A 288358-nucleotide genomic window follows, 5' to 3' on the forward strand; every position below is an offset into this window, starting at 1 on the left:
TAGACGTTGCATCATCAACCAATGGTTGCATGCCACTGTATCGACCACGTCAGCGACCGACAGATTGCTATAATATATGATATGGTTAGCTGATATGTAAAATACCTATCCAGGCTTTGTAAGATCTTGCAACGTCTAAGCAGTCGCACGCAACCAGCCTTTTCGAATTTCGGAAGGGTAGGAGAAATTTGGCCCATATACTTGCGGATAACTTCCAAAAGAGAGGGTGGAGCTCTTCTTTCCGGTTCTGATCGTCGTTCTATCTCTTCTCTTAACACGTATGGACCCAGAATTTAACCGAGAATCCGACCAATTATGCAACACTTTTGTTCTGCTTTAACCGAGATTAATGGACACATGGCTGTAATCCTGAAAAGTTATTATAGTAGCATTATGCTTGTGTCCAGTACTATCATTTTCTTGTGATTGCAGTTATGCAATGTCTATGTGCATATGTCAAAAATCTATTTTATCTTTTAAAAATAGGAAGACACAGAACTAAGTCTTTAATGGTGCACTCTATGGAAGGATCCTTTGGTCAGCTGTTCAATGTCAGCAGACCAATATCAGTAGTTGGACAAATCAGAACAAAATATGAATGAAATAAATACTGATTATTCTACTTTCTTGGTCAAAGTCATTATACAGTATAAGTCACACAACTCAACAACAACACTGAAGAGAAAATCCTCTGTAAATCGTTTTCCTTTAATTTTTTGTTTTAGAAAACATAAATGCACCAAACAATATTGTACATGCACAGATTCAGTATACAAGATCAGCCAATTACTTTTCATCGTGAAAACATTCTTGATTCAATCTCATGGAGATCACTTAACATTGTTTTAATACTGCAGTGTGAAACATAAAGACCAAGTGTTGCTAACCACAGCACCTAAACTTTTTTGTCACGAAAGACTGGCATTATAGGTGACCAATTAACTATACAGTACTGTTTGATGTCAGTCTTTACTTTTAATAATGCATTAGTCAAGCTCAATAAGTTTCAATCATGTTGTACAAATATAGTGCTATAAAAAACAGATGATCGGTTTTCCTAGTACCATTCATAAGGGAAAACTTTGCTGTCCGTTGACCAAATTGTCACAATATCACTGGTATAGTTAAGAATTCTTGAATTTAATGGGGATTGCATTCAAAATTAATGTTGCATTTTGGGGACAAGTTTCCTTCACGGTTTTAAACCCCTTTGAGGGCATTGGTCCATATCATAGTACATGGGAGCAACAGACCAATCAAAATGTATTTCTAAACAAGTTAGAACTTATATTTTTATCTCTTTAAAGCAACACTTGACCTTTGTGTAGAATTGTCAAAACTAAAAAAGCCTATAATCAAACAAAAAAAAACAAGATCTCCACAGTACTTACTGAATACATTACAAAACAAAGATGGAGGTGACCTTTCTGTATCAAGGACACAAAGTTCATAGACTGTATATTGTGAGTTTCTAATCAGTTAAACATTGAAATCAGTCATAAAGTACAGTTTCTTTGTAAACACTGGTTGGTTTGAAATAAAGATGAACCACGAGAAAGCCACGAAAACAAGCATATCAACAAAAACACATTACTCAAAGACAGCTCTCTTTAAGTTGCCAGCAGTGGTAATGAGATCTGATCTTATCATCCAACAAAGCCCTTTACAACTGTTGCCTTTTTTAAACGTATCGGTTGAACTTGGATCGTGCTCATTGGGGCACGCAATGGAAAACATTTTACAATTGGAAGCGAAAAGGAGTCTTTCTTAGTCCAGGTAGTCCCTCCATGTTTGAGTTAGTTTTCTTCCATTTGGTGCTTAATAAACACAACTCAGTTTACACCATCGCAGATGTGCAACTTCATGGTGTTGTTATTCTATTTGAAAGTGAGCACAAAAATGTCCCAAATGTTTGATTGCCAGTACAATAAATGATTTGGAGCTTTATAAAAAATGACTCACTGGCCTTCCAAAAGACACCGTCATCTTTTTATTATTTTTTTATTACATTTTTTACTTTAGTTTATTTGGTAAATATTTTCTTTACTCTTCTTGAACTGCACTGATGGTTAAGGGCCTGTAAGTAACCATTTCACGGTAAGGTCTAGACTTGTTGTATTCGGCATTATGTGACAAATAAAGTTTGATTTGATCTGTGACACACAGAGAAGCAAGGTAATATGCATCTATTAACAACACACACACACACGCACACAACCATATTTCCATCCTGATGGAATCGTTCTGATTTAGCTCCTCTCACTGAATCCTGATGCATTAATCTTCTGTGGTGTCATAGAACCATTAGTCCTATGCCCTTTCCCATAGAGACCCCTAGGCTCAGTCTAATTTATTAATATGATTTAATTGCTGCTAAATCATGGCAGATATCAGACTTTTCATTTGTCAAGTCAGGGCATTAAATAGACCACTGTATCATGTGCTGTCAGCCGTCTGATATAGCTGCTCTCTGCTTTATGACCAGTGAAGTTGGTGTGTAAAAGACCGAACACCTGAGCAGTTGAGGCTATGCTGAAAAATATGTAGGGGCTATAATACAATACATACGTTTCAAGAAAAGGCTAATTGAACCTTGAACAAAAGATAGGCAAGTCTAGTACATATTTAACACATCTGACTATAAGTCAATGTCATGCATGAGTTCCATATACAGTAAGACTCCATGGATTTTCTTGGGGGTGAATGACTTTGCCTGCTTGGGTCTCAGCTGGTGGCTCAATTTCAATGTCAGATTGGCACATTTGGCACCATTTTCACCACGCAACGTGCGAGCACTCTGGCACAAAATGGCTGCCGTGCATCACCCAGGTGGGTGTCATATTGGTAGTGGGTGAGGTGGGGTAAAGACAGTCCTCCTATTAAATGCAATCTATCCATCCACAGTAAGGTCAGTTTTTAGATTTTGGCTCATAGTTGTAAGGAGCCCTCGTGATACAATCAAGTGTCTACCACAATGACAAAATAAAAACATTGAGAAAATGGCTTGCACTCTCTCAAACAGCTCTCGTCTTATGGGTTTCATGTAGCACATAATTATACGATAATGATCACTTAAAGAGTTCTGAAATGCTGCACAACACTGACTATAAGTCAAGTGAAGCGATTTTCTTTGTCACACTCTTACACAGATCTTCAAAGGCACAGGCACAGGCAAATGGTTGTGTCTACTCAAATGAGTAAGCAAGAGAACTTAACTTGGCTCAGCCAAACACAAGTAAAAGTTTTTGCTTCGATGACCACCTCAGAGTACGTCAAAATTACAAAAGTGAACTTCATATCGCAACCTTGAAAGTTTAAATGACAAGTATTATTACCATAGGTAATAATTTCCATAACTAGCTTTGAGTGTGACAAGGTTAAATTACAAATGAAAATATGAAGGGAAAAAAAGCATGGCATTGCTAGCTTAACATTTAGCCTACAACTAAACGATTCAAACTACTTTGGCACATGAATGGAAGTAAGGCATTTGTATCATTCAGGGCTTCAAAAAGTCAAAATAGCGCATTCATCTGAACATCCACCTAAAATGTACAATCCAAGCAGATACCTTCAGAAGTTGACAGCACTTGACCTAACACAATGTTCATCAAAACATGTGCCCAAACAACAAACATTTCTTTACAAATTCCCTAAATGAATGCGCTTATTGTCTTGCTTCCAAAATGGATGGTCTCTACCATTACTTTCACAGTTAGACAAAATTATAATTGTAGATGGGTCATTTAGAATGGAGCAGAGACAGCTTATTTTATCTGTAAACCAGATAGTAGACTGACATTCTGTCACGATGTAGACCTGAACGTTGAAAATGCGATGCTGAGAAGCAGAGAGACAGGGGATGTGTTCAGACTCCAGGCCGTCGAGCCTCGCGCACTCATACCTAGAACAAAGCACAACACCAACATTAAGTATTTACGAAACAGAGAGAGATACCTCAACGTAGGTATTTGCCCCATGTAATGTTATTTTAGTGTTTTTTTCCCCCTCCTATTTTTGTTCTTTTTTTTTATATAATAGAGCAATAGATAGCAGTTATGAGATGCAGACAAATGGAATAATGAAGGGGTGGGACTAGGGAATCAAACCCTGGTCTCCAGGGGCGATACATGTAGTCCAGAGTTGGCAGCACTACCTCTAGACCAACTTGCATCACCCATGTAATTTTCACATGAATAATAATGCATTCCTATTAATATACATCCCTAGCTAATTAACACATGCCTTCAACACAGCATGTTACATAATCAAATATAACAATTAAGACCAAATGAAAGCTGACTCAAGAGAAAAATTAGGGCAAAGCAAATTTGCTTCGCCCTAATACGGTTTGTGCTTCCACACAAAATGGGTGTTAAAGGAAAACAAAAAAGAAGTACAAATACAGGCTCTTTATTTTCAGACAATACAAATATAAAAAATAGAGGGGGGGACACTTCGTATCTGAAAATACATTATATAAATAAGGCCAGTTTAGAATGCAATCCTCTCCATCCTTTTCAGTGGCTCAACACAGAATATCAATATTACAAAATATAGCTGCAAGCAACCATAGCTGGGTTCAAAACTCATTGCACCACAGCGCCATTATCAAGACAAAATGGATTCTCGATGAGCTACTTCTGTACTCCTTAAAGCTACAATCCTTAGTTGAAACAATAACACAGCGGACACCCCGCCTCTGTTTTGGTAAAAAGCTGAGGGATGGGCCTGGAGAAATGTAACCACTCTCAAATTCATAAACAGAGCTATGTATACAATGACTGACCATCCACGATGTAAAAATTATATACTGAACAAAAATATAAATGCAGCATGTAAAGTGTTGGTTTCATGAGCTGAAATAAAAGATCCCAGAAATGTTCTATACGCACAAAAAGCTTATTTCTCTCAAATTCTGTGCACAAATTTGTTTACATCCCTGGTAGTGAGCATTACTCCTTTGCCAAGGTAATCAATCCACCTAACCGGTGTGCCATATCAAGAAGCTTATTAAACAGCATGATAATTACATATGTGCACCTTGTGCTGGGGACAATAAAAGGCCACTCTAAAAATGTGCAGTTTTGTTACACAACGCCACAGATGACTCAAGTTTTGAGGGAGAGTGCAATTGGCCTGCTGACTGCAGGAATGTCCACCAGAGCTGTTGCCAGAGAATTCAATGTTAACTTCCCTACTATAAGCCGCCTCCAACGGTTGTTTTTGAGAAATTGGCAGTACGTCCAACCGGCCTCACAACTGCAGACCACGTGTAACCACTTCATCCCAGGAACTCCACATCTGGCTTCTTCACCTGCGGCATCATCTGAGACCAGAAACCTGGACAGCTGATGAAACTGTGGGTTTGCACAACCAAAGAATTTCTGCACAAACTGTCAGAAACTGTCAGATGAATCCCGGTTTCAACTGTACCGGGCACATGGAAAACAGCGTGTATGGCGTCGTGTGGGCGAGCGGTTTGCTGATGTCAACATTGTAAACACAGTTCCACATGGTGGCAGTGGGGTTATGGTATGGGCAAGCATAAGCTACGGACAAAGAACACAATTGCATTTTATCGATGGCAATTTGAATGCACAGAGATACCGTGACAAGATCCTGAGGCCCATTGTCGTGCCATTCATCCGCCACCACCACCTCATGTTTCAGCATGATAATGCACTGCCCCATGTCGCAAGGATCTGTACACAATTCCTGGAAGCTGAAAATTTCCCAGTTCTTCCATGGACTACATACTCACCAGACATGTCACCCATTGAGCATGTTTGGGATGCTCTGGATCGATGTGTACAACAGCGTGTTCCAGTTCCAACCAATATCAAGCAACTTCACACAGCCATTGCAGAGGAGTGAGACAACATTACACAAGCGACAATCAACAGTTTGATCAACTCTATGAGCAGGAGATGTGTCGCGCTGCATGAGGCAAACAGATGCATATCTGTATTCCCAGTCATGTGAAATACAAAGATTAGGGACTAATTAATTCATTTCAATTGACTGATTTCCTTATATGATCTGTAATTCAGTAAAATTGTCTTGGGCGTCGTAAGGATTGGACCAAGGCACAGCGGGTAAAGTGCTCATCTTCTTAACTTAAAGAAAACACTTAAACAAAATAAACAAACGACGAGAACTGTTCCATAAGGCTCCCAGGCTATACAGAAAATAACCACCCACAAAACACAAGTGAAACAAACCTCAACTAAATATGGCCTCCAATTAGAGGCAACGACAACCAGCTGTCTCTAATTGGAGGTCCTACCAAAACCCAACATAGAAATAGAACTAGATTTAAACATAGAAATAGAAAACAACATGGAACCTAAACCAAAAACACCGAAACACACAAAACAAACACCCCCTGCCACGCCCTGACCAAACTACAATGACACTACTGGTCAGGACGTGACAAAAATCTTTGAAATTGTTGCATGATGAGTTTATATTTTTGCTCAGTGTACTTTTAACCATGTTTTGAGGATATACAGTGTTGGTTTACATTTACATTGTTTACAAACATTGGAGTTAAACAAGCTTATATCTTGGGTTCTGATGGGGTATTACAGTTGAACTAAGCTCATGGTTCTAAGTTCTATTCTTCAAGAATCAATGGGTATACACAGTGTACAAAATATTGGGAACACCTTCCTTATATTGAGTTTGCCACCTTTTGCCATCAGAACAGCCTCCATTCCTCGGGGCATGGACTACAAGATGTCGAAATCATTCCACAGGGATAATGGCCCATGTTGACTCCAATGCTTCCCACAGTTGTGTCAAGTTGGTTGGATGTCCTTTGGGTGGTGGACCATTCTTGACACACAGAGGAAATTGTTGAGCGTGGAAAAACCCAGCAGCTTTGCAGTTCTTGGCACACTCAAACCGGTGCGCCTGGCACCTACTACCATACCGCGTTCAAAGGCCCTTAAATTGCATCTGAATGGCACACATAAACCAATCCATGTCTCAATTGTCTCAAGGCTTAAAAATACTTCTTTAGCCTGTCTCCTCCCCTTCATCTAAACTGATTGAATTGGTTTTACAGGTGACATCAATAAGGGATCATAGCTTTCACCTGGATTCAACTTGTCAGTCTATGTTCCTAATGTTTTGTACACTTAGTGTATATCATTCATTTATGTCCAAAAATCGATGTTGCAACTAAGGATTCTAACTTTAACACACCTGCCAAATATCATAACTCCATATCAAATAGATCATGCAATATGCTTTTGATGGATTTTTTAAAATGTTTAATGATGTTGACAACTGAATGTATTTTTCGCCAGAACCACTGGACCGACCGACACCACATCTGGTATATTGCATCTATGGATCCACGTCTTAAAACCCACGTCTTTATTTTCTAAGACTAGTTTAAACAACATGGCTGTTATAAGCCAATGATCTTGCGTTAATGTTTTTTCCTGTCCAACAGCGCCACCTTGGGCCTAACTGAACCAAACTCTACAGGTTTGCTAGACTCACATCGCTGAGCATGTGTGCCAAAGTCAATCAGATCAATAGATATAATTATGTGCCTGTCGTAGGGCCACAGTGTGGTTAATCTGCATGTGCTTGCATATGTTGAGTCTTGACAGTGTTTGTTACAATGTATCTATATAAATATCCATGTCAGATTCATATGCATTTATGTGTCAGGTCACGCCCACTTTAATGTTTATTTGTCCATAGCTGCCATTTTGTTTGTGATACTAGTCGGGAAAATATTGTTTTCGGAGACCTTGGTCCATTGATGCTAACAAGTTTCATCCAGGTCTGCCCAGTCCTTCCGGTCTCCCCAGTGTTTTCCACAAAATTCTGAATGGCGGAATATCCATCATGGCGGACCTACGTAGCTATGTATTTTACGACTCTAGGTGAAACGGGGTGAGGGGCATTTTCAATTGTGTGTTATAGCGCCACCATCTGGCTAACTGGCATGGCATTGCATGAGAGGGTGTGGACTATAAGCCTTTACCATCATGCCAAGATGCACCATCCTAGGCCTTACCATCTCACAGACATTTGCATGTTAATGTTCTGTGATGGAAGAACCGGTTTAAAAATAATGACAATAGGATTTCTCAAAGCTTTGCTGCTCGAACTCCTAATAATGAACTCCAACAAAAACAATAAACAGTGCCGGCTCTAGCCTTTTGTGGGCCCCAAGCGAGCTTCGCTGCTTGAACCTCTAATTAGCATTTAAAGGAAGAGGTCTCCTCCTGTAGTCTCCCAGGAAGGTAAAATAGTATCCAGTGAGAAGGGAAGTGAAACTTAGTGACAGATAGATTGTGCTGCATATTTCAGCAAAATATGAGCCTGCGGAGCCCAAAAGAGGGCAGTCACAGGAGGACAAACTGTTTTGGCTAGGTTATCAAGTTCCTAAATGACTTAATCTAGAGAAAAACTATTGAAAAACTGTTTTCATCTTGATGGAAATAGTGTTTCCAGTGCCATCTCAGTTGTAACTACCTGATGGTAATAGAATGGCAATATGCACTCACATAATATAGATATAACTAGTTTTGGATATAAGCTGAGACAAGACTCTTGGTCCCTCTGAACTTGCTTCTCCTTTGTGAGCAGAACGTATTAAATCGACAAAAGACTCCAGTCAATCTCTTCTTTGATTCAACACACACGGTCTACACATATTTCCAAGATCCATCCATTTCTAATAACCTGACCCTGTCCCGATGGGGATTGAAACATCACATTATGTCACATTAAGTTTGTCCAAGGGCCTATCGTATTTTGTTAATATCTTCATTAACAAATACAGTACCAGTCAGAAGTTTGGATACACCTACTCATTCAAGGGTTTTTCTTTATTTTTACTATTTTTTACATTGTAGAATAATAGTGAAGACATCAAAACTATGAAATAACACATGGAATCATGTAGTAACCAAAAAAGTGTTAAACAAATCAAAATTCTTGCCTTGATGATAGCTTTGCATACTCTCAACCAGCTTCATGAGTATGTCACCTGGAATGCATGTGCCTTGTTAAAAGTTACTTAATCTTGGGGATCTTATCCCGTTAATGGGATTCATTGTCAAGTGACCATGGCGGGAAATTCAAAACTGCAAGAATCTAATAATTTCAATTTCTCAAACAATCAACTATTTCTCACCATTTGAAAGATAAACATCTCCTAAATCCAACCACATTGTCCGATTTCAAAGAGGCTTTATGGCGAAAGCATAAAGTTAGGTTATGTTAGGAGAGTACATTGAAAATAGCTGTGTGTAATGTTTTGTCAATTCAAAGACAGGCGTCAAAACAGATAACCAGCTAAAATTATGCACTAACCTTTGACAATCTTCCTCAGATGACACTCCTAGGACATTATGTTACACAATACATGCATTTTTTGTTCCATCAAGTTCATATTTATATCCAAAAACAGCATTTTACAGTAGCGGTGAAATTCAGATTTTTTTCTTCTCTGAAATGCTTCCGGTGAACAACGTTACAATTTACAAAATTACTATTCGAAAACATTGGTAAATTATAATATTGTCATTCAAATAATTGTAGTTTAACATTTCGTAAATGCTACTGTCTTGCCAGATTTCAAAATAACTTTACTGGGAAATCACAAGTTGCAATAAACCGGGTGCTGTGCTAAGAACAATAGGCTAGGCTATATAGGTTAGCATCATCTTGTAACCATGTAATATCAATAATACTATTGTCAATAATCCATTACCTTTGATTATCTTCATCCATTGGCACTTCCAGGAATCCCAGGTCCACAACAAATGTGGTTTCTTTTGACAAAGTTCATAATTGATGTCCAAATAACTCCAAGTTGTTAGGCTTCGGTGGCTACTAAAAAGTAGCACGGGGGGGTGGGAAGTCACGGCGAAAAGTTAAAAAAGTTTTAAAAATAATCTATTTACGTTCGTTCAAACATGTCAAACGTTGTTTAGCATCAATCTTTAGAGCCATTTTTAACGTGAAACATCAGTAATGTTTCAACCCGACCTCTCCTGTGTCTAGAAAAATGTTTTTGAAAAATGTCTCGCGTCACATGATTGCGCAGGTGCGGTCAATAATGAAGTGACGACATCCCAGGGAGGTCAACTTCTCTTCCTTGTCATCCGGTCTCTGTTCACCATAGACGCTTCAAACAACTTTATAAAGATCGCTGACATCTAGTGGAAGCCGTAGGAGTTGCGAAATGAATCCTTTCTCACTGTGTTATCTATTAAACAATGACTCAAAAAAAATAGTACAGCCACAAAATTCTTTTTTTTTCTCAGGTTTTTGCCTGCCATATGAGTTTTGTTATACTTACAGACACCATTCAAACAGTTTTAGAAAATTCAGAGTGTTTTCTATCCAAATCTGGTAATAAAATGCATATCCTAGCTTCTGAGTTGGTGTAGGTGGCAGTTAAAAATGGGCACATATTTTTTTCAAAATTCTCAATACTGCCCCCTAGCCCCAACAGGTTTTAATACGTTTGAGCCAATCAGTTGTGTTGTGACCAGGTAGGGTTGGTATACAGAAGATAGCGCTATTTGGAAAATTACCAAGTCCATATTATGGCAAGAACAGCTCAAATAAGCAAAGAGAAACGACAGCCCATAATTACTTTAAGCCATGAAAGTCAATCCGGAAAATTTCAAGAACTTTAAAAGTTTCTTCAAGTGCAGTCGCAAAAACCATCAAGTGCTATGATGAAACTGGCTCTCATGAGGACCGCCACAGGAAAGGAAGACCCAGAGAGTTACCTCTGGTGCAGAGGATAAGTTCATTAGAGTTACCAGCCTCAAAAATTGCAGCCCAAATAAATGCTTCACAGAGTTCAAGTAACAGACACATTTCAACATCAACTGTTCAGATGAGACTGCGTGAATCAGGCCTTCATAGTCGAATTGCTGCAAAGAAACCACTACTAAAGGACACCAATAAGAAGAAGAGACTTGCTTGGGCCAAGAAACACGTGCAATGGACATTAGACCGGTGGAAATCTGGCCTTTGGTCTGATAATTCCAAATTTGAGATTTTTGATTCCAACCGCCATGTCTTTGTGAGACGCAGAGTAGGTGAACAGATGATCTCCGCATGTGTGGTTCCCACCGTGAAGCATGGAGGAGGAGGTGTGATGGTGTGGGGGTGCTTTGCTGGTGACACTCTCAGTGATTTATTTTGAATTCAAGGCACACTTAACCAGCATAGCTACCACAGCATTCTGCAGCGATACACCATCCCATCTGGTTTGGGCTTAGTGGGACTATCATTTGTTTTTCAACAGGACAATGACCCAACACACCTCCAGGCTGTGTAAGGGCTATTTGACCAAGAAGGCGAATGATGGAGGGCTACATCAGATAACCTGGCCTCCACAATCACCCGAACTCAACCCATTTGAGATGGCGTGGGATGAGTCGGACCGCAGAGGAAGGAAAAGCAGCCAACACGTGCTCAGCGTATGTGGGAACTCCTTCAAGACTGTTAGAAAAGCATTCTAGTTGAAGCTGGTTGAAAGAATGCCAAGAGTGTGCAAAGCTGTCATCAAGGCAAAGGGTGGCTACTTTGAAGAACCTAACATTTTAAGTATACACTGCTCACTTGGTGTTCTTTGGCATTTGCCAGAGAACACCAAGATTGGCAAATTCGCCACTGGCGCCCTGTGCTCTTCACAGATGAAAGCACGTTCACACTGAGCACGTGCCAGAGTCTGGAAACGTCGTAGAGAACGTTCTGCTGCCTGCAACATCTTCCAGCATGACCGGTTTGGCGGTGGGTCAGTCATGGTGTGGGGTGGCATTTCTTTGGGGGGCCGCACAGCCCTCCATGTGCTCGCCAGAGGTAGCCTGACTGCCATTAGGTACCGAGATGAGATCCTCAGACCCCTTGTGAGACCATATGCTGGTGCGGTTGGCCCTGGGTTCCTCCTAATGCAAGACAATGCTAGACCTCATGTGGCTGGAGTGTGTCAGCAGTTCCTGCAAGAGGAAGGCATTGATGCTATGGACTGGCCCGCCCGTTCCCCAGACCTGAATCCAATTGAGCACATCTGGGACATCATGTCTCGCTCCATCCACCAACGCCACGTTGCACCACAGACTGTCCAGGAGTTGGCGGATGCTTTAGTCCAGGTCTGGGAGGAGATCCCTCAGGAGACCATCCGCCACCTCATCAGGAGCATGCCCAGGTGTTGTAGGGAGGTCATACAGGCACGTGAAGGCCACACACACTACTGAGCCTCATTTTGACTTGTTTTAAGGACATTACGTCAAAGTTGGATCAGCCTGTAGTGTGGTTTTCCACTATCATTTTGAGTGTGACTCCAAATCCAGACCTCCATGGGTTGATAAATTGGATTTCCGTTGATTATTTTTGTGTGATTTTGTTGTCAGCACATTCAACTATGTAAAGAAAAAAGTATTTAATAAGATTATTTCTTTCATTCAGATCTATGATGTGTTGTTTAAGTGTTCCCTTTATTTTTTGGAGCAGTACATTTTGATTGGTTTAACACTTTCTTGGTTACTGCATGATTCCATATGTGTTATTTCAGTTTTGATGTCTTCACTATTATTCTACAATGTAGAAAATAGTACAAATAAAGAAAAACCCTTGAATGAGTAGGTGTTTCCAAACTTTTGACTGGTACTGTATATTTTCGCTGAACCCAGATGAGTTAATGCTTTACATTATGAGCAGCTTACTTAGTTTGTGGATGCGGATGGGATCTGTGGCTGGGCCAAGCCCTCCCTCGCTCAGCGACCTTATGTGGATGACATAGTCTTCGTTGTCAACGAGGGTCAGCTCGGCTGTGGAATTGTTTGTCAAGAGCATGTTCTCTTCCTTATGTTTCAGACTCCTATAAGACAGCTGATGGGGGAGGGAAATAGAAAACATGCGAGTAGCATCCTTCATAATCAGCAAGTTGATTGGTGAAAAATTAGGATGGGATTTATCATTAGAAACTATACTGGGTGATGGACCAGACGACCACGTGATTCTTCCTGGACATGTATCAGAAATAACAAAAAGGTGTAGGTACAGCAGAAATATGTAGTACAGCAGATATTGATAAATATGTAGCTGGACTAATTTGCCATAACTAGTTTGGAAATAAGTGGGAAGTTTGAGGATAATATGAACTCACTTGGTAACCGGTGACCTCTGACTCTGTTTCCATGGCTACCACCGGCTCCCAGTATATAGTGATCTGGGAGCCAATCAAGGTCCACTCAACATTTAGAGGAGGTTGTCCAGGTGCTGTTGGACACAAGCAGCATTCTGTCATTAAGTTTCTTTGTATGTTACCATAACAAGTCATGACCTCACCCAGTCATCATCACCAGTCATAGTGTCTCTATGACCTGGCTCATTCTACTCTACACACTTTTCTCCTGACAGCTACCCACCATGCAGTTAAAATTGACCCTTTAAATAAGAGCTATTTCCCAACCACTGCCGTGACAAAAAGTAAACGTGCCGAAATACGTTAACGCCCTCCTCTGTCCTCCCCACTTGGCCTTAATTAAAAAGAATGGTGAACTCTATACCTCTGTCCACTACACATTTGTCCAGTTTATTAATACATTTTCCCTTTTGCTGAGCAATTGATGGAATTCCCTCCATTGACCGTCTAGGTCAGTATTTTAGTGTGTTCAAGACACCTACGTGATTTCTTGGTGGTGGCGTTGATGGCGGGGAGGAAAGGGCCAGTACCAGCTGTGTTGAAAGCGCTGACTGTGAGAAAATACTGAGTGTTTCGCCCTAAGCCACTAACAGTGACCGAGGTTTGACTCCCAGGTACCCTCACTTTCCCCATCGTCTCTGGCTTGGTGTCATCCTCCCAGTACACCACCTGTTGAAATTGGAGGAAATGGGAGTTTATTTTTTCATGTATTACTTGAATAGGGACAGAAGAAAACACATTGACACACTGAATAAACAACCATCCGATGTTATAGACTTGTGGACATGTGGAGATATCTCAAACTGGGGATTTGGTTTATGCTAATATCTGAGCTCTGGTTGGCTATATGCCTTTTACTCCCGCCTTGCTTAAGGTAATTATTTTCATGAATCCCGAAGAGTGATACTTTAAGCAAGAACTTGGTAGAGGTTAGGTTTAAGGTTAAGTTATAAGGGCAGTGCTGCCAACTCTCAAGCATTGGGGGTGAGACACACATTTGACCCTCTTCACACGCCACACCTCTTATTTCTCACGCATTGAAAAAAGTACTGCTTTTATTTTCTATGTAATCCAGTGTATATTCAGTGCATTCACATTTCAACCGCGGCATCTCAACCTGGGAGATGCTTCAGCTTCCTGCCACCGCACTGTGAACCGCGTCACATTGAGGCTTGTGATTGGTTTTGTAAGGGTCAGGTACAAATGGTCATTGGATACGTGTTTGTAAAGAACCACCTCCCACGATTGTGGAAGGCAGCCACGGCAGACTGGACAGGCACCTTCGTTCTACACTGAACAAAGTTTATGAACTCAATTGTTAAAGAGCAGCACAACAACTTGTAGCACTGTTTTGTACACATAATTATCAACAAATTAATTTGCTGTCACAACCTGCCCCTGTCGCAAAATGCTTCCTTTTGACAGCATGCGATAATATAGCCTACCATAGTGATTTAATTCACCACTTGCATTAGCCCAGATCCATAGGTCACATTATTCACATCATTTGTTCAGCAGGAATTTTGGAAGGGTGACCTGATTTTGTCTTACTATATTATGAATATTATTTTGCCCAGATTGTGAACCCAAATGTTTAACTGGCTCTAGTTGGGGGGGAGGGGGGGTGTCTTTCACAATAATGTATTTGGTCTAAGTCATTAGAACAATATCCATCCCCTACAATGGGCTAAAATATGTGACCCGCTTCAGGAAACTAGGCGTATGTCACAGGTCACTACTTCACAGGAGAGCCATTTGAACATAAGCTTTTTTTGTTGTTGGCAGAAATGCCTTCTGAATATGTGAACTTCCATGTGCCTTAATAACAAACTTGTATGCCATCTGTAAATACGAATAAAGTTGTTCAATTACGAGCCTATTTGGTTTAGCCACTTCAAAAGACACCAACCTTCCCGCTAGCCATGATTGGCTGAGATAATGAGTGGGCTGAAAATGCCGAGAGATGAGTTTGGATTGGTCTGCCATTTAGCTCGCTTCTGTCTATTTGAAGGGCTCTCCAGTATTAGTACCAAAAGATTCAAAGGCCATTTCCTCAAAAGTGAGTTTAAATGTTTACCAACTTTCAAAGCAAAATTACTTTCCCATTGTTCCTCAACTGTAGTGTATGACACACCATTTTATGATACTCTAATTTTATCCACTGTAAAAAAAACATCTCAAATTTTGTTTCATAAGACCGATTTGAGCCGGTCAGTCACATATAGACTAATTGGTGTGCCTATCTTAGCAAGAACACTACTGTTATTCCTCATAGTTTTACTACTTCCCTTACCAATTTTGCTGGTGTAATTAAATGTGAAATCTGATATGCCAACTTGTCTTTGAATGGATTAAATTATTTATTTTTTTAACAATTCAATGAGGGCTATTCAATGAGGGCTATTCATTTTTGTATGCATTTATGGGCAGTGCCATAGGCTACGTCATAAAATGAGAATAGGCTATATTGAAATGCCCCTTGTCTCAAATATCCTGTTTTGTCATTTTAGTATTGTGCACAAGCTGCTAGACAGATATGGTAGGTATGAATGCAAAATATGTTGCCTTTGTACAGAAAGATGATAGAAAGGTTTTGAAAATCAGCCTCAACCACCTGAAGATTGATATTCATTAGATCTTTTTGAATGTGGGGTAATTTGTCGAAATCAAATGTCACATGTTCAAATCCCCAGTATTTGGGAAACATAGATCAGGGGTGGCCAACCTTCTTGGGGAGCTTCCTCTATGCAGGAATTTCTACATTCCTATTTTAAAGGGATAGTTCACCAAATTAATAACATTTTAACTTGTTTATTTCTTATGGACAAGGAGAGACTGCAATCCATCCTATGTTTAGCCACGGCCACCAACCATTAATGTTAGCATTTTCCACCAGTTGGCATTCTCCAAATTTCATGTCCAAATAATCTTAAAGTAACTTAAAACCAAGTCGTTGAGATTTGAGTGTGTATTCAAATTTAAATTAATCGTGATTTTAAAAAAAATTGTATTCCACCCTGGTCATGGCCAAAGCTGTGTGAAAATATACAGAATTACAGAAAATGTGCTTTTGGGTGGAGCATTCAGATTTATGATAGCTTGGAGTGAGATTTCCTATCTTCAAAAGTTGGCAGCCCTGGTTTAGGGTTAAGGTTCTGGAAAGTGGTTAAATGCTTGGCATGTTTCTGGCCCAAAAACACAGCCTGCGTTATGTGTTTGTGGTGTTGAGTACAGGTGGCAGGAAGTAAAAAAGCAGGTATATCAGCATTTTGCTTTGTATTCTTTAAAAGGGACAAAGTGCTCTCAGGATGCTGCTGTGAAGGCCTGTATAATTTGCCACACAAGTCATCCAATTAAATCAGCCGTTACCATGGGAACATGACGTTTTGAAGTTGAGGCTTTGAGGTACACTGTGGGTGACGACAGGCATTGTAATTGTGTTGCACAAACTCGCTGTTTCATTTACATTTAAAACAGGAAATATACCTCGTAGCCGAGAACTCTTTCAGGAGTAAAGGATAGAGCCTGCCAATTCACTTCAATTTCTGAGGCGGAAACACTTCTGGCCCAAACTCCCCCTGGCATACCACTCGGCTCTGAAAAGACACAACCGAGGAGAGTTTCACCCATTATTGAAAAACAACCAAGGCAAACGACTCTACAGACAAAGACAACCCCTTTCAAACAAACATTTATGATCCTTCAGTTTATTGCAGTGGTCACCAACCTTTTCTGAGTCAAGATCACTTTCTGAGTCAAAATGCATGCCGAGATCTACCGCTTTTTATTAACATGACTTAAAAAATGTAAGCCTATGCAACAATAACCAACTAAAAACAATATTGTAGCAATGAGGTTTGTGCAGTAAGCTATAGGCTCAATACATTAACACAGCATACTGGCTTTGCTTGAATTTACCTGCCAATGCATTGTTGTTCGGGACATTCTTTTAAAATTATATTTCAAAATTTGAGGTAGGCTATATGATCACACCGGTAATATATCCATTGTTGTATTACTTGTGAGGCACAGCTGAGTGAGCATACATACAAATAATTAGCTTTTATTTTACTGGGCTGATGGTGCCTGCATCTGATGGTCAGTCTCAGCGGAGGGAAAGAGCAGCAGACTGAGGGACGTCTCTCAACATCTCTACCCTCTCCCTTTCCTCCACTGACACTGACCAAAAAGGGACACCGTCTTCCAGCTGATGGCGAAACTCGAGTCGCACCACATTATTTCTGCCTCGTGCACAAATCCATGTTGTTACTCCTATGAACAGAGAAAGTGAAATATTCCTTGATTTTAAAAAAGACCCAAGCTGCTAATAATAACAATAACGCAAGCCTATATACACTTTCCTACTCATTCATTACTGCTGCACTGCTTGTTGTAGCGCTGAGTGGAAATAGGAAGAACGCGCATTTTATGGGTTATAAAAGTGTTGAATACAAAGTGTTGACAGTGCTGAGTAAGAACTTAAACATTAACTCACTCAAAAACAGCAGCTCTTTGCTGTATTCATTGACAGTCTCTCTCATGGTTTTAAACGTTAGGAATCTCACAGTATTCATTTTGCCGTAGTTTTCTTTTATGCCTGCTAGGTTACTGCAGACTTGGTCACCTGAGCAATCTGATTGGCCAGCGGTGGCATAACGCACTTGATTTCCTCTCCAGGTCTACCTTCAGACACATGAAATGGCAACAGTTTACCTACCCGGCGCGCAGGGCAGCTGAACTGGCTGCACCTACCACCAACAGCCCGAGACAACAAAAAAAAGGAACACAAGGCTTTATCATTGGGTTTTTTACAGAAATGGTTGGTGATCGACTAGAAATGCCTTGGAGATCGACAAGTTGATAGCAATTGACCGGTTGGTGACCACTGGTTTATTGTAAACTCAGCAAAAAAAGAAACGTCCTCTCACTGTCAACTGTGTTAATTTTCAGCAAACGTAACATGTGTAAATATTTGCATGAACATAACAAGATTCAACAACTGAGACATAAACTGAACAAGTTCCACAGTCACAAACAGAAATTGAATAATGTGTCCCTGAACAAAGGGGGGGGGTCAAAATCAAAAGTAACAGTCAGTATCTGGTGTGGCCATCTGCTGCATTAAGTACTGCAGTGCATCTCCTCCTCATGGACTGCACCAGATTTGCCAGTTCTTGCTGTGAAATGTTACCCCACTCTTCCACCAAGGCACCTGCAAGTTCCCGGACATTTCTGGGGGAATGGCCCTACCCCTCACCCTCCGATCCAACAGGTCCCAGACGTGCTCAATGGGATTGCGATCCGGGCTCTTCACTGGCAATGGCAGAACACTGACATTCCTGTCTTGCAGGAAATCACGCACAGAATGAGCAGTATGGCTGGTGGCATTGTCATGCTGGAGGGTCATGTCAGGATGAGCCTGCAGAAAGGGTACCACATGAGGGAGGAGGATGTCTTCCCTGTAACGCACAGCATTGAGATTGCCTGCAATGACAACAAGCTCAGTCCAATGATGCTGTGACACACCGCCCCAGACCATGACGGACCCTCCACCTCCAAATCGATCCCGCTCCAGAGTACAGGCCTCGGTGCAACGCTCATTCCTTCGACGATAAACGCGAATCCGACCATCACCCCTGGTGAGACAAAATCGCGACTCGTCAGTGAAGAGCACTTTTTGCCAATCCTGTCTGATCCAGCAACGGTGGGTATGTGCCCATAGGCGACGTTGTTGCCGGGGATGTCTGGTGAGGACCTGCCTTACAACAGGCCTACAGCCTTCAGTCCAGCCTCTCAGCCTATTGCGGACAGTCTGAGCACTGATGGAGGGATTGTGCGTTCCTGGTGTAACTCGGACAGTTGTTTTTGCCATCCTCTACCTGTCCCGCAGGTGTCATGTTCGGATGTACCGATCCTGTGCAGGTGTTGTTACACGTGGTCTGCCACTGCGAGGATGATCAGCTGTCCATCCTATCTCCCTGTAGCGCTGTCTTAGGCGTCTCACAGTACGGACATTGCAATTTATTGCCCTGGCCACATCTGCAGTCCTCACGCCTCCTTGCAGCATGCCTAAGGCACGTTCACGCAGATGAGCAGGGACCCTGGGCATCTTTCTTTTGGTGTTTTTCAGAGTCAGTAGAAAGGTCTCTTTAGTGTCCTAAGTTTTCATAACTGTGACCTTAATTGCCTACTGTCTGTAAGCTGTTAGTGTCTTAATGACCGTTCCACAGGTGCATGTTCATTAATTGTTTATGGTTCATTGAACAAGCATGGGAAACAGTGTTTAAACCCTTTACAATGAAGATCTGTGAAGTTATTTGGATTTTTCCGAATTATCTTTGAAAGACAGGGTCCTGAAAAAGGGATGTTTCTTTTTTTGCTGAGTATATTAACTTTGGTACTTTATTTAAAGTAACTGTCCAGTGAAAATCTAATTTTTTAAAGTTAATATTCTGTTAATTCATAATCAAATAATGTTGTTGACTCATTCTATACTTGTATTTGTGGCCAAAGCATAAATTGGATTAAAAAAAAACACTTCACAAATCCCACTTCAAACTTGTAACTCAAACAGACCTTTAAAAAATGCTTGCTACTTCCTCATAAATGATGATGTCATCTTCCTGAAGAGGACGAGCTGGCCAATCAGCTGTCTACTCAAATTCATATTTTTTATGACTGGTATATGCCCACACCCTTCCAACACAGAAAAGCTGCTTTTTAACATACTTAATTACCATTTTGTTGGATGGAAAACTATTTCACTCATATTTAAAATAATTATATAATTATATATGGAAACACTGGACAGTTACCTTAAGATAGACCCCTATAAATGGCTTATAGATATTCAACAAACTAAACTAGCTATCCACTAACCCTAACTCTAGCTCTAATTCTTGCATGTTGTTGTATTTCAATCAACAGAGTTGCAGTTGATAGTTTGTTGATATTTTGAGCATTTGTAGACCATGTTTAGGGGGCTATCCAAATAAAGTGGGGTAACCTTTGTTTTGATTGATTTATAGTTACATTTGAGTATATTATCATAATGTGCACCTCTCTAACACAACAAATCATTCTTTCAATATGTGAACTGGGGTTGTGTCTGAAATAGCACCCTATGGCTCAGGTCAAAAGTTGTGCACTATATAGGGAATAGAGTGCCATTTTGGACACACAGTTCAACAGTCTGTCACACCCTGGTCAGTTTCACCTATCCTCGTTATTGTCTCCACCCCCTCCAGGTGTCGCTTGTTTTCCCCAGTGTATTTATCCCTGTGTTTCCTGTCTCTCTGTGCCAGTTTGTCTTGTACGTTTCCAAGTCAACCAGTTTTTCCCGTTCTCCTGCTTTTTGCATTCTACTTTTTCTCGTCCTCCCGGTTTTGACCCTTGCCTGTTCTGGACTCTGTACTCGCCTGCCTGACCATTCTGCCTGCCTTGACAACAAGCCTGTCTGCCACTCTGTACCTCCTGGACTCTGATCTGGTTTTGACCTTTTTGCCTGTCCACGACCATTCTCTTGCCTACCCCTTTGGATTAATAATCATTGTAAGACTCCAACCATCTGGCCTCCTATGTGTGCATTTGGGTCTCGCCTTGTGCTTTAATACAGTCAAACAGTCAGGGTACATGGAATAAATCCTATCATACCCTTTCAAATGAGTGCTTGTGGAAACCAATGAAGCAAGGAAAGGACATTTTTTTGGAAATGTTGGAGTATACATGGTTTATCTCTCACCTTCCTCTGCAGAGTAGATGGTGACCACAGGACTGAACGGGCCCTGCCCTTTGCTGTTATAGGCTCCCACCTTCACGTGGAAGGGTGAGAAGGGAGCGATACTGTCGTTCCGGTACACATAGCGGGATGCCCCTGGAGCGGAGGTGGCGACGTGGGTCCAGGTCATCTCACCGAGGCCACGGAACGCGATAATGTAACCGAAGCTCTCACCGTTCTGCAGTTCCTCGGGAACAGGCTGGGAGTGAAACACAACTATAGTGATATTAAAACACATACAAAACACACATTCAGCGAGTCATCACGCCAGACACAAACACATCCAATCTCACAACAATGACCTGTAAATTTGTTTTCTTTGCTACCTGACTATAATTGAAATGAGCAAGAAAAGCAGATATTAAAACTATTGGGCTCATTATATATTTCCCTGCAGCCTTTTTAATGGAACATTATTCCCACAGTTCGTGAAATTAAATATTTTCAATAATAACACATTAGGTGAAGAGTAGAATTCTTAATGTATTTAGCTTATATCATCATTACCTTATTTGTTTGGCACTTATGATGCCTAAACATTTGTTCTGATGTAACTTTGCAGTACTGCAGTTTTGCAGGATTTCCAAGGTTCTGATTTGATTGAATTGTACCCTTTTAACCATTCAAAGTATCATTAATTGAAAACAATTCATCTGTCAGGTGGCATGTTCTGCTTTTGTTTGCCAAGGGCTTATACGGGCACCTCAACTAAGGAATTACAACTGCTGCTCCGGAGCCACATTTCAACAGCTCTGGATTTACAACACCCACAAGCCAACTAACTGATTCAATGTAAAATAATAAGCACCCTATTCAATGATATACAAGTAAGGACAACAGTTTATCTTTAGAGGGGCGGCAAGTAGCTGCCCCTCTAAAGGTAAAAATCTGTCATTCTGCCCCTGAACCACTGTTCCTAGGCCGTCATTGAAAATAAGAATTTGTTCTTAACTGACTTGCCTAATTAAATAAAAGGAAAAATAATTAAATTAGAGGAGACTGGAACAAAAGATGACTTACCTCCCATGTAACAACCAACTCTGATCTGCTGCCGCCCCCTCCTCCAACATCAGTGGGTGCAGCATCAGGAACTACACAACAGAGACCATGTTTACGACAACACTAGTCTGGCACATGTCTTTTGTTTCAGATAGCTTGAGACATTTGTATTGACAAAGCTCTTTGAAGCAGATCTGGGTTCAAATAGTATTTGTTTTGCTTTATTCTTTGAACATTTGATTGAGCCTGTCTGGAGTTCCAGATGGTTGGGGTTTGTACTTTTGGGACTTCCAATTCCATTGGTTCCACAGTGCCAGGCAAGCTCGTTTAAACACGGCTTAAGAATCTTTGAAATAAACAAATACTGTTTGAGCCCGGGCCCGATTGGAGGAGGGTTGTATCCAACAGCTGGGTCATTCCACCAGTTGAGTGCCTTTTGGGTAGTCTAATTTGCACAACAACAAAAAATATTTCACCTATGACATTCTGTTATAGAAAATTGTATAAAGTAATAAAGAAAAATGAATAAAGTAAGTGCCAATTAACAGGGTTGAGTAACAGGGTTTAAGGTCATCTTAAATTAGCCATAACTCTTGTGACATGGAGAATGGAAGCTTACTGTGTGCAACAGGGAGGGGCAATTGAATGCCAGCTTCACAAAAAAATGTAATCGCTAAAACATTTCTAGCCTATCTATGTATAGGTAACAGGGTTGACATGTTATTGTCATCCGTCTCAGTTTTCCACCACAAAACACCAGAAGATCCAACTCACCTGCTTTTACACTATGATTTGACTGCTAGATGTTGAATGTTATTTTTGTTTTTTTAATTTTGGGAATAGTATCACCATATTAAAACGAGAGTTCAGTTCACTTAACAGGGTTGACCTTAACATGAGGGACAAAGCTAAATTAATCACGTGAAATAAATAATAATCTTCAGAAATTACGTTGAAACTCTTCTAGAAGTCAGAAAAACATGAGGGACATGTCAAAATGCTGATTTTTGGCACTTTAACAAGTCTTTATTCATATTGAAAATCTGATTTATTACATTTTCCATGTGGTCTATATTGAAGGATGAGTAAGTTATTTCAGAAGCTAGTAGATTCATTACTTACAAACAACAGCTGCAAATCCCAATAAAACTAAGTGGGTCAGAGTGCAGATTTTTTTTAGTCTTATTGCACAAACTTTTGCTAGCAAGTTTCTCACGCTGGCTGTAGCCGGGTGAGAGGCAGGCCTGCCCCGGAAAGTCCAGGAGGGTTGCCTAGCAACCCGCGCCTCGGAAAATATCAACATCTGCATGGTTTCCACTAGTTACCACAACCACAAAGTCAAAATGTAATAATTTAATGTTAGGGTTAGGCAAAAGTTAGCAGTGTGGTTAAGGTTAGCGCTAAGGTTAGGGCTAGATTTAAGAAAATAAATTGTAGAAATGGGGGGGGGGTTCATGACTTGTGGCAACGAGTGGCGACCCGTCTGCATCGTCCATGCTATCCGGGATCCTTGGGACGTCTCTGCATAGCGCGACAAATCGCCTTGATTCAATGCTAGGTTCGGACAAAGCAAGAAATGTAAAGAGAAGCAACTGTCATATCAGTGCTTGACTTGGGATGAAAGAGGTGCAGGAGCAGTGGCGACCCGTCATTCAGGGCAGGGACAGAGCCCTACCTATTTTGAGCCACACCTGTTTTGCTAAAACAAAAAAAAATATATACAGCAACAGTCAAAAGTTTGGACACACCTACTCATTCCAGGGTTTTTCTTAGTTTTTAGTATTTTCTACATTTTAGAATAATAGTGAAGACATCAAAACTATGAAATTACACATAGGAATCATGTAGTAACCAAAAACGTGTTAAACCAATAAAAATATATTTTAGATTCTTCAAAGTAGCCTCCTTTTGCCTTGATGACAGCTTTGCACAATCTTGGCATTCTCTCAACCAGCTTCACCTGGAATGCTTTTCCAACAGTCTTGAAGGAGTTCCCACATATTCTCAGCACTTGTTGGCTGCTTTTCCTTCCTCTGCGGTCCAACTCATCCCAAACCATCTCAATTGGGTTCAGGTCGGGTGATTGTGGAGGCCAAGTCATCTGATGCAGCCCTCCACCATTCTCCTTCTTGGTCAAATATCCCTTACACAGCCTGGAGGTGTGTTGGGTCATTGTCATGTTGAAAACAATAATAGTCCCACTAAGCCCAAACCAGATGGGATGACGTATTGCTGCAGAATGCTGTGGTAGCCTTGCTGGTTAAGGGTGCCTTGAATTCAAAAAAAATCACCGACAGTGTCACCAGCAAAGCACCCCTACACCATCACACCTCCTCCTCCATGCTTCACGGTGGGAACCACACATGCAGAAATCATCCGTTCACCTACTCTGCGTCTCACGAAGACACGGCGGTTGGAACCAAAAAACTCACATTTGGAATCATCCGACCAAAGGACAGATTTCCACTGGTCTAATGTCCATTACTTGTGTTTCTTGGCCCAAGCAAGTCTCTTCTTCTTATTGGTGTCCTTTAGTAGTGGTTTCTTGCAACAATTCGACCATGAATACCTGATTCACACAGTCTCCTCTGAACAGTTGATGTTGAGATGTGTCGGTTACATGAACTCTGTAAAGCATTTATTTGGGCTGCAATTTTTGAGGCTGGTAACTCTATTGAACTTATACTTTGCAGCAGAGGTAACTCTCTGGGTCTTCCTTTCCTGTGTCGGTCCTCATGAGAGCCATTTTCATCATAGTGCTTGATGGTTTTAGCGACTGCATTTGAAGAAACTTAATATTCTTAATATTCCGGATTGACTGACCTTCGCGTCTTAAAGTAATGATACTCTGTCGTTTCTCTTTACTTATTTGAGCAGTTCTTGCCATAATATGGACTTGGTCTTTTACCAAATAGGGCTATCTTCTGTATACCACTCCTACCTCGTCACAACACAACTAATTGGCTCAAACACATTTAGAAGGAATTCCACTATTTTACTTTTAACAAAGCACACCTTCCAGGTGACTACCTTATGAAGCTGTCATCAAGGCAAAGGGTGGCTACTTTGAAGAAACTCAAATATAAAATATATTTTTATTTGTTTCACTTTTTTGTTTACTACATGATTCCATATGTGTTATTTTATAGTTTTGATATCTTCACTATTATTCTACAATGTAGAAAATAGTAAAAAATAAAGAAAGACCCTGGAATGAGCAGTGGTGTAAAGTACTTCAGTAAAAAAAAACAAGTTGTTTTTTGCGGTATCTCTACTTTACTTAATTTTTTTTTCAACTTTTACTTTTACTTCACTACATTTCTAAAGAAAAAATGTACTTTTTACTCTATACATTTTTCCTGACACCCAAAATACTCTAGACATTTTTAATGCTTAGCAGGACAAGAAATGGTCCAATTCATGCACTAATAAAGAGAACATCACTGGTAATCCCTACTGCCTCTGATCTGGTGGATTCACGGACTCACGAAGCACAAATTCTTAGTTTGTAAATTATGTCTGAGTGTTGGAGTGTGCCCCTGGCTATCCGAAAATGTAAATTATTTGCTTAATATAAGGAATTTGAAATTATTTATACTTTTACTTTTGATACTTAACGTATATTAACATTACATTTACTTTAGATACTTAAGTATATTTAAAACCAAATACTTTTAGACTTTTACTCAAGTAGTATTTTAATGGGGGACTTTAACTTTTACTTGAGTAATTTTCTATTAAGGCATCTTTACTTTTACTCAAGTATGACAATTGGGTACTTCTTCCACCACTGGGAATGAGTAGGTGTGTCCAACTTTTGACTCGTACAGTATTTCTCAACAGTGCCGGTGGAAAGACGACAACAAGTCTATGATGTTAATGCTTATAGCTAAAAAGTTAACTAGCGAGATAACTAGCAGTACTACAAGCTATGTTTTGAATTGGCTATATAGTTAATCTAATTATTTTCTAGGCTACCTGCTGCTGAAATGTCTCTCTCTCCTCGAGCAACAGCCCATTCGCACTGGCACACATACAGATGAAGCACAGCACACACAGAGAGACGCACTGAAGGGTAGGCCGAATTCTGATCATGGCTGATATGTACATTTTTAAGTGATTGAGCATATATTTAAAAAAGGAAAACACGTTAAAATTCCATGACTTTTCCAGGATTTTCATGCAATTTGGAACAGCACATCCTGCACATTCAGTCTGGCGCATTCTCAATGTGCGAATTCTCAAACTCGAACAGACTACTGGCACGTATACACCGGATTCACAGACTAGCGGCAAATAAACTTGAACAGTGGAATTAGGATATGAATGCCCACTCTCCATTGTTATTCAATGCAGATCTCGCCTTAATTCCGCTTTGATCAACCTTTTTTTTTTACGCTGTGTGTGTGCGAACCCAGGCTGGTGATAAGCCACTTTGTTTTATAGAGGAGCCTGTACGCCGTTCCCCCAAAATTGGAGTTGCCGGGACGGCACTGCGGACAGTTCCGGCCTAAGTCAAGCACTGAGTCAGATGCATCATAATACCCCGGAAGTAAAGCCACACTGGGAGCCAGATTTTAGACGGAATTTCATTGAAAACAATGGAGCATGGTCGAGCAAATTAAAACTCAATTCAATGTATTTTTGGGAAGGTCTGTGATCACAATTCTAGTAATAAATTACATATATACATCAGATGGTTTTGGGGAGCTATTTCATAGTTTTATCACGGTTCCATTATTTTCCCATTTTCGTCTTATAGCAACCCTATGCCTGTCATGACTGTATACCGCCCTTTTGTGAAGGAGAGCAATGGCAGAGCAGACCGTCACATGCCCCGAAATATTTTTGTGCAACCTGGAATTACAATTTAAGAGGACCAGTGCTTCTATAGTGAAACAAATCTCACACCTGTGCCGTTTGCAAGCAATTGTTGTTACATTGTACAGTATATTGTTTGTTCTTCAGACTGCACTAGCGAGCAACATAATGTCACTTCACAGAGAGAACCAGAGAGAACCATGAGTTCTTCAAGTTTAGCACTGTATCCACACATTTTTGAACGATCTGAATGAAGATGAAGATCGTAAAGGGGGTGATTGAATTTACGATATGCAACAGGGATTGGCAACTACAGCCAATTTCTTCCTGAGCTTGTAGCTAGTCAGCGGGCCAGAACAGCAAAGGCTAGCAAAGACTCGCAGCCCAATTCATAGGCCTACACTACACATTGAACATCTCTGGTTAGTGGGCTAATTAATTCAATGACAATAACGTAAACATTTAAATGTCTCTATTAATACCCTATTAAGTGATATTCATCTTACCATACTTCTCCGATGCCAAACCGGTGTCTTGTTTGCAACAAAACTGTAAGCAAATAATAAAAAATGAGACGTCGTCATGAATGCACCCCAGACATGAGGCCTGAGTCCGATGAAGAATTTGAAGCTGGCTACTCGTCAGTGGCTTAACCCAAAAGCAGAAGCTACAAGTGCGTCCCTAAAAGCTACCTGGGCTTAAAAACATATTCTCTTTAACATAACATGAATATCTCAATTGATTGCAACAGTCACATTGTGATTGTATTAGATTACTAAATACTTCCCAAACAAAGTCAATATTGTTGGTGTCCTCGACCTGCAGAAGGCCGTAGCTCAACCTCTGAATGTCATAGACTAACCAAATATACTTCATCTCCGTGTGCATCAGTCGTGTCTTTCTTGTGTATTTTACAGCTCGTTTTTAGCACAAAGCATTGTGTTAATCATCAAGTTTATCATCGTTATTGATTGCTTTATATAATCTGGATCCATTTTATTTCCTCCCTTTACCCCCTCAATTCGAGCACTGGTTTCAGCCATACACCAAGCCCTCCACAGACATAGAGGTAGGCCTGGTGACAGTATTTGAGGAAATAGCTAGGCCTACCAACAAATATATGAATAACATAACTGCATCTATCAAACAGGTAAGCCTATCTATGATTTATTAAATAGGGCTCCAACAAAGCCCTCTTGTTATTAAATTAGCCTACTCAACATTCAGCACCAGGTGATGTCCATATTGATTTTAGGAATAGCAATCCACACATGAGTGTTGGCTGCATCTCAACTAATCTTTTTTCTAATTTATCCAATTATATTCCATTCTCTTGTTTTTATCATGGACATATTCCATCCTTTATGTAATTAAGCTTTCACATGTGTGTTTCAGTTTTTATCAAAAGTGTTGGTGCTTGCTTCTAAATATGGCAAAAAAAATTGACCGCTGTAGGTTGAGGTTCTTGTTCCCTGACAAAAATAAGTTGTTACTGGGGGTTTATTACGATATCTTTGTGATATTTTAGTTATATTGAATTTTACACATTACCTTGATTAAATTGCTCTGCCCAAAGCATCTTATAAAATTGAAATGGGATAATAATGGACCCATAAAAAAAAACTATGAAATAGCTTGCCAATACCATCCGTTGCATATACAGTGCATCCGTAAAGTATTCAGACCCCTTGACTTTTCCACATTTTGTTACGTTACAGCCTTATTTTAAAATGTATTAAATACATTTTTTCCCTCATCAGTCTACACACAATACCCCATAATGAGGTCAGGTGCATACTTTTTCCATTGATCATCCTTGAGATGTTTCTACAACTGGAGTCCACCTGTGGTAAATTTAATTGATTGGACATTATTTGGAAAGGCACACACCCGTCTATATAAGATCCCACAGTTGACAGTGCATGTCAGAGCAAAAAACAAGCCATGAGGTCGAAGGAATTGTCCGTAGTGCTCCGAGACAGGATTGTGTTGTGGCACAGATCTGGGGAAGGGTACCAAAAAATGTCTGCGTCATTGAAGGTCTCCAAGAACACAGTGGCCTCCATCATTCTTAAATGGAAGACGTTTGGAACCACCAAGACTCTTCCTAGAGCTGGTCGCCCGGCCAAACTGAGCAATCGGGGGTGAAGGGCCTTGGTCAGGGAGGTGGTCACTATGACAGATGGGAAAATCTTCCAGAAGGACAAGCATCTCTGCAGCACTCCACCAATCAGGCTTTTATGGTAGAGTGGCCAGACGGAAGCCACTCCTCAGTAAAAGGCAAATGACAGCCTGCTTGGAGTTTGCCAAAAGGCACCTAAAGGACTCTCAGACCATGAGAAACAAGATTCTCTGGTCTGATGAAACCAAGAAACCAAGAAATCTTTGGTCTGAATGCCAAGCGTCATGTCTGGAGGAAACCTGACACCATCTCTATGGTGAAGCAGGGTGGTGGCAGGATCATATTATGGGGATGTTTTTCAGCGGCTGGAACTGGGAGACTAGTCAGGATCGAGGGAAAGATGAACGGAGAAAAGTACGAAGAGATCCTTGATGAAAACCTGCTCCAGAGTGCTCAGGCTGGGGAGGTTCACCTTCCAACAGGACAATGAACCTAAGCACACAGCCAAGAAAATGCGGGAGTGGCTTCGGGACAAGTCTCTGAATGTCCTTGAGTGGCCAAGCCAGAGCCCGGACTTGAACCTGATCGAACATCTCTGGAGAGACTTTAAAATAGCTGTGCAGCAATGCTCCCCCATCCAACTTGACCGAGCTTGAGAGGATCTGCAGAGAAGAATGGGAAAAACTCTCCAAATACAAGTGTACCAAGCTTGTAGCGTCATACCCAAGAAGACTCAAGGCTGTAATCGAGTAAAGGGACTGAATACTTATGTAAATGTGATATATAATTTTTTGTCTTTGTCATTATGGGGTATTGTGTGTAGATTGATGAGGAAAAAAAATGTGGAAAAAGTCAAGGAGTCTGAATACTTTCCGAATGCACTGTATTTCATTTCTTAGTAGAATTGTAACCACAGACCTTCCAAAAATACTTAATGGGATTTTTCCCACCCTGCTCCATTGTTTTCAATGTAATTCCATTTCAAATCTGTCTTCCAGTGCGGCTTTACTTTCGGGGTATTATGACGCATCTGACTGTTCCCTCTCTTTACATTACTTGGTACCAAGGCCCCAGGTTTCCGGTCTAGAAGCATGCTTTTCACTGTACCCAGAGGACACTTTCGGTATTGCAGTTTAGCTGAAGTCAAGCCCAAAATTAACATTCTCATAGACAGCCTAGTCAGTTGTCCAACTGAATGTATTCAACTGAAATGTGTCTTCCCCATTTAACCCAACCCCTCTGGATCAGAAAGGTGCAGGGGGGGTTACTAGCCTTAATCAACATCCACGGCGCCCGGGGAACAATGGGTTAACTACCTTGCTCAGGGGCAGAACAACAGATTTTAACCTTGTCCGCTCGGGATTTGATCCAGCAACCTTCCAGTTACTGGCCCAACACTCTAACCACCAAATAATACACTTTACAAAAACATCCATTAACTTATTAAAGTAAATTGTCTTACAGGCTGATTTTTTTCTATCACTCACACCCAAAGATATTAACATTTTATATGAATTCACTCAGTCAAATTTCTGGATGACCTGATGATGTTGTCACTTCTCGCGCTGCTCCAGTGCGCACTAAGTGCTCATGCGCAGGCGTAATCAGCTCTCTAAAACCGGATCTGTACAACCACGAAAGAGTGCATGCAAACATGAGTAGATTACATTGAAAACAATGGTTGTCCATCTTGAAAGCGGGCTCTAGTTCATATATAGCTCAGTGGTTTGGACCGAATAGCTAGCGTGACAGCTAAAATGACTTAGATACTGCTCCCTATTAGATTTTTTCTAACAAAATATCTACATTATGGCATTTACTTATCATAAACTATTTACATATAATAGAAATGTGGGTACAATTGAGGACAAAAATAAAACTTACTCAACCTTTTAAAGGGCACTTGCATTTAATATCACAGGATTTTAAAATTCAATATGGTGCACAATTTCTACTTAAAATCAAAAGGGATGCAAAATGCACTCTATTCGTGGAATGACCCAGCTACTTGTCATGAAAAGTTTATGAAGCGTTTTATGAAGCATTTTATGAAGCGTTTTATGGAGTGGAATTTGCGTGAACAACTCACCTGCATCCTCTGTCCGTGTCTGGAGAGAGGTGGGACTGGGCTCGCCCACTCCCACGCTGTTCTTTGCCACAACTCGAAACTCGTACTCCACCCAGGCATTGAGATCCACCACCGTGGCTGTCAGTGTGTTGCCATCAATTACCTCAGGAACTAGAGATAGAGGGAAATAAAGCTAAGATCAGGCATCACATCAATGTAGATAAACCATCATTTCAATCGAATAGTCCCTTATGGTAAAAAAATATACACGGTTCCCTTTAATCCAAGGATAGGGCATCTACATGATCTGTTGTTGTGGCTCAACATGAAATATTCTTTCACATGTTTTTATTTTATTTAACCAGGGAAGTCAGTTAAGAACAAATTCTTATTTATAATGACAGCCTACCCCGGCCAAACCCGTACGAAGCTGGGCCAATTGTGCGCCACCCTATGGGACTCCCAATCACGGCTGGTTGTGATACAGCCTGGAATCGAACCAGGGTCTGTAGTGACGCCTCTAGCACTGAGATACAGTGCCTTAGACCGCTGCACCACTCAGGACCCCAAATGCAGGGATGGAATGTGTGGATATTGGGCACTGGCCAGCCGGCCAAGAAGACTGCAATTTTTACTAGCCCGGGTCCAAAATCTGTGCCAAGCCATATTTGAAAACACAGAATTTCACTAGCCGGCAGGCTAGTTGGGAACATTTTCTGCTATCCCAGCCTAATTTCCATCCCTGATGAAATGTATGACCTATCAATTAAATCTGCACAGATAAACAAAGAGGCTAGATCAATGTGCAGTCCTACCTGTGTCCACCCTTTGCCAGCCCACAGTGAAGGGGGTCCTGGTCTGGATAAGGTAGCTGGTGATGGGGCTGCCGTTATCCCTGCCGCGGCTCCATGAGAGCTGGGCTGTGCTGTCCGTCACCTCCTCCACTGCCACTGTGTCTGGAGGGCCAGGGGGGCCTGACTCGATCGCAAAATAAGCAGAGTTAGAGTCCCCCCCAATGTACACGCACATGCAGGCACGCACGCACACACACACACACCTCTTTATTATCTGCTGCTGCAACAGCTCCTTAATTCAGCTGCCATCCACACTGAGCCAATCTCAAATGACTCCCTATTCCCTATACGGTGCTACTATATGCACGCAAGACTGTTAGTCATTTTGGATAAAACTGTCTGCTAAATGACATACAGTGCCTTCTGAAAGTATTCATACCCCTTGACTAATTCCATGAATCTTTATCCTGAAAAACTCCCTAGTCCTTAACGAGTACAAGCATACCCATAACATTCAGCCCCCACTATGCTTGAAAATACGGAGAGTCGTACTCAGTAATGTGTTGTATTGGATTTGCCCCAAACATAACACTTTGTATTCAGGAAAAAAGTGAATTGCTTTGCCAATTTTTTTTGTTGCAGTATTACTTTAGTGCCTTGTTACAAACACAATGCATGTTTTGGAATATTTTTATTCTGTACAGGCTTCCTTCTTTTCACTATGTCAATTAGGTTAGTATGTGGAGTAACTACAATGTTGTTGATCCATCTTTAGTTTCCTCCTATCATAGCCATTAAACTCTGTAACTGTTTTAAAGTCACCATTGGCTTCATGGTGAAATCCCTGAGCGGTTTCCTTCCTCTCCGGCAACTGAGTTAGGAAAGACGCATGTATCTTTGTAGTGACTGGGTGTATTGACACACCATCCAAAGTGTAATTAATAACTTCATCATGCTCAAAGGGATATTTTTTTTTTACCCATCTACCAATCAGTGCACTTCATTGCGAGGCATTGGAAAACCTCCCTGGTCTTTGTAGTTGAATCTGTCACGACGTGGCCCTTTTTGGGTGTAGATCGTGGCTCCTCCTCTCTCATTCTCTCTCCCACATCAGGTTTTACAATGGTCATAAATACCTGGTAGAAACTGCCATGCAGTATTGAGGGAGAGAGTCTATGGTGAACAGAGCTTCTCTTGCCGAAACTCATAATCCCCAAAATGGGAAAATTAAACAATATTTATATTTTTGAGAATGTGGGAATGGTCCGTGGACACTTAAGGGACAGTCATGTCGAGTGTGTTTCATTTGGTGATCTCATGAAGGACAGGAAACACACATAACTGTATCTCTTAAAGTGGACATTTCCCAACTGTCAGGTTTACTTCTGAATGTTGCATAAGATGAATGAATAATAGGGGTGAAACGGTGTATTCGTATTGAACCGTTCGGTACAGGGTCCACGGTGCACGGTTCGGTACGCAATGCGAACCGAACAATACATTAATCATATATTCCAGCTAGGAAGATATATTATATATATATATATATATATATATATATATTATATATATATATATATATATATACATACATACATACATACATACATACATACATACATACATACATACATACATACATACATACATACATTTCATTGTAAAAAAATATTATTGCATAAATCCATGTCATATAAATTAATGTGGGAAAAATATCTATATAAACCCAGTAAAAAAAGAAATGTCCTCTCACTGTTTCACAGACAAGTTTCACAGACATGTGACTAACAGAAATTGAATAATGTGTCCCTGAACAAAGGGGGGGGGGTCAAAATCAAAAGTAACAGTCGGTATCTGGTGTGGCCATCAGCTGCATTAAGTACTGCAGTGCATCTCCTCTTCATGGACTGCACCAGATTTGCCAGTTCTTGCTGTGAGATGTTACCCCACTCTTCCACCAAGGCACCTGCAAGTTCCCGGACATTTCTGGGGGAATGGCCCTAGCCCTCACCCTCCGATCCAACAGGTCCCAGACGTACTCAATGGGATTGAGATCCGGGCTCTTCGCTGGCCATGGCAGAACACTGACATTCCTGTCTTGCAGGAAATCACGCACAGAACGAGCAGTATGGCTGGTGGCATTGTCATGCTGGAGGGTCATGTCAGGATGAGCCTGCAGAAAGGGTACCACATGAGGGAGGAGGATGTCTTCCCTGTAACGCACAACAAGCTCAGTCCGATGATGCTGTGACACACCGCCCCAGGCCATGACGGACCCTCCATCTCCAAATCGATCCCGCTCCAGAGTACAGTCCTCGGTGTAACGCTCATTCCTTCGACGATAAACGTGAATCCGACCATCACCCCTGGTGAGACAAAACCGCGACTCGTCAGTGAAGAGCACTTTTTGCCAGTCCTGTCTGGTCCAGCGACGGTGGGTTTGTGCCCATAAGCGATGTTGTTGCCGGTGATGTCTGGTGAGGACCTGCCTCACAACCGGCCTACAAGCCCTCAGTCCAGCCTCTCTCAGCCTATTGCGAACAGTCTGAGCACTGATGGAGGGATTGTGCGTTCCTGGTGTAACTCGGGCAGTTGTGGTTGCCATCCTGTACCTGTCACGCAGGTGCGATGTTCGGATGTACTGATCCTGTACAGGTGTTGTTACACATGGACTGCCACTGCGAGGACGATCAGCTGCCCGTCCTGTCTCCCTGTAGCGCTGTCTTAGGCGTCTCACAGTACGGACATTGCAATTTATTTCCCTGGCCACATCTTCAGTCCTCACGCCTCCTTGAAGCATACCTAAGGCACGTTCACGCAGATGAGCAGGGACCTTGAGCATCTTTCTTTTGGTGTTTTTCAGAGTCAGTAGAAAGGCCTCTTTAGTGTCCTAAGTTTTCATAACTGTTACCTTAATTGCCTTCCGTCTGTAAGCTGTTAGTGTCCCCGTTCCACAGGTGCATGTTCATTAATTGTTTATGGTACATTGAACAAGCATGGGAACTAGTGTTTAAACCCTTTACAATGAAGATCTGTGAAGTGATTTGGATATTTACAAATTATCTTTGAAAGACAGGGTCCTGAAAAAGGGCCGTTTCTTTTTTTTCAGAGTTTAGTAATAAAGTTGTCTTAAAAAATGAAAGTTGTTTTGTCTTGTAGCTGTATTTATGCTCCGCTCATTAGTTATTTCACTCCAGCGAGAACAGAGCTAAGAGACCGTCATAGCATCAATTAGCTGATGAAGGAATTAGCAGTTAGCTAAATGCAAAGGAGCAACATGGCAAGCCAGAACTAGAAGATGCCCCAGTATCATTCAGGTCTGCCGTCTGGGAACATTTCGGTTTCCCTGTAAACTATAACAGGCTTTGCCAACGAGTGGTGGATAAAACTTCTACAACATGTAGGCTCTGTTCATTGCCGATAGACTATTCATGTGGTAATACGAGTAACATGACTACTCATTTGCCCCGACATCCCCCCAAAGTGCGGCTGACTCCAGTAGGGCTAAAGAAATCAACACAGCGATAGCAAAATTCATTCAGATATGAGACCCTTCTCTGTGGTAGAGAATGCGGGGTTCAGAAACATGTTTAAAGTGGTCGTGCCGCGCTTCACTATTCCTTCCCGTACACATTTTGCCCAGACATTAATACCTGCCTCATACAAAAAAAAAAAGTACAACTTGAGAGCGAGTTGTACGCGGTCAGTTGTACGTGGTCAGTTGCTCTAACAGAGCGTTGGACGGCTAGAGCTACAGAGAGCTATCTTACTGTAACGGCTAATCTCATTATGGCAGAGTGGGAGATAAAAAGCCCTGTCTTTCAAACACGTCCCCTTGAGAGTAGTCACACCAGTGTAAACTTGGGGGAAGAGCTAAGGGAAGTAGTTGCAGTGTGGAAGTTGGAGAGGGATAATGAAACGATTCCTGTGACCACTGACAACACTAGAAATATTGTAAATGCAGTTGCACTAGCTGGATTGGGGCCACAAATAGGATGCTTTACTCACATTATTAATCTAGAACTCAAAAAGAAATGTTAGTGAATCCAATCTCTCGCCTCCTAGCAAATATCAGGAAGGTGTTATCCTTCTTTCATAAAAGCACAACTGCTGAACATGTTTTCAAGATAAAACAGGAGATGCCGGAGCTGCCAAACCACAAACTAATCCAAGATGTCCCTACTAGATGGAATTCAAGCCATGACATGGTTGAGAGATACCTTGAGCAGAAAGTTGCGGTGCATTCTACACTGACTGTTAAAGCTGTGAGGAAGAATGTCAAAGATATTGTGACTTTGTCTGAAAATGACATAAGACTATCAGAGGAAGTTATCAAAGTGTGCAAACCTCTCAAAACAGTCACAACACTGATATGCACATCAGTTTCCATGGTCCTGCCTATGAAAACAATGATCCTGAAATCAATGGTGGCATCTGATGAAGATGAACACGTGGTAAGGAATGTCAAGACTGCTATCAGAGTTAACCTGGAGCCTAGATATGCTGACCCTGATGTCCAAGACTTCTTACACAAGAGCACTGCTTTGGACCCCAGGTTCAAGTCCCTGCTGCATCTGGATGCTGCTGCTTGTCTGAGAGTCTACAATGAGATTGTGCAGAGATTGTGACCAATACACAATAGGTATTGTATTTGTTTTGTTCATGTGACATTTATTATTTAATTAATTTGTGATTTATTTAACAATTATTATAAAGTTAATAATTGTAATAAGTGTCTGATATATATTTCTAACATCAAATCATATTTTTAAAGCCACTTCAGAGATAGTAATTTTCATCTAATTTAATTCTTCAGGGTCAAGCCATAGATACCACAGGAGCCAACCCCTCTCCGGAGACGGCAGACGACAGGGGTTCTCCTCCAGAAAAGAAATCTGCCATGGCTGAGCTTTTTCTGGAGTTGTTCACGACCCAGGAGCAGGGAACTAAGTCAAAGGTCAAGGTGATAGAGGAGGAGGTGACCTTATACAGAGAAGTAGACTGTATTCCCCTGGATGAGATCCACTTACAGTTGAAGTCGGAAGTTTACATACACTTAGGTTGGAATCATTAAAACTAGTTTTTCAACAACTCCACAAATTTCTTGTTAACAAACTATAGTTTTGGCAAGTCGGTTAGGACATCTACTGTGTGCATGACAAGTAATTTTTCCAACAACTGTTTACAGACAGATTATTTCACTTTTATAATTCACTGTATCACAATTCCAGTGGGTCAGAAGTTTGCTAAGTTGACTGTGAATTTAAACAGCTTGTAAAATTCCCGAAAATTATGTCATGGCTTTAGAAGTTTCAGACTATGGTTTTGCAACTGCACATGGGGACAAAGATCGTACTTTTCGGAGAAATGTCCTCTGGTGCGATGAAACAAAAATAGAACTGTTTGGCCATAATGAAGATCGCTATGTTTGGATGAGGCTTGCAAGCCAAAGAACACCATCCCAACCGTGAAGCACGGGGGTGGCAGCATCATGTTGTGGGGGTGCTTTGCTGCAGGAAGGACTGGTGCACTTCACAAAATAGATGGCATCATGAGGCAGGACAATTATGTGGATATATTATTGAAGCAACATCTCAGGACATCAGTCAGGAAGTTAAAGCTTGGTCGCAAATGGGTCTTCCAAATGGACAATGACCCCAAGCATACTTCCAAAGTTGTGAACAACAAAGTCAAGGTATTGGAGTGGCCATCACAAAGCCCTGACCTAAATCCTATAGAAAACATTTGGGCAGATCTGAAAAAGCGTGTGCGAGCAAGGAGGCCTACAACCCCGACTCAGTTACACCAGCTCTGTCAGGAGGATTGGGCCAAAATTCACCCAACTTATTGTGGGAAGCTTGTGGAAGGCTACCCGAAACGTTTGACCCAACTCAAACAATTTAAAGTCAGTGCTACAGTACCAAATACTAATTGAGTGTATGTAAACTTCTGACCCACTGGGAATGTGATGAAAGAAATAAAAGCTGAAATAAATCATTCTCTCTACTATTATTCTGGCATTTCACATTCTTAAAATAAAGTGGTGATCCTAACTGACCTAAAACAGGGAATTTTTACAATGATTAAATGTCAGGAATTGTGAAAAACTGAGTTTAAATGTTTTTGGCTAAGGTGTATGTAAACTTCTGACTTCAACTGTACATGGTGGAAGACCAAAGAGTTAACGTTGCCATGTTAGCAAGGCACTACCTGGCTGTGCCTGGGACCTCTGTCCCTAGCGAAAGGGTATTCTCCACAGCGGCTGCCTTTGTCACAGCAAGCCTATCTGTGCTCACTGCAGATAATTTGGATAGACTAATCTTCTTAAAGAAAAACTTGAAAATCGGATAAAAATGTTTTGATTTTACATTTTTTTCAAATAACCAGGAATCGTGGCTGAATGACATTTTACATTTACATTTTAGTCATTTAGCAGACGCTCTTATCCAGAGCGACTTACAGTAGTGAATGAATACATTTCATGCATTTTTTTATTTTTTGTACTGTCCCCCCGTGGGAATCGAACCCACAACCCTGGCGTTGCACACACCAACTGAGCCGCAGGGAAGACCTGTGTGCATATCCAATGACGACATGGATATTCAGCTAGCGGATATATGCTGCACCGGCAGGATAGAACAGCACACTCCGGTAAGACGAGGGGGGGCGGCCTGTGCATATTTGTAAACAACAGCTGGTGCACAAAATCTAAGGCAGTCTCTAGATTTTGCTCGCCTGAAGTAGAGTATATTGTGATAAATTGCAGGCCACACTACTTGCCTAGAGACTTCTCAGCTATACTTTTCGTGGCTGTTTATTTACCACCACAAACAGATGCTGGCACTCAGACCGCACTCAGTCAGCTGTATAAGGAAATAAGCAAACAGGAAACCACTCACCCAGAGGCGGCGCTCCTAGTGGCCAGAGACTTTAACCTCACTAGGGTAGGGGGCAGCATTCGGAATTTTGGATGAAAAGCGTGTCCAAAGTAAACTGCCTGCTACTCAGGTCCAGAAGCTAGGATATGCATATAATTAATAGATGTGGATAGAAAACACTCTAAAGTTTCCAAAACTGTTAAAATAATATCTGTGAGTATAACAGAACTGATATGGCAGGCAAAAACCTGAGGAAAATCCATCCAAGAAGTGCCTTTATTTTAAAATGCCTGTTTTTCCATTGAAAGCCTATCCACCATACAAAGACTTATGACGCAGTTAACAATCTCTATGCCTTCTACAACATGTGGCCAGTCTTTAGGCATTGTTTCAGGCTTTTACTCTGAAAAATGAGGGAGAAACAGCACATTCAATGTGTGGACAGTGTACATTTCCAGACATGAAGCCAGCGCACGACCGGGAGTGCGCCTTTCTTGTTTTTCCTTTTCTATTGACGAAGCTTTTGTCCGGTTGAAATATTATCGATTATTTATGACAAAAACAACTTAAGGATTGATTATAAACATCGTTTGACATGTTTCTACGAACCTTTATGGTACTTTTTAGATTTTTCGTCTGTCTTTTGTGACTGCGCTTTGTTCCAATGGAATACTGAACAAAACGCACCAACAAAATTGAGGTTTTTAGACATAAAGAGGGACATTATCGAACAAAATGAACATTTATTGTGTAACATGGAGTCTTCGGAGTGCAACCATATGAAGATCATCAAAGGTAAGTGATAAATGTTAACGCTATTTCTGACTTTTGTTACTCCTCTTCTTGGCTGCTAACTGTTTGTAATGATTTGTCTGCTGGGCGCTGTTCTCAGATAGTCGTATGGTTTGCTTTCGCCGTAAAGCCTTTTTGAAATCTGACACAGCGGTTGGATTAACAATAAATGTATCTTTAAGCTGGTGTATAACATTTGTATCTTTTATGTATGTTTATTATGAGAATTTCTGTTTTGTTGAGTTTCACGCTCTGCAATTTCACTGGCTGTTGTTTGAGACAGTGTTTTACTGAACAAAACGTGCTAACAAAACTGAGGTTTTTCTATATAAAGAGGGACTTGATCGAACAAAACAAACATTTATTGGGTAACTGGGAGTTTTGTGAGTGTAACCATATAAAGATCATCAAAGGTAAGTGATTCATTTTATTGTTATTTCTGACTTTTGTTACTCGTCTACTTGGCTGGTTACTGTTTGTAATGATTTGTCTGCTGGGCGCTGTTCTCAGATAATCGCATGGTTTACTTTCGCCGTAAAGTCTTTTTGAAATCTGACACCGTGGTTGGATTAAGAAGAAGTTTATCTTTAAACCCATGTATAACACTTGTATGTTTCATTTCTGTTTTTGAATTTGGCGCTCTGCAATTTCACTGGATGTTGGCCAGGTGGGACGGTAGCGTCCCACAGACCCTAGAGAAGTTAATGCAGGGAAACTTAAATCAGTTTTACCAAATCTCTATCAACATGTTAAATGTGACGCCTCCCGGGTGGCGCAGTGGTAGCTGTGCCACCAGAGATTCTGGGTTCAAGCCCAGGCTCTCCCAGGGAGGCCCATGGGGCGGGGCACAATTGGCCCAGCGTCGTTAGGGAGGGTTTGGCCGGTAGGGATATCCTTGTCTCATCGCGCACTAGCGACTCCTGTGTCGGGTTGGGCGCAGTGCACGCTGACCAAACACAGGTGTTTCCTCCGACACATTGGTGCGGCTGGCTTCCGGGTTGGATGTGCATTGTGTCAAGAAGCAGTGCAGCTAGGTTGGGTTGTGTTTTGGAAGGCTCTCGACCTTCGCCTCTCCTGAGTCCGTGCGGGAGTTGCAGCGATGAGACAAGACTGTAACTACTACCAATTGGATACCATGAAATTGAGGAGAAAAAAGGGGTAAAACAAAAAAAACAACAACAAAAAATATGTTAAATGTGCAACCAGAGGGAAAAAAAACTCTAGATCACCTGCACTCTACACACAGAGACGCGTACAATGCTCTCCCTCGCCCTCCATTTGTTAACCTGTTTAGGATAGGGGGCAGTATTTTCACTGCCGGATAAAAAACGTACCCGATTTAATCTGGTTATTACTCCTGCCCAGAAACTAGAATATGCATATAATTGATTTGGATAGAAAAAAAGTTTTCTAAAGTTTCTAAAACTGTTTGAATGGTGTCTGTGAGTATAACAGAACTCAAATGGCAGGCCAAAACCTGAGAAGATTCTAAACAGGAAGTGCCCTCTCTGACCATTTCTTGGCCTTCTATAGCATCTTTATCGAAAACAGAGGATCTCTGCTGTAACGTGACATTTTCTAAGACTCCCATAGGCTCTCAGAAGGCGCCAGAACGTTGAATGATGACTCTGCAGTCCCTGGCTGAAAAACAGTAGCGCATTTGGATAGTGGTAGATCTGAGAACAATGAAACGGGTGCACGCGTGCACGTGAAGAGTCCATTTTACATTTTCAGTCTTTGAACGAAAACGACGTCTCCCGGTCGGAATATTATCGCTATTTTACGAGAAAAATCGCATAAAAATTGATTTTAAACAGCATTTGACATGCTTCGAAGTACGGTAATGGAATATTTAGAATTTTTTTGTCACGATACGCGCCGGCGCGTCACCCTTCGGATAGTGTCTTGAACGCAAGACCAAAACGCCGCTATTTGGATATAACTATGGATTATTTGGAACAAAAACAACATTGGTGTGGAAGTAGAAGTCCTGGGAGTGCATTCTGACGAAGAACAGCAAAGGTAATCCAATTTTTCTTATAGTAAATCTGAGTTTGGTGCCAAACTTGGTGGGTGTCAAAATAGCTAGCCTGTGATGGCCGGGCTATCTACTCAGAATATTGCAAAATGTGCTTTCACCGAAAAGCTATTTTAAAATCGGACACCGCGATTGCATAAAGGAGTTCTGGATCTATAATTCTTAAAATAATTGTTATGTTTTTTGTGAACGTTTATCGTGAGTAATTTAGTAAATTCACCGGAAGTGTTCGGTGGGTATGCTAGTTCTGAACGTCACATGCTAATGTAAAAAGCTGGTTTTTGATATAAATATGAACTTGATTGAACAAAACATGCATGTATTGTATAACATAATGTCCTAGGAGTGTCATCTGATGAAGATCATCAAAGGTTAGTGCTGCATTTAGCTGTGGTTTTGGTTTTTGTTACATTATATGCTAGCTTGAAAAATGGGTGTGTGATTATTTCTGGCTGGGTACTCTCCTGACATAATCTAATGTTTTGCTTTCGTTGTAAAGCCTTTTTGAAATCGGACAATGTGGTTACATAAAGGAGAGTTTTGTCTTTAAAATGGTGTAAAATAGTCATATGTTTGAAAAATGGACGTTTTGGGATTTTTGAGGAATTTGTAATTCGCGCCACGCCCTATCATTGGATATTGGAGCGGTGTTCCGCTAGCGGAACATCTAGATGTAAGAGGTTAAATCTGACCACAACTCTATCCTCCTGATTCCTGCTTACAAGCAAAAATTAAAGCAGGAAGCACCAGTGACTCGGTCTATAAAAAAGTGGTCAGATGAAGCAGATGCTAAACTACAGGACTGTTTTGCTATCACAGACTGGAACATGTTCCGGGATTCTTCCGATGACATTGAGGAATACACCACATAAGTCACTGGCTTTATCAATAAGTGCATCGAGGACGTCGTCCCCACAGTGACTGTACGTACATACCCCAACCAGAAGCCATGGATTACAGGCAACATTCGCACTGAGCTAAAGGGTAGAGCTGCCGCTTTCAAGGTGCGGGACTTTAACCCGGAAGCTTACAAGAAATCCCGCTATGCCCTGCGAAGAAACATCAAACAGGCAAGGTGTCAATACAGGGCTAAGAATTAATCATACTACACCGGCTCAGATGCTCGTCGGATGTGGCAGGGCTTGCAAACTATTACAGACCACAAAGGGAAGCACAGCCGCGAGCTGCCCAGTGACACGAGCCTACCAGACGAGCTAAATCACTTCTATGCTTGCTTCGAGGCAAGCAACACTGAGGCATGCATGAGAGCATCAGCTGTTCCGGACGACTATGTGATCACTCTCTCCGTAGCCAAGTAAAACCTTTAAACCTTTAAACAGGTCAACATACACAAGGCGGCGGGACCAGACGGATTACCAAGACGTGTGCTCCGGGCATGTGCTGACCAACTGGCAGGTGTCTTCACTGACATTTTCAACATGTCCCTGATTGAGTCTGTAATACCAACATGTTTCAAGCAGACCACCATAGTCCCTGTGCCCAAGAACAACACAAAGGCAACCTGCCTAAATGACTACAGACCCGTAGCACTCATGTCCGTAGCCATGATGGGCTTTGAAAGACTGATAATGGCTCACATCAACACCATTATCCCAGAAACCCTAGACCCACTCCAATTTGCATACCGCCCAAACAGATCCACAGATGATGCAATCTCTATTGCACTCCACACTGCCCTTTCCCACCTGGACAAAAGGAACACCTATGTGAGAATGCTATTCATTGACTACAGCTCAGCGTTCAACACCATAGTACCCTCAAAGCTCATCACAAAGCTAAGGAACCTGGGACTAAACACCTCCCTCTACAACTGGATCCTGGACTTCCTGACGGGCCGCCCCCAGGTGGTGAGGGTAGGTAGCAACACATCTGCCACGCTGATCCTCAACAGTGGAGCTCCCCAGGGGTGCGTGCTCAGTCCCCTCCTGTACTCCCTGTTCACCCACGACTGCATGGCCAGGCATGACTCCAACACCATCATTAAGTTTGCAGATGACACAACAGTGGTAGGCCTGATCACCGACAACGACGAGACAGCCTATAGGGAGGAGGTCAGAGACCCGGCCGGGTGGTGCCAGAATAACAACCTATCCCTCAACGTAACCAAGACTAAGGAGATGATTATGGACTACAGGAAAGGAGCACCGAGCACGCCCCCATTCTCATCGACGGGGCTGTAGTGAGGCAGGTTGAGAGCTTCAAGTTCCTTGGTGTCCACATCAACAACAAACTAGAATGGTCCAGACACACCAAGACAGTCGTGAAGAGGGCACGACAAAGCCTATTCCCCCTCAGGAAACTAAAAAGATTTGGCATGGGTCCTGAGATCCTCAAAAGGTTCTACAGCTTCAACATCGAGAGCACCCTGACCGGTTCCATCACTGTCTGGTACGGCAATTGCTCGGCCTCAGACCACAAGGCACTTCAGAGGGTAGTGCGTACAGCCCAGTACATCACTGGGGCAAAGCTGCCTGCCATCCAGGACCTCTACACCATGTCAGAGGAAGGCCCTAAAAATGATGAAAGACCCCAGCCACCCCAGTCATAGACTGTTCTCTCTACTACTGCATGGCAAGCGGTACCGGAGTGCCAAGTCTAGGACAAAAAGGCTTCTCAACAGTTTTTACCCCCAAGCCATAAGACTCCTGAACAGGTAACCAAATGGTTACCCGGATCACTTCATCATCATCGGCTTGGTAGCAGTAAGGCACCAGGGAGTAGACAGAAACAGCAGCATCAGGGAGGGAATCAGGGGTTCCCCACTCTGCAGCCCCCAGGGACCTGTCTTAGAGAAGAAGGCTGTGTGCCCCCCCAACCCCTCTTTTACGCTGCTGCTACTGTCTGTTTATCATATATGCATAGTCACTTTAACTATACATTCATGTACATACTACCTCAATTGGCCGGACCAACCAGTGCTCCCGCACATTGGCTAACAGGGCTATCTGCATTGTGTCCCACCACCCGCCAACCCCTCTTTTTACGCTACTGCTACTCTCTGTTCATAATATATGCATAGTCACTTTAACCATACCTACATGTACATACTACCTCAATAAGCCTGACTAACCGGTGTCTGTACATAGCCTTGCTACTGTTATTTTCAAATGTCTTTTTACTGTTGTTTTATTTCTTTACTTACCTACACACACACACACACACACACACACACATTTTTTTTCGCACTATTGGTTAGAGCCTGTAAGTAAGCATTTCACTGTAAGGTCTACACCTGTTGTATTCGGCGCACGTGACAAATAAACTTTGATTTGATTTGATCAAATGGTCCTATTTTGTTTAAGACACTGCTATTTGACTTAATTTTGATATATGCTGCTGGACTATGCACTCTTGTTGAAGTTCTGTTTTAAATGACTAGGCACTGCTGTTTTTTGTTGTCCCTTTGTTTCCATATGCTCCTGGGAATTCAAGCTACCCATGTTTACTATTATAATAAATGGAAAATCTAAATACAAATTACATATTTCTCAGGCATTTATTTTGTCGATGTTTCGAAACTGTACCAAACTGTGACGCCACTGTACCGTATCATACCAAACAGTGAGTTTTGTGAACTGTTTCACCCCTAATGAATAAGTATAAGAATACTTTTGAAAAGATAACAATAGGCCCAAGAGACCAGACAGCGTGTAGTGTTGGCTACACAGCTGGAAATGGTTAAACTCTGAGACTATCGATCACTACAGAATAAGAGCAAATCCTAGACGTAGAATTACTAATCTGCAGCTGGAAATTATGTAAATCTAGCGTGAGAAAACCAACAACCGCGGAAGCATCTATTGCATGCAACGACCATCTGTACGCCTGACGTATCCATTACAACAGACACTATCCAGAGCCACTAGAAAGCGGCAACTATGAAAGACATTGTGACTTTTGGGGAAGTTAACGAGAGACTCTCTGATGAACTGACTCTCCAGCAGACGGACCGGCGATTCCAACAGAGAAGACAACAACGGCATACGGGCGTAAATACATACATTTCAATGAATATAATTATCAACTGTGTGTAGTGGATCCATTTTATCTTTCCCGCTCTTTATCTGTCCCCACCCCTTTCCATTGTCTACCAAGCCGTCATACTGGTTTAGCCCACTAGGGACTTATCAATGCATTGTGTTAGTAACCAATAACTATATTGTTTGTTTATGTAATTCTGTGATTTGATTAGTTAGTTAGTAAATAAACAATTAAGCCAATTTGTATATCGCTGATTCATTATGGAGGCTAGGGTTCGTGCAGATATCCAAGGGTTTGCGACGTTCAGTAATGAGAACTGATGAGGTAATAATAATACATAAATACTGAAGAGTCGATTCGGGAAATAGAGACTGTATGTGTGGGGTACAGAGATGAGATGTGATTCAAAAATCATGTTAAACACTATTATTGCACACAGAGTGAGTCTATGCAACTTACAGATGGATGAAAATGTACAGAATGGTTACCTGAAAGAAAATGGGGGAGGGTCATGCTTTTTAATTTTAGTGAAGGGGAGGGTTTAGTATTTTTTTTACATCTAGTCAAGGGGAGTGTCATGTAATTTGTAATTGATGAAATTTCAATTTCACAGTGTTTTAGAATTAGTTGCTTATTAGGCTATACTGTATATCGATGTGTGCCCTCATCTCTGATTCTCAGCTGGGCGCACAATATCAATTGCGTCTATAGGCTATTTCGTGTGGTCTCAATCAAATTATCAACAGCTTATAGGCTACGATGTGCATGCTTGGAGAAGCACAGAGCAAAGTTATACAGTATTTCTGAGATAGCTGCTGGGATGGTGTAAATAGGTAGAATGACGCCGGAGGGGATGGCTGCCGTTTTACGGGCTCCTAACCAACTGTGATATTTTGCTAGTTTTCTTCGCGTTGTTTCTAACTTTTTTTATAAACTTATTTTGTACATAATGTTGCTGCTACCGTCTCTTATGACCGAAAATAACTTCTGAACATCAGAACAGCGATAACACACCTCGAACTGGACAAAGATTTTTTCTTTAACGAGTCTGATGCAAAGGATATACTGCTTTCTAGGGAACGGGCCCAAATCCCCGTCAATTGCGTGAAGAAAAAACGGAGAAAAAGGGGACGGAGGTCAGGCTGCCTTCTGAGAATTCGTAGGAGAGTGAGTAAAACTCCACTACGATCCGTTATATTGGCCAACGTGCAATCATTGGAAAACAAAATGGATGATATACGATCAAGACTATCCTACCAAGGGGACATTAAAAACTGTAATATCTTACGTTTCACCGAGTCGTGGCTGAACGACGACACATAATATAGAGCTGGCAGGATTTTCCATGCATCGGCAGGACAGAGAAGCTACGTCTGGTAAGACGAGGGGCGGGGGTATGTGTCTATTTGTCAATAACAGCTGGTGCGCGATGTCTAATATTAAAAAAGTCTCAAAGTATTGCTCGCCTGAGGTAGAGTACCTTATGAAAAGCTGTAGACCACATTATCTACCAAGAGGGTTCTCATCTATATTATTCGTAGCCGTCTATTTACAACCACAAACCGATGCTGGCACTAAGACGGCACTCAACCAGCTGTATAAGGCCAAAAGCAAAGAAGAAAATGCTCATCTAGAAGCGGTGCTCCTAGTGGGCAGGGACTTTAATGCAGGCAAAATTAAATCCATTTTACCTAATTTCTACCAGCATGTCACACGTGCAACCAGAGGAAAAACAACTCTTGACCACCTTTACTCCACACACATAGATGCATACAAAGCTCTCCCCCGCACTCATTTGGCAAATCTGAACATAATTATATCCTCCTGATTCCTGCTTACAAGCAAAAACTAAAGCATGAAGTACCAGTGACTCGCTCAATAAATGGTCAGATGACCCGGATGCTACACTACAGGACTGTTTTGCTAGCACAGATGGGAGTATGTTCTGGGATTCATCCAATGGCATTGAGGAGTATACCACCTCAGTCATCAGCTTCATCAGTAAGTGCATCAACGACGTCGTCCCTACAGTGACCGTACGTACATATCAAAACCCGAAGCCATGGATTACAGGCAACATCCGCATCGAGCTAAAGGCTAGAGCTGCCACTTTCACGGAGCGGGACACTAATCCGGACGCTTATAAGAAATCCTGCTATGCCCTCTGACGAACCATCAAACAGGCAAAGAGTAAATACAGGATTAAGATTGAATCCTACTACAACGGCTCTGACGTTCGTCGGATGTGGCAGGGCATGAAAACTATTACGGACTACAAAGGGAAACCCAGCCGTGAGCTGCCCAGCGACGCGAGCCTACCAGACGAGCTAAATGCCTTCTATGCTCGCTTCGAGGCAAGCAACACTGAAGCATGCATGAGAGCACCAGCTGTTCCGGACGACTGTGTGATAACGCTCTCGGTAGCCGATGTGAGCAAGACCTTTAAACAGGTCAACATTCACAAAGCCGCGGGCCAGACGGATTACCAGGACGTGTACTCAAAGCATGCACGGACCAACTGTCAAGTGTCTTCACTGACATTTTCAACCTCTCCCTGACCGAGTCTGTAATACCTACATGTTTCAAGCAGACCACCATAGTCCCTGTGCCTAAGGACGCGAAAGTAACCTGCTTAAATGATTACCATGAAGTGCTTTGAAAGACCGCTCATGGCTCACATCAACAGCATCATCCCGGATACCCTAGACCCACTCCAATTCGCATACTGAGCTGATCGTGGACTAAAGGAAAAGGCGGGCCGAACAGGCCCCCATTAACATCGACTGGGTTGTAGTGGAGTTTCTCCAGGACTATTTACACTGCTGCTACTTGCTGTTTATTATCTATGCATAGTCACTTTACCCCTACCTATGTGTACAAACTACCTCGACTAACCTGTACCCCCGCACATTGACTCGGTACTGGTACCCCCTGTATATAGCCATGTTATTGTTATTTTATTGTGTTACTTTTTATTATTTTTTACTTTAGCTAATTTGGTAAATATTTCCTTAACTCTTTCTTGAACTGCATTGTTGGTTAAGGGCTTGTAAGTAAGCATTTCACGGTAAGGTTGTATTCGGCGCAGGTGACAAATAAAGTTTGATTTAATTTGATAAAACTAGGCTGCATTACACAGCGCAATGGATATTCCAACCCTGAGCCCCGGCCTGCTCTGCTCTTTCTGATCAAATACTTTTTTGTGTGCTGCTTAACCAATGGTTGTGCTGTATAGGGCTACGGTGGCAGTTTAGAAGGAGTGCCAAAGGTTTCTTTCGACTTTTTTGTTGTTGATTAGGCCTAGTCCCAAGAATTTGTGGACTAGCCTATAGCCTATGTTCTGTTCAGTTTGAGAAGGAGAGTGCAAAGATGAGGAGGGCCAGAGGTCAACTTTGATAGCTTGCTATAATAGCTATAATAGATTTTTATTAAAAACATTATGTTTCTTGGCCATGATGCATTTATCAGAGTTATTGACCTCACAATAAGCCAGATTGGAGTAATTTACATAGTGGTGCTGAAACTTGTAGCAGAAGCAGTGGCACAATCGGAAATGGACAGCTCATGATGCTGAAAGACGGTGAATTTGAGTAGGCATAATTCATTTCAACCGCCTTTATTTTATTTAGACTTTACTAACAACAAGAGGGCTTTGTGGTTGGAGCCTATTTCTTCCTATTTAAGAAATAAGAGGTAGACCTACCTGTTTGACAAACGAAATTAGGCTACAGGCTGCTATAACCAATAGATTTGTCAGTCAATTCCTCCACCCACCACTTTAAATAGCCTACCTCCATGTCAGTGAAGGGCTGTTAAGTAAAAAAAAAGAAACAAGCTGTAAAATACCCAGGAAAGACATCACTCCGATGCATATGGGGATATAATTGTTTTGTTTCTTTGACATTCAGAGGCTGGCTTTGCTTGGGAAGTAATCTAATTCTGTCACTATCAATTGATTAAGCTATTCACTTTCTGTACAACCCAGACAACCTTTAGGGAAACACTTCTGATCATTTCTCGTTGGGTTAAGCCACAGAAGAATTAGCCAGGAGATAAAGCTTACATTTTTTTGTGTCGGTAGGCCTACTCTGTCTGGGGTGGAAAGGTAGGCCTAACTTTTGAAAATACCATGCTCAGATTCCTAACGACATCTCAGATTCAATTATTTGTAAACATGGACAGTTTCTTTACAAACAAGACACACTGATTTGGCATTGGAGAAATATGATAAGATGAACACATCTCTCTGTCAATTCTTAGCCTGTCAACCTTCTGGCCCACAGCCCTGTGCCCTATCAAAATTCACGCATTGCTATGTAATGCTTAAAAGACGAAGAACAGTTTCTAAAACTGCACATCTTAGGCTCTGGCCTGTCCAAGAAGTGGGGGTAAACGGTAGACATGTTATCTTTGTTTTAATTATTATTTTGGATATAGGGTAGGGTTACTTGTTGTTTTTTTCAACCATTTAGGGATGGTTAAGGTAAAATATATTTTGCTGAAGGGAGGGCCATCCATTTTCATTTCAGAGAGGCCCGATTTTCTCCATGTAACCCTTATTCTAAATAACGTTCATTCCAATTACGCACGGCCGCAATGCGGTCACTCTCCATCTCCACCCCTGATGTGGAAATGCGATACCCTAGGAAGGAGACGGCCTGCTGAAAGAACAGGCATTTCTCAGCCTTGACGTACAGGTCATGCTCCAACAGTCGTCCAAGTACCTTGCGCACCAAGGACACATGTAGCGTGTAGCGGAGTATATCAGAATGTCATCGATATACACCACTACACCCTGCCCGAGCAGGTCCCTGAAAATCTCGTCTACAACGGATTGGAAGACTGATGGAGCATTCATCAACCCGTACGGCATGACGAGGTACTCATAATGCCCTGAGGTGGTACTAAACGCGGTCTTCCACTCGTCTCCCTCCCGGATACGCACCAGGTTGTACGCACTCCTGAGATCCAGTTTAGTGAAGAAGCGCGCCCCGTGCATTGACTCAATCGCCATGGCGATAAGAGGTAGCGGGTAACTGTACTTCACCGGGATTTGATTGAGACCTCGATAGTCAATGCACGGGCGCAGACCTCCATTCTTCTTCTTCACAAAAAAGAAACTCGAGGAGGCGGGTGAAGTGGAGGACCGAATGTACCCTTGACGCAGGGATTCGGAGACATATCTCTCCATAGATGCCGTCTCCGCTTGCGACAGGGGATACACGTGACTCCTGGGAAGTGCAGCGTCTACCAGGAGATTTATCGCACAATCCCCCCGTCGTGGGGTTATGACGAGCCAACCAGGGAAGGCCTAGTACCACGGGAAACGCAGGTGAGCCAATGAGGAAGAGACTGATTCTCTCCTCGTGACCCCCCGCGTCTCCATGGCCAGGGAGATGGTGGCTTCCTTGATTAGCCCGGACCCTAATGGTCGACTATCCAGAGCGTGTACCGGGAAAGGTCTAACCATAGGAATAATGGGGATCCCTAAACTAAGGGCGAACGCTCTGTCGATAAAATTCCCAGCTTTGCCTGAATCGACGAGCGCCTTATGCTGGGAATGCGGGGAAAACTCAGGAAAACAAACAGGTACAAACAGGTGGACAACAGAGGACTCTGGATGAGAGTGGTGCAGACTCACCTGGGGTGACGCCAGAGTGCCCTGCCTGCTGCCTCAACTCCCAGAGGAACCAACCCGGCACCGACCGGCAGTGTGCCCTCTGCGGCCACAGATGGTGCATGTGAAGGCACCTCCTCCAGCCTCACTACGCGCAGCCCCTCCCAGCTCCATGGGCACCGGAGCGGGGGTGCTGGAATATGGAACCGACAGAGCCCCCTCTGGACGTCCGCGGGTGACCAGCAGGTTATCCAACTGGATCCACCAGTTGGTCAAAAGTGATGGTGGCATCCCTGCAGGCCAACTCCCGTCGGACATCCTCGCACAGGCTGCATCGGTAGTGGTGAGGGCCCTGTCGTTCCATCCTGCTCCGGCGGCCACGGTCTGGAATTCCAGTGCGAACTCCTGTGCGCTTCTCGTCCCCTGCCTCAAATGGAAGAGCCGTCCCCCCGCCGCTCTACTTTCGGGCGGATGGTCGAAGACGGCCCGGAAGCGGCGGGTGAACTCCTCGAAGTGGTCCAACGCCGCGTCTCCTTCTCCCCATACGGTGTTTGCCCACTCCAGAGCTCTCCCCGAAAGGCATGAGACGAGGGCGGACACTCTCTCCCTTCCTGAGGGAGCTGGGTGAACGGTGGCCAGGTATAGGTCCAGTTGTAAGAGGAACCCCTGGCACTGTGCTGCCGTCCCATCATACTCCCTGGGAAGTGAGAGACGCATCCCACTGGAACTGGATCCGGACGGGACGGGTAGAGGTAACCCCGGTTGCGCTGGTCGAGGCGCTGGAGATCCATGGTCTGGACAACGCGATCCATCATGGCACCGAGATGATGCAGCATTGCCGCGTGTTCCTGGACGCGCTCCTCGACTCCTCTGACCGGGGTACCTGCTCCTGCTGACTCCATGGTTGGTGTGATATTCTGTCAATGGTGTGCGTACTGGGAGCGGAGTCAGGTGCAGGAGAGCAGAGAGTTGTGAACAGGCGCACACTTTATTTAGGCAGGAGAAACCAACAGACGGACGCCACTGCGTCGAAACCTCCAGCCAATTGGCAAAAGCAAAACGCGCAAACAGTCACAATAATTATGTACAAACAAATAAACATACCTCGTGAATAAAACACAGAATAAACGCACACCAGTCTAGCGCGTCAAAATTGACACGTCACAAAACAATATCACACAAAGACAAGAGGGGGAACAGAGGAATAAATACATGTAGAGTGATTGGGGAATGAAAACCAGGTGTGCAGGGAATAAGACAAAGCGGCGATGGCTAGAAAGCCGGTGACGTTGACCGCCGATCGCCGCCTGAACAAGGAGAGGAGCCGACTTCAGCTGAAGTCGTGACACCAATATTATGTGATTGTTAAGCAACACTTACTCCTGAACTTATTTAGGCTTGCCATAACAAAGGGGTGGAATACTTGACTCAAGACATTTCAGCTTTTCATTGTTCATTAATAAGTAAACATTTTGAAAAACATAATTCCACTTTGACATAATGGGTTATTGTGTGTTCAGGCTGTAACACAACAAAATTTGAGAAAAAGTCAAGGGGTGTGACTACTTTCTGAAGGCACTGTATATTATTGTATATTATCTTGAATTGGCCAGAGCCAAAATACAGAGAAAGATATGTCTCTTGCCCAAAGCTCACTATGTGCTGTAATGGAAAAACCACTATTAATAAGGAATAGGAAGCACTTCAGGCTTATACATTTTTTCCCTCTAATTCTCCTCCTCTCACTCATCAACAGTACTGTAGTAGTCACAGGGCTACATTAAAAGGTGAAAATGAAAACCATCTCTGTACCCTTCGAGAACCCACGTTTTTATTATTTCGTTTTATTATCCAACCAATTAGAGGGGCTGATGTTTAAAGCTCATCTGCTGTTTCCTGTTGTAATAAAGGTGTCAGTTCGCCAAAGCTAATACATAGACCACCAACGGACAATGAGAGTAAGAACCACAGAATTAAATAGGTTTTTAATCATATCTATGTTAGGACCACTGACACTCCTCATTTGCTGGAATTTGAACAGAATTCTAAACAACATTTCAATTATTAGAGTATTTTGCCAGTGCAACACTTCAAAAACATGATCATGAACTGCAAACGTGACTTGATATTTAATCAAATAATGTATAATAACTGTCAAAAGTTGTTGTGATTCGCACGTTAACAATTTGAGTCGTGTCGTGTTGTGCATTAATTGTATTAATGTTGTTCAACAACACCCACCTTTGTTCTTCAAAGCCTAAACACTGTACTGTAAATCTATGTCCTATAATAAAGACATGCTAAATATATTACATTTAGAATGTCAACATCAGCTTCATTTTTACGATATCGATCTATGTAAAACTCATTAGCTCTTCCCAATAGGAAGCTTTGATATGTCACCCTCATTAAAACCTATTAATGGAACCTATAATCAAAGATCAGTTCTTTATCTCGTTAATTATATTTTCTTGGCAGGGCCGAGAGAATACTGTCAGAATCTCAGGGGCGTTAAAATAGTCTGAGATTAAAATGAACATACCAGATTTGCTTTGTTTTAGGCATCACTACAATGGGAATTAAAAAATGTCCCCTTTTTAATACAGTACACTGTATGGACATATTTAGGTGTTTTACATTCACAACACCTTTATGAAACACATTTATGAGTATTGTAGTATGATTCATACCAACCTTCATAAAAAATGTTTCAATATCATTAGTAAGGAGTTTTCTAAATAAAAGTCCCTTTTCATTTCAGAACTAAAAGGTATCAGTAACACTGAAATAGATCTTTATTTATCTATTGTACAACATACATTTGTGTGTTACCCTAAGAACACATTTTTGGCAGAGAGCACCGTTGTAAGCCCAAAATGACATTGACGATTGACGCTCCATGACAGAACTCACTTTAGGCCCGGTACGCCTACTCTATTTCCTTCAGATCCGCCATCTACTGGATATTGTGACAGAAAAGTGAGATAATATTGATGACGACTCAATGTACCACCTAAGCTGACATTCGCAAAATGCTTATCATTAATTTAATATAAACGTGTCATGTGGTCCTTAAAGGGCCTCTCTCTCAATAGTTAAGAATGCCTCCTGCAACAACAGCTCAATTATATGATGCTATTCTATGTCTGTAATTAAGCTAACCACTATATTCCCTTGTAAATGGGCCTTCAACCATACTCTGTGTTTACAGGAACTGACTCCAGTTATAATTAGTGAGTGGTAATTCTGCGAAAAGGAGGGTTTCTTACCTTTTACAATCAATATGGCCACTGCTGACAGGCTCTCCACGTCTGTGTCCACCACGCAGATGTACTTCCCGGCATGATTCAACTGGATGTTTCTGATCATCAGATCCCCAGCTGTTCTCTACAAAGGCAATCATAAGAAATCCCAAACAACCTGGGTAAGTAAAGGGCATTTGTAATGTAACCCCCTCCTACGTCTATGGGTCTTCGGGCAGTTTTCTCCACTGTAATTTAAAAAAAAATAGGCCCCTGTAGATTTTCATTTCTGAAGACGACTGCCGGCAACGAATGCTAAATTAAAGGTGGAATCCCTTCCTTTGGCTGTGGCGGAGGGATAGTGGCGAGGCTGATCTGGTTTAATTATGGAAATTAATTCCTTGAAGCGGGCAAGTTAGTTGATAATCTCTTTGGACTTGGGGACATTATAGAATTTTTGAGGAGTGAATCTCATTAGTGATAAGAAAATTGTCAGTCACACACACATATGCCCGATGTATAATCTCTCAGAGTGTGTGGGTGTTCCATTTCATCCAGTAGTTTTTTTGTAGTCCAGGCACTGCATGACGCGATTTTATCCCACTGATATCCAGTACAGTTGAAGATCTGTTCCAAGACCTTGATCAGTGATCATTTTGCAGCTGAACATCAACATATAAAACCTCAGAGGATACAACAGAGGCAAAAGATTAATGTTAAGTTGAAAAACTCTGACACTGTAAAATGTACTTGAAACCAAAGATGCAGTAGAAAGTTTAATATGTTTTGATCAGGCTAACTTAATAAATCATGTTGGGCTACTATCGACAAACTCCAATTGGAACAATTGATTGAAGACTGATCAAAGACTGCTATTGAGTTTTTCAAATTAATGAGACAGACAGACAATGTCTAGTTTGATATTTGCGTGCGAGCCAGTGCGTGCAAGTGCCAGAGAAGCTTGAAAATCGAGACTCAACAAGTGTTTTAATTACTTCCTGTAACTCCCGCGAGCATGCAGAAGATTCGGACAGAAGCCAATGCGAATGTGCCACTTTCTTATTTACACGAAAGTAAAGCTCATGTCTCTCAATTTTCAAGCTTCAGTGTACCTAGCACAAATTGGCTTGCACGGATATTGCGCAATAATGGGTATGTGCTACTGACCACAGTAACCAACCCAGAGCTACAACTAGCCAAAGGCTCTGCTCAAAAAATACTTTAAAGAATGCCTGCTTCCTTCCTTGAAGGATCTGATTGGATCACTCATCTGACATGGCTGGATTTTTATTTAAATCTTAACCAGACAAGTCAATTGAGAACTAATTCTTATTTACAATGACAGCGTGGCTGGATTGGTTAAAGGTATGTGATAGAGCCATTGTTTAGAGCAATCAATGTGTTAGGAAGAGTCTGTGCGTTTAAAGTATTTGAACGGGGCCCCAAAGTCTCCCCTAAAAACAAATAAGGGGAATCAGGGGACATCACACCCTGGAGTTGAACAAATGTGACCGAATGGAGAAAGATATGCCAGATGTCCAAATGTTCAAAGAAATAGTGTAGAAGAAAGTGTGTCGGTCACTCACCCCTCCCACTAGCTCAAAATGTCTGTCTGTCTTGGTGATGAGCTGTCCGTTGAAAGCCCAGGAGAAGAAGACGTCAAGGACAGGGTCACAGGCGATCTGGCAGGGCAGCACGATGCTCTCACCCACTATGATCTCCATGTCCACTGGCCCCTGAGTAATTCTTGTTGGATCTGTCCAAAATGTACAAACAATCCCACGCACAAAGGCCCACGCACAAAGCACCAGGGATGGGGTCAATTACATTTCAGTCAATTCAGGAAGTAAACTGAAAATTCCAATGTATGATCAAATGCTATTCGGTCAAGCTATTCTGTGTTTGGCTATATCTTGTTCAATAACAAGCAGGGTTGGGGAGTAACGGATTACATGTCATCCATTACATGTATGGGATTTAAAAAAAACATTAACTGCAATCCGTTACGTTACCAGCTAAAATATTGTTATCAGATTACAGATACTTTTGGACAACTAAATGATAACTTCAAAGGTTTACTGTTAAATTCAGAAAGGATGTATGCGAAAAATAAATCATTGACACTTGAATAAAGGCTTGGAGGTAAGGATGACAGCAGTGGTGTAGTCTACAGCGATACAGATATCACTTATTATTGATATCTACATAGCACATTGATGTGAATCACACTGCTGCTCTCTCATTTAGCTATTTGCGTCTTACGGATTGCGGTTGTTGTGGATGGCTGTTCACGAATCTAGATGTGTATTTGAACCCAATAATGGTTGAATTCAAGAAGTATAAACTGCTTATCAATCATTGTTTTTGAAACCAGTGGACAGCCAGTGAAAAGTGCGCTCTTGCAACAGCTACATAGTGCGGATCCCAGCCTACATTAAAAACAGTTGACTTTGGTTTTAATGTAAAGATATAATTTAATTGTATTATTATTATGTAGTAGAAAGCGATGGGTTAGAAGAAGCCTACATATCCAACCCAGTAAAGTAAAATGTAACATCCATATATGGCCAGCTATGTAAACTTTAACATTGATTTATCCTGCAATAGTTCAATTGGTAACATACATTTTTGTCTTCTTCTAATGCCTCTTAAGGGGAAAGTAATCTAAAAGTAACTGAATGTAATCATATTACGTTACTGAGTTTTGGTAATCCAAAATTTACGTTACTGATTAAAATTTTGGACAGGTAACTAGTAACTGTAATGGATTACATTTATAAAGTAAGCTACCCAACCCTGAAACAAGGTAATTATGGATATTGGAAATGTTACACCGTAAACAGACAGGTTATGTAAAGCAATAAGTCTTACAGTATTCAGGCCAGAATTATGGAAGTATTACAACAGATTAGCCAAGTAAAGGGTTATTAAACAGGCTTGTTACTAATAAGAGCTGATACTGTTTGCTGACATGACTGGAATAATCTTTTGTAATCCTGAAAGCAATTACAATACCCAGATAAATCCGATAAAAAAGCAGAGAGGTGATTGATACTTCGAGGTGGTGGGACTGCTATCCACGAGATGAGTTAACCCACAGACACACATGCTTACACACACACAGCACCTGCTGACCACACAATAAGGGCACTGAGTTGCAACCACTACAGCCATTGTTTGTCGGAGGCCGCTGTGCTTCAAAAGTCAGGACAATTAATTACAACCTTGCTCTATCTTGCTAAATAAAATCAATAAATCACAAAAGAAAGAATGAAGGGATAAGAAATATATCACTATTGCAGGGATTGTATTTGGAGCCTCGGCATGAACAATGATATGTAAAAGATGCCTCATGAGTCTCTATATATCTATTCTCTGAATAAATCCTCAGAAAATGCAATTACCACAGTACGGTTTAAAAAGAAATGCAGTGTTTGGCAGCCAAATGGACAGTTACCATTCGGCTCACCTGTTAAACTCTGAGGAGTTGTTCTTTTGGCCCTATACAGGGCCCGGCGAGTGTGGGGGGTACCCCCCCATATTTATTTTTGTTCGAAAATTGAAATTGACATATCATTTGAAAGCTACAGCCCTTGTCTTTTTGGATATTGAACTCAAATCGTACTGCTGGAAATGTCATTACCTCCACCCCCCACCACGCCTCCATAAAGGCCATAAATCATGAGCTATAGTCATACTCATAGAGTATGCTATGCAGATCAAATCACCAAAAGTGAAAACATTTAGTATGCATGGAAAGGGTACACCCTGATGGTCAATATAAAGCAATGCATTTCCTTGTCTATCCACATTTCCTTTGTATGCATCCTCCACATGCGCCGTTGATCTATCTCACTAATATACAATAGGAAAAGTGAATGGGAAAATAGTTTGAAGTTTTCTCACCTGTCTGTGTCTTATTTTAAAACACTAACCCAATATCTTGAAAGGCCTGATTCCTATGGTCATTTTCATATGTCATGCTTGAAAATCTGTTCAGCCATTTTGGCACAGTGACTCACTACCCAAACCAGACACAACTGGTTTCAAGTGGCCAAGAGATGTCATGTGATCTCCTACTGCTCTCTAGTGGATGAACTGGGAATCAGACAGGGGATATATTTGCATCAATGGATAGATACTAAAGCTTTCTCCTCATTATGTATATCATTCTTGTAAGACAAAAAAAGATTCCTTTAAGACAAAAAAATACGTTGCACAAGCCCTGCACTTTTAAAATAGCTGTGTGCATGCTTAGAGTGACAACATTTTATTTTATTAATCCTTTTGTAACATTAATTGGTGACATATTTTATTTAAAACCTAAAACAGTAGCCACAGTTCTTATCTTTCTAACAGTACTAAGCATGTGTTTGTAGGACTTATAGCTTTCAAACTGAAATGTACTTCATGATGGTAGTATATAATATTATGCATCGTTTAGAAAATGCCACCAGAGGGCGTCAGAATTGAATAGTTAATAGAACCTGGAAAACGATCAACAAGCCCTCCTCTAGAAATACACTTCAAAATCGGCAATAAAAGCATACTTTCACGACAACTTTGTTATTTCGGCTCAGGGGCATTTCATTTGTTCGAGTCAATTGGATGGCTGCATCCAAGTATACAAAGATCAAGTAGTTTCACAAACACCTTTCCAATGCATTATTATACCTACTGCAAAATGTACAGTAGGGTGTACTCTACAGTAGGGAACACAGCTCAACGCAATGAAATTCCCATGACAAAAAAAAAAACTGTGGGATGCAAACCATGAATCTGGTAATGTTTTCTGCCCTCAAGTCAGAGCTCAGTATCAGTATCAGAGATGAGCTAGCTTAGCTCTTACCTTTGGTAACCCTTGGTTAGACAGAGTGTAGGCTTGGTTAGGGCTAAACTACTGTGTAATGCAACACCTTACCTGTGACGAGGAGTCTTCCAGTGGTGCTGGAGGTCCCAAATCGGTTTCTGGCAAAGCAGGTGTAGCTGCCTGCATCATACTTGGTCACATTAGTGATTCTCAAAGTTCCATCTGGAGAGAGAGTGATTCTGTGGGGGTAGATGGAGAAGCTGGTGACACGGGTAGAATCTCAGAATCTCAACATAAAAATGTCTGTGTGTCTATTCAAAGCCCCCGTTGTGCCGTATGGTGTTCTTTTATCTGTTTTTAAAAAAATCTTATTTTATTGCTAGCTTGAGTTACCTGGGGTGTCAGAGAGTTCCATGTAGTTATGGCTCTATTTAATACTATGCGTTTCCAAGCTTCTATGCTAGACCTGGAGACTGTGAAAAGACCTCTGGTTCCATATCTTGTGTGGTACCGATGAATGTCCAAACTGCTTAAGACAGTTTGCAACCTTCAACACATCAACATCTCGCACAAAGACAAATAGTGATGCAGTCACTCTCTCCCCAATTTTGAGCCAGAAGAGATTGACATGCATGTTTCAGCCAATCATCAGTCATTAGTGTCAGTGCCGAGCATGTTGAGTGCCCTTTCAAATAAGCATGCTGAAAGTCTGTTGTTAATTTGTTTTCTGTAAAATAACATTGTATTTGGTAGAACAAAAAGTTTGCTAAGCGCTGGTAACAGACTGATTGGTCGGCTGTTTCAACCATTAAAGGGTGCTTTGCTATTCTCCCAGGCAGGGCTACCTCATCAGGATACCATAAGCCCGACTCATGTCCGCTACACTGGGTCATTTTCATTAAGGCATTGAACGGAAAACGTTTTAAAATGTTCTGTAATGGAAAACGAAAATGAGTTTGTCTGTTTTCTTGACAAATGAACATGACCCTGTTTACATTCAACTTGTCATGTGTTTAACCCTGTCAACACCAGTGGGCACCAGTGCCTAAAATTCTTTGAAATAAATCTACCCACTGGTTAAACACTGGTTGAATCAATGTTGTTTCCACGTCATTTCAATGAAATGACGTTGAACCAACGTGGAATAGACAATGAATTGACGTCTGTGCCCAGTGGGTAAATTCTAACCCATTGACTTTGAATTGTGTCTGTTATTCTGAACATTCTATTTAAACATTTTAAGTGTACACAATCAGTTATGAAACTAATAGCTAGTCATTGACATTTAGATATTTTCTTGATATGATTACAAATTATATAAGTACATATTATTTTTATGTAAGCTCTTCCTTCTTGAAAGGCGCTTGTATGTACTACCAAAGAAAAATTACCAATTGAGAAATACATCCTTTCTTGCAGAAATCAGTATGTTCTTGTACCTGTCTAAATAAGGCTGAAATAAATTAGGAACAGATCATCGTCCGACCAATGTAATTTGAAGCACTAATATGGGTGGAGAAGAAAGGGGGAATCGAAGAATATATAGAATGTACTGTAAGACGTTACCTGTCATTGGTGTGGATGGGTTGGTTGCCTTTCTTCCACAGGATGCTAGCAGTGGGGTAGGCTTGGGGCTTACACTCTAGAGTCACTATGGTGCCGGCCTTGGCTTTAAGCAGGGCTCTGAGCAGGTTACCAGTGAAGTCTGGAGAAGAGGCTGAAGGGACACAGGAAATGTAAAAAACATGATTATTGACCCCGTTATTATCGAATCCTTATAACCTTTCAAAGAACAGTAATATGACCTTTTTGATTTGTTGGACAGAGTCACACAATGTTTTAGAAATGGATAAAAGCCACCATACCTAAGACCATGAGCTCAGTGCTGAAATAGATGACACCATATTTATTCTCTGCCACACACTGGTACATCCCGGCATCAGACAGGTTCAAAGACGAGATCAACAGGACCCCGTTGTCAACGTAGACCCTCTCCTGATAAAGCACAGACACAAGTAGCATGTGGAGTACAAGTAAATGTTAAGGTCATTTCAACATAATATAATAAAACACACTTATCACAGTACAAATAACCATTAGGAGGGTTTTGGTAAGGAGTAAAACTAAACAAAATATCCAGCTAATGTAAACAATAACAAAGTGGTATAAAAGTGCATGCGCTAGAAACATCTAGATGCACTTCTCTGGGGGCTTAAGTTTGGTTTGCTACCGTGTACTTTTCACAGTAGATTAACTCACTCCGCAGAAGCCTGAACATGGGCTATGAATAATGGAGAGTGTTTGCCTGTTCTCTTGAAATGGAGCAGCTTGTCGAGAGTCTGATACGCTATCTTTCTCTCACACACACGCAATATCTCTCTCCATGCACACCCATGTCACAGGTGCAAAGCAATGTTTCAATGTAAGTAAGGAAGGTGACTGGATATTGCTTATACTCCTAAAAGTTGGATTTGATTGTGAAATGTTCAGTGTGCTAGCACGTTCCTTTCTGTAAAACGGACAAAGAACTCATGAGAGATGGATGGGAAGGTGGGGTTTACCTCAGTGATCAGCACTTGGCCATTTTTCAGCCAGTTGTAGGAGGGTTTGGGCTTCCCGTTGGCCCTGCACTCCCAGTGAAGCCTCTCCTCTATGGCCAGGGCCGTGTCTCTCATGGTCTGAATCCACTGAGGTTTGGCTATGAAAGATCCAAAATACTCCATGTCAATGACTGACTGCATATTAGTAGAGGGTTTTAAAGGGGAAGTCCTCTTACAGTTTTTCTCGATTGTTTGAACACTGTGAAGGAAACTGGGATCTACGTGAGCAAAACTGGGATCCACATGGCCAAAACAATAACCTTTTCTTACAGTTAGTAATTTCTCATTGTTTACAAACTAAATGCAAATGCTAAACACTTTTTTTTGCAAAACAGTAGACAAAACTCTACTGTATATTTTACTAAGGAAGTTGACTGAGAACACATTCTCTTTTACAGCAACGACGTGGTGAAGAGTTGCAAGGGAGAGGGGAGGGGATGAATGAGCCAACTGAAAGCTGTTGGTGATTAGCTTGCCATGATGGTATGAGGGCCAGATTGTGAATTTTAGCCAGGACACTGAGGTTAACACCTCTACTCTTATGATAAGTGCCACGGGATCTTTAGTGACCACAGAGAGTCAGGACTTCCGTTTTAACGTCCCATCCGAAAGCTGCACCCTACACAGGACAATGTCCCTTTCACTGTATCTGCTATCTTAAGTAACACAAACATGCACTTGGCTTCACAGTGAGGAACAATGTGCAATTCTCTGTTCAAACTGTGTCACCCTCTGTAAGCAGCGCTATCATGTACTTGAATGCACTAGAGATTAGGGAATTCCTACAGAGATGACACAAAGCTTTTCACCTGCAACGCTCCCAGACTGTAATGATCATAATTCAAATCGGTTTCACCGTTCAACTCACCTCTGACCTATTCCCAGTACCAAACTGGGTTTCAAGGAACTTTTGCAGAAAGTCATTTAACACCATTGTCACTTGTTAACATCCTGTCAACTCCAATTAGAAAAGTGTTATTTTGCCTCAGCCACGAGACCATGGGAAAGAGAAGGAGAGGAAACAGAAGCAATCCAGGCATAAAAAAATGTAATAATTGAAGTAAAAGTATTACAAAATATACTTCCAATATGAGACTATGCCTGTCCCAACTGGAATTGTTTTCTACCAGAATGATAACTGAAAATCAAAAATAGAGTTGCCTGCAATGCTTACAGATAACAACAATGCACACTAAACAAAAATAGAAATGCAACAAGTGTTTGTCCCATGTTTCATGAGCTGAAATAAAATATCCCCGAAATGTTCCATACATCCCTGTTAGTGAGCATTTCTCCTTTGCCAAGATATTCCATCCACCTGACAAGAAGCTGATTAAACAGCATGATCATTACACAGGTGCACCTTGTGCTGGGGATAATAAAAGGCCACTCTAAAATGTGCAGTTTTATCACACAACACAATGCCACTGTGAGCTGATCGTTTTCTCTTTGTTATTTTGTCTTTAGTGTTTTAGAGTTATAATAAATTTCATCATGAGCACTCAACACGCTGTGCTTTGGTCCCCTCACTACGACAGTCGTTACAGAACTACCCACCACCAAAGGACCAAGCAGCGTGGTCAGGAGGATTGGACCTGGGAGGAAATCCTGGATGGGGCAGGACCCTGGACAAGGCCTGGGGAGTATCGCCATCCGCAAGAGGAGATAGAGGCAGCGAAAGCGGAACAACGATACTATGAGGAACAAGCACGGCAACAACGGAAGCCCGAGAGGCATCCCCCCCCAAAAAATTGGGGGGGGGGCACACCGGGAGATTGGCGAAGTCGGGGTTGAGACCTGAGCCAACTCCCCGTGCTTACCGTGGGGGGCGAGTGATCGAGCAAGCACTGTGTTATGAGGGGATGCGCACTGTGTCGCCAGTGCGCAGCTACAGCCCGGTACGCTCGGGGGAAAGCTTCCCACAATTGCCGTGCTAGAGTTGGCATTCAGCCAGGAAGGAGTGTGCCTGCTCAGCGTTCCTGGTCTCCGGTGCGTCTCTTCGGCCCAGGTTATCCTGCGCCAGCTCTACGCACGGTACCCCCTGTTCGCCAACACAAACCTGTGCGACCTGTTACAACGCCCCGCGCTTGCCGGGCTACGGGGGTTATCCAGCCAGGACGGGTTGTGCCAGCCATAAGCTCCAGACCTCCAATGCGCCTCCACGGCCCAGTATACCCTGTGCCTGCTCAGCGCACCCGGCCTCCAGCGACATTCCCTAGTCCAGAACTCCCAGCGACGTTCCCTAGTCCGGTGAGACCTATTCCAGCTCCACAAAAGAAGCCTCCAGTGATGATCTATGGTCCGAAGCCTGTAGAGATGATCCATGGCACAAAGCCTCCAGTGATGATCCATGGCGCGGAACCTGTAGTGATGATCCATGGCACGGAGCCTGCAGCAATGGTCCCCAGTCCGGAACCTCCAGCGACGCTCCCCAGTCCGGAGCCTCCAGCGACGCTCCCCAGTCCGGAGCCTACAGCGACGCTCCCCAGTCCGGAGCCTCCAGAGACGGCCTGCAGCCCGGAACCTGCTGAGACTGCCTGCAGCCCGGAACCTCCTGAGACGGCCTGCAGCCCGGAACCTCCTGAGACGGCCTGCAGCCCAGAGTCTTCAGCGGCGGCCTGCAGCCCAGAGTCTTCAGCGGCGGCCTGCAGCCCAGAACCTCCAGCGGCGGCCTGCAGCCCAGACCCTCCAGCGGCGGCCTGCAGCCCAGAACCTCCAGCGATGATCTACAGTCCGGTTCCTTCGACGACGATCCACGGTCCGGTGGTACTAAAGCAGAGGGATCAGCGGGTGGAGCGGGGGTTACGCCCCGAACCGGAGCCGCCTCCTCTGCTGGAGGATAAGGTTATGTGGACTGCAGTAGAGCCACCATAAACAGTAGTTACCCACCCTACCCTCCCTTTTTAGTTTTTAGTTTTTTAGGAGTCTGCACCTTTGGGGGGGGGGGGTATTGTCACGCCCTGACCATAGTAAGATGTTATTTTCTATGGTAGAGTAGGTCAGTGCGTGACAGGGGGTGTTTTGTGGTTTTTTATGTTTTCTATATCTATGTTTAGTTCTAGTTTTCTATTTCTATGTTGTTGTTTTTTGGGATGATCTCCAATTAGAGGCAGCTGGTCGTCGTTGTCTCTAATTGGAGATCATACTTAAGTAGGGTTTTTTTCCACCTGTGTTGTGGGCAGTTGTATTCTGTTTAATCTTCAGTACCTGACAGAACTGTGAGCTGATCGTTTTCTGTTTGTTATTTTGTCTTTAGTGTTTTAGAGTTATAATAAATTTCATCATGAGCACTCAACACGCTGCGCTTTGGTCCCCTCGCTACGACAGTCGTTACAGCCACAGACTGCATGAATGTCCACCAGAGCTCTTGCCAAAGAATTGAATGTTCATTTATCTACCATAAGCCGCCTCCAACTTAGTTTTTGAGAATTTGGCAGTTATTCGAACCGGTCTCACAACCGTAACCACGCCTGCACAGGACCTTCACATCCGGCTTCTTCACCTGCCGGATTATCTGAGACCAGCCATCCGGACAGCTGATGAAACTGTAGGTTTGTACAACCGAAGAATTTCTTCACAAACTGTCAGAAACCGTCTCAGGAACCTCATCGTTGCTCATCGTCCTCACCAGGGTCTTGACCTGACTGCAGTTCGGCGTCGTAACCAACTTCAATGGGAAAATGTTCATCTTCGATGGCCACTGGCATGCTGGAGAAGTGTGCTCTTCACAGATGAATCCCGGTTTCAATTGTACAAGGCAGATTGCAGACAGTGTATGGAGTTGTGTGGGCGAGCGGTTTACTGATGTCAACGTTGTGAAAAAAGTGCCCCATGGTGACGGGAGGGGGGTTATGGTATCGGCAGGCATAAACTACAGACAAAGAACACAACTGCATTTTATTGATGGCAATTTGAATGCACAGAGATACCGTGACGAGATCCTGATGCCTATTGTGGTGCCATTCATCCGCCGCCATCACCCATGTCACAAGGATCTGTAAACAATTCCTGGAAGCTGAAAATGTCCCAGTTCTTCCATGGCCTGCATACTCACCAGACATATCACCCATTGAGCATGTTTGGGATGCTCTGGATTGACGTGTACAACAGCGTGTTCCAGTTCCCGCCGATATCCAGCAACTTCGCACAACCATTGAAGAGGAGTGGAACAACATTCCACAGGCCACAATCAAATCAAATCAAATTTTATTGGTCACATACACATGGTTAGCAGATGTTAATGCGAGTGTAGCGAAATGCTTGTGCTTCTAGTTCCGACTGTGCAGTAATATCTAACAAGTAATCTAACAATTTCACAACAACTACCTTGTACACACAAGTGTAAAGGAATGAATAGCCTGATCAACTCTATTTGAAGGAGATGTTGCGCTGCATGAGGCAAATGGTCACACCAGATACTGACTGGTTTTCTGATCCACGCCCCTTTTTAAAGGTATCTGTGACCAACAGATGCATATCTGTATTTCCAGTCATGTGAAATCCATAGATTAGGGCCTAATTCATTGATTTCAATTGATGGATTTCCTTATATGAACTGTAACTCAGTCAAATCTTTGAAATTGTTGCATGTTGCATTTATATTTTTGTTCAGTGTATAATCAATAAACAAATAATATATTATTACATTATAATACCAACAGTGGCTGTACTTTGCCAATTAGTAGTAGCAACAGCAATATAATGATGGCATGAGAGCCTGTGCATTATCTTGAAAATAGCACAGCTTTCATAATGACCAATAGTGTGTGTTCATGGTTGTAAAATGTAGTGAACATTTTCCAAATGGATAAATCCATCCCTCTTGAAAGTAGGATGGTATGCTTATTGTATTTGATGTGCTAACAAATGATTGCTGACCATATATGGATTGTTTTTACTGTTTGTTGTGTTCTTGCCATGTGTTTTTGTCCTTTTGTAATGTGATGGGCCTGTTGTCCGGACCTCTGGCAGTCTCTATGGGGGTACCACAGGGTTCAATTCTCGGGCCGACTATTTTCTCTGTATATATTAACGATGTCGCTCTTACTGCGGGTGATTCCCTGATCCACCTCTATGCAGACGACACCATTCTGTATACATCTGGCCCTTCTTTGGACACTGTGTTAACAAACCTCCAAACGAGCTTCAATATCATACAACACTCCTTCCGTGGCCTCCAACTGCACTTAAACGCTAGTAAAACTATATACATGCTTTTCAGCCTTTCGCTGCCCGCACCGGCCCGCCCGACTTGCATCACTGCTCTGGACGGTTCTGACTTAGAATGTGGACAACTACAAATACCTAGGTGTCTGGCTAGACTGTAAACTCTCCTTCCAGACTCATATTAAACACCTCCAATCCAAAATTAAATCTAGAATCGGCTTGCTATTCCGCACCAAAGCGTCCTTCACTCAACATACCCTAGTAAAATTGACAATCCTACCGGTCCTCGACTTCGGCGATGTAATTTACAAAATAGCCTCCAACACTCTACTCAGTAAACTGGATGCAGTATATCACAGTGCCATCCGTTTTGTCACCAAAGCCCCATATACCACCCACCACTGCGACCTGTATGCGCTTATCGGCTGGCCCTCGCTACATATTCGTCGCCAGACGCACTGGCTCCAGGTCATCTATAAGTCTTTGGTAGGTAAAGCTCCGCCTTATCTCAGCTCACGGGTCACAATAACAACACACACCCGTAGCACGCGCTCCAGCAGGTATATCTCACTGGTCATCCCCAAAGCCAACACCTCCTTTGGCCGCCAATCCTTCCAGTTCTCTGCAGCCAGTGACTGGAACGAATTGCAAAAATCGCTGAAGCTGGAGACTTATATTTCCCTCACTAACTTTAAACATCAGCTATCCGAGCAGCTAACTGATCACTGCAGCTGTACATAGCCCATCTGTAAATAGCCCATCCAATCTACCTACCTCATCCCCATATTGTTTTTATTGGCTTTTTTGCTCTTTTGCACACCAGTATTTCTACTTGCACATCATCATCTGCACATCTATCACTCCAATGTTAATTTGCTAAATTGTAATTACTTGCTACTATGGCCTATTTATTGCCTTACCTCCTCACACCATTTGCACACACTGTATATAGACTTTATTTTTTTTCTATTGTGTTATTGACTGTACGCTTGTTTATTCCATGTGTAACTCTGTGTTGTTGTTTGTGTCGCACTGCTTTGCTTTATCTTGGCCAGGTCGCAGTTGTAAATGAGAACTTGTTCTCAACTAGCCTACCTGGTTAAATAAAGGTGAAATAAAATAAAAAAATATAAAAAAATGTCGGTCTTGTTTGGAACTTTATTGTACATATCATTTTCATTATCTATTGCTGCACTTGCCTCTAGCCACTTATCAGGCTGTCATTGTAAAAAGGAGTGTTTTTAACTGACTCGCCTGATGGTTAAAATTATATTTGCGATCCCACAGGGTGACAGTACCATGGAAGGCCAATCGGCCTGTAGCGATGTTCTTCCCCATCTTGTTTTCGGCCACACACTCATAGCCCCCCGTGTCGTCCTGTTGGAAGCTGGGGATCTCCAAGACGGCATTGGAGTACTTCATCTTCACTTTGCTGGGGAAAGGGACTCCATTAGCCCTCTTCCACGTAATCTCAGGGACAGGGCTAGGAAAGACAGAAAGCAAAACATGTTATAGATCTAGAGTGTCGACTCCACATCTTCACTGTTAGACCATATCCAAAGAGATTTTATGCAACTTATTTTTGTATTCTATCCATTAAATAAAGAGAGAAATTCATTTGAAGAAAGTATGCATGTGGCTCTTCACAAACTGACGTTGACAATCATTGTATTCAAAAGCTGTTCTGGCGAATAATAGAGAGATGCCACAGTCTAACAAACATAATTGCCCTAGTGACACTTCTCTATAAAAATCCCAAAATGCTTTAAGTGAGTGAAAGAAGAGGGAAGATTGAAAACATGCTCCAAGAAATACAGCTTACTTCCCAAGAGCAAAACACTCCAGTGTAACCACTGATCCTTTTGCTGCTGGTACGGTGTCGGGGAAATGAACTTCTATTTTCGGCTCGTATTCTCCCATTACTCCTATGACGTACAAGTACAAGTAGTTGTTGTTCATGCTTCCATTATTCATGACTTACAAGCTATATATACACCTTGCATTGTGAGGCCCAACAAAAGCATTGTATAAACTAACAGAAAAAATACATGCATAAACACTATTTCTTAGGTGAACTGAACTACTACTCCACTTAAAGGTACACTATGCAGAAATCGCTCCATCATTTCCTGGTTGCAGAAATTCTAATAGTTCACCTAATTTCAGTTTATGTGACAAAACAAGCAAGTATTGTGTAGATTATCATTGTACCATCTAAACTGCTGTGAAATATATTTTCCATAACCAAAAATATTGTATTTTCTGCTGTTTGAAACCGGTGTGCAAAAAACGAAAGTAAAAGAGGCAAAAACGACACTTAAGAACAGGAAGCATAGAAATAGCGCACATAGGACAGATCTACAACTTCTTACACATGTTTTTAATGTATTTGTCAGGGTCGCCCTAAAAAGTGACATATTGCAGCTTTAAGCATGCAGTCGAGGGAGAGTAGCGAAATAACAGCATCAAATAATTTAAAGCCTCAGTTCCTGGGTGGAATACTCTGAGGTTATCTCTTGAGGGTCTGGCTGATTTTGAATGTATGGTTAATATTTAAATGTTTAATTCAACCCAAAGGCAGTGTTTACTTTCTGCAAAAGCGTGAAGAGCTGCAGAGATACTGTAGCTATAAGGAACAGTTCATTGGATTCCTCCAAGTACAGGCAGTTGTTAAAAAAGCAGAGTAAGATAACAAGGCACCTGGATCATCAGTGATAAAGCCTACATAGAGCTATAATGAACATGGCCTGGCAACTAAACAATGCATATCAGGTAATAACAATGTTAGCTTATACGAAGGAGGTATACTGTACATAACGCCTTTACGAAACAAGTCATGACACCTTCATGAATGTCGCTGTATCATTCATACCACATTCATAACACATTTATTCAACATCATGTATAAGGTGTCTTCAAAATAAAAGTCCATTTTTATTATACTACAAAATGTTATCTGGCTCAATGAAAGCCTAGCTACAATGCCTGCTATCTGTATGTTATGAATCATTATGCAAGGTCTTCTGATGAATAAGCTTACCGTCTTTCCTCAGGACCAGAGATGTGGGTGAGCTGTGAACTTTGCCCTTTGTGATGCTGTTCATCACCACACAGGTATAGTTGCCCACATCTGAGGGCTCCACTTTGGCGATGTACAGGTTGCCAGTCTCCTGAGATACGAAGCGCCGGTTGTCTTGCTGGACGAAGTATGGGTATTCATTGAAGACCCATGAATAACTAAGATCTAGAAAGGGAAATGAGGGGGAGATTTAGCCAACTACTGATATGACGTAACATTCAAAACTTGAAACCAATAACACAAATGCTGCCTTTATACAGGCAGCCCAGTTCTGATCTTTTGCCCAATTGGCAAAGATCTGATGTGATTTGTCAAAACACCAATACCCTATGAAAGTGACGCTAATTGTTTCTTCTGGGATCTGCGTTTTGTAGGTTAAGAATGGGCTTCAAAAATGCATCCTCAAATCCATGAAAACGTGGTCATTTAAGATATATATTAAAATGTATATGTGTTTAGAAAAAAATGTCTACGAATTTGACGCCTAAGAAAAAGCACGAAGCCAAAACGGTACAACTCTTTCATTTGAACTACAGACATAAAAACAACTGCTTAAAGGTGTTTCGACAGCTTGCCAGTCTTCAGAAACATTTTTTTTTTTACATTTTCAAAAAGTACTGGGTGGCAACTTTCACCAAAAAAAAGCATCATCTATTATGAAACACATCAAATTGCCTGTAGCAAATGGGTTCTTACCATCCTGTAGGTCCTCAGCTTGAGCAGGCGCGCTCCAGCATGTTAACAACGCTGCAAGAGACTTTTCTAATTTTCAACGATATGTCTTACTTCTTGAGCATCAAATATTTTGATGAAAGGCATCAGGTGTGAGTAAATCAATAATCAAATACGATTATAATTGTATATATCTTAAATGACCGTATTTTCATACATTTTACGATATAATCTGGGAGCCCATTCAAAAGATCCAGGACATGACATGATCCGGAAGTATGACGCAGGATGACTTCACATTCACAGGGTAACAGTGTAAAAAAGATCTGAATTGGGCCACTTATGTAAACACAGCCATAAAGACAATGTGTCTTTGGGATGGATTTGATTTGTGTATAAAGGGTGACATAACCACTCCCTCTATAGAGTTTATAGCCAAATGTGACATAGTGCACTATGTCAATTTCCCAAAATGCTCTGCTTTATAAAGGGTGGCATAACCCCTTATACCTGGCGTCACGTGTTTTGAGGAAAGCTCCCAAAGAGATGGAGAGAGGACAAAAGGGATGTGTCATGAGACAACCCCTACCATCAAATTACTTCTTCCTCAGTGCCAACACCTATGCACAGTCAACATCCATATACCTACACACTGCTCTCAGATGTTATATATGTTAAATATGTTAGATTTATATTTATGTTATCTATATATTAAAGTAAATAAATTGCATTCTTAATGTAAACACTACTCATATTTCAGAGCGCACGGTAAGTTTTGAAAAGACACCAAGACTTTGTAGCATCTACAGACTAATCGTTGTAGTGTCTTAAAGGAGACCTGGGTAACAACAAAATCTCACAGATGTTCCAACTTTATTTAAATATTTCTTAATTCCCCCAAACAACCTTTGTATGGATTTTATTCGAGGAAGATCGAAACATCATGACTATCTTTAGGCCAAACTGGTGTGGAATTGACCTATATGTAACTTCATTGAGCAACACAATCAATCTAGGACAATACTTTAGGACGATTTGGACATGAAGCCTTCTTGACGATTTGAGTTTTGTGCTATCAGTTGAAAAAATTGCACCAAAAGCACTGATTAAACTGTAATATGACTGCAAAATCATGCTGAAGTAGTAGTGCTAAAGTATAGTTGAAATGTTGTGTCGATTCACATAGGACTGTCAAGTGTAAAAGAAGATAACAAAAGTAATTCAATACCTCCTGAGGAGGTGGGTGTTCCACAGAGTAACACAACTCCTTGTCCTTCTCGAACTGACACCGCACTTCTTGTGTGGAGTTTAAAATGATCCAAGTCTAGAAGAGTAACAGGTCAATTTATGACATCTGAGAATATAAATACAGCACTGATGACACTCATTTCCCCCTATGAACCACCTGCATGTAAAGCATTATAACGCACTTATAAGGTATGGTGTGTTATTATCAATGGTGACAATGTAATAATGCAAAATAATGCAGCGTGACAGGAGGCAGTATTATGGCCTGTTCTTCACTTACAGGCAAACTGTAGGCTTGCTCTTCTGCTGAGAACGGCTCCCATTGTGTTATAGGCTGTACACTGGTACCGTCCCCCATCCTGGTAGCGGTCCAGACTTCTTATGATGAGGTTGCCCCCAGACAACCGACGCCGGTGGTCCAACTCCAGATTTATGAGAGTTCCATTCAGTGACCATCTGCGAGGGCAGAAATACCATCAGCTGCTGGCAATATTCACAAAACATCTCTATCTATTGACCACAGTGGATTTATGTGAGCAAATTGAAAACTAAAACTCAATAAAGTCAGCAACCGTTATTTGGACAGTACTTAAAGTTTATTGTTATTTTAAGGTCAATGATAAAAAATAACATACAGGTAGGTACGGTTTATGGTTGTTTGTTGCTTTTGTTGTTTTGTCATTTCAAAGGAAGGGACATACTGTGCATGAGTCTTTACTATGTCACTATTTGAAGTACATATCAATATCCATAACCATTCATAACAATTTGTACATCTTCAAGCTACGATAAAGAAGATGAATGCCTGTTGAGATAAGTTCATGTCCCAGGCCATCTACTTTGTAGATCCAGCTATATCCCACAATCCCAAATGAAATACTAAGAACCATATCATTGCCAGATTTGTGTTATCCTTTCCATTCAATTGGATACATACTGTATACTGTAGTTGGACCTACACAATGGATGGCAAGGGAATGTGGACTCATCTTGACAGACTTCTTTTGGAGTTTGAAGACATCCGACAAACTTAAATTGTGTGTCATGTCCTTTTAATAACATGCAAATGCATTCATAATATTTAGTGTTATTACAGTTTTACGGTTGATATGGATATCCCATCCACTTAAGACAAACTCTCAAATACATTGTTTCCACTCTCCACAGATGCCTATTGGTCAAAAACGCACATTCTATAGTCACAAACAGTAGCACCTTGTTCTTTTTCGATGGGTATAATATGCTCAGTTCTTCTCTCTTTAAATAAGAACATTAGCACCATGAAACACCACAGCAGGTGCAAAGTCACACTACCCACACAGCAATGCTTTCACACGTTCCTTTCATTGCACCCTTTCTGCACTCTCATAGAAAAGAGAACAATAATCAAAGCTGGTACCATCAAGTCCAAGGAAAATGTTAACATCATTGATTTCCTAAATCTCGCAAATCTCCGTTTTGGAATATACTGACTTTATAACCAAAGTTATCCTACTTACACTTTTTATTCAATTTTGGGACTACAATTGATGTTTATGACTACTGCTGACGCCACATAGACCGTTTTTTAACCAGAAAAGTCATAAAAAAATATGTCATAGTATTTGAGAGGTAAAGCACCTTGAAACTCAGTCCATCAATCCCGCTACTATATCATGGCAATTCATTGATAGGATTTGATGACCTGGGGCTCTTGCCAAACAGAGTAAGGCAGAGGATCTTATTAGATCCCAGACGGTGACTCATGGCATATATAAAGGCTGTTAAATTGAGCTGTGAGCTGTTATGAATGCTTATAGCAAGTAAGTTATAATGCACTATGGGGTGAAGCCCCCACAGCACTAAACATGTGCCATAAAAGCATATTAGTCTATTCATAGTGCATTATAAACAGCATGGTTACATTACTTGTGTTATTATTTTTCAATTTTTCGAAATAAATTATTTCTGCATCGTTTGGAAGTAAGCATTTCCCTGTTAGTCTATACCTGTCGTTTACGAAGCATGTGACAAATACAATTAGATTTGAATTATGTAGTTCAGTTGCTCTTTATCTCATATAATAAACACTGTTTACATGTTCATTGATTATATGAGTCCAAATATGCAGCACAAGACCAATGTCTTTTTGTGTTTTACCTCAGAAACCCTGTTCCCAGCTTTGGGGGTATGAGAGCATGAGTGGCAGGAGTGAGAGAGAGAGAAAGAGAGCAAGAGAGAGAGAGAGAGTGCGAGAGAAGATAAAATGGAGGGAACCGTGTATCCCATTTACACTTCAAGAGAGGAGCTGAGGAGGTGTTGAGGGCATGTGGTGCAGAGCACAGCAAGCCTGAAGAGATGCAATGCTAAACACGCTCGTCTCGCCTTTAATCAGAAAATGGAAATACCTCATCTTAGCTGGGGAGATACCAACCAGATGTGGTTCTGAACGTAGTGTGAGCTCAATACCACTTTTATTCTTCTCATTTACACCAGTTGTGCTGGAGTAGTGTGGGCTACACAGCAAAGACAGTTGACAGTCAATGCATCTTTTAGTTTTTGTTTGCGCAACTGGTTTTTTCACCCCTCTGTAAAATAGCAACAAGCTATTAATGTGAAAAGCATGAGCAGGGGAGAAGCACCACATAAACCTGACCCATTAAAGTACCTGATCGGCCAGACAGTCAAAACACCTCATTTCACAGGTGTAAATTAGTTGCTGATTGAAAAGCAAAGATGAACACCAGTAGACCCCGCGGCACTGGTGTAAAATGTAGTCATAGTTGTAGACGTAGTCATATAGAAATTCAAGCCAGGTGAGTGAGTCTGAATCCTACCTATATTGAGAAGGGGGGATTCCTTTAGCGTCACACGTAAGAGTGGCCTCCTCTTCCATAGAATCAACAGGGATAAACAAGTCACTGGGTTCCATCCTCCATCTTGGACCATGGAATGATCCACTGTCCAAACATTCTGGGGAAGACATACTCTTCAATGTAGCAGAATGTTTAACTCATATATTCTGGTTGTGACATGATTTCCAGCTTTTTCAGATGTCACACTCAAATCGTAAATGTCCCTACAAAAGAATCATTACACATAAAATCTTTTTTTTCTACCTGCGAGACAGTCGATGATTGATAGCAGAAGAAGCTGTTTCCATGGTAACGTCATCTTTGGCAGGGAAGGACGAATAAGACTTTCATTCAATAAGCTCTAAACGACACTCTTTTCTCCGGAACAGACAGGCCTGACCTGTAGGAGACAGTCATTATAGCAAAAACACCAAACTCAGCATACATGTCACCTCATGAAAACTTCAAATATACTGTATCTATTTTCGCGCTTAGCCATCATTTGGACAGGCAGGCGAGACGGATATGGAATTGACATTGGCAATATAGAAATATTGAGTGATGGAATGTTGGGACTGAATGTGGGAACCTTCAATTTCTCTTAACCATGTTTTTTTTCAATATCCAGTTTCAACATTCCCATTGAGCAACAGCGTTAATGAATCCTGTGTATTCTGATATGGAGACAAACAATACGAGCGAGCAAGGGAACACTCAGTGGCATATGGGACAAGACAGACGCCAATCTATTAGGAGAACAACTGTTGACCCAGCTCCATCTTTCACAGAGACAAATCTATCCTCTCAGGCCCAAGGAGCCTGGACCTGTGAATTGGGTGCCATCCAATCAATTAGTCTCACCGACACCAGCATGTCTTGCCACATGCTGAGGGAATCTAGAGAGCTTGATGAGAAATCCATTCCCCACAGGTACATGATCAAGGGCGAGTGGCTGGTCATTGCGTGGTCTGCATTGCAATACTAAGGTTAATTGCAGTAGAGCAGTGATTCCCAAATACAAATAAACTAGACACAAATAAACTGAAGAACGAAACACACAAATGTGATACCACACAAATGCTCTGTCTCTCTCTCTCACACAAACACACACACAAATTCAAACATGATGTACACCTCATTTAAGGTATAATCCTCGGGCTAGTCTGCTTTAGTGGTGTAGTTATAGGGGCTAATTGTGTGTTGGCTGCTGTAATGTCAGATTTGTAAGGTCTCAGGGAGTATTTCCTCCAGTCTTTCATGTTTACTGGGTCTTTTCTCCTGCTGGAAGTCTCCTAAATTGGATTTTCCACGCCTTCTCATGAAGAATTCTGCATGCTTTACCTCTCCAGTAGGTCTACAGCTCAGCCTTGCAAACTGTATAGGATTCACTGTGTGCTGACGATTGTTGTGTGATAGGAGGTGTGTAAAATAAGTTATTTGAAACCTGAGCTGCTCAATAAACGTGACACCACATGTGCTGGTGATAAATAGGCCAAACATTGTTGCAGGATGAATGACAGATAAGGAGTTGTGTCACTTCCTGTATCACAGCAATTGAAACCCATAAAAGCAGCACATCTCCCTCTCTTCTACTCTGCATCTGCAAGTAACCAAATAACACAGCATTTCAAAAGCAAGGCAACCCAAACTGAAAGAGGCCACATCTGCATTCATAACAATAATAGGACTTCCCACTGACTTACTCAATAGAAGAATATGCATATTACTTGATTATTGTTTTATTTCCCCAAGCATGAACAGACAGACTAATTCATTCAGAGCCATACCTTGGCAGGTTAGTCAGAATCTCTCTGCATAGAGAAATATTCAAGATACTGAACTAATAGGCACCCACCCACCTCTCATCGTTTGTCCCTTGAAAAATGTATCCAGCAGCTCATTGGAAACACCTAAATGGTTCTATCATGGCAATGCAATGCATTTTCAATACACATGCAGCTTTGAGTGCAACCCCCACTAGGCCTATGTACAATTTTACATCTATGCTTTGTTACATTTGAAATGTTAAAATTAGATGTGATGTCAATAGATGTTGATAACACCTATGGGTTCTATAGGAAGGACAAAGAGATGTGAAAGATTGGGTAAGAAATATACAACAACTCATTTAACTGGCAAACAAACATTAGCCTGGCTATATGTCAAATAGCTTCAGAAATGAACTGCACAAAACAACAAATGTGTATCAATGGCAAACACATCGTGAGTGCTTGCAGAGTCTGCGAGTAGCTTATGGTATATGCTTCTCAATCCTCGTTAATCAAACCAAACACACAAACCATTATATTTCCAATATGTATTATTATTATTATTATGTTACTGTTATATTGAGTTTATAATTTAGAGGAAACACCTCATGTCAAAGCCTATAGGCATATGGCTTTGGTAGATAGATGCCCACCAAGAAAACGAATTAGTCTACCAATCAAATAACAATTTATTGAAAGTAAATTGGTATTATTGTCACCATGGCCATCATAATGTATATCCAGCCATACATTGTTTCAGTGATTTTTCAGTTTCAATGGCATGACCACACACGCCAAGCTTGATAATTTCCTTACCTAGCGGCCGTTTTCTCCTTATCTTGAAATATATTCAGACCAGCAGTGCACTAATTCAATCCTTTTAGCCATAATAAATAGTTGACCTGCCACGGACGCGTTTTCCGCCGATTTATGTCGGAAACACAAGCTCGTTCATACAGGTTAAACCGAAACACTGGTCAATCAGTGTAAGAAAAAACAGTCAGTGTAAGAAAAAACAGGCAATGAACGAAGGCACTAAATAGGGAAGCGTCTCATAGCCTACGTCGCTTTCTTTTTCCCAAAAACAACACCCACACAGTTTGCTCATGAATCAAATCGGCAACCATACGAAAGATGAGCACAAACGCAGACCTATCTCCGAGCCACATTCATGTTGGCAGATTATGTTAAAAATAGTATTTTGGGGAGATCTCCGTATTCCCTGTGAAGTAGCTATAGCAGACGATAGAAGCAGAAAAGATGGAAAGGTATGGCAGACGCACCTGCCGAAGCCAAAGAACTGCGCCAGTCTTCGCCAGAGATCTGAGCAGACAGAAAAACTGTGGGGACATCACTGCGTAAAAATGATCAGGATATCAAAATGTATTTATAGGATTATGAACATTTATATGTTGATAACTGTACGGTCAGCCTGGTCTCAGAAGAGTAGATAACATAGTAAACGTACATTTGGACCACTCAAATTAGTACGTTAGCCTATGTTACATTTGATATGGTTACATAAGACAGAAGGTTACTTAAATTGGTTGGGGTGGATGGGTGGGCTATAATGGCAATGTCTAGCAACCCAAAGTTAGAATCTCATCTTTAGCATTTTTAGCTAATTAGCGACTTTGCAACTACTTACTACTTTTTAGCTACTTTGCAACTACTTAGCATGTTTGCTAACCCTAACCTTAAAACCCTTTAACCTAACTCCTATCCCTAACCTTAACCCCTACCCTAGCTAACGTTAGCCACAACAAATTGAAATTCGTAACATATCATAAGTTTGATAAAATCGTAATTTATTGTACGATTGCAATTCGTAACGTATTGTACGAATTGCAATTGATAACATAGGATACAAATTGTAATTCACTACATATCATACGAAAGGTAACATACCGTACTAATTAGAGTGTCTCCGATTTACAATTACTATGTTACGTCTACCCGAGTCCTGATTGGCCCGTTATATATTGTATACTTGAAATATTGCATAGTGTAGATCCATGGAGGTCCGAATCTGCCCCAATGCCGGTGTAGACTGAATAGAAGCTATGATCAATTATTGTGGGCAACTCTTAATTGTGTGTAGTAACCTTTCAACTGATCAAAGTTTTGGGAAAATATTGACATTTCAATGCACTTGATAGGCTACAGTAGGCTAATTAAACATGAATAAGCAATCTATAAATCATATTTGACATTGTTTCAATGTGTCATAATAACCCCCCTTGATCTGTAGGCTACTTGAAGATGTCACGGCTGTCGTAGAAAGGGGACCAAAGCGCAGCGTGTTGAATGCTCATGATTAAATGTATTTAAACTCAAAACACTAAAGACGAAATAACAAACCAACGGCCAACAGTTCTGTCAGGTAACAGATAACTAAACAGAAAATACAACTACCCACAAACACAGGTGGGAAAAAACCCTACTTAAGTATGATCTCCAATTAGAGATAACGATGACCAGCTGCCTCTAATTGGAGATCATCCCCCCCAAAAAACCTAGAAATATAAAAACTAGAACTTAAACATAGAAATACAAAACATAGAAAAACACAAAACACGCCCTGACCTACTCTACCATAGAAAATAACATCTTACTATGGTCAGGACGTGACAGAAGAAGACATTTCTGCATAAGAATTCTGTTATTTCCTAGGCTAACGGTTGGACAGGTGGGCCAGCAACTGTAAGGTCGCCGGTGTAAATCCCAAATCTGATGGGGGAAATCTAGTGGGGAATGAGCTGGTAACCGGAAGATTGCTAACATGAGTATCCTAGATGACATTCCCTGCCGTTTTGCACTTGAGCAATGCACCTTCTAGTGTACATTGTGTCATAGTGCAGATGGTTCTGAGTTTGTGTCCTGGATCAGTTATATTTGCATTCCAACATTCCTTTCACACAGAGTAAAGGAATAATAATCAATTCTACTATTCTGATGACAAAGTAAGATAGGCTATTAATCTCCTCCCCACTCTATAACTGTAGTTCATAAATTATCTTCAGACAAGGCCCACATATTATCAGCCAGTTGTCTGTCTTTCACACGCATGCTCACTCACACACACACACACACACACACACACACACACACACACACACACACTCACACACACTCACACGCACACACACACACACACACACGGTCAATAGCTGGGACAAACCCAGTGAAACAAACTCTTTTTTACTACAGTCAGTGCCTGTGTAGTCTACCAGATGCCTATTAAACACACATTGATCATCCTCTCTTCAGCCCAGGATTCTTTAACATGGCCAGAGCATCGTTAATAATGCTCCATACAGCCACCATTTGACATTTCCTTTAATTATCTCCGTAATGTATTCATGCACTTGATCCTAGGAGCTTGTTGTGAAAAGCCGCCTCTAGGAATATTTTTATCCCGCCTCGAGGCACCACGGATTAGCGCGAACCCTGAAGGTATTACCTCCGTCTGTATGTGTGTGTGTGTTAAGCTGTAAAAGTCATTAGGCCTTATTTCTCAACCGTTCAGAGAAGTGAATGTAAATGCTCCACCACGACTAGCTTGTCTAATACCCGGAGTTACAAAGAAAAGTGCAAATGGTTGCAAGATAACATGTTAATAGCACAATGGAGCAACCTCCATGTTTAGCCCAGTTTTAGAGAATAACAGCCTCAATTAATTTGTTCCCTCTGCATGTCTATCTTTGAGCTAGCCAAGTACCTCAACTCCTCCATAGATTTTTAAATTAACCTCCAACTCCTTCGGGTCGCTATGTATTGATACTTAAGAAATTAAAATTCTTAAACCCTTACCGTGCACCTATGTTGTTGCGTGCCTTTCTTTGTTTGCTGAATTCATACTTTTTAATAAAACGTTAATCAAATATAACCACTGACTGTTTCCTTATTGAGATTCATTTGGCACATGGGCATGCTGAGTTGCCATCTTAGAGCAACAGCAATGAGGAAACAGTCAGTGGTTGTATTTGATTAACGTTTCATTAAAAAGTATGGATTTCAGCAAACAAAGAAAGGTCGCAACAACAAAGGGAAAACATAGGTACATGGAAAGGGTTTAAGAATGTACATTTTTTAGGTATCGACGAGTCCGAGGTTCATTTAAAAAACTCTAGTCTGCGCTCAACTCCATGGAGGAGTTGAGGTACTTGGATAACTTTGAGCCAGGCAGTAAGACTCAGCCGTTTCTACCAAAGAAGTAGAAGTTTAATACACAACTAAATATCCAAGTTTTAAGATTCCCTTTTCACACAAATATGTTGTGTCAAATATTCACAAGTTACCTTTATCTAGTTACTTGTATCTTCAATACTGTGCAAGCAATGAAGCAAAAAAAAGCAATATCGTTTTGATATTTAAAACTGCTCGTAAATACTCTAAAGCATAAATGCATTAAACTATGCAGGACTGCAAACCTGTTCCGCCATAACTTTGTATTCTAGACTACACAAGACTTTACCATGATTTGTACAAACTTTTTTATGAACATAGCTGTAAAAAAACAAAAAACTTTGCTTTGTCGTTTAGCTGTTTCCTAATTTAAGAATGCACTGAGGAAGGATGCCCTCCTTGGGTTGCTTCATTAACTCTTAAACTCTATGGTTGACTCTTGGTGCAGCCTTACTTCATTAGCCATGATGGTTTCAACAGCCTTAGGGTCCATTAGGTTCGAGTACCGTGAATTCTCTCTCTCTCTCTATGAGGGAGCCCAGGCCCTATTAAAGAAGGGAGAGATCCAGCTGGGGATAAATCCTGTTCTTGGTCAATACAGTTTGGCTGCTTCTAGAGGACAATTAGAGACCTGCTTTTGGAGGACTGGGCTATAGTCCCACAACCTCAGACAGCACTATGGGCACTATTCAATCAAAACCGCTACCTGGGTAACTGGGGTTAGTCCAAAGCCAGGTAGAGGCCGTAAAGAACATTCAGTGTTTTTTGCTGCAAGAGAGTATGTTTGACTTGTTATGCACAATATATTCTTATATATAGTGTAATATATAATAATATAGTGTATTATACTTGCTTTAAGCTTTAGTAACAGCTAATGTCGCCTTATAAAAGCCTACATAAATTCTGAAGTGGTTCATAGAAAGTGTTACAAACACGATTTTAACAAATACATTATAATACAAACGTTCACTCTCACAGAGAAACAGGTGGCATGCATCTCCCATCCCATCCTATCCAAGTGCAAAGCACATGTTGACTGTTAAAAGCTTCACTGACGAAACCAAATGGAGTGATAACTGAATGGAGATTTAATCTAATGTATTCAGAACAGGAGTTAGTTTGTCAGTGTATCAGTAAGGATCATGCTACAGTTAGTGTCCAAGCGCCATACCAAGGATTTTCTGTAGTATCCCACTGGGCACAAACTGGTTGAATCAACGTTGTTTCAACGTAATTTGTCAGCATATTGTGAAGTGGAATCTACATGGAAAATATATCGGATTTGAAAAAAGTCCTCAACATGAACTGTTGTTTTGAAGGTGAAATTACAACCTCAGGATTATATCATCATCATAACCAAATTTGAATTGTATAAAATATGTTGAATTTGTACCTTGAAAACAACTTCAGATCTTTACTTCACCCCAGCTGGCAGGCAGACGCTGGAATACGTTTTAAAGTGAGAGTGAGGGCTTTGCATAGGTGCTGTGTTGCGATTTTTTGGGGACTGGAAAAAAATGCCTGGAATGTAAAAGAATGTTATTAACCGGTTCCCAGGCTTTAAAAATAACAGTTCTGTTCCGGAAGAGGATATATCACTTTTTTTCCATTTTGGGTTCTGTTCCTCAAATCATTTCTATATTTTCTGCTTTTTGGTTCTGTTCCCTCAACCAGTTCCAACCCTTGGTTTTAACCAAGCCCTGCTTAGCTATGATATTTGTCACTGACTATTACCAATTGTGCTATCGTTAGAATGATTGTTGAGAGATCTCCACTTAAAAATGAAATAGATTCACTGTTGCTATCGAAGTCATTCCAAAGGGTAGGTTTAACAGAGAAAATGAAATGTGACCATACTTTATCACTCATATATCATTAATTATGCTATTTAGGCCTGAGATGGAGACATGAATCCATCATATCAATTTTTAATTCATAGACAAACTGGAATTAAAGCCAGACTAAGTCAGTGGCACAGATGGAACTATCAAGTTCAAGTTTATTTATTTGTCATATACACATGATATACAGTGCCTTCAGAAAGTATTAATTTGGGACCTCCCGAGTGGTGCAACGGTCTAAGGCACTGCATCGCAGTGCTAGAGGTGTCACTATGTATCACATCTGGCCATAATTGGGAGTTCCATAAGGTGGCGCACAATTGGCCAAGCGTCGTCTGGGTTAGGGGAGGGTTTGGCTAGTGGGGCTTTACTTGTCTCTTCACACTCTAGTGACTCCTTGTGGTGGGCCGGGCACCTGCAGGCTGTCCTCGGTCTTCAGTTGAAAATTTCCTCCGACACATTGGTGCAGGCGAGTGTTAAGAAGCGCCGTTTTTGCGGATCATGTTTTGGAGGACGCATGACTTGACCTTCGCCGCACGAGCCCATTGGGGAGTTGTAGCGATGAGACAAGATCAAAATTGGGGGATTTTCATTCAAAACCCCTTGACTTACTACAAATTTTATTGTGTTACAGCCTGAATTCAAAAACTATTAAAATATATATATATATATATTCTTGCCCACCTACACACAATACCCCATAATGACAAGGTGAAACATGTTTTTAAAAATGTTATCAAATTTATTGAAAATGAAATACAGAAATATCTCATTTACATAAGTATTCACACACCTTTGCTATGACACTCCGAATTGAGTTTAGGTGCATCAAATTTCCTTTGATAATCTTTCAGATGACTCTACAAATTAATTGGAGTCCACCTGTGGCCAAGTAAATTGACTGGACATGATTTTGAAAGAAACACACCTGACTATATACACTGAGTGTACAAAACATTAAGAACACCTTCTTGATACACATGGGAAACTGTTGCGTGTGAAAAAACCCAGCTACATTGCAGTTCTTGACACAAACTGGTGTGCCTGGCACCTACTACCATACTCTGTTCGAAGGCACTTAAATCTTTTTTCTTGCCCACTCAACCTCTGAATGGCACACATACACAATCCATGTCTCAATTGTCTCAAGGCTTAAAAATCATTATTTACCCTGTCTCCTCCCCTTCTGCTAAACTGATTGAAGTGGATTTAACAAGTGACATCAATAAGGGATCATAGCTTTCACCTGGATTCACCTGTTCAGTCTAGGTCATGGGAAAAGCAGGTGTTCTTAATGTTTTGTACACTCAGTGTAAGGTCCCACAGTTGGCATTGCATGTCAGAGCAGAAACTATAGCATGAAGTTCAAGGAACTATCCAGTTTGGTCGGACGGCCAGACTCTGCATAGAGCTTGCTAAAGTTCCAAAATTCAGTATTTTGACATGTCCCTCTGTGCACCCTCTGTGACTTCTTGGAAGATTTTAACCCATTTAACCCTAACATTTCTCCATGTTTTCACCATAATTGTAAAGCCCTAGTTATGCCCTAGTTATTCTGTTGATTTGACAAAGTCATTTCTGGAGATAATTACTTATTTACTTATTAGTGATTCATTTCTGTCAGTCCCTCATTTTAAGGTCAACCCTGTTACGTGAACTGAATTAACATGTTAATATGGATAATATAGAGCTGGTAGGATTTTCCATGCCCCGGCAGAACAGAGAAGCTACGTCTGGTAAGACGAGGGGTGGGGGTGTATGTCTATTTGTCAATAACATCTGGTGCGCGATGTCTAATATTAAAGAAGTCTCAAGGTATTGCTCGCCTGAGGTAGAGTACCTTATGATCAGCTGTAGACCACACTATCTACCAAGAGAGTTCTCATCTATATTATTCGTAGCTGTCTATTTACCACCACAGACAGATGCTGGCACTAAGAGCACACTCAACCAACTCTATAAGGCCATAAGCAAACAAGAAAATGCTCATCCAGAAGCGGCGCTCCTAGTGGCCGGGGACTTTAATGCAGGCAAACTTAAATCAGTTTTACAAAATTCTTACCAGCATGTCACATGTGCAACCAGAGGGAAAAAAACTCTAGACCACCTTTATTCCACACACAGAGATGCATACAAACCTCTCTCCCGCACTCCATTTGGCAAATCTGACCATAATTCTATCCTCCTGATTCCTGCTTACAAGCAAAAACTAAAGCAGGAAGTACCAGTGACTCGCTCAAAATGGAAGTGGCCAGATGACACGGATGCTACGCTACAGGACTGTTTTTCTAGCACAGACTAGAATATGTTCCGGGATTCATCCAATGGCATTGAGGAGTACACCACCTCAGTCATTAGCTTCATCAATAAGTGCATCAATGACGTCATCCCCACAGTGACCATACGTACATATCCCAACCAGAAGCCATGGGTTACAGGCAACATCCGCATCGAGCTAAAGGCTAAAGCTGCCGCTTTCAAGGAGCGGGACACTAATCCGGATGCTTATAAGAAATCCCGCTATGCCCTCAGACGAACCATCAAACAAGCAAAGCATTGAATCCTACTACACCGGCTCTGACGATCGTCGGATGTGGCAGGGCTTGAAAACTATTACAGACTACAAAGGGAAACCCAGACGCGAGCTGCCCAGTGCTGCGAGCCTACCAGATGAGCTAAATGCCTTTTATGCTCGCTTCGAGGCAAGCAACACCGAAGCATGCACGAGAGCACCAGCTGTTCTGGATGACTGCGTGATAACGCTCTCTGTAGCCTATGTGAGCAAGAACTTTAAACAGGTCAACATTCACTAAGCAAAGGGTCCAGATGGATTACCAGGATGTGTACTCAAAGCATGCGCGGACCAACTGGCAAGTGTCTTCACTGACATTTTCAACCTCTCCCTGACTGAGTCTGTAATACAGTACCTACATGTTTCAAGCAGACCACCATAGTCCCTGTGCCCAAGGAAGCGAAGGTAACCTGCCTAAATGGGGCGGCAGGTAGCCTAGTGGTTACAGCGTTTTGGCCTGTAACCGAAAGGTTGCTAGATCAAATCCCCGAGCTGACAAGGTAAAAATATGTCGTTCTGCCCCTGAACTGTTGCTAGGCCGTCATTGTAAATAAGAAGTTGTTCTTAACTGATTTGCCTAGTTAAAAAATATATATATTACCGCCCCGTAGCACTCATGTTGGTAGCCATGAAGTGCTGTGAAAGGCTGGTCATGGTTCACATCAACACCATCCTTCTGGATACCCTAGACCCACTCCAATTTGCATATCGCCCCAACAGATCCATAAATTATGCAATCACACTCCACACTGCCCTTTCTCACCTGGACAAAAGGATGTGAGAATGCTGTTCATTGACTACAGCTCAGCGTTCAACACCATAGTGCCCACTAAGCTAAGGACCCTGGGACTAAACACCTCCCTCTGCAACTGGATCCTGGAAATCCTGATGGGCCGCCCCCAGGTGGCAAGGGTAGGCAACAACACTTCTGCCATGCTGATCCTCAACACTGGGGCCCATCAGGGGTGTGTACTTAGTCTCCTCCTGTACTCCCTGTTCACCCACGACTGCGTGGCCAAACACAACTCCAACACCATCATTAAGTTTGCTGACGACACAACAGTGGTAGGCCTGGTCACAGACAACGATGAGACAGCCTAAAGGGAGGAGGTCAGAAAACTGGCAGTGTGGTGCAAGGACAACAACCTCTCCCTCAATGTGAGCAAGACAAAGGACCCTATTAACATCGACGGGGCTGTAGTGGAGCGGGTCGAGAGTTTCAAGTTCCTTGGTGTCCACATAACCAACAAACTATCATGGTCCAAACACACCAAAACAGTTGTGAAGAGGGCATGACAAAACTTTTTCCCCCTCAGGAGACTGAAAAGATTTGGCATGGGTCCCCTGATCCTCAAAAAGTTCTACAGCTGCACCATCGAGAGCATCCTGACTAGTTGCTTCACCGCCTGGTATGGCAACTGCTCGGCATCTGACCGTAAGGCGCTACAGAGGGTAGTGCGTAAGGCCCAGTACATTACTGGGGCCAAGCTTCCTGCCATCCAGGACCTACGTACAGTGAGGGAAAAACGTATTTGATCCCCTGCTGATTTTGTACGTTTGCCCACTGACAAAGAAATGATCAGTCTATAATTTTAATGGTAGGTTTATTTGAACAGTGAGAGACAGAATAACAACAAAAAAATCCAGAAAAACGCAAATGTACAATATCAGTAGGGGATCAAATACTTTTTTCCCTCACTATATATAATAAGTGTCAAAGCAAAGCCCATGAAATTGTCAGAGACTCCAGTCACCCAAGTCATAGACTGTTTGCCCTGCTAAGGCACGGCAAGCGGTACCGGAGCGAAAGGCTCCTTAACAGCTTCTACCCCCAAGCCATAAGATTGCTTTACAATTAATCAAATGGCCACCGGACTATTTACATTGACACCCCCCTACATCCATTTGTTTTGTACACTGCTGCTACTCGCTGTTTATTATCTATGCATAGTCACTACACCCCTACCTACAGTACATGTACAAATTACCTCAACTAACCTGTACTCTCGCACACTGACTCGGTACCGGTACCCCCTGTATATAGCCTCGTTATTGTTATTTTATTGTGTAACTTTTATTTTTTTTACTTTAGTTTATTTGGTAAATATTTTCTTAACTCTTCTTGAACTGCACTGTCGGTTAAGGGCTTGTAAGTAAGCATTTCACGGTAAAGTCTACACTTGTATTCGGCACATGTGACAAATACGGTTTGATTTGATTTAAACTATTCCTTTTTTCAAATTAAACATTGAACATTAATGGTGAAATGATCGCTGAAAGCAGGTGAGCTTGTTCTACTCTTTTTGGCCATTTTGTAGTGTTTTGTGGTGGATGAACTGAGCGGGTCGAGCATAACACGTCAACCTTGTTACCCATTGATAGACAGGCCAGAAATGTTTTATCAATGTAACATTTTTTTTTAGCTTGCATTAAATTGTCCCTCATTTTGATTTAAGATGTAATCATCAACCCTGTTACGGTCAACTCTGTTACAGTCAATCCTGTTACTTTATTTGGCACTTCATAAGAACTTACTATAGTAATTTTTGTATTTAACCACTTGAGATGGGATTTTTTTATTAAGTTGAACATGTGCTCTTTATGACAGAATGTTAAAATTAGGTGAAATAACACATTTTGTTTACAAAGTTACACTACCCAAAAGGTACTCAATTGGTGGAACAACCCAATCTTCAACTTAACAACAGCATCATTGTACCAATGATATAGCAGGTATAATATTTTTCAGCAGCTATGTTGTATCGACTGGAGTATACATTGTATAGACACTGCTACTGTACCAAAGTACTGATAAATCCCAAAGTCATAATTATCCCATACAGATATTCTACAGTGGCAAGAGAAAGTATGTGAACCCTTTGGAATTACCTGGATTTCTGCGTAAATTGGTCATAGATGAAGATCAGATCAAATTGTAAGTCACAACAATAGACAAACACAGTCTGCTTAAACTAATAACACACAAACAATTATACATTTTCATGTCTTTATTGAACACACCGTGTAAACATTCACAGTGTAGGGTGGAAAAAGTATGTGAACCCTTGGATTTAATAACTGGTTGACCCTCCAGCAATAAACTCAACCAAACGTTTCCTGTATTTGCGGATCAGACCTGCACAACGATCAGGAGGAATTTTGGACCATTCATCTTCACAAAATTGTTTCAGTTCAGCAATATTCTTTGGATGTCTGGTGTGAACCACTCTCGGGGTCATGACACAGCATTTTAAATCGGGTTGAGGTCAGGACCCTGACTGGGCCACTCCGGAAGGCATATTTTCTTCTGTTGAAGCCATTCTGTTGTTGATATACTTCTGTGTTTTGGGTCATTGTCCTGTTGCATCACCCAACTTCTTTTGAGCTTCAATTGGTGGACAGATAGCCTAACATTCTCCTGCAAAATGTCTTGATAAACTTGGGAATACATTTTTCCGATAGCAAGCTGTCCAGGCCCTGAGGCAGCAAAGCAGCCGCAAACCATGATGCTCCCTCCACCATACTTTACAGTTGGGATAAGGTTTTGATGTTGGTGTGCTGTGCCTTTTTTTTCCTCCACACAGAGTGTTGTGTGTTCCTTTCAAACAACTCAAATTTAGTTTAATCTGTCCACAGAATATATTGGCAGAAGCGCTGTGGAACATCCAGGTGCTCTTTTACAAACTTGAGACTTTTTTTGGAAAGCAGTGTCTTCTTCCGTGGTGTCCTCCCATGAACACCATTATTGCTTAGTGTTTTACGTATCGTAGACTCGTCAACAGAGATGTTAGCATGTTCCAGAGATTTCTGTAAGTCTTTAGCTGACACTCTAGGATTCTTCTAAACCTCATAGACAATTTGTCTTACTGTGGATTGATGAACATCAAGGCTTTTAGAGATACTTGTGTAGCCCTTTCCAGCTTTATTCAAGTCAACAATTCTAAATCTTAGGTCTTCTGAGATCTCTTTTGTTCGAGGCATGGTTCACATCAGGCAATGCTTCTAGTGAATAGCAAACTCAAATTTAGTGAGTGTTTTTTATAGGGCAGGGCAGCTCTAACCAACATCGCCAATCTCATCTCATTGATTGGACTCCAGGTTAGCTGACTCCTGACTCCAATTAGCTTTTGGAAAAGTCATTAGCCTAGGGGTTCACATACTTTTTCCAACCTACACTGTGAATTGTTATGATGTATTCAATATAGACAAGAAAAATACAAGAATTGGTGTGTTTGTCTATTGTTGTGACTAAGATGAAGATCAGATCAAATTTTCTAACTAATTTATGCAGAAATACAGGTAATTCCAAAGGGCTCACATACTTTTTCTTGCCACTGTAAATGAACCTTTTCTATCTAAAATGGAGAGATACAGAAAATGTATTTTGCTACAGTGTTGCTCATTGGAAATATCATAGGGACATGGTGCTGCTAGCGGGATCAACAATGCTTTGGAAATGAATTTACTGCATTTATTTACAGAGAAGCCCCATCTACTGTTTTTTGTGACAGCACAGAACAGAACATTGCCACAGTGTGTTGTGTTAAATTTGACAGATTCCCCATTCAAGCAATTATGGACAGATCTACAGTATATTCCTTAGACATAGAGAACCATGCAAGGTTATATGCCGGTGTTGGAGATTTCAGGGCTCTTATACTGTGAATGAAAATTACAGTTTTTTACAATCGCTTAGACACTAAAAGTGATACTTGAGGTACACTCAGTGAAACCATTAACTCATGTACCTAATCTTCAGACCAAGTCTGCAAAACCGCAAGCACATCATCTGCTTTACACTCAGTTTGCAATTGTAAAACACAGTTTTTGCAAAACACTAAACACAGTTCTCTACATTAGACACATCATTCAAAAGTAACAGGTCTTGTGATTTGTTTGGAAAACACTGCCATTCAAAATGCCACACTCCTTTACCGATTACCTACACCCAGAGCTCACGTGTGAAAACACTTATAGCTAATTTCTTGTGACTGTCTTGGTTTGGACAACAATGGAGGCCAATTTTGGAGAGAGAGTTAGAGGAAGAGGAGTGAGAGTAAGAGGGGGACGAGGACAAGGACAAGGAGGAGGCCTGTGGTGACTGGGACAAGGAGGCATGCCAGGGCTGGATACGCCACTCCAGATGTTACTTCCCCTGCCTATTTGTTTATCTTCTACTGTATTTATTTTGTCTGTTACTGTTCATCCCAAAATCTGGATAAAAATACAATGTTTTGAGAAGTAAATTAATGTTATTCCCCCCTTGCATTTCTGTTTATAGTGTAAATATATACTGAATATATATATATACATACTGTATATATTTGTGCACATACATGTACAGTGAGGGAGAAAAGTATTTGATCCCCTGCTGATTTTGTACGTTTGCCCACTGACAAAGAAATTATCTGTCTATAATTTTAATGGTAGGTTTATTTGAACAGTGAGAGACAGAATAACAACAAAAAAATCCTAAAAAACACATGTCAAAAATGTTATAAAATGATTTGCATTTTAATGAGGGAAATAAGTATTTGACCCCTCTGCAAAACATGACTTAGTACTTGGTGGCAAAACCCTTGTTGGCAATCACAGAGGTCAGACGTGTCTTATAGTTGGCCACCAAGTTTGCACACATCTCAGGAGGGATTTTGTCCCACTCCTCTTTGCAGATCTTCTCCAAGTCATTAAGGTTTCGAGGCTGACGTTTGGCAACTCGAACCTTCAGCTCCCTCCACAGATTTTCTATGGGATTAAGGTCTGGAGACTGTCTAGGCCACTCCAGGACCTTAATGTGCTTCTTCTTGAGCCACTCCTTTGTTGCCCTGGCCGTGTGTTTTGGGTCATTGTCATGCTGGAATACCCATCCACAGCCAATGCCCTGGCTGAGGGAAAGAGGTTCTCACCCAAGATTTGACGGTACATGGCCCCGTCCCTCGTCCCTTTGATGCAGTGAAGTTGTCCTGTCCCCTTAGCAGAAAAACACCCCCAAAGCATAATGCTTCCACCTCCATGTTTGACGGTGGGGATGGTGTTCTTGGGATCATAGGCAGCATTCCTCCTCCTCCAAACACGGCGAGTTGAGTTGATGCCAAAGAGCTCCATTTTGGTCTCATCTGACCACAACACTTTCACCCAGTTGTCCTCTTAATCATTCCGATGTTCATTGGCAAACTTCAGACGGGCATGTATATGTGCTTTCTTGAGCAGGGGGACCTTGTGGGCGCTGCAGGATTTCAGTCCTTCACGGCGTAGTGTGTTACCAATTGTTTTCTTGGTGACTATGGTCCCAGCTGCCTTGAGATCATTGACAAGATCCTCCCATGTAGTTCTGGGCTGATTCCTCACCTTTCTCATGATCATTGCAACTCCACGAGGTGAGATCTTGCATGGAGCCCCAGGCCGAGGGAGATTGACAGTTCTTTTGTGTTTCTTCCATTTGCGAATAATCGCACCAACTGTTGTCACCTTCTCACCAAGCTGCTTGGCGATGGTCTTGTAGCCCATTCCAGCCTTGTGTAGGTCTACAATTTTGTCCTTGACATCCTTGGAGAGCTCTTTGGTCTTGGCCATGGTGGAGAGTTTGGAATCTGATTGATTGATTGCTTCTGTGGACAGGTGTCTTTTATACAGGTAACAAGCTGATATTAGGAGCAATCCCTTTAAGAGTGTGCTCCTAATCTCAGCTCGTTACCTGTATAAAAGACACCTGGGAGCCAGAAATCTTCCTAATTGAGAGGGGGTCAAATACTTATTTCCCTCATTACAGTTTTTTCCAACTGCTTTCACACAAAATGTTTTCATGTCACATGATTTTTGAAACCTCTCACTCAAAGTGCAAAACTACACACCAAATATCCAAAACCATAAGCTATTTCTCAGCCTTTGACTCAGTTGTCAATTGCATAAAACACTTTTTTCAAAACACTACAGACAATTCTCTACCTAAAACACAAAAATCTAACAGGAAGTGACTTGCTTTCCTTTTCTAAACACAACCAATCAAAATGCTACACTTATTCACCAGGTCACACACACAATAGGACAGAGGGCAATTACCAATGTCCCTGGACAGTGTAGGGGTAATATAACTATGTGTGCTGCCATCACTCAAAACGGGGTCCTCCATCACAATGCCACACTGGGTCCGTACAACACCGGCCATATGCTCACTTTTCTGGATGCAATTTACACAATGCTTGTCCCTGATCCAGATCAGGAGCCTGCTAGATTTGTGGTTTTATGGGACAATGCTAGTTTTCACCGGGCTGTTCTGGTCCAAAACTGGTTTTCCACCCATCCACAATTTGTAGTTTTGTACCTACCCTCATATTCACCTTTTTCTAAATCCCATAGAGGAATTCTTCTCAGCCTCGCGCTGGAAAGTGTATGATCGCCAACCCTATGCACGCATGCCGCTTCTCCAGGCAATGGAGGACGCATGTGGGGACATAGAGGTTGCCTCTGTCCAAGGTTGGATATGGCATGCTAGGAGATACTTCCCTCGATGTTTGTCAAAAGAAAACGTATCTTGTGATGTGGACGAAGTATTGTGGCCAGACCCAGCCCGGAGAAGAGATGAAGCGTAGCTTAGCACTGGTGACTGCCCCCCCCCACACAATTGTGTTCTTTACTGTATTCTAAAGAATATACTTTTGGTTTACATATGTTTATGGTTTTGTTGTATGCTACTGTATACAACAGTAATGTTTGGCCTAATAAATATTTTCTGTTTCTACATTGCATTGGTGTTTACAGTGTACTTGTTACCCCTCTCAGCAGATTACTTTCACTGTAGAACATTGTATTGAAATGTAGATATAAGCCTATGAAAGACCAAAGAGCTTTAGATTTAGAACAACAGTGTTTACATGGTATATCTAAAAATTTACTATTATGAAAGCAGTGTTTGCCATTTGATGCAAATGCTTCATTCTGACATGTTTTTATGGCATTTTGAATGCAGTGTTACATTTTGAAGGAGATGTGAGGCATTTTGCATTTTGTGTGTGCAGTTTTGGGAAGTGTGCGTAGAGTTTTGAACAAAAGGAGACAGACTTGAAAACGTGTGTCAGCAGTTCGAAAAAACTGTAAAATGCAAATCAATTTCTAACATTTTTGACATGTGTTTTTCTGGATTTTTTTGTTGTTATTCTGTCTCTCACTGTTCAAATAAACCTACCATTAAAATTATAGACTGACCATTTCTTTGTCAGTGGGCAAACGTACAAAATCAGCAGGGGATCAAATACTTTTTTCCCTCACTGTACGTGTGAGTGCTATGACAAGCTGCCGTGTACTCCACTGCACACTAAACACGCAAAAGACACAAGACAGTAGTGTTTTACATATTTCACATCTGTGTGTAGTTGGCGTGTATAAGAGCTAATCATTTGATAGTTTGTGTGTAGAATTTTGATGCAAAAACACCATTTTGAGAAGAGTTCAAATAATTTTGAATTAAGTGTTTGGTTTTGCAAGAGATCTATGACGTTTTGCATGTTGTGTGTGTTTGGGGGTTTTGTGTGTAGACTCTAGAGAAAAGGAGCCATAGTTTCAGAAGTCATATGTAAGCAATTGTCAAAATGTATGTCCTCTCCTTTGACACTGGTCTGGGAAATAGAACAGTGTCCTCTGGTGGATTGTAGTGAAAGTACTGTAGAAGACTTACGCTTCGATCACACCGACAGCGTCAATGCATTTTGGTACACCAGAATTAAATTCATTTCCAATGAAACGCTACGTTTGCCTTGCAGCATTGCGTTGCAGGGGCAGTTGCAGTGCGTTCTGTGTGGTGCATAAGTTGGATTTATCGAACATATGCGCCAAACTGTCTGCGTAGACGGCTTGACAGAAATGGTAGCAGAAGGTGAATGTTGAACTTTTGTTGCTCACATATCCAGATGATGCTGCGTACTATTTTGCGCAAACGCCGTTGGTGTGTTCGAACGTTAGGAGGACCATAGTTCCTCCCATTCCCTGCCAGACCATTTGAATTGGTCCTACGTGGCTTAGTTGGGAAAAGTGTGATGATAACAATAATGTTGTGGTTTCAATTACCACAAGGATCATAAATACAAAACAATGTCTGCAAGCTCACTTTGGATAAAGGCAGCTAAGTTGCATTTCATTCCCTTGCGGCCAAACTGTCATTATAGTTTATATATAGCTCTGCCTATGACCATGTATTAGTTATTTTGGAAGGCACTATCCAAGCTACAGTTGAAGTCGGAAGTTTACGTACACTTAGGTTGGAGTCATTAAATTGACTCATTTGAGTCAACTGGAGGTGTACTTGTGGATGTATTTCAAGGCCTACCTTCAAACTCAGTGCCTCTTTGCTTGACATCATGGGAAAATGAAATGTAGACCTCCACAAGTCTGGTTCATCCTTGTGAGCAATTTCCAAACGCCTGAAGGTACCACGTTCATCTGTGCAAACAATAGTACACAAGTATAAACACCATGGGACCACGCAGACGTCATACCGCCCAGGAAGGAGACACGTTCTGTCTCCTAGAGATGAACGTACTTTGGTGCGAAAAGTGCAAATCAATCCCAGAACAACAACAAAGGACCTTGTGAAGATGCTGGAGGAAACAGGTAGAATAGTATCTATATCCACAGTAAAACGAGTCCTATATCGACATAACCTGAAAAGCCGCTCAGCAAAGAAGAAGCCACTGCTCCAAAACCGCCATAAAAAAGCCAGACTACGGTTTGCAACAGCACATGGGGACAAAGATCGCACTTTTTGAGAAATGTCCTCTGGTCTGATGAAACAAAAATTGAACTGTTTGGCCATAATGACCATCGTTATGTTTGGAGGAAAAAGGGGGAGGCTTGCAAGCCAAAGAACCCCATCCCAACTGTGAAGCACGGGGGTGGCAGCATCATGTTGTGGGGGTGCTTTGCTGTAGGAGGGACTGGTGCACTTCACAAAATAGATGGCATCATGAGGAAGGACAATTATGTGGATATATTGAAGCAACATCTCAAGACATCACCCGAAATGTTTGACCCAAGTTAAACAATTTAAAGGCAATGCAACCAAATACTAATTTAGTGTCTGTAAACTTATGACCCACTGGGAATGTGATGAAAGAAATAAAAGCTGAAATAAATCATTCTCTCTACTATTATTCTGACATTTTGTCACGATCGTCAAAAGGAGTAGATTAAGGTGCAGTGTGGTAAGTGTTCATCTTTTGTATTTATTTTAAATCAGAACACTAAAGACTAAATTATAAACAATGATAACGACCGTCACGTCTTGCCGGCTTAACAAGCATTACAAAAATAAGATCCCACAACTACAGGTGGGGAAAGGCTGCCTAAGTATGATTCCCAATCAGAGACAACGATAGACAGCTGCCTCTGATTAGGAACCATACTCGGCTCAACACAAAGAAATAGACACCATAGAATGCCCACCCCACACCCTGATGTGACCACATAGAGAAACAAACCATTTCTCTCAGGTCACGGCGTGACAGTACCTCCCCCCCAAAGGTGCGGACTCCCGGCCGCAAACCTGAACCTATTGGGGAGGGTCCGGGTGGGCATCTATACTTGGCGGCGGCTCTGGTTCGGGGCGTAGCCCCCACACCGCCCGCTAATCCCCCCGCTTCTGTGTCGCCGGAGGAACCAGACCGTGGATCATCGCCGGAGGCTCTGAACTGCCGACCGCCGCTGAAGACTCCGGGCTGCAGGCCGCCGCTGAAGACTCCGGGCTGCAGGCCGCCGCTGAAGACTCCGGGCTGCAGACCGCCGCTGAAGACTGTTGCTGGAGGCTCCGGACTGGGGAGTGTCGCTGGAGGCTCCGGACTGGGGAGCCTCTGATTAGGAACCATACTCGGCTCAACACAAAGAAATAGACACCATAGAATGCCCACCCCACACCCTGACCTAACCACATAGAGAAACAAACCATTTCTCTCAGGTCAGGACGTGACACATTTCACATTCTTAAAATAAAGTGGCAATCCTAACTGACCTAAGACAGGACATTTTTACTAGGATTAAGTGTCAGGAATTGTGAAAAACTGAGTCTAAATGTATTTGGCTAAGGTGTATGTAAACTTCCGACTTGTATCTACAAGAACAGACAAATCCTTAGCATGTCAGTCAATGGCCTGGCCAACATTACCCTGGGAAAGGTCAGATGAACAGTTTACTGTTAACATAGTGTATTTCTAAATGGCTGAGAAGAACTGAGCGGCATAAGGGATGTACTGTAAGTGACATTTTCAACAAATGTAGAGGATCTTTACTGTGTCTAAAACAGGCCAAGTGGTTTAAAACCACACATGTTTTCTAAAAGATTAGCTTTCAGCTAATATCATTTTCAAATAGAATGGAAAAACAACAACATGCAAAGCATTTCAAATTGACTGAAAATGTCACTTCCATCTTTTTGGCAGCAACAAAATCAAGTCCTTTACTGTAATCTTTTGTCTAATTTGCATCCCTTTTGCCCTTTTTGCACACTGGGTCTACATGTTGTTACACTATATTTCTATAAAGGTAAAGATTTCAGAATGGTCTTTTTTTCAGTGGATAGAGCTCACCAAGAGCTTTCCAGAGCCAGTGATTATGACCAAAACCTTATATTTTTTCAATAAAATGCTCTGGTCCCATACTCATAAAGTGTCCTAGAGTTAGAAGGCTGATCTAGATCTTTGCCTTTTAGATTATCATGAATGGACCGGGGGACCAGCGCTCCTAATTTGAGACACTCGAAAACCATACCTGATGATGACAGTGGGTTTTAGAGTTGAATGGTATATATCAACTATCTCTGTATATATCAACGATGTCGCTCTTGCTGCGGGTGATTCCCTGATACACCTCTACGCAGACGATACCATTCTGTATACATCTGGCCCTTCTTTGGACACTGTGTTAACTAACCTCCAAACGAGCTTCAATGCCATACAACACTCCTTCCATGGCCTCCAACTGCTCTTAAAGGCTAGCAAAACCAAATGCATGCTTTTCAACCATTCGCTGCCCGCACCTGCCCGCCCGACTAGCATCACTACTCTGGATGGTTCTGACCTAGAATACGTGGACAACTACAAATACCTAGGTGTCTGGCTAGACTGTAAACTCTCCTTCCAGACTCATATCAAACATCTCCAATCCAAAATCAAATCTAGAATGGGCTTTCTATTTTGCAAACAAAGCCTCCTTCTCTCACGCCGCCAAACTTACCCTAGTAAAACTGACTATCCTACCGATCGTCGACTTCGGCGATGTCATCTACAAAATAGCTTCCAATACTCTACTCAGCAAATTGGATGCAGTCTATCACAGGGCCATCCGTTTTGTTACCAAAGTGCCTTATACCACCCACCACTGCGACCTGTATGCTCTAGTTGGCTGGCCCTCGCTACATATTCGTCGCCAAACCCACTGGCTCCAGGTCATCTACAAGTCTATGCTAGGTAAAGCTCCGCCTTATCTCAGCTCACTGGTCATGATAACATCACCCACCTGTAGTACGCGCTCCAGCAGGTATATCTCACTGGTCATCCCCAAAGCCAACACCTCCTTTGGCCGCAGTTCTCTGCTGCCAGTGACTGGAACGAATTGCAAAAATTGCTGAAGCTGGAGACTTACATTTCCCTCACTAACTCTAAACATCAGCTATCTGAGCAGCTAACCGATCGCTGCAGCTGTACATAGTACATCTGTAAATAGCCCACCCAATCTACCTACCTCATCCCCATATTGTTTTTATTTATTTTGCTGCTCTTTTGCACACCAGTATCACTACTTACACACCATCATCTGCTCATCATCATCTGCTCATCTAGTGTTAATCTGCTAGTGTAAATCTGCTAAACTGCTAAATTGTAATTACTTTGCTACTATGGCCTATTTATTGCCATACCTCCTCATGCCATTTGCACACACTGTATATAGACTTTCTTTTTTACATTTTTTTCTATTGTGTTGACTGTACGCTTGTTTATTCCATGTAACTCTGTGTTGTTGTTTCTGTCGCACTGCTTTGCTTTATCTTGGCCAGGTCGCAGTTGTAAATGAGAACTTGTTCTCAACTAGCTTACCTGGTTAAATAAAGGTGAAAAAAAAAAAATAATAATAATTGCTGTCTATGGACAACTGATATCACTAGAGGGCAGAGTTGTACTACAGGAGAATCAGTTGTCTGGTTGGTATTCTTACATAGCCAGACACCCTATTTTCCCATTTGCTCTGCATCCTGGCAAACAAGGCTATCAAGTTGGTCATAACCTTGTTTAATCACCATGACAACAAAACCTTCTATGCTATACGCACTTTTCATTTTGAACATGATTTGAGTTATTTGCTTTACCTCAAGGATGACAGGTCAGCTTTCAACCAGAAGAGCTGTACTTGTGATGGTACAACACCGTACGAATGTAAAATGGCTTTTTCTGAGATAACTTTTTATCCCCGCGCTGCTGACGGCTATTTTGGCCCGCTCATACACAAGTAATAAAGGCCCAGTGCACTACTTTTGTTTTGGTTTAAAATTCTGATTTCTCAGGGGGTGCTGCAGCACCCTCAGCACCCCTACTTCCTGTGGCTATGTGTAAAAGCTCTCTTTTCAGAGGTTAAACATGCTGTAGTAGAGCACCGGAGTCTTTTCTAGTAGTAGCATCGGCCCCTACTGTCTGTATCCCTTTGTATCAGTCTCCCTCTATACAGTTCTTTTTGACTGTCACTGTCTGTAACATATAGCGCACTGAGGCAGGGATGCAGATAGAAGAACAAAGTGTGTATCTGAGGACATGGGTCAAGTTCAAGTACAGATAATCTCATCTAGTAATTGGTAATAGCGCCACCCTCAATCACTCCAGGTAAATACACTTATATGCATGACACTGTTCCTCAACAATAAAACTTTTTTTTAAACAAACAAACACAAATGAGTAGTAGATTCCCATCCTTGCTAAGCAAAATTACTATTTACTATTGATAATGCGCCAAATAATCTTTAAAGTTCTAAAGACCTGTGTTCATGGTGGTCCATTTTGATGATTTCATGGGTTGATTTTAATTCTGTACTGAGTGGTAAAAACTGTTTAATTGAATGTGACTAACACTACATTAAGTTGGGTAGAAAGTCTCTCTCATCAGTCATATTATATATTTGACATAGGAGTGCTATAACGTTGCTATAATGTCGCTATAACTTAGATAACGAGAGCTGTGACATCTGTGTAATATTTACAATATCTCTTCATCCTCTGTGCTCGGAGTGAGCTTAATCCTGTGAATTAAACAAAGTTATCTGTCATTGACACAATTCATAAAATAAACTGTATTCTATGGAGATTGAAAATGTGGGAGCCTATAAAACTAGTCTGCTGTCCATGGATTTATTCTCTGCGATTCAAAGTCAAATAATTTGCCACAAAACGTGTGCCACCTCAATCATCTGGTAAGAAGCGTGTCCTTTGTCAAATGCCATCCTCCAATTATTCTCTGTGAATTGAAGTTACTGCAGTATTTGTTGAGATTAGATGAAGAAAAGAAATGTCCAGCCAGTATGTGAAATGTCTTTAGATATGTGGAGAGGGCAATAGCATGCATGACTGAACAATGATTGTCCTCTATAATCGCCAATAACACATGTAATTGGAATTTATAATGAAGGTTAGACCTATTTTATTGAATGTGCAGTATGCCATGTGTGACCAACCAGGGTTTGGACCTGTTCTCCAGCACACCACAAGACTGTATTAGCATGCTGAGCTAAAGCCTAGGCACTAGCTTAGGAAGCAAGCAAAATGTTTTATGTCTCAGGCAAGGACAAGGTTACTCATCACACTGAAGTGCTTTTTCTGATTGGTATGATAAAAATTGGGTTTTGGTTCATTTAACCTATTCTATTGAATTTGACAGATCAATGTGATTTTGGGAATTGAATGAAAGCTTCTAAATTGCTTTCAACACCCCGTGCGCATGCACTTGCACAGCCGTGGGGGAAATGTATTGCCAGCTGCCTATACATGAAATATTAGTTTGTATTTTCCAGTATATTATTTAATCGCGTGGGTACCAACGGTGAGGCACCTGTGATGATTCTGTATATCGCTCTGTCTAACCAAAAGCTGAACGCAATTACCGCAGTTTTTCTCGACAGTTTGCATGACAAGAAGTTGTATTCATTTGTTTCCGATGTATAAATTATGCAAACGTTTTGGTCATTCTCTTGACAACCGGCAAAGTGATTTATAGGCTAAACTCTGGGGGAGCGCGAGCTCGCTATTATCCAAAGTTGATTGAAGCGCCACATGCAAATCATAATTACGTTGGATTTACTTTCTTTTACTACGAAGGTAAGTATTATTTAACATACATGGTCTGTATTGAAGTGTCAGTGTGATCATTTTAAAGTCTAGATTATACGTAAGGCGGTCGTCATACTGCATATGACTTTTCGCACAGACTGAGTGTTGTGTGCGAGTTTCACATTCACAGAACTGTTCGGATGTTGTATTAATTTAGTTTTATTTCTGAACATGGTGTAGTATGAATATGTTCGAACAACACCTATATTGCTGTTGATCGTGCATTATAACGATACGTGTACATTTGTCATGGAAAATGCACAGTTCCCTTTGCCCATGCCTGTCCTCACGAGTGACTGTAATTCAAAGTATGAAACCATCCTGATTTACAGCCGTTGTCGGTTGACTTTTATGTTTGTTTTTTCTGGGCAGGTTTTTACATGTAATGTGTCACATAAATCTGCTTTCATTTGGACTGATAGATTCTTGCGCAAGTTCTCCCCTAAAGGCTTCTTCTACTCTTTCTCTTCATAGCACTATGTGTTTAAATGACCCGTTTTGTTGGATGATATTTCATTCATCCAGCTCAATGTAACATCAATAGGTTTAGGCCACTACATGAAACTCAAAATTAAATACCACCTTGCACACTCGTGCCTGCATCTAGCTGGTCTAGGGTGTAATCATTCATCCAAACAGTTGCAAATAAGAGTTTCTATTGGACAAATTCAGGTAGGTTTATCCCCGTTTCGTTTTGTTTGCTTACATCCCTTATCACCCGCACACACAGTTCACTTTGATAGTAGCCTGATACAAACAGCGTTATCACTTTGCTCATTGTATTATTCCTTCTCGCATCTATGCGCTCTCCTCCTCTCACCTGTTACCTTCACTTGTGGACTTCAGCGCACAACACAGCAGCAGTCTGTGACAAGGCGAAAACGCCTTCATACCACATAACCACTAACCGCTACACACAGCCTATATAATTGTCAATGTCATTATATTAGCTAATGTCATAGTCAACATAGCCTACAATCGTGCAGTACAGTGTACAGCAAGCAGTTTAACAGTTACACCGACGGGCCCGGTGGCAATAAGTGTATAAAACCAAAAGCTTACCTTGACTTGGAAGAGTTCCAGTGTTGGATAGCAATAGCCAGTTATGTAACATAAATAGCATTCCTTCATTTGTTAAAAACTGTTCAACTATTGTCGTTCTCTCTCTTTGTCAACTACTCAACACATTTTATTTAGGTTGGAGGACATCCTCCTGAAGTTGTCATAATTACTGTGTAAGTCTATGGAAGGGGGTGAGAACCATGAGCCTCCTAGGTTTTTGTATTAAAGCCAATGTACCCAGAGGAGGACGGAAAAAAAGCTGTCCTCCGTCTACACAATGGTGCTACCCCAGAGAGTGCTGTTGAGGCTACTGTAGACCTTCATTGCAAAACAGTGTGTTTTAAATCAGTTATTTGGTGACGTGAATATATTTAGTATAGTTTAATCTAAAAAGGATAACTTAAAAAAAAAATGTTTTACTATATTTTTATTTTCATGAAATTCACTGAGAAGGATGGTCCTCCCCTTCCTCTTCTGAGGAACCTCCACTGGTCTGTGTTCACGCTGTGAGTGTTCTCTCTATATCTCCTTCAACTGAAGGAGAATAAGAGGAGGTTTCCCAGGGCATTGGCCACGGTCGGTCCTCTGAAGCTTGGCTATTCAGTCCACTGCAGCTTTATACAGGGAAATGGTTCGAGCCTCTTTCATTGTGACCCAACTTGACTGCTTTGGGGTAATTGGGGAATCCAGGGATACTCAAACTCCCCGCTGTGCAGTGATGTTGGAGCCAGCGTTCAATGAATACATTTACAGCACAGCACACCAAACTGCTACATAGGAATTCATTTTCATCCAGTCCTGTCCTGCAAACTTCTATCAAAGTTCACACTTTGGCATGCTCTCGCAGTTCCTTTCCTTGTCATTCATTCACAGCAAACACAGAAAGCGGCACACAAACACTGTTACAGACTTTGTTTTTTCTCTTGATTGCATTTTTTGCAGTTGTTTCTCTTTGGGTGTGGCGTACTGATTGGAATCATCCTCATTGATCAGGATGTGTTGAACCTGTGCTAGCACAGCTGATATGTAGGAGCTACTGGCCCATTGCTTCAGTTGGAAAAAGAGATGTTGGAAGAGCGACACCTCTGTTTAAGGTTGTTTAACAGAGCCTTTACCTTATTTGTTTCCCCCAATTTTGGTTTCACTACCTATCCAAAGTTGGTGTGTTTCTTTTCTTCTTTTAGTTGGTCTGATATCAGAGAAATCCAGTTAGTGTCCATGATGGGCATCTTTTAAGACCCAACTGGAGTTTCTTGGTGAGCACTCGGTAGGCCCTCCATGGATGCCTTTCAGAACCAATTTTAAAACCCCACCTGTTTCATTTCAGTTGTCAGTGGCTCATTTGTTAGTTACCTTTTTCTGTGGAGCAAAGTTTTTTGGTTTCTTATTGGGGAATGTAACAAAATGGGGGCTTGTCTGGGATCTTGTGTCCCAGGTTTGTTGTTGTCGCTCAAATCACTCTGAAACAAGGGAAACACTAACAAAAAAATTCATGGGGTGGTTCTCAATATGCCTTCTACCGTGCTCCACACTCATGCTCCAAGTGCATTCTCCGAGGACATATTCTTGTGTACGTTCTTGTCACGACGAGAGTGTGGAGAACACATAAAACATTACATTTGAGAAGCACTCATGCTCCCCCTACTGTGTTATGTCACACTGCACCTCCCCATTCACTGAACCGAAACAAGATATACACAAAGCAAACATTTTACTTCATAATTATCAGCTAGCTACAGTGCCTTGCAAAAGTATTCATCCCCCTTGGCGTTTTTCCTATTTTATTGCATTACAACCTGTAATTTAAATGGATTTTTATTTGGATTTCATGTAATGGACTTACACAAAATAGTCCAAATTGGTGAAGTGAAATTAAAAAAGAACTTGTTTCAAAAAATTTAAAAAGGAAAAGTGGTGTGTGCATATGTATTCAACCCCTTTGCTATGAAGCCCCTAAATAAGATCTGGTGCAACCAATTACCTTCAGAAGTCACATAATTAGTTAAATAAAGTCCACCTGTGTGCAATCTAAGTGTCACATGATCTGTCACATGATCTCAGTGTATATACACACCTGTTCTGAAAGGCCCCAAAGTCTGCAACACCACTAAGCAAGGGGCACCACCAAGCAAGCGGCACCATGAAGACCAAGGATCTCTCCAAACAGGTCAGGGACAAAGTTGTGGGGAAGTACAGATCAGGGTTGGGTTATAAAAGAATATCAGAAACTTTGAGCATCCCACAGAGCACCATTAAATCCATTATAAAAAAATGGAAAGAATATGGCACAACAACAAACCTGCCAAGAGAGGGCCGCCCACCAAAACTCACAGAACAGGCAAGGAGGGCATTAATCAGAGAGGCAACAAAGAGACCAAAGATAACCCCGAAGGAGCTGCAAAGCTCCACAGCGGAGATTGGAGTATCTGTCCATAGGACCACTTTAAGCTGTACACTCCACAGAGCTGGGCTTTACGGAAGAGTGGCCAGAAAAAAGCCATTGCTTAAAGGAAAAAATAACACATTTGGTGTTTGCCAAAAGGCATGTGGGAGACTCCCCAAACATATGGAAGAAGGGGTACTCTGGTCAGATGAGACTAAAATTGAGCTTTTTGGCCATCAAGGACACACTATGTCTGGAGCAAACCCAACACCTCTCATCACCCTGAGATCCCCATCCCCACAGTGAAGCATGGTGGTGGCAGCATCATGCTGTGGGGATGTTTTTCCATCGGCAGGGACTGGGGAACTGGTCAGAATGGAAGGAAGGATGGATGGTGCTAAATACAGGGACATTCTTGAGGGAAACCTGTTTCAGTCTTCCAGAGATTTGAGACTGGGACGGAGGTTCACCTTCCAGCAGGACAATGACCCTAAGCATACTGCTAAAGCAACACTCGAGTGGTTTAAGGGGAAACATTTAAATGTCTTGAAATGGCCTAGTCAAAGCCCAGACCTCAATCCAATTGAGAATATGTGGTATGACCAAAAGATTGCTGTACACCAGTGGAACCCATCCAACTTGATGGAGCTGGAGCAGTTTTGCCTTGAAGAATGGGCAAAAATCCCAGTGGCTAGATGTGCCAAGCTTATAGAGACATACCCCAAGAGAGTTGCAGCTGTAATTGCTGCAAAAGGTGGCTCTACAAAGTATTGACTTGGTGGTGGGGTGAATAGTTATGCACCCTCAAGGTTCACACCCCAAAATATTTTGCTTCTTCAAAGTTGTAGGCATGTTGTGTAAATCAAATGATACAAAACCCCCAAAATCTATTTTAATTCCAGGTTGTAAGGCAAGAAAATAGGAAAAATGTCAAGGGGGGTAAATACTTTGGCAAGCCACTGTATATGTGAATCGTTATAATCTAGCTAGCCAGCTAGTTAAACAGGCAAAAATGACCTACAACTAATGGTATTTAAGGTAGATGTTACATTTTCGTGGGTAGCTAGCTACCCATTCTTCATGGCTAGCTAGCCAGTTATCCCTATTGACTTACTATGAACTTAATCATTCACTGAACATTCTTCCAGCCAGGATAATGGCAATAGATATGATATACACAAAGCAAATGTTTTATTTCATAACTATCAGCTAGCTATATGTGAATCGTTAACTGTCTGGTTAGCTAGATTATTAACAGGCAAAAATGACCTAAAACGAATGTTATGCGACAATTCTTCGTGGGTAGCTAGCTAACTATTCTTCGTGGCTATCTGGCTAGCTAACAGTAGTAGCTAGCCAGTTAGCCCTATTGACTTGGACTTGCAATCTACGCACACTAGTGGGTCTTGTAAGCAGGTAAACATGCCAAAATGAACACAGCATGTATCATGATCAAATATTGTAGTCAGGTAACATATGAGATGTGAATGGGTAACATTTAATTCCAAAGTTGGTGTTTTATTTTCTCTCGCTTCAGCTCAAATAATGGCTGCCATTGATTTCAAGAAATGTTGCATAATTCTTTTTACGTGTGCATCATATTTCTGTGCATACTTTCCATTGAAGCTTACATCGACGCATGCTTCAAAATATGTACAAATGGAGTACGCATTCGAAAAGTGCCCTCCGTGCTCCGTTTTGCATACTTTGATTTAGACTCATACTCCGACCCTCTGTGCTCCAATTTGCGTGCTCGGAGCATGGTAGTATTCTTTTTGAGAAACACCTGTGGACTTCGAATGAAAGCATTTGAAGAAAAGCCCACTTGGGAAGTACTAGACCGATGTACCAAGGAGGATCTTACTCTCGAGAAAGCTGCAGTCCTTGCAGATGAGTTTATGTTGATGCATTAAACTACCTTCACAAACAAAGCATACAGTAGTTATCCCTACACAAAAGCAATCTAGAGAAGTTCAGCCTTTTCCCCCAGTGCCCCCAAGAAAGATTAGTCAGAAAGGTGGATACGAAGAACCAGTTATTTGTCATTACTGTCATGAGAAAGAACACATTAGCTGTGTCCAAATACCCCTACAGTACTAGCGCACTACGACTTAAACTGCATACCATTTACTCATCGTTGCATACTATTTAGCATGTACTGTTTAGCATGCGGCATGAAATGGCTCCTGATTGGCTGAGTAGGTGAGGCAGGGCTGAGTGCGGGTGGATTTTTCCATATTCAACAGAAATGCATTGCATTAACCATTTCCAATTTGGAGTTATAGGCCTACTTAGGCTCGTTATAGGCAGACTATCACATTCAACCTATACCGTAGTAGACCATATAACCTATTTAAAAAGGACTGAGACTGGAACCGATAATTTGGTTCCATTTCAACATATTTATTAGTCAAAAGGCACTCGCACAGCTGAGATATCTTTGTTGCAGGTGCATGGTGACAGTTGAATAAGATGAGAAAAAAGAAGAAACCCACACACTGCTCTTGATAGTATCACTACTCTTTAATAAGCATTACATATCGGCCTCAAGGCCTTCATCAGAGCTTTTGTGAGTAAAAAAAAAAAGTTTCACTCTTATGCAGACATAGCTCCACCCACATCCGTTAAATGCATCGAATGGGGTTGGAGTTGAGGGAAATAAATGTTAGCAAATATAACAATGTGCATTTCATAAATATTCTAATAAAGTGTGTACATAAAACATATTAAACACGTCTGTAAAACCACAATGAGGACATCGACCGACCAAGCAAGTTTTCATAAATCATTGGGTACAGCGCAAGAAAAACGTCAGAGTAATCAGAAATGGGGGCATTAATTCATTTTCACATTTACAACATAACATACATAGGCATTTCATCATTAAGACCTTTAGGAAATAATGTCTGGAGGGTGAAAATCCCAAAACATTCTCTTTTGCTCAGAGTATTATTTATATCACCTCCCCTGTCTGATATCTTAACTTTCTCTGTGCCACAAAATCTAAAGGTGGAAATGGTCATTAAAATGTACTGCGACTAGATAATCCCTGTCATTTCTCTTGATTGAACATTTATGTTAATTTATTCTCTGCTTGAGAGAACGAGAGGTTTTACCTACATAACACAGACATTTAATAATTTAGATAACATGGGTGGTAGAGCACGTAATAATGTAATTTATTTGGAACCGTTTTCCTGTATGTGGGTGGCCGAAATATTCACACTTCATCATATTGTAGCTACCATTCGGAAGAGGGCGTAAAAGAGCCTCGCTGATTTTCTTTTGTGGCTGGCAGTTGGCATGGACCAATTTATCTCGTAAATTGCAACCTCTCCTATATACAATAAGTGGTGGATTCTTAAATTCAGCTGGCAAAGCTGGGTCCAATGATAAAACATGGCAGTGTTTCTTGACAGCATCTCCCACTTTGCGCGAGTTGAAAGTATACAGTACCAGTCAAAAATTTGGACACCTACTCATTCCAGGGTTTTTCTTTATTTTGACTATTTTCTACATTGTTGAATAATAGTGAAGACATCAAAACTATGAAATAACACATATGGAATCATGTAGTAACCAAAAAAGTGTTAAACTAACCAAATATATTTTCTATTTGAGATTCTTCAAAATGGCCACCCTTTTTCTTGATGACAGCTTTGCACACTCTTGGCATTCTCTCAACCGGCTTCATGAGGTACAGTGGTTCCTCCTTTAAAAATTGTGAGCTTACACCACGGGATTTAGAGGTCATTTGTGGTTTAGTACGGTACCCTGCGTCACCACTTCATTGCTCCAGACCAGCGGAAGGGGGAGTTAGAGCACTGATTTTGCTTTTTGGTCCTACTGTGTCTTTAACTGACAATGAATGGGCGACATAAACCTAAATAGAAACTAATAATTGTGCACGACTTCAGTATTACTTACTAAAACTGTTGTTACACTAAGGTTTTTATTATTTTATTTTGCTCGTACTGTAGTACTGTAGGCCACTCCTGACCGGTCACGTACAGCGCCTGAGTGGTGCAACGGTCTAAGACACTGCATAGCAGTGCAAGCTGTGTTGCTATAGATGCTGGTTCAATACCTGTGCCGGCCTCAACTGGGAGACCCATGAGATGACAGTAGGTTTTTCTCCCTCTAAAAACAGAAATAAATAACAAACTCACTTTATTTTACAAATTAGTAAAAATGTCTCACCCAATGTTCAAGAACGGCCTTTTTCTCGCTCATTTTATGTTATTTGAAAAGGAAATCCTCTCCAAAATATTGTTATTTTATTAAACAAAGTGATTATTATTCATTTAGAATTGTATAAAAGCCCGTTGGATATTCTCACAGATATTATTAACCCTGCTGGACAAAATATACTGCTCAAAATAATAAAGGGAACACTTAAACAACACATCCTAGATCTGAATGAAAGAAATAATCTTATGAAATACTTTTTTCTTTACGTAGTTGAATGTGCTGACAAAATCACACAAAAATAATCAATGGAAATCCAATTTATCAACCCATGGAGGTCTGGATTTGGAGTCACACTCAAAATTAAAGTGGAAAACCACACTACAGGCTGATCCAACTTTGATGTAATGTCCTTAAAACAAGTCAAAATGAGGCTCAGTAGTGTGTGTGGCCTCCACGTGCCCTTTATGACCTCCCTACAACGCCTGGGCATGCTCCTGATGAGGTGGCGGATGGTCTCCTGAGGGATCTCCTCCCAGACCTGGACTAAAGCATCCGCCAACTCCTGGACAGTCTGTGGTGCATCGTGGCGTTGGTGGATGGAGCGAGACATGATGTCCCAGATGTGCTCAATTGGATTCAGGTCTGGGGAACGGGCGGGCCAGTCCATAGCATCAATGCCTTCCTCTTGCAGGAACTGCTGACACACTCCAGCCACATGAGGTCTAGCATTGTCTTGCATTAGGAGGAACCCAGGGCCAACCGCACCAGCATATGGTCTCACAAGGGGTCTGAGGATCTCATCTCGGTACCTAATGGCAGTCAGGCTACCTCTGGCGAGCACATGGAGGGCTGTGCGGCCCCCCAAAGAAATGCCACCCCACACCATGACTGACCCACTGCCAAACTTTTCATGCTGGAGGATGTTGCAGGCAGCAGAACGTTCTCCACGGCGTCTCCAGACTCTGTCACGTCTGTCACATGTGCTCAGTGTGAACCTGCTTTCATCTGTGAAGAGCACAGGGCGCCAGTGGCGAATTTGCCAATCTTGGTGTTCTCTGGCAAATGCCAAACGTCCTGCACGGTGTTGGGCTGTAAGCACAACCCCCACCTGTGGACGTCGGGCCCTCATACCACCCTCATGGAGTCTGTTTTTGACCGTTTGAGCAGACACATGCACATTTATGGCCTGCTGGAGGTCATTTTGCAGGGCTCTGGCAGTGCTTCTCCTGCTCCTCCTTGCACAAAGGCGGAGGTAGCGGTCCTGCTGCTGGGTTGTTGGCCTCCTACGGCCTCCTCCACGTCTCCTGATGTACTGGCCTGTCTCCTGGTAGCGCCTCCATGCTCTGGACACTACGCTGACAGACACAGCAAACCTTCTTGCCACAGCTCACATTGATGTGCCATCCTGGATGAGCTGCACTACCTGAGCCACTTGTGTGGGTTGTAGACTCCGTCTCATGCTACCACTAGAGTGAAAGCACCGCCAGCATTCAAAAGTGACCAAAACATCAGCCAGGAAGCATAGGAACTGAGAAGTGGTCTGTGGTCCCCACCTGCAGAACCACTCCTTTATTGGGGGTGTCTTGCTAATTGCCTATAATTTCCACCTGTTGTCTATTCCATTTGTACAACAGCATGTGAAATTTATTGTCAATCAGTGTTGCTTCCTAAGTGGACAGTTTGATTTCACAGAAGTGTAATTGACTTGGAGTTACATTGTGTTGTTTAAGTGTTCCCTTATTTTTTTTGAGCAGTGTATATTGGTCATGGCTCCAGAGTGGCGCACAATGGGATTGCCTTTCAGTTCTCCAGCTGTATCCACTGAAAGTGTGCGAGGTTCAAGGCATGAGGGCAGGGGGCACGGGATGGGCTGCGGAGCTGCGCACAGAAGACCGACCTAGCCCATGGGGAAGGGAGGAGGAGGAAGGGGGAGGAGGAAGAAGGGGGAGGGGGTGGACCCCCACCCCGCCACACTGGCAACACTTTTTAAGGGTCATTGCACTAATAATGGCGCTGACTAGGGAAACATTCCTGCTGTTCTGTTTTTAGTGCCAGTCTGCACGTTCAAACTAAAACAATGTAACTAATAATGGCATCTTTATGTTTTCATTAATAAAATAATGATAAAAATACTCTTTCAAAATGCTAATCTTTATTTAGTTATGGATCCATAATGAATTACTATGGGAATAAATATCACTGAATTACAGAAATATCCTCTATATGTAATTATTGGCAGAGAGTCACTTCATATTTTTGGATATACTGTAGGCCTACCATAGGTGACATGAGTCTCACTCGTGTTTAGTAATGTGCTGTTAAAAGTGGTGTAGGTCTTATTTATTTTAAGAGCATATTGAAGTTAAAAGCAATAGGATTTGAAGCAATAGCCTACAACTACTTTAGCACTGTTTCGCGCTGCCCTGAGACAACCATGGGGACTGGTCTTGATAAATCAATGACATTTTTATGTTCACTGAATCTCTGTTTGGGTATTGGTTAGACTAGAATTAGAAAATGAGGGTGTAGAAATGTTATGCTCTTAGTGTAACCTTTATTTAACTAGGCAAGTCAGTTAAGAACAAATTCTTATTTACAAGGACAGCCTACTCCTTCCTCCCCGTCGGGGAATTGAACCCCGGTCTCCCACATGCCCTGCCTGCACAACATGGGGATTCTTTAGCTAAATAGCCCAGTACTGTACCCCCGACCGTCACGTTGTACAGCTCCATATTTTCCATTCTATCCTAACGGAAACCCAGACGGTTTTTTGTTTTTCTTGGAATAGAAACACCATAATATTAATTAAGCAAGTACCATTCAAAAGTTTGGACAAACCTACTCATTTCAGGGTTTTTATTTCTTTTATATATTTTCTAAATTGTAGAATAATATTTAAGACATCACAACTATGAAATAACGCATGTAGAATCAGTTAAGAACAAATTCTTATTTACAAGGACAGCCTACTCCTTCCTCCCCATGAGGGATTGAACCTCGGTCTCCCATGTGCCCGCATTCTCTAGTACAGCCATTATTGAAGGTTATCAAATGCTTCTCAAAGATGCCCTCTGGTGGTCAAACAAGCATTAATGGTAGCAGTGGTTCAAATAACGTGCCATAGAATTCTGCAGCACCATGCAGGCTGCGCCGCAGTACGCTGCAACTTTGAAAGGACGAACCACTGTAGTCACCTTGAATGCATTTCAATTAACAGGTGTGCCTTATTAAAAGTTCATTTGTGGAATTTCTTTCCTTAACGCGTTTGAGCCAATCTGTTGTGTTGTGACAAGGTAGGGGGTGTATACAGAAGATAGCCCTATGTGATACAGACCATGTCCATATTATGGCAAGAACAGCTCAAATAAGCAAAGAGAAATGACAGTCCATCATTACTTTAAGGCATGAAGGTCAGTCAGTCCAGAAAATCTCAAGAACTTTTAAAGTTTCTTCAAGTGCAGTTGCAAAAACCATCAAGTGCTATGATGAAACTGGCTCTCATGAGGACCGCCACAGGAAAGGAAGACCCAGAATTACCTCTGCTGAAGAGGATACGTTCATTAGAGTCACCAGCCTCAGAAATTGCAGCCCAAATAAATGCTTCACAGAGTTGAAGTAACAGACACATCTCAACATCAACTGTTCAGAGGAGACTGCGTGAATCAGGCCTTCATGGTCGAATTGCTGCATAGAAACCCCTACTAAAGAACACTAATGAGAAGAAGAGACTTGCTTGGGTCAAGAAACACGAGTAATGGACATTAGACCGGTGGAAATCTGTCTTTTGGTCTGATGAGTACAAATTTGAGAATTTTGGTTCCAACTGCCGTGTCTTTGTGAGCCGAGTAGGTGAACGGATGATCTCCGCATGTGTGGTTCCCACCGTGAAGCATGGTGGAGGAGGTGTGATGGTGAGGAGTTTCTTTGCTGGTGACACTGTCAGTGATTTATTTTGAATTCAAGGCACACTTAACCAGCATAGCTACCACAGCATTCTGCAGCGATACGCCATCCCATCTGGTTTGGGCTTAGTGGGACTATCATTTGTTTTCAACAGTACAATGACCCAACACACCTCCAGGCTGTGTAAGGGCTATTTGACCAAGAAGGAGAGTGATGGAGTGCTGCATCAGATGACCTGGCCTCCACAATCACTCCTTCAAGACTGTTGGAAAAGCATTCCAATCAACCAGCTTCATGAGATGCCAATGTGTGCAAAGCTGTCATCAAGGCAAAGGGTGGCTACTTGGAAGAATCTAAAATAGAAAATATATTTTCATTTGTTTTACACTTTTTTGGTTACTACATGATTCCATATGTGTTAATTAACATATGTGTTAATTTATAGTTTTGATGTCTTCACTATTATTCTTCTTTAGCAGTTTGTCTCATCTCCAATCCCAAATCAAGAGCTTCATCCACACATTGTGGAGAGTAGCCTCTTCTTAGAAACCTATTGCGCATCGCCGCTGCTTTTTCTAGATAGTCCTTTGTGGAGTGACGTACGCCGCAGTCTGAAAAACTGGCTTCTTGGAAGGCCTATTCTTTATGGCTCAGGGTGGAAGCTGTCCCACTGTAATAGAGTATTTCTGTCCGTTTCTTTTCTATACAGTGTTGTAAACAGGGTTCCATTTGATTTCTCAATCCACATATAGAGGTAATGAACACATTTAGTGTCACATTCAATAGTGAATATGAGATTGGGGTCAATGTCATTGAGTAATGCCATAAAGTCTGACAGCTCTTCTCCCGTTCCTCCCCTTATGCAAAACATGTTGTCAAAATATCAATACCACTTCAGGACTTTTTGTCCTGTGGAGCCCATCGATTTTCCATTCGTTTGGAGGTAGTACTCATCATTAAACCTGAAATAGTTATACGTCAAAACATATTCAGCCAGCTGTAGAATAAAGTTTGTTGGTGGAGACTTGTTAGTATCTTGGTCTCTCAAATAGTGAGCTAGGGCTTTCAGCCCCCCCCCCCCCCCGAATGGGGAATGCTGTTATATAGACTCTCGACATCTAATGTGACCAAAATACAGTCTTCTGTTAATCCCATTATTGGTGAAATCTTGTTTATGAAGTCTATAGAGTCTTTCACATATGATGGCAATGCTTGCACATGAGATTTAATAAAAGAGTCTACGAAGTTCAACAATGGCTCTAGCATTGAGTCTATTCCTGCAACCACTGGTCTGCCTGGATAATTGCCTTGTTGTGTTTTAGGTTTGTTATATTTGGTAACCCATACTTACTTATTTTCCCCTGACTTCAATCCCATTCGATGCATGGAATGCATGTGGGTGGAGCTATGTCTACATAAGGGTGCTAATTTTTTTTTTAAACTCACAAAATCTCTGACAAAGGCCTTGAGGCCGATACGTAAAGCTTATTAAATAGTGATACCATCGAGCAGTGTGTGGGTTTCTTCTTTATATAAAAGATCACAGAAATTTTCCATATGCACAAAAGCTTATTTCTTTCAAATTTTGTGCAAAAAATTGTTTTACCTCCCTGTTAGTGAGCATTTTTTATATGCCAAGATAATCCATCCACCTGACAGGTGTGGCATATAAAGAAGCTGATTTAACAGCATGATCATTACACAGGTGCACCTTGTGCTGGGGACAAAAAGCCACTCTAAAATGTGCAGTTTTGTCACTCGACACAATGCCACACGTCTCAAGTTTTGAGGGTGCATGCAATTGGCATACTGACTTCAGGAATGTCCACCAAACTGTAGCTGTTGGCAAATAATTGAATGTTCTGTTCTCTACCATAAGCCGCCTCCAACGTTGTTTTAGAGAATTTGTCAGTGGGTGGGCCTGGCACACATGTCTGCGCCTGTCACGTCCTGGCCAGTATAAGGGTTAATTGTTATTGTAGTTTGGTCAGGACGTGGCAGAGGGTATTTGTTTTATGTGGTTCAGGGTGGTGTGTTAGTTAGGAGGGCGTTTGATTTATTATTTCCGGGTTTTGAGTTATGGTCTATGTTTATGTATTTCTATGTGTAGTCTAGTAAGTGTGTTTCTATGTTGAGTTAATTGGGGTGGACTTCCAATTGAAGGCAGCTGTTTGGTGTTGCCTTTGATTGGAAGTCCTATATTAGTTGGGTGTGTTTGTCTGTGTTTTTTGTGGGAGATTGTTCTTGGATTGCTGTGTTGCCTTCAAGACTGTTATTTTGTCGTTCATCGTTTTGTTATTTTTGTATACGTGTTTTTTCCTTCTTTTCCCGTAAATAAAGAAGATGAGTATACATGTCCCTGCTGCGTTTTGGTCCTCCATTTCTAACGACAAGCGTGACAGCGCCCCTGCCAAGTCATGTGAAATCCATAGATTAGGGCCTAATGAATTGATTTCAATTGACTTATTTCCTTATATATATTTATATATATTTTTGTTTAGTATATTTTTGTTCAGTGTATATAATTTTACGTAGAATTCATTAGATTATTCCTGATTGTTTGAAATGCAGTGTATTGAATGTTAATTGCGCAACAAAGCTTATTTAGAGAAAACGTTAAAATTGAGACACAGTATATATCGTGAATCGCCCATAAGTTAAAAAAAATGTAGGTATGATTTTTAGGCCATATCGCCCAGCCCTACTCTGTAGCCACATGCCATGCAATCTTTGTCCCCACCCTTCCACTCAGCCTGCTAGATAGCTAGAACAGCTAATTACCCCTTAGCTACCCCACATACTGTAATTGTCTAATTGAACCCCGCTGGGAAGGGTTTAGAACCTAGCCAATACCTGGCTTTGTAGGTATGGCAAAGTGGCGGAGGTATTCCATAATGTGCCATTCCAATACCCAAATCATTATACTAGGACTGCATGAGTCAAATGCATTTCAGGAGAAATGCTTGAAAGAATGCTTACATGTGGTGTGATGGTGACACAAAGCCACAAACGGTGATATGCTGTCAATGTCACAGCCTGTATGAACATCCTTTGTTGTTATCCATTAGGAACAGCACAGTGCTCTATAAGAGCTTTATCAGGCAGAGGTATTCCTGAACCACTTATCAATGTAGCACGGGGAGGGGGGGTAAAGCCTCGTGCCAGTCCAAGATAATCAACACTACAGTGGAAACAACCTGCAAGGCAGGCTGTGTCAAGCCTTAAGATGTTTTCTGCTGAAAGGATAGCATCTAAATAACAAAAAGCCAGAATAATCCAATTTACTCGTAAAATGGAACTATCTAGATTGCAAATAACCTTGCTTCACCCCTACTATTTCAGGGGGGGATTTCCCAGAGCCTAATGTCTGGGTTTAAATTATGCCAACCGTTTCAGTCTCCCAGTCCCTGCCGCTGAAAAACATCCCGAATAAACTGATATCCTAGCTGGACTAGCTTGCCGACATTTATTTTTTTCCTGTAGAAATGTGATTCCAAATAAATGTGAACGTGCATGAAGATGGCAGAATTCAGATATGACATCATTGTTTTAGCACCACTAAGTTTTTAAACTACGGCGAGCGATACGGTTCCATGTGCCAATAAATAAGCACAATCTACTTTTTCGTTTTTTTCAAATTGCCGCTGTCTTGAAGCTAAAATGTGTATAATATATACTCTGCTAATGACCATACAGCTAATGACCATACAAAAAAGAGTAATGGAGAGCAATGTACACTGAACAAAAATATAAACAGAACGTGTAAAGTGTTGTTTCATGAGGTGAAATAAAAGATCACAGAATTTTTCCATATGCACAAATTGTGCACAAATTTGTTTACTTATCTGTTTGTTTGCATTTCTCCTTTGCCAAGATAATCCATTCACTTGACAGTAGAGGTCGACCGATTAATCGGAATGGCCGATTAATTAGGGTCGATTTCAAGTTTTCAATCGGAAATCGGTATTTTTGGAGGCCGATTTGGCCGTTTTTTTTTGTTTTTTTTACACCTTTATTTAACTAGGCAAGTCAGTTAAGAACACATTCTTATTTTCAATGACGGCCTAGGAACGGTGGGTTAACTGCCTTGTTCAGGGGCAGAACGACAGATTTTTACCTTGTCAGCTCGGGGATTCAATCTTGCAACCTTACAGTTAACTAGTCCAACACTCTAACCACCATTTTACATTGCACTCCACGAGGAGCCTGCCTGTTACGCGAATGCAGTAAGAAGCCAAGGTAAGTTGCTAGCTAGCATTAAACTTATCTTAAACAATCAATCAATCATAATCACTAGTGAACTACACATGGTAGATGATATTACTAGTTTATCTAGCCTGTCCTGCGTTGCATATAATTGCTTAGGTACACGTTGCTCCAACGTGTACCTAACCATAAACATCAATGCCTTTCTTAAAATCAATACACAAGTATATATTTTTAAACCTGCGTATTTAGTTAATATTGCCTGCTAACATGAATTTCTTTTAACTAGGGAAAATGTGTCACTTCTCTTGCAACAGAGTCAGGGTATATGCTGCAGTTTGGGCCGCCTGGCTTGTTGCGAACTGTGAAGACTATTTCTTCCAAACAAAGGAACAAAAGCGCATTTGCGATAAAAGCACAATCGTTGCACAAATGTACCTAACCATAAACATCAATGCCTTTCTTAAAATCAATACACAGAAGTATACATTTTTAAACCTACATATTTAGCTAAAAGAAATCCAGGTTAGCAGGCAATATTAACCAGGTGAAATTGTGTGTCACAGGGGTCGTTGAAAGGGGACCAAGTGCTCATATTTCTTTTATTCATGATAACACTTCAACAAAATAACAAAATGACAGCCAACAGTTCCATCAGGTACTAAGACTAAAACGAAAAACAACTACCCACAAACCCAAAAGGAAAACAGGCTGCCTAAGTATGGCTTCCAATCAGAGACAACGAAAGACACCTGCCTCTGATTGAAAACCATACCCAGCCAAAACCTGGAAAACAAAACATAGAAATAGAATACTAGAAAACCCCCACCTATAAACAGAAAACCCAAAACCACCCAACACAACCACCTGTCACGCCCTGACCGCTCTACCATAGCAAATGACCTCTTACAAGGGTCAGGACGTGACATTGTGTCACTTCTCTTGCGTTCATTGCACTCAGAGTCAGGGTATATGCAACAGTTTGGGCCGCCTGGCTCGTTGCAAACTAATTTGCCAGAATTTTACGTAATTATGACATAACATTGAAGGTTGTGCAATGTAACAGGAATATTTAGACTTATGGATGCCACCCGTTAGATAAAATACGGAACGGTTCCGTATTTCACTGAAAGAATAAACGTGATAATTTCCGTATTCGACCATATTAATGACCTAAGGCTCGTATTTCTGTGTGTTATTATATTATAATTAAGTCTATGATTTGATAGAGCAGTCTGACTGAGCGATGGTAGGCACCAGCAGGCTCGTAAGCATTCATTCAAACAGCACTTTCATGCGTTTTGCCAGCAGCTAAGCATTGCACTGTTTATGACTTCAAGCCTATCAACTCCCGAGATTAGGCTGGTGTAACCCATGTGAAATGGCTAGCTAGTTAGCGGGGTGCGCGCTAATAGCGTTACAAACATCACTTGCTCTGCATGGGTAACGCTGCTTCGAGGGTGGCTGTTGGCGATGTGTTCCTGGTTCGAGCCCAGGTAGGAGCGAGGAGAGGGACGGAAGCTATACTGTTACACTGGCAATACTAAAGTGCCTATAAGAACATCCAATAGTCAAAGGTATATGAAATACAAATCATATAGAGAGAAATAGTCCTATAATAAATACAACCTAAAACGTTAGCTTTCTTACATGGCACATATTGCACTTTTACTTTCTTCTCCAACAGTTAGTTTTTGCATTATTTAAACCAAATTGAACATGTTTCATTATTTATTTCAGGCTAAATTGATTTAATTGATGTATTATATTAAGTTAAAATAAGTGTTAATTCAGTATTGTTGTAATTGTCATTATTACGAATAAATACATTTAAAAATCGGCCGATTAATCGGCATCGGCAGTTTTTTTGGCCCTCCAATAATCAGTATCGGTATCGGCGTTGAAAAATCATAATCGGTCGACCTCTACTTGACAGGTGTGGCATATCAAGAAGATGATTAAACAGCATCATCACACAGGTGCACCTTGTGCTGGGGACAGTAAAAGGCCACTCTAAAATGTGCAGTTGTCACACAACACAATGCCACACGTCTCAAGTTGAGGGAGCATGCAATTGGCATGCTGACTGCAGGAATGTCCACCAGAGCTGTTTCCAGAGAATTGAATGTTAATTTCTCTACCATAAGCCGCATCCAACGTAGTTTTAGAGAATTTTGCAGTACGTCCACCCGCCCTCAAAACAGCAGACCACGTGTAACCACGCCGACCTAGGACCTGCACATCCGGCTTCTTCACCTGTGAGATCGTCTGAGAACAGCCACCCGGACAGCTGATGAAACTGAGAAGTATTTCTGTCTGTAATTAAGCCCCTTTGTGGGGGAAAAACTCATTCTGATTGGCTGTTTCTGGCTCCCCAGGCCCACCCATGGCTACACCCTGCCCAGTCATGTGAAATCCATAATATTTATTTTTATTTCAATTGACTGATTTCATTATATGAACTGTAACTCAGTAAATTCATAATTTTTACCTTGTTGCGTTTATATTTTTGTAAAATACGAGGAATTTGTGTAGAGTGCATGGGGGCCACCATCTTAATGCACCTCTATTGTGTTTGACATTATCCTGCTTGAAGAATTAGGTGCAGAAAATTGAGATTATGCACTGGCCTAGGTCACAATAAATCTCTCACTTTTGGTGTGAGCAGGCATCACAAAAGGACTTAATGTTTGAGAAAAACAAGAACATGACCAATGCCACAATGATAGCTTTCCCAGAGAGTGCATTTGGAAAGACCCCTTGGCTTTTCCATATTTTGTTACCTTACAGCCTTATTTTTAAATGGATAAAAAAAAATCCTCATCAACCTACACACAATACCCCATAATGACAAAGTGAAATGTTTGCAAGTGTATAAACAAAAAAAAGATAAAGAATTGATCATCTTTGAGATGTTTCTACAACTTGATTGGATTCCACCTGTGTTAAATCCAATTGATTGGACATGATTTGGAAAGGCACACACCTGTCTATGTAAGATCCCACAGTTGACAGTGCATGTCAGAGCAAAAACCAAGCCATGAGGTTGAAGGAATTGTCCGTAGAGCTCCGAGACAGGATTGTGTCATGGCACAGATCTGGGGAAGGGTACCAAAAAATGTCTGCAGCATTGAAGGTCCCCAAGAACACCGTGACCTCCATCATTCTTAAATGGAAGACGTTTGGAACCACCAGGCTCTTCCTAGAGCTGGCCGCCCTCCTAAACTGAGCAATCGGTGGAGAACGGCAGCACTCCATCAAACAGGCCTTTATTTTGTTAATATTTGATATCAGTCCTCATTTAACTAGGCCTAAACTGGATCGAATCCCCGAGCTGACAAGGTAAAAATCTGTCGTTCTGCCACTGAGCAAGGCAGTTAACGCACTGTTCCCCGGGCGCCGAAGACGTGGATGTCGATTTAAGGCAACCCCCTGCACCTCTCTGATTCAGAGGGGTTGCATTAATTGCGGAAGACACATTTCAGTTGAAGACATTCAGTTGTACAACTGACTAGGTATCCTTTCCCCTTTCCCATTATAAGTAAATGAAGCAGACATAATGGAAATCGTAGTATCATTTTTTTTAGATTATTTAAAAAGTCTATGCAAGTAGACTTCCCTTCCCTCCTCCTTCTTCTCCTCCCTTCTCTCCTCCCTCTCTGCGGATGACTTTGTCAACCACACCGGGTCATTACAGTTATTGTTATTTGTGGCCTTAAACATTATTTTGAGTTAATTCTATGAGGGGGAGTGTGCAAGGGTAAGGTCATGTGAAAATATTTTTATGTTGGGGAGGTGGGTGTATTTTATTTGACAGCCTGATTCTCAGCAATCAAGTTTTCAAGAAGCAAAGTGTAGGATGCCACGTCGTGAAGCCTTTTGCATCATATGATGCACCTGTATCTTGAATATAATTGCTGACATGCATACATTTTGGGACTGTATCAACAGTGGACTTGGAATTCAGTGACACTCTCTCTAAATTTGAATGTCCCGGCCAACCTCTCTGGCCAGTGGCCTGGATCGCTGTATTCCTGTCACTATGGTTTCTGGACTCCTGCCTGGCAGTCCTGTCACCTCCTAGAGAGCCAGGTCAAAGGTCTTGACCGGTCCAACCATCCACTGATTAGTAATGTAATAAGCACCTTATGCAGGCACCACAAATAACTCTGAACCCAGTTGAATAGAGATAGAGACGACCATAGTCTCTCTGGACCGAGACCACCTGGGGAGGGAGAGGAACTGGAGGTTCCGTGTTCGAGGACACCCACGCCTCTACTGTCCAAACCACCCACTCCTCCCCTCTGAAACACCATTGTTGCCTTTCAAGGGGCGCGGGCACCCGCTCAATAGACAATGGCCTGAATTCCTCCTCGCTAGTGAGTAACATGGTTTGCTTGCACTTGAAATGCACTTCAATTCATTCAGCTGAGCTCTTGCTTTTAAACAGTGCATTCACTGTTAGGTCCCCCTTTTTATAGACATCCATCCCTCGTCTCGTTCCATGGTAGAACTGTACTCCCTGTTGACAGTGTGTCTCAGCAGTCATGGAGTAAACAAAATCTCCACTTGTGCCCCCTCCCCCCTGCCCGGTTTTCTCTTGTTGTAACTGGAGTTCGTTGAGGAAAAACCAGATAATCTTGTTACAAAAAAAAATATTAACAGACCGTTTATATCGCACACACGTAGAAAAACACAATGATACGTGCAGAAGGAAGAAAGAGGGGGATGACACATTGATGCCATGTCCGTACATGTTTCCAGGCTGCTAGGTTGGCTGCTGTGGATGAACAGAAGCAGGTCCATGCCTTGCACTCAACCCTAATTTGCTTGAACAGAAAGTAGATTTATATTTTGTTCAAATTGGCTTATATAGTACATTATATAGAGAGATGGGACTAAGTTATAGATGTTAATCTTTAGTTGTGTGAACCCAAAAACCCCAGTGTGTCACGCCCTGACCTGAGAGAGAGGGTTTGTTTCTCTATGTGGTTAGGTCAGGGTGTGGGGTGGGCATTCTATGTTTTGTATTTCTTTGTGTTGGGCCGAGTATGGTTCTTAAGTATGGTTCCAGCTGTCTATCGTTGTCTCTGATTAGGAACCAGACTTAGGCACCCTTTTTTCCTTTGGTGTTTTGTGGGTAGTTGCTTTCTGTTTTGTTGTAAGTACCTGACGGAACTGGCGGCTGTCATTTTTGTTATATTTGTAAACTGTTCATTTTTGGCATTAAACTACAAGATGAACATATTCCACGCTGCACCTTGGTCTACTCATTTCGACACCTGTGACAGAACTACCCACCATAAGAAGACCAAGCAGCGTGGGCAGGATGACTGGACCTAGGAGGAGATCCTGGATGGGACAGGACCCTGGACAAGGCCTGGGGAGTATCGCCGTCCGCAATGGGAGATCGAGGCAGCGAAAGCGGAACGGCGATACTGGGAGGAACAGGCAAGAAGGCAACAACGGAAGCCCGAGAGGCAGCGTCAAAGACCTGAGCCAACTCCCCGTGCTTACCGTGGGGAGCGAGTGACCGAGCAAGCACCGTGTTATGCGGTAATATGCACCAGTGCGTACTCACAGCCCGGTGCGCTCGGTGCAAGCTCCTCACCGTTGCCGTGCTAGAGTTGGAGGGCAGCCAGGGAGAAGTGCACCGGCTCAACATATCTGGTCTCCAGTGCGTCTCTTCGGCCCGGGTTATCCTGCGCCTGCTCTACGCATGGTACCCCTCATTCACCAGCACAGCCCAGTTCGTCCTGTACCAGCGCTCCGCCCTTGCCGGGCTAAAATAAACATCCAGCCAGGACGGGTTGTGCCAGCCCTAAGCACCAGACCTCCAGTGCGCCTCCACGGCCCAGTATACCCTGTGCCTGCTCTGCGCACCCAGTCTCCTGTGCGTCTCCCCAGTCTGGTGAGACCGGTTCCAGCTCCCCGTAGGAAGCCTCCAGTGATGAGCAATGGTCCTAAGCCTGCAGTGATAATCCATGGCACGAAGCCTCCAGTGATGATCCATGGCCCGGAGCTTGTAGTGTTAATCCATGGCACGAAGCCTCCAGTGATGATCCATGGCCCAGAGCCTGTAGGGATGATCCATGGCACGAAGCCTCCAGTGATGATCCATGGCCCGGAGCCTGTAGGGATGATCCATGGCACGAAGCCTCCAGTGATAATCCATGGCCCCGAGCCTCCAGTGATGATCCATGGCACAAGCCTCCAGTGATGATCCATGGCGCGGAACCAGTAGTGATGATCCATGGCACGGAGCCTGCAGCGAAGGTCTCCAGTCCGGAACCTACAGAGACGCTCTCCAGTCCGGAGCCTCCAGCGATGGTCTGTAGCCCGGAGTCTTCAGCGGAGGTCTGCAGCCGGGAGTCTTCAGCGGCGGCCTTTAGCCCAGAGTCTTCATCGGCGGTTGGCGTTCTAAAGCCTCCGGCGATGATCCACGGTCTGGTTCCTCCGGACACACAGAAGCGGGGGGATCAGCGGGCGGGGTGGGGGTTACGCCCCGAACCAGAGCCGCCGCCAAGTATAGATGCCCACCCGGACCCTCCCCTATAGGTTCAGGTTTGCGGCCGGGAGTCTGCACCGTTGGGTGCCCTGACCTGAGAGAGAGGGTTTGTTTCTCTGTGGTTAGGTCAGCGTGTTGGGTGGGCATTCTGTTTTGTATTTCTTTGTGTTGGGCCGAGTATGGTTCCTAAGTATGGTTCCAGCTGTCTATCGTTGTCTCTGATTAGAACCATACTTAGGCAGCCTTTTTTCCTTTGGGGTTTTGTGGGTAGTTGCTTTCTGTTTTGTTGTAAGTACATGACGGAACTGTCGGCTGTCATTTTTGTTATATTTGTAAAGTGTTCATTTTTGGCATTAAAATACAAGATGAACATATTCCACGCTGCACCTTGGTCTCCTCATTTCAACGCCTGTGACACAGTGCACATACAGTATGCCACAAATTGCCTGAATCATAGCTTTATGAATTTCACCAGAGATGCACTATAAATGCCTTTAATCTTGTATTTTTTATTTCTTTATTTAACCTATATTTAATTAAGCAAGTCAGTTAAGAACAAATTCTTATTTAGAATGACGGCCTACCAAAAGGCAACAGGCCTTCTGTGGGGATGGGGGCCTGGGAAATAAATACAATGTAAATATAGGACAAAACACACATCACAACAAGAGATACAACACTACATAAAGAGAGACCTAAGACAAAAACATAGCAAGGCAGCAACACATGACAACATAGCATGGTAGCAACATAACAACGACATGGTAGCCACACAACATGGTAGCAGCACAAAACATAGTACAAACATTATTGGGCACAGACAACAGCACAAAGGGCAAGAAGGTAGAGACAACACTACACCACACAAAGCAGCCACAACTGTCAGTAAGAGTGTTCATGATTGAGTCTTTGAATGAAGAGATTGAGATAAAACTGTCCAGTTTGAGTGTTTGTTGCAGCTCGTTCCAGTCGCTAGCTGCAGCGAACCCAGGGATGTGTGTGCTTTGGGGACCTTTAACAGAATGTGACTGGCAGAACGGGTGTTGTATGTGGAGGATGAGGGCTGCAGTAGATATCTCAGATAGGGGGGAGTAAGGCCTAAGAGGGTTTTATAAATAAGCATCAACCAGTGGGTCTTGCGATGGGTATACAGAGATGACCAGTTTACAGAGGAGTATATAGTGCAGTGATGTGTCCTATAAGGAGCATTGGTGGCAAATCTGATGGCCGAATGGTAAAGAACATCTAGCCGCTCGAGAGCACCCTTACCTGCCGATCTATAAATTATGTCTCCGTAATCTAGCAACCTATCACGTGTGCAGTTAAACTGTATAATATGAGATGTATGAGCTGGGGACATTTTATTGGAAGGCAGCTTTGTAGAAATATGAGCTCCCGAGTGGCACAGCAGTCTAAGGCACTGCATCTCAGTGCAAGAGGTGTCACTGCAGTCCCTGGTTCAAATCCAGGCTGCATCACATCCGGTTGTGTTTGGGAGTCCCATAGGGCGGTGCACATTTTGCCCAGCATTGTCTGGTGTAGGCCGTCGTTGTATATAGGAATTTGTTCTTAACTGACTTGCCTAGTTAATTAAATAAAGGTTATATTTAAAAAAGTGTTCTGTTATTTTAAAGATTGCACAAATCTTTTTTTTTTGCACATAAAATTAACTATTATATTTGAAATATAATGCCGATGAGAATTAACTATGTAGACCAAATCTAGTGCAATGTTTGTTGTACCTGGTCCCTGTCAACTACACAAAAAATAACCCTACACACTTAATCAAAGTCAATACATGCTCTTTGATTTATAGTTATTCCTACAGTTTTTATAACCACAAACAAATAGGATAAATGGACACAGTCCTGGAACAGATTCCTCTGAGCAGGCCTTTGAGTGCAGTGGGGGGCCTAATATCTGCAGCACAGGAGAGAGAGAGAGCCATGGGAAAACCTCATTAGCATATGAATCAGATTCCAGATCCAGGAAAAAGGCCCATTGTTAGGAATACCAGCAGTGTGTGAGTGAAACCAACGAGTGATGTGAAGAACTGAAGGTCAGAGTTAACACTCCCATAGTTCTCAGGAGCCAGGGGAAAACGTGACAGAATATCAAACAAATGCTTAAGTATGGCTGTGGCCCCTTCCAGACCTAGCTTGTTCTTGGCATTTGAGACTGGTGGGTAGTGTGGGTACACACACTAGCCTTAAGGCGTCAGCATGCTTCAGTTCGGCTGGCGGCTTGCCGAAGTCAGCTAGGCAAACCGAACGAGTGTGTTTGTATACTCCCTTAAGGTTTGAGTTAGAATGAAAATTGAGTAAAGATGTAAACTTTGAAGTAACTATTTTTTTATCATTGTTGTCTTGATAGTGGCTTCAGGCGATGTTGCAATCCCTCATGAGGAGTAAATATAGTTTTGATTGATACTGGGCTCTTTATGTGAGACTGGTTGCCCTCTGTCTTTCTTGAAACATTTATTTAATCCATAGGATATACACTACCGTCCAAAAGCTTGTGGTCAGTTAGAATGTCCTTATTTTTTAAGAAAAGCTAAAACAAAATTGTCCATTAAAATAACATGAAAGCTATCAAAAATGCAGTGTAGACATTGTTAATGTTGTTGTAAATGACTATTGTAGCTGGAAACGGCTGATTTAAAAAAAATGAATTTCTACATAGGCGTACAGAGGCCCATTATCAGCAACCATCACTCCTGTGTTCCAATGGCACGTTGTGTTAGGTAATCCAAGTGTATCATTTTAAAAGGCTAATTGATCATTAGAAAACCCTTTTTACAATTATGTTAGCACAGCTGAAAACTGTTGTTCTGGTTAAATACACAATAAAACTGGCCTTCTCTAGTTGAGTATCTGGAGCATCAAATACAATTTTATTAGTCACATGCGCCGAATAAAACGGGTGTAGACCTTACAGTGAAATGCTTACTTACAAGCCCCTAACCAACAATGCAGTTTAAAAAAAAATACAGGTAAGAATTATTTTATTTTATTTTACTAGGCAAGTCAGTTAAGAACAAATTCTTATTTTCAATGACGGCCTAGGAACAGTGCCTTGTTCAGGGACAGATCTGTACCTTGTCAGCTCGGGGATTCGATCTTGCAACCTTTCGGATACTAGTCCAACACTCTAAATAGTACCCGCAAAACACCAGTCTCAACGTCAACAGTAAAGAGGCGACTCCGGGATGCTGGCCTTCTAGGCAGAGTTCCTCTGTCCAGTGTCTGTATTCTTTTGCCCATCTTAATCTTTTATTTTGATTAGACAGTCTGAGATATTACTTTTTCTTTGCAACTCTGCCTAGAAGGCCAGCATCCCGGAGTTGCCTCTTCACTGTTGACGTTGAGACTGGTGTTTTGCGGGTACTATTTAATGAAGCTGCCAGTTGAGGACTTCCTTCATTTCTCAGAACAAGAATAGACTGATGAGTTTCAGAAGAAAGTCCTTTGTTTCTGGCCATTTTAAGCCTGTAATCTAACCCACAAATGCTGATCCTCCAGATACTCAACCAGTCTGAAGATAGCCAGTTTTATTTCTTCTTCAATCAGAACAACAGTTTTCAGCTGTGCTAACATAATTGCAAAATGGATTTCTAATGATCAATTAGCCTTTTAAAATGATAAACTTGGATTAGCTAACACAATGTGCCATTGGAACACAGGAGTGATGGTTGCTGATAATGGGCCTCTGTACGCCTATGTAGATATTCCATAAAAAATCTGCCATTTCCAACTACAATAGTCATTTACAACATTAACAATGTCTACGCTGTATTCCTGATCAATTTGATGTTATTTTAATGGACAAAAAATGTGCTTTTCTATCAAAAACAAGGACATTTCTAAGTGACCCCAAACTTTTGAATGGTAGTGTACGTACTACCTCAAATAACCGGTTCCCCGCATTGACTCTGTATCGGTACCCCTGTCACATCTTGACCAGTAAAAGGGGTTGTTTGTTATTGTAGTTTGGTCAGGGCGTGGCAGGGGGTGTTTGTTTTATGTGTTTTGGGGTTTTGGGTTAATGTTCTATGTTAGTTATTTCTATGTTCGTTCTAGTCTTTCTATTTCTATGTTTAGTTATTGGGTTGACCTTCAATTGGAGGCAGCTGTTCCTCGTTGCCTCTAATTGAGGTCCTATTTTGTAGGGGTGTTTTTTCATGGGTTTTTGTGGGTAGTTGTTCCTTGTGTAGTTGTGTTCCTTACAGGACTGTTTCTCGTCGTTGGTTTTTTTGGTATTAAGTGTTTTGTTTCGTTTTCTTCTCATTAAATAAAAAGAAGATGAGCATACACATTCCCGCTGCGCCTTGGTCCCATCTTTACGACGCCCGTGACAACCCCCTATATATAGTCTCACTATTGTTATTTCACTGCTGCTCTTATTTTTATCTGTATTTTTTGGAAACTGCATAGTTGGTTAGGGGCTCGTAAGTAAGCGTTTCACTGTAAGGTGAAACCTGTTGTATTCGGCGCATGTGACTTATAACATTCGATTTGATTTTAAAATAACAATCGTGAGACAATGCTGTGTTGAGTTGTCGCAAGATGGATTTTTCTGTCAGATTTTTGCAGTTCGTTTGCACGTGACATAAGACATACTTTACAAACCAACATACTTCCTTAGAACTTTCTCCCTTGCACTTTCCTCCCTCAGCAAGTACAGAACTTCCGACCCAACTTGGAACAAGGCGTAAAACACTACTTAATGGACTCTTTCAATTGGGCACACAAACTAGAACAAACACGTTCATTCATCCCCTTTCCAAAATGCTAATGTGGCAAGGCCTTGAGCCTTTTTAAGGGGCTACCCTGTCATGATACTGTGTAGGGAGGCTGTAGGGAGGTTGCCATTTGTTCAGTAGCCACACAAGGTGATGTCCTCACGGTAACCATCCCATGCTAGTTAGCAATTAAGGCTTACCAGGTTGAGTGAGTTTCCTCAACCACCATTGGCAAGGAGCTATCTGTAGCGTTAGCATGACTAGATTTAGGAAGGCATACTACTAGGTAAAGCAACCAAACCAGATGCTTGTCAACACTGTAATGTTGACACACCTGTCAACACAAGTGACACAGAGTGATTTATGTTTACTGGAATGCAACTCAACCATAATGCCATTGAAGCCATTATCAGTCATCTTATTAAGATTGTGATAGTACTTTGGAAAACTCATGGCACTGTGTCGAGTACTCAAGTCTTATGATATGTTTTTCTTCATTATAGTATATATCTCTTAAGTGTTAGTGTGTTGTCTTTTTAGCAAATTGAAGTCTGACAGTCCAGATAGAGTACAAGGAAGGCTCTTGTCTTGTTTACCTCAGTTAAGTGTTTTGTGGTGGCCCTGTCAGAGCTTGCTGTAAATGGGGTAATATTTGAGGAATGTGTGTGCGGGTAGGGTGCACTTTGTGGTATAGGGATGACCCTGTGCTGTTTCCAGCATGTTACAACAGAAGTTTTCATTCCCATTAACTCCTAGCTTGTCATAAATATGTAGGAAGGATGTGTCATCTACAGTGTTTAGATGAATATCTGTATTCATTGATTCATCAGATTTGAAATAATTTAATTACACTCCATTTGAGAGCTTGTACAATATCAATAAGGTAGGACTTAGGGTACTATGGGGTGAGACGCCCCCTGGGGTAAGAAGCCCCCCCCCTAATTCTCACAAACACAATTTGTCACAAATCCTTTTTTCAACAGTTCCTCTGGCTGCTACTAGTCTTGATCAATCTGTTTCATCAACATTTTTTATGTAATTTCCTCAAAATGATTTTGAGGTAAGTTGATCAAATTTTTGTTAATTTAGGAAAAGTTGTAGATATAATCCAATTAAGTTTGATCCTTGTCTTTGTTATATATAGTATATACATGTAGTGAAGCGTTAACACACATCATACACTTGTTTAAAGAGAAAAATGTTGATTGTTTTTGAGTAAAGTAGTAATATGTTAGGTTAGTAAGTTGGACAAGATGCCCCCTCTCCAATGGGGCGATTTAGCCCCTTTATGGTTGATAATTTGTTTCTAACTGTAATTTAGGCAATGGCTAGCCCAGTTACCTAACTAGCAGAAAGTCTGAGGTGAAATAAATTCTAGCCAGCTAGTTAGCATAAGCTAATGTCTGATAGCATAGCTAGCTAGCCCCCAGTTAGCAAGCTAGCAACCTCACTAGCAGAAAGTCTGAGGTGAAATAAATGCTGGGAAGCTAGTTAGCATAAGATAATGTCTGCTAGTATAGCTATCTAAGATACGCTTCATCGTGCCCTGAATGCTATTGAAAATGGGCAGGGCATTAAGTGGGCAGGGCCCATGCTTTTAATGTGATACACAAAACCCTGAGGATCCACTTAGACCAGCAGGCAAAAACCCCAGGCCACAGCCATTTGGGTGGGTTACCAGTCTTCACTGGCTCTTTTGAATGTGACCTGGTGAGTTATATCCATGAAATGGAAAGAGCCCTTTTCGGACTTAAATCATGGGATGCCCGAAAACTTGCTTTTTGACTTGGCGGAGAGGATGGGAATCCAAAACACATTCAATAAAGAAAGGCAGTTGGTTTTACAAACTATTGAAAACCATTTGCTCTTGAATTTCATTTTAAAGAGCTGGGATTTAAAATCTTGCCTCATTCAAATTATAATGAGTTTAGTTTAACTGTACATAATGGAGTGTAAGGAAAGGGTAAAAGAACAAAGTTTCTTTATGTGCAGGTGAGGTAAAAAAAAAATAGGGACACTTCTGTGAAATCCTATGACATAATCTTCTATTGGGGTAAGTTGCCCCCAGGGGTAGTTGCCGGTCAACTTACCCCGGGGTTGATTGCCGGTCAGGCTGTGTAAGGGCTATTTGACCAAGAAGATGAGTGATGGAGTGCTGCATCAGATGATCTGGCCTCCACAATCACCCGACCTCAACCCAATTGAGATGGTTTGGGATGAGTTGGACTGCAGAGGGAAGGAAAAGCAGCAACAAGTGCTCAGCATATGTGGGAACACCTTCAAGACTGTTGGAAAAGCATTCCTCGTGAAGCTGGCTGAGAGAATGCCAAGAGTGTGCAAAGCTTTTACTTTTATGGTTACTACATGATTCCAAATGGGTTATTTCATAGTTTTGATGTCTTCACTATTATTCTACAATATAGAAAATAGTAAAAATAAAGACAAAACCTTGAATGAGTAGTGTCCAAACTATTGACTGGTAGTACTGTATATTATTTAGTATATGTAAAGACCAGATTAAATCAAGAATAGTCTGATGGGTGACAATATTAGCCTATCACTTGTGAATGATATATTATCACTTGTGAATGATGCCCAGCATAAGAAACAATGCCTACACCTCATGTAGCCTAGCTCATAAGTCTGTATGTTTTAATAAGGTTTGTATCACAACTAAAGTGGCCAAATAACTTCTTAAAATGAAGCACATTAATCCGCTTTACAAGGGGTATAGAGCCTAACTGGCATACATAAGCAGCACATGAGTTTCAAGTTTGGGGAAGATCATTTTCACCATAAAAATGCACCTTTATAATAAAAGCATTACATGCATAATTGCATTTGCAGTCACTTTTGATAATGGTGTTTTCCGCTAATTGAACATTCGCGCTTATAGCCTACTACCATGTGCGCATTGCTGCACTTATCATGTGAAGAAATAGTCTAATAGTTTATCAACATTTAAAGCTAAACGTCTGTTGCGTAGGCCACATTGCATAAACATTTTGGGGGATGCTAGTGGTTGTATTAATATGGGATCCATCGCATCCCACAATTGTCACAGCCTATGTTTGGAACATTTATTTCTTGCACAGAATAGAATAGGTCAACTTTTGTACTATGGGAAATAGTAGATTGACATAGGCTAGTGCTGTATGTTAGGCCTACTCATCTTGTTGGCTGACGAAAAGTAAATGTGGACAGTTCTTCCAATATCTTCAATATGCACCTCGGAATTGGATAAGGACTCGCGCAGTTGCGTCCCCTGTGTGTCTCTTCACTTGTAGCCTGTGAGAAAGACCCAATCACGTGATGGAGCGCGCAGCACTCAGGGAGAAGGGCACAACGGCGAATAGCCTTAAAAGGCATGTTTTTTTTAGGGTGCATTACGGCCACACAAAAGGGATGCCACCATAACATTCTAGGCATTATCAAGTGCTCAAATTGTGAATGAGTGACTAATGTAGTGTTTACAGCCTGCAGAGAATACAAAGCAGAGCTCATGCCTTTCAAGCAACTTTTTTCAAATCATCATTAGAGTCGCATCATGCAGCCTTACATTGTAATAAAAATCAAAACATATAGCCCAACGTTTGTAGAACAACTAAAGTTACATTCATAATTATAAATTAAGGATATAGGAATACCTATTTCTTTGTTAACCGCTCAACACAGAATAGTCGCATGTGTGCACTCCCTCAAATCGTTTGGAGAAAATATCCTTTCTCTTTTGTTCAGCTTTGTTCAATCTTATTCTTCATACTATAAAATAAAGCCATGGAATTCTAAGCAAATCTTGTCTGCTAAATGAACTAGAGTAGCCCACAGCCATTTGGCATAGCCAGATCAGGACCTAACATAAGGACAACTCAGAGTATGCTATTCTGAAATAGACCACATTTTCTTCATATCGTGCTTCTTTCGACCTAAATAAATTGTTTTATTTATTGTGAAGGTGTAAGCTATATTACATGGATTTATTAGACTTTTTAAAATGTAGATGTTCCAAAGGACTGCATCAGGTGTGGAAGCCTGGTCAATTACCGTGAGATCGACAATTATTTGCTTGTTAATCACCAGCTGACAAGGTTTTGTGACCGCCACAGCCCTAGTCGTGGGCCATGGCTTTCTATATAAAGCAGACAGACAGGCATTGAGGTATTCAGCTACTGTTCAATTGAACGTAAGAATGGGCAAAACAAGTGATCTAAGTGACTTTCAGCGTGGTATGATTGTCGGTGCCAGGCACGCCGGATCCACTATCTCAGAAACAGCCGCCCTCCAGGGCTTTTCATGCACGACAGTTTAGGGTTTACTGAGAAACGTGCGACAAACGAAAAACATCCAGTCTGTGACAGTCCTGTGGGCGAAAACAGCTCATTGATGAGAGAGGTCAAAGGAGAATGGCAAAAATTGTGCAAGCTAACAGGTGGGCCACAAACAGACAATAAATGTTAGTTTACAAAATTGGTGTACAAAATGGCATCTCGTTATAGCCCATCCAATAGCCCATCCATCGATTCTTGTCGTGGATGGGCTATTGCAGCAGACGACCACACCGGGTTTCACTCCTATCAGCTAAAAACAAGAAGAAGCGGCTTCAGTGGCACACGGCGATCACCAACACTGGACAATTGATGAGTGGAAAAACATTGCCTTGAACATGACAGTGAGTTCAGTTTACTTGAGTGGCCTGGTCAGTCCCCAGACCTGGTCAGTCCCTAGACCTGGTCAGTCCCCAGACCTAGTCAGTCCCCAGACCTAGTCAGTCCCCAGACCTTGTCAGTCCCCAGACCTGGTCAGTCCCCAGATCTGGTCAGTCCCTAGACCTGGTCTGTCCCCAGACCTGGTCAGTCCCCAGACCTAGTCAGTCCCCAGACCTGGTCAGTCCCCAGACCTGGTCAGTCCCTAGACCTGGTCAGTCCCCAGACCTCAACCCAATAGAGCATCTTTGGGATCAGATAGAACGGGCGGTTTGCAGCATGAATGTACCGCCTTTCAATCTGCAGCAACTGCGTGATGCCATCGCATCAGCATGGACCAACATCCCATTTCCGACACCTTGTCGAATGCCCCGAAAGATTCAGGCTGACCTGGAGGCAAAGAGGGTCCGACCCTGTACTAGATGGGTGTACCTATTAAACTGTCTGGTGAGTTGTTTCAAGCAAAACTATTGCTGATAGTGAACATGAACATCCAAAATAAAATCTAATGTAAGCCCAGATGTATTGTAGCCAGATGAGTTGTCTCCGTTGCTACTTTTATTCCGGTAAAACACAATTTTCAACATAGCATGTGATAAAAATAATCTAGCAAGTTACATTGGTTGACACTCAACTAATATTGCCTAATATTGCCCAAGCCATTTTATGAAGGTGACATGCAGATGTGCCAAATCAGGAATAGGCCTAACTCTTGTTGGTCAGCGCGGGAAGCTACGCACAGCACACAGTTTGACTAGGCTACTGGGGTTGTTCAGCATGCAAAATGACTTGTAGATCAGTTGCTGTCAACACATTGAAGGAGAGGACGCAGTTGTCACAAAAGATGAGCAGTATGGGCTCCCGAAAAGAAAGTGGGCTCCCGATGGGCTCCAGAAAGAAAGTGGGCTCCCGATGGCTCAGCGGTCTAAAGCACTGCGTCAATACAGACCCTGGTTCGATTCCAGGCTGTATCACAACCGGCCGTGATTGAGAATCCCATAGGGCAGCGCACAATTGGCCCAGCGTCATCCAGGTTAGGGTTTGGCCAGGGAAGGCCATCATTGTAAATAAGAATTTGTTCATAACTGACTTACCTTGTTAAATAAAAAAGTAATTTGAGCAACAAAAAGTCAACGTTTGTATTGATTTTCTGAACGATGCATGCTACATTTAGTTCGGTTTGGGGTCACACAGACCAATGCACTCATATCTTTAACATTTGAACTGGGATCGATGCATATTGGTGAATCGTTACATCCCTAATAATTACTAAGGCTTTCGAATCTGGATTCTGTCAAGTTTTTATAGGTAGCAAGGCTGCAGGTATAAGCCATTTGATGAAATGAGCCCAACGATCTGTCCATTCAATTAGGTCGTAGTGCCTTCTTTACTTTCCTTTGTGCTATAGTTTGAGCAGTGGTGTCATCTCCAAAGCGTGTGTAAGGGGGACATTGGGAGTGAACTGTATGTGTGTGTTTTGTAAGAATAGAATAGAATGGTTTTATTGCATCCTTTGTCTAAGCCCCTCAATTATGAATCGTAATCCACAAAGATTGAGAAGGAGATCCAACAGCTGTTCATTGCAAACCGGATAAAAGGTACTTGTCGTGACCTGCCAGTAAAACCCCGGACATCCCTGGAACTTGGCGGCTCCTTCGTTCCTCTGTTTCCTTCTCCCTCCTAGCTGATGAAAGGAAAGAGATGAGAGAAAGTGAGTCAGATGCCGTCAACAAGTCAACAGGTATATTCATGTTCAGTTCTCTCCTCTATTGCAAAGAAAAGAAACCACCAGGAATTCAGAGTTGTAAACCAGCGTCTAGTTATTTTACCGCTGCTACTGTGTTTTGAGAAAATATTTACAGTACATAAAGTGCATATATTGTAAATAACTGAGAAATTGTTGACAGCACATGGATGTTTTGTCTTTAAAAACAAGGGAAACAAGTCAGGATTAAAATGGGCAAAAAAAACAAAGAAAATGCTAACAACACAAGCTATAGCGATGGGATATAGAGTAACACTATTTGAAAGGGTTACAGAATTTAACTAGGAAAGTCAGTTAAGAACAAATTCTTATTTACAATGATGGCCTACCCCGGCCAAACCCTCCCCTAATCCAGACAACGCTGGGCCAATTGTGCACCACCCTATGGGATTCCCGATCACGGCTGTTTGTGATACAGCCCAGGATCAAACCAGGGTCTGTAGTGATGCCTCTAGCATTGAGATGCAGTGCCTTAGACCGACGCGCCACTCGGGAGCTGAAAGTCATTCATATCATGCCTGTTTTTAAAAAGGTGTTATGAAAAAGGTGTTAGTACAGTGTTACCGGATGTACTGCATTAGCTTCTGGTATTTGTTGGGGGAATCATTCCCTTATCTCTTTCTCAGCACTGTGGTGGAAAGAGCTGAGGTGTGAAGTGGGCTGCCAGTAGACCCCAAAAAGGGAGGAAGCAGAGTTTGAGTGTCACTCTCCATATCCCAGTTCTTGCAGCAAACTGATTTAGCTGTTGAATTGCCCTTTTATTGTCACACTCAAGCGCTGCCAAGTGATGAGTTCCATGTAGGGGAGCTGTGAAAAACCATTATAATTGTTTTGTAAAATGTAATTCCATTGGGGAATAGGATATAACAAAGTCTGAATTCCTATGTATATCCCGAAATGTTTTGTTAACTGTTACATCTCACTTTGATTATTTCCATATTTATTGTAAAGACAGAAATCAACAAAAAGGGTAATAAGTGGTTAGTAGCCTGTCCAAAGTCTTCATTTCCCCCTTCAGGGACCAAGTTTTTGTTTGGTGGTTTAAGTGTTGTAAATACAATACTGTCCCTGCCCAACCAATCACATGCTTCAAAATTAAATTTAGCAACGGCTCTTCCCATGTCCTCACACAATCCACTAAACTCTTAACCCATGACTGAATGAGCTCTTTCCCACTCTACAGAATGACACTTTTCACAATATGGCGGGACCAACAATGAGAACATTCACTCTAAAAACAACGGCAATGACAACAGCAATGTTGAAAGGTCTATTGAAAGCATGAGAGCTAAGTTTAGTACTTGAGCATAACAACAATAGCAGTAGCCCTGTACTGTATTCTTCATCTCTCATTCACTCACCTCTTCAAATGACTGTACACTTGGCAAGATTTAATTGCAAACACAGATTGACTGTGGACATGCTCAAAATCCCACAATCGATATTGTCATCAGCTGCAGGTCAATGAAAAAGACTGGGAGTGGCGCCAAAAGGGGAGTACACTAAGTAATTGGCTCAAATAGACTGCCTCTGAATACAATACAGTAATGTTATCTAACAACGCCCACGTGCAGCAGCGTCTCACTACAGTCAATGTTTTTGTTTGAACTTTTGAAAGGAGCAGTCTTTGAAATGTGAGACGTTTCTAGCACGCTTCACCTTAACCTTACATAATACTGGTAGTACAGGTTGGCTCTTGATGTCAGAGAGCTGCCAGGTGCTGTCTGTTGTTAGTGTGGAATCGAGGCTGTGACTGTGGTACCTGTTTAGATACCCACTCCTTTTGAGAGGGCACAAGGAGTACATGTTAGGTTTGGCAGATATTGACCTCAAAGGTAAGGCCATGTCTCTTTCTGACCTTTGCCCGGTTATGATAAATTGAGAGACTAGAACTCCTGTTCGTGCTGTTGGGAAATGCAGTGCTGTCCTGTAATGTATCCCTTTTCAGCAAGGCTCAATGGAAGTGTTACCCAAGGAACTTACTTGTTTCAGAAATATGAAGGAAAAAGGTATCGTTGTAAACTAAGTTAACATCCAGTGGTGTGATCTGAGGCACCCTCTTTATAACATTTACAACAGTTAATTATTTTATTTGCATTGCTCTTGTTGACTGCATAAATTGATAGAGATGTCTAAAGGGATTAGTGCTTTGACCACATAACCATAGATCAAATGATAAGAGAGTCATCTTTAATTTTACTTACCACAGTTATATATGCCAAGATAGCAGAATCTTACTGGGATGTGATTAACTTTTGCAATCAGTGGAAGGGTCGTTCCACCAATTCGGTGCCCTTTTGAGAAGTGTGACTTTGTCCGATTTTTTAAATTTTATTTTATTTATTTAAAAAAAAAATGTTTTAGATATCCCATCTCAAGAGATTAAATATACTATAGTATAAACGCAGATTAAAGTAACAGGTTAGACTGTAACAGGGTTGACGATTTCTTCTTAAATCAGCAAAAAATCCCCTTGTGACAGGGAGAATGGAAACGTGTTGTGTGCAACAGGGAGTGGCAATTGAATGTAACCTGAAATGGGAAATGAAATTGTTAAAAGATTTCTAGCCTGTCTATCTATTGGTAACAGGGTTGACGTGTTATGCTCGACCAGCTCATTTTCCCACCACAAAACACCAGAAAATTGCCAAAAATAGTAGGACCATCTCATCTGCTTTTACTCTATGATTTGACTATAAGATGTTCAACCTTTCCTTTGAAAAAAATATTTAAAAAGGAATAGTTTCACCATATTAAAACGAGAGTTCAGTTCACATAACACGGTTGACCTTAATATGAGACAGATGTACAGTACCAGTCAAAATTTGACAATCCTACTCATTCAAGGGTTTTTCCCAATTATTTGCTATTTTCTACATTGACGAATATTAGTTAAGACATCAAAACTATGAAATAACCATATTTAGCATTCTCTCAACCAGCTTCATGAGGTAGTCACCTGGAATACATTTCAATTAATAAGTGTACCTTGTTCATTTGTGGAATTTCTTTCCTTCTTAATGCGTTTGAGCCAAACAGTTGTGTTGTGACAAGGTAGGGGCGGTATACAGAAGATAGCCCTATTTGGTAAAAGACCAAGTCCATATTGTGGCAATAACAGCTCAAATATGTCACGCCCTGGCCATAGAGAGGTTATTGTTCTCTATTTTGGTTAGGCCAGGGTGTGACTAGGGTGGGCATTCTATGTTCCGTTTTCTATGTTTTGTGTATTTCTTTGTTTTGGCCGGGTATGGCTCTCAATCAGGGACAGCTGTCTATCGTTATCTCTGATTGGGAGCCATACTTAGGTAGCCTTTTCCCACAGGGTTTTTGTGGGTAGTTGTTTTCTGTCTTGTGTTTTTCACCTGACAGACCTGTTGCGCTTTGTTCCACTTTGTTTTTGATTCAGTGTTCAGAACTAATAAACATGATGAACACGTACCACGCTGCACCTTGGTCCTCTCCTTGCAACAACCGTTACAAAATAAGCAAAGAGAAATGACAGTCCATCATTACTTTAAGACATGAAGGTCAGTCAATTCAGAAAATTTCTAGAACTTTGAACGTTTCTTCAAGTGCAGTCGCAAAAACCATCAAGCTCTATGATGAAACTGGCTCTCATGAGGACCGCCACAGGAAAGGAAGACCCAGAGTTACCTCTCCTGCAGAGGATATATTCATTAGAGTTAACTGCACCTCAGATTGCAGCCCAAATAAATGCTTCACAGAGTTCAAGTAACAGACTGTTCAGAGGAAACTGCGTGAATCAGACCTTCATGGTCAAATTGCTGCAAAGAAAGCACTACTAAAGGACACCAATTAGAAGACGAGACTTGGTTGGGCCAAGAAACACGAACAATGGATATTAGACCGGTGTAAATATGTCCTTTGGTCTGATGAGTCCAAATTTGAGATTTTTGATTCCAACCGCCGTGTCTTTGTGAGATGCAGAGTAGGTGAAAGGATGATCTCCGCATATGTGGTTCCCACCGTGAAGCATGGAGGAGGTGTGATGGTGGGGGCTGCTTTGCTGGTGACACTCTCCGTGATTTATTTAGAATTCAAGGCACACTTAACCAGCATGGCTTCCACAGCATTCTGCAGCGCTACGCCATCCCATCTGGTTTGCGCTTAGTGAGACTATCGTTTGTTTTTCAGCAGGACAATGACCCAAAACACACCTTCAGGCTGTGTAAGGGCTAGTTGACCAAGAAGGAGAGTGATGAAGTGCTGCATCAGATGACCTGGCCTCCACAATCACCCAACCTCAACCCAATTGAGATGGTTTGGGATGAGTTGGACCGCAGAATGAAGGAAAAGAAGCCAACGGGTGCTCAGAATATGTGGGAACTCCTTCAAGACTGTTGGAAAAGCATTCCAGGTGAAGATGGTTGAGAGAATGCCAAGAGTGTGCATAGCTGTCATCAAGCAAAAGGGTGGCTACTTGGAAGAATCTCAAATATAAAATATATTTGGTTTGTTTAATACTTTTTTGCTTACTACATGATTCCATATGTGTTATTTCATAGTTTTGATGTCTTCACTATTATTCTACAATGTAGAAAATAGTAAAAATAAAGAAAAACCCTTGAATGAGTAGGTGTTTCCAAACTTTTGAATGGTACTGTATATTATTTAGTATATGTAAAGACAAGATTAAATAAAGAATAGTCTGATGAGTGACAATATTAGCCTTGTGAATTATATATTATCACTTGTGAATGATGCCCAGCATAAGAAACAATGTATTTTTTTGCGTTTAAAAAAAATCATAGTCTAGCCCATATGCCTAGCCCATATGCCTATATGTTTTAATAAGTTTTGTATCACAACTAAAGTGGCCAAATAAATTATTAAAATGAAGCACATGAATCTCCTTTACAAGGGGTGTAGTGCCTAACTGGCATACATAAGCAGTGCGTAAAAATAAAGAAACACACTTGAATGGGTAGATGTGCCCAAACTTTTGACTGGGACTGTGTATTGCACAGCTGAGAGTCAAGTGGAGGCAAATGAATTGTCCTGATTAACCCTCCCAGCTACACGACATCCCTTCAAATTCAGCCATACCCGTTGCTGACAGGTGTATAATAAAAAATCGAGCACACAGCCATGCAATCTCCATAGACAAACATTGGCAGTAGAATGGCCTGTACTGACGAGCTCAGTGACTTTCAACTTGGCACCGCCATAGGGTGCCACCTTTTTTCAGTTTGTCATATTTCTGCCCTGCTCGAGCTGCCTCGGTCAACGGTAAGTGCTGTTATTGTGAAGTGAAAACGTCTAAGCACAACAAGCTCACAGAATGGGACCGGCGAGTGCTGAAGCGTGCAGCGCATAAAAATGGTGTGTCCTCGGTTGCAACAGTCACTACGGTGTTTCAAACTGCCTCTGGAAGCAACGTCAGCACAATAACTGTTTGTCGGGAGCTTTCTGAAATGGGTTTCCATGGCCGAGCAGCCGCACAAGAGTAAGATCACCATGGGCAATGCCAAGCATCGGCTGGAGTGGTTTAAAGCTCGCCGCCATTTAGACTCTGGAGCAGTGGAAACGTGTTCTCTGGAGTGATGAGTCACACTTCACCATCTGGCAGTCCAAACGTACTAATCTGGGTTTGGCAGATGCCAAAAGAACACTACCTGCCCGAATGCTTAGTGCCAACTGTAAAGTTGGGTGGAGGAGGAATAATGGTCTAGGGTTGTTTTTTTATAGTTAGGGCTAGGCCCCTTAGTTCCAGTGAAGGGAAGTCTTAACTCTACAGCATACTATGACATTCTAGACGATTCTGTTCTTCCAACTTTGTGTCAAAAGTTTGGGGAAAGTCCTTTCCTGTTTCAACATGACAATGCCCCCATGCACAAAGCGAGGTTCATACAGAAATGATTTGTCAACATTGGTATGGAAGATCTTGACCGGCCTGTACAGATCTCAGACCTCAATCCCAGGCCTAATCGCCCAACATCAGTGTCCGCCCTCACTAATGATCTTGTGTCTGAATGGAAGCAAGTCCCCGCAGCAATGATCCAACATCTAGTGGAAAGCCTTCCCAGAAGAGTGGAGCAGGTGTCCACATACTTTTGGTCATGTAGTGTATGTTTTTTTTATTTTTTACCGTTGGTATTTCTAAACACCTAGTATACAGTATACCGCCCAAGCCTAGCTGATATTGTGTAGCAGACAGCTCACAAAAAGACCCGTTATGTGTTGATGATACAAGTAGCCTGTTGTGCCTAAGTTTTCAGACATGTAAAACCATGCAGTGAAAGTCCTTCTCTAGCAACAGTATCCACCCCTCAAGCCAGTGCTGTACACAACTACAAAGATGAGGCTTGATGAAAGCAGATGTCATCCAGCGCTCCACTCTCTTCAATGGAGCTAAGACCCATTGCATTATAATCATTAAAATAGGCTGGGTGTAAATGGGTGTCATCATGCACATGTTTAGTGAAGGGAGGCATGGGGTGGTAGTGCAGGGTGAGGAGGGGTATGGACAGAGAGGCATGCCTGTACTTCCTCTCCCCCCATTCTTTAATGCTCTGTGAATAGCCCTGTGGCCGTGGCTTTGTCCAAGTCATTGTCGGTCGGCTTAGAGAGCCTCTTTGCCAAGTGAGAGGCTTTGCCGACATATGTCACTTCAGTGAATCTCCTATAGCTCCTTTAGCCGCTTGAGTGGAGGGGCGGACGAGAGGCGTTCACTAGGCGAAAAATAAGCAACGTGAAGGGTGAGCTGGAATGCTCACTGTCTGTTCCTGTCCTGTGTGCCTGAACTTGCACAGCACAGATGTCTGAGGCATTTAAATGGACTTTCAGTGCAGGTGATTTGCTCACAGCCTATAGGCATCCACAGTTGAAAAATTCCAGTGAGTATACTCTATTTTCCATGCCCTTTACTGTATGTTGTTGCTCTTTGGAAAGGAGTTTTTTTATCAGTGGATTGATGATTAATAGTATGTTTGGAATTTCAAGTCAGTAAGTAATAAGGTACAATACAATGTGTGTTTTGAGTTTCTGTGGTAAAGGGATTAGCAGTGTGGTGGACCCACACTCATTCCTCGGCCGACTATTGGTCATGTAAACACAATCCCTGGGGATTGGAGGGTTCAACATCCTGACGTGGTCTGGTAATAGATCCCTCTGCTTCCAAACAAATGTTGGGAGCATGTTACCTGTTTCTATCCCAAAGCATTGCGTATCTTCAATACTGCAAGAATGGACTTCATCACATTAATGAATTAATTGACGTTTTATTTCATCCAACTTTGGCTATTTGAGTCAATGTAAACTGGGAGGTTGTTGCATGATCTTCCATGCACATACTGTACCCTGAGGAAGCCCAATCATTTTCATAATCCAAAGGGTTATTTATGTATATGAAACAGAGGCTTTGTTTAGCTTGAATGAGTTACATCCTTGGTAAGGTCAGGCATAATGTTGATTCTTTGTTGTCAGGATCAACAAAATCTGGATAAAGGGTCAAATTCTGTTACTTTAAGCAAGGTTGCTCGCATTTTATGGACTGTTTTACATATATATTTTTTCTACAATGAAAAAACAAATTAATCACAAGAGTTTTTTTTGTGTTTTTTTTTTGTTTGAAATATATGTGGTTCATCGTGTGATGCTGTGACTGTTTTACCATACCGTAGTTGCTTTACCATGGATTAGGTTTATTTCTGTCGCAAAAAGGCAACCAACTATTAAATTCCAATTGAAATTAAATTCACAAATTGAAAACTAAACCTCACTGAGAATATTGGGCAATTTCTAATGTGTTACTTGACTCTCAATTCCATTGTTGAATTGGACTAATCCTAGCCCTGGTGTACAGTAATTGCCAAATTAACCTGCATTAACCCATATTACTAACTAGGACCAACCGGCAACGTTACACTCCATTGTGGGAGGTTGGCGGGTGATACATCACTGGTTTGTGTTTGGACAAGGCAGACTCCCGCTCTCGTGACTGAGTGATTAGTTTGTAGAGTGAACCCTTTGGCAATGCCACTGTACCCACAGGCTGAAACTCACAATACCCACAGGCTTACTACTATATACAAACTTAAGTCTACCCACTCTAGCAATCATCCATAGCAGCATCTTATATTATGTGCCAATAAGGTTTACTGTAAGCATGCCATTTGATGCTGCCATCCCAGTTTTACAATCAAATCAAAGTTTATTTGTCACGTGCACCGAATACAACAGGTGTAGACCTTACAGTGAAATGCTTACTTACAGGCTCTAACCAACAGTGCAAAAAAGGTATTAGGTGAACAATAGGCAAGTAAAGAAATAAAAACAACAGTAAAAAAGACGGTGAATAATAACAGTAGCGAGGCTATATACAGGCACCGGTTAGTCAGGCTGATTGAGGTAGTATGTACATGTAGATATGGTTAAAGAGACTATGCATATATGATAAACAGAGAGTAGCGTAAAAGAGGGGTTGGCGGGTGGTGGGACACAATGCAGATAGCCCGGTTAGCCAATGTGGAGGAGCACTGGTTGGTTGGGCCAATTAAGGTAGTATGTACATGAATATATAGTTTAAGTGACTATGCATATATGATAAACAGAGAGGAGCAGCAGCGTAAAAAGAGGGTTGGGGGGGCACACAATGCAAATAATCCGGGTAGCCATTTGATGACCTGTTCAGGAGTCTTATGGCTTGGGGGTAAAAACTATTGAGAAGCCTTTTTGTCCTAGACTTTTCACTCTGGTACAGCTTGCCATGCGGTAGTACAGAGAACAGTCTATGAGTGGGGGGGCTGGGGTCTTTTTAGGGCCTTCCTCTGACACCGCCTGGTGTAGAGGTCCTGGATGGCAGGCAGCTTAGCCCCAGTGATGTACTGGGCCGTACGCACTACCCTCTGTAGTGCCTTGCGGTCGGAGGCCGAGCAATTGCCGTACCAGGCAGTGATGCAACCAGTCAGGATGCTCTCGATGTTGCAGCTGTAGAACCTTTTGAGGATCTGAGGACCCATGCCGTATCTTTTTAGTTTCCAGAGGGGGAATAGGCTTTGTTGTGCCCTCTTCACGACAGTCTTGGTGTATTTGGACCATTCTAGTTTGTTGGTGATGTGGACACCAAGGAACTTGAAGCTCTCAACCTGCTCCACTACAGCCCCGTCGATGAGAATGGGGGTGTGCTCGGTCCTCCTTTTCCTGTAGTCCACAACCATCTCCTTAGTCTTGGTTACGTTGAGGGATAGGTTGTTATTCTGGCACCACCCGGGCCAGGTCTCTGACTTCCTCCCTATAGGCTGTCTCGTCATTGTCGGTGATCAGGCCTACCACTGTTGTGTTGTCTGCAAACTTAATGATGGTGTGTGCGTTGGAGTCGTGCCTGGCCATGCAGTTGTGGGTGAACAGGGAGTACAGGAGGGGACTGAGCATGCACCCCTGAGGAGCTCCAGTGTTGAGGATCAGCGTGGCAGATGTGTTGCTACCTACCCTCACCACCTGGGGGCGGCCCATCAGGAAGTCCAGGATCCAGTTGCAGAGGGAGATGTTTAGTCCCAGGATCCTTAGCTTTGTGATGAGCTTTGAGGGTACTATGGTGTTGAACGCTGAGCTGTAGTCAATGAATAGCATTCTCACGTAGATGTTCCTTTTGTCCAGATGGAAAAGGAGGGCAGTGTGGAGTGCAATGGAGATTGCATCATCTGTGGATCTGTTTGGGCAGAATGATAATTGGAGTGGGTCTAGGGTTTCTGTGATAATGGTGTTGATGTGAGCCATTACCAGCCTTTCAAAGCACTTCATGGGTACAGATGTGAGTGCTACAGGTCTGTTGTCATTTAGGCAGGTTGCCTTCAGGGACTATGGTGGTCTGCTTGAAACATGTTGGTATTACAGACTCAATCAGGGACATGTTGAAAATGTCAGTGAAGACACCTGCCAGTTGGTCAGCACATGCCCAGAGCACACGTCCTGGTAATCCGTCTGGCCCCACAGCCTTGTGAATGTTGACCTGTTTTAAAGGTCTTACTTACGTCGGCTACGTAGAGCATGATCACACAGTTGTCCGGAACAGCTGATGCTCTCATGCAAGCCGCCTAAGTGTTGCTTGCCTCGAAGTGAGCATAGAAGTTATTTAGCTCGTCTGGTAGGCTTGTGTCACTGGACAGCTTGTGGCTGTGCTTCCCTTTGTGGTCTGTAATAGTTTGCAAGCCTTGCCACATAAGACGAGCGTTGGAGCCGGTGTAGTACGATTCAATCTTAGCCCTGTATTGACGCTTTGCCTGTTTGATGGTTCGTCGGAGGGCATAGCAGGATTTCTCATAAGCTTCCGGGTTAGAGTCCCACACCTTGAAAGCGGGAGCTCTACCCTTTAACTCAGTGTGAATGTTGCCAGTAATCCATGGCTTCTGGTTGGGGTATGTACGTACAGTCACTGTGGGGACGAAGTCCTCGATGCGCTGATTGATAAAACCAGTGACTGATGCACTTATTGATAAAGCCAGTGACTGATGTGGTGTACTCCTCAATGTCATCGGAAGAATGCCGGAACATGTTCCAGTCTGTGATAGCAAAACAGTCCTGTAGTTTAGCATCTGCTTCACCTGACCACTTTTTTTTATAGACCGAGTCATTGGTGCTTCCTGCTTTAATTTTTACGTGTAAGCAGGAATGAGGAGGATAGAATTGTGGTCGGATTTACCAAATTGAGGGCGAGGGAGAGCTGTGTGTGGAGTACAGGTGATCTAGAATTGTTTTCTCTCTGGTTGCACATTTAACATGTTGATAGAAATTATGTAGAACTGATTTAAGTTTCCCTGCATTAAAGTCTCCGGCCACTTGGAGCGCCGCCTCTGGATCAGCGGTTTCATGGTTGCTTATTTCCTTATACAGCTGACTGAGTGCGGTCTTAGTGTCAGCATCCGTCTGTGGTGGTAAATAAACAGCGACGAAATGTATAGCTGAAAACTCTCTAGGCAAATACTGTGGTCTGCATTTTATCACAAGATACTCTACTTCAGGCGAGCAAAATCTAGAGACTTCCTTAGATATCGTGCACCAGCTGTTGTTTACAAATATGCACAGTCCGCCCCCCCTCGTCTTACCGGAGTGTGCTGTTCTATCTTGCCGTGCAGCGTATATCCCTCTAGCTGAATATCTATGTCATCATTTAGCCACGATTCCGTGAAACATAAGATATTACAGTTTTTGATGTTCCGTTGGTAGGATATTCGTGATCGTACCTCGTCTAATCTAAACAAGGGTAATCCCAAACCACTGGCATGTTTTACAACAATGATGTACCAATGAATTACACCCGTTGAGAGAGGATGTGTGATATGGGACATTACTGTTATTCAGAAGAGAGTTTAACTGTCTTTCAATACTTGGATTGGAGTAAGGAAAGACATGGTGATTGCCTAGCCGGGTTGTTTAAGTATTTGCTTGGGCAATGGTGCTGCCAGTTGTATTTAGATTATTTTAGACTGTCTGAGGGGTAGTCTATCAAACTGTACCCAATGCATTTTATATATCATTTTACTAGTACATATAGGCAATTTAACTGCTCCGCTTCCATTTATTTACTGATTTGTATAGGCAAAGCAAATTGTCCCTTGGGCAATTCAAGATTTACTTTTCTCCACTAAAAGTCAGTATAGGGATGCTGTTTATGTTGCCGAAACGGTCTATGGCTCTGTGATACAGTACATGCTTTTATTTTTTGTTGTCCTAGGCTACCTGGCAAAAATGCTTGCTCAATAGCCTAACTTCCTTTCATGACCAATGGTGCGCCAGGCCAGCTAGTTAACAACAGCCTACTACATCTAGCTACATATTGAACTTCCATTGCCTGCTAACATGAATTTCTTTTAACTAGGGAAATTGTGTCACTTTTCTTGCGTTCTGTGCAAGCAGAGTCAGGGTATATGCAGCAGTTTGGGCCACCTGGCTCATTGCCAACTGTGTGAAGACCAATTCTTCCTAACAAAGACTGTAATTAATTTGCCAGAATTTTACATAATTATGAGTTAACATTCAAGGTTGAGCAATGTAACAGCAATATTTACAATTAGGGATGCCACCCATTAGATAAAATACGGAACAGTTCCGTATTTCACTGAAAGAATAATCGTTTTGTTTTCGAAATGATAGTTTCTGGATTTGACCATATTAATGACCTAAGGCTCGTATTTCTGTGTGTTATTATAATTAAGTCTATGATTTGATAGAGCAGTCTGACTGAGCGGTGGTAGGCAGCAGCAGGCTCATAAGCATTCATTCAAACAGCACTTTCGTGATTTGCCAGCAGCTCTTCGCTGTGCTTCAAGCACTATCAATTCCCGAGATTAGGCTGGCAATACTAAAGTACCTATTAGAACATCCAATAGTTAAAGGTATATGAAATACAAATGATATAGAGAGAAATAGTCCTATAATAACTACAACCTAAAACTTCTTACCTGGGAATATTGAAGACTCATGTTAAAAGGAACCACTAGCTTTCATATGTTCTCATGTTCTGAGCATGGAACTTAAACGTTACCTTTTTTACATGGCACATATTGCACTTTTACTTTCTTCTCAAACACTTTGTTTTTGCATTATTTAAACCAAATTGAACATGTTTCATTATTTATTTGAGACTAAATTGATTTTATTGATGTATTATATTAAGTTAAAATAAGTGTTCATTCAGTATTGTTGTAATTGTCATTATTATAAATATATATATAAAAATTGGCCGATTAATCGGCATCGGGTTTTTTGGCCCTCCAATAATCGGTATCGGCGTTGAAAAATCATAATCGGTTGACCTCTAGTAAAAATGTACGTTTTTCTGTAAATTACGTTCTACTTTTGATGTGATATGATTGGTGTGAAGACAAGTCCAAACTCGCTTCCATTTCCAGTTTTATTTTGGTGCGTCAGGATAATTCACAGTTGAGCTCACTCAGTTTAGCGCAATGCTGATTGCCTATTATTATTATTATTTCATTTTTTATTATCAAGGGAGGCTAAATGCTGGCTGGCTTCCGTTGTGTTCAATGGGGCAACAATGTCATTCTCATTTTACCAGACAGCATCAGATAGATGGGATACACATACTGAAAAAGACAGCCGCTGTTTTGCTCGCTCAGATTCTTTCTCCAGTGAGATACATTCAGCCTCTTGCAAATTGAAGGAAAATGACTTCCCTTGCCTCCATGAGTACACACCACTGGGTTACTGACAGTTTTTATATTTCCCTGTGTCTCTGCACATCTAGGTCCTATCCCTCTAAGTGTTGACAGATATCCGCTGATCTAGTGGGCCAAAGCCGTGGTGGTGTCAGTAGTGTCGCCTGCTCTCCTGAACAGTCTCTGCTCAACGGCGGTGGGGTGATGAGGTCGCTGTGGAGCTTGGGCCTTGCTTTCCTCTTGGCCTTGACCTCCAGGGCCAGAGGACTTGATATCCCCCTGGAAGGTAAAGTGCAGTATGGGCAACCTACACTGAGTGTACAAAACGTTAAGAACACCCCGCCCTTTTGCTCTCAGAACAGCCTCAATTAGTCAGCGCATGGACTCTACAAGGTGTCAAAAGTGTTCCACAGGGATGCAGCTGTGTCAAGTTGGCTGGATGTCCTTTGGGTGGTGGACCATTCTTGATACACAAAGGAAACTGTTGACTGTGAAAACCCAGCAGCATTGCAGTTCTTGGCACAAACCGGTGCACCTGGCACCTACTACCATACCCCAAAGGCACTTCAATATTTTGTCTTGCCCATTTCCCCTATGAATGGCACACATACACAATCCATGTCTAAATTGACTAAAGGCTTAAAAATCTTTCTTCAACCTGTCTCCTTCCCTTCATCTACACTGAATGAAGTGGATTTAACAAGTGAAATCATTAAGGGATTATAGCTTTTACCAGGATTCACCTGGTCAGCCTATGTCATGGAAAGAACATGTTCATAGTCTTTTGTACATTCAGTATATTTCATAGTCTATAGGGGAATGTTTTAGACACAGCCTATGCCCATAATGGGCAGTGAAGAGAGAGTATATGGTCCAGCTGTCAGAGAAATGGACTGGCTAACTAAATTAATTTACTCCAGGCATGTGTAACATGTGGTGCAAGATTGGTATGTCTTGTTGGTTTAATCGCTGTCTGCACTGCAGTTCATTATTAGCTCAGACATGTGGGCAAATAGAGCTAGTTTCTCAATATTAATCTTCCAACAAGCACAAATTATACATTTCCTGCTGTACATTGCACAAAACATGACCAAACCCCATAATGGTAGTCAAGTTGTTAAAGTGTTAGTTTGATGAAAGCGATATGGAGGTATGAATGTATGATGTGTATCTTTTCATCCCGCAGTGGAGCAGCTACCGACCATAACAGTGCAGACCGCTGGCCCTGTCATTGCCTTACCCTTTGAAGGCAGTTTTTCCATGAGATGTGAAGCCAAAGGCAACCCACAACCAGTGTGAGTGAGATGACTGCGATTCGTCCTAGAATCTCCCTGTTTTTTGCCCTTATGCTTATGGATTGTTCACACTATCAGCATTAATACAATGCTTATTGTTGCATCTCTAGCTAAATATCATAACTGTAACCAAGCATTATACAATGCTTCATTGCCCCAACAGATACAGATGGACAAAAGATGGCCAGGCCATAGATCCCCTCTACGACTTGGGGGTCAAAAAAGAGAGAAACAATGGGAGTTTTGTGATTCATAGCGGGCTCCTTGCGCAGTTCCAGGGGAAGTATCAGTGCTACGCTTCAAACAATCTGGGAACAGCAGTATCAGAGGAAATTGAACTCATTGTACCAAGTGAGTGCCACTCTCATGTTGTAAGAACCTGGCATAGTGAACCGTTTTGCATCTTACAGCTAGACTGTGTGTGTTACATTTTGAATCCTATCTAAAGGTGTTGACATGAGTAAAACATGCCTAACCATTGCACAGGTACCCCAAAGTTCCCCAAAGAGAAGATTGCCCCAATCGTTGTTAAAGAGGGCCAGCCTGTGATTCTGGAATGCAATCCACCACAGGGGATCCCTCCACGAAAGATCTACTGGATGACTATTGGTGAGAAAATAGACCACTAGTTCAATCTTTACAGCACCATCCAACTGAAACTAGTTTAGAAGGAAAAATGTCAATTTGTACACATTTCAATTGAAATAGAATACAGTAACACTTTACATTAGGTTGCTCTTATACCTCTGTTGTAATATTGTTATTACTCAAGTCACAAAATAGTATTGAGATGTTCTTATGTAGTAATTGAGTAGTTGTTTTAAATTGGCATAGTAATTTGAATGAGCTTTTTTTGTTATTACACAAGAAGAATTAGGGCCGCTCAACATAGTTCCCTTTACATTTGGACATTTTGTCACCTTTTTCTCACCATAGCCAAAAGAGAGTCTATGGTCTAATGACATCACAGCACTGTATGAAGTAGTGTCTCAATGGTGATAAGGCCATATGCTTAGGCTCTCAGCCGTTCTAGTCCCATCTAGCCAAATCACACACTTTTCAATTCGGCAAGGAACTCAAATAGAAGTGCTTGTTTTTTAGAGCTGAGAGCAGCTTCTCATAAAGTGGTCCAAATAAAAATAAGAAATTAAATAAGAATTCTAAACTAGCAACTAGAAAATGAAATTTCCTGAAGAAAATCTAAGTTGAGTCAGTCTGTACCAGAGCTAGTTAATGTGGACCAGAGCTAGACCAATGATACTAGCTACGCCCTGGACCAGAGCATTGACCAGAGCTAGTTAGTGCGGGGACCAGAGCTAGCTAGGTGCTAGTTACGCCCTGGATCAGTGCTGGACCAGAGCTAGCTAGCTACTAGCTACGTCCTGGCCTAGAGCTGGACCAGAGCTAGTACGGATCAGAGCTAGACCACAGTTAGTTCAGATCTGGGCTGCACTAGTATTGGTCTAGTTCTTGTCCACACTAGTTTTGGGCCAGCTCTGGTCCAGGACTTGGCTAGTAGAAAGCTAGCTAGCTAGTCACTATTTCCTATTGAAGCCTATGGAGCTTTTATGCACATATTAAATGGTTATAGTTTAAACGGCACATAAACTCAGCAAAAAAAGAAACGTCCCTTTTTCAGGACACTGTCTTTCAAAGATAATTCGTAAAAATCCAAATAACTTCACAGATCTTCATTGTAAAGGGTTTTGACACATGCTTGACAATGACCATAACCAATTAATGAACATGCACCTGTGGAATGGTCTTTAAGACACTAACAGCTTACAGATGGTAGGCAATTAAGGTCACAGTCATGAAAACTTAGAACACTAAAGAGGCCTTTCTACTGACTCTGAAAAACACCAAAAGAAAGATGCCCAGGGTCCCTGCTCATCTGTGTGAACGTGCCTTAGGCATGCTGCAAGGAGGCATGAGGACTGCAGATGTGGCCAGGGCAATAAATTGCAATGTCCGTACTGTGAGAGGCCTAAGACAGCGCTACAGGGAGACAGGACGGACAGCTGATCGTCCTCCCAGTGGCAGGGGACGTGTAACAACACCTGCACTGGATCGGTACATCCGAACATCACACCTGTGGGACAGGTACAGGATGGCAACAACAACTGACCGAGTTACACCAGGAATGCACAATCCCTCCATCAGTGCTCAGACTGTCCGCAACAGGCTGAGAGAGGCTGGACTGAGGGCTTGTAGGCCTGTTGTAAGGCAGGTCCTCACCAGACATCACCGGCAACAACGTTGCCTATGGGCACAAACCCACCATCGCTTGACCAGACAGGACTGGCAAAAAGATCCTGTTGAATCGGAGGGTGAGGGCTAGGGCCATTCCCCCAAGAAATGTCCGGGAACTTGCAGGTGCCTTGGTGGAAGAGTGGGGTAACATCTCACAGCAAGAACTGGCAAATCTGGTGCAGTCCATGAAGAGGAGATGCACTGCACTACTTAATGCAGCTGGTGGCCACACCAGATACTGACTGTTACTTTCGATTTTGACCCCCGTTTGTTCAGGGACACATTATTCCATTTCAGTTAGTCACATGTCTGTGGAACTTGTTTAGTTTATGTCTCAGTTGTTGAATCTTGTTATCTTCATACAAATATTTACACGTAAAGTTTGCTGAAAATAAATGTAGTTGACAGAGAGGACGTTTCTTTTTTTGCTGAGTTTAGTATCAGCAATTTAAGTCTGAACATGTCAACATTGGTTTGGTGTTTGTAGCTTTAAAGATGCACTCCAGCTATTTTTGAACTTGTTGAAAACAATATCCCACATATAAATAAAGTAATCATCACACATAAAAAAATATGTTTTCAGCATAATAGTGTTTTTGCAAACTTTATGGAGTAGGCCATTCAAGGAGTTGGTCTGATGGTGCCCTTTGATGTCATCGGCCTCCCCCTTGCTTGAATTTTTCCCATTCAAGTCTATGTCTAAAACTATGAATGGACAGACCAACCCTACTTCTATAACCCCACTCTTACCTAATTGCTATCCAACCATATTTAAAGCCACAGTATGGTCAGTCATGTCATGTGACCCCAGTTCTTCCTTTACACTTCCAATAAGAAACACACATTTTCGCCTTGTTCAATATTAAACACAAATTGTCGCTTTCTGTTGCAAAACGTTTTCCATTGTCTCCTAATGAAAACGATCTATTGTTTCCTCCAGGTCTCCAACATATTGAACAGGATGAGAGGGTGTCCATGGGCCATGACGGCAACCTATACTTCTCCAACGCCCTGGAGAAGGATAGCCGGAGAGACTACTGCTGCTTCGCCGCATTCTCCGCCATACGGACCATCGTTCAGAAGACAGCCATGTCGGTGGTCGTCAAGAGCTGTAGGTTGACAGTGTGATGCCCTACATCAATGTTTCTCAACTGTTTTATACCAGGGACTGGCAAGCTATAGTCCTTCCTCTAAACATTAGACCAAGAGGAAATCCTCATATTCTAAGTGCAACATTAAGGCTCCGATACACTTACATTACAAGTAGCACTTGAAAAAACGGATTAAATAGGTATCTGTAAGACCGGTCAGCAACATACCACTCCCAGGTTGAGAACCCTGCCCTACATGTTGAGTAGGAGTTGAAAGGGCATGTTCACGACACTAGATGCAGTGATGCTGTAAGGAGAGGGAGGAGTGCTGTCCCCACACGTGTCAAAGACAATTGTCGGATGCAAAAGTCTATCAACATTATATATGGTTTTATTTTACAAAAGTATAAGTGCAAAGTGTGCAGGTGAAAAAAATTGCAGGCATGTACTTCAGATCAGAGCAATAGACATGGCTCCATTGGATCAAGGTGGGTCTTCATATTTTGTTTACATTTCAGTAAAACCTGCTGGTGAGCTAGATGACAGTGACAGCAGTGGGGAGTTGCTTTAACATTATATTTGACTTTAACATGAATGATAATATCCCATTACAGTTCATAGTATTTGACTGACTAAAGGCTCAAACTTACAGGAAAAGTCAATACATGTTTAATATGCACACGTTGAATGAGATTCATCTATGCAATTTTTATCTGGGTGAAAAAAATATATACAGTACCAGTCAAAAGTTTCATTGCAGGGGTTTTTCTTTATTTTTACTATTTTCTACATTGTTGAAAAATAGTGAAGAAATCAAAACTATGAGATAACACATATGAAATCATGTACTAACCCCAAAAATGTTAAGCAAATAAAAATATATTTTATATTTGAAATTCTTCAAAGTAGCCATCCTTTGCCTTGATGACAGCTTTGCACACTCTTGGCATTCTCTCAACCAGCTTCATGAGATAGTCACCTGGAATGCAATACAATTAACAGGTGTGGCTTGTTAAAAGTTAATTTGTGGAATGTCTTTCCTTATTAATGCATTTGAACCAATCAGTTGTGTTGTGACAAGGTAGGGGTGGTATACAGAAGTAGTCCTATTTGGTAAATGACCAAGTCCATATTATGGCAAGAATAGCTCAAATAAGCAAAGAGAAATGACAGTCCATCATTACTTTAAGACATGAAGGTCAGTCAATCCAGAACATTTCAATAATTTTGAATGTTTCTTGAAGTGCAGTCGCAAAAACCATCAAGTGCTATGATGAAACCAGCCATAGGAAAGGAAGACCCAGAGTTACTTCTGCTGCAGAGGACAAGTTCATTAGAGTTATCTGCCACCCAAATAAATGCTTCATATAGTTCAAGGAGACTGTGTGAATCAGGCCTTCATGGTCGAATTGCTACAAAGAAAACACTACTAAAGGACACCAATAAGAAGAAGAGACTTGCTTCTTACAAGAAACACGAGCAATGGGCATTAGACCGGTGGAAATCTGATGAGTCCAAATTTGAGATTTTTGCTTCCAACCGCTGTGTCTTTGTGAGATGCAGAGTAGGTGAATGGATGATCTCCGTATGTGTGGTTCCCACCTTGAAGCATGGAAGAGGAGGTGTGATGGTGTGGGGGTGCTTTGCTGGTGATACTATCTGAGATTTATTTAGAATTCAAGGCACACTTAACCAGCATGGCTACCACAGCATTCTGCAGTGATACTTCATCCCATCTGGTTTGGGCTTAGTGGGACTATGACTCAAAACACACCTCCAGGCTATGTAAGGGCTATTTGACCAAGGAGAGTGATGGAGTGCTGCATCAGATGATGTGGCCTACGCAATCCCCTGACCTCAAACCAATTGAGATGGTTTAGGATGAGTTGGACTGCAGAGTCAATCAATCAATCAATCAATCAATCAAATGTATTTCTAAAGCCCTTTTTATATCAGCCGATGTCACAAAGTACTATACAGAAACCCAGCCTAAATCCCCAAACAGCAAGTAATGCAGATGTAGAAGCACAGTGGCCTGGAAAAACTCCCTAGAAAGGCAGGAACCTAGGAAGAAACCTAGAGAGGAACCAGGCTATGAGGGGTGGCCAGTCCTCTTCTGGCTGTGCCGGGTGGAGATTATAACAGTACATGGCCAAGATGTTCAAACGTTCATAGATGACCAGTAGGGTCAAATAATAATAATCACAGTGGTTGTAGAGGGTGCAACAGGTCAGCACTTCAGGAGTAAATGTCAGTTGGCTTTTCATAGCCGAGTGAAGGAAAAGCAGCAAACAAGTGCTCAGCATATGTGGGAACTCCATCAAGACTGTTTGAAAAGCATTCCTCATGAAGCTGGTTAAGAGAATGCCGAGAGTGTGCAAAGGTGTCATCAAGGCAAAGGGTGGCTACTTTGAAGAATAAAATATATTTTCATTTGTTTAACCCTTTTTTGATTACTACATGATTCCATATGTGTTATTTCATAGTTTTGATGTCTTCACTATTATTCTACAATGTAGAAAATAGTACAATATTATGAAAAACCCTTGAATGAGTAAGTGTGTCCAAGCTTTTGACTGGTACTGTACATATTCTAGGAGAGTGTACCAAAAGACTCAAGTGTGGACAAACACCTACTGCAGTTGCTCCTAGGGTTTCAGAAATATACCTACTATACATCTTATGCCTGTCCTTTTCTGCCCATGGAAGCCTATGCCATTCCAGAGAGAAGACCGAGCCTTCTGGTACCCGCTGGTGTTCAGTCAGAGGTATGGCTGGTGAAAGGAGAGGAGCTGGTGCTAGAGTGTATAGCAGAGGGATTGTAAGTGGAGTCTAATCATTTCTCAATTTAGTATTACAGAATATTTATTCATAACTTCAGTGACTGGATCTGCATTGAACATGTTGTATTATTAAATTTTATAGAATGTGTGTATCCTTTTTCACTAATCATATCTCGTTTTCTCTCATCTTGTTACTCAGTCCAACTCCTGTGATCAAATGGACAAGAAGGAGAGAGAAGCTACCGAAACGGGCAAATATAAAAAACTATGGGAAACGATTAACCATATATAACATTGAAGAGGAGGATGATGGGAAGTACATTTGTGAGGCGAGGAACTCTGTCGGAGACACAGTCCACTACTTCAACGTCATGGTGGAGGGTGAGTAGACTGAGGCAGGTTATACTTTCAGTGTGTCCCCCGCAAAAAAGTTTGTTGTCCCCTCTACAATGTCCAAGTGAAGCCTACGCCCTTCGTTATACAGTGTACGTTTAACAGTTTTTAATACCTTTTTAAGACCTCTCTTGTGGTGCGTTCACTTACAGCAGCTACATTGTCAAAGCATTGATTTCTTATTAGAACCTAAAGCATTCTAGAAGAGGTCATTTATCGTCTTTACAATGATGGACAAATCTCCAGGCGACCGTCTTTGTTAGATACAAAGGATTATGGTTGCCATTACATAGGTTGTGCTCCCCTGCTCAGACGTTAGATGAATCAACCAATGGTTGCATGCCACGTCATCGACTGTGCCGCCAGGCACCAGATTGCTATAAAATATGGTTTGGTTAGCTGATAAATAAAAAATACCAATCCTGGCGTTGTAAGATCTGGCATGGGTCAGATCAACCCTAGACTGACAAAGACTCTCTTTACAGTGCATTCGGAAAGTATTTAGAGCCCTTAACTTTTTCCACATTTTGTTTCATTACAGCCTTATTCTAAAATGGATTAAATAGTTTTTTCCCCCTCATCAATATACACACAATACCTCATAATGACAAAGAAAAACAGGATTTTAGACATTTCTGCAAATGTATAAGACAAAACAAACAAAAATGATATCACATTTATGTAAGTATTCCGACCCTTTACTCAGTACTTTGTTGAAACACCTTTGGCAGCGATTACAGCCTCGAGTCTTCTCGGGTATGATGCTACAAGCTTGACACATCTGTATTTGGGGAGTTTCTCACATTCTTTTCTGCAGATACTCTCAATCTCTGTCAGGTTGGATGGGGAGTGTAGCTGTACAGCTATTTTCAGGTCTTTCCAGAGATGATTGATGGGGTTCAAGTCCGGGCTCTGGCTGGGCCACTCAAGGACATCAAATCAAATGTTGTTTTTGACATGCTCCGAATATACAACAGGTGTAGGCCTTACAGTGAAATGCTTACTTACAAGCCCTTAAACAACAATGCAGTTTTAAGAAAATACAACAAAAAAAAGTAAGAGATAAGAATAACAAATAATTAAAGAGCAGCAGTAAATAACAATATTGGGACTATATACAGGGCATACCGGTACAGAGTCAATGTCAATGTGCAGGTGCACCGTTGACGAGGTAATTGAGGTAATATGTACAGTTGTAGTTTATTTACACTTAGGTTAGAGTCATTAAAACTCGTTTTTCAACCATTCCACAAATTTCTTGTTAATGAACTATAGTTTTGGCAAGTCGGTTAGGACATCTACTTTGTACATGACACAAGTAATTTTTCCAACAATTGTTTGTAGACAGATTATTTAACCTATACCTAACTGTATCACACTTCAAGTGGGTCAGAAGTTTACATACACTAAGTTGACTGTGCCTTTAAACAGCTTGGAAAATTTCAGAAAATTATGTGATGGCTTTAGATGCTTCTGATAGGCTAATTGACATAATTTCAGGCAATTGGAGGTGTACCTGTGGATGTATTTCAAGGCCTACCTTCAAACTCAGTGCCTCTGCTTGACATCATGGGCAAATCAAAAGAAATCAGCCAATACCTTTTTTTAGACCTCCACAAGTCTGGTTCATCCTTGGGAGCAATTTCCAAATGCCTGAAGGTACGGCATTCATCTGTACAAACAATAGTATGCAAGTATAAACACCATGGGACCACGCAGCCGTCATACCGCTCAAGAAGGAGACGCGTTCTGTCTCCTAGAGATGAACGTACTTTGGTGCGAAAAGTGCAAATCGATCCCAGAACAACAGCAAATGACCTTGTGAAGATGCTGGAGGAAACAGGTACAAAAATATCTATATCCACAGTAAAACGAGTCCTATATCGACATAACCTGAAAGGCCGTTCAGCAAGGAAGAAGCCACTTCTCCAACTGCACATGGGGACAAAGTTCGCACTTTTTGGAGAAATGTCCTCTGGTCTGATGAAACAAAAATAGAACTGTTTGGCCATAATGACCATTGTTATGTTTGGAGGAAAAATGGGAGGCTTGCAAGCCGAAGAACACCATCCCAACCATGAAGCCGTGAGGCCAAAATTCACCCAACTTATTGGGGGAAGGTTGTGGAAGGCTACCCGAAAAGTTTGACCCAAGTGAAACAATTTAAAGGCAATGCTACCAAATACTAATTGAGTGGATGTAAACCTCTTAGCCACTGGGATTGTGATGAAAGAAATAAAAGCTGAAATAAATAATTCTCTCTACTATTATTATGACATTTCACATTCTTAAAATAAAGTGGTGATCCTAACTGACCTAAGACAGGGAATTTTTACTAGGATTACATTTCAGGAATTGTGAAAAAATGAGTTTAAATGTGTTTGGCTAAGCTGTATGTAAACTTTCGACTTCAACTGTACATGTAGGTAGAGTTATTAAAGTGACTATGCATAGATAATAACAGAGAGTCGCAGCAGCGTCCCAGAGGGTGGGGGGGGGGGGGGCAATGCAAATGATATGTGTAGCCATTTGATTAGTTGTTCAGGGGTCTTATAGCTTGGGGGTAGAAGCTATTTAGGAGCCTCTTGGACCTAGACTTGGTGCTCCGGTACCACTTTCCATGCAGTAGCAGAGAGAGCAGTCTATGATTAGGGTGGCTGGAGTCTTTGACAATTTTTAGGTCCTTCCTCTGACATCGCCTGGGATAGAGGTCCTGGATGGTAGGAAGCTTGGCCCCTGTGATGTACTGGGCCGTACGCACTACCCTCTATAGTAGAGTTAGCAAGATGTTGCCTCGCTTCGCGTTCTTAGGAAACTATGCAGTATTTTGTTTTTTTTATTGTATTATTTCTTACATTGTTACCCCAGGAAATCTTAAGTATTACATACAGCCGGGAAGAACTATTGTATATAAGAGCAACGTCAACTTACCAACATTGCGACCAGGAATACGACTTTCCCGAAGTGGATCCTCTGTTCGGACCACCACCCAGGACAATGGATCTGATCCCAGTAGGCGACCCAAAACAACGGCGCCACAGAAGGGACAGACGGAGCGGTCTTTTGTTCAGGCTCCGTAGACGGGCACATCGCTCACCGCTCCCAAGTATACTACTCGCCAATGTCCAGTCTCTTGACAACAAGGTAGACGAAATTCGAGCAAGAGTTGCCTCCCAGAGAGACATCAGAGATTGTAACATTCTCTGTTTCAGGGAAACATGGCTCTCTGGATATATGTTATCAGAGTCGGTACAGCCATCCGGTTTCTTCAAGCTTCACGCCGACAGAAACAAACATCTCTCTGGTAAGAAGAAGGGCGGGGGTGTATGCCTTATGATTAACGACTCGTCGTGTAATCATAACAACAAACAGGAACTCAAGTCCTTTTGTTCACCTGACATAGAATTCCTTACAATCAAATGCCAACCACATTATCTGCCAAGAGAATTCTCTTAGATTATAATCACAGCCGGTATATCCCCCCAAGCAGATACCTCGACGGCCCTGAAAGAACTTCGCTGGACTCTATGTAAACTGGAAACCATATATCCTGAGGCTGCATTTATTGTAGCTGGGGATTTTAACAAAGCTAATCTGAAAACAAGGCTCCCTACATTTTGTCAGCATATCAAATGCGCGACTCGAGCTGGCAGCATTCTGGATCATTGCTACTCTAACTTCCACAACGCATACAAAGCCCTCCACCACTCTGACCACCACTCCATTTTGTTGCTCCCAGACTATAGACAGAAACTAAAACAGGAAACGCCCGTGCTCAGGTCTGTTCAACGCTGGTCCAACCAATCGGATTCCACGCTTCAAGATTGCTTCGATCACGTGGACTGGGATATGTTCCGGATAGCCTCAGACAACAACATTGGTGTATACGCTGACTCGGTGAGCGAGTTTATTAGCAAGTGCATCGGAGATGTTGTACCCATGGTGACTATTAAAACCTTTCCTAACCAGAAACCGTGGATTGATGGCAGCATTCGTGCAAAACTGAAAGCACGAACCACTGCTTTTAATCATAGCAAGGTGACCAGAAACATGACCGAATACAAACAGTGTAGCTATTCCCTCTGCAAGGCAATCAAACAAGCTCAGCGTCAGTATAGAGACAAAGTAGATTCGCAATTCAACTGCTCAAACACAAGACGTATGTGGCAGGGTCTACATTCAATCACGGATTACAAAAAGAAAACCAGCCCCGTCGCAGACACTGACATCTTGCTCCCAGACAAATTAAACAACTTCATTGCTCGCTTTGAGGACAGTACAGTGCCACTGACACCAAATCTTGTGGGCTCTCCTTCACCATGGCCAACGTGAGTAAAACATTTAAACGTGTTAACCCTCGCAAGGCTGCTGGCCCAGACGGCATCCCTAGCCGCGTCCTCAGAGCATGCGCAGACCAGCTGGCTGGTGTGTTTATGGACATATTCAATCAATCCCTATCCCAGTCCTGCTTCAAGAGGGCCACCATTGTTTTTGTCCCCAAGAAAGCTAAGGTAACTCAGCTAAACGACAATCGCCCTGTCATCTGTCATCTTGGAGTGCTTTGAGAGACTAGTCAAGGATCATATCACCTCCACCCTACCTGATACCCTAGACCCACTCCAATTTGCCTACCACCCCAATAGGTCCACAGACAACGTAATCGCAATCACACTGCCCTATCCCATCTGGACAAGAGGATTACCTATGGAAGAATGCTGCTCATTGACTACAGCTCAGCATTTAACACCATAGTACCCTCCAAACTTGTCATTAAGCTCGAGACCCTGGGTCTCGACCCCGCCCTGTGCAACTGGGTCCTGGACTTTGTGACGGGCCTCCCCCAAGTGGTGAGGGTAGGAAACAACATCTCCACCCCACTGATCCTCAACACTGGGGCCCCACAAGGGTGCGTTCTAGGCCCTCTCCTGTACTCCCTGTTCACCCATGACTGCGTGGTCATGCACGCCTCCAACTCAATCATCAAGTTTGCAGACAACACTACAGTGGTAGGCTTGATTACCAACAACAACGAGACGGCCTACAGGGAGGAGGTGAGGGCCCTCGGAGTGTGGTGTTAGGAAAATAACATCACACTCAACGACAACAAAACAAAGGAGTTGATCGCGGACTTCAGGAAACAGTAGAGGGAGCACACCCCTATCCACATCGAGAAAGTGGAAAGTTTTAAATTCCTCGGCATACATATCACAGACAAACTGAAATGGTCCACCCACACAGACAGCATGGTGAAGAAGGCGCAACAGCGCCTCTTCAACCTCAGGAGGCTCAAGAAATGTGGCTTGTCACCGAAAACAATCACAAACTTTTACAGATGCACAATCGAGAGCATCCTGTCGGGCTGTATCACCGCCTGATACGGCAACTGCACCGCCCACAACCGCAAGGCTCTCCAGAGGGTAGTGAGGTCTGCACAACGCATCACCATGGGCAAACTACCTGCCCTCCAGGACACCTACATCACCCGATGTCAAAGGAAGGCCAAGAAGATCATCAATGAAAAACAACCACCCGAGCCACTGCCTGTTCACCCCGCTATCATCCAGAAGGCGAGGTCAGTACAGGTGCATCAAAGCTGGGACCGAGAAACTGAAAAACAGCTTCTATCTGTTTGTGGTCCGTAGTTTATGCTTGCCCATACCATAACCCCATCAGACTGTTAAACAGCCATCACTAACATTAAGTGTCTGCTGCTAACATACTGACTCAAATCTCTAGCCACTTTAGTAATTAATAATTGGATGTAATAAATGTATCACTAGTCACTTTAAACAATGCCACTTTATATAATGATTACATACCCTACATTACTCATCTCATATGTATATACTGTACTCTATACCATCTACTGCATCTTGCCTATGCCGCATGGCCATCGCTCATCCATATATTTATATGTACATATTCTTATTTATACCTTTACACTTGTGTGTGTACAAGGTAGTTGTTGTGAAATTGTTAGATTACTTTGTAGATATTACTGCACTGTCGGAACTAGAAGCACAAGCATTTCGCTACACTCACATTAACATCTGCTAACCATGTGCATTTTACCAATAAAATGTGATTTGATTTAGAGACTTGTCCCAAAGCGTTGTCTTGGCTGTGTGTTCAGGGTCGTTGGATGGTGAACCTTCGCCCCAGTCTGAGGTCCTGAGTGCTCTGGAGCAGGTTTTCATCAAGGATCTCTCTGTACTTTACTCCGTTCATCTTTCCCTCGATTCTGACTAGTTTCCCAGTCCCTGCCACTAAAAAACATCCCCACAGCATGCTGCCACCACCATGCTTCACCATAGGGATGGTGACCGGTTTCCTCCAGATGTGACCCTTGACATTTAGGCCAAAGAGTTCAATCTTGGTTTCAATAGAGCAGAGAATCTTGTTTCTCATGGTCAGTGTCCTTTAGGTGCCTTTTGGCAAACTCCATGCGGGCTGTCATGTGCCTTTTACTGAGGAGTTGCTTCCGTCTGGCCACTGTACCATAAAGGCCTGATTGGTGGAGTGCTGCAGAGATGGTTGTCCTTCTGGAAGGGTATCCCATCTCCACAGAGAAACTTTGAAGCTCTCAGAGTGACCATCGGGTTCTTGGTCACTGTTTCAGTATGATATATTGGATAAAGTAATAAAGACAGACACCAATGTCTAGTTCAATAGCCTTGTTCATGCATTGTACAAATCCCTACGCGCGGAGTCCGGGGAACAGTCCGGCTAGTCGATTACCTATCAACTAGACTCCGTAACATCATCCTTTTCAATAGAAAGTGCAAACATAACAGCATAACATTAAATTCTTAACAATCAAGTCATAACAATTAAAAACGCATGACATTTTCTTTTTACTTCAGTTGTCATCTTCCTTTCTTTTTAACCTCTTGCGTATATCCTACCACTGGGGGCGCCACAGCGCATTTTGGAAAAAATTCGTTCCCATTTTCAACGGCCTACTAATCAAACTCAGAAGCTAGGACATGCATATACTTATTTTATAGATAGGATGGATAGATGGATAGAAAACACCCTAAAGTTTCTGAAACTGTTTGAATGGTGTCTGTGAGTATAACAGAACTCGTATGGCAGTCAAATCCCCGAGACCGATTGAACCAGGAAGTGGGATTCTGAATTGTGGACTCGACTTCACAGCCTTCCCTGTAATTCACAATGTGAAAAAATGATAATTGAGCACTTTCCAGTGCATCCACTAGATGTCCCCAGTCTTTACAAAGTGTTTTGAAGCTTCTGCTGTCGAAACTCAGTGCAGGAGACGATGTGGCAATTGGTCACAGTAGGAGGGCCATCAGCATTGTGACGTCGGCGGCCGTGTCTGCCCCCACCTTTGGAAACGTTTTGAAACACAATGAAATCGTCCCACTCGAATCTGATTGGCTCTCTTGTTGAAACAGGCCCTGAAGATTAATGTTATACAACGTTTGACATGTTTGAACGAACCTAACGAAGGGAAAATAGTCATTTTTCGTTAGCCAAGTGCCGCGCACTGATCAACATTTTGTTACAGCCTTAGGACGCGCTAACAACAGCAAGCTAATGGAACATAAAGGATGGACTTTTTCGACCGAAAATACATTTTTCGTGGACCTGGGATTCCGGGAAGTGCTTTCTGATGAAGACAACTAAAGGTGAGGGATTATTGGCAATATTATACAAGATCAGATGTGATGTGCGATTGTTCCAAGATGGCGACGAGCTAGGCTTTCTAGCTCATTTTCTGGGTATCGCATCCCCTTTTATCTCAAAGTGTGATTACCCTGTAAAGTTAATTTAAAATCTGTTATGACGGGTGTTTTCAAGAGATATTCATCTATAAATCTTAGATTGACAATATAAAAAAAAAAAATCGTTTTCGAATAGTAATTTATAAAATTGTAGCACTGTTTCCCGGGACGCATTTTATGAAAAAATAGTTAGTAAACGTCAGGTGCCGATGTAAAATGCTGTTTTTATATAGAAATATGACCTTTATTGAACAAAAGATTGCATGCTGTGTGTAACATGATGTCCTAGGTGTGTCATCTGATGAAGTTTGTAAAAGGTTAGTGCTGCATTTAGCTGTTTTTTGGTTATATGTGATGCATGTGCCTGGTCAGAAAATTCATATGATGCTACTTTTACCATGTACTCCTCTAACATAATCTAATATTGTGCTTTTCCTGTAAAACCTTTTTGAAATCGGACAACGAGGGTCGATTCAAGAGAGGTGTATCTATAAAACGATATGAGACAGTCCTATATTTGAAAAAATATATATATTGAATTTCGTTATGCTAATGTCGCTAGGAGTTTTTGGGAAAATCATTTTCCCGCTAACGGGAAAAATCCCGGAGGACAAGTTAACACAGTCTCTTGCGTACAGAGTAAGCCTGTCCGGTGGCTTGCACAGCCGACCCACCCGTGAGTAAGTATGGGCTCTGACAGGGGTAGGATTAGGGCCACGAGCTGGAGAGCTTGGTGGGGTAGAAGCCTCACCTTCAATTGGCTCATGTCTCAATTCTGCACCTCTTACCCTTAGGCCTGGACTGTGATCCAGCTCATCTAGGTGAGTGTATGGCGTGTTCTGGTTTGTCTGCTCTGCTACGCGCAGATCCACCCGATTGCGACGATAGAGGGAGCCACCAACATCCACCAGGTAAGAGCGTGGTGCAACTCTCTGTAGGCACGTGCCCAGCCTCCAAAGTCCTGTGTGGTCTCCCGGCAGCGGTTTCATCCTTATCGTTTCACCCACCTCCAGCTCTGGTAGGTCTCGAGCAGTCCGGTCGTAGAAGCACTTAGCGAGCTGCTTTCTGTGACGCAGTTTGTCCGTGACGCCAACCATGACGCAGGGCTCAAGTAGCTTGTTAGCTACGGGGATGGCAGTCTTCAGACGTCTGGACAGAAGGCGTTGTGCTGGGCTGCTGTCCATGTTTTCGGTGGGTGTGTTCCTCCACTGTAAGATCGCTTTCCATGGGTCGTTGCTGTCGCGCGCGGCCCTGCTTAACAGGTTTTTTGCCATCTTGACAGCTGACTCTGCCTTGCCATTTGCTTTTGGGTGTCTTGGAGAGGAGGTCACGTGGTCAAACTCCCATTCTGAGGCGAAACGCTTGAACTGTGCAGTGAATTGTGGGCCATTGTCCGTGATTACCTTGTCAGGCTGACCTTGCCTGGCAAACTGCGCCTTGCAGCGCTTTATGACCGTTTCTGCAGACAAGTCAGGGAGCAGTTCAATTTCCCAAAAGTCAGAGTAGTGATCAACAATGAGAAGATAGTCCTTTTGTCTATGGCTGAATAAGTCAATGCTGACGATTTGCCAGGCCCTTGTGGGCAGTTCGTGTGACATCATGGTTTCCTTTTGCTGTTCATGAGCGTACTCGTTGCACGTGGTACAGTTGCTGACAAAGTCTTTAATTTCTGCTTGCATGTTTGGCCAGTATAATGTTTCACGAGCCTGGCGGTAGCATGCGTCACCTCCAACGTGACTGGAGTGTATGCGGGTAAGCATCTCTGGACGTAGTGATTTGGGAATAATGACCTTCTGACCTCTGAACAAGACGCCATTTTGCACGCTGATCTCATCTCGAAAGGTCCAGTATTCTCTCACTCTTTGTCCAGCAACCGGCGCAGAGGCTCACAGACTGCTGATAGGTGTGGCATGAACTTTGCAAGATAGTTTGCAAAACCGATGAGACGCTGTACGCCTTTTGCATCAGATGGGTTTGGCATGTCGAGGATCGCTCGGACCTTGTCTGGGTCCGGCTTCAGGCCTTTTGCTGAAAGAATGTGGCCATGGAAGTGAACGTCTTTCACCTTGAACTGTAGCTTCTTCAGGCCAAGACGAAGCTTAACTGATCGACAGCGCTCCATCAGTGCTAGGAGCTTCACATCGTGGTCGCGTTCTGCTTCATCGTCTGTGTCACCACAGCCTACGATCAGGACATCATCGGCGATGGGTTCAATGCCCTTGAGCCCAGCCAGTAACTCGTGCTGCTTGCGTTGGTATATCTCAGGTGCCACTGAGACACCAAACGGGAGCTTGAGCCAGCGTTTCCGACCCCAGGGGGTCCAGAAGGTAGTCATGAAGCTGCTTTCTTCGTCCAGCTTGCATTGAAGGAATGCATCTCGGGCATCCACCAAGGTGAAAATCCTGGCCTTGGGAAGCTTGTAGAGGACATCCTCTAGTGTCGGCATGATGTAGTGGGATCGTTTCAGTGCTTGGTTCAGATGCTTTGGGTCGATGCAGACCCTCAGCTTCTCTGGTTTTTTCACTATGACCATATTGCTGATCCAGTCAGTTGGTTCGGTCACAGATTTCATGTGGCCATCGGCCTCATACTTGTCCAGCTGGGCCTTCACAGCCACTTTCATTGCAATGGGCACATTGCGAGGAACACACTGGACTGGAGTGATGCTCTCATCCACTTCAAAGTGTACCTCCCCAGGCACTGATTCAACGGGCATGTTGAATACATCGTCATATCTGCTGAGTAGTTGTTCTTTGGACAGGGGTCCATGCTGGACATGATCCACAACGTGCAGGTCATTTGGTACAGTGAACTGCATCAGTCCCAGGCGTTCCCATGTAGAGCCTGAGAGGAGAGGATGTTGACTGGTTTTCACAATCTCAAACTCCAGCTTGTGTTTGCGTCCCCGAATAACACATTTGGTCTCAAAGGTGCCCATAGAGCTCATTAGCTCTCCTGAGTACAGCTTTAGTCTAGTGTCGCTGGGCAATAGATGTGTGTCAGGTGCCAGATTGATTTTGTCTTTGTAGCTCATTACATTGCATGTAGCACCGGAATCCAGTTGACATTGTTGTTGTTTGTTGTGTAATCGTAGTGTCACAAACCATTTCTTCCCTCTTGAGTGTACAGCCCCAATGGATTCATGCATGTAAATGTCACTTTCACTGTTCAGCTCTGAACATTGAGTGACATCATCAACACAGTGAATCTTGCCCTCACTCACCCTTCTTTTGCTTTTGAGACACACTTTTGCAAAGTGATTATTAGTTCCACAAGCTCTGCATGGTTTTCCATAGGCAGGGCAGTGCTCTTTGCCACGTGTGTGCGTATTCCCACAGTATTTATATGCTACTGGGCTCTCTGTGTTCACCGTTCGTGGTGAATTACTCTGTCTCGATTGGTTTTGCCTGAATGTCTGCCTAGCAACAGCGTGAACAGTATCAACGTCGGAGCGTGGGGTTTCGATTTCCATTGCTCTCATTCTCATGTCAGTGACTTCGGCAGTGCGGCACATTTCGATGGCAGTTACTAATGTTAAGCCTCTCTCTCTCAGTAGACGCCGGCGTGTATCCTCATTTGCAATTACCAGTACTATTTTGTCACGAATCAATTCATCTTTCAATCCCCCGTATTCACAAGTGGCGGATTTTTCTCTCAAACGGGTTACAAAGTTGTGTACTGACTCACCCTCTTCCTGTTTGCAGCTTCCGAAAACGAACCGCTCGTAAATTACATTTCTGGCGGGTTTGAAGTAATTCTCCAATGCATCCAATATAGCCGTTGCATCACACTGTTGTCACGCTGTGAGGGTGAGATTGTGCCGGTAGATATGCCTGCATTCGCTGCCCATTAAACTCCTCAGAGTTGCCGCTTGTACCTCGTTGGGTTTCTCATGTAGACCGGTCGCCAGCGCATAGTCCTCGAATTCATCCCTGAAATTGTCCCAATTAGTATTCCAGTCCCCTGTGAGAACCATGGGATTTGGTGGCGGAATGTTCGCTGCCATAGCGATGGAATAGGAGATTTCTTTGCCTTCAGTCATCGAGGTAGGTAGTGATGCTAGCTAACCAGCTAACAACTAGTTGATCAGTGTTGTGAGTAGGAATCGGCGTGTGTTCGCATATGGAACGTAACTGCGCCTATACTGTACTTAGCTACAAAAATAACAAACGTGTGGTTTTCGAGCCACTTCTGATACCATGTTTCAGTATGATATATTGGATAAAGTAATAAAGACAGACACCAATGTCTAGTTCAATAGCCTTGTTCATGCATTGTACAAATCCCTACGCGCGGAGTCCGGGGAACAGTCCGGCTAGTTGATTACCTATCAACTAGACTCCGTAACAGTCACCTCCCTGACCAAGTTCCTTCTCCCCCGATTGCTCAGTTTGGCCGGGTGGCCAGCTCGAGGAATTGTCTTGGTGATTCCAAACTTCTTCCATTTAAGAATGATGGAGGCTACTGTGTTCTTGGGGACCTTCAATGCTGCATGCATTTTCCCAAGATCTGTGCCTCGACAAATCTTGTCTAGGAGCTGTACGGACAATTCCTTCGACCTCATGGCTCGGTTTTTGCTCTGACATGCACTGTAAACTGTGGGACCTGATATAGACAGGTGTGTGCCTTTCCAAATCATGTCCAATCAATTGAATTTACCACAGGCGGACTCCAAGTTCAACTCCAAGCTCAATTTCGAGTCTCATAGCAAAGGGTCAGTAATATTATATAAATAAGGTATTTCTGTTTTTGTATAAATCTGCAAACATTTCTAAAAACTTGTTTTCACTTTGTTATTATGGGGTATTGTGTGGAGATTGATGTGAATTTTTTTTTTGTCCCTTTTAGAATAAGGCTGTAATGTAGCAAAATGTGGAAAAAGTCAAGGGGTCTGAATACTTTCCGAATGCACTGTATGTCTCACAGAGCCCCCAAGATGGCAGCCGGAGCCACCCAAGGGCCAGCTAGCTGTTGTTGGCTCTGACGTGCACATCAAGTGCTCTGCCTCGGGAAAGCCACGGCCGGTTATCTCATGGAGGAAGAACGGACAGCCTCTGGACGGTGAGTGAGATGACCTCTAACATATGAACCCTGACCTCTGTCCTTGCCGGTTACTTCAGTGCCCAGTCCACCCACTTCACTTGACTATATAAGATACAAAAATTATCTTTGTAGTTTTGTGTAATACAATAGTCATTTCACTGTCTTGCATTTGGTCCAGTTGTTGCTCAGCATCCTATAAATCAAATCAAATAGATTTTTTTCACATGCGCTGAGTACAACTGTGAAATGCTTACGTATGAGCCCTTTCCCAACAATGCAGTTAAAAAGTAAGAAAATTAACAAATAGATACAAATAAAATAGTAACACAATAAAAGATCAATAATCAGGCAATATACAGGCCAGATACAAAGACTACCAGTACTATAGAATCTGCATTCGTGTTTGGTTTTAAGCATTTCTTTCTGGTTCTTTCAGATGGCCCGTCATCGAACAGACAAGTGCTTGATGACACCATAGTGTTGCACAGGGCCAGGCCTGAGGACAGTGCCGTCTACCAGTGTGAAGTCTCCAACAGACATGGCACCATCCTGGCTAATGCTAACATCATGATCATAAGTCAGTACTGGACATTAGCACTCTGTGTGTGTATTTGTATTTATTATGGATCCCCATTAGCTGCTAAAGCAGCAGTTACTCTTCCTGGGGTCCAGCAAAATGAAGGAAGTTTATACAATTTTAAAACATTACAATACATTCACAGATTTCACAACACACTGTGTGCCCTCAGGCCCCTACTCCACCACATAACTACAGTACTAAATCCGTGTGTGTGTGTGTGTGTGTGTGTGTGTGTGTGTGTGTGTGTGTATGCATGTGTCTGTGCCAATGTTTGTTGTTTCACAGTCTCCGCTGTTCCATAAGGTGTTTTTTTTCATCTGTTTTTTAAATCTAATTTTACTGATTGCGTCAGTTACTTGATGTGGAATAGAGTTCTATGTAGTACTGTGTGCCTCCCATAGTCTGTTCTGGACTTGGGGACTGTGAAGAGACCTCTTGTGGCATGTCTTGTGGGGTATGCATGGGTGTCTGAGCTGTGTGCCAGTAGTTTAGACAGACAGCTCGGTGCATTCAACATGTCAATACCTCTCATAAATAAAAGTAGTGATGAAGTCAATCTCTCCTCCACTTTCAGCCAGGAGAGATTGACATGCATATGATTAATATCAGCTCTCTGTGTACAGCCAAGGGCCAGCCGTGCTGCCCTGTTCTGAGTCAATTGCAATTTTCCTAAGTTATTTTTTGTGGCACCTGACCACACGACTGAACAGTAGTCAAGGTGTGACAAAACTAGGGCCTGTAGGATCTGCCTTGTTGATAGTGTTGTTAAGGAGGCAGAGCATTGCTTTATTATAGACAGACTTCTCCCCATCTTAGCTACTACTGCATCAATATGTTTTGACAGTTTACAGTCTAGTGTTACTCCAAGCAGTTTAGTCATCTCAACTTGCTCAATTTCCACATTATTTATTACAATATTTAGTTGAGGTTTAGTGTTTTGTTCCAATACAATGGTTTTAGTTTTAGAAATATTTAGGGCTAACTTATTCCTTGCCACCCACTCTGAAACTAACTGCTGCTCTTTGTTGAGTGTTGCAGTCATTTCAGTCACTGTAGTAGCTGACGTGTATAGTGTTGAGTCATCCGCATACATGGAAACTCTGGCTTTACTCAAAGTCAGTGGCATGTCATTAGTAAAAATTGAAAAAAGCAAGGTGCCTAAAAAGCTACCCTGGGGAATTCCGGATTCTAACTGGATTATATTTGATAGGCTTCCATTAAAGAACACCCTCTGTGTTCTGTTAAACAAGTAACTCTTTATTTATCCACATTATAGCAGGGGGTGTAAAGCCATAACACATATGTTTTTCAAGCAGCTGACAATGATCAATAGTGTCAAAAGCTGCACTGAAATCTAACAAGACAGCACCCACAATCATTTTATCATCAATTTCTCTTAGCCAATCATCAGTCATATGTGTAAGTGCTGTGCGTGTTGAGTGTCCTTCCCTATAAGCATGCTGAAATTCTGTTATCAATTTGTTTACTGTAAAATAGCATTGTATCTGGTCAAACACATTTTTTTTCTCCCAGAAGTTTACTAAGGGTTGGTAACAGGCTGATTGGTTGGCTATTTGAGCCAGTAAAGGGGGCTTTACTATTCTTGGGTAGCAGAATGACTTTAGCTTCCCTCCAGGCCTGAGGGCACACGCTCTCTATTAAACTTAAATTGAAGATGTGGCAAATAGGAGTAGCAATATCGTCTGCTATAATCCTCAGTAATTTTCCATCTAGATTGTCAGCCCTGGTGGCTTGTCATTGTTGATAGACAACAATAATTTTTTCACCTCTTCCACACTGACTTTACGGAATTCAAAAGTACAATTCTTGTCTTTCATAATTTGGTCCGATATACTTGGATGTGTAGTGTCAGCGTTTGTTGCTGGCATGTCATCCCTAAGTTTGCTTATCTTGCCAATGAAAAAGTCATTCAAGTAGTTGTCAATATCAGTGGGCTTTGTGATGAATGAGCCATCTGATTCAATAAATGAAGGAGCCGAGTTGGCTTTTTTTCCCAAAATTTCATTTCAGGTGCCCCAAAGCTTTTAACTATTGTTCTTTACATAATTTATCTTTGTTTCATAGTGTAGTTAATTTTTATTTTTATTTAGTCACATGATTTCTTATTTTGCAGTACGTTTGCCAAACGGCTGGTAGACTTAATTGCCATACCTTTTGCCTCATCCCTCTCAAGCATACCATTTTTCAATTCCTCATCAATCCAAGGGGATTCAACAGATTTTTTCTTAATGGGTGAGTGCTTATTAGTAACTGGAATAAGTAGTTTCATAAATGCATCAAGTGCAGAGTCTGGTTGCTCCTCATTACACACCACAGACCAGCAAATATTCTGGTCTTATTTTCAATGACAGCCTAGGAACAGTGGGTTGACTGCCTTGTTCAGGAGTATAGCAACATATTTTTACCTTGTCAACTGGGGGATTTGATCTTGCAACCTTCCGTTTACTAGTCCAACACTCTAACCACTAGGCTACTTGCATCCTATGGATTTGGATATTGCTTTAAAGCAAATATCTGCAGCGTTAGTAAACTGTGATCAATACATGTTGATGATGTAATTCCTGTGCTGTTTGTACCTACCCTGGTAGGTTGACTGACAACCTGATCCAGGTTGCAGGCACTGGTTACAGTTTGAATTTTTTTCCTGAGTGGGCATGTGTGTGTAGCTAAAGCACACAGCCCTGGTTCACCCAGAAGTCTGATAGGGAGCTTATGGATGTCATATCCATATAAATATAGTATTACACATTTATACAACGGGTGGTTTGGAATTCCCATTTTTAGAGCCTCACCTGCCCATGATATGAGACAACATACATGTACACAGGGCCACGTTCATATAAAGTGGCATCGTTTACGTCATTACCTAGCAACCTACTACTTTTAAAACTATGTCTTAGCACCTGTAAGTCATCATGGATGATTTTAAAGTTACTTTTGATTTGTTTTATCCACTAACGTTTGAAGAATTGTGCCAACAAGAAGAGGAGGACGATATGAAAGAAATGAAGCAAGAAGAAATGCAAGTGTACCAGCAAACTGAGCCTAGCGTTAACGTTAGACATGCAGAAATCAGTAGCGCTGCTATAGACATAGAAAAGCAATGAAGTGCTTTCTGGAATGGCTGTCAGAAAAGGGGATAAACATCGATCTGGCAACTGTTTCAAAACAGGAGATGGGTAATATTCTCCGGAGTTTCTACACCGCTAAAGTAAGAAGACCGATATGGAATCAACAGCGTCGCTGGACTGCGGGTTAGGCCTAAACCGCGACTTAAATGAGGCTCCATTGAGACGATCTTGGTGTCAGAGATACTGAGTTCCTAAACGCAAACAATGTCTTTGCTGGTGTCATAAAAACAGCTGAGAAGGGAGCGCAGGGACAGAACCAGACACCACCCAGCTACAGTGGCTTGTGAAAGTATTCACCCCCTTGGCATTTTTCCTATTTTGTTGCCTTACAAACTGGAATTAAAATAGATTTTTGGGGGGGGGGAGTTGTATCATTTGATTTACACAACATGCCACCCACTTTGAAGATGCAAAATATTTTTTAATGTGAAACAAACAAGAAATAAGACAAAAAACAGAAAACTTGCGCATGAATAAATATTCCCCCCCCCCCCCCTCCCCTCCAAAGTCAATACCTTGTCGAGCCACCTTTTGCAGCACAGTGGAGATACTCCAATCTCCACTGTGGAGCTTTGCAGCTCCTTCAGGGTTATCTTTAGTCTCTTTGTTGCCTCTCTGATAAATGCTCTCCTTGCCTGGTCCATGAGTTTTGGTAGCAGGTTTGGCAGGTTTGTTTTGGTGCCATATTCTTTCCATTTTTTAATAATGGATTTAATGGTGCTCCATGGGGATGTTCAAAGTTTCTGATATTTTTTTATAACCCAACCTTGATCTGTACTTCTCCACAACTTTGTCCCTGACCTGCTTGGCGAGCTCCTTGGTCTTCATGGTCCCGCTGCTTGGTGGTGCCCCTTGCTTAGTGGTGCTGCAGACTCTGAGGCCTTTCAGAACAGGTATATATATACTGAGATCATGTGACCGATCATGTGACACTTAGATTGCACACAGGTGGACATTATTTAACTAATTATGTGACTTCGGAAGGTAATTGGTTGCACCAGATCTTATTTAGGGGCTTCATAGCAAAGGGGGTGAATACATATGCACACACCAGTTTTCCATTTTTAAATAAAAATAAAACATTTGAAACAAGTTGTTTTTTCCATTTCACTTCACCATTTTGGACTATTTTGTGTATGTCCATTACATGAAATCCAAATAAAAATACATTTAAATTACAGGTTGTAATGCAACAAAATAGGAAAAACGCCAAGGATGATGAATACTTTTGCAAGGCACTGTATAACACAGCAGGACCTAAAAATCCTCTGTGAGTCGGAAGCCTTGAGCCCTGCCACACGTACGATTACTGAATAAGGTGTCGTTTCATTTGTAGTTGCACTTTGGCCGAAGAGGAAACGAAGGAAATCGCAAACTGAAGCCAGACTAATTCGCAATAATACAAATATGGATCGAGATACGCAACACTGAGTTTCAATGAAGAAACCAAGAACCACAAAAATCAAATGGAAAGAGACGGCTGCATGTATGCGGCTGCATGTATGAAAACCTAGGGAACGAGCTCTGCACGATGGGATCGCTAGAAAAATATATCTCTAAATTACATGAAAATGCCCCACCCTTTTAGCTATACCCCAGACGAAAGTTCTCCGATGATGACAACCTGTGATATATCATGGAGCCAATGGGACACCCTTTCATCAATGCTACCCCATCTGTGCAAGGTATAAGCATTTTTCAAATAGCTAGGCTGCTATGCAGTATATGAATAGAATAAAAATATATTGTCATTCAGGGTTGGATAGGTTACTTTCTAAAAGTACTCAGTAATGTCATCTGATTACATTCAGTTACATTTAGATTACTTTCCCTTTGAGAGGCATTAGAAGATGACAAAAATGTATGTTACCAATTGAATGACATCTATTGCAGGAGAAATCAATGTTAAAGTTTACATAGCTGGCCATATATGGATGTACATTCTTACTTTATGGGTTGGTTATGTAAGCTTCTTCTAACCCATCGCTTTTTACTATATATAATAATACGATAAAATTATATCTTTACATTAATATATATAATTTATAAGTTAAAAAATGGATGTAGCAACTACAGATTGCCCCTTTAAGTTTATCCAAAATGTGTGAGTTTGAGCATGTGTCCATGCTTGGTCGCAAATGGGTCTTCCATATTGACAATGACCCCAAGCATACTTCCAAAGTTGTGACAAAATGGCTTAAGGACAACAAAGTTGTCCACTATTGGAGTGGCCATCACAAAGCCCTGACCTCAACCCTATAGAAAATTTGTCAGCAGAACTGAAAAAGCGTGTGCGAGCAAGGAGGCCTACAAACCTGACTCAGTTACACCAGCTCTGTCAGGAGGAATTGGCCAACATTCACCCAACTTATTGTGGAAAGCTTGTGGAAGGCTACCTGAAACGTTTGACCCAAGTTAAACAATTTAAAGGCAATGCTACCAAATACTAATTGAGCGTATGTAAACTTCTGACCCACTGGGAATGTGACGAAATAAATAAAAGGTGTTAGACCGCTACTGGTGTTAGACCTGGTGTTAGACCGCTACTTCACTAATTGGACATTTGCAATTCAATGTGTATCACAAATAAATAGCTGTCGATGCTGTGACCATCTGAAAAAAATTGTCATTGTGGTTTTTATTCTGATCCGCTGTATCAATGTCTTTGCTACAATGTTTCGGCACTGTTTTCAGAACCATGGACAGTGCCCCTACACAATGTTTCGATCTGACATAAAATGTTCCTATGAATAGACCAGACGTGCGCTATTCTCAGAACCATGGACAGCGTCCCTAGAAACCAAGGTTCTGGAACTATCAACCAGGGCTTGGGTAGTTTTGCTTTACATGGCAGTCAATACAAAAATAACTAACGACCAGAGAATGCCTAAAATGTCACTTGACAACCAGTGTTGGTGAATGTTGCATCATGTTTTGTTTATAAATTGATCGTTTGGGAAATAATCTTTATTTTTTATTTGTTTTACTTCTTCGGGATCAGTGTCCCTTCCACGGGACGGTTGAGCTAACGTAGGCTAATGTGATAAGCATGAGGTTCTAAGTAACAAGAACATTTCCAGGACATAAACATATCTGATATTATCAGAAAGCTTAAATTCTTGTTAATCTAACTTCACTGTCCAATTTACAGTAGCTATTACAGTGAAAGAATACCATGCTATTGTTTGAGGAGAGTGCACAATTTTGAACATGAAAAGTTATTAATAAATAAATGAGGCATATTTGGGCAGTCTTGATACAACATTTTGAACAGAAATACAATGGTTCATTGGATCAGTCTAAGACTTTGCACATACACTGATGCCATCCAGTGGCCAAAATCTAAATTTCACCTCGACTGGAATAATACAATAAGGCCTTTCTCTTGCATTTCAAAGATGATGGTACAAAAAAATACAAAAGAACGGTTGTTTTTTTCTTTGTATTATACCAGATCTATTGTGTTATATTCTACTACATTCCTTTCACATTTCCACAAAGTTCAAAGTGTTTCCTTTCAAATGGTACCAAGAATATGCATATCCTTGCTTCAGGGCCTGAGCTACAGGCAGTTAGACTTGGGTATGTCATTTTAGGCGAAAATTTTACAAAAGGGGCTAATCCTTAAGAGATAACTAACTCGTGGCTTCGCCTCGTAGCTATGACCACATCACAGCCATGATAAAATGTCATAACACATGGCCTCTCATGTATTATTGCTTAATTTGACTAATGTTTGATGAATCTGACAGTGATTTCTCCATAAGATACACAGTATAATAGTGATTCTTTAAACAATAGTGTGTGTGCTGGAATGTGGGAATGCATGCAAGTGTGTTTATTGTACAGTTGCAACCTCTGCTGGCCACAGAACACACACACAACCAGTCCTATCCGAGAAGCAGAGCAGCATAGCACAAACAGATCCTGGACGAGGCTATGCTTGGACATTCCAAGCTAACAATTACTTTTCTCAAACTAGAAATTCTAAGGCCTATAATTGTGATTCTAAGGCCTATAATTGTGCACCACAGTGAACAGCTTACCTAAAACCACCCAAATTCTTCCTCATGATAGTATTACCAATAAACCAATCATTAACCTATGCCATGGTTGATAGCTTTATGTTTTTGCTTCCCCCACAGATCTCCCACCTCGGATGCTGACTAAGGATTACCAGCGATATTCAGTAGTGCAAGGGAGGGATATCATCATGGACTGCAAAGTATTCAGCTCCCCTCCATCCACTGTTTCCTGGTGAGTTGAGCCACCAGCCTATTTCTCCTGCTGTTGTTGGTGAACACCTGTAGTGACTGGTATGGAAAGCACTGCAAAAGGTTATCTTCAATAATTAATGTATTTGCCATTACATTTTGACAATCACTTTTTGGTGTGCTGTTCATTTGATTCACTATGAACAAGGATTCAGCACGCATCCAGTTTTGAAGTCAAATTTGTGAGTGAGCGATCTGTTTTTTATTATTGTTTTTTATTGTTTATTATTTTGGTGGTGAACAATGCCCGAATCATCCTTAATTCTCTCTCTCCTGCTGTTTTATGTATCATACATCACCCTATTCTTCATTTGTCCTCCATCTGGGCAGTTCTGTGACACTTTTCCTCTGTTCATCTCCTTATATTCTGATTATCTCTTTCACTAATATCACCCCTAATCCTTCTCTTTTGGTGGGTTTAGATAGGGAACACTCTCTTAGACCCATTGACATTGACCCATTCAAATTTCATATAGGACTCATGAGTTCCGCTAGTTTCATTCGCCAACACCTTAACAAAATGAGGAAGAGTGCAAACCAACCCTACTGGAAGTTCCACACACAATTCCACTTGCAATTCTAACATGACATGTTAAATGACTAGATAAACTGTTTTCCAAATTTGTAATGTATTTAGGAACTAAAATTGCACGTCAATCAGGCTTTTCAGGTGTCTTTGAAAGCAAAGATGTATTAGAATTCAATTTGTGTAACAATAAAATGTGTTTTTGTGTAATTATTGTATATCCAATGCAGTTTTAACATGTACATGTCCGGTAGGGAAACAGCTTATCAAATGGCAACTCTGAAATGCTTGTCTTCTAGGAACAAGGATGACACTACGGAATCTGTTGAGGGGGAACGATTCTCAGTTTTTAAGAATGGATCGCTGCAGATCAACCAGGCAGGGAAAGAAGACAGTGGGGAATATGTATGTTTTGCCACCAATTCAGAGGGAAAATCAGCCATCACAGCCTTGTTGGACGTCAAAGGTATTTCAGCACCTTAGACAGCATTGAATGGCTTATCATTAGCTTTTTTCATTTGCACTTTGAAGGAAATTGGGTTTAGGACAAATAATAAGGATGTTGGCTTTCAGCCATATTGCTTTTATCTATCTAGTCCTTTCAGATAAGTGTTGACAGGAAAGGTAGCAGGGAAAATATGGCATTCATTATCATCCAGACATAGTTCAATTCAGCCAACCTTGCTATGCCGATTACTTGCAAACTGCCCAGGGAAACTCCAAGAAAAAACAATGGTTATCCCATTGTATCCTCTCTCTCATTTCTCTTGTGTGTAAAATGTTTGTAACTCTCTCTCACCTGACTTACATAGCTAGCTTGAGACTTCAAATATGGCCCGCAAAACTTTCAAATGTAACTGAACATCAGAAGAGTATAAGATCTTGTTTAATTCACCCGGTAAATGTATTTGTATGTTTTAGATTCCACCCAAATTGTGGAGCCGCCGCAGGACCTGCACATATTAAGTGGCACCACAGCCCAGCTTACATGCCAAGCAGAGTATGATATATCTCTTAGGAACGAGTTTCAAATAGTCTGGAGCAAGGATGGGGAAGAGATACCCCCATTCACAGAACAGTCCAGGTAAGATACCCTAATGGGATTGTTACCCCATTTTGTATACAAGTATTCATCACTATACTATTACAAGAATGTAGGAAGTTGGATCACCTCACAAAGATTACAGAAATATTCATAGAAACCACCTATTAAGATTGACAGCTTTACCACTGATACAAGTGAATGTATTATGAGTCTCTCTTTATAAATGTGCTTTTATTATTAGATATTTTCTGGATGATGGAATGCTACAAATTATCAATGTAAACCAAAGCGACAAGGGAACATACACATGTACCGCCAGAACCAATCTAGACCAGGACACCGCCTCTGCACTTGTTACTGTACTGGGTAAGCAGCATCACCGTCAGTTTCAGTAATGCCATTGTACTACATCTGTAGTGCTGAAGTGCACAATTCAGGCCCTGGAGGTCCGCAGTCCAGACGGTTTTGATTTATCTTTGGTACCTACGGTGCTTAATAGGGATCTTACTGATTGGCTGAAGAGTGTACCTATCTGGGTTGTGTTAATTAGGCACCAAACGGAAGAAAATAGACTGAAAGAGGGAAGGACTACCTGGACGAAAATGTATAATTTTAGTTTTCCTTTGCAAAATATTTGTTTTTTTTCCCATTGCATGCCCCAATGAACATGTCCCAGGTGTCACAGGTAGAAGTCAGTCCCTAGTTACTATAAAAGGCGGTCAAAGATGAAATGTAGCAGGAATGCGGTCCTCAAATGACTGGAACTGTGCACCCCACCATCATAATGTGATTGCAATGTTGCTGTTATGTTGTTTCAGATGTCCCTGATGCGCCAGAGGATGTGGAGCTGTCTGAACATAAGAGCTGGAGTGTCCGGTTGGCCTGGGTACCCGGTGATGACCACAACAGCTCTGCCACTGGTAGGCCTGGCTACCACAGTCAGCTGTCTTCACCCTCAACCTTTTGCTATAGGAAGGAGGGATGTCCTCAAATGTACACCGTACCTGTGGGACTAGAAAGAGAAGATCAAATGTGGTCCCAGTTCAGCAAACTACAAACATATACTGAACAAAAATATAAACGCAACATGCAACAATTTCAAAGATTTTACTGAATTACAGTTCATATAAGGAAATCAGTCAATTGAAATAAAGAAATTAGGCCCTAATCTATGGATTTCACATACAGATATACATATGTTGGTCACAGATAAAAAACAAAAAAAAGTTTGGCCAATACCAGTTAGTATCTGGTGTGACCAGCATTTGCCTCATGCAGCGCGGCACATCTCTTTCACATAGAGTTGATCAGGCTGTTGATTGTGACCTAGGGAATTTTGTCCCACTCCTCTTCAATTGCTGTGCGAAGTTGCTGGATATTGGCGGGAACTGGAACACGCTGTTGGGCACATCAACCCAGAGCATCCCAAACATGCTCAATGGGTGACATGTCTGAGTATGCAGGCCATGGAAAAACTGGGAAATGTTCAGCTTCCAGGAATTGTGTACAGATTCTTGCGACATGGGGCTGTACATTATCATGCTGAAACATGTGGTGATGGCGACGGATGAATGGCACTACAATGGGCCTCAGGATCTCATCGTTGTCCGTAGCTTGTGCCTGCCCATACCATAACCCCACCGTAACCATGGGGTACTCTCTTCATCAGCAAATCGCTTGCCAACACGACACCATACATGTGGTCGGCGGTTGTGAGGCCGGTTGGATGTACTGCCAAATTCTCTAAAACAACATTGGAGGCGGTTTATAGTAGAGAAATTAGCATTCATTTCTCTGGCAACAGCTCTGGTGGATATTCCTGAAGTCAGCATGCCAATTGCACGCTCCCTCAGGTTTAACATCTGTGGCATTGTGTTGTGTGACAAAACTGCACATTTTAGAGTGGCCTTTTATTGTCCCCAGCACAAGGTGCACCTGTCTAATAATTATGCTGTTTAATCAGCTCCTTGATATGCCATACTGGTCAGGTGGATGGATTATATTGGCAAACGAGAAATGCTCACTAACAGGGATGTAAACAAATTTTGTGCAAAACATTTGAGAGTAATTCGCCTTTTGTGCGTATGTAAAATGTCTGGGATCTTTTATGTCAGTTAATGAAACATGGGACCAACACTTTACATGTTGCGTTTATATTTTTGTTCAGTGTACTAAAAACATTCTGATTGTCATGTAACACTTGGGGGTGTTATTCCTCAATATATTATAACCCCTTTCCTGAAACTGTAAAAAGAGATTTCTATAATGTGAAATATATGCACAGACAAGGTACACTATTGTGAAGTTGAAACGTCTAGGAGCAACAACGGCTCAGCCGCGAAGTGGTAGGCCACACAAGCTCACAGAATGGGACCGCCGAGTGCTGAAGCGCGTAGCATGCAAAAATCGCCTGTCCTCAGTTGCAACGCTCACTACCAAGTTCCAAACTGCCTCTGGAATCAACATCAGCACAATACCTGTTCGTTGGGAGCTTCATGAAATGGGTTTCCATGGCCGAGCAGCCGCACACAAGTGTAAGATCAACATGTGCAATGCCAAGCGTCAGCTGGAGTGTTTTAAAGCCGCCATTTTACTCTGCAACAGTGGAAACGCGTTCTCTAGAGTGATGAATCACACGTTCACCATCTGGCAGTCTGACGGACAAATCTGGGTTTTGTGGATGCCAGGAGAACGCTACCTGCCCGAATGCATAGTGCCAAATGTAAAGTTTGGTGTTGGAGGTCTGTGGCTGTTTTTCATTGTTTAGTCTCCCTAGTTCCAGTGAAGGGAAATCTTAACGCTAAAGCATACAATGACATTCTAGACGATTCTGTGCTTCCAGATTTGTGGCAACAGTTTGGGGAAGTCCCTTTCCTGTTTCAGCATGAAAATGCCCCCGTGCACAAAGCGAGGTCCATACAGAAATGGTTTGTCGAGATCTGTGTGGAAGAACTTGACTGGCCTGTACAGAGCCCTGACCTCAACCCCATCGAACACCTTTGGGATGAATTGGAATGCCGACTGCGAGCCAGGCCTAATCGCCCAACACCAGTGCCCGACCTGCTCTTGTGGATGAATGGAAGCAAGTCCCCACAGCAATGTTCCAACATCTAGTGGAAATCCTTCCCAGAAGAGGCTGTTATAGCAGCAAAAGGGGAACCAACTCCATATTAATACCCATGATTTTGGAATGATATGTTCGACGAGCATACTTTTGGTCACGTAGTGTATTTTGATATTTCCTAATGTAGACATACAATGTAGTACTTTTTCAGTACACAGTATATTTATTTCTGAATGGCTGATTTATGATTTTGTATACTGTACGAGCACAGAGTTCATAGTGGAGTACGAGGAGAGTCAGTGGGATCCTGGGACCTGGCGAGAACTCCAGCGAGTCCCTGGCAACCAGGTCACAGCGGTGTTGACATTACACGGCCACCTGAACTACCAGTTTAGAGTGTATGCAGTTAATGCCATTGGGAAAGGGCCCCCAAGCAACCCCACAGACCGATACAAAACCCCTCCTGCAGGTTTGACTTTCTCTGTAACCTGTTATAATCATATTATTATACGTTTATAACGGTGTACTTTATATATAGGTTAAGAGGATTTCAAAGTTTTCAATGAATTGGCAATTGTCATGTGAAGAGTTATTTTTGGCCATATGCGCCCTAAAGGAATTGTCTTAACTCAAAGCAAAATATATAATAATGCATATGTCCTCACAGCTCCTGATAAAAACCCAGAAAACATCAAAATTCAGGGTCATCTGCCCCATCAAATGGATATCAGTTGGGAGGTGAGAGAGACTCATAACTGCATCTATAGCTACCCTTAAAGCCAGCAATTGTATGCTGTATGTCTTAGAAACAGGTAGAGTATGTTGTAGATACCTTATGTGTTTAATGATGTACTTTCTGTTGTGTTGTCCTCTGTCACAGCCACTATTGCCTGTGGAGCACAATGGTCCAGGCCTGGAGTACAAGTTGAGCTACAGGAAACTGGGCGTAGAAGATATCTGGAAAGAGCATCTTGTCAAAAGACACGCCTTTATCGTCAAGAACACCCCCACATTTGTCCCCTACGAGATCAAGATCCAGAGTCGCAACAGTCACGGCTGGGGCCCAGAACCCAAAGTAGTGACAGGGTACTCCGGGGAAGACTGTGAGTAACAGACCACCAAAGTGTTTCCTTTAATCCAATGAACTACATACATATGGCCTCTTTTTGGCAATGTCCCAATTATTGTCCCAAAGTGTGCACGTTCACTTCCCTTATATACAGTTGTAGTCGGAAATGTACATACACTTAGGTTGGGGTCATTAAAACAAGTTTTTCAACCACTCCACAAATTTCTTGTTAACAAACTATAGTTTTGGCAAGTCGGTTAGGACATCTACTTTGTGCATGACACAAGTAATTTTTACAACAATTGTTAACAGACAGATTATTTCACTTATAACTCACTGTATCACAATTGCAGTGGGTCAGAAGTTTACATACACTATGTTGACTGTGCCTTTAAACAGCTTGGAAAATTCCAGAAATGATGTCATGGCTTTAGAAGCTTCTGATAGGCAAATTGACATCATTTGAGTCAATTGGAGGTGTACCTGTGGATGTATTTCAAGGCCTACCTTCAAACTCAGTGCCTCTTTGCTTGACATCATGGGAAAATCAAAAGAAATCAGCCAAGACCTCAGAAAAACAATTGTAGACCTCCACAAGTCTGGTTCATCCTTGGAAGCAATTTCCAAACGCCTGAAGGTACCAAGTTCATCTGTACAAACAATAGTACACAAGTATAAACAGCATTGGACCACGCAACTGTCATACCGCTCAGGAAGGAGACTCGTTCTGTCTCCTAGAGATGAACGTACTTTGGTGTGAAAAGTGCAAATCAATCCCAGAACAACAGCAAAGGACCTTGTGAAGATGCTGGAGGAAACAGGTACAAAAGTGTCTATATCCTAAGTAAAATTATATCGACATAACCTGAAAGGCCGCTCAGCAAGGAAGAAGCCACTGCTCCAAAACCGCCATAAAAAAAGCCAAACTACACTATGCAACTGCACATGGGGACAAAGATCGTACTTTTTGGAGAAATGTCCTCTGGTCTGATGAAACAAAAATATAATTGTTTAGCCATAATGACCACTGTTATGTTTGGAGGAAAAAGGGTGAGGCTTGCAAGCCGAAGAACACCATCCCAACTGTGAAGCACGGGGGTGGCAGCATCATGTTGTGGGGGTGCTTTGCTGCAGGAGGGACTGGTGCATTTCACAAAATAGATTGCATCATGAGTCATGAGGAAGGAAAATGATGTGGATATATTGAAGCAACATCTCAAGACATCAGTTAGGAAGGAAGTTAAAGCTTGGTCGCAAATGGGTCTTCCAAATGGACAATGACCCCAAGCATACTTCCAAAGTTGTGGCAAAATGACTTAAGGACAACAAAGTCAAGGTATTGGAGTGGCCATCACAAAGCCCTGACCTCAATCCTATAGAACATTTGTGGGCAGAACTGAAAAAGTGTGTGCAAGCAAGGAGGCCTACAAACCTGACTCAGTTCCACCAGCTCTGTCAGGAGGAATGGACCAAAATTCACCCAACTTATTGTGGGAAGCTTGTGGAAGGCTACCTGAAATGTTTGGCCCAAGTTAAACAATTTAAAGGCAATGCTACCGAATACTAATAGAGTGTATGTAAACTTCTGACCCACTGGGAATGTGACAAAATAAATAAAAGCTGAAATAAATCATTCTCTCTACTGTTATTCTGACATTTCACATTCTTAAAATAAATTGGTGATCCTAACTGACCTAAAATAGGGAATTTTTACTATGATTAAATGTCACGAATTGTGAAAAACTGAGTTTAAATGTATTTGGCTAAGGTGTATGTAAACCTCCGACTTCAACTGTATATAGTATAAATTCACAGTTTCTTCACTGATTTGAAAGGAAATAGTGAATGAGTACGCACTTCAGGAGAAAGGAGATATTATTGGGATGTACACTTTCAAGGCTGTATAGGTGTATCATAATGTGCAAGTAGGGGAGATGAGTGTTTAACCAAGCCCACCCAGGGGAGGCATGTTGCTCTTCTATGTGAATGAAAACAATTGTTCTACTCTTAGTTGTATAAAGCAAATAATCATCATTGGTTGTATCGTACATTTTACATTTCCACTGTTTATCTACTGTTCTGATGTGCAGATGGTGTTGTAGTGTGTCCTAGTACTACTTTCTGTTAAGTGACCCAACTGCCATTTTTGACAAAGAGCCCAATATTATTCATTTATGTGAACATTGCATCTTATCCCTCCCCCATTTTCTTGTCTTCAGTTGTCTTTTGGCATTGTTTTCGGGATAATGTATCAGGTTAAGTGTCTGTAATTTTTTTCTGGATATCACCCCAGTCCCATGTAGGTGTACTTCAAGTAGTCCCCTAACATAAAAAAAATGGAACCGTTGCAGAGTTTGCAAGTCAAATTCTCACCTTTGTCTGAGCAAATTGTGAGATTTGACACATAATGACACAAAGGATAATGGATCTTAGTTTTGTTTTTCACACCCTCCATACTATATCCCCCCCCCGCCCTCTACATAGACTGTACTAATACGTACCCTCCATAGTTTCATACAGAAGTGGCAATGCTTTTGTTTTATATAGTGTGTTTGTTCCTTCTTGGTGTTGTATTTCTTTGTAAATGTGGGCTACCTATCCTTTGTCTACTGTGTGTGTGGGTGGGTGTGTGGGTGGGTGTGCGTGTACTATTGCTACTGATTGGTGCTTGTCCTCTCCAGTGCCTACAGCTTCCCCACGGGACGTGGCAGTGGAGGTGTTGAACACCACCCTTCTCAGAGTCAGTTGGACGAGGGTTGCCCAGGCAACATTGCGTGGTCATCTGGGGGGCTACAATGTGAGTGTTCAGGGTCGTGTTCATCAGGTACCAAATGGAAGAAAATGGACTGAAATAGGGAGGAACTAGCTTGTCCGCTAAGGGGGTCTCATCCCACGGTTTGGGGACCAGCGTCTGCTAAATGACTAAAATGTCAAATGTAAATGTAAACACGAATATTTAGTGGTAAAACATTTTAAAATGCTTTCCATTGTGTGGCCTAATGAACATTATCCAAGTTTCTCTATCAGGATTTTACTTGAGGTGGGCCTTTCTGCCTAGCTCTGTTGCTCTTCTTCACCCAAAGTAGGGCCTTTACGTCTCACCTAACATAAATACTGGGCCACCTGTACATATCCCTGGGTAGCCTACTCCACAGGCTGTATTCCTATTTGAGAAACAAAAATGTGGAATATTTAGGCTGAATTTAAGGTTGCCTGTGTGTTTCTCAAGTCAGGGTACTCTGTGTAATCTACCATTTTGTGTACATTTAGTTTTACATTGAAGTTAGTTAGCATGCGACAAACCGCATTTACAATATACCAGTTTGGATTTTTACTTTTCGTTTGGTAAATGTTATATAAATGTAATAACTGAGTAATGAAACTCGAAAAAGTATGGCAATCGTCCGTTCTTATCACCAGTAAAAGACTGCTAACAGTTGAGAACTGCTAATTTGCTAGCAGAGCTTCGGGTGTGCACATGGACTTTACACTGCCTTCAGAAAGTATTCACACCCCTTGACTTTTTCCACATTTTGAAAAAATTTGCTTAACAAGTCACATAATAAGTGTACTCTACACATACAATTATCTGCAAGGTCCCTCAGTCGAGCAGTGAATTTGAAACACAGAGGCATTGGAAAAGCTACCAAGATCAGGGAGCTTTTCCAATGCCTCTCAAAGAAGGACACCTATTGGAAGATGTGTAAAAATAAAAAAGCAGACATTGAATATCCCTTTGAGCATGGTGAAGTTATTAATTACACTTTGGATAGTGTATCAATACACCCAGTCACTACAAAGATACAGGCGTCATTCCTAACTCAGTTGCCGGAGAGGAAGGAAACCGCTCAGGGATTTCACCATGAAGCCAATGATGACTTTAAAACAGTTACAGGAGAAACATTTGGATGGATCAACAACATTGTAGTTACTCCACAATACTAACCTAAATGACAGTGTGAAAAACAAGGAAACCTTTCCAGAATACAAATATTCTAAAATTTGCATCATGTTTGCAGTAAGGCACTAAAGTAAAACTGTGAAAAATGTGGCAAAGAAATGTACTTTGTCCTGAATACAAAGCGTTATGTTTGGGGCAACTCCAACACATCACTGAGTACCACTCTTTATATTTTCAACTATGGTGGTGGTTGCATAATTTTATGAGTTTGCTTTTCATCGGCAGGGACTAGGGAGTATTTTATGATAAAAATAAATGTATTAGAGCTAAGCACATGCAAAATCCTAAAGAAAAACCTGGTTCAGTCTGCTTTCCAAAATACACTGGGAGACAAATTCACCTTTCAGCAGAACAATAACCTAAAACACAAGGCCAAATATACACTGGAGTTCTTTACCAAGATGACATTGAATGTTCCTGAGTGGCCTAGTTACAGTTTTGACTTAAATCAGCTTGAAAATCTCTGGCAAGACATGACAATGGCTGTCTATCTAGCAATGATCAACAACCAACTTGACAGAGCTTGAAGAATGTTAAAAATAATAATGTGCATATATTGTGCAATTCAGGTGTGCAAAGCTCATATCTAAAAACATGTTTTCACTTTGTCATTATGGGGTATTGTGTGTAGATGGGTGAAAAACAATCAATTTAATACATGTTGAATTCAGGCTGTAACACAACAACATGTTGAATAAGTCAAGAGGTATGAATTCTTTCTGAAGGCACTGTATGCCATGAATAGTGCCTGTGAGAGCGCTGGCACCAACGGTGCGCACATGGTTTTTGCCATGAATCTTACCTTTGAGTTGCCGAAAGCATCTTAGAAAATGGCACAATGCACCTTGTGGCGAAAGTATGAACTGCCGTGGAATCTATTGAAAATACATGGTCATAGAGGACAATCATTATTATGATAAAGGAAAATTGACTTTTTCACAAAATAGAGGCAAACAAAGACAAATGTTTTACAGTGTGGAAATAATAAATGAGTGAAGTAAATGTATGAAAATGCTAAACATTTATTTTTGGGTGAAGTTTAATTGAACAGTATAAAACAATCAGAAGAGAGAAAGACCCATTTAAAACCACTTAGAATGTATTTGTTGCCTCCCTGGGGATATGCACTACTCATGAAGCATATTTAGAACTTGTATTTTTAAAAAACAAAATATCGTCAAATACCCTCATAGCGTAAAAAAGAAAAGAAAAATGTGATATGATATTTTGGCCATATCACCCAGCCCTAGTTATCATTAGTCAGCTGCAGTTCATTCTCAATGGCACTTGAGTCATTCTTGAGTCACAATGGATTTTGGCATTGAATTTAGAAAAAATATCGAATTCATAGATTTTATTTATTTAAATGTATTTGGGTGCATCTTCCCATTTTTAAATCAATTTATATGGCAACTTAATAACTTCAAATGTTTTATTTTATTATGATAACCAGTCATTTCCTTTCATCTAAATAGAGTAACACCAATTACACTTTATATTTAGTAACACCAAATCATTAGCCTGAAATCTAGAACCTGTTTTGCTAACATTCCCCTCATTGTACTCCATGTCATGCTAAACATGCTATGGGTAGCATGACAATGTGTGGCAAGGAGTGGAATGAGAACTCAAACAGACTGGTACCCAGGTTACCAAATCATCATTGAAATCCTCAAATGTATGACAAACTATAAGGTGTGATTAACAAATAATTGTATGTCTTTGTAAGGAGTGATTTGTATGTCAGTAACACCAATGGCATAAAACTTAGGGACACATATTTGTGAAAAAAATAGAAAAATGAATTTTAGTAGCCTTCTTTGTTTTAATGATCTATATAATATATTAAATACTTTTTTATTTTCTAGCATTCAAAATAATAAGTCCCCAAAACATGTCACTACAACTCTACTGGGAAAAACTAATTTGCTTGCACTAAATACATTAAATAATAGATAAACAGAACGTGTTTCAGTATAAAGGACTTGCATTATGTTTGATCATTGATAAACAGTTCAAATTAAACAAGAACATGAATGATGCGTTTAGTTCTTTGTCATTTTAAAGATTTTTTCATGGTTGCAAAGGCAAGGGATGCAAAATCAACGCCATAAAATAATTACCTACCTGACAAAGTAGTGAAAACCATAAGGTGCTTTGTAATTATACTGAACAAAAATATAAACGCAACATGCAACAATTTTTAAGATTTTACTGCGTTACAGTTCATATAAGGAAATCAGTCAATTGAAATAAATAAATTAGGCCCTAATCTATGGATTTCACATGACTGGGAATACAGATATGCGTCTGTTGGTCACAGATACCTTAAAAAAAGGTAGGGGCTTGGATCAGAAAACCAGTCAGCATCTGGTGTGACCACCATTTACCTCATGCAGAGCGACACATTTCCACATAGAGTTGATCAAGCTGTTAATTGTGGCCTGTGGAATGTTGTCCCGCTCCTCTTGAATAGCTGTGCAAAGTTGCTGGATATTGGCAGAAACTGGAAAAAGCTGTCGTTTACACGTCGATCCAGAGCATCCTAAATATGCTCAATGGTTGACATGTCTGGTGAGTATGCAGGCAATGGAAGAACTGGGACATTTTCAGCTTCCAGGAATTGTGTAAAGTTCCATGCGACATATGCTGAAACATATGCTGAACATGAGATGATGGCAGAGGATGAATGGCATGACAATGGGCCTCAGGATCTCATCACGGTATCTCTGTGCATTGAAATTGACATCGATAAAATGCTATTGTGGGGCACTCTGTTCACAACGTTGACATCAGCAAACGCCACAGAATGCTATACACGTGGTCTACAGTTGTGAGGCCGGTTGGACGTACTGCCAAATTCTCAAAAATTATGTTGGAGGCGGCTTATGGTAGAGACATTCAAATGGAATTATCTGGCAACAACTCTGGTGAACATTTTTGCAGTCAGCATGCCAATTGCACGCTCCCTCAAAATGTGAGACAACTGTGGCATTGTGTTGTGTGACAAAACTGAACAATTTAGAGTGCCCTTTTATTGTCTCAAGCACAAGGTGCACCTGTGTAATGATCATGATGTTTAATCAGTTTCTTGATATGCCACAGCTGTCAGGTTGATGGATTATCTTGGCAAAGGAGAATGCTCACTAACAGGGATATGAACAAATTTGTGCACAACATTTGAGCGAAATAAGCTTTTTGTGCGTAAGGAACATTTCTGGGATCTTTTATTTCAGCTCATGAAACAGGGGACCAACACTTTACATGTTGTGTTTATATTTTTGTTCAGTGTAGATGCAAAATAATATGTGGTGTTATTTCAAAGTGTGTGAAATGCTGTGAAAAAGCAATACTTCTAATGAAAAAGTTGGAACTCATCAGACAAACACATTATTTGTACTTATGTCAAGACTTGTCAATTGTATGCCCTTACACTCCCCTCTATATGTACAGTGCCTTCGGAAAGTATTCAGACCCCTTGACTTTACAGCCTTATTCTAAAATTGATTAAATTGTTTTTTTTTCCTCAATCTACCCACAATACCCCATAATGACAAAGCAAAAACAAGTTTTTAGACATTATTGCTGATTTATTCAAAATACAAAACAGAAATATCACATTTGCGTAAGTATTTAGACCCTTTACTCTGTACTTTGTTGAAGCACCTTTGGCAACGATTACAGCATCGTGTCTTCTTGGGTATGATGACGCTACAAGCTTGGCACATCTGTATTTGGGGAGTTTCTCCCATTCTTCTCTGCAGATCCTCTCAAGCTCTGTCAGGTTGGATGGGGAGCATTGCTGCACAGCTATTTTCAGGTCTCTCCAGAGATGTTCAATCATGTTCAAGTCCGGGCTTTGGTGGTGCCACTCAAGGACATTCAGAGATGTGTCCTGAATACATTCCTGCGTTGTCTTGGCTGTGTGCTTAGGGTTGTTGTCCTGTTGGAAGGTGAACCTTCGCCCCAGTCTAAGGTTCTGAGCGCTCTGGAGAAAGGTTTTCATCAAGGATCTCTCTGTACTTTTCTCCGTTCATCTTTGCCTCGATCTTGACTAGTTACACAGTCCCTGCCACATTCCTACAGATGTGGCACTTGGCATTCAGGCCGACCAAAGAGTTCAATCTTGGTTTCATCAGACCAGAGAATCTTGATCCTCATGTTCTGAGAGTCTTTAGGTGCCTTTTGGCAAACTCCATGCGGGCTGTCGTGCCTTTTACTGAGGAGTGGCTTCCGTCTGCCCACTCTACCATAAAGGCCTGATTGGTGGAGTGCTGTAGAGATGGTTGTCCTTCTGGAAGGTTCTCCCATCTCCGTAGAGAAACTCTAAAGCTCCCTGACTAAGGCCCTTCTCCCCTGATTGCTCAATTTGGTTGGGCGGCCAGCTCTAGGAAGAGTCTTGGTGGTTCCAAACTTCTTCCATTTAAGAGTGATGGAGGCCACTGTGTTCTTGGGGACCTTCAATGCTGCAGACATTTTTTGGTACCCTTCCCCAGATCTGTGCCTCGACACAATCCTGTCTCTGAGCCCCCAGGACAATTCCTTCGACCTCATGGCTTGGTGTTTGCTATGACATACACTGTCAACTGTGGGACCTTATATAGACCTTATATTTCCAAATCATATCCAATCAATTGAATTTACCTAAGGTGGACTCCAATCAAGTTGTAGAAACATCTCAAGGATGATCAATGGAAACAGGATGCACCTGAGCTCAATTTCGAGTCTCATAGGAAAGGGTATCAATACTTACGTAATTACTTACGTATTTCATTTTTATTTTTATTTTTTTATACCTTTGCAAACATTCTAAAAACCTGTTTGCTTTGTCATTATGGGGTATTGTGTGTAAATTGCTGAGGATATTTGTTTAATTTAATCCATTTTAGAATAAGGCTGTAATGTAACAATATGTGAAAAAAGTCAAGGGGTCTAAATACTTTCCGAAGGCACTGTATTTGGACAGTGAAGCAACATTTTTAAATTTGTCTCTATATTCCAGATTTGGGGATTTGAGATCAAAGGTTTCATATAAGGTGACAGTACAGAATGCCACCTTTTATTTGAGGGTATTTTCATAAATATCTGTTTTACTGTTTAGAAATGAAATCACTATGTATCTAGTCCTCCCATTTGAATAATGAATTTGAACATATTCACTTCTAATGTATTAAAGAAGTCAAAAGTTTAGTATTTGGTCCCATATAGTGTTGATTGCATGCATTGACTACATCAAGCTTGCAACTCTACAAACTAATTTGCAGTTTGTTTTGATTGTGTTTTGGGTTATGTTTTGTCCAATAGTAACTGAATGATGACTAGAGTAATTTTCTTTAAGTGAGTAGGTGAGATGTTTCTGATACCATGATTTAAAAAAATCATGAATGAATCATAAATAATGATGAGTGAGATGCCGTTCAGAGGCGACAACAAAAAATGGGGGTTATGAGCTTCTCTCTCATCCTTATTCACAATTCATTCATGATTATTCATAATCATGGGAGCATCCACATGGATGTAAAAGTGTTCAGAAACATCTTCTATTCTTACTTACAATAAAAGTGACTCCAAAATGGCACAAGACATGCTGACATTCTGTACTGTCGCCTAATATGAAAGATAGAGCCAAATTAAAATGGTTAGCTTCACTGTACAAATACATATGGAGGGGAGTGTATATGTCCAATAAAAATATATAATAAATAACTAAAAAAGGTCCTGTGAAACAATCTCCATCACAAACAAACCTTTTCTTATTTGAATATCATCTTCAAAATGGCTGCCATATAAGTCTCTTCATTTTCTATCCCTCCCTCAGGTGCACTGGCTGAGGAAACGGAGTCTCCTACATTCCAACAGAATTCCTGAGGAGAGACATTTCCTGACGTTCCCGGGGAACAGGAGCCATGCCATGGTACCTGGCCTCAGACCCTTCTCGGAGTACAGACTGACCGTCAACGTCTTTAACAAAAGGGGCAACGGCCCCAATAGTGACCCCGTCACCTTCCAGACTCCAGAAGGAGGTAAATATTGGCAGAGGGCTGTGTTCACTCACAGATTTACTACAAGGCATAACAGTACAACAATGCCAACTTTGTGTAGCAGATGTGAGGTAGTTAGCTGTGTCCTGTAGTAATAGCCATTGTGCAGTCACATCACCCGCCCTGAGAACTGTGGTGTTATCACAGAACACAACATGTTACTGTAGTGTTTGTGTTTGTCTTATACTGTCTTATATATCTTAAGCACTGAGTGTTTGTCTTATAGTGTATATTAATACATCATTTGTGTGAGTTGCTGAAAAATGAAGCTCAAAATATGTGAACGCTAAAGCCTATAGATTTCACAACAAGGTAAGCCTAAGAAGTATATTCAATACGATTATGACGGATTGTAGGCTGAATGTGTAATATTTGTTTGTTTTTCTATGTTTGACAGTTCCCGAACAAGTGCCCATTCTGACAGTGTCAAACGCCCAGAGAGACTCTATCACCCTGGTGTGGGCACCCCCCTTTGAGGCCAACGGCATCCTTATGGGATATCTCCTGCAGTACCAACTCAGTATGTACATACATGACCACCCTAGTATTACTTGATGAGTATGTACTCATATGACTACTCTAGTATTACTACAGTAGATGAGTATGTACACACAACTTCACCACAATTTTACCAGCTGAATATTACTCTTGACCTACCTAGCAGTCAGTTTAGACTGGTCATTTACTGTAGTACAGTTTGCTGTTGTTCCAATAGCTGCACTATCAAAACATGCACTAGATGGTGCTGTTAAATACTCAATGGTCAATTGGGTTCTCTCTAAAGCTCAATTATTGGTATTGCCCACTGGCAGAGGGTTACCTCTATAGGCATATAAAATGTAGTTGCTGTTTTTCCCCTAATAGAATGGAAACGTTTACTAAATCAAAAGAAGACATGACTAGTGTTCATATGTCATTATATGCTTTCTATCACATGGAATTCAAATGAAACCATTCACATCTTATATGAAGAGAACACTTATCTTATGGAGAGAACACTGAGGTAAGAGGCTTTCATCACATTCATTACATTTTCCTTTTACCTGCATTTTTTTTTTGCCTGACATTTCTGAATGTTATGGGAGACCCTTCCCTGCAGTTGTTCTAGCACCCACTGAGCCAGTCGAGCATCTGAATGCAGCCAGCATGCCCTTTTCAGTGCTTGTCATCAGATATCAGCATTTCACTAATATTAAAGTACAAGGAGCCAGTGGGAATATGAGCATTACAATAGAACTGGTTCAGAGAGTCTAACAGGCTGGCAAATATACAGTATTACAACAACAAGAAAAAATCAACAAGGACATCTTATTAAAACTTATCATTATATAGAGGTATCTCTTTATGTACATGCTGCTTCAGAGCAACGTCTTTAGGAATAACATGGAAAGCCACTAATACAGAAAAAAGGGAGGCAGTGAATTGTAAGTGCAGTAATTGGAATCTGTAATCGATGGGTAAAATACTCCATTTATTTACCACGAGACCTGACAATGAAAACCTCTGGAGCCTAATTACAGCATATGTGTAGGCCCCAGACTCTTAGTCAAGTCTTGTAACTAGAGTCTTGTTTTCCTCGTCAGCTCACATAGTCAGCTCACAAAACTCCTGGCACAAAAGTCATGACCCGTGTCATGTGAATGTTTGACTGTGAGCTGCATGAGATGATCTCTGCTCCAGCCTCTCCAAACATATGTGTATTTTTGTGTATGTGTATGTGTGTGTGTAGTGTATATCTTCTTCTTGGGTGGTCCTCTGTACCTCAGTTGGTAGAGCATGGCGCTTGCAACGCCAGTATAGTGGGTTTGATTCCCGGGACCACCCATACGTAAAACTCGGGCTCCCGAGTGGCGCAGCTGTCTAAGGCACTGCATCTCATCGCTAGAGGCGTCACTACAGACCCAGGCTGTATCGCAACCGGCCGTGATTGTGGAGTCTCATAGGGCGGCGCAAAATTGGCCCTTCGTCATTAGGGTTTGGCCAGGGTAGGCCGTCATTGTAAATAAGAATTTGTTCTTAACTGACTTGCCTAGTTAAATAAAGGTTAAATAAAAAATGTAAACAATTATGCACGCATGACTGTAAGTCGCTTTGCATAAAAGCATCTGCTAAATGGCTTCTATTATTTTCTTCTTCTATAGTAAATGAGACGTTGGCGATGGGGGACATGCAGGAGGTGAACGTCAGCAGTGCCGACACCACCCAGTGGCTCCTGCAGGGCCTGGGGGAGATGAGCAAGTACATGTTTTACTTGAGCGCCTGCACCAGGGTGGGTTGCGGACCCCAGCGCATGGAGGAGGGTAGCACGGTCACAGAAGCAAGTGAGTAGCCAATCCACAGGGGGATGGATCATGGTTGAGGGAGTTGATGGCTGTGTTAAACTCAATGATTACTTTACGCTACGGTTACTTGTAGTAGGCGTCGGTACGCTTGTAGCTCATAACCAAATATAATCTCAGCGACTCCTCAAACAATAATCCAAACAACATGGTTGATTTATTAGAATCCACAAAAGGTTTTTTGTTTTGAAGTAATAATAACTGTGTGATTCTAGGCTATTTCTAAATGGAAAAGTTGGTAAAGTTTTTGCAGCAGTTTTCTGCTATCTTGCCGTGAGGAAAAATTCTGTAATATTTTTTTGCTGATATTGGCGTGAACGCATTCAAGCAACATATCAAACTGGGATAATGTTGTAGGTTACACATTATTATATCATATGGGGAGATGTGGGAAGTTAAAAGGCTAGCTTGATTTTTACAACGAACTAGTAGACAAAACAAGCTAATAGTAAATAACCCTAAACTTTCTCCTACACCTGCAGACGTTGTTTTGAAATCGCATCCATTCATGTCAAGCCAAATACTACTACACATGTATAGTTACCACTTAAGTGTTATGCAAATAAATGTGCAAACAAATATTCAACAACAGCTTCAAATCCTTTTGTTGTTTTGTGGTTGACATCTAGATTATGAGACAAACTGTATATTCTGACAACTTTTAGCAAATATCAGGCAGCCACGTTGATGAAGTTGAATGAGAGCTCATTGTTGAGACAACCAGTTTTTGAAGTGTTGAAGGGAGTTGTAGTCCGTGCTTGGAGTCAGTGCTCCTATTGAGACATTATAGTGTCTGTCATTACTGAACATGGTAGAGTATATGGCTCTGAATGGAGATGGAAGGGCCTATTAGGCACGTGTGCCTTCCGGCCAAGTCAGTCATTGTTATCTACAAGATGTATGTGTGGCAATAGGGGACCTGGAACGCAATGAGTTTGGAGACATTGATGGGAGGTGATAGAGAGTATGGAGTTGGTACTACATACAATGGAACATTCATAGCACTGTGAGATGCATCATGGGAATATGGGAAAGAGGGTTATGTGTTTTGTTTCTGTTTGTATTTGAGTGTGGGTGGGTGCCTGTGCCTGTGAGAGAGCGAGAGAGAGGATGAGAGAGAGAGTGACATGAGTGAGAGAAAGAAATAAGAGTATGGTACAAAGGAAATAGAAAAAGAGAAACTACTAACTGAACAAGAACAACAGCTGTGATACAAGGACACGACAGCAGTGATATCAGAACAATGTGTTGGACTCTTCAACTGGTCTAAAAACATCTCATTTTGTCTGTCTCCTCATGGTGTAGCAAAAAAGTGAAAAAAAATGCATGTTGCATTTAATACATATCGCAAAACCACCTACCAAAAATCCCTTAGAAAAACAGTTTCACCAGAGATTCAATTACACTGAGTGCACCAAACATTAAGAACACCTGCTCTTTCCATAACATTGACTGACCAGGTGAATCCAGGTGAAAGATATGATCCTTTTTTTTTTTTACAATTTTATTTGATATTTTATAAACAATACAAAACATACACATACTGTACAAACGACTACATCGTACAAACATCGTCAACTACATCACACCTGCCCAGACCCACTTGCACCCCCCCCGATCTCCAGCGGCCGCATCACTTTCCGCCACATGACCTGAAACTGCACCATTTTGTTTCTTTCCGTAGCCCACACACTTTCAGTATTTAAATATTAAATCATTACATTTTTCCATTGTGTTAATGATGGCGGGTTTCAAGATGAGTGATGAAGAGAATCGTCCAACCCATCGGGTATCTCACTACACCCCCACATGCCATGTCTTGAAATATGAAGACAGACGGATTAAAAGTAAGTTTGCATTGTAATACTTCTGACAGCCAACTTTCTAGCTACGCCCACAATTTCCGGACTTTATAGCGTTCCCAGAAAGCATGGATTATTGAGTCATTATTAGTTTTACACTTAAGATATGACTCTGCTCTTGTGCTGTAGAATTTGTGAATTTTGTCTTTTGTATAATACATTCTATACATTAGTTTATACTGGATTAAGCGTACATTATCGTTAACTGTAATTTCGTTAGTTATGCTCCTACTTTCCCTCCATCTTGTGCCAACATCAGTTCTTTTTAAGTCTTTGTTCCAATAGTTTATATTTTTTCCTAAGAGATTGTCAGTTGGACATGCTCTCTGCAAGGTTTTGTATATCTTCCCTATCATATGAACATCCTTTCCTGACTCAAATTGTAACGATGTGCGCTGAGAGTCAGGAAGCAAGTTCAGGGAGTGAATACATTTAATAAAGGAACAGAACTTTAAAACAAGAAACATGAGCAGCCTGGTTACCTAGAGGCCGGAGAAGGGAGCACACGTTATACAAATAAGATTCCCTCAAGGTTGCTCTGATGTCCAAAAGATTTCAATTCGAAATGTTGTGTTATGTAACTTTTAAGTTGCGTGTATTGGAAACTATCTACATTGTTCAGTCCAAAATTACTTTTTAATTCTGTCATGAAAATAAATGTATTTCCTGTTACCAAGTCATTAATGGTTTCTATGCCTTTAGTTTTCCATGTGGACCAATTTATCGGTGAATTCTGAAAAGCTATCCAAGTATTGTTCCATAAGGTTGTGTTTTAGGGAGTGATATTGATTCTTGTAGAATACGTTTCATTTTCTTTCCATATTCTTTCCATGTTCTTAGCTTTATCCTTTGAAAATTGACATGTAAAAAGATTCCCGGGATAAGCAAGCGCATCTTCATTATGTACCCATTGTTCCTCTTTATTGCATTTACTGTAACTATACACTGAATCTACAAAACATTAAGATCACCTGCTCATTCCATGACATAGACTGACCAGGTGAATCAAATCAAATTGTATAGGTCACATACTTAATTTTTTAAAATTTAACTAGGCAAGACATGTCAGAGCGGAACGGACTAAGATGCAGTAGAATAGTAAAAACAGTATATGCATATGAGAGGAGTAATGCAAGATATGTAAGCATTGTTAAGTGAATGAGATACCGTAGAATAGTTTAGCCTGTCTGGAAGCAAGATATCAGTCTCGGCGACGTGGCTGGTTTTCCTGCCACATGCGTCTCGTGTCTGAGCCATTGAATTGCGACTCCACTATCTCTAGACTGACGTTTAGCTTGTTTGATTGCCTTGCGGAGTGAATAGCTAGCTACACTGTTTATATTACCAGTCGCCTTGCCATTGTTAACGGCGGTGGTTTGCGCTTTCAGTTTTGCGTGAATGCTACTATCTGTCCACGGTTTCTGGTTAGGGTAGGTTTTAATAGTCACAGTGGATACTATGTCTCCTATACACTTCCTTATGAACTCAGTCACTGTATCCGTGGATGCGTCTAGATAATTTTTGCATGCTACCTGGAACATATCCCAGTCCACGTGATCAAAACAATCCTCAAATCAAATTTTATTTGTCACATACACATGGTTAGCAGATGTTAATGCGAAATGTTGTAAAAGGAAATCCAGTCATGTCGCCGAGACCGACATCTTGCTTCCGGACAGGCTAAACTATTCTATGGTATCACATTCACTTAAATAAATAAGGTTAAATAAAAAAAATACCTATACAATTTGATTTGATTCACCTGGTCAGTCTATGCCATTTTGTAGCGAAATGCTTGTGCTTCTAGTTCCAACAGTGCAGTAATATCTAACATGTAATCTAACAATTCCCCAACAACTACCTAATACACACTAATCTAAAGGAGTGAATGAGAATATATAAATGTAAGTATATGGATGAGCGATGGTCGAGCGGCATAGGCAAAGTGCAATAGATGGTATAAAATACAGTATATACTTGTGATATGAGTAGTGTAAGATATGTAAACATTATTAAAGTGGCATTATTTAGAGTGGCATTGTATAAAGTGACTAGTGATCAATTTATTAAAGTGGCTAGTGATTGGGTCTCAATGTAGGCAGCAACCTTTCTGAGTTAGTGATTGCTGTTTAGCAGTCTGGTGCCCTTGAGATAGAAGCTGTTTTTCAGTCTCTCGGTCCCAGCTCTGATGGGACTGAGAGCGTGGATTCCGATTGGTCAGACCAGCGTTGAATAGTACAAAGCACGGGCACTTCCTGTTTGAGTTTCGGGAGGACGGGAGGAGCAAGATGGAGTTGTGGTCAGATTTGCCGAAAGGAGGGCGGGGGAGGTCCTTGTAAGCATCCGGAAGTTTGAATAGCAATGGTCGAGAGTCTTAGTAGCGCGAGTAGGACAGTCAATATGTTGGTAGAATTTCGGTGGCCTAGTCCTCAGATTTGCTTTGTTAAAATCCCCAGCTACAATAAATGCAGCCTCAGGATATGTGGTTTCCAGTTTGCATAAAGTTCAGGGAAGTTCTTTGAGGGCCCCGATGTCTCTCTGGAAAGAAATCCTTGCTCTAAGCTCATCAACTTTATTATCCAAAGATTGAACATTAGCGAGTAATATACTCGGAAGCGGTGGGTAGTGTGCGTGCCTCCTAAGTCGAACCAGCATGCCGCCTCGAGTGCCTCTCCTCCGCCGGCAAGGGTTTGGGTCGGCCTCTGGAATAAGTTCAATTGCTCTGGGGAGAGTGAACAAAGGATTGGCTCCAGGGAAGTCGTATTCCTGGTCATAATGCTGGTAGTTCTGGTGAGTTACCACAGCTCTAATATCCAATAGTTCTTCTCGGCTGTATGTAATGACACAAAACATTTCCTGAGCTAATAAAAGTTTTCTAAGAGCTAGTTGCAATGCTGCCATCTCAGTCGGCACCATCTTAAACACATCTGAACATGTGTATGTGATATTTAGAATCCGGGTGAAAGCTATGATCCCTTATTAATGTCACTTGTTAAATACACTTCAATCATAGTAAATAAAGGGGAGGAAACAGGTTAAATAAATATTTTTAAGGCTTGAGACAATTGAGACATGGATTGTGTATGTGTGCCATTCAGAGGGTGAATCGGCAAGACAAAAAATGTAAGTGCTTTTGAACGGGTTATGATAGTGGTGTCAAGCGCACCGGTTTGTGTCAAGAACTGCAACGCTTCTGTTTTTCACACTCAACAGTTTCCCGTGTGAATCAAAAATGGTCCACCACCCAAAGGACATCCAGCCAACTGTGGGAAGCATTTGAGTCAAAATGGGTCAGCCCCGAAGAATTGACGCTGTTCTGAGGGCAAAAGGGGATGCGACTCAATATTAGAAAGGTGTTCCAAATGTTTGGTATGCTCAGTGTATAAGCTCTTCATAAAGCACATTTCATCATGTCAGTTGTTTTGAAAAGATCAATACCTGGCTTTAGTGTTGTGCTTTGTGTATCCCTTGCATATGTCTATGACTGATTAAAAATGTACCATTTGGCTGTCATTTTCATTGATAGATGATGGTTATAGTTTTTTTGTGTTATGCGTATTGATGGATTATGGCTGTGTATGTATGTGTGTGTGTGCGTGCGTGCATGCATCGGTGCATACGTACACATGTGTATGGTATTTGGTGTTTGACTGTGCCTGGAGACTAGCTTTCCTCATGTTTGTGATGTGGTGCCTTATTTGAACACTTCTCCCTCTGAAGATTTCTCCTCCATTCCAGCTGTGGCACCCACTGAGAGGAGTACGTATCCATAGGCTTCCTGGATAGAATTCCAAATACAGATAGCGTTAGTTGTGGTAGTAGTACCTTACCAGAAATCTACTTGTTAAAAATTTGTTGGAATTACATGAATTACACAATAACACGTTTTATTGTAACACATTGAATTGTAACATGTTGAATGTAAAAGGCATTCTACCCTATCTTTGCTTTCACAATTACCTTAAAAGCTATAGTTTGGAGTGGATTTTTAGATCCTTAATACATTTAAAATGTTTTGGAAATAGTTTATCAAGTCATTTCCCATGCCATTGGAACATGTTAGAATTGCAAACGGAATGTGTTAATTGTGTGTGATATTTCGATAGGGTAGTAGTGTGATGATAATTGCCCTAACATTAGTAACAGTATACCAGTGGTGTCATGCCCATCGAAATTAAAGAGGCACATGCCCCCTTCCCAGCGGGCAAAACGGGTTGAAATGATGTCATTAGAATCTGTTTTACATTCATTTTGACATCATTTCAACCAGCTTTGCTCGCTAGGCTAATTCTGGGATTTAGGCTTGTAGTAAAACAAGATATGGAATTAATGCAAAAATATAGTATTTGGCCATCAGTGGCCCTTCAAAGAAATGTGTTGAATGATGCCACTGTAGTATACAGTAGTGGTAGCAGTGTAATTTTTAACCATAAATAGGCATTTGTAATTTGTGGCGAGATGTCAATTTGTAGAGCCTGGACACATAATTGTTTCAGCATTCAATAACACTACATTGATACCTGGCACTGAGCCTACCATTAGTAGACCTCCGTTGTAGATGTCGTGTAAATGTTGACAAAGTATAATTTGAAATGGGTCATTACGTAAACAAGACAATTGTAGAAATGTAGAAACTATTTCAATGGGTACATTGGAACTTGAGGTGCATCTTTCATTTCAGGGCAGAACTGCTCTTTCATTCCTCCCAGCTCGATTCCTGTGAATGCAACTCCTTCCTCCTTAGGTATACTACATACTCACACTTCTACTATGTTGCTCCTTTGTTTTTTGCTATATTTCTATTATGATGAATTTTTCACTCTGTGTCTCCGACAACAATACAATTTCCAGACATTAAGTAGTCGGATCTATTTAGATATTATTGCATGTGGGATGTCATAAATGGCAGCTCAGAAGACGTGCCTAAGTTATATATCTCCCTGTACACCAAATCCAATTCCACACAATCAAGTAGAGGATGCCTGCCTTGCTTTCTAACGGTCTCCTTGAAGGGTGCCTAGTGGCTGCAGTGTTCTTTACTTGGGGGATCCGATTTGGCTTCACTAATCCTCTCTTCCCTGCCTCTCTTTTCTTTCCCCTTCATTTCTTCTCTCTTTATCAGTCCCAGCCCTGTTTAACATAAGCTCCTATGTGAGTGACACCTTTGTAAAAATCAGCTGGACTGCCGTGGACGAGCAACAGGACTCTCAGCTTTATGTCGCTTATATGAATAACCGTAAGCTACTCTCTAACCCCCACAGCTTTTTAAAAAAGTAGCACAATGCTAGTGTATTACCCTTTTTTTAAATGGACGCATGTAGTTACAGTATATGTCATAAGTAGGGCTGTTACGGTGACCATGTTACCGGCACACCGGTGGTCACGAGTCATGATGGTAGTCAAATTGCATGTCACCGTTTAGTAACGGTAATTAGGCTTCTCCAAGCTTTGATGCTGCTGATGGTCATTAGTAGCTTACTGAACTGGTGAACTACTCTATTGTCTCTCTAATCACTCTGACATCAATGCAAATGTAATCAAAAATCAAATCAAACACTTCATGAGAGCCTATGAGCTAATGTTGCTCAACATTTCTATAGGCTATGAAATTGTGTGAGAAAACAGAGTGATGGCCTCTATTAAAAAGAGGATGATCCCATCAGCTTTCTATAGGCTAGACTTACTATATTTATTTCTCCACCTTTGTAATATTAAGCAAATTGCTTCTCTTTAAAACAGGAGTAAAGCCTACCTGGCTGGCATGAAAATTAACCACGGGAAAAGCATCCTTCATTCGCTACTTAAGTGCATAGATGACATGTCTTTTTCCCCCCGCTGCCCCTGTTCAATACAGGTGCATGATAATGGTCCATTCTAAATTAAAACAAATTTCACACATATATTATTTAGTATATGTAAAGACAAGATTAAATTAAGAATAGTGTGATGGGTGACAATATTAGCCTATCACTTGTGAATTATATATTATCAATGATGCCCAGCTTAAGAAAAACTGCGCATGCATTTTTTTGCAACTTTTTCAAATCATAATCCAACACCTCATGTAGCCTAGCCCATAGGCATATATATTTTTATTTATTTATTTATTTTACCTTTATTTAACCAGGTAGGCAAGTTGAGAACAAGTTCTCATTTACAATTGCGACCTGGCCAAGATAAAGTAAAGCAGTTCGACAACATACAAAAACACAGAGATACACATGGAGTAAAACAACATACAATCAATGATACAGTAGAAAAAAATAAGTTATGATGTATGTTATGATAAGGTTTGTATCACAACTAAAGTCGCCAAATAACTGCTTAAAATGAAGCACATGAATCCGCTTTACAATGGGTGTAGAGCCTAACTGGCATACATACGCAGCGCAAGTGTTTCAAGTTTGGGGAAGCTCATTTTCACCATAAAAATGCACCTTTATAATAAAAGCATTACATGCATAATTGCGTTTGTGGTCACTTTTGATAATGGTGTTTTCCTGCTAATGAAATATTTGCGCTTATCGCCTTCTGCGTGTGCGCATTGCTGTGAAGAAATAGCTTATTAGTTTATCAACATTTTAAGCTAAACGTTCTCATCTGTTGTGTCGGGCTCATTGCTTAAAACAGTTTTTTAAATGCTAGTGGTTGTATTAATTTGGGACCTTTCGCATCCCACAATTGTCCCAGACTATGTTTGGAATATTTATTTCTCGCACAGAATAGGTCAACTTTTGTACTATGGGGATAGTAGATTGACATAGGCTAGTGTTTTTTCTATTTGTTAGGCCTACTCATCTTGTTGGCTGATGAAAAGTAAATGTGGAAAGTTCTTCCAATATCTTCAATATGCGCCTCGGAATTGGATAAGGATGCATGCAGTTGCGTCCCCGATGTGTCGGTCTTCACTTGTAGCCTGTGAGAAATACCCAATCATGTGACTGAGAGGCATGTGAGTGAGAGGTGCTTCGGGCAGGCAGTAGGGAGAAGGGATTTATAATTATTATGTTCAGCCAAAGGGCATAACGGCACTGGCCGCAAAATGCATGGATTTTTTTTTGGGAAATTAGAGCCACACAAAGGGGATGCAGCCGGGAAATCCGAGGCATTATCAAATGCTTGTCAAATTGTGAATGAGAGACTGATGAAGTGTGTGCGGCCTGTGCAAGAAACAAAGCAGAGCTCATGCCTTTCATGCAACTTTTTTCTAATCATCATTAGTCACATCATACAGCCTTAGAATGTATTAAAAATCTAAACATATAGCCCAACATTTGTATCACAACTAAAGTTACATAAATAACTCTAAATTAAGCATATAGGGAGTACCTGTTTCTTTGTTAACCGCTCAACACAGAATGCATGTGTGGAGAAAAGACCCTTTCTATTTTATTCAACTAGGTTCAATTGTATTCTTCATACTATAAAATAACATAAAATAATGCTACGGAATTCTAAGCAAATCTTTTCTGTTAAATGAACTAGTGTAGCTCACAGCTATATGGCATAGCCAGATCAAGGCCTAACATAAGGACCATGCAAACTATGCTATTCTGTTCTTCTGAAATAGACTACATTTTCTTCATATCTTTAGACCTGTCTAAAATAAATACTGGATTTATTGTGATGGGTAGGCTATATTGCATGGATTTATTAGACTTTTTAAAATGTAGATGTTCCAAAGGTCTGCATCATGTGTGGAAGACAGGAGATGCTAAATGTGTTTATGTTAATTAACAGTCAATTACAGTGAGGCCGGTAGTTTTTTGCTTGACAATCAGCAGCTGACAAAATTCCATGACCACCACAGCCCTAGTTATAAGAATATATAGGGCTTGACTGTACTGTACGCACAAACTGACTGCTATTGCATTTCAGTAACTTACAATGAATTTATACATTATCTGAAATGTAAACAATGTATTTTACAGTGTTGTTGTTGTCGTCGTGGAAGTAGCGTTTAGCATGGCCATAGTCCTTACCATGTGCTGCTAGCCTGGCTAATAACACATGATGGTTGTGCGAATCCTGTAGGTGAAGGTAACTGGAGGATTTCAGAAGCAGTAAACACTTCTAAGAATTTCCACTTGATTGAAGGGCTGGAGCCTGGGACGGTGTACACTGTGCGTCTCTTGGCCAAGTCACGGCTCGATAATGCTAGTATTTTCGAAGACGTTATACAGACCAGGGTCAAAGGTAAGAGAGAATAGTCCCATGGTGTGCAATTGGTAGCCATCAACTGTCCATTCCACTCACAACAACAGAATACCAGATTGACAAGCATTTGTCGACAATTATCGACAGCGTCTGTGGTGAGATGTGTTTTTATTTCCTGTGTCCTTCATTTTATATTATTTTATAAGTGATTGACAAATGTTACCAGGGGAAAGTGAAAAAATCAAACAATAGGGGATATCATTGAACTATGGAGGTCTATTGAGAAAAAAGGTTATTTTCATGACCTCAACGGACTTCCATATGGTTCACATGCCAAGCAGTTTTTGTGCTATCTGTTTTCTAATGTACTTGTTGTTATATGAGTTGTTTAGGGCATGGGGCAAACTAACCTCATTTGTCTGTTTGGGGTGGGTTAGGTTTGGCCAGTCTTCACTTGGGAGTTTCCACCCAGGGCTGGTTCATCGGGATGATGTGCGCTGTGGCTCTCCTCACCCTCACTGTGCTCATCGCATGCTTCGTGACCCGCAACAAGGGTGGCAAATATGCAGGTACGCCATCTCACCCAAACATGTCTTCCAGTGTCCAAGGTCAGTTTTGTCTTTGAACTTCGCTGGTTTTGGCATCTATTTAATTGGATAGAGGAAATAAATTGCTTTTCAATTCATCAACCGAACATTACCCTATTGTTTTCAATGGTGATTTTTTTGTTTATTCACAAATTGAATGTCTGTTAATTTCCTGATTTGAGTGAAATAAAATTTCCCCCGAACCTGGCCAACAACTTCAGCTGTGTGGGAATGCTCTTTGCATACCGTGCATGTCAATCTGTCCATGTATGTGGGAAATCAGACAAACCCCATTCAACCCTGTGTGTGTGAAACATCGGCAAGGTGCTAGAGGCCTTCTTTCCTTCCCAATTGTCCCTCCTTTCTGTGCTGTGGCCCTCGTGTCCCAGTCCGGCACCGCTGATTACTAGGGTTGTCAAAGACAGGTTGGAATCAGCCAGCTTTGTTCCCCTTCTCCGCCTTCACCTGGACCCGGCCCTGGCTCTTCTCTAGCCTTTGTGCACCCGTCTCGGCCTCACAAAGGTGCTGCCGTCTCACCCGCTCTCTTTCGCTCTCACCATTTCTCCCCTCTCCGCCTGCGGGAGCTGTTAACATGAACACTGAATATTTCATCACCCCTGTATTCCCTCCTTTACTTGTCCTGATGCTTTTCATGAAACCCCTCTCCTTTGTCTCTCTCAAAAGCCCCTTTACTTTTTAATCATATTTACACATAGAGCTGTTGGAAATCGTTTTGAACAGACGCACAAAAGAGCACTCAGGATGGTTGAGGAGATATTTTTGGTCATTTGAGATGTTTGTTGTTCATATCCTTCTGTGGTTTCAACTATGAGAAAATTACACATTTGTGTTAGATACGTGTTGTGAAATAAAGGAAACACTAACATAAAGGGCCGTAATAGGGTGTCGGGCCACCACGAGCTGCCAGAACAACGTCAATGCGCCTTGGAATAGATTCTACAAGTGTCTGAATCTCTATTGGAGGGATGCGACACCATTCTTCCACAAGAAATTCCCATAATTTTTTGTTGATTGTGGTGGAAAACGCTGTCTCAGGCACCGCTCCAGAATCTCCCATAACTTTCAATTGGGTTGAGATCTGGTGACTGAGACGGCCATGACATATGGTTTACGTCGTTTTCATGCTCATCTAACCATTCAATGACCACTTGTGGACTGGGGCATTGTCATCCTAAAGGAGACCACTCCCATCAGTATAGAAATTCTTCATCATAGGTTGAAGGTGATGACTCAGAATGGCTTTGTTTTTTTGTTTTTTTACCTTTTGTTTGCCCTCTTGAGTGGACATGCAACCCACACTATAACAGCTCAAACAACTGAAGTGTTTCCTTTATTTTGGCAGTTTACTGTTCATATATGAAGCTTCTCAGGTTTCACATTCAAACTAAATGATGTTTTGTATTGTAGATCACAGGAACAATAATAGGCTTCAGTTACAGAGTGCTAAGACAATGGCCGGCTCTCCAACTACAGTGGCTCATTCACACAAAATGTTTTAGTGAACGGCATGGCTTTGGTCTAGGCTGGTGGAACCAGTCTGATCGCTACGTTCACCATTCTCTTTCACTTATCATATACTCTTAGAAAAAAAGGTGAAAAGTGGAACCATATAGGGTTCTTCGGCTTTTGGTGCTAGGTAGAACTTTTTGCTTTTGGTGCTTTGCTTTTGGTGCTAGGTAGAACTTTTTGCTTTTGGTGCTTTGCTTTTGGTGCTAGGTAGAACTCTTTTCTACCTACAGTAGAACCCTCTATGAATGGTTCTTCATATAACCGTCTATGAAGGGTTCTACCAATAACCTTTTCATCTCTAACATACAGTATATTTTTCTAAATGAATCCAATCTGTTAGTAGTTAGACTTATTTCACCTTTTACTGAGATGTCTGTTCCAGTTTAGATGATTTAGGTAGTCTCACTAATTAATCTTCCCTACCCTGTCAGTCATTCTGAATGTGGGTTGCAGGACTTGAATGCCTGATGTGGCTTGTAAACCAGGAGATTCAGACCACTGCGATAGAGTATAACTAGGCCCTCAAAGAAAGGCCTTTAAAATTAAACTCTTTATGACAATACATTACATATATCAAAGGCTAATAAGGCTGATTGAACTGTTCATAGAGGGTTCTAAGAAGAACCCTTCATAGAGAGTTCTAGGAAGATGATATAAGGGTGATTAGTAGAACCATTTATAGAAGATTCTAGTAAGAACGCTTCATACAGTAGAGGGTTCTAGGTAGAACCCTCTGAAAAGACAAGCTGAAGAATCCTATATGGTTCAACTAAGCATCTTTTTTTCTCAGAGTACCTTTTAAAGGCTCATCCTGTCACTCGATATCTCAGGGATGGAATGCAATCAAACATGTACTCCTGAAAACCACACTGATTCTTCCTGGCACATGTCATTTGGGCAATCAAAATAATCATGTTTTGTACTGAAGGTAGGACCTGCTTTTTCTCAATGCAGGGACAATGTTACTTTCTCACAACCGGGATCTGCCACAATGTCGTTTTGAATGATGTCCTGTTACATTTTCTATTAACGTTCATGAATAAGACAATATAAATGCTTATAAATGTGTAAAAATGCGTATAAATGCTTTATACACTATATAAATGTTCCTAATTTTTATGAATGGTAATGCTTATGAATGTTTATGATTATATAATGATGAACTATTTATCAATTATTTATAAATCATTTTTCATGAAAATGTTATGAAGTGTTACGACAATCTCCTTCCCTTAAATGTAATTGAATTAAAACATTCTAAGAGTCTGTATAGAGCTTTCTGGTACTAGCCTAATAGAACATGTTTCAATCTTACAGTAAAGGAAAAGGAGGATCTCCACCCTGAAGTTGAGTCCCAGGGCATGAATGATGACACATTCTGTGATTACAGGTGAGCCATTTGCTATTGTTCTTGAGAATGGTGAGATTTAATATGGAAGTGCTTACATTGACACCAATATATATTTTCACTATAATATATTTATGATTGAGCTTTGTGGCAATGAGATTAGAAGAACTTCCATAGTTTTCATGATTTCCTTACTGTACATCTCTCTTGTCCCGAAAGAAAACCTTATATGCATGCGCTTTTCTTGGATCAGCACAGAAATGAAAATTCCCAACAGTTTGCAGCTAAGTAAACAAAAAATGTAGGTAATTGTTGTACTTCAATTGATATGGTACTGTAGAGTAGGATATTGTGTACAGTATATGTTTTGTCAATGTGTGTCTGGGTGGGTGCATGTGCACTTGCGTAAAATCACAAACACATTTGTTGTACGTTGCTCCCTATGTAGTAGATGTGCTTTAAAATGTGATTTATTCTAAGATATGTAGGACAAAAGACTTCCTTCAAAGCTGGAAAAAAAACTTAACGGGCGGTCAAAGGCGAGACATCTTTTGATGACCAAAGTCATCAAAAATCAGTGATGCACTTCCATCTCTCTCATGTCTGTGTGACCACGCAGTGCCCAGTTAATAACTCCTCTCTCATAGAGAGCACGGTGCTGCAGCTGAGGTCGAGGAGGACGTTGGATTCAGATCAGAGCCCAAAATGAACCCGGGACTCTAGCAGCAACTCTGCAGTAATTTTATCACAGTATGGCGATGTCACACCATAGCTGTGTTCGAATACTCATACTAACCGCACTAACCGTACTATTTGTGACATTAATTGAGTAAATAGTATGCTTATTGGTCATAGTATGGATATAGTTAGTATGACAAAAGTTCCTGGATGCCGTACTACTAAATTTGGCAAAATACGAAGTATACATGCATAGAACACTATTTCCGTACTTTTAAGGCCCATAATACAATTCTTCAGAAAATTTGCGTGGCTTCACAACGTTTTCAGAAAATGGCGGAAAATATGCAAATTCTGCGAGCGAATACAAATTCATTGAACTAACTAATGACAAATGTTGAGCAATGTAATAAAGTAATGACTTTTCAAATAAGTTACGTTACACGTTATGTTGGCTGAAAATTTGTTAGCTACGCTATCCTTACGAGCCGCATAGCATTACAGCAGTATGTACCGGTATGTTAGCTAGTTACCTAACGTTAGTTGGATACTAATACATCGAACTTGCCAGGCAGTATATTAACTATCTGCTATCTAACGTTTATTGACTTGATTATTAACATTCTTAGCTAAGTGGTATAGTTGTTGTGCGTTTCAATGGACATTGTTAATTCATTGTTAAATCATCAACGCTCTGGATAACAGCCTAACCAGCTCTGCTATGGTGAGTAAAATGGTCAGCGTGAGGTGTTCTCTCATTTGTGTCTGGAAGTAGCTAGCCAACGTTAGCCAGTTAGCTTGGGTGCTTGACTGCCGTTGAACACTCGGATCAACCCTACTCCTCGGCCAGAGAGTCCAGGGTGCGCTCTGAACGCTCCGAGAGCGAACGCTCAGAATTTACAGTCTGACAACGCTCTGGATTTACGAACGCCCAGAGCGTACTCCGGCACTGCAGATTGAATTTAGGGACACACATGAAATCATAAAATGTTTAGCTAGTCATTTGTTATGCTAACAAGCTAGCAAGAGGTTGCATAGCAACAGCATCAACTTCCAGTAGACAGGTAAAACTCTAGTATGCTCAACTAAAATAATACTGTTCGTTTACAGTATACTAAAATGAACTAATAGTATGCAGTATATACTCATTAAGTATGTAGTATACAGTATGTTTAGTATGGGTATTCGAACACAGCCCATGATGGGTCGCACCGGCTGCCGCACTCCACCAATAAACATAACACTTAGTGTTATATAGGCACTTGTTTGCCAGCTCTGATGTACAAAAAAGAAAGACAGATTGGTAGCAATTAAAATGAGGCCAGTGTAAACTGAAAAATTACCTAATATCATACAGATATGAGAAGATTAATGTTGGATGATTTAATAGATTATTGAAAATTATTTCTTAAAGGCCTGATATGTAAATCTTCACATCTATATCTTTAATGCTTCCCCTAATCAATTGTCTCATGTTTGTGTTGACTATTCAGCATGTACAACCATTTGATAAATTATCATATCACACTGAATTATGAATGCTAAATGGGACAGAGATAATGTAGAGTATTACCACATATTGATGGTCCTGGGCTTTAGTGAGGGTGATGAGAAATCCTTGGTACTGAGGTGACCCTTTGTCTTGTCGAGAGACACCTGCGAGCTGGCCATGTGCCCAGTCTTAAATTGGCATCTAATCTCCTTGGCCCCGGCGTGCTCCCCTGGGAATACCAGGAATGACAGGTTGTTTGTCTGGGATTGCATATGGCCACTCTGTACGGAATGAGCAGCACTCGGGCAATTTCCATCTAAAGAGATTTGAAATTGCCTTCCGTCCTGAAGCCTTGGCAATTAGCAATTAGTGAAGTGAAGGGATTGTACGGTGGTAGCCTCACCCCGCCTCCCTTGCCCCATCCACCCTTTCCCCATCAAAACCACACCCCACCCGCTATGTTAAAGCCATGCTAGCTGTGTGTGTTTCCGTGTGCATGTGTGCACACGTCTGTGAGTTTGTTTGTGTGTGCATGTCTGTGTGAGCATGTATGTGTATATCAGTGTTAAAGCTGCAATATTTAACTTTTTGGGCGACCTAACCAAATTCACATAGAAATGTGTGTTATAGATCTGTCATTCTCATTGAAAGTAAGTCTAAGAATCGGTAGGTATGTTCTATATGCGCTATTTCTATGCCTCCCGTTTTGAAGTTTTGTTTTTGCATCTTTTACTTTCGGTTTTGTACACCAGCGTCAAACAGCTGAAAAGGAAATATTTTTGGTTATGGAAAATATATTTCACAGCGGTTTAGATCAGGGATGGCCAACTTTGATGCGGGTGGTATCCACAAAAAAACCTGAACTCATCATGAGGGGCTGCAGTGGCTCGTGGGTCAGTGTACCCACATCCATACCCCCCCCCCACCCATTGTAGCGGCGCCCCTTCGTGATAGCAAAGAAAACAAAATATTTATTTAAGTTCATTTTCTGCTAAATATTGCTGTTTTAAATCAAGTTGGCTGCAATTCTACACGTTTTGCGTTGAGGCGGAGAGAAGATTTTGCAATTTTCTAACAAATTTCATGTAATTCTACTCATTTTGCCATGGGATGGAGAGAAAAAAATATCTGTTTTACAATTAATTTCATGTAATTCTACACATTTTGCCATAGTGTGGAGGCAAATGTTTACAGTTTTTAATATAACTGATGATCAATGGGCACCACCCCAGTCTGTCACGGTTGTCGTCGGTTAAGGAGGACCAAAACGCAGCAGGTATGTGCAGGCTCATCTTGACTTTTATTAACTATCAAAATAACAAACAGAAATACGATCGACAAAAAACAGTCTGGTAAGGCACAAGGCTAAGCACAGAACAATCTCCCACAAAATACAAGACAAACACACCCAACTAATATAGGACTTCCAATCAAAGGCAACACCAAACAGCTGCCTTCAATTGGAAGTCCAACCCCAATTAACTCAACATAGAAACACACACACTAGAATAACCATAGAATACATGAAAACCAAACAGTGCCCAAAACCCCGGAATACTTAAATCAAATGCCCCTTCAACAAACACACCACCCCGAACCACATAAAACGAATACCCTCTGCCACGTCCTGACCAAACTACAATACCAATTAACCTTATACTGGCCAGGACGTGACAGTAACCCCCCCCCTTAAAGGTGCTAACCCCGGAAGCACCTTACAAAAACAAAAAAACAAAAAACAAACCACAACCCCAAACAACAAAACAAAATTTCCCCTCTACTAAAAGGGAGGGAAGGGAGGGTGGCTGCCGTCAACGACGGCACTGTGCTACACCCCCCCTCCCCAACCCACCTATATCAGGAGGTGGCTCCGGTTCTGGCCATTCCAGGCAGTCGGGCCACTCTGGCAGCTCGGGGCAGTCTGGCCAGTCTGGCCGCTCGGGGCAGTCTGGGCAGTCTGGCGGCTCGGGGCAGTCTGGCGGCTCGGGACAGTCTGGGCAGTCTGGCGGCTCGGGACAGTCTGGGCAGTCTGGCCACTCCGGCAGTTCGGGGCAGTCTGGCCACTCCGGCAGTTCGGGGCAGTCTGGCCACTCCGGCAGTTCGGGGCAGTCTGGCCACTCCGGCAGTTCGGGGCAGTCTGGCCACTCCGGCAGTTCAGCGCAGTCTGGCCACTCCGGCAGTTCAGCGCAGTCTGGCCACTCCGGCAGTTCAGCGCAGTCTGGCCGCTCCGGCAGTTCAGCGCAGTCTGGCCGCTCCGGTGACTGTTGACTGGTGGGCAGCTCTGGTGACTGTTGACTGGCGGGCAGCTCCGACGACTGTTGACTGGCGGGCAGCTCCGACGACTGTTGACTGGCGGGCAGCTCCGACGACTGTTGACTGGCGGGCAGCTCCGACAACTGTTGACTGGCGGGCAGCTCTGACTGTTGACTGGCGGGCAGCTCTGGTGACTGTTGACTGGCGGGCAGCTCTGGTGACTGTTGACTGGCGAGGCTGGGTTTACGCACTTGAAGCCTGGTGCGTGGTGCTGGTACTGGGCTTACCAGATTGTGAACACGCACCTCCAGGCTAGTGCGGGGAGCGGGAACAGGACGAGTCGGACTGGGTTGACGCACTTCCGGGTTCACACGAGAGACAGGAGCTGGAAACCCAGGGCTATGGAGGCGCACAGTCGGTCTTGATCTTACCTCCTGCACAACCCGCCTTGGCTGGATGGAACTAGTAGCCCTGTATGAGCGGGGTGCTCGTACAGAGCAGACTGGGCTGTGCAGGGGCCTGATGGTAGCCGTGCGTAGAGCGGGAGTTGGGTAGCCTGGTCCTCGGAGGCGTACCGGCGACCAGATGCGCTACGCAGGCATCCTCCTACCAGGCTGGATGCCCGCTCTAGCACGGCACCTGCGAGGGGCTGGAATAACGCGCACCGGACTGTGCGTGCGTATGGGTGAGAGTGCGCTCCTCAGCGAAACATGGCGCTCTCCACCCCATACGCTCCTCCATATAACCACGGGTAGCTGGCTTCCGGCTCTTCCTAGGCCTAGCCAAACTACCCGTGTGCCCCCCCAAAAAAAATTATTGGGGGTGCCTCTCGTGCTTCTCCCTCAGCGCGTCCATGGCCTCATACCTCCGCCTCTCTGCCTTGGCTGCCTCAATTTCCCACTGCGGGCGGCGATAATCCCCAGCCTGGTGCCAAGGTCCGGCCCCGTCCAGAACTTCCTCCCAGGTCCATTTCTCCCGCCAGTCCAACTCGAAGTCCCTCTGCTCCTTCCTCTGCTGCTTGGTCCATAGTTGGTGGGAGATTCTGTCACGGTTGTCGTCGGTTAAGGAGGACCAAAACGCAGCAGGTATGTGCAGGCTCATCTTGACTTTTATTAACTATCAAAATAAGAAACAGAAATACGATCGACAAAAAATAGTCTGGTAAGGCACAAGGCTAAACACAGAACAATCTCCCACAAAATACAAGACAAACACACCCAACTAATATAGGACTTCCAATCAAAGGCAACACCAAACAGCTGCCTTCAATTGGAAGTCCAACCCCAATTAACTCAACATAGAAACACACACACTAGACTAACCATAGAATACATGAAAACCAAACAGTGCCCAAAAACCCCGGAATACTTAAATCAAATGCCCCTTCAACAAACACACCACCCCGAACCACATAAAACGAATACCCCCTGCCACATCCTGACCAAACTACAATACCAATTAACCTTATACTGGCCAGGACGTGACACAGTCGGTAATTCTACCATGCTTACTACAAGTTTAGATAGCTGGTCGCTAGACTAATTTTACCAATCTAAACAATTTCCTGACATGGGCAAATTGAGTGACTGCTGATGCACAACCAAATTTCGAAATTGCGTCTTGTGTATTCTAACTCTAAGTAAGTTGAGACCCTGACTGAGTTCCCCAAAAAATGTAATAAATAAATAAATAAATAAATAAAAGAAACTACAAAAGGATGCCAGTTGCCCATCCATGGTTTAGATGGTACAATGATTCTCTACACTATACTTGCTTGTTTTGTCACATAAACTGAAATTAGGAAAATTATTAGATACTATTTCTAAATAGTGCATATTTAATTTAGTCAACAATAACTACATTTTACAAAAAATATTCATGAATTATCTATTTTCTCTGAAAAAAACTAATGACGATAACGAGACGAGATGCCATCAAAAAATATATAAATATAACAAACTTTAGTTTTCATTATAGTTGAAGAAAATGTGATGAGACAAGAATGTCTCGACGCAATGTGGAGTGCCTGGATACAGCCTTTAGCCATGGTATATTGGCCATATACCACAAAACCCAGAGGTGTCTCATTGCATTATAAACTGGTTATCAATGTAATTAGAACAGTAAAAATACATGTTTTCTCATACCCGTGGTATATGGTCTGTTATAAACTGTGTGGTTCGAGCACTGAATGCTGATTGGCTTTTTCCCGATTTTTAAAATACGAATGCTATTTCAAGTTTCAATGTTTATTTGCCACGTCCACAGGACACAACAAGTGTAAAACAGTAGAGAAGAGTGGGGTAAGTTGAGTATTTCATTCAGCATCACTCCATCAATGGAAATATAGTATTCTTTCTAACAACAATATCTATATACATTTCAGGATGTTGTGAATCCCTGGAAATAATGAGAATTCATGTAAACAATACAGTTTTGAAAACATAGCTTGTTCAAAATAAAATGTATTTTGACACAACCTACCCCTGGTATGGACAGGATAAGTTAAGCTGCCTACAAATGTCTGTAGTGAATTAAATATTACCACTACCTTTTTAAAACCATGTCTCCTTATTTTCCCAAACACAATTCCACACAATCACAATAGATTTTTGTCTTTGAATAATTGTAAGCATCTCTTAACACAGGCTTAACACTTAACAAACACTTTGTACTTTTTAAAACACTTTTAACATAGGCCAGGCCCTGTTGTTACCTCATATCCCAGCAATAATGCCTTGCATTACGCCTGGGAAGAAAACACTTCAATTTGCTCAACTTACCATTGGCTGAACCATTGGCTCAACTTATCCCAAGGCAAACATTTTGACTATATTAGCCCACATAGGACTAATATATACTTTCATGCATATTATCACACGTAGGGCTAATATACACTTTCATGCTAGGTTTATTGAAGCTTATAGAGACGCCAGCTGATGTATAGAACAAAAGTATCTATTTTGGTTTAGGTACAATACATTCTTTTGACTTTGTGAAAATCTGTTTTTTGGACTTGCTTACCACTTTTTCCATGTGTTTTCTTCCTTCACAGACTCAATGAAAATGATGACCACTTCCTAAATATTTGGTCAAATTATACATTTTGTGTATGGTTTCCTAGAAACAAGGGAGGCTCAACTTACCCCTTCTGCTCAACTTACCCCTTTGGCTCAACTTACCCCTTCCGCTCAACTTACCCCTTCCTCTCAACTTACCCCTTCCTCTCAACTTACCCCTTTGGCTCAACTTACCCCTTCCTCTCAACTTACCCCTTCCTCTCAACTTACCCCTTCCGCTCAACTTACCCCTTCCGCTCAACTTACCCCTTCCACTCAACTTACCCCTTCCTCTCAACTTACCCCTTCCTCTCAACTTACCCCTTCCGCTCAACTTACCCCTTCCTCTCAACTTACCCCTTCGGCTCAACTTACCCCTTCCGCTCAACTTACCCCTTCCGCTCAACTTACCCCTTCCGCTCAACTTACCCCTTCGGCTCAACTTACCCCTTCGGCTCAACTTACCCCTTCGGCTCAACTTACCCCTTCCGCTCAACTTACCCCTTCCGCTCAACTTACCCCTTCGGCTCAACTTACCCCTTCGGCTCAACTTACCCCTTCGCTCAACTTACCCCTTCCTCTCAACTTACCCCTTCCTCTCAACTTACCCCTTCCTCTCAACTTACCCCTTCCGCTCAACTTACCCCTTCCGCTCAACTTACCCCTTCCGCTCAACTTACCCCTTCCTCTCAACTTACCCCTTCCGCTCAACTTACCCCTTTGGCTCAACTTACCCCTTCCTCTCAACTTACCCCTTCCGCTCAACTTACCCCTTCCTCTCAACTTACCCCTTCCTCTCAACTTACCCCTTCCGCTCAACTTACCCCTTCCGCTCAACTTACCCCTTCCTCTCAACTTACCCCTTCCGCTCAACTTACCCCTTCCGCTCAACTTACCCCTTCCTCTCAACTTACCCCTTCCGCTCAACTTACCCCTTCCTCTCAACTTACCCCTTCCGCTCAACTTACCCCTTCCACTCAACTTACCCCTTTGGCTCAACTTACCCCTTCCTCTCAACTTACCCCTTCCGCTCAACTTACCCCTTCCTCTCAACTTACCCCTTCCTCTCAACTTACCCCTTCCGCTCAACTTACCCCTTCCGCTCAACTTACCCCTTCCTCTCAACTTACCCCTTCCGCTCAACTTACCCCTTCCGCTCAACTTACCCCACTCTCCCCTTCAGTGAAATTCTTACCTTGAGAGCTCTTTCCCAACAATGCAGTGATAATAATAATATACTGTAGATAATAATAGAACATAAAATACAATAAAAAACACAAGAACTATGATGTGAGTTAAAAAACATCAGTGCCAGTATCTTATTCAATGTACAGGGGTACTGGAGTGGTTGTGGGTTTATACATAAAAAGTGACTGATAGTAGGATATACATGTAAACAGAGCTGAAAAGTGACTGGTAGCAGGAATATATAACTACGCATGGTAATATATACAGCTCATTTGGAAAGTATTCAGACCCCTTGACTTTTTCCACATTTTGTTACATTACAGACTTATTCTAAAATTGATTAAATTGTCCCCCCCCCCCCCCCATCTACACACAAGACCCCACAATGACAAATCAAAAACAGGTTTTTAGACATTTTTGCCAATGTATAAAAAATGTAATATCACCTTTACATACTGTAAGTATTCAGACCCTTTACTCAGTACTTTGTTGAAGCATCTTTGGCAGCGATTACAGCCTTGAGTCTTCTTGGGTGTGACGGTACAAGCTTGGCATACCTGTATTTACGGAGTTTCTCCCATTCTTCTCTGCAGATCCTGTCAAGCTCTGTCAGGTTGGATTGGGAGTGTTGCGCCACAGCTATTTTCAGGTCTCTCCAGAGATGTTCAATCGGGTTCAAGTCTGGGCTCTGGCTGGGCCACTCAAGGACATTCAGAGACTTGTCCCGAAGCCACTCCTGCATTGTCTTGGCTGTGTGCTTAGGGTCGTTGTCCTGTTGGAAGGTGAACCTTTGCCCCAGTCTGAGGTCCTGAGCGCTCTGGAGCAGGTTGTCGTCAAAGATCTCTCTATACTTTGCTCCATTCATCTTTCCTTCGATCCTGACTAGTCTCCTAGTCCCTTCCGCTGGACAACATCACCACAGCATGATGTTGCCATCACCATGCTTGACCGTAGGGATGGTCCCACGTTTCCTCTAGATGTGACGCTTGGTATTCAGGCCAGAGTTCAATATTGGTTTCATCAGACCAGAGAATCTTGTTTCCATTGGTCTGAGAGTCTTTATGTGCCTTTTGGCAAACTCCAAGCGGGCTGTCATGTGCCTTTCACTGAGGACTGGCTTCCATCTGCCCACTCTACCATAAAGGCCTGATTGGTGGAGTGCTGCAGAGAGGGTTGTCCTTCTGGAAGATTCTCCCATCTCCACAGAGGAACTCTGGAGTTCTGTCAGAGTGACATCGGGTTCTTGGTCACCTCCCTGACCAAGGCCCTTCTCCCCCGATTGCCAGCTCTAGGAAGAGTCTTGGTGGTTCCCAACTTCTTCCATTTAACTGTGTTCTTGGGGACCTTCAATGTTGCAGAAATTGTTTGGTATCCTTCCCCAGATCTGTGCCTTGACACAATCCTGTCTCTGAGCTCTACGGACAATTCCAACGACCCCATGTCTTGGTATTTGCTCTGACATGCACTGTCAACTGTGGGACCTTATATAGGCAGGTGTGTCCCTTCCAAATCATGTCCAATCATTTGAATTTACCACAGGTGGACTCCAATCAAGTTGTAGAAACATCTCAAGGATGATGAATGGAAACAGGATGCACTACACTCTCAAAGCAAAGGGTCTGAATACTTATGTAAATAAGGTATTTCTGTTTTTTATCTGTTAATATATTTGCATAAAAAAACTGGTTTTCCTTTGTCATTTTGGGGTATTGTGTGTTGATTGATGAGGAAAATGTTTTCTTTAATCAATTTTAGAATTAGGCTGTAACGTATTATAATGTGGAAAAAGTCATGGGGTCTGAATACTTTCCAAATGTAAACAGGAGTAATAGTGACCAGTAGCAGGATAAATAGATAAATGTTATTGGAAATTGATCATCAATGGACAGCAGCATAATGGAGTAATACATCTCATCAATAATAATTTTAGCAGCAGCGTAGGTTGTGTCTGAGTGGGTCGAGATCTGTGGATGGGCATAGAGTCAGTGTGGATAGTCTGTGGGAGAGGGAGAGCAGTAGTTGTTTGCCATTTAACGGTCTTATAGCCAGGAGATGGAAGCTGTTTAGGAGTCTGTTGGTCTGAGCCTTGATGTACCGGTACCACCTACCAGACGGGAGCATGGAGAACAGTCTTTGTAAATTTTCCGGGCCTTTCTCAGACACCGCCTGGTATATACTATTTGCTAAATATTATTACTGTAATAATTCTGTCATTGTTGGAAAGCTCAGATTCTTCCCTCTTTAAGTGAACAATTGTAATTCATCCCCCTCAGATGGTTATGACAAGGAGAGAATTGGAGCTGTAAATTGTTTAAACTTTATCCAGCTATTTAACCATAGCCAGGATTAACCATAGAGTAGGCTACAATCTACCACAATAGCAATGTTGCCAGCTAAGATATAGGAGGGTATTGTAGTTGGACAAGGATGTCTGAATTTAAGCATCTCTTAACACAGGAAGTTCGAGGTAAATATCAATTATTCAATGAAAAAAATGACTGACTGAAACTAGACTAAAACGGTCCAGACTTTTAGACGACTGACAATAACATTAGGGATTCTTCAATAAAGTCTTTGTTGTTCATTGAGAAATACTGCACCAAAAATCGAAGTTAGATATAAAATTGCGTGATTAAGATCTCCTCGGCAAAAACGTCTAAATTAATGACAGATTTCTTGAGTTATCTTAGATTCATTCTGACTATTTTCAGGAAGCGTATACTGGCCTCGGAATCCCAAAATCGAATAACAACACTGTTGCTGCTTTTTCTCGTATTTGAAGTGAAAGTCTTTTCACGGAGTATGAGGGCACGCCAGCCAAACTGAAGCATACTGACGCCTTAATACTGACATGAAATCTAAAATAGCAGCCATAATTAACACTGGTGTATATGCAGACGTGTGTGTGTGTGTGTGTGTGTGTGTGTGTGTGTGTGTGTGTGTGTGTGTGTGTGTGTGTGTGTGTGTGTGTGTGTGTGTGTGTGTGTAACCAAAATGAGCCTCTGTCCTTTGTGCTGTGTGACAGTGACAGCGAGGAAAACCCACTGAAGGCTAGCCAATGTTCCCTGGATGGGGGCATGGGAGGGGACAGCGACTATGGGGACGAAGAAGAATGCCAGTTCAACGAAGACGGCTCGTTTATCGGTGAATACTCTGGCCACAAAAACAGAGGCTCTGTAAGAGAGTCCAATGGACCCAGCCCGGCCACTGCGTGAAGAGACAAATGCTTCCTTCGGACTTCCCTCTGACAGGTGTGTGACAGCAAAGGGAAATGAATGGCATCATCTGTGTGATGCATGATGTTAATCAGAAATGTTAAATTCCTGTCAGTCACAATTGTCTATGATGCATATTTATTTTGTACCTCCACATTGTGACGGATTCATTAGGAAATGTTTTCACATTCTTGTAGACAGGATTGGACATCTGCAATTTCAATATACAGTACCAGTCAAAAGTTTGGACACCTTTTCATTCAAGGGTTTTTCTTTATTTTCACTATTTTCTACATTGTAGAATAATAGTTAAGACATCAAAACTATGAAATAACACATATGAAATCATGTACTATAGTAACCAAAAAAGTGTTAAACAAATCAAATTATATTTTCTATTTTAGATTCTTCAAAGTAGCCACCCTTTGCCTTGATGACAGCTTTGCACATTCTTAGCATTCTCTCAACCAGCTTCACCTGGAATGCTTTTCCAACAGTTTTGAAAGAGTTCCCACATATATTGAGCACTTGTTGGCTGCTTTTCCTTCAGCCTGCTGTCCAACTCATCCCAAACCATCTCAATCGGGTTGAGGTAGGGTGATTGTGGAGGCCAGGTCATCTGATGCAGCACTCCATCACTCTCCTTCTTGGTCAAATAGCCCTTACACAGCCTGGAGGTGTGTTAGGTCACTGTGCTGTTGAAAAACAAAATATAGTCCCACTAAGCGCAAACCAGATTGGATGGCGTATCGCTGCAGAATGCTGTGGTAGCCATGCTGGTTAAGTGTGCCTTGAATTCTAAATAAATCACTGACTGTGTCACCAACAAAGCACCTCCACACCATCACACTTCCTCCTCAATGCTTCACGGTGGGAACCACACATGTGGAGGTCATCCGTTCACCTACTCTGCGTCTCAAAACATGGCGGTTGGAACCAAAAACCTCCAATTTGGACTCATCAAACCAAAGGACAGATATCCGCCGGTCTAATTTCCATTGCTCGTGTTTCTTGGCCCAAGCTAGTCTTTTCTTGTTATTGGTGTCCTTTAGTAGTGGTTTCTTTACAGCAATTCGACCATGAATGCCTGATTCACACAGTCTCCTCTGAACAGTTGATGTTGATGTGTCTGTTGCTTTTATTTAGGCTGCTTTCTGAGGCTGGTAGCTCTTATGAACTTATCCTCTGCAGTAGAGGTAACTCAGTGTCTTCCTTTCTTGTGGCGGTCCTCATGAGAGCCAGTTTCATCATAGCGCTTGATGGTTTTTGCAACTGCACTTGAAGTTCTTGAAATGTTCCATTTTGACTGACCTTTATGTCTTAAAGTAATGATGGACTGTCGTTTCTCCTTGCTAATTTGAGCTGTGCTTGCCATAATATGGATTTGGTCTTTACCAAATAGGGCTATCTTCTGTATACCACCTGTCATGGTTCCTCCTGGCGCCAGAGGGAGGCAGGTGTGTCTTATTATTTCATAATTGTGTCCCTGTTTAAAGAGGTGTGTTTTCTGTGGTCCTTTGCAGAAGCTTGAATTGTTTACCGTGTGCATTCGTTTCCTCAGTGAATTTTCGATACTTAGTATTTGTTGTTTTTTCTGGTCTCTTCTCTGCACCTGGGTCCAACCTTACCACGTCACACCACCCCTACCTTGTCACAACACAACTGATTGGCTCAAACGCATTAAGAAGGAAAGAAATTCCACAAATTAATTTTCAACAAGGCACTCCTATTAATTGAAATGCATTCCAGGTGACTACCTCATGAAGCTGGTTGAGAGAATGCCAAGAGTGTGCAAAGCTGTCAAGGCAAATGGTGGCTACTTTGAATAATCTCAAATATAACCTCTATTTTGATTTAACATTGTTTTGGTTTCTACATGATTCCATATGTGTTATTTCATAGTTTAGATGTCTTCATTATTCTACAATGTAGAAAATAGTTTAAAAAAAAGAAAAACCTGAATAAGTAGGTGTGTCCAAACTTTTGACTGTTACTGTAAATACACTATATAGATCTTTAAAAAGAAAAGGTAGACAGCAAACACATACGCATACTGTCATATTAACTTGTACATTTGATAAGAAGGTATCATTAATAACGATGCATGATTTCTTATGTTTTTACTTTCTTAGAAAAGGTCAGAACAGATATGAGGCATAAACATTCTTTATACCACGGTATTGTTGAATACTGGTTTCTGATTGGCTTGAAGGACATTCTAGAGTGTGTAATATGTAAGGGATAATCAATGAGTGGCTCTGCGTTCTATGGAAAATTATGAAGGACCTGGAAGTTGTGTTCCACGACATGCAGAGTGGAATTGACCTTCCACTGAGTTGGATTATTTTCCAGAAAACGCATAGAGCCCTGAGTTGATAATCCCTTTCATACAAGGGCAATAATTTAGCACATTTGCCACTAGAAATGTGTTCATTTGCTGGTCGATTTTTTTTTTAATTCAACTTTTGATTTCAAAAGCAGCTCAAACAGAACATGTAAGAATTAACTATAGCCATTGAATTCTACCGAGGTAATATACTGTGGGCTATAGGGTCTAATCGTGAATGCTGATTGGTTACAACCATAAATGGTGTCTATTCCACCATTTACCACTGGCTAAATCTATGATGTTAAAATGCCTACAGTCGTGGCCAAAAGTTTTGAGAATGACACAAATATTAATTTCCACAAAGTTTGCTGCTTCAGTGTCTTTAGATATTTTTGTCAGATGTTACTATGGAATACTGAAGTATAATTACAAGCATTTCATAAGTGTCAAAGGCTTTTATTGACAATTACATTAAGTTGATGCAAAGAGTCAATATTTGCAGTGTTGACCCTTCTTTTTCAAGACCTCTGCAATCCGCCCTGGCATGCTGTCAATTAACTTCTGGGCCACATCCTGACTGATGGCAGCCCATTCTTGCATAATCAATGCTTGGAGTTTGTCAGAATTTGTGGGTTTTTGTTTGTCCATCCGCCTCTTGAGGATTGACCACAAGTTCTCAATGGGATTAAGGTCTGGGGAGTTTCCTGGCCATGGACCCAAAATATTGATGTTTTGTTCCCCGAGCCACTTAGTTATCACTTTTGCCTTATGACAAGGTACTAATTCATGCTGGAAAATACATTGTTCGTCACCAAACTGTTCCTGGATGGTTGGGAGAAGTTGCTCTCGGGATGTGTTGGTACCATTCTTTATTCATGGCTGTGTTCTTAGGCAAAATTGTGAGTGAGCCCACTCCCTTGGCTGAGAAGCAACCCCACACATGAATGGTCTCAGGATGCTTTACTGTTGGCATGACACAGGACTGATGGTAGCGCTCACCTTGTCTTCTCCAGACAAGCTTTTTTCCGGATGCCCCAAACAATCGGAAAGAGGATTCATCAGAGAAAATGACTTTACCCCAGTCCTCAGCACTCCAATCCCTGTACCTTTTGCAGAATATCAGTCTGTCCCTAATGTTTTTCCTGGAGAGAAGTGGCTTTTTTTGCTGCCTTCTTGACACCAGGCCATCCTCCAAAAGTCTTCGCATCACTGTGCGTGCAGATGCACTCACACCTGCCTGCTGCCATTCCTAAGCAAGCTCTGTACTGGTGGTGCCCCGATCCCGCAGCTGAATCAACTTTAGGAGACGGTCCTGGCGCTTGCTGGACTTTCTTGGGTGCCCTGAAGCCTTCTTCACAACAATTGAACCGCTCTCCTTGAAAGTCTTGATGATCCGATAAATGGTTGATTTCGGTGCTATGATACTGGCAGCAATATCCTTGCCTGTGAAGCCCTTTTTGCTCAAAGCAATGATGACGGCACGTGTTTCCTTGCAGGTAACCATGGTTGACAGAGGAAGAACAATGATTCCAAGCACCATCCTCCTTTTGAAGCATCCAGTCTGTTATTCGAACTCCATCAGCATGACAGAGTGATCTCCAGCCTTGTCCTCGTCAACACTCACACCTGTGTTAACGAGAGAATCACTAACATGATGTCAGCTGGTCCTTTTGTGTCAGGGCTGAAATGCAGTGGAAATGTTTTTGTTGGGGAGTCAGTTAATTTGCATGGCAAAGAGGGACTTTGCAATGAATTGCAATTCATCGGATCACTCTTCATAACATTCTGGAGTATATGTAAATTGCCATCATACAAGCTGAGGCGCAGCAGACTTTGTAAAAATTAATATTTGTGTCATTCTCAAAACTATTGGCCACGACTGTATTTACTCTGTTCCATCTGACTGCTCAATCCACTGTCTCGTCAGCCCTGCCAAGCAATTTATAAACTTGATCTCCACTACATTATCTCACATTTCTTTTAGACTAACATTTTGTTTTCAACAGCAGAGATTTGTATAAACCTTGCTGTCTGACATTTGCAACATTGTTTCAATATTCAAATTCCATCTCCAGCTGTCTCATAGTAATGAACATGTCGGGAGTCGGAATGAGATAAAGGCAGCGAAATCATGAATCAGCTGGCATCATTTTTATGGATATATACAAAGAAATGTCAATTGAAAAAAGGTCAAAGGAAACGAAGTGCAGCTAGTTTGCAGTCTTTCCAGTTTCAGTTTGAAGTGATTGTGTTAGCTGTGTTGTTGGCTAGATCCTCTGACCAACAGTGTCCTGATGAGTGAGCACATTTCATTTATCACAGGCAAAATCATGCCTCATTAGCTCATTGTTATGGATGTATACAAATATATGTCACAATTATAGCCGTGGGATAAGTGGGATAATCAACTCTGAGCTCTATGCATTCTATGGAAAATAATGCAACTCGGTGGAAGGTTAGTGCCATTCTGCTGCGCACCTTGGCACACACCTTCCACGTTGTGTATTATTTTCTATAGACTGCATACCCCCTCGTTGATTACCTTTACCTAATTACTTGTGCCTACTTTTGTATATTTAATTTTCACAATGTTAAAAGTATTTTTAATTGTATTTTTAAATCATCACTGTATGTCTAATACATTACTGTGTTTGTTTATTTCATGAAAATAACTCCAAATATATTTTTTATCATTTATTTCCCTGAGCCTCCTTTCGCCATTGAAATTCTCAGTCTGATCGTTTGGGCGTTGATACAAATTAAAATATATTTACTATAAATACACAGCCCTGATTGTCGGATATAATTGTCTAGACCCCTTCACTCAACTCTGGACCTCAAAGACAGTTCCACTGTGTTTTTTTAATTGTTCTCCTATAATCAGGGACTGATTTAGACCTGGGACACAAGGTGTGTGCAATTATCAGGTAGAATAGAAAACCAGCAGGCTCTGGACCTCGTAGTGTAAGAGTTGAGTACCCTGGCTCTAGAGCCTACTCAGTTTACCCCTTCAAAGTAGGAGGATTACGCATGCAAATAAAAGATGACTGGTCATTGGTCAGTCTAATAAGATCTGATTGAGATGTCATGATCTTGGTCAAAAACTCCATCCCACCTGAACAGGCTGAAATTCCAGACATTCTTTTCAAAAATCTGTTACATCATTTTCACAACTTCACAGTGTTATTCGACCTCACAGTGTGGAAATATCATTAGAATAACAGGAAATCAAGTTTTTGATGGCACTGCCCCTTTAATACTTCACAACACTGTATATATTGTACAAAACAAAAGTTGGCTTTGTATGCAATGTGTTAATGTTACTGTTGTTGATTACATTTTATAATGTTAATACTGATGTCTATTAAGATCAAACATATTAAAGGTGTTTCCATCCCTGCTTTGGAAAACTGTCTACTAGTAAATTAAATGTAAAAGACAAAATTTAATAATTGAAATAATTATATGCTAGTGAAATTCTAGAAAATTAAAATACAAATTATAATGAAATCACCCTATGCACATCAATAGTATAGTAGAAGGTGTACAAGCTGTGGATGCTGTAAAATCGTGTTAGGGCATTGGTCAAATTTATGTCAAAATCATGGCATGAACCAATTTCATTCAACAGAAGGTTGGCATTCCTAATAAATGGAGAAGTTTGCTGCCGTTGTTATAGTATTCAAGATAATGCTATTCTTCACTTTATCGCTTGTCAACATTTAAACAACTGCTAGTTGGCCATTCCAAGAACATTCTATCGTGCCTGAATGTAAGTGTGCGTCCCAAATGGCACCCTATTCCCTATATAGTGCACTAATTTTGAACAGATCAGTGGACTAGGCCTACATGGGGAACAGGGTGCCATTTGGGATAAATCCTAACTGTGAGTGGTTCTCACTAAACAGGAGATGAGTCGATTATTCCCACCTCTGTTAGTTTGGGATTCCGCTTCATCAAAGGTGCTATTTCCCGGAAAATGAAAATTGGGGGAGGAATTACACTGAACAAAAATATAAACGCAACATGGAAAGTGTGGGTCCCATGTTTCATGAGCCAAAATAAAAGATCCCAGAAATTTTCCATACGCACGAAAAGCTAATTTTTTATTTTTTTGGCCACAAATTTGTTTAAATCCCTGTTAGTGAGCATTTCTCATTTGCCAAGATAATCCATCCACCTGACAGATGTGGCATATCAAGAAGCTGATTAAACAGCATGATTATGACACAGGTGCACCTTGTGCTGGGGACAATAAAAGGCCACTCTAAAATGTGCCGTTTTGTCACACAACACAATGAAACAGATGTCTCAAATTTTGAGGGAGTGTGCAATTGGCTTGCAGGAATGTCCACCAGAGCTGTTGCCGGAGAATTCAATGTCCATTTCTCTACCATTAGCCGCCTCCAACATTGTTTTAGACAATTTGATAATTACATTTTCCATCACTTTCCCTCCTCTTATCACTCAATCTGTGATTCTTATCATTACATTTTAAGGTAAGCATTAGATTATAGCTTTTATCAAAAGGTTCTATACTTCTATTAAAGTAAGGGAAATCAACCCATAAAACCAGTCACTTCATCATTTCAAACCCTTCATTCTGGGTGATAGCTTCGACTGGATGCTGTGTACAGGTTTCTGGCTTGGACTCAGGTCTCACGGTAGAAATGGTGAAGGACAGCCGGTTAGAGGGGGTGAGGCTCACACTGTTCTCGGTCTAATTATCCTTCCATGCGTCTAGATACACTCTATTCTTTTTAGTTTAGGGCATTTCTGATTCAGGAAATCCTGACAAATTATTCACTGTATGACAAATGTGACCGACTGGCTCGATTCGGTCTGATGTAGCAAAATGTTGTTGGTTTTTACATTGGATAACAGTAGGGACTCAGAGCTAGAAAAGGGTACATCATCAACTACAGTTACGCTTTTTTGCCAATGTTTACTGACACCAGTCATATTCAACGGGCGTGGAGCGCTCTTAAATTCGTCAATTATTCTGCGCTCTGGCACACTCAAATGAGAGTGCTCTGAAATCGGAGTAGATAGCCAGAGCAAATTTACCAGCTACGTCTATCAACAGTTGTCACAAGGACATAATTAACGTTCTATTGAAATTATTACTTGCATAGTGGAGTATTTTGTTAAGACAGGTAGCTAGCTAGCTAGCTAAACAATGAACTATAATCCCAATTCATTATGTTACTAGCCTGCATTAATCTTCAGGTAGCTAACCAACCAGGTTCAGTGTTAGCTAGTTAGTATTAGGTATTAGGCTATAACTAGCTGAGGAAATGTCTCTGAGATATGAATAATATTACTACACAGATCATACACGTAATGTTAGCTAGTGAGCCAGCCAGCTAACTTTAGCTAGCTTTAACTTTAACTTTAACTTTAACTTCAAATGAAAATGACTTTTTGACAAAATTAGAAATGTGTAATGTCTGAAAATGTAGCTAGCTAGACTATCTTACCCATATACATGGATGGACACTTCTCCCTCTGTCACGGATGCCATGGTTGCCCTTAGTTTGAAGATGTAATCTGGAGACTGGTGTTTTCTCTGTCTCCTTAGCTATCATACTCTAATTCCACTGATTTCAAAACTTGGTCCTCCAGAAAGTGGAGTGCAACCCTTATGCAGTTCTATTACGCAATATATATATTTTTAAAGCTGTGTTAGACAGGATTACCTACACATACTGACCAGCTCAAATAGACAGAAGCGTGCTACATGGCAGACAATCCGAACTCATCTCTCGGCATGTCCAGCCCACTCATTATCTCAGCCAATCATGGCTAGCGGGAAGGTTGCTGACTTTTTCTGTGGCTAAACCAACTAGGCTCGTAATTTAACAATTTTATTCATATTTACAGATGGCATACAAGTTTGTTCACGTTCCAGAAGGCATTTCTACCAAAAAACGCATTTTGATAAAAATAAAAAAGTTTACGTTCAAATGGCTCTCCTGTGAAGTAGTGACGAGTGACATACGCCTAGTTTCCTGAAACAAGTCACAAATTACAAATGATTCACTGTCTGACAAATGTACTAGGTTTGCATTGGATTTTTCAGTACATTTCTTATCAAGAGAATTTACATGTGTGCAACCAAAACTGTGTGCCCTTTAAGGTGCATCCTTTCTAACCCGTGAAAAACCCACTAAAACCTAAAATAAAAAGACCTCACACAATAAATCAGTATTAACACCACTAACAAATATTCATTAACAGGTGGGTTGTGTGTGGGTGTTAAAAACAAACAAAATTGCCAAGCATTACTTATTTTGGGAGCTCCCTTAACAACCGGATTTGGGTACCTTTATATTAACTGTTCCCCCAAGGCACCTGCCTCCAGAAAGTATTTCAAAGGGAGAGATACAGAATCATAGATAAAAACAAATAAAAACTTGGAAGTGGACATTCCATCAGTCCTGGAAGAAATAAACATGTGCTTGCACATCTTAATTAGTCCTACAAATTCTTAATCTTGAGTTTACTGCATCTTGGGCAGGAAGTCTTGATAAAACCATGCATATACAGAACCATACTTCAGACATATCAGATGAAGTGGCCCATTAAACGGAATAGGCACGTTCTAAAGTAAACAATCCCAGATTCCCTCTCTCGTAATCTTATCATTTTGATCTGTTGCATTGACATATGTCCCTGTGACATCAACTAGTCAAAATATGAAACCTATTGTTTAACAAATCTAATAGGACCTTCAAAAAGTTGGTGCTGGCTTATCAGCTCAATATTGGTACTAAAAACATTTATTTGGTTCTACTTTAATTCTGGACACAGTTCCAAGTAATGGAAACAGATTATTGTTTTAGACGACATTACCTTCTTGCTTAAGTCACTTGTGCTACCCAAACTATAGCATTGAGCAATAATAATTGGAAATTGTCAAAAATTCTAGTAAACCATCATACATTCATACATTTGTTACTTTGTCAAGTCTAGTAGGCCATTATACTATTAATTTCTCTTAATACTTTTTACACCACTTACGTATGTCTACGTGTGGGTGTGCTAGTTGTATATATACAGTTGAAGTCGGAAGTTTACATACACTTAGGTTGGAGTCATTAAAACTCGTTTTTTCAACCACTCCACAAATTTCTTGTTAACAAACTATAGTTTTGGCAAGTCGGGTAAGGACATCTACTTTGTGCATGACACAAGTAATTTTTCCAACAATTGTTAACAGATGATTTAATTTATAATTCACTGTATCACAATTCCAATGGGTCAGAAGTTTACATACACTACGTTGACTGTGCCTTTAAACAGCTTGGAAAATACCAGAAAATTATGTCATGGCTTTAGAAGCTTCTGATAGGCTAATTGACATAATTTGAGTCAATTGGAGGTGTACCTGTGGATGCATTTCAAGGCCTACTGTAAGGGTTGCGGAACTGGTGGCAGTGAAGTCAGATGCAGTAGAGCAGAAATAGGTAATAGCTGGAGCAGTTTAATACAAAACCCACGGCAATACAAAAAGAACCTACATGGGTACAAAACCCGACGCGCACCAGTAACATAGAGTGCAAGCACTTACAAACAAACAATTCCACACAAGGACATGGGGGGAGCAGAGGGTTAAATACACAACAATTAATGAGGGAAATGGAAACCAGGTGTGTAAGAAAACAAGACATAACAAATGGAAAATGAAAAGTGGATCGACGATGGCTAGAAGACCGGTGACGCCGACCGCCGAACACCGCCCAAACAAGGAGAGGAAACGACTTCGGTGGAAGTTGTGACAGTACCTTCCCCTTGAGCCGCCTGCCGACACAGGCCTCGGGGACGACCCGGAGGGCGAGGTGCAGGGCGATCCGGACGGAGACGGTGGAACTCCCACATCATTGAAGGGTCCAACACGTCCTCCACCGGAACCCAGCATCTCTCCTCTGGACCGTACCCCTCCCAGTCCACGAGGTACTGAAGGCCCCTCGCCCGACATCTCGAATCCAGTATGGATCGAATGGAGTACGCCTGGGCCCCCTTGATGTCCGCTCCGGAGCAAAGGACCTTGTGAAGATGCTGGAGGAAACAGATACAAAAGTTTCTATATCCACAGTAAAACGAGTCCTATATCGACATAACCTGAAAGGCCGCTCAGCAAGGAAGAAGCCACTGCTCCAAAACCGCCATAAAAAAGCCAGACTACGGTTTGCACTACACATGGGGACAAAGATCGTACTTTTTTGAGAAATGTCCTCTGGTCTCATGAAACAAAAATAGAACTGTTTGGCCATAATGACCATTGTTATGTTTGGAGGAAAAAGGGGGAGACTTGAAAGCAGAAGAACACCAACCCAACCGTAAAGCACGAGGGGTGGCAGCATCATGTTACTGGTGCACTTCACAAAATAGATGGCAGCATAAGGCAGGACAATTATGTTGATATATTGAAGCAACATCTCAAGACATCAGTCAGGAAGTTAAAGCTTGGTCGCAAATGGGTCTTCCAAATGGACAATGACCCCAAGCATACTTCCAAAGTTGTGGCAAAATGGCTTAAGGACCACGAAGTCAAGGTATTGGAGTGGCCATCACAAAGCCCTGACCTCAATCCTATAGAAAATTTGTGGGCAGAACTGAAAAAGCCTGTGCGAGCAAGGAGGCCTACAAACCTGACTCAGTTACACCAGCTCTGTCAGGAGGAATGGGCCAAATTCACCCAACTTATTGTGGGAAGCTTGTGGAAGGCTACCTGAAACGTTTGACCCAAGTTAAACAATTTAAAGGCAATGCTACCAAATACTAATTGAGTGTATGTAAACTTCTGACCCACTGGGAATGTGACAAAATAAATAAAAGCTGAAATAAATCATTCTCTCTACTATTATACTGACATTTCACCTTCTTAAAATAAAGGGGTGATCCTAACTGACTTAAGACAGGGAATTTTTAGTAGGATTAAATGTCAGGAATTGTGGAAAAACTGAGTTTAAATGTATTTGGCTAAGGTGTATGTAAACTTCTGACTTCAACTGTATATATTTTTTTCCATTGTTACTTTATTAAATCTTTAGTAACCCATTATACTCTTCATATGTTGCTTTATCTCTATTAATAGCATATTCGGAAATAGTTTTCCTTTCATATCTCCATACAGAATCCCTGTATAACATTATAAATCAATTTAGGTATTTATATCCACACCACCAGCAACAATCACAGCACAGCAGCCTGAGAGGTACACATATCATGTTCTCGAGGAAATCTTAGTGTCTGGGGGCATCAATGAACTTCATTGTTACAGCCCTTACCCATCTCAGCTGTTACAGCCCATACTGTTACCCTATCAAACTTTTCAATGGCTTCTCCTGTCAGTGCTCACTACCTGTAGATCAACGGGCGGTGGTGGACAGAACCCCTAGATAAAGTTATAGATTAAAAAAAGCTCATCTCATAGAACTGGTTGGGGTATTCATTACACATACTCAATAATCTCCCATATTGCCTCTCTCACACCGGATTTAGTCCCATTATAGCTTTCATTCAAGCAATACTTAATAGTTACATTTCAATCATCTTATTATCCACATTTCAATCAGCTTATTATCCTAATTTCAATCATGTCCTTTCCACACACGCACGACTCTCACAAGCTGGAGAGGTCACAGTCAAACTTAGATGCATAAAGTACCGGCCTGAAGTGAGCTCTGTTGGGGCAGTCCCGTTAGAGCTCTTATATACTGCTTATAGACACATTACATAGGCATAGTTTGTAGGGTTGGTTCTGGCATGTGTTTGGCACAAAATACATTACAGACAACATACTTTTCATACACTTAAAAACATTAATATGTAGTGTCACAACAAGTAGGTCACATAGGGGAGAGGCATTATGCCATGAGGTGTTGCTTTAATTGTTTTTTGAAACCAGGTTTGCTGTTCACTTGTGCTATATACGATGGAAGGGAGTTCCATGCACTCATGGCTCTGTATAATACTGTACATGTACTTGAATTTGTTCTTGGCCTGGGGACTGTGAAAAGACCCCTGGTGGCATGTCTGGTGGGGTAAGTGTGTGTGTCAGTGCTGTGTGTAAGTTGACTATGCAAACATTTTGGAATTTCCAACACATTAATGTTTCTTATAAAAACAAGAAGTGACACAGTCAGTCTTTCCTCAACTCTTAGCCAAGAGAGACTGGCATGCATAGTTTTAATATTATCCCTTTGATTACAATGAAGAGCAAGACATGTGGCTCTTTTCTGTTCTGGGCCAGCTGCAGCTCAACTAAGTCTTTCTTTGCCTCACTTGACTGGACAATAATCAAGATAAGATAAAATTAGAGCTTGCAGGACTTGCTTTGTGGAGTGTGGCATCAAAAAAGCAAAGCATCTCTTTATTACAGATGGAACTCTCACCATCTTTACAACCATTCAATCTATATGTTTTGACCAAAACAGTTTACAGTCTAAGGTAACATCATCAACTTGTTGAACAGCCACAGCATTCATTACCAGATTCAGCTGAGGTCTAGAATTTAGGGAATGATTTCTACCAAATACAATGCCCTTAGTTTTAGAGATGTTCAGGACCAGTTTAGTACTAGCCACCCATTCCAAAACTCCTTTTTAAGGGTTTCAGTGACTTCATTAGCTGTGGTTGCTGATGCGTATATGGTTGAATCATCAGCATACATGGACAGACATGCTTTGTTTAATGCCAGTGGCAGGTCATTGGTAAAAATAGAAAAGAGTAGAAGGCCTAGAGAGCTGCCCTGCATTACACCACACTTGACATTAGAGAAGCTTCCATTAAAGAAACCCCTCTTTTCTATTAGATAGATAGCTCTGAATCCACGTGATGTCAGAGGTTCATATGTTTTCTCAACAACAGGTTATGGTCAATAATATCAAAGGCTGCACTGAAATCTTCTTCTTATATATTTCTTTCAACCAATCATCAGTAATTTGTGTCAGTGTTGAGTGCCCTTCCCTTTAAGCATGCTGAAAGTCTGTTGTTAATTTGTTCATAGAGAAATTAAAATGTAGTTGGTCAAACACCATTCTTTCCAACAGTTTGCTAAGGGCTGGCAGGAAGCTGATACTGTAAGTCTGCTGTTAGAACCAGTAAAGGCAGCTTTACTACTCTTGGGTAGAGGAATGACTTTGGCTTCTCTCCAGGCCTGAGGACAAAGACTTTCCTCTAGGCTCAGTGAGCGATCATTGCCAAATGTGCGTCCTTTAAAGAAAAAATAATGGTTAAAAGCCTGGTCAAAAGACTCGCCAGCTTTAAAATAGGCATGAACAATCAGTTCCCAAAGGAAATCGCAGAACGACAATAGACTAAAATGGAGACGTGTAGCTCTCGTAGTCGACAAGCTAGACATTGATAACCAACTGTTCCGAGACACCAAGACCACTCCATTGCTATTCTAAATAAAATGTAACATCCAACACTATTAATGGTAGGGATTGTAATAACAAAAACAATTGTCACAGTGGGTACAACATACAGTACCTCTCTCCGCCGGCTGTGTTTTGGACCAGCCTCTGCAATAAGTTAAATTGCTCTGGGGTGGGTATGAAGAAAGGATCAAATTCGTACAAGTCGTATTCCTGTTCTTAATGTTGGTGAGTTACCGTTGCTCTGATATCCATAAGTTATTTCCGGCTGTATGTAACAACACAAAACATTTTATGGGCCAATAATGTAAGAAATAACACACACAAAAACAAAATACTGCAAAGTTGCTTAGGAGCGAGAAGCAGAGCTCCCATATCAGAGCTCCCATATTATTTTACTGTTAAAATAGAAAGCTGGTTGCAATTTCAGGTTAATCCACCAGAAAAGACAACAAATATTATGGTTAAACAAAAATATAATCAAAAATACCCCTTCAAAACACCAGTCTCAACGTCAACAGGGAAGAGGCGACTCCGGGATGCTGGCCTTCTAGGCAGTGTCTGTGTTCTTTTGCCCATCTTAATCTTTTATTGGCCAGTCTGAGATACGGCTTTTTCTTTGCAACTCTGCCTAGAAGCCCAATATCCCGGAGTCGCCTCTTCACTGTTGAGGTTGAGACTGGTGTTTTGAAGGGGTACTATTTAATGAAGCTGCCAGTTGAGGACTTGTGAGGTGTCTGTTTACACTCTAATGTACTTGTCCTCTTGCTCAGTTGTGCACCAGGACCTCCCACTCCTCTTTCTATTCAGGTCTTTTTATTCTCTCTACACAGAACAGCCAGTTTGCGCTGTTCTGTGAAGGGAGTAGTACACAGCGTTGTACAAGATCTTCAGTTTCTTGGCAATTTCTCGCATGGAATATCCTTCATTTCTCGAGAACAAAAATAGACTGACGAGTTTCAGAAGAAAGTCTTTGTTTCTGTCCATTTTGAGCCTGTAATCGAACCCACACATGCTGATGCTCCAGATACTCAACTAGTCTAAAGAAGGCCAGTTTTATTGCTTCTTTAATCAGAACAACAGTTTTCAGCTGTGCTAACATAAGTGCAAAAGGGTTTTCTAATGATAAATTAGCCTTTTAAAATGATAAACTTGGATAGCTAACACAACGTGCCATTGGAACACAGGAGTGATGGTTGCTGATAACGGGCCTCTGTACACCTATGTAGATATTCCATAAAAAAATCTGCCGTTTCATTTACAACATTAACAATGTCTACACTATATTTATGATCAATTTGATGTTATTTTAATGCACCAAAAATGTGCTTTTCTTTCAAAAACAAGGACATTTCTAAGTGACCCAAAACTTTTGAATGGTAGTGTACCTGTGCCTGTCACCTGGGCCGGTGGTGGGTTTTCCAGTCCTGTGGGCGCGCTCCACCTCAGTCTTCCGGTTGTGCATCTTCAGTTTCTCCGAGATAATTTACCTCACTTTGACCTCAGACTCAGTCCAGGTCTCATGTGGAGATTCTGCAATTCTATCCACAACCATGTTCTTCTGATTTCTCCGTCATTGTTATCATGGATTCACATACAGAACTGATGTCCTCTCTCAATGACTTATAGATTGCTGTCATCTTGCCATTCTCCTGTTTAAACTCATTGAGCTAACCTTGGGAGAACTGCAAACTCTTTCTTCAAGACCTGGACATCTCTGGTCTGGTCATCCATTCTTTAATTAGTTGACTCCACCAGTATTTGGACACAAAACTTGAAGCTATTTTGTTGTAGTTGTAACTGCTACTAGGAGCCAAAGTGTGGAGTCTTCTCTTCTCCGGTGCTGAACTGGACACATTCTGTTGAATGTACTGTAACACTTAGAAATAAACTTAAAAATGAAATGCTGTTCACCCTTACATCACATTTTATTACCACAGTTTAAGTACGATTGTGGAAGAGGTCAAATCTGGATTTTATTTGCATTTCTATCCTCCTCCCTATCCTATCCTCTATCCAATATTTCCATATTACTGTATGTATTTCAGAGATAACGACTAAATATTTGGAGGATATGTTTGTTATTCTACTGAATTCAGCCACATTTATATGATTTGTTTCTCTTTTTACATAACTCTATGAATGGTGTTAATCGTATTGTTGCGAATTTAACATATTTCACTTTTGAGGCAAGCACGTTATCTATCCCCTGCTTCCAATAGGCCATAGTGTGCTTACAGTATATCTGCCAGGGTATACTATGGCGATGACTTTGGATAGCTATAAAAGAGAGTATACCAATGATCTACCATAATTGTAACTTAAAGTTTGACCAAATGATGTCACTTGATCAAACGAAACTCAAAAGGAAGAGGCCAGCACTTATGTCCCTAATCTACTTGACAATTATCCCACAAGGGGTCGAGTGATACAAATAGAGACACACTGTGACCTATAGAGACACAATGTCACAGAGGTCTAGGCAAGTGACAAGCGACAAATTGAGAAACTGAAGGCAAACATAACGTACAGTAAATATGAGCATGAAAAATTGCTTTAATTTCATATTCCCAATTGAAAACCTTTCAGATGAAAGCTCTCTATTAGCCACTGAAACCTTTGACATGTTTCTTTAATGAGAATTGCATCCAAGAATGTTGTGATTGAATCCTTACACTGCATCCAAGTGAATTGCTACTGTGATCAGGGTTTTGATTTCAAGAGGACAGGCGTTTCTGATTAAATACGCAATGTCCAATTCTGTGTCTTTATGTATCCAAAGTCAACACTCCTTAACAACATATTATTGAGTTTTAACTGGTTAAAAAAATAATAAGTATTTTTGAAAACTGACAGCAAACCTTCAAAATCTTTCACAAATCCTTACTCTTCCTTTAATGGACTTTCTCTGAGTCTTCACGATACCCTGCCGCCCATTATCTTGTGGTTTGCATGCAGTATTCTGCCATTTGTATACCCATAGCCCCACAAGCTTAAATAGGCACTCTAGCAGTAATCAAACAAGACTAGGGGCAGTGCAGTTGAAAAGCACTTGGGTGCCTCATGGCAAGATAAAGGTCATTTTAAGAGATAATCCTGCATTGTAGGGGATTACCCTTTCATCCGTTTTAAAATTGCTTTCTCGGTGGAACGCTGAAACCACTGAACAACAATAAAAGATTATTCTAGGCCTTGAGTGTCACATGAGCAGCTTTCTACCCCCCCCCCCCCCCCCCCCCCCCCACACAGCTCAATGCGCAGTTTATCTAGAATGGAATAAGATCAAGCCCTAACTGTGCGATGTAGTAGGGAGTTGTAGTTTCCAACAGGCCAATATTCTGCATCGTTTAGCGCAGAAAACGTGGAAATTAACTACAATGACCATAATCCATTGCTCGCCTACTTTTCTGGTCAGTGTGGGCAGAGATCTGTAATATACATAAGTATTCAACCCAGCGATTACAGCTGTGAGTATTTCTGGGTAAGTCTCTAAGCGCTTTGCACACCTGGATTGTACAATATTTGCACATAATTCTTTTTTTAAATTCAATCTCTGTGAAGTTGGTTGTTGATCATTGCTGATCATTGACAGTCATTTTCAAGTCTTGCCATAGATTTTCAAGCTGATTTAAGTCCAAACTGTAACTAGGCCACTCAGAAGCATTCAATGTCGTCTTGGTAAGCAACTCCAATATATATTTGGCCATGTGTTTTAGGTTATTGTTCTGCTGAAAGGTGAATTTGTCTCCCAGTGTCTGTTGGAAAGCAGACTGAACCAGATTTTCTTCTAGGATTTTGCCTGTGCTTAACTCTATTCCGTTTCTTTTTATCCCAAAAAACTCCCTTGTCCATAATTATATGTGTGGGGTACAGAGATGAGGTAGTCATTCAAAAACACTATTATTGCATACAGAGTGAGTCCATTCAACTTATTATGTGACTTATTAAGCAGATTTTTACTCCTGAACTTATTTAGGCTTGCCATAACAAAGGGGTTGAATACTTAATGACTCAAGACATTTCAGCTTTACATTTTTTATTCATTTGTAAAAATTCCTAAAACACAATTCCACTTTGACATTATAGGGTATTCTGTGTATGCCAGTGACACAAAATCAAAATTTCATGCATTCTAAATGCAGGCTGTAACACAACAACATTTTTGAAAAAGTCAAAGCGTGTGAATAATTTCTGAAGGCACTGTGTAGGCTGAGCTGTATCAGTAATTTCATTATTTTGTATGTTTCAGTCAGTGTCGATTTTAGCATGTAAATCTTGGTGGGGCCCCAAAAAATGGGGAATGCTAGCAAAGCCACAACACAACACTAAACAATACATTAATTTCACTATAAAGGTGACAAACGGTGCCCACAAACTGTTAGGGCCTACATAAAGTTGTCCCAACAGCAGTCCCAACACCTTACCACTGCTACACCTGGCTATCAGCGGAGCCTTGTCTGGCAGCGAAACAGTCCATTCAGCCTAATTTACTGCATTGAAAAAAAAATAAGTGTGGTTTCGATTAGGACATTAATGAGTGAGTTAGGACGGATGTAGTCAATATAACTATTTGTTCAGCACTTCTGAAATGTACAGCGACAGAATTCAGAACATGGGCCGTTCTTATAGTGTTCTCCCTGGACACCAAGTCAGAACCTTAAATAAATAAAGGGGGCATATAAGCAGACAATGAAAGCTCTTACGATATTCAATGATTACATTTCTCAAAAACAGGTTATAGGATACATGTGCACCACCAAGTCAGAACAGTAGGCGAAATGAAGAGGTGAAAATAGACCAAATGATTAGGGTGAGGCACATGGGCTACTAACAGCTTACTATACAACAAGTGGCCCGAGTTCCAGATTTAAAATTCTGAGTTGGATGAAAGTTCAAAAGTATTTTCCCAGTCATAGCTCGTTTTTTCCCGAGTTCCCAGTTGTCTTGAATTCACTAAAGTCAGATTTTGCAGTCCAGTGTTAATAGTTGTTTTGAGTGCAGCTGAAATCATGTTTCATTGACAGCATAGCCAATGTTGAATGTTTATAAACCAGGAAAAGAGACCCTTAATCTTAGACTTGGGAACACACAGCCACTCCACTGTATAGCAGGCTAATGATTGTTTTGTAATGCTTGCAGTTAGCCACTGATTCCTTCCAAACCCCTCATTGTTGAATTTGCAATTTACAACTCGTTGTGTAATGTTTATGTCCAATGGCCGATGAGCACCGATACGTTTTATCTATAATTTCTCTTCATATGACCAGGGTTAGAACGGATTTTCCAGTAGATTGTCAACTTGATTCTTGATGATGACTGCTAGCTAAGATTTTGAAAGAATGATGTTGACATGATCAGTCTAATCAAAGCCACTGTAGATATAACATGATTTGACGTCATTTTATCTGTGGCCAATGACCTTGAGCCTTCTGGGATGGTCACTTGTAATGTAACTCAATGGCAGCACCCAAGGGCTTGAATTTTCGAGCTCTATCCTTTGACTTGGCGGTGACGTAGTATCCCCATGAGTGACAGAACACTGAGCCAATCACGGCGCAACGCTCCGTATTTTCAGCTGGCTCGCCCCACCAGCACAGAAAGCACTGAGCAAGGCTGAAACACCTGCATTTTGGAGCTGCCTTACTTAAGAAAACAAAAAAGAGACCATGTTTGTATGCGGCTTTATTAACTCAATGATATATATATTTTTTTCATTGTTTGCAAACTGATATGTGACACTTATTAAAATGCCAAAATAACATGCAAAACAGGCAAGCCCAAAAATAACATGCCCTGAATGAAGAGTCACAACTGGTTTCAATTTCACTCCGTTTCATCTATGAAACACTTGAGGTTGATGGAATCCTATCCCTGACTCTGGTTCAGTTTTTGAATGGAGTTTGGCTGGCTGTCAAATTACGGTTACATAATAAGAAGACATGATATGCACCATTGGCTCAAACAGCTCAGCGTTTGGGAATGTAAGGACCACCATAGTAAGGCAATCAAGACGCAGAATTTACTTGCATGCGAGTTGGAAGGTAAGAAGACAAAATTCTATCATGCAATTGACTGTTTAGTTCAAGGAGCCTGTTGGATAGGAGCCAATGGAGGAGAAAGTGGCATGTTTACTGTGAAATCCTAATAAATAATAGACGCCCTGTCTTAGGTTCACAGCGAGGGGAAATTTGACAGGTGTTTCTCGTGATGCACTTAGATCTTCGAGGAAGCGCACTTCTATGCAAGCCGAGAAGCATTCACAACAGAGAATAGCATAACACTCCTGCTTTTTAATGGCACACATCCATACAGAATACATTTTTTTCATAGAAGAGCACACAAACACTCTGAAGGGCTGGCTGAAACCACTTCTGTAGAGAGGGGGGGTTAAAGAGGGCAGAATTTGAGGTTATACTGCTGAATATTTTATTGAAAACCTGGCGGCAGCATTAGCAGCCTCCTTCTTCATTGTGGAAAATGGAACGCCTTTGCTAGGCATGGACTTAGTTACGGCCTTGGAGTCGGCATTTTGCTGGTAATACAGTGCTGTCCTCTCTTATGCCTGTTAAGGTACAGCACCTAGCAACTCCCAGCGTGCCGAAACTAGGGTGTGCCAAAGGGTTCATTCACCGTGGGAAAGTCAAAGATGACGTTACTCCTGTGCAACAAAAACTACCTAGATTAACAAAAACTACCTAGATAACTGTCTGTTAAAAAGCAGTCACTGCTAACCTGGTTCATTTACTAAACTCTGATGTCATTGAGAAAATCGATGCCTCCCTGTGGGTTTCACCCATAGTGGTTACCATAAAGAAAAATGTGGATACCCGCATGTGTGTGGATTTGCGAGTGCCCAAAAAAGAAGTGATTATTGACAGTTATCCACTTCCTCACATTGAAGATCTCTTTGCTGAGAAACAAGGCACTACTATGTTCTCAACCATTGATTTGGCTAGTGCCTACCATCATGTACTCCTTCATGATGAGAGCCGGGACTTGACAGCATTCATTACGCACAATGGCCTTTTCAGATTTCGCCTTTCTGCTTTTCAAAATATGATGTCCTCACTACTGCAGAACATACAAGGTGCACAAGCCTACCTGGACGACATCATAATATATGGAAAAACGAAAGAGGAACATGACCGCAACTCGCAAGCTGTTCTCTGCACCTTTGATAGTGTCATGACGTCTGTGTGTAGCTTGTGTAGAGGAGTCAGGCGCAGGACAGCAGATATGAGTAAATAAACGTAATTTACTCAAAATAGGCAAATACAATACAATAAAGCAAGCCCACATAACGGACCGTATAACATACAAACAATTACTCACAAACAAACATGGGGGAACAGAGGGTTAAATAATGAACAAGTAATTGGGGGATTGAAACCAGGTGTGTAAGACAAAGACAAAACAAATGGAAAATGAAAAGTGGATCGGCGATGGCTAGAAGGTCGGTGACGTCGACCGCCGAACGACGCCCGAACAAGGAGAGGGACCGACTTCGGCGGAAGTCGTGACAGATAGCTCTGGTCTGCTGCTAAACAAAGAAAATAGTCACTTCAAAACAAGCCTGACCTTCCTTGGTCATACCATTACTGCACATGGACTACTGCCTGATGATGGACATGTCCGTGCCATTCTCAAGGCCCCTGCTCCTTTCGATGCTACCACCCTGCGCTCCTTCCTTGGCTTAACTAAGTGGTACTTCAAATTTGTCTGCAACTACTTTACAGAGGTTGAGCATATGCGCGCCTGCCTCAGGACAGATGACCCTTTCACATTGGACGGATGTTGCGCAGGAGAGCTTTGAGAAAGTCAAGCAGCTGATTGTCAGTAGCTCTACCCTGGCTTTGTATATTCGACCCTGCTCTTCCTCCCTGGTGTCCACAGATTGGGTGGTGTGCTTAGGCAAATAAATCCATATGGAACAGAACACACACACGTTTTCTCTCTGCAGCCAAACACAAAATACTCTATAGTAGAAAAGGAAGTGCTTGGCTGGCCCAAAACGAGAATCCCCCACCCCCTTTCCCATTACTTTCCCATTTGGGATGATCTCTCTGTACAAGACTGTTTAGTGTTCCGTGGTCCAAACCGCCTGCTAGTGCCTATTATGCTGCATCACAGACTGGTTTCACTCGCTCATGACAGCCGCCAGGGAGTCATCCAAACAGAACAATGGCTCTGTGAGCTCTACTGGTAGACTGGAATGGACACGTCCGTACAAACCAATATCAACATGTGAACTCTGTCAGACAAATTACAAAACTAAAAAGATGTACGTCGAACCCCTCGAGCCCGTTACCCTTCTTGAAGGCCCATGGCAAAATCTTTGAATTGACATTGTTGGTCTGTATGAAACTGCCCCGGCAGATTGTCGAAACGCAATCACCCTTGAGGATTACTATAGTAAATGGTCTGAGGTTGCGTTTACGACTAATGTAACTACCCAGACTGTCATTAAATTCTTAACTGATGTTTTCAGCCCAATGGAAATTATCGTAAGCAATAATGGTGCCCAATTAACTTCAAAGGAATGGACTGTTTTTCCATGACAGAGACATTTAAAAACTCCAAAGTGTCTGTGTACTACCCATGAGCAAATGGCGCAGTGGAATACTGGAACCACGTTCTAAAAGACTGTCTCCAAATGGCGATGCGAGAGGGAAAGCCCCGGAAATCATATGTCTGCTACTGGCGTTGCGCCCTGTGTGCTGCGTACCAGAGTGCGTGCCCCACAAGAAAAAGTGAAATTCTACACCAGGGACCATCAACTAGATTCAGCCACGCCCAATTACTTTCTTGAGTGGATGGTCGAGGGCCGGAACTTAATTAGAAATAATTTGTAGACTGCAAATTGACCGCAAGAAGCCCAAACAGATATGTTTCAAAATCTTAGCTAGCTGTCATAATCATGAATGAAGTTGGCAATCTACTGGCAAATCCTTTTAATCCTCGTCATATGAAGAGAAATTATAGATAAAACATATCGGTGCTCATCGGCCATTGGACATAAACATTACACAACAAGTTGGAAATCGCAAATTCAACAATGATTGTTTGGAAGGAATCAGTGACAGTGGCTGTGTGGTCCCAAATCTGGGATTAAGGGTCTCTTTTCCAAGTTTAAAATGATAAACATTCAACATTGGCCATGCTGTCAATGAAGCATGATTTGTGCCGCGCTCAAAACAACTGTTAACTCGGAACTGCGAAAACTTGACTTCAGTGAGTTCAAGACAACTGGGAAGTCGGGAAAATATGTTTTGAACGGTCATCCAACTCAGAATTGAAAATCCAGCCTCTTCATAGAGCTACGACATGAAGATCAATGATGTCATCATGATTCAACCTTGTTTTTTTCCGAGTTCCCAGTTGTTTTGAAAGCACCATAAATCCAGAGAATGTCAGACTTTGATGACAAAATTTGCCCGCAAAGGACCACTCTCCAGCTTCCTGTTAAAGTGAGCACAGCACAACAAGGTGAGTCCAAAAATGTATTGTGTTCTGTTGTATAAATTATGTAATATGCTATTTACCTCTCTTCATTTCACCTACTGTTCTGTTCTGGTGCACATGTATCCTATAACCTGTTTTAGAGAAATGCAATCATTGAATATTGTAAGAGCTTTCATTGTCTGCTTATATGCCCCCTTTATTTATCCTATGGTTCTGACTTGGTGTCCAGGGAGAAAGAACACTGTAAGAACGGCCCATGTTCTGAATTCTGTTGCTGTACATTTCAAAAGTGCTAAACAAGTAGTTATATTGACTATGTCCGTCCTAGCTCGCTCGTTAATGTCTTATGGATTGCCTCTTATCTGCTTGTCATCCCTTTATGCCATAGTTTGTACAATTGTCATTAAAAACCACATTTGTTGAAGCAAGTCAGCCATAGCAGATATGTTTTTTTAAAAGGCAGTAAATGAGGCTGAATGAACTTTTTTGCTGCCAGACAAGGCTCTGCTGATAGCCTGGTGTAGCAGTGGTAAGATGTTGGGACTGCTGTTGGGACAGCTTTATGTAGGCCCTAACAGTTTGTGGGCACCGTTTGTCACCCTTATAGTGAAAGTAATGTATTGTTTGGTGTTGTGTAGTGGCTTTGCTGGCATGCATCCCACTTTTTTTGCCCCACCAAGATTTACATGCTATAATCACCACTGCTTAGAGAGCGCTTTACTTATGCTCCCAAGTGGCACAGCGGTCTAAGGCACTGCTAGAGGCGTCACTACAGACCCTGGTTCGATTCCACGCTGTATCACAACCAGCCGTAATCGGGAGTCCCATAGAGTGGCACACAATTGGCCCAGCACCGTCTGGGTTAGGGGAGGGTTTGGCCGGGTTAGCCGTCATTGTAAAATAAGAATTTGTTCTTAGCTGACTTTCTTAGTTAAATAAAGGTTAAATAAATAAAATTAAATACTTTCACGAGAGGGAAATATGTTGTTTTGCTTCACTACCCAAGTTTACCACTAGAGACATTCAGCTATTTTATTCTACCAATTCTGACACAGAACGTAAGTACAATTGGAACGGTCGTCGTACATCATGGACCAAGGTTCAGCGGGAAAATGTATACTCATCTTCTTTAATTGTGAAAATAAGGAAAAATAAACAAAACACGTATACAAAACACAACGAACGACACTAACAGTCCTATCAGGTGCATAGACACTAAACAGGAGACAACTACCCACAATTCCCATAACCAAAACACCCCTATACATAGGACCTTCAATCAGAGGCAATGAGGAACAGCTGCCTCCAATTGAAGGCCAAAGCAATAAACTAAACATAGAACTAGAAAGACTAGACTAGAACATAGAAAGATACTAACATAGAACATAAACCAAAATCCCAGAACACTCTAATCAAACACCCCTCTACAAAACACATAGCCCAACAAACCCCGAAACACGCTAAACAAATACCCCCTGCCACGTCCTGACCAAACTAATATAACAAATAACCCCTTTACTGGTCAGGACGTGATAGTACCCCCCCAAAGGTGCAGACCCCGGATGCACCTCACACAAAATAACCCCCCCAAAAATAAAAAATAATCCCAACTAAAGGGAGGGAAGGGAGGGTGGCCACCGTCACCGACGGTTCTTGTGCTACACCCCCCCAACCCACCTACTATGGAGGTGGCTCAGGCTCTGGCCTTACTCCCCAACCTAACCTGTCCACCCCCGCTAAATATTTATTAATTGTTACCCTTCCCGAAGTCTCTGGGCTATGGCGCATCGCTGAAGACCTCAGGCTGATGTGCGTCGCTGGAGACCTCGGCCTGAAGGGCGATTCTGGCTGCGCCGATTCCGGACTGTAGGGCGACTCTGGCTGCGCCGATTCCGGACTGTAGGGCGACTCTGGCTGCGCCGATTCCGGACTGTAGGGCGACTCTGGCTGCGCCGATTCCGGACTGTAGGGCGACTCTGGCTGCGCCGATTCCGGACTGTAGGGCGACTCTGGCTGCGCCGATTCCGGACTGTAGGGCGACTCTGGCTGCGCCGATTCCGGACTGTAGGGCGACTCTCGCTGCGTCGATTCCGGACTGTAGGGCGACTCTCGCTGCGTCGATTCCGGACTGTAGGGCGACTCTCGCTGCGTCGATTCCGGGGCTGGCTTAGGATGCGCCAGACTAGGGACACGCACCACAGGGCTAGTGCGAGGAGCAGGAGCAGGACGAGATGGACTGATGCACTGGAGGCCTGGTGCGTGGGGCTGGTAGTGGAGGTACCAGACTGGTGACACGCACCCCAAGGCTAGTGCGAGGAGCGGGAACAGGACGTACTAGACTGGGCTGACGCACTGGAGGCCTAGTGTGTGGTGCTGGCTTTGGACACGCCAGACTGGAGACACGCACCTCAGGGCTAGTGCGAGGAGCGGGAACTGGATACACCAGGCCATGGGTAAGCACTGGAGGTCTGGAGCGCACCTCCTGCACAAGTCGTCCTGGCTGGATGGTAATAGCAGCCCTGCACGAGCGGAGTGCTGGCACAGGGCAAACTGGGCTGTGCAGAGGCCTGATGGTTGCCCTGCGCTGCGCAGGCATCCTCCTTCCAGGCTGGATGCCCACTCTAGCACGGCACTTGCGAGGGGCTGGGATCGCTCGCACCGGAAAGTGCGTGCGCATGGGCGAGATCGTGCGCACTTCCGCATACTCCGGCGCTCTCCACTTCATATGCCCCCCATAATAAGCACGGGGAGTTAGCTTAGGGCTCACCCTTGGCCCAGCCAAACTACCCATGTGCCCCCCCCCCCAAAACATTTCTTGGGGGTGGCTCTCGTGCTTCCCAATCGGCGCGTATAAAGCTTCATACCGGCGCCGCTCCGCCTTGGCTGCCTCGATCTCCTCCGGTGGGCGACGGTATTCACCAGCCTGGTGCCATGGTCCAGCCCCGTCCAGAATCTCCTCCCATGTCCACGATTCCCTGTAGTCCACATAATTCCTCTCCAGCTCCTTACCCCGCTGCTTGGTCCGTTTGTGGTGGGTAGTTCTGTAACGGTCGTTGTACATCATGGACCAAGGTGCAGCGGGAAAATGTATACTCATCTTCTTTAATTGTGAAAAGAAGGAAAAACAAACAAAACACGTATACAAAACACAACGAACGACACTAACAGTCCTATCAGGTGCATAGACACTAAACAGGAGACAAACCTCCCACAATTCCCACAACCAAAACACCCCTATACATAGGACCTTCAATCAGAGGCAACGAGGAACAGCTGCCTCCAATTGAAGGCCATTTCAATAAACTAAACATAGAACTAGAAAGACTAGACTAGAACATAGAAATATACTAACATAGAACATAAACCAAAACCCCGGAACACTCTAATCAAACACCCCTCTACAAAACACATAGCCCAACAAACCCCGAAACAAAAACCCCCTGCCACGTCCTGACCAAACTAATATAACAAATAACCCCTTTACTGGTCAGGACGTGACAACAATGAGAACAGGATTTCAGATAGGGAGAAAATAGTATGCATGTGCTGATAATTAGGCTGTGATAAGTGTGCCGAGTAAATGTACCCTTAATTATACCCATTGTGTCCCTTATGTTACTGAGCCTACTACACGACAAGGGGGTAGCCAGTGTCTGAAAGGAAAGTTGAGGCTGACAGCAAAGTCAGTGCAGAGCTGCATCCTTTTTTCGTGAAGCCAGGTTGCAATGCCTGTAACCCGCGATCGGATTGGAATGAATCTTGACCTTAGTCCTTTCAACAATGTGTTTACACTCTTAATGGGCAACAATGTAGGGGATCAAACCATGGTCTGATGTAACTGTCCTGCGAGGAAAGAAGCCAGGAAAGCCTGTGTATTCCACCTCTGAGTAAAAAAATATAATTGTTCATGTTTCTTTCATTAGATTTGTACAGTGAATTATGTCTTAAAATTCTGTGATACAAAGTTAGCTGAAATAAAGTACAAACAATATGTAACTTTGTTGTTTATGAAAAGAGTTCCCCTTTTAATATTATGCCCGCATCCTTAGGCCAAAGTAGTTTGATTTCACTCCAACTTGACTAGGCTACATTGTGAGGATTAGATAAGCGACTTTAAAGTGCTGCGTAGGATGTGAATAATTATCACCTTGTCTGTTGAGCCTTGGGCTGACAAAGCAAGGAACTGGCACATACACGTTACCATACTTGTTAGAAAGATTATCAAAGCCTCAATAGAATATCCAACTGGTATCGAGACTGCTTCAGTTGAAACTGCTTTTGCCAATATCATTATTCGTCATCATTCTCCATTGTTTCTTTGCTGAACATCACGGTATATCAAAATCAATGGGAATATTGTATTGTTACGCAATTGCACCTGTTTTGAGTGTCCAACCATATACATATGTGAGAATAACAATTTCCAGACCTTGCAATCTTGCATACGCCACAAAAGGCCAGTCCACAGTGCAATGAAAACCCAACCTCTCAGAGAACTGTGTTGGAGGGCTCATAGGTGGCAAGATAAAAGTGGACAGTTGGTAACAGAGCTCTGATATTCCTCTATGTAATTATGTGTTAGGCAGTTTTACTTGTGTGTGATGCAGTTTTACTTCAAAGTGTTGAGGTTTTATTAATAAGCAACTGATGAGCGGGGCGATATCAAACAGAGGGGGATATTCAGTCGTCAAAGGTTTTTTTCCAGTAATTTCTTTTCTATTAATTTGTTGCTGCAGTGCAACCTATTCATGAAATATTCATGATGCCTTCATTAAACACCTTTATTTGCATACGATGCAGAACTGTATAGGGCGCATTACGCTTTTTGATCCTGTTGTCCATGTGAAATGATTTAATACAGAGCCAGATAGCCAACAAACCACAGTTTGAAAAAAAACAACCCAAAAGTGTAAAAAACCAATTGAAAATAGACCCAAGCCAGAAAAGTAAAGTTTAAAGGCCCAATGCAACTGTTTTTGTATCACTATCAAATCATTTCTGGGTAACAATTGACCTTTCACTAAACCCCGTCACAGAAATTTGGGCAACCAATCGCAGCGCTCCAATGGATAGCAACTGTTGTGGAGTCCGACACCTCATTCAACCTCACGTTTAAATTGCATGAAAGCCAGTTAGGGCTATTGCAAAAACTGAGAAAATAAATGGTTAAATAATTGAACCGTGCACCAAGAGTACTTGCTATTGTGATTTCTGAAATGTAGAGCCTATTGATGGAGTATATTTCAAATCAGAAATTATAATTTTGTTACATTATTTGCTGGTTTAGCTGGTTAGTTAACTCTCAGTCTCATTGAACACCAAGCATTGCTAGTGCTAGCTCGCTAGCTAGCCACTTAATATAACTTATTTTATCAAAATGTATGTTAGCTAGCTAAGTTAGCAATGTCATGAATACAACTCCCATCTGATGTCAACATCATGATATGATTTGAGAGCACTAGTTAGCTCCAAAAGTTATAGCTTTGACTGCATGCTAACATTGAATTCAGAGCCATTCAGTGGCTTGCAACTGTACACTACAAACATTTTACCAGGTTCCCGTGTAGCAATTGTAATGATAGTCCACCACAACATACCCAATAGTTTCCTGATTAGCAAGGTGTGGTCTGTGTTTAATTTCATTCTGTGTTAGAAACACAGTTTGAGATCATTGTGAGGGGATTTTGCCGGTGGTTGAATGGGGAATTGGACTTCCCTGGAAAAAACTGTTTCTCAAGCAAGAATTTTGCTGGGATTGTATGGGAGTGGTTTGGAGGTCTCTGTTTGGAGCTTTCTTTGTTATTGGTCTATTAACCAATTTACCGCATGGTGATGTCACCATGGAAAGCCGAAACTCCCATGCAAACCTGTTGATTAGAAGGTCCTGTGTAGATTGCATTCTCAACCAGTAACTATCAGGAAATAACACTGATCACATTTTTTCACACTTTTACTGTGTTTCATCAGAAAAACATAATTTTTACTGCACTAGGCCTTTAAAACCATATCGTGTGGAAATGAAAGAGGGACTCCTTTGGTGCAATAGCCTACTTCATTAGAGAAGTGGATGAATAAATATAGTAGCTGAGTTGAGGACTTTTAATTAAGGCCTCTTTCGGAACAGCAATAAAACATTTCACCTCAATCAGGCAGAGTTCACACCTACCAAGACTAACAATCCAATCGCAACATTACACTTTACAGCAATGTGTTTTCTCTTTGGTTGTGTACATGCTAACGGATATGGCTGATGCATCTGACCTAGCTTTCTATCTTGTCCCTGTTCAATTAAAGGCATAATAAGTTATTTGTTGTTCAGCAAAATGTCAGTCCCACCACTGTTCTATTATAAAGCTGAGGGATGGGGCTGGAGATTTGTTACAACTCTTAAATTCATAAATAGAGCTATGGATACAAAGCCATATCCATGAGTTGAAAATCATAGTTTTAAACATATTTTGAAGCATTGTGCGTTTGTTTGTTTGCAATATATTGTTTAGATATATAAGATAACAGGAAAACAATCTTATACTTTGGGTGTTGATGAGACATTTATAAGTTATATTCTTCAAGAATCAGTATATCATTGTAGAAATGACCATGGAACAGCTGCAAATATGGCAGATTGTAGATATATCAACAACAACAAAAAAAACATTTTCAGATAGTATATATATTCACATCCACATATTTGTGCCTTTCAAATCTTACAAAATCCAAACATTTTTGACTGGTGTTTACTCTTATTTGTATACCTATATATACAGTAACATAATGCTAATTTAGCTCTTATGATCTTGGATCAAATGTTTAATAAGATCTTTACTACAACATCAAAACAACGATGTATGCTTAATACAGTGTAAAGCTCATCTCAGTAATATCTCAGGGCTCTCAGGCACAGAGTCACATTAGTAGAAGTCACATGCAGCTGTGTTACAAGTTTAAACACTGGGATATGTGTTGATTAAGGTGATATGAATCCTTATTATTTAGTTGAATAATATTTTTATTGAGTGTAATTATTTCTCTAGTCTATAGCCTACACTTTCTCGTTCTGAACTTCTAACACGGGTGGGATATAAGGAGGGGGTCATTTCATGACAATGACCATAAGAGCAGCCGCTCACCGATTTGACAGCTCCAACTCAGTTTCAATCTAGTACAGGCTTAACTGAATGAACATCAAAGACAGAATACAATATGACATTTTATTAAATAGTTTTGTGAATGGCCTCATCTCCGAGGATTGATCCTTGGAGCCAGATGCTGATGACAGGTAGCCCTTTGCTGGGCTGCTGGCATTGAAACCCCCTGCTGGGAGAAAGGAGTTCCAATGAAGGGCCTTCAGGTTATTAAAGCTGGTGGTAGTGGGAAGGTGTAGGGCTGTCGGTAACTTTTGCTGTGACACACAAGTGAGCGAACATGGGTAAGTTTGACATATAAATACACCCCAAGATATACACCCATTGGTTGAGCGAGAGAAAGGCGAAGAAATGCTCACCCATAGGTTAAACAGCAAGCATGAGGAATGTGCGTTATTGTGCCATGCTCATAGGATAAAAGGTAAATAGGTGAATTACATTCCGCATGTGGCTAAATAGAAAAGAGGAGAAGAAACAAAACGCTATGCTGATGGTACGTTTGTATACGTTCCCACTATGCCCGTAGAATAGGAAATGTGAATCATGTTATGCTTACTGGATAAAGTTAAAGCGAGCATTCAGGCCAACCTTACTGATTTAACCTAAACAACCGACGCCGCGTAAACAAAAGCAATGAGAAACTATGCGTTTGGCGGCTACCGCAGGTTAATGCTGATCTGATTGAATTCTGGCCTAAGATATAGTGTCATAATTAATGAAATTATATTTTTATGCAGGCTAAGTTATAGTTATGTTACTCTTATTTGGTTACGGGCTCTCCATAATGTTAGTCTGCATATTTTAGCGTAAATAATATAATTTGTTCCGTATGACTTTGAGGCTGAATTTGTCCTCCCATTGTCTCTAGACATTGATACACAACAGAGGTGCAACTCTCTCAATTAGTGGTCAGTCATCCCACTGTGGAATCCATCAAGTCTGCCTCATTCACTTCTGTTCTTTGCAGCCATCTTCTACACATTTCTGCCTGTGAGAAATCTCTCCTAACAAGCATGATTACTCGAAAGCCTCTTACTGTCCTTTCCCATTATACTTACTGAGCTGTGATAGACCAGATTATATGCCAAAGAATTCTGAGTGTTAAAAAGATGCCCTCTTTTTTCTACTTAATGTATGCTAGGGATTTTGTGGTCATGACGCTATTATGTGCACCTTCGTCAAAAATCCACTTCTATTGTGCTGTTGCCAAATTGTATAAGCCTGTTAATTATGAGGTTGAACAAAAAAAACATATTGTTAGTAGTGATTAGTATATAATTTCTATGATATTGATACAGTAGTTTAGTTTGTGTTATGTAAAAGATTTTCAACAAAGAGCACACTAAAACTAGACAGCAAGTGCAAAAGAAAACAGATTTGATGGCTTTTCAACTTTTTGCCACAGCAAATATATTTATTTCTCTCATCCATTTTAAGTAATCATTAATTTATTATGATTCCTCGGTGGAGGTAGCATGTAGAGGCTGAGTGCCATCACTTAAACCTCTGGGTAAATGCATTCTCTAAAACATTTAGCAGTTGGTAGCACCTCTATGGGGTCAAGTATTTGAAAATAACTCTAATATGCAATTTACAAAGACAGTTACATCTAATTATTCTAATGTATTTTTGAGAGAGCATTTTTTCTGTCTGTCAGTTGATGTGTGCAATGGAAAAACCATCCCACTGTTATCTTGCAGACAAACCAAGAGAAAAACATATTTAAAAACCTAGAGTCATGTAAGAAGAGCTAGTTGTTTAGAATAGATCAACATTATATTGTTGAGGTTATAAAAGGAGTGAACTGGGGTGTAATCATTAGTCTAAAACTTTGCAACTGAAACCGTTAACTCCAAATGGAAAACGTTTTGCAACGAAAATTAGAATTTCTATTAGACAAATTCAAGTAGGTCCCTCCCGGTTTTGTTCTGTTTGCTTACGTTTGGTTCTTAGTGAATACACTGCTGGTGTTGGGAAGTGTATTATGCAAGGAAAGAGTATTATTCTCTTCAAGGACTTTGGATGAGGAGCATCAATGGAGCTTTACCATTTCCTCATATTTCAATATTTCATATTCTGTCTACTTCATAGTCTGTCTATCTGACAATAGCACATATCATCTTGTGTAGTACCATACAACACAACACAATACATTACCTGCATAGGTAGTCAGTTGGATCCAGAGAGATAGGCATGTTTGCTGGCATCATCCCTAGTCTCTTACAATGAACATGGTAAATCTTATTGTCACTTCTATTATCTTTTATTGAGGGTACATGGGTTTTGCACTCCTCCGATGCCAGGTAGCTCAATGATATACTGTTTCTGGACACCTTCCATGTACTGAGTAGGGTATAATCAGAAAACAACACAATGGGCCATAAACATCCCACATGAAAAACTACTGTTGTTTACTATGGTATAAATACTGTAGTATTACTATATTTACATACTGTATTATTTACTGTAGTGATTTTGCGGACATTAATGTAGTATACTGTAGTGCTTTTGCGGACATTAATGTAAAAAAAAGTTGCGGGTATTAGGTTGTTAACCATGATTTAATTCCATGAATAAAATTGGATTCATGGAATGATTCCCAGCTTTCCACCATTTTTTCAGTGGCTGCATATCACCTTATTAATTGTGTACATGATTGTCATTGCACAGTAGAGTAATATCGATAAATAAATGCCAGTATTTGCAAAGTTATCATGGTACACATACATTTATTTGTAGGACTACCATACTATAGTACATCCTATAGTACACTATGGTAAAATATATGGGCATGTCATGCCCTGGCCATAGAGAGGGTTTTGTTCTCTATTTTGGTTAGGCCAGGGTGTGACTGGGGTGGGCGTTCTATGTTCCTTTTTCTATGTTTTTGTATTTATTTGTTTTGGGCCGAGTATGGTTCATAATTAGAGGCAGCTGTCTATCGTTGTGTCTGATTAGGAATCATACTTTGGCAGCTTTTTCCCACCTGTGCTTTGTGGGATTTTGTGTTTGTGTAGCTGCCTGTGAGCAGCCCAGAACGTTACGCTTCGTTTTCATCTGTATTGTTTTGGTGAGTTTCATATTTATTAAACATGTGGAACTCTAAGTACGCTGCGCCTTGGTCTACTCCTTTAGACAATTGTGACAGGGCAGTCTATTGCCATTTAGTACAACATTCTATAGTAAGTGCTTTTACAGTTTTTTTTCCATTGTGTAAAAACATTTTTTTGGAACAATGTCAATTTTCAAACTCTGTAGCCATTTGCAAAACATGAATACATTCATCAAAATGATATTAAACCATCAAAATTGCTAATACATTCATCAAAATAACACAGCCTGCAAAAAAAATAACGCAACCATACTTATCTGTTTCACCTGTCCTTGTGATTGTCTCCACCCCCTCCAGGTGTTGCTTTTTTTCCCCTGGGGTATTTATCCCTGTGTTTCCTGTTTCTCTGTGCCAGTTCGTCTTGTCTGTTCAAGTCAACCAGCTTTTTTTTTTTTTTTTTTTTTCTTCCCCCGTGCTCCTACTTTTCTATTCTCTTCTACTAGTCCTCCCGGTTTTGACCTTTGCCTGTTTTCTGGACTCCATTCCCGCCTGCCTGACCATTCTGCCTGCCCTAACCTCGAGCTTCCCTGCCAGTCTGTACCTCTGGATCTCTGAACTGGTTTTGACCTTTTGCCTGTCCACGACCATTCTCTTGCCTACCCCTTTTGAATTGTTAATAAACATCTTGGACTCTAACCATCTGTGTCTGCATCTGAGTCTCACCTTGTGCCCTTATAGTACGAACTGGCCATGGCAGACCCAGCAGACTTGGACCAGCTCCGCCACGCTGTCTCCCTTCAGGGAGCCACCATTGGGAGACATGAGGAGCTGTTACAGGACCTTCTGGAAGGGCTCCATTCCTTTACGGAATGCCACGACCAAGGGTTTAGTCTAGAATGGAGCAAATCAGGGAGTTAGCTCAGACAGCCTGCTACCTCAGAAACCCCAACCACCCAGTAACTTTTTTCCCTATTTGTGGTGAGTTTGTACAGCCTACCTCGGCTCCTCGAGAACCCTGCTTACCTCCTCCGGAGCAATATTCTGGGGATCCTGGTACCTGCCAGGGTTTTCTTTCTCAGTGCTCTCTTATTTTTGAGCTATAGCCGTCTTCGTTTCCTTCAGACCGATCTAAGATGGTGTATATTATTACGCTAATGTCGGGAAGGGCACTCTCCTGGGCTACGGCAGTTTGGGAGTAACAATCCGCCATTTGTTTTCATCTGGAGGATTTCATGGCAGAGGTGAGGAAGGAGTCTCTGGTATCCAGGAGAGAGGCGGCCAGTAAACTTCTTGAATTACGTCAACATTCCCATAGTGTTGCAGACTACGCAGTTGATTTTCGCACGTTGGCCTCCGAGAGTGCCTGGAATCTGGAGTCTCTTTTCGATACCTTTCTTCACGGATTATCTGAGGTGGTAAAAGATGAGCTAGCTGCTCGGGAATGGCCGGTGGACCTCAACTGCCTCATCACCCTAACCATTAGAATTGATGGACGCTTAAGGGAACGCAGGAGTGAGAGGTCTGGCCTTGTTCATCCACTATGGCTCGCTCACCTTCAAAGGAATCCGGAAGTTCCCGAAGGCAGTTTTTCAAAGAGGATCCGAAGCCACCCGAGTTCCCTCGTGAATCATCAATGACAGGTGAGTTGGATACTCCTGATCCCATGCAATTGGGAAGAGCTAGGTTATCGGTTGGGAAACTCTCACGTAGGCTGAGTTCTAACTGTTGTCTGTACTGTGGAGGGGCAGGACATTATATAGCTACCTGCCCTGTTAAGAAACCCTTGTACCCACCAGAGACAATTACTTTGGTGAGCCATACTGGGACTTCCCTAATTCCCATCACCCGCACACCTTTTTTGTGCTTTTGCTGTAGGGAGACCAATCTAAAGTCTCTCTGAGTGCTCATTGACTCTAGGGCTATTTTATGGACGCTACTATTGAGCTTGGTATTCCCACTCTACCTCTCTCGTTTCCCATGGATGCTAGGGCACTGGACGGCCGCTCAATAGGTGGAGTAACCCATAGTACTGTGCCCATTCAAATATAGGTTTCAAGTAACCACAGTGAGACCATACAGTTCCTCCTCATTGCATCTCCCCATGTTCCTGTTGTCTTGGGATTTTCCTGGCTCCAAAAATACAACCCTGTTATTGACTGGACCACGAGTTCCATCCTGGGTTGGAGCCCATTTTGCCATTCCCACTGTCTTCAAGCAGCACAGCCTTCCCCGAGATGTCTTCCTCAGGACGTTAGCAAGGCTTTGGCTGTTTCTGCCATTCCCACTGAATACCATGACCTCCTTGAAGTTTTCGGTAAGGCACGTGCTACTTCCTTTCCCCCGCACCGTCCTTATGATTGTGCCATTGATCTTCTCCCAGGTACCACACCACCTCGGTCGGCTATATTCTCTATTACAGGCCGGAGACCAAGGCCATGGAGGAGTGCATAGAGGAGTCTCTGGCTACTGGGACGGACGACCCGTCTGCATCTCCTGCCAGCGCTGGGTTTTTCTTAGTGGAGAAGAAAATGTGAAGCCTGACGCTCTCTCCCGCCTATACAGTTCCTCTGCCACACACTTGGTCTCCAAGACCATTCTCCCTACCTCATGCCTTGCAGCCACAGTGGGTTGGGGTATTGAGACCCTGGTTCACAAGGCACAACGCTCCTCCCAGCCTGGACCTGAAGGGGGCCTGGCTAACCTAACTCTGTCTGATCCTGGAATGGGCTCATTCCTCCAAGCTAACCGGTCATCCAGGTTCCTGCCGTACCCTAGCATTCCTCAGACAATGTTTTTGTTGGCTTGCAATGGTTCCTGACGTCTCTGCCTTCGTCGTCGCATGTACGGTGTGCGCCAAGAACAAGAATCCACGGCATGCTCCTTCTGGCCTTCTTCAGCCACTACCGGTCCCTCATCGTCCCTGGTCCTATATCTCTCTGGACTTTGTCACTGGGATTCCCCTGTCTGATGGCAACACCGTCATTCTGACAGTAGTGGATTGGTTCTCTAAGGCCGCTCATTTCATCCCTCTCCCCAAACTTCCCTCTGCCAAGGAAACGGCCCAGCTCATGGTGCAACATGTCTTCCGGATCCATGGACTCCCGGGGGATATGGTTTTCCCGACCGGAGTCCTCAATTCTCATCTCAGTTTTGGAAGGCGTTCTGCACCCTTATTCGGGCGTCGGCCAGCCTATCCTCTGGAATCCATCCCCAATCGACCGGCCAGTCAGAGTGAGCTAACGAGGACCCGGAGACCACCCTAAGATGCCTCGTCTCAACCAATCCCACTACCTGGAGCCGTCAACTGGTCTGGGTGGAGTATGCCCGGAACACCCTTCCCCGTTCTGCCCTGGGACTCTCCCCATGGGGTATGAGCCTCCTCTCTTCCCAGAACAGGAAGTCAACGTACCCTCGGCCCAGATGTTCGTTCGCTGCTGTCGACGTACCTGTAGAAGAGCTCGGGTAGCACTTCTCAAGACCAACTCCAGGTATCGTCAAAAAGCGGACTGCCGGCAGACTCCAGCTCCCCGCTACCGCAGAGGGTAGGGCTGTCTACATGGGACCTGTCCCTTCGGGTAGAGTCTCGCAAACTGTCCCCCCCCGTTTCATTGGTCTGTTTCCCATCTCTAGAGTCCTTAGTTCCACTGCTGTCTGTCTCTTGTTACCCCGTACCCTCTGTATTCACCCTACTTTCCATGTGTCTAAGATTAAGCCCGTGTCTCACTGTTCTTTGTCTTCTGTTCCCAGACCCCCCCCCCTACCCGTGTCATTGACGGCCATCCGGCATACACGGTAAAACGCCTCCTGAGTGTTCGACCACGGGGCAGGGGTTTCCAATACCTGGTTGACTGGGAGGGTTACGACCCGGAGGAGAGGTGCTGGGTTCCCTCATTGCCGACTTCCTCCGCCGACACCCCGGTCAACCAGGTATGCGCCCAGGTAGGACGCTAGATTGCGCCCCTAGAGAGGGGGTACTGTCACACCAATTCGTCTTGAATGTTCAAGTCAACCAGCGTGTTTTTTTCCCCGTGCTCCTACTTTTCTATTCTCTTCTACTAGTTCTCCCGGTTTTGACATTTGCCTGTTTTCTGGACTCCATTTCCGCCTGCCTGACCATTCTGCCTGCCCTGACCTCGAGCTTGCCTGACATTCTGTACCTCTGGATCTCTGAACTGGTTTTACTTTTTTTCTGTCCACAACCATTCTCTTGCCTACCCCTTTTGAATTGTTAATAAACATCTTGGACTCTAACCATCTGCCTCCTGTGTCTGCACCTTGTGCCCTTATACTTATCTCTTGAGTCCAAGCAGACAAAACAGAAAGTTAGTCTGTTTGAAAAATCCCAGTAGATCAATACATTTTCTTTTCAGTCACTAAATCACGATGATCAAAATTGGAAGTACTATCCAAAGGTGCAGAATTATGGGCAATTACTCTCATTTTATGCATATTTCACCAAACAATTGCGTACACATCAATATTAATTCTGATTAAAATAAAAAAGAAGCACAGGATTTATTCATCATTATCATCTCATCTCAATCCAATTCCATGTATTCAATACAAAGGTTGGTTTGCTCATAGTTTTGTAGAATTTCAATTAGTGCACAGAAACACAATCCACAATAGAAACAAGGAAAGGTGAATATAAGAGGTGTAAAGACCAATGCTGGGAGACGAGAAGCAAGTACAGGGAGTGAACATTTAATGGATAATAGACAAGAAACAAACAAGGACAGGGGAAAATGTAATGACATCAATGCTGACATGGGGAACAAACTGATGAGCAGACAGATATAGAGGGGCAATCAACTAAGTAAGTCCAGGTGAGTCCAATATTGAGCAGATTCACATGATGGTGTGCGTAGTGATTGGGCGCCTGGCACCCTCGAGCGCCAGAGGAGCAGGCCTGAGGCATGACGTGGGGTGGGAACCCGACGAGCCGGCTGACACGTGGGAGCCCTAACGAGCCAGCAGAGGCACGACTTGGGATGGGAGCCTGCCGAGGCAAAAGAACCTCTTGAGCCAGCTAAGGCATGGAAGCCCGACGAGACAGCTGAGGAATCCTCGGTTCTTCCGGCAGCGGCACCCAGACCCGATGTCACCAACAAAAAACAGGAAACTCCCTGATGCTTCAAATCTTGGTGTCAGCATTCTGTAAAGACCAACACTGGGAGAAGAGAAGCAGGTACAGGGAGTGAACATTTAATGGATAATAGACAAACACACAAGGACAGCGTCTGGACAGAGGAAACCGTTAATGACATCAATGCTGACCCAGAACAAACTGAGGAGCAGACAGAGGGGCAATCAACAATGTAATGGAGTCCAGGTGAGTCCAATATTGCGCAGATGAGCGTAATGATGGTGACAGGTGTGCGTAATGATGGGCCGCCTGGCGCCCTCGAGCGAGAGCAGGAGCAGACGTGACAAAAAAACACAACTGATATGACTGTATAGTCCTAAAGCCACACAAAAGCCAAGCTCTATAATGGACGGTCACAATGTTGGAAATGTTGATTTAGGAATAACCCAAAATTACATAGAAGTAACCCAACTTATTTCTCGGCATGTCTGCAATATTGTAATAATTAGACAGTCCCCACTGCCTAGATCTTTCCATATATTGTACATGGTGTGACACTAATGGGATGATTTAGAATGTCTTGCAGTAGTGTTTATTGATCCGCCGGAAACATCTAACACAATTGCACATATTTCTCTTCTGATGAAAACAAGGTGTTAATATTCTGTGAACAAAACACTTAACAGGGAATTCTGTATTCATTGATTACATTAGTATTTCATGTTTTGAAAAAGGTGGTCTAAGAGATGCAAGTCAGGTACTAAGGCAAGAAAATAATCAGAAGTTCTCTAAATGTATTAACACATTTGATCATTGCTGTTCTGCTATGGGTACATTTCAACACAAATCCAAGAATTGCTTGTTCGTGATTGAGAAACTGTAATGAAAGGTACTACAGTGTGTAGTGTATTCTACAGTATACATGTACTACAACATTATTTAGTAAGTACAGTATAGTATGCTACAAAATTCTATAGGAAGTACTACACATTCAAGGAATACTACATTGTGGAGTACATTATTCTACACTGTACTACAGTTTACTACAGAATACTACAGAATTCTATAGTAAGTACTATAGTATTCTATAGTAAATTTTAGTATTTTTTTATGTGGGAGCAGACAGAGGGCAATTTCTTCCATTGTCCATTCTGTAGTCTCACACGAAAAGTTGCAGGTACACTGTAAAGGGTTTATAGTTTAACCACTTGTTGGTGGAAGGTTCCTCTCTTGTAATACTAATTACTCTAAGACTTTGGGTGTGTTTCTTTTGCAACTTTCTTTTTGGATTTCATCCATGTAGCTGCCACTCAAACTGTAGAGATCGACGCTTGTAGACGAGAAGCAGGTACAGGGAGAACATTAATAAACAACGGACATGAAACGGAACAGCGTCTGGACAGGGGAAAAATAACGACATCAATTCTGACACGGAACAAACGGGGGGGAGCAGACAGTTAATGTGCGTAATGATGGTGACAGGTGTGCGTAATGAAGGGCCAGAGAGGGAGCTGGCGTGACACAAACCGATCAAATGCAGATAAACCGCATGCAGGCCTTCATGGTGAGTATTTTGTCATAATGGTTTTAAAGTCAACCATGTCGTCGTCAACATATATTTTTTTATTTAACTAGGCAAGTCATTTAAGAACAAATTCTTATTTACAATGATGGCCTACTGTAAGGTTCGCGTAACTGGTGGCAGGGAAGTCAGACGCAGGAGAGCAGAACTAGGCGGAGCAATTTAATTGCAAAACCAATGGCATAAAGAATAACAAACATGGGTACAAAACCCATCGCGCACCAGTAAACAAGCACTTACAACAAACAATTCCACACAAAGACATGGGGGGAACAGAGGGTTAAATACACAACACTTAATGAGGGAAATGAAAACCAGGTGTGTAGGAAAACAAGACAAAATGACAATGGCTAGAAGACCAGCGATGCCAACCAAACAAGGAGAGGAACCGACTTCAGTGGAAGCCGTGACACCTACCCCAGACAAACCTGGACAGCACTGGGCCAATTGTGTGCCACCCTACAGGACTCCCAATCATGGCCAGATGTGATGCAGCCTGGATTTGAACCAGGGACTGTAGTGGCATCTCTTGCACTGAGATGCAGTTCCTTAGACCACTGCACCACTCGGGCGCCCATATCCATCTTGCCCTTCTCACGGGGTTATAATGAGGGCATTAAGTCACTGCAATAAAAACCAATTGTTTGATTTGAAAGAATCTAATACTGACGCGGTCTTCAGAAAGCGATACTGTTGTAATATGAGTTGGAATGGAGTGTTTGTAAGGTATTTTAGACAAATTCAGAAGGAGCTCTATTCAACAGAATATGATTAATGGGGGATTCCAAATGAATCTGGTCCAAGAATGGTTGCTTCCTCAAATTAAATCCATTTAACGGTCCTTCGGGGGAAGGATGTTTGGCATACATTTGAAATCTGTATCCTTACCCAGGCCTCGTACACTAGAATGATTAATCTAGATGCTGCAAAGCCAGTCTTGGTGTCATTTGAATCCTTACTCTGTGTGTTCTGAAATTTGAATAGTGTTTAAAATAAGAAGACAATATCCTTCTTAAATTAACTTATGGATACTTAAAAATATAAACATGAATATGTTAAATATCTAGAATATTGTGCTCGTTTTTAGACATTGTTTTGAACAACACTGTACAGATTTTTTAGTGGAACATCTCTTCAATTGGAGTGGCGGTTTGACTTTTGGGTACCATGAGTCTTGATGATCTGTGTGTTTGAGTGTCATTAAGCTGAGGATCAATGTGTAAACAAAGCAGAGGTTGGCTAACTACAGCAGAAATGGCCCACAGCATAGACTTGGGTGTTTTCTACGAAGCTGGATAGTGGAGTTGGTGAGAGAATTCTTGTGAATTCTGAGATCAACTCAGTACACTGTTGACACGAAGGTGGCTCACCTTTTAGCCAGGTAAATGTCTACTTTACTTATTTTAAATGTAAAACCTCACACACAGTAAAACTTTTGTATGACTTAATACAATTATTTTATCGATAGGAGTGGGAATAAGTTTCTTGTGCATTGATAAGCACACAAAAGTGCACCAAAGACGACTAACAACACGTGTAATAAAAGACGCCACTTCTAATAACCGTTGCCCACCATAACCTGATCAATTTGCAAATGAACTTTTCTATCATGTTGATTTCTGCAAAAACAAAAATATGGCACCGACCCGGCCACTGATTGCTTTTTCAGCATTGTTTCAACGATAGTTTGGAGTTCGATTTGCATGTGCAGTTAGAAGCTTGGCTTGAATTAGCAGCAGCCGCAGTATCAATATCCACCTTTGGAATATGGATGAAGCCTGAGCTGGAATGTGCTGCTAACTGAAGCTGGCTAGCTTTAAACAATTAGATGGCTAATGGTTGGGTGTTTTAGAATAGTTATTGAATATCTCTCTATCATCTATCTCTCTTTATTGCCCCCTCTCTCTCTCTCTCTCTCTCACACACACACACACGCAAGCACGCACACACACAATATATTTACATATTGGAGCATATCATGTGTTTGTATGATCACACAGGGATATTTTCTGAGGAGTGTTCCTCCCCAGAATGTTAGGTGACCAAGCAACATCTCTTATCATTTCAGTTTAGGTGTCCCACTTTCAGACAGAGAGAATTATGGGAAGTGATCAATGGGGGAAGAAAGTCCTGATAGAACAGAGCTGGATATCACAGAAACAGTCATTCCGTTAATGCATTATTCATTGCTGCTGTAAGATACGGTATGTGAGGGTTCAAGATTATTTGGACTTGAAACATGGTAGTGCCGCTGCCAGCCTGTCCTAGAAAACCCAAAGGTAATACCTCAGCATTTGAAAAGAGAACAAAACCCTTTGCGTTGTAGCTCTCCTAGAATCCTAAAATGTTTTTCACTTACAGTTGATTCTGTAAGTAAACAGATTATTATTTCTAATGGTGGACCATCATAGCTGACCTATCGAGACACGGCATAGAAAAAACTGTTGGAGTGGAATCGAAAATGCACAACACAGTAACTAAAGCTGTAAAGCCGTGGACATCCCATGTTTATTAGAAGAGGACAGAAGGCAATGTTCTGTTTGTGGGATATTTTTGTCGGGGAGTGTCTTTACGTCCAGGCTTTTACATTCATTATGATGATTATCAGTGGCAGCAGCGATGACTCCAGAATGCTGTGTCCACAAAGCTAGCGTCAAAGAGGCACATGGTTCACCCACTGTGGCCTGCATAACAGGCACAACAATGTGTGTACAATTCTGCTACACCACAGACTCTGCCTAAATACAGAAACTGAGATTTGTCTCTCTGCTGTGACTTGTTACTGGGTGTTGTGGTATTCTCTGTAGCTATAAGCAGCAACATCTCTACATCCCCACATGAGAGTGAGAACGAGGAATTATCAGCCAACTCCAACTCAACTCCAATATTCTCCTGAGAATCCAAAGTTGCTTCTGTAAAAATGACTTTCAAACAGCTGGCAAAATATATATCCTCTTCTTTTTAAAGGGGCAATCTGCAATTGGTGCCTACATTTAAAATTAATGACATATAACCATTGATTCTTGAAGAACACACATTTGAAATGCCTCATGAGCTCAGTTCAACTGTTGTTCCCCGCATCAGAAACCCAAATATGAGCTTGTTTTATTGCTTTGTTTGTCAACAATGTGATTGTAAACAAACACTGTACAGACTCAAAACATGATTAAAACTATTATTATGCTCTCTCTGTCTATGTATTTGAGAGTGGTTCCATTTCACCAGCCCTATTCCTCAGCTGTTTACCGAATGGGTGGCGTGGGGACCGTGCTGTTGTTGTTTGAAAGGTACAATCGAATTGGTCATATTTACTGCTGTTCAATGGCATTTCAGAGAGTGATCTATATCCATTCATTCTTGTTATTCTCCGTATCATAAGCCAACATATATTAGTTCTTTAAAACCGTGTAAACCAGAACAACAATGATCAAATGGTCAAATACATTTGCAGAACGTCTCATTATTTTCCCGCCTTTGTACCTGAATTGCATATCTTAGACCCCCTTTTGCAAAACATGAAATACAATTGTCATTGAGTCCTATGTATTGTTAGATATTACTGCACTCACTGTTGGAAGGCAAGCATTTCGCTACACACAGCAAAAACATCTGCTAAATATGTATATGTGGCCAATAACATTTTATTTGATCAGAAAATAAATGTGTGCAAATGTGTTCACTGTTTCCAGCAATCAGTAAATACTAGTGCACAAAATAGTACATGGCTCTGTCAGTGTAAATGAATGTACAATATAGGGAAAGATCAAGGCAATGGGGGCCACTGAATGACTGACAGATTTGTTTCAAGCATTTTCTGGAACTGTGTTTAAACATACCTATAGCAGAAAACCTATTAAATGCTGTTTTTTTCAATCACTTTGGTATCTTTTTCCAGATGTAAGTGGTATATTTTCTAAACTCTCATTACAAAAATCCAAACTGACGACACTTGTAATCCCCCCTGTTTTATGAGCAGAAACTTTGATTGTGCATTACTTGGATTTGAACAAATCCTTCATCCCTGAGTCATTCATGCAAGTAGATCAGATCACCAATACATCAGATAATGATAGGCTCATCGTTTAGTAATTTTAACAAACATTTACAGTTTTTCTAAATCGCCTACAAGCATGTTTTGGAACTGTGGTTAAGCGTACCAATAGCAGAATAATAATGATTGTAATGCTTAAATGCATTTGCAAAATGTCTCTTAATTTTCTTGCATTTTTACCTTTATTGCATATCTTGGACCTACTTTACAAAAAAATGTAATATAATTTTTGGTTTTATTATATGGCTTTGGAGCGTTTTTCAAATATGCTTAAAAAACTCTTAAGTACAAAACTCTCAACTGATAATGCTTGTAAAACTCGCTGTCTCATGTTCAGAACCTTTGATTGTGTATTAATTGGAGTTGAACATATCTTTCACCCCTGAGTCATTCATGCAAAGACATTGTTTTTGGTGAAATACCTTGAGAACATTTCTTTAGTCACCAATACGTCTGATAATGACAGGTTCACTAACATTTAATCAAATTGCAAAGAGAAATACAAAAGAGCATTCTCTTTGCTTGATAAAATGTATTAGCTTACAGTGTATAAATGAAGTTCAGATAATGAGTGGAATATGTTGTTATATACAATCCATGTATTTCAGCAGTGCATTGTACACTTTGTCCTATTGAAGCCCACTGGCTGATGGAGGAAGATGATCACAGCCACATCCATGTACGATTTGGTTTTACCTTACAAAATAAATCGATGTAAAAATATTTAACTTTACAGTGTTCCGCAGTTATTGAACTATATGGTAACTAGGCAGTACATGATTTTGGTTCAGTAGTTATCAGTTTTGAGCAGTTTGATTAAGTAATAGTTAAATGTATTGTTAACAAATGACAAGAAAATCGTATCAAAAGTAATGTGAATATTTCATTTTGAAAAGCAGATACTCCGATCGAATACGTATCCAAATTGAAAGAGATAAATTCCAGAAGAATAATACACTTGTTGAACATACAGGTAACTGCCCAAATAAAGGAAACACCAACATAAAGTATCTTATTAGGGCGTTGGGCCACCACGAACCAGAACAGATTCAATGCACCTTTGCATAGATTCTACAAGTGTGTAAAACTCATTCCTCCACAAAAATCCATAATTTGGTGTTTTGTTGATGGTGGTGGAAAACGCTGTCTCATGCGCCGCTCTAGAATCTCCCATAAGTGTTCAATTCGGTTGAGATCTGGTCACTGAGCCATTGTTTTCATACTCATCAAACTATTCAGTGACCACTCGTGCGCTGGATGGGGGCATTGCCATGGTAGCCAAAATAATGGCCTGCCCAGCAATTTTTATGCATGAACCTAAGCATGATGGGATGTTAATTGCTTAATTAACTCAGGATCCACAACTGTGTGGAAGCAACTGCTTTCAATGTACTTTGTATCCCTCATTTACTCAAGCGTTTCCATTATTTTGAGAGTTACCTGTAGCTATAGCCATCAGTCTTGCGTGTTTTCATGGTCATCATTCATTCACTGTTTAGTTTGTCAAGGTCCTGACTTTAGCGTTAGCTATCCTGCTACAGAGCTTTTTGGTGCTGGGAAGTGCATGAATCACTTGAGCGTGACTTCTGTTTGGGAGCAAAAACAAATTCTCAATGGGCAAAGCTATAGGCGAAGGAGGCTATCTAGTTTTTTTTTTTTTACAACATTGCGAACATGCAGGGATGCAGAAAATAAAGTTGAGTTACTAAGTCTCCAACTTTGACCTTCCATTACAAAACTGTCCTTTGGTGTGTCTTGAGGCCTATACATTATGAGTTGTGTTCCTCCACTGTAGTCACCTTTCCTTATTGCTATTGGGAACTGTGTTTCCGCTTGCCGATAGAAAGGCTACAAACCTATAAGGAGACCAACCTATGTTTTGAATACATGGAATTGGATTGTGATGATACCGATGAATGAATCCTGCACACAATGTGCTTACTTTCTGTTTTCTATTTGATCAGTAATAATATTTGATTTGAAGTGCATGAAATTGTTTGGTGAAATATGCATAAAAGGAGAGTAAATTCCCATAATTCGGCACCTTGTTGTATTTGTAGTTGTATTTCCAATTTGAAAAAGAAATTAAGGCTTGTGGTTTTAGAGCAGGGAAGTTGCACAGATTTAGTCAGTGACCGTTTCAATGTATTTTTGCATCTATACCTGTAATGTCCTGTACATGCTATGATAGCCTTCATTATGGCAATTTAATATACTAATCATTGTGCCTCTCTTGGCCTACACTGATATGGAGCCTACATGTGAAGTGCATACTGATTGGCCACCAGCCCAAGCTATACTTACTGTATGAATTTTCATTTTATCAGAGAGGGCAATATAAGAGCCCAGTTTGAGAGTGAGTCACTTAGTCAGTGCAATTATTATGAGTTGACTAATACTAATTCCACTGGGTTGTACAGATATAGGCACATTTATCCCTTTGTTTTGTTTCAGTGTGAAACATGAGTCATGGGTGTATGGCAGCCTATAAATGTAGTAGGCCATCTGCTTCACACTTCTTCGCATGGCGCAAAAAAAAGACCTATGCAACATTTAAAGTAGCTCATCCTTACACTCATTCCTGAATCCTGTTTTAGGTATTTGGCAATTTAGTTGGCGATTTCAGGATGTAAAAACGCTCTGGCATTTTCCACCCCTTTCGCCAGGTTTGGCAACTAACTGTCTAACTTCAATTCGCTTGCTCTCAAGTGGGAGGGGCGGCAATATTTGAGGTGTGTCCTTAAACTAGTGCAAAAGTGGCAATTTCAATCAACGCAAATGGGGGGATTTAAGACTCACAAAAATCAGGTCTTAGCGGTAATGTTGTTGGTTATGGCATGGATTTTGACAGCGGAACCGTAGCCTATCCAGCCGTGACACACAGTGCCCATATGCTAATATGCTACAGTCAATCACAGACTACAAAAGGAAAACAGTCCCGTCGCGGACCATGATGTCTTGCTCCCAGACAAACTAAACAACTTCGTTGCTCGCTTTGAGGGCAATACAGTGCCACTGACATGGCCCGCTACCCAAACCTGCGGGCTCTCCTTCACTGCAGCCAATCTGAGTAAAACATTTAAATGTGTTAACCCTCGCAAGGCTGCAGGCCCAGACGGCATCCCCAGCAGCGTCCTCAGAGCATGCGCAGACCAGCTGGCTGGTGTGTTTACGGACATATTTAATCAAACCTTATCCCAGTCTGCTGTTCCCACATGCTTCAAGAGGGCCACCATTGTTCCTGTTCCCAAGAAAGCTAAGGTAACTGAGCAAAATGACTATCATTTTAGCACTCACTTCCGTCATCATGAAGTGCTTTGAGAGACTAGTCAAGGACCATATCACCTCCACCCTACCTGACACCCTAGACCCACTCCAATTTGCTTACCGCCCCAATAGGTCCACAGACGACCCAATCACACTGCACACTGCCCTTACCCATCTAGACAAGAGGAATACCTATGTAAGAATGCTGCTCGTCGACTACAGCTCAGCATTTAACACCATAGTACCCTCCAAACTCGTCATTAAGCTCGAGACCCTGGGTCTCGACCCCACCCTGTGCAACTGGGTCCTGGACTTCCTGACGGGCCGCCCCCAGGTGGTGAGGGTAGGAAACAACATCTCCACCCCACTGATCCTCAACACTGGCGCCCCACAAGGGTGCGTTCTCAGCCCTATCCTGTACTCCCTGTTCACCCATGGCTGCATGGCCATGCATGCCTCCAACTCAATCATCAAGTTTGCAGACTACAGTGGTAGGCTTGATTACCAACAACGACGAGACGGCCTACAGGGAGGAGGTGAGGGCCCTCGGAATGTGGTATCAGGAAAATAACCTCAAAGTCAACAAAACACAGGAGACGATCGTGGACTTCAGGAAACAGCAGAGGGAGCATTCCCCTATCCACATCAACAAGACAGTAGTGGAAAGTTTTAAGTTCCTATCACTGCAACTGCTCCGCCCACAACCGTCAGGCTCTCCAGAGGGTAGTGAGGTCTGCACAACACATCACCAGGGGCAAACTACCTGCCCTCCTGGACACCTACACCATCCAATGTTTTGTTTACCTTTATTTAACTAGGCAAGTCAGTTAAGAACAAATTCGTATTTTCAATGACAGCCTAGGAACAGTGGGTTAACTGCCTTGTTTAGGGGCAGAATGACAGATTTGTACCTTGTCAGCTCAGGGATTTGATCTTGCAACCTTCCAGTTACTTGTCCAATGCTCTAACCACTAGGCTACGCTGCCGCCCGATGTCACAGGGAGGCCAAAAATATCATCAAGGACAACAACCACCCAAGCCACTGCCTGTTCACTCCGCTATCATCCAGAAGGCGAGGTCAGTACAGGTGCATCAAAGCAGGGACCGAGAGACTGAAAACAGCTTCTATCTCAAGGCCATCAGACTGTTAAACAGCCATCACTAACATTGAGTGGTTGCTGCCAACATACTGACTCAAATCTCTAGCCACTTTAATAATAAAAAATTGGATGTAATAAATGTATCACTAGCCACTTTAAACAATGCCACCTTATATAATGTTTACATACCCTACATTACTCATCTCATATGTATATACTGAACTCTATACCATCTACTGCATCTTGCCTATGCCGTTCGGCCATCGCTCATCCATATATTTTATGTACATATTCTTATTAATTCCTTTACACTGGTGTGTATAAGGTAGTTGTTGTGAAATTGTTAGATTACTTGTTAGATATTACTGCATGGTCGGAACTAGAAGCACAAGCATTTTGCTACACTCGCATTAACATCTGCTAACCATGTGTATGTGACAAATAGAATTGGATTTGATTTGAACAAGAGAGATGTGCTTTTTGTGCCCATGATCCTCGTATTTAGAAACATAAAACATTTATGTTTTTCCCATTTATTTTCATTTGACTAAAAACCAAGCATAGCCTCCCCTCAATAAAGGCTTTTTTTATCCTTTCCCATTCACCAAGTAGCCAAGACTATCAATAAAGGGTTTGGCTCATTAGACCAATTAGAAATAAATATTAATCACCAAAGCATTATTAAAAGATAAAGTTTGGGAGCAGCAAAACAGTGAGCGGACATCCCCTTTTTATCTATGTATTGTACACTGAAGAAAAATATAAACGCAACATGCAACAATTTCACAGAGTTTATTGAATTACAATTCATATAAGGAAATTAATCAATTGAAATAAACTCATTAGGCCCTAATCTATGGATTTCACATAACTGGGAATACAGATAGACATATGTTGGTCACAGATACCTTAAAAAAAAGTAGGGGTGTGGATCAGAAAACCAGTCAGTATCTGATGTGACCACCATTTGCCTCATGCAGCACAGCACATATATATATTTTCCCTGTAACAATTGCTTGTTTTCCGTTTCATTAGATTAAAAACCAAGCCCTTAGTAGGCTACCCTTACCCTACTATAACGAAAGCTGGTTCAACAGCAATGCGTCGGGTATCTTTCTTATCCTGGCCATGCATTAGCCAAGTAGCCTATCCAAAAAATACTTCTAAAAAGTATTCTCGTCAAGCTTTTTCATTATTCCCAATTCACATAGGCCTACCTGCATACTCCATTTCGCTTGTATCCATCCATTTCCAAAGGGCGCCTCTTATCCGGTTACCAAAGACCCAGTCCTCCAGACTTATTTAAATTATTCAGTCCTATAATGCCATATCAACAGTGGGTAGGCTTATATCTTGCTTATTGCCAACGTGCCTCACACATGCAATAGGCTACATAACATTTTAAAAGGAGCTTAATATTATTTTTTTTTCAGGAGAAGTGTGATCCGTAAAGACATTATACTTGTTGAAGCAATTACAACAATGCTGACTGCCAGCCTTACAAACATTTAGCAAAAACTGGATGTATTTTACTGTTGCTGTTATTCGTTACTGTAGCCTATGCTATTTAATGAATAAGCGGACTAATAAATGGATACCTATAGAGCTACTACCAGCTGTAAGATTTACCATTACTTTAAGTTTAGCCTTTCTAACACACTGGCCCATTTTATTCCTTCCTCTATTTCGACACAAAACAAGCCCAATTTGTGGGGACTGGCCATAGGGTAATTCTAGCAAATACCAGATGGGCTGGTCCATCTTCAAATTGGGCTTGTTTTGCGTTGAAAGAGCATTATTTGGCTAAGAATCATGACGTTTTTTGGGACACAGAAAAAGTTTGTAGACGTCGAGAATTGAACCCACAAGGTTCTGATATCTGCTTTGTGTTGGTGGTGTTACCACTCAACCAAACCAGCACAGTCATCCTTGACTTCTCACTTGTAAAAACAACAATAATGCAGCCATGCACAAATGTAAATGTTGTTTGACATTGACTTTCAAACACTGTCTTTCTGGCCATGGTCAAGTGAAAGGAATTTATTTTGCTTGGAGTGAGAGGGGACAGTTGACTAGACTGAACATTCATTTACTGATGTGAGGCCATTTGGCCCAGGGCGTCTATATACATCTACACATAGTCTGATCAGATCCCAGTCTTCACATCATTTACACTATGGGCTCCCTGTTCACCCATGACCGCATGGCTACTCACGTCTCTAATTCCATCATAAAGTTTGCCGACGACACAACAGTGGTAGGTCTGAATATCAACAATGACTAGACAGCCTACAGCAGGGGTGTCAAACCCATTCCATGGAGGGCCTAGTGTCAGCAGGTTTTTCTTTTTTTCTTTCAATTAAAACACCAGGTGAGGGGAGTTCTTTACTAATTAGTGACCTTAATTCATCAATCAAGTACAAGGGAGGAGTGAAAACCTGCAGACACTCGGCACGCCGTGGAGGGAGTTTTACGCATGTGGCCTACAGGGAGGAGGTGAGTTCTTGGTGGAGTGGTACCAGGAAAAGAACCTCTCCATCAACGTCAACAAAATGAAGGAGCTGATCGTGGACTACAGGAGACAGCAGAGAGAGCACACCGCCATCCACATCGACATGGCCACAGTGGATAGGGTCAAAAGTTCATCAGCGTGCACATCACTGACGATCTGAAGTGATCCCTTCACCCAGACAGTGTGGTGAATAAGGCACAACAGCGCAGAAATTATTCTTGGCCCCTAAGACCCTCGCAAACTTCTACAGATGCACCATTGAGAGAATCCTGTTGGGCTGTATCACCGCCTGGTACGGTAATTGCACCGTCCGCATCCGCAGGGCTCTCCAGAGGGTGGTGCGGTCAGCCAAACGCATCATCGGGGCACACACCAGCCAATAACCGAGCCACGGCCTGTTCACCCCGCTACCATCTAGAAGGTGGAGACAGTACAGGTGCATCGAATCTCCAGGCCATCATACTGTTAAACACTCACTACTAGCCGGCCTCCGCCTAGTACCCTGCCCTGAACCTCGGACATTGTCACGAGCCGGCTACCACCCTGTACCTTGCACCTTAGAGACCGCTGCCCTGGGTACATTGTCATTGAACACTGGTCACTTTAATAATGTTTACATACTGTTTTACCCACTTTATATGTACAGTATATACTGTATTCTAGTCAAGGCTCATCCTGTACAACTACTGCTATGCATACCTTTTCTATTCACATACTATCAAAACTGTCTATACACACCATTCACATACATATATATTATTTATATTCCGGACTCAGATCAATTAATCAAATTTCCTGCAATTTTATTAATTTTGCTGTGGGGGTTTGTACTGTGTATTTATATAGTGTATTCTTGACATAACTCATTCTAATATTTATACGACTGAGCATTGCATTTTAGTTACACTGTTTATACACACTACATATTTATTAATATACTGGATTCTTGACATAGCTCATTAATATATCTACTGGTGTACATATCATTCCTAGTATACTGAACAAAAATATAAATATGTAAAATGTTGGTCCCTTGTTTCATGTGATGAAATAAATGATCCCAGAAATGTTCCATAAGCACAAAAAGCTTAATTCTCTAAAATTTAGTGCACAAATTTGTTTACATCCCTGTTAGTAAGCATTTCTCCTTTTCCAAGATATTCCATCCACCTGACAAGTTTGGCATATCAACAATCTGATTAAACAGCATGATCATTACACAGGTGCACCTTGCGCTGGGGGCAATTAAAGACCACTCTAAAATATGCAGTTTTGTCACACAACACAATGCTATAGATGTCTCAAGTTTTGAGGGAGCGTCCAATTTGCATGCTGACTTCAGGAATGTCCACCAGAGCTGTTGACAGATAACTTAACGTACATTTCTCTACCATAAGTCGTTTTAGAGAATTTGGCAGTTCGCGCAACCGGCCTCACAACCACAGACCATGTGTAACCACGCCAGCCCAGGACCTCCATATCCGGCTTTTTCACTTGCGGTATCGCCCGAGACCAGCCACCCGGACACCTGATGAAACTGAGGGTTTGCATAACCGTTGTTGCCAGAGAATTGAATGTTAATTTCTCTACCAAAAGCCACCTCCAGTGTCATTTTAAAGAATTTGGCAGTACGTCCAAATGGCCTCTCAACCATACACAATTCCCAGAAGCTGAAAATGTCAAATTCTTCCATGGCCTGCATAGTCACCAGACATGTCACCCATTGAGCATGTTTGGGATGCTCTGGATTGACGTGTACTGACACCGTGTCCCAGTTCCCTCCAATATCCAGCTACTTCGGTCTAAGGCATCACTGCAGCGGTCTAAGGCATCACTACAGACCTGGGTTCGATCCCAGGCTGTGTCACAGCCGGACGTGACCGGGAGACCCATGAGGCGGTGCACAATTGGCCCAGTGTTGTCCGGGTTAGGGGAAGTTTGGCGGGATGGGATTTCCTTGTCCCATCGTGCTCTAGTGACTCCTTGTGTTGGGCTTGGCACCTGCAAGCTGGCTTCGGTCGCCTTCTGGGCGATGTTTCCGCCGACACATTGGTGCGGCCGGCTTCCGGGTTAAGCAAGCAGTGTGTCAGGACGCAGTGCGGCTTTGCAGGGTCGTGTTTCAGAGGATGCATGGATCTTGACCTTTACCTCTCCTGAGTCCGTAGGGGAGTTGCAGCAATGGAACAAGACTTTAACTACCACTTGGTTATCACGAAAAAGGGGTAAAAGCACAACAACAACATTAAATAACTAACCAAAAGCTTGTCATGTGGTAACAAGGTTATGGCATGGATTTTGACAGCGGAAGCGCAGCCTATCCAGCCATGACGCACAGTGGCCATATGCGTATGGAACAAGATATGTGCTTTTTGTGCCAGTAAACTTAGTATTTGGAAACATCAAAAAATATTTTTTTCCCATTTGTTTCATTTGATTAAAAACCAGGCATAATCTACCCTCCTCTAATGAAGGCTGTTTTTTTTGTCCTGTCGAATGCATTCACCAAGTCGTCAAGACTATCGATAAAGGGTTTGGCTCGTGAGACCGCTTTGGAAAAAATCTTAAACACCAAACCTTTAATAAAATATAATTTTGGGAGCAGCAAAACAGTGAGCAGACATCCCCTTTTTTATGTGTGTAAAACATCCTCCATGTAGACTACATGTCCATATGTCCATCATGGAATCGAGAGATGAGATGATGCCGGTGACCCTTGTATTTAGAAGCATTTAAGTTATTTCCCTGTAACAGTTATTTTTTCCATTAAATTTGATTAAGGATCAAGCTCTCAGTAGGCTAAGCTTACCCTACTATAACGAAAACTGATTCAACAGCAATGCGTCAGTAGTCTTTCTTCTCCTGACCATGCGTTAGCCAAGTTGCCTATCCATTAAAGGTTTCTAAATGGTAAGGCTTTTGCCGTCATACTTTTGGATTATTCACAATTCACATAGGCGTACCTGCAGTGCACACTCCATTTGGCTTGTACTGTACCTATCCCCATTTCCAAAGAGCGCCTCTTGTCCTGTTACCAAACATATTCAAATTATTCAGTCCTTCCTTTAACACCATCAACAAAATGCTGCCGGGGAAGAAGGCAGACGTTTTACGTGTCCCCAACCGATTGTGTTTTTTTGTTTGTTTATTTGCGTTTTTGTAACTTATTTTTTTACTTGTCTTTTATGACCGAAAATAACTTATGGACATCATGACTGCGATTACTCACCATGGACTGGCATAATATTGTTTTTCCTTTAACGAGTCTGACGAGCCCGACATGAACGATATACTGCTTTCTCGGGAACAGCCCCAGGACTTTCAAAACTGTGTGATCACGCGTCGGAGCCGGCGTAGTACGATTCAATCTTAGTCCTGTATTGGCGCTTTGCCTGTTTGTTGCTTCGTCAGAGGGCATAGTAGGATTTTTTATAAGCTTCCGGGTTAGAGTCCCACACCTTGAAAGCAGCAGCTCTAGCCTTTAGCTCAGTGCGAATGTTGCCTGTAATCCATGGCTTCTGGTTGGGGTATGCACGTACGGTCACTGTGGGGATGACGTCCATGATGCCCTCATTGATAAACCGAGTGACTGATGTTGTGTACACCTCAATGCCATCAAGGGAATCCCGGAACATATTCCAGACTGTGCTATCAAAACAGTCCTGTAGCTTAGCATCTGCTTCATCTGACCACTTTTTTATAGACCATGTCACTGGTGTTTCCTGCTTTAATTTTTGCTTGCAAGCAGGAATCAGGAAGATAGAATTATGGTCTGATTTGCCAAATGGAGGGCGAGGGAGAGCTTTGTATGTGTCTCTGTGTAGGGAGTAAAGGTGATATAGAATTGTTTTCCCTCTTGTTGCGCATTTAACATGCTGATAGAAATGAGGTATAACTGATTTAAGTTTCCCTGCATTGAAGTCCCAGGCCACTGTGAGCGCTGCCTCTGGGTGAGTGGTTTCCTATTTGCTTATTTACTTATACAACTGACTGAGTGCGGTCCTAGTACCAGCATCTGTCTGTGGTGTTAAATAAACAGTCACAAAAAAATATATGAAAACTCTCTTGGCAAATAGTGTGGTCTACAGCTTATCATGAGATATTCTACTTCAGGCGAGCAAAATCTAGGGCTTCCTTAGATTTTGTGCACCAGCTGTTTACAAACATACACAGACTGCCCCCCTTCGTCTTACCGGAGTGTGCTGTTCTATCTAGCCGGTGCAGCGTATATCCTGCCAGGTGAATGTTTTCCATGTCATCATTCAGCCACGATTCGGTAAAACATAAGATATTACAGTTTTTGATGTCCCATTGGTAGGATATTCGTGATCGTACCTTGTGTAATTTATTGTCCAATGATTGTACGTTGGCAAGTAAAATTGATGGAAAGGGCAGATTTCCCACTCGTCATCGGCAGATACTTACAAGGCACCCCGCCCTGTGTCCTCTATACCTGCGTCTCTTTCTCTTGCTAATGACGGGGATTTTGGCCTTGTCGGGTGTCTGAAGTACATCCTGTGCGACCTACTTGTTGAAGAAAAATCTTAGTCTAATCCGAGGTGAGTGATGGCTGTTCTGATATCCAGAAGCTCTTTTTTGCCATAAGATACGGTGGCAGAAACATTATGTACAAAATAAGTAAAAAATAACGCGAAAAAAACATATAATAGCACAATTGGTTAGGCGCCCGTAAAACGGCTGCCATTTCTTCCGGTGCCATTTGTTTGCACACTCTTGTCATTCTCTCAGCCAGCTTCATGAGGTAGTCACCTGGAATGAATTTCAATGAACAGGTGTGCCAAGGTCATTTCTGGAATTTCTTTCCTTCTTAATGCATTTGAGCCAATCTGTTGTGTTGTGACAAGGTCGGGTTGGTATGCAGAAGATAGTCCTATTTGGTAAAAGACCAAGTCCATATTATGGCAAGTACAGCTCAAATAAGCTAAGAGAAATGGCAGTCCTTCATTACTTTAAGGAATGAAGGTCAGTCAATCTACACAAGCATTTCGCTACACTTGCATTAACATCTGCTAACCATGTGTATGTGACCAATAAAATTTGATTTGATTTGATCTGGAACTTTGAAAGTTTCTTCGAATGCAGTCGCAAAAACCATCAAGTGCTAAGATGAAACTGGCTCTCATGAGGACCGTCACAGGAAAGGAAGACCCAGAGTTTCCTCTGCTACAGAGGATAAGTTTATTAGAGTTAACTGAAACTCAGATTGCTGCCCAAATAAATGCTTCACAGAGTTCAAGTAACAGACACATCTCAACATCAACTGTTCAGAGGAGACTGCGTGAATCAGGCCTTCGTGGTCGAATTGCTGCAAAGAAACCACTACTAAAGGACACCAATAAGAAGAAGATGAGACTTGCTTGGGCCAAGAAACACGAGCAAATGGCCATTAGACCGGTGGAAATCTGTCCTTTGGTCTGATGAGTCCAAATTTGATATTTTTTGTTCCAACCGCTGTGTCTTTGTGAGATGCAGAGTAGGTGAACGGATGCTCTCCGCATGTGTGGTTCCCACCGTGAAGCATGGAGGAGGAGGTGTGATGCTGTGGGGGTGTTTGCTGGTGACACTGTCAGTGATTTATTTAAAATTCAAGGCACACTTAACCAGCATGGCTACCACAGCATTCTACAGCGATACGCCATCCCAGCTGGTTTGCGCTTAGTGGGACTATAATTTGTTTTTCAACATGACAATGACCCAACACACCTCCAAGCTGTGTAAGGGCTATTTGACCAAGAAGGAGAGTGATAGAGTGCTGCATCAGATGACCTGGCCTCCACAACCACCCAACATCAACCTAATTTGAGATGGTTTGGGATGAGTTGGACCACAGAGTGAAGGAAAAGCACATCGATCTCGACAAACCATTTCTGTATGGACCTCACTTTGTGCACGGGGGCATTGTCATGCTGAAACAGGAAAGGGCCTTCCTCAAACTGTTGCCACAAAGTTGGAAGCACAGAATCGTCTAGCATGTCATTGTATACTGTAGCGTTAAGATTTTCTTTCACTGGAACTAAGGAGCCTGAACCATGAAAAACAGCCCCAGACCATTATTCCTCCTCCACTAAACTTTACAGTTGGCACTATGCATTCGGGCAGGTAGCGTTCTCCTGGCATCCGCCAAACCCAGATTTGTCACTCCAGAGAATGCGTTTCCACTGCTCCATAGTCCAATGGCGGCGAGCTTTACACCACTCCAGCCGATGCTTCGCATTGCACATGGTGATCTTAGGCTTGTGTGCGGCTTCTATGCCATGGAATCCCATTTCATGAAGCTCCCAATGAATAGTTATTGTGCTGACGTTGCTTCCAGAAGCAGTTTGGAACTCGGTAGTGAGTGTTACAACCGAGGACAGACGATTGTTACACGCATCAGCACTTGGCGGTCCCGTTCTGTGAGCTTGTTCTGTGATCTTGTTGGGAAGGTGGTATCCTATGACAGTGCCACGTTGAAAGTCACTGAGCTCTTCAGTAAGGCCATTCTACTGCCAATGTTTGTCTATGGAGATTGCATGGCTGTGTGGTCGATTTCATAAACCTGAAATAGCTGAATCCACTCATTTGAAGGGGTGTTTGAAGGGGTGTTCACATACTTTTAAATATACAGTATAGTGTATCTATCAGGCTCTGTGACTACCGTCTCCTTGGGGGATGCACAACCCAACCGGGCACCTCCTGAAAACATTCAAGATTCACAGCAGCTAGCCCACATTCTATTTTGACATTGAAGTTGACATTTTGTTGGAAATCAAATGGTAACAATTATTATAGATGTTCTACACTACTATCATTCCAAAGCCTAACTCAGAGGCCTAAAACATTTGGCAGAGATTTTAACTTAAAATGGGAGTTTAAAAATACAGTTGAAAACACATTTATTTTGTAAAAGAGAGCAATAAAATGATAACACTTGTACTGGAAAAACATCCATTGCCACCTCCATGAACATATTGGAAGTTTACACAAACTCCTGTAAAATCTTCCACTGTCCACAGTTTTTTGATAGGTTACTTACTTACTTACTTACTTACTTACTCACTTACTTACTCACTTACTTACTTGCTCACTTACTTCACAGTTATTACTTAATTACTTCAGTGGTATTAGACAGGACCACATTAATTGCTGCTGTTAGGGAACTATTGCAATGCTGTTCGGGCAGCACAATGTCAAGATGTATCAGCTCCTTGAACTTCTATTGCTTCTTCTGTCTCTTATCTTAGCCTATAAATAAATAAATACTGCTTTATCATTAATGCAATTCCATTTCCTAACAACATTTCAGAAAAAAAAATTTATGGGAAGCTGTTTGGTTCAGTCTATAAGGGTACAGGATTAATCATGTTGTTTTGTGATACGACCCCAAAAACGTTACCATGAAAATGAAAAAAAAAACATGGCGTTGCTATGGAAACTGTGAATATATGCTGTATGTGACTGAAGAAGACTGTTTCGGTGGCATGGTGCCCTCCAAACCATATTGATACCATTCCTTATCATCGCCCTTTCTACTGAAAGAAATGTTGTTATTCCTCTTTGTCTGATGAATCTGTCATCAAGGCACTTGATGTTTCCTGATGCTCAAAGCATTGAGCTCACTGAATGAGAGTGATGAAGGTCTTCTCACATTCCTAGAAACAAAATGAAACCTAATTGGCATTACTCTATTACACTATCGTCCGAGACCGAAAGATCTATACATTTTGCTTATTAGGAATATGTTTGTACTTTAGTTTCTAAATCATGTTCTTTTCTTTTTTCTTCTTCTTTTTTCCCCCCATCAACCACTCCACCCCCATCTTCAGAAGACACAAATATGTTTCTTTGTTTTTACAGCATTTTTTCTACATACATTTTATATATCACACTTTACATATAGATTTGACATACATGGTACTTGTATATACAGCATATAATATATTGCTGATCAGGAGCTCTTTCATCCCACCCCTCAGCCGCTCTCATCCCATCCCACTCTATCACCATAGACCACTCTTGTTTGATTTCCATGTGCCATATATTTTTCAATTGTGCTGTGATTTTTTTCACATGAATTTGGAACCTTTCTAATTGCATAGTATCCACAGATTGTGAGCTAAAGATGAAAACCTTTCATACGAGTATTATTATATTATTCATTGATTGACTATGGCTTGCCAAATCGCCTAACACTGATATTTGTAAGGTTAATTTAAAGTGAATGTTGTGATTTTTAACCATTCCTGAACCTGTAACCAGAAACAAGCTACTACATAGGGGCAATACCAGAAAAATAGGATCTAGTGATTCTGTCTCTTCGCAGAAAAATCTACAGCGCTGAGATTGTTGTATGCCCCACATATAGCATTCTGTTTGTGGCAAGAATTTTGGATAATCATTTAAATAGAAAAACTCAAGTGTTGTTTTTTGTGTCAGTTCATAAACCATGTGCCATGGAATCAGTATATCAAAAATCTCTTCCCATTTATTTTGCAACCTGTATGGCGCAGCTGTCAACAAGTTTTATGCCAATCCTTGTCAGCCAATTTGTATCTTTAATATATGGCAGTTTTCTACCTTCTTTCACTTGCAGTAATGCTGCAATCAGTTGGTTGTAACTGTTCTTGTATCCTAATGTGCTCTTACTTTTAACGCAAATTGGAAATGTAAATCCACCTTATCCTGTGAGGTAATAACTCAATATACACTGCTCAAAAAAATAAAGGGAACACTTAAACAACACAATGTAACTCCAAGTCAATCACACTTCTGTGAAATCAAACTATCCACTTAGGAAGCAACACTGATTGACAATACATTTCACATGCTGTTGTGCAAATGGAATAGACAACAGGTGGAAATTATAGGCAATTAGCAAGACACCCCCAATAAAGGAGTGGTTCTACAGGTGGGGACCACAGACCACTTCTCAGTTCCTATGCTTCCTGGCTGAAGTTTTGGTCACTTTTGAATGCTTGTGGTGCTTTCACTCTAGTGGTAGCATGAGACGGAGTCTACAACCCACACAAGTGGCTCAGGTAGTGCAGCTCATCCAGGATGGCACATCAATGCGAGCTGTGGCAAGAAGGTTTGCTGTGTCTGTCAGCGTAGTGTCCAGAGCATGGAGGCGCTACCAGGAGACAGGCCAGTACATCAGGAGACGTGGAGGAGGCCGTAGGAGGGCAACAACCCAGCAGCAGGACCGCTACCTCCGCCTTTGTGCAAGGAGGAGCAGGAGAAGCACTGCCAGAGCCCTGCAAAATGACCTCCAGCAGGCCACAAATGTGCATGTGTCTGCTCAAACGGTCAGAAACAGACTCCATGAGGGTGGTATAAGGGCCCGACGTCCACAGGTGGGGGTTGTGCATACAGCCCAACACCGTGCAGGACGTTTGGCATTTGCCAGAGAACACCAAGATTGGCAAATTCGCCACTGGCGCCCTGTGCTCTTCACAGATGAAAGCAGATTCACACTGAGCACATGACAGACGTGACAGAGTCTGGAGACGCCGTGGAGAATGTTCTGCTGCCTGCAACATCCTCCAGCATGACCGGTTTGGCGGTGGGTCAGTCATGGTGTGGGGTGGCATTTCTTTGGGGGGCCGCACAGCTCTCCATGTGCTCGCCAGAGGTAACCTGACTGCCATTAGGTACCGAGATGAGATCCTCAGACCCCTTGTGAGACCATATGCTGGTGCGGTTGGCCCTGGGTTCCTCCTAATGCAAGACAATGCTAGACCTCATGTGGCTGGAGTGTGTCAGCAGTTCCTGCAAGAGGAAGACATTGATGCTATGGATTGGCCCGCCCGTTCCCCAGACCTGAATCCAATTGAGCACATCTGGGACATCATGTCTCGCTCCATCCACCAACGCCACGTTGCACCACAGACTGTCCAGGAGTTGGCGGATGCTTTAGTCCAGGTCTGGGAGGGATCCCTCAGGACACCATCCGCCACCTCATCAGGAGCATGCCCAGGCGTTGTAGGGAGGTCATACAGGCACGTGGAGGCCACAAACACTACTGAGCCTCATTTTGACTTGTTTTAAGGACATTACATCAAAGTTGGATCAGCCTGTAGTGTGGTTTTCCACTTTAATTTTGAGTGTGACTCCAAATCCAGACCTCCATGGGTTGATAAAGTGGATGTCCATTGATTATTTTTGTGTGATTTTGCTGTCAACAGATTCAACTATGTAAAGAAAAAAGTATTTAATAAGATTATTTCTTTCATTCAGATCTAGGATGTGTTGTTTAAGTGTTCCCTTTATTTTTTTGAGCAGTATATAAAAAAGTGTGCGCACGTTGGTATGTACCAGTAGGAGCAAAATAGCCCCATAAGATCAAAGAACCACCACCATATTTTACAGTAGGGATGAGGTATTTTCTGCATATGCATAGTTCTTTCGAAAGCCCAACCCACAACTGGTGTGCGTGGCCAAAGAGCTCTATTTTTGTGCCATATGACCATAGCACTGGTTCCAATCCAAGTCCCAATGCCGTTGAGCAAACTCCAGGTGGTGCTATGGTCAGATGACATGAAAATAGAGCTCTTCGGCCACGCACACCAATGGTGGGTTTGACCTTCAAAAGAAAAATGTTATGGGGCTATTTTGCTTCCACTGGTCCTGGGGCCCTTGGTAAGGTCAACGGCATCATAAACATTACCAAGTACCAGGACATTTTATCCAAACACCTGGTTGCCTCTACCAGGTAGCTGAAACTTGGCTGCAAGTGAAGAAATCAAAATTTTGTAATGGCCATCTCAGTCTCCGGACTTGAATCCCATTGAAAACATGTGGTTTAAATTGAATAGGGCAGTCCATAACCGCAAACAAAGGATATAAAGCATCTGGAAAGATTATGAATGGAGTAATGGTCTAAGATCACTCCCAATATGTTTTCCAATCTCATTTAATATTTTAGGAAAAGGCTCAGTGTCTTTACCCACGCAAAGGGTGGGCGCAGGAGTAGGAAAACAAGGGATCCAATCATTTGGGCATTTTTTGTATTACAAAATATCTTTCTCTGAGCAATTGTATTGGTATAAAATAATGTTTGAAATGTAATTCAGCATAGGCTATAAATATATTTGTATAATCTCTCAATGTTTCCACTCCTCTCTCAGTAACACAACTCTCCTATGATTACTACTAGTGGTGTGGCGGTATCTTACTGGTAGTTCTTACAGCCACTTCAAGCGTTTCATCCAGAAGTTTACATTTTTTTCACCAGCTAGGCAAGGTGCCTTGACTGTGGGTAGATTGATCATTAATGATTAATAGATCATTCAATTCCAAGTTCAAGGCAACTGCAAGTCTTCGTTGGATATATTAACATTTTGTGAGATGATCTCATGAGGCGCCAGCGTCTCACATCTTGAGTAACTGACCCAATGGCCCAAGTATGCAGCAGGACATTAGCATAATTTAGACCCAGGCTATCACATCTCCTAAGAGCTAGCATTTCCAGAAAAGTCCTGGTAGTAACAGAATCTTTAAAATGATGAGCTATGAAATTTCCTACCTCTGTATCCTCGAACATGAAAAATGCATGTGTGAATCAAGCATTGACCTCAATAGCATCTGCATATGGGCAGTAATGAACTCATATCTAAAATACTTAAGATTTATAACATGGGTAGAGAAATATCTGATGTGGTTACTAATCAGGAGACAAATATGTACAAAGCTGTCACCAAGGCAAAGGGTGTCTACTTTGAAGAATCTCAAATATAAAATATATTTTGATTTGTTTAACACTTTTTTGGTTACTACATGATTTGATATGTGTCAGAAACTGTCTCTAATGTGTAGGAGGGGTGAAGTCAGGCGCAGGAGACAGAACTACGTGAAACACACGTTTAATGGAATAAGTCCAAAAATCCCAGGCAGGGTACAAAACTCAAAACAATAAAAATAAAATCCAAAATGAGTTGGGACGCAGCCCAGCAGACCCTCATGCCTAAAATGCAGCACAGCATAATCAAATCCCCCAACCTACGTAGGACGAAACAAAATTAAATTAAAAACAGACAGACTAAATAACCCCACTAATGACCTAACCCAAAACAGGTGCTAACCTAAACAGACATCACCAAACGAAACAGAAAAGGGGATCGGTGGCAGCTAGTAGGCCGGCGACGACGACCGCCGAGTGCCGCCCGAACGGGGAGAGGCGCCACCTTCTGTGGACGTTGTGACAATATGTGTTATTTCATAGTTTTGATGTCTTCACTATTATTCTACAACGTATAAAAAAGTACAAATAAAAACCCTTGAATGAGCGGGTGTGTCCATAAGTTTTATTGGTACTGTATAAATATACTGTACATGTACTCTATATATTTTAATAGTTTTTTATGTGAGTAACATGCTTTGCTTTTTGAATTGGATGTACTAATTTCTCCTGTTTGATATGAAGCATCATCATCATGAATATGAATATACAGTATATCCAATTCAGCACCCTTTTCAAGATTAGTAATTGATTTACAGAGAACCAAGGTCAGAATGGCTGCCAGTGATTTCTTTCTCTTCTATTTATACGTTTGTATTTTCATCAGGTCTTTGAGAGAGTATGACTAACGACAGAGAGGGATCGACAGCCTCAAGCTGCGAGAGAAATTTGATTTATACTTGTTATTAACCTGTGTCAATTCCCACCACACATATTCAAATTCGTGATTAAATCCATTCCTTTTCCTCAGTTTTTTTTGGCAAGTCTTCTTTGCGTTGTTCTTGTGTTGATATATACAGTATTCCTCAATAAATATGAGATTTTCATACAATGGAACTATTTAGATGGCATCCAGTCATATGGCAGGAAAGGATATGGATTTTCATCAGTCCAGACCTGATGTGAATGATGCTGCATTAATTTAAGACCAGGGGGTGGATTCGATCAAACCCTTTGCTGTAGCAATATTTATGCGGTATCACAACCCACAAACCAGCCTTCACACACACACACACACACACACACACACACACACACACACACACACACACACACACACACACACACACACACACACACACACACACACACACACACACACACACATACACACACACACACACACACACACACACACACACACACACACACACACACACACACACACGTGTCTTAAGGGGCTAATGAGATGAAAACGGAAAGCATCTACCTCAGAGTGGAGTCCACTTTCTTTCAGACCCTAAACCATTCTGTGATTTTATTTGAACACAGGAAAAAAAGTACATTATTTCAATGTTTTTATTGAAAAGCTAATTTAAAATAATGTTGTTTTTTGTTCCTGTTGTTTTTTATGGGGAGAACAAAACAGAACAGAGACATACAATACATAACATAATACAACACAGACAATAAACAAAAACAAAAAATAAATACAATAAATTGTGACCTTCCTCTAAGAAAGTACTAATAGTGGTCACAACAGTACCCACGGAGTCACTATCATAATCTACATTTGTCACATTTATAAAGGATTGTACCTTATGGAGGCTGGGTCTCCACTACACATCCCATTTCTTGATTTTAACATACTGCAGTACTAATAACAATCTCTTGGCATTTGAATAGGACTGCATATTCTTCACAAATCCAATAGTGGCTATAATAGAATTCAGCCTTGAAGTTATCAACATTGCTAGGATTTTGGAATCAGTGTTCAAATTTGAGAGGGCCTATATGATGTGGATCATCTGGGTCCTTGTTTTTCTTCAGGATTACCTTCATTGTGGTTAATTGTAGTGATTGGGTGATCTTTTTAATAGATAGAAAATGTTTTCATCTATTTGTCAATAGAGGGGACAGGGTGTCTTTGAAAGTTGAATACATTTCAGGTGAGAGGCCATCAGGCCCACACAGTAAATCAAGGATAGATGAAATCACAGTGTTAAAAGAAATTGGGTTACATTTTGTAACCCTCAAGCTACTAGTGAGATAGTTGTTCCAGTTTACATAGTGTGTAGTCTCCATTAGCTGTATTTTCTTCCGTACTCTGACAGGCATTCTAAATGCAAGTTGTGGCTGATATAAAAGTGATGGATATATTTCCTGCAAGTTGGATCTAACAGAGATTGGATATCATATTGCAAACCACCAAAATGTGACACATTAAGAAATATTCAAATAAGGCTTTACACCGTTATAACTCAAAGGAAGTAAACTGAAAGAGAAATGTACTCTGTTGTAGTTGATTGTTAATTCAAAACAACACTGAAAAGTGTAAAATCGCAAGGGAGTTAATTAAAAACAGCAAAGTGTAAAATTGCAATTGGAGTTAAATGTAAGCAACTCTGTGAGAGTTTACTACATTTAGTGCAATTTAAAAATAATAATAATCAACACCATGACCAGTGTAGTTTTAACATAAAATGGGCAGTGGGACCATATAAACCCCAAAATAGTTGACTTAACAAACATTGGACCAGAAATAGCCCCTGATCCTGACTCAGTTCCATTATATTACACATAACGTTGCCTAGAGTTTGAGAGCTAGACCGTTGGTACTATAACAGTGACTATGTGTGTATGTGTGCACAGAAACATGTATGGAGCCAGCACATGGAGACTTGCAAGATGATGTGATGAAGTCCAGACTGACAGACAGGCTTGATACTGATGTCTCTGAATGGAGAGAGACCTGGCACTTTGACTAGACGCCTTTTTACTTGTAATCGTATTTTTTATTATTTAACTGAATGGTATCAGTCAACATGGGGAGGGAGACACCCTGTGTATTCCGCAGCAGGATCAGGGAACACCTATTGTGTATGGGACACCACACAGGAAGGTAAGACCCCTCTGACATGTTTGCCAAGGCAGCCGCAATACCACCAGACAAAATGCAGATAGGCACAGTATCTGTATGCGCTGGGAATGCCAGTGACAGATGCACATTGTTATATTAGCAGAACACTGCTTCTATGGTATTATGTAAAGGGGTGTTTATTCTACATTGACCTGTTGCTAGATTTGAAAGTTATCAAAACACTTAGTTTAGAATATCTACATAAATTCAGCAATTGCATTCTTCTCACATTACTCTGTAGCAGGGGTTGGAACCAAAATAATTTTCCAATCATTTTGTTTTGAACACAACCATTATTTTTAAAGTTCCATTCCACTGTTCTGACCAGCAAAATAAAGTTATGAACCGGTTCGAACCCCCAAAAAATAAGGTTTATATTGTTCCTTTCTGTTCCTATTTAAACCTCTGAAATAAAAATGTTTTAACATTTATCTCTACATTAAATTACTTCACCAATGGATAGAGCAGCTTGCTATAGAGCAGGCAAGCTATGCACAGATAATGTAGGGTGTGAGATGCAACTGAAATTTTGCAGGTAATGAAAGCGCTGGCATGAAGCACTGGGCATCGTGTTGTTTAGACATGCATAATCTGAATTAGGCCCACAGAATTATACCTATGGAGGAGCGGCTTCTATGAAGGAACTTTGAATGTCTTTGAACTTCAGAGAGTTAGCTTAACTAACGTTGGACCAGAGCTAGCCCTTGATCATGACTCAGTTTCATTACGTTACACATAATGCCGCCTAGAGTTTTCAAGAGCTAGACCAAAGCTAGCTACTGTAGCCAGTTAACAAGCTTGTGTGTGCAGAGTGGCACCAGCACCAGAATTGGTTAGTAAATCCAATGTGAAATGTGTTAACTATAGTATCCATAACTAGCATTGAAAAAGTTAATGCATTCTTCTCTAATAAAGAATCTCTCCCTAATTGATGAACCATGCTTGTAATGTCAGTAGCTACAGTATACTATGCCTTGGAGGGAGGGGAGGGGGCAGGTAGCCTACACACACACACACTGGCAAGATTTCCAGCTGGCAGGCAGGCAGGCAGACACTGGAATAAGCGTGACAAAGTGAGAGCTTTGTACAGGTGCTTTGCTGTGTTTTTTCTGGGACTGAAAAAAAATGCCCTGAACGTAAAAAAACGTTATTAACCGGTTCCCATGCTTTTAAAATAACAGTTCTGTTCCGGAACAGTGTAGTTCACTTTTGTTTTCGGTTCTGTTCCTTATTTTACGCCTTTCATTTCTGTCCCCTGAACCGGTTGCAACTCCTGCCCTGTAGGCTATTGACCTAGTCAAAGGTAATTTGCTGTAATTTGATTGCTGTTTTGTTCCTTATTGTTTTTGATTGTTGTGTTGCTGTGATCAGGGCACCATTGTGAATGAGACCCTGGTATTAATGGGTTTTATCCCTGAATAAATATTGAACTCAACCTGAAGGAGGTTTGTTTGTTGTGAGTGACAGATGGGTGTGTCTTGGTGGTGGCAAGGACACACCCAAGAAACATCCACATCAAACCACACCCCCAAGCCAACTCACGTTTGGCTTTTGTTACAGTCGCCAGCATTTCTTGAGGAGCAAGCCAAAAAACTCTGCAGTTCCAGTTTAATATTTTGTATGCTCAAGGATTTCAGTTTGTTTTGACTGCTATATGAGTGTAATAAAAAAAAGTGAAGAAAATGTTTTATGCAAACATTTTCATTCCCCATTTCACAGAATCAAAAACTATGCCTGGATGTTGTATTGCTCAAAACTGCAGGTTACAGTGAACCCCTAAAAGTATTTGTTTCTCCCTTTTATAACAGCATTTTCTCACTAGGTTTTAATTTCTTCTATGTCTAGACAACTGCTATTGTTGTACACCAGTTTTATTCTATCATTTTAACTATGGAAATAAATGAAACCCAATTAGAAGGACATTTCAGATGCTGATGGACTTAAAAGTTATGTTGGTACTGTAATAAGTCAAACACTTTGATGGCATTACGTAACGCAACTTCAACAATCATGGTTACATGATAATACCATTTAAGTTTCACAGTTAATAAGCAAATTATTATAAAATAAAGAGAAACCCCATACAACCTTTTATCAAAACTGAACACAGTTTTTCAAGATTTCAATTCCATAAACTATCTTGTGAGCTTCACGGTTTGAGGAGAAAAAAAAATGAAATCAGGCATTGCGAGATTGCTGGAGGAAGCTAATTGACTTGCGGCAGCTAATTAATTCAAAGGTTGAGAGGTTGAGATAACAGTGTAATGAGAGGAGGGAGTGTCAACACCAGCTGGTATAAGCCCTCTAAATATAGATGAGATAATTTTCAGCATGCCATCTATGGGGAAATGTTTTTCCAGATGTTCCGCAAAACAGATGGTGACATTGAGGGGTAGCACAACATTCAGGTGACATTATCAAATGTGTGAAGGACTGGTGAAGTTTCAATATATAATGTTCCAGGTGACATCAACTTATATGTTAGGCGTATTCACAGTACATGCCACCAGTACCATAGGCTAACTTAATTTAAGGCCAGGCAGCACACCTTAATAGAGTATTTCTTCCACTTGATCATATCACAATCAACTTTTACCAGTTGAATGTAATTTTTCATCTAATATGTTCTTAAAATATGCAAATTAGGCAATATCTCATTATATATGTGCATATAAAAAATATTTTTTTTCTTGACACTGGATGAAGTCAGACACTCCAGGACCAAACTTGTCCAGAGCAGATTGTGGATTGATACTTTTTTCATCTTTCTATCTTAAAAATACTAAAGACATACGCAAAATGCATTTCGGGTCGCATTTTTCCAAATAAAATGTTATCTAGAATAAAAAATGTATAACATATCAACAATTCCCTCAGGGCAAGTCTGGAGAATATATCTAAGGATAACCACACACAATTTGGTTAATGCTGATGCTTCTGAAGCTGAGAAGATTTGTTGGAGTGTGGGAAGAGTCTGACTTTCGGGACATGGCAGTTAAAGACAAGCACACTGAATTTAGACTACCTGTCACACCCTGATCAGTTTCAACTGTCCTCGTTATTGTCTCCACCCCCTCCAGGTGTCGCTTGTTTTCCCCAGTGTATTTATCCCTGTGTTTCCTGTCTCTCTGTGCCAGTTCGTATTGTATGTTCCAAGTCAACCAGCGTTTTTTCCCGTACTCCTGCTTTTGCTATTCTCTTTTTTCTAGTCCTCCTGGTTTTGACCCTTACCTGTTCTGGACTCTGTACCCGCCTGCCTGACCATTCTGCCTGCCTTGAACATGAGCCTTTCTGCCACTCTGTACCTCCTGGACTCTGATCTGGTTTTGACCTTTTGCCTGATCCTCATGCTGATCCTCAACATGGGGACCCTCAGGGGTGCGTGCTCATTCCCCTCCTGTATTCCCTGGTCACTCATGACTGCATGGCCAGGCATGACTCCAACACCATGATTAAGTTTGCCAATGA

General features: G+C 41.7%; 2 protein-coding genes across 5 annotated transcripts; one reads left to right on the plus strand and one right to left on the minus strand.

Annotated features, from left to right (window-relative positions):
* Window positions 1-687: 687 nt before the first annotated feature.
* On the minus strand, window positions 688-78013 carry cntn3a.2 (contactin 3a, tandem duplicate 2). Its single transcript, XM_029719446.1, has 23 exons — window positions 77346-78013; window positions 75025-75160; window positions 74743-74878; window positions 72207-72382; window positions 71907-72002; window positions 69968-70171; window positions 68750-68852; window positions 68226-68410; window positions 61723-61859; window positions 61027-61156; window positions 60728-60878; window positions 59273-59400; window positions 55938-56107; window positions 54379-54496; window positions 31804-31962; window positions 31010-31159; window positions 21999-22069; window positions 20943-21177; window positions 16688-16797; window positions 13684-13870; window positions 13163-13275; window positions 12720-12885; window positions 688-3904 (listed from the first exon to the last, which is right to left on the minus strand). Exons 2-23 carry the CDS (start codon window positions 75077-75079, stop codon window positions 3807-3809), a joined length of 3078 nt encoding a protein of 1025 aa, XP_029575306.1. The 5' UTR covers window positions 75080-75160; window positions 77346-78013; the 3' UTR covers window positions 688-3806.
* Window positions 78014-100213: 22200 nt separating this feature from the next.
* On the plus strand, window positions 100214-219158 carry chl1a (cell adhesion molecule L1-like a). Of its 4 annotated transcripts, none has more exons than XM_029719448.1 (25): window positions 100214-100468; window positions 147171-147367; window positions 148268-148376; window positions 148540-148727; window positions 148863-148985; window positions 151570-151740; window positions 154430-154541; window positions 154703-154884; window positions 167571-167705; window positions 168124-168264; window positions 175565-175676; window positions 176519-176685; window positions 177141-177303; window positions 177506-177630; window positions 178083-178184; window positions 180600-180797; window positions 180996-181066; window positions 181209-181431; window positions 184079-184194; window positions 191177-191381; window positions 191797-191919; window positions 193541-193720; window positions 204195-204326; window positions 207192-207264; window positions 218918-219158. In XM_029719448.1, exons 2-25 carry the CDS (start codon window positions 147286-147288, stop codon window positions 219105-219107), a joined length of 3423 nt encoding a protein of 1140 aa, XP_029575308.1. In that variant the 5' UTR covers window positions 100214-100468; window positions 147171-147285; the 3' UTR covers window positions 219108-219158. The 4 variants fall into 4 exon arrangements, with proteins under 4 accessions (XP_029575308.1, XP_029575307.1, XP_029575310.1 ...); XM_029719447.1 differs by lacking the exon at window positions 100214-100468 and adding an exon at window positions 135637-135777; XM_029719450.1 differs by lacking the exons at window positions 100214-100468; window positions 218918-219158 and adding exons at window positions 135637-135777; window positions 207442-207743.
* The last annotated feature ends 69200 nt before the right edge of the window (window positions 219159-288358 follow it).

This window comes from Salmo trutta, chromosome 28 (assembly GCF_901001165.1).
Source record: "Salmo trutta chromosome 28, fSalTru1.1, whole genome shotgun sequence".
In the NCBI taxonomy this organism is placed as follows: Eukaryota; Metazoa; Chordata; class Actinopteri; order Salmoniformes; family Salmonidae; genus Salmo; species Salmo trutta.

What these genes read in the sequence shown, in the direction of transcription:
- cntn3a.2 (XM_029719446.1), bottom strand. Translation starts at nt 75,079, where the DNA reads ATGACGTTACCATGGAAACAGCTTCTTCTGCTATCAATCATCGACTGT. An exon ending in TCTGGTCCTGAGGAAAGACG is followed by an intron (nt 68,853 to 69,967) that starts GTAAGCTTATTC and finishes TGTACGTCATAG; the next exon opens with GAGTAATGGGAGAATACGAG. An exon ending in CTGGCAAAGGGTGGACACAG is followed by an intron (nt 31,160 to 31,803) that starts GTAGGACTGCAC and finishes CTCTATCTCTAG; the next exon opens with TTCCTGAGGTAATTGATGGC.
- chl1a (XM_029719448.1), top strand. Translation starts at nt 147,286, where the DNA reads ATGAGGTCGCTGTGGAGCTTGGGCCTTGCTTTCCTCTTGGCCTTGACC. An exon ending in AGCCTTGTTGGACGTCAAAG is followed by an intron (nt 176,686 to 177,140) that starts GTATTTCAGCAC and finishes TGTATGTTTTAG; the next exon opens with ATTCCACCCAAATTGTGGAG. An exon ending in TCTCCTGCAGTACCAACTCA is followed by an intron (nt 191,920 to 193,540) that starts GTATGTACATAC and finishes CTTCTTCTATAG; the next exon opens with TAAATGAGACGTTGGCGATG.